General features: G+C 34.6%; 13 protein-coding genes across 18 annotated transcripts; 8 read left to right on the plus strand and 5 right to left on the minus strand.

Moving 5' to 3' along the window:
• Positions 1 to 27,578: 27,578 nt before the first annotated feature.
• On the minus strand, positions 27,579 to 32,745 carry LOC123681062 (serine/threonine-protein kinase fused). Its single transcript, XM_045619253.1, has 11 exons — positions 32,535 to 32,745; positions 32,367 to 32,480; positions 31,643 to 31,788; positions 31,476 to 31,588; positions 31,204 to 31,415; positions 30,948 to 31,138; positions 30,641 to 30,897; positions 30,199 to 30,455; positions 28,313 to 28,574; positions 27,953 to 28,254; positions 27,579 to 27,694 (listed from the first exon to the last, which is right to left on the minus strand). The coding sequence occupies exons 1-11, from the start codon at positions 32,643 to 32,645 to the stop codon at positions 27,644 to 27,646; spliced, it is 2,016 nt and encodes a 671-aa protein (XP_045475209.1). The 5' UTR covers positions 32,646 to 32,745; the 3' UTR covers positions 27,579 to 27,643.
• A 707-nt stretch (positions 32,746 to 33,452) lies between these two features.
• LOC123681063 (TBC1 domain family member 9) lies at positions 33,453 to 51,865 on the minus strand. Its single transcript, XM_045619254.1, has 17 exons — positions 51,582 to 51,865; positions 51,362 to 51,528; positions 51,138 to 51,308; positions 50,571 to 50,667; positions 50,252 to 50,515; positions 50,142 to 50,198; positions 49,859 to 50,063; positions 49,240 to 49,454; positions 48,902 to 49,185; positions 48,397 to 48,747; positions 47,829 to 48,169; positions 46,146 to 46,331; positions 45,899 to 46,087; positions 44,042 to 44,325; positions 36,918 to 37,134; positions 35,634 to 35,780; positions 33,453 to 34,189 (listed from the first exon to the last, which is right to left on the minus strand). The coding sequence occupies exons 1-17, from the start codon at positions 51,623 to 51,625 to the stop codon at positions 34,016 to 34,018; spliced, it is 3,393 nt and encodes a 1,130-aa protein (XP_045475210.1). The 5' UTR covers positions 51,626 to 51,865; the 3' UTR covers positions 33,453 to 34,015.
• LOC123681065 lies at positions 37,307 to 39,947 on the plus strand. The gene is made up of 4 exons (XM_045619256.1): positions 37,307 to 37,513; positions 37,567 to 37,820; positions 38,799 to 38,957; positions 39,776 to 39,947. Exons 1-4 carry the CDS (start codon positions 37,438 to 37,440, stop codon positions 39,872 to 39,874), a joined length of 588 nt encoding a protein of 195 aa, XP_045475212.1. The 5' UTR covers positions 37,307 to 37,437; the 3' UTR covers positions 39,875 to 39,947.
• Positions 42,684 to 44,026, plus strand: LOC123681066. Its single transcript, XM_045619257.1, has 2 exons — positions 42,684 to 43,193; positions 43,878 to 44,026. The coding sequence occupies exons 1-2, from the start codon at positions 42,780 to 42,782 to the stop codon at positions 43,959 to 43,961; spliced, it is 498 nt and encodes a 165-aa protein (XP_045475213.1). The 5' UTR covers positions 42,684 to 42,779; the 3' UTR covers positions 43,962 to 44,026.
• Positions 51,866 to 51,987: 122 nt separating the features above from the next.
• LOC123681064 (stress-induced-phosphoprotein 1) lies at positions 51,988 to 54,736 on the plus strand. The gene is made up of 4 exons (XM_045619255.1): positions 51,988 to 52,231; positions 52,314 to 52,646; positions 52,828 to 53,596; positions 53,971 to 54,736. The coding sequence occupies exons 1-4, from the start codon at positions 52,217 to 52,219 to the stop codon at positions 54,501 to 54,503; spliced, it is 1,650 nt and encodes a 549-aa protein (XP_045475211.1). The 5' UTR covers positions 51,988 to 52,216; the 3' UTR covers positions 54,504 to 54,736.
• Positions 54,737 to 56,311: 1,575 nt separating this feature from the next.
• On the minus strand, positions 56,312 to 60,686 carry LOC123680080 (protein mothers against dpp). Of its 2 annotated transcripts, none has more exons than XM_045617754.1 (2): positions 60,549 to 60,686; positions 56,312 to 60,182 (listed from the first exon to the last, which is right to left on the minus strand). In XM_045617754.1, the coding sequence occupies exon 2, from the start codon at positions 60,173 to 60,175 to the stop codon at positions 58,805 to 58,807; it is 1,371 nt and encodes a 456-aa protein (XP_045473710.1). In that variant the 5' UTR covers positions 60,176 to 60,182; positions 60,549 to 60,686; the 3' UTR covers positions 56,312 to 58,804. The 2 variants fall into 2 exon arrangements, with proteins under 2 accessions (XP_045473710.1, XP_045473709.1); XM_045617753.1 differs by having other exon boundaries at positions 60,440 to 60,588.
• A 4,570-nt stretch (positions 60,687 to 65,256) lies between these two features.
• Positions 65,257 to 193,184, plus strand: LOC123681120 (restin homolog). Its single transcript, XM_045619335.1, has 10 exons — positions 65,257 to 65,470; positions 100,104 to 102,250; positions 104,339 to 104,454; positions 142,912 to 143,007; positions 149,355 to 149,441; positions 187,391 to 187,530; positions 188,395 to 188,560; positions 189,551 to 189,984; positions 191,157 to 191,341; positions 191,475 to 193,184. Exons 1-10 carry the CDS (start codon positions 65,420 to 65,422, stop codon positions 192,367 to 192,369), a joined length of 4,317 nt encoding a protein of 1,438 aa, XP_045475291.1. The 5' UTR covers positions 65,257 to 65,419; the 3' UTR covers positions 192,370 to 193,184.
• A 2,032-nt stretch (positions 193,185 to 195,216) lies between these two features.
• LOC123681367 lies at positions 195,217 to 198,164 on the plus strand. The gene is made up of 7 exons (XM_045619748.1): positions 195,217 to 195,459; positions 195,709 to 195,807; positions 195,868 to 196,077; positions 196,424 to 196,641; positions 196,699 to 196,917; positions 197,363 to 197,493; positions 197,547 to 198,164. Exons 1-7 carry the CDS (start codon positions 195,292 to 195,294, stop codon positions 197,981 to 197,983), a joined length of 1,482 nt encoding a protein of 493 aa, XP_045475704.1. The 5' UTR covers positions 195,217 to 195,291; the 3' UTR covers positions 197,984 to 198,164.
• A 349-nt stretch (positions 198,165 to 198,513) lies between these two features.
• Positions 198,514 to 201,126, minus strand: LOC123681368 (inositol-pentakisphosphate 2-kinase). The gene is made up of 6 exons (XM_045619749.1): positions 200,651 to 201,126; positions 200,419 to 200,597; positions 200,306 to 200,364; positions 200,003 to 200,170; positions 199,540 to 199,950; positions 198,514 to 198,759 (listed from the first exon to the last, which is right to left on the minus strand). The coding sequence occupies exons 1-6, from the start codon at positions 200,988 to 200,990 to the stop codon at positions 198,597 to 198,599; spliced, it is 1,320 nt and encodes a 439-aa protein (XP_045475705.1). The 5' UTR covers positions 200,991 to 201,126; the 3' UTR covers positions 198,514 to 198,596.
• Positions 201,127 to 201,389: 263 nt separating this feature from the next.
• Positions 201,390 to 203,379, plus strand: LOC123681369 (radical S-adenosyl methionine domain-containing protein 2-like). Its single transcript, XM_045619750.1, has 5 exons — positions 201,390 to 201,878; positions 202,181 to 202,401; positions 202,456 to 202,619; positions 202,671 to 202,860; positions 203,033 to 203,379. Exons 1-5 carry the CDS (start codon positions 201,629 to 201,631, stop codon positions 203,195 to 203,197), a joined length of 990 nt encoding a protein of 329 aa, XP_045475706.1. The 5' UTR covers positions 201,390 to 201,628; the 3' UTR covers positions 203,198 to 203,379.
• LOC123681366 (transmembrane GTPase Marf) lies at positions 203,371 to 212,643 on the minus strand. 4 transcript variants are annotated; one of them, XM_045619747.1, is made up of 10 exons: positions 212,431 to 212,643; positions 212,300 to 212,327; positions 211,559 to 211,820; positions 210,915 to 211,135; positions 210,532 to 210,831; positions 210,318 to 210,425; positions 209,016 to 209,302; positions 207,786 to 208,343; positions 205,003 to 205,405; positions 203,371 to 204,247 (listed from the first exon to the last, which is right to left on the minus strand). In XM_045619747.1, the coding sequence occupies exons 3-10, from the start codon at positions 211,764 to 211,766 to the stop codon at positions 204,035 to 204,037; spliced, it is 2,298 nt and encodes a 765-aa protein (XP_045475703.1). In that variant the 5' UTR covers positions 211,767 to 211,820; positions 212,300 to 212,327; positions 212,431 to 212,643; the 3' UTR covers positions 203,371 to 204,034. The 4 variants fall into 4 exon arrangements, with proteins under 4 accessions (XP_045475703.1, XP_045475701.1, XP_045475700.1 ...); XM_045619745.1 differs by having other exon boundaries at positions 212,380 to 212,643; XM_045619744.1 differs by lacking the exon at positions 212,300 to 212,327.
• Positions 212,644 to 218,942: 6,299 nt separating this feature from the next.
• LOC123680395 (solute carrier family 25 member 35-like) lies at positions 218,943 to 222,263 on the plus strand. Its single transcript, XM_045618277.1, has 4 exons — positions 218,943 to 219,273; positions 220,544 to 220,767; positions 220,933 to 221,155; positions 221,818 to 222,263. Exons 1-4 carry the CDS (start codon positions 219,042 to 219,044, stop codon positions 222,099 to 222,101), a joined length of 963 nt encoding a protein of 320 aa, XP_045474233.1. The 5' UTR covers positions 218,943 to 219,041; the 3' UTR covers positions 222,102 to 222,263.
• A 773-nt stretch (positions 222,264 to 223,036) lies between these two features.
• LOC123680396 (solute carrier family 25 member 35-like) lies at positions 223,037 to 226,296 on the plus strand. Of its 2 annotated transcripts, none has more exons than XM_045618278.1 (4): positions 223,037 to 223,193; positions 224,697 to 225,247; positions 225,584 to 225,809; positions 225,899 to 226,296. In XM_045618278.1, the coding sequence occupies exons 2-4, from the start codon at positions 224,765 to 224,767 to the stop codon at positions 226,111 to 226,113; spliced, it is 924 nt and encodes a 307-aa protein (XP_045474234.1). In that variant the 5' UTR covers positions 223,037 to 223,193; positions 224,697 to 224,764; the 3' UTR covers positions 226,114 to 226,296. The 2 variants fall into 2 exon arrangements, with proteins under 2 accessions (XP_045474234.1, XP_045474235.1); XM_045618279.1 differs by lacking the exon at positions 223,037 to 223,193 and adding an exon at positions 224,047 to 224,193.
• Positions 226,297 to 236,618: the final 10,322 nt, after the last annotated feature.

Here is a 236,618-nt window from a genome sequence, read left to right on the forward strand (position 1 = left end):
TCAAATAGCACTCTATTGAAAGCTCATTATGTGAGTGTGGTCTAGATTGTCTAGATGAAACCATTGACTACTTGATGAATACTAGTGTAATTTATAAATTTCATGGTGGTTTCTAAGCTATCCATTCAGTTTCAGATTCATTTTTAGGATGGATCACTAACTTCAAATCAATATAATTGAAACTAACATTTATTACTCCTTTCTAGTTCATTTCTTTTTTGTTTACAGATTTAATTACAAAGTGGTCAACCGTTTTGGTGAAGAGAAAGGATGAAGAAGATTTTGTTTGGTTGAAAAGGAAGCCCTTCAATATGAATATGTCAGCTTATTTTGTAAACAAATACACAAACTAGTCACTGCACCTTTACTGGGAGACACAATTTTTGCTGAGGTTTTTATCTGTACTCTTGTATCATACGTTGAAATGTATGATGCTCTGTTTACATTTCCTCTGCTAATACTGTAGATTACATCTACATATGCTTTGTTGTTTGACGTTCGACGATAATTTTTTGTATTGCTCAAACGAAGAAAGTGATATGACACTAGTTGTGGCATCTATGCGCCAAGCCCAGGACTTATAGAGTGAGATGTTTGAGCTTGGTTGTATTCAGTGTAGGCTTTCGAACAGTGTACCATCGCTACTTCAGGCACAGCACTGTTGATTTTTCACCCTACACTGAATAGTTGGACAGTCCCCCGTAACCAAAAATTTTTTTGCTGTCCTGGAACTGGAACTCGAACTCTCGATTTGGGATCACGAAGTCTCGACTGCTTTCCATGTAGAATATCTCAGTCTGTTAGTTCTTCGAGCCCTGACGTACAAAAAATGCCTTGTATGCGTTCACAGCCAAACGAAAAAATGACTACTAAATCATACTTCAAAGTTATAAGCTGACATTAACAAAGCCGACATTTTTTGATATAGATTCACTGCTTGGCTTGATTTTCGAGCTACTTGGCTTGAGCTTGACTTGATTTCACTTGATTTGTCGCCTAACCTATTGTGGGTTTTTGTTACTGTAAGAGCAGCTCTGGAAAATTGTCTTTCAACAGGAGCTGAAAAGTTGGCGTTGATGAAAAATCCTTAGCCAAGTTTGGAAAGATATTTCTGAAACTACCAAAATCTACCAATAGATTTCATAGAAATGTGAGAAAACTACTAATAATGTCACACTGGCGAATGCTTCAGTCTCTCGGCGCTCGAGGAATACCTTTATTTAGTCTAAGCTTGCACGAGATTGCAGAAATATATGCCGTGCGACGCGTGCATATCAAGCTCAAATAATATCAAGTAGCTTGATATCAAGTCAAGCAATAAATATCTAAAATCGAGTCAAGTCAAGCTCAACTAGGTAAGTTTTCACGAGCATGATTTTCAAGTCAAGTAATTAGTTGAAATGTCAAGCTACTTGACATGATGAATCCCAATTTTTTGACATTCGAAAAAAAAAACAAATTGTTTACCATAAACAACCTAAAATAAACTGAACGACTCATATTCCTTTCTTCATGTCCTGAACCCACAGACAAACCAAGCGTTTACGACTCAACCAGAGCGTTCTAGATCGGAGAACCCGGAAGACCATATTTTATGTAAATGTCACAATATCATAGCGATCTTAATGCAGCATTGTCGATTCTCGTTTAATGACATTCCCCGATGGCATTATTTATATATTAGTACCGTATTCAAATCTTCATTGTAATCAATGAATAGGACGGAGAGTGCCAGCGACAATTGCCGCTGATTGTCGAGTTTCACCTAGTGCACTAGATTCTCTAGGCGGGAAATAGGCCAGGCTTATCTAGAGGGTCATCTCGCTAGCTCTGGGGTTTTGCCAAGCCGACTTGATACAGACTGGCGGATTGTGGACGATGAGATTTTAGATGAGAACCGTTAGAGATTCGAGTTGAAAAAATTGCAGAAAAGTACTGATGACTGATTATACAATTTGGCAATAAAACAATATTGTCTCATTCTCGTAGATTGGTGTTTTGAGAACTATACAGGGTAGGTCACGGACGATGGTATCCTAGACTTTTATGGAGAACGGAATGTACGATTTTTTTTTAAGTTTGGTTTCTTGGGTGGGGACTACTGTTCTATCTGTTGCCGCTTATGCCAAAAAGTACGAAAAACTTCGATATATACTAACTGACAAAGAAACCGCAACACCCAGAAGTAGCTGTTTAAATTTCAATTTTTTTTGGTAAGACGTAGATAACATAGCAAGGAGTAAATGCAAGGAGGCATTTTCATGTAAAAAATTTTTGTTACTTGGATATTTTAGTCGTTTTTTGCAAGTTTTTTGAATTTCACAACAAACCAGCTGTTCGAGGAGATCCAAAGACGATGTTTAGTTGTTGTTAAAATGCCTAGAGCACGTGTACGCGGAATTTATAGCCAGCTAAGTGAATTTGAAAGAGGTTGAATTATTGGTCTACGGGAGGCGAGGTTGTCATTTCGAGAAATCGTTAACCATACGAACAGAAATCCAACTACTGTTATGAGATGTTGTCAAGCGTGGTTTGATAATGCCCAAAATCGAAGAAGAGTAGGGCATCGGACATCGAAGGGGCACAAATGAAGTTCAAGATTGAGGTGTAATACTTATGGACATAAGAGACCGATTTGCGACAACTGGATCTTTGGCTGATGAGTGGTTAGGAGAACAAGGCCATCCTGTAACTGTCCGAACGGTTTACCATCGGATAAGGTCTTTTGGACTGCAGCATTATAGACCCCATCTTGTGTTACCTCTGACGGTTGAGCATCGCCAGCAACGATTACAGTGGTGCAAAGGACATCAACATTGGAATGTGGAATGGCATCAGGTTGTCTTTTCTGATGAATCTCGATTCTCCTTGGGTGCACATGAAGGCCGAAGAAGGGTTAGACGACGTCGGGGAGAAAGACGTGAACCTCAGTTTGATGTTGAGCTTCATGTATACCGGACAGTAGTCATTATGGTATTGGGTGCTATTGCACATGCAAGTAGGTCACCTTTAGTCTCTTTTCGAAGTACAATGACACCGATGCGTTACCTACAAGAAAAAGTGGAGCCATATGTTCCCCCTTACCTTAACCGGCTCGAGAATTCAATATTTCAGCAAGAAATAGACCATCTTATTGCTACAATGCCGAGACTTGTTGGGGAGTGTATAGACAATCGCAGTAGACAAACACATAATTGACAAATTTATTGAAAAAATTTGAACCTTTCGTTTTTTGTCCAAATTTCAATCATCTACTCCTTGATATACTATCTATGTTTCACCAAGAAAAATTAAAATTTAAACAGCTCTTTCTGGGTGTTGCAGTTCCTTTGTCAGTTAGTATATCAAAATGAAACCCTTTTATTGGCTTTACTTAATTTCAAGTTTTTTCTAGAAATTGCTGCATTGTAAAAACACAACCGATTGAAGCTCTTATTGCTAACAATAGGTTCTCTCATTTGGAGGTGTGTTGCCGCACCCTGTATATGTGCTATACTCGCATAAGTGCGTAGCAGGCTACGATTGAAATAGCATGTATAGCCTGAGGTGATATTGGCATGCAGAGATATTTCCGCACCTTAACGGCACATAATAATTCATACTCGCCTTGCATTATTTTGTCAGGCACAATTTTTGCTTTCTATGGAATACGATCAACGACCTGATACATTGTACGTACCTTCATAAAGAAGCAAGGTTGTTAGCGAGCTGCGAGATTGCCAGATATCAGTTTTATCGATCTGTGAAAACTATGCTATAAATGAAAATACACTCTTCAACAACGCGTTGAAATTGTTAAAATTTACAGAAAAAAAATGGAGAAGATTTTGCAATCACAGTAGGAAAAACTGAAGCTCTTTCGACCGACTATAGTGAGACAGATGGAAAAATTTGAGCTATTGCGGCAAGTTAGTGATGTGAAGAAACGAAACCATGTGCGTCGCTCAAGAACAACTGAGAATATCGCTTCTGTAGCTCTGTACGACAATTAGACATACGTTGCTGAGGAAACATTTGAAGTGAACAGTGATATCAGTCAATTCAATTCTGTGATTCGATAAACCAGCAGAAAATGTTTCTTGTTCGAGAGAATACATGTAAATTCGAAGTTAATCAGTTTTCAGCGAATAACGATAGTTGCAATATTGAGAATATTACGTGAAAAATGCAGGGACATCTAATTTCTCAATTTGACCGGGCAAAAATAGCTCTACATCAAGAAGCTTTGTCGAACCATTAGATTGAGCGACTTTTCAGTAAGGCGCATAGTGGCCCTTTTCCTGGAAACCGGCCCAGAGACCTTCTTATTTTTTCAAAGAAAAATATAATCTAATATTGTTGGCACGAAATCGTGGAGGAAAAACTACTCTTATCAATTAATGTTCAAATTTATTTAAATGAGATATGATTACTTCAAACATAATAATAACCGAAACTAAGGATAATTATAACATGACTATCGTTTAACGTCTGTGTGTTAATAAATCAAATTAATTTTATTGCATTCAGACAAATTATCAATTCTGAAAAAAGTACCGGAGTTGCGTAGAATCTTCAGCTTCCTCGATGGCTTAGTGGATTGAGCGTAGAACTAGTTATTCGGAGGTTGCGGGTTCGAGTCCCGCTCGAGGAGGTAAAGGGTGTTTTTTTTAGAGCTATAGAACTTTAAATTGCAATAAAACAACGATGGATTATTCGATTGACATGAATTTTATTTATCCGCAAGATAATCTTGTGGCATTACATTTTAAATATGATTTCTGGCATATGCCCGCCACGGCTGGGCATATGCCCGCCACGGCTGACTCGGATGTAGTCCAAAATCTGGACGTCCAATTTTCGATGACCGTATATCAGCAATAACACGACGAATGTTGTCTTCCAAATGATCAAGGGTTTGTGGCTTATCCGCATAGACCAATGACTTCACATAGCCCCACAGAAAGTAGTCTAGCGGTGTTGAATCAAACGATCTTGGAGGCCAATTCACAGGTCCAAAACGTGAAATTGAGGGTCACCAAACGTGTCTTTCAATAAATCGATTGTGGCACGAGCTGTGTGACATGTTGCGCCGTCTTGTTAGAACCACAGCTCCTGGACATCATGGTTGTTCAATTCAGGAATGAAAAAGTTAGTAATCATGGCTCTAAACCGATCACCATTGACTGTAACGTTCTGGCCATCATCGTTTTTGAAGAAGTACGGACCAATGATTCCATCAGCCCATAAAGCGCACCAAACAGTCAGTTTTTCTGGATGTAACGGTGTTTCGACATACACTTGAGAATTAGCTTCACTCCGAATGCGGCAGTTTTGTTTGTTGACGTAGCCATTCAACCAGAAGTGCGCTTCATCGCTGAACAAAATAAAATGGACGTAGTGCGCGATACGTATTCCACATAGAACCATTATTTTCGAAATGAAATTGCACTATTTGCAAGCGTTGTTCAGGCGTGAGTCTATTTATGATGAATTGCCAAACCAAACTGAGAAGAAATCACTTGACAGCTGTTAAATCGGTCGCCATCTTGAACAGTTATGCCAACTTAAAGTTATATACCTCGAAAAAAAACACCCATTATTTTTGATATAAAAGAAATGTAACTTTTACATAATGAAATATTTTTAAGCTAAATGTCTACCTTTACTTTTTTCCGTAATTTCATAGAAAGTGATATTCTGTGACCGCCTAACAGAGATAAAATGTCAATCGTTTTTCCCGCCATAAAAAAAAGTTATTCAACCCAAAAGTAGTCGTAAAACTTCTGCAAACTCGGAAGCAACAACATCGCCAATTATAGAGTGATCCACTTTCGTTATCCAACCATCGCCACCCCCAATCGAAAAATTCGTACGTTGATCGATACCAAATCGGGCAATAACTGCGGCCGAGCCCGATAGGAAACGTATTACTATACTCAACTCGATGGCTTAGTGGATTGAGCGTCGAACTAGTTATTCGAAGGTTGCGGGTTCGAGTCCCGCTCGAGGAGGTACTTTTTTCAGAATTGAAAATTTGTCTGAATGCCATGAAATTAATTTCATTCGATAATTATGACCATGGAAAATCATAGGAATCGTGGAAAGTCATTGTACAAATTTGGAGTACCTGTTCACCCCTCGTTCACGTCAAATGTCATTCATGCAATGCACATTTAATAATTATATTTTTGATATAAAAGAAATATAACTTTTACATAATGAAATATTTTTAATGTCTACCTTTACTTTTTTCCGTAATTTCATAGAAAGTGATATTCTGTGACCGCCTAACAGAGATAAAATGTCAATCGTTTTTCCCGCCATAAAAAAATGTTATTCAACCCAAAAGTAGTCGTAAAACTTCTGCAAACTCGGAAGCAACAACATCACCAATTATAGACTGATCCACTTTCGTCATCCAACCATCGCCACCCCCAATCGAAAAATTCGTACGTTGATCGATACCAAATCAGGCAATAAGAGCGGCCGAGCCAGATAGGAAACGAAACGTATTGCTATACACAACTCGTTAGAAATTCATTAAAATCGACAACTCTGGCTGCACGATTAGCATTGGGAGTTCGTTGACATTTCAGCCGTCAAGAGGGGTTATTCACCTGAAAGTTGAAACCTTCGTCGAAGTCGATCGGTGAGCTTACTGACCTAGTGCCGATCGTCGGTGTGGTACTTGCTCGTAGTACCGGCCTACCACTTGGCGTGGCACAGGTTAGGACCGTGGCCTTTGCGGAGAGAAACCGAGTTTTGCGCTCGCACTCTGTGGTTTAGGGGTGTCCGCAGGGGTCGATGTTTTTTTGCGTCTTAAAAGACCTAATGAAAAAATTGTTAATTTTACTGAATTTTGCGTATTTTGAATTTTTTTTTTTTTTTTGAGATAGAGTAATACAAAAAATCATCAACTTCAGACAACAAAGCATGTGTAGATGTAATCCCAGTATTAGCAGAGGAAATGTAAACGGGGCATCATACATTTCAACGTATGATACAAGAGTATAGATAAAAATCTTAGCAAAAACTATGTCTCCCCGTATAGGCGCAGTGACTTGTTTGTGTATTTGCTTACAGAACTGACATGTTTATATTGATGTACTTCTTCTTCATCCAAACAAAGTCTTTTCCATTTTTTTTCTTCGCCAACGGTTAACGACTTTATAATTGAATCTGAAAACAAAAAAGAAAAGAACCAGAAAGGAGTAACAAATGTTAGTTTCCATTATATTGATTTGAAGTGAGCGACCCATTCTAGAAAAGAATCTGAAACTGGATGGATAGCTTGGAAACCACCATGAAATTTATAAATTGGACAAGTATTCACCAAGTGGTCAATGGTTTCTTCTACACCACACTCACATAGTGGGCTTTCAATAGAATGCCCTTTGAAGAGCATATACTATTGCAACGACCATGACCAGTCCTAAGTCGAAATACACCAAGTTTTCCTAGGAAGATTGAAACCTAGAACTTTCTCTGAAGGATCAACGATTAGACTTTTGTTGAAGACATGACAAGAACTCCATTCCGAACACCAAAGGTCCTTGTCACTTTCATTAGATTGCAGGAAGGTATCAATCCATAATGGTTTGCGTGACATTAATCTGGCAGTTCTAGTATCTGGGAGGCAAGATATAAATGGAAATAAGTTCAGGTGGAAATTAAATTTATCCCAAGATTTCTTGACTGAGACCTGTCTACGAATATGAGACGAAGTATATGCGTAAGCATTGGTAACCAATGTAAAGGTGTAGATTTAATAGTTCCACTAATAATTCTTATAGAAACGTTAAGCTGTGCATCGATTTGATGAGTATGAGCACTATTGAACCAAACCGAACAACAGTATTCAGCAGCAGTAAAAACCAAAGCCTAAGCTGCCTAACAAAGAGTGCTGTCATCAGAACCTCATGAAGAACCAGCTAATTTTTGAAGGATATTATTCCTCGACTACAATTTCAAACGTAAGTTTTCTAAATGGACCTTGAAATTCAAAGAAGGATTAAGTTTAACTTCAAGATATTTGGGAGTATAATTATGATTCAAAACGGAATTATTGAAAGTTCAACCTAAATCACGAGACAACCTGTGTAATCTATAGACCTTAGGCTAAGGACCTGTTGCTGCGCTATTTTTTTTTGTATATAACCAATGTCATAGATAGTTTCCTTCATTATCTGTTGTTATATCTGTGGCGGCTTCTCATAAAGCCCCACTTAACAACAATTAACACAGCGCTCGGTGGCCTAGAGGTAAAGAGTGTAAACTCCCTCACCGAGTTGCGACAAGGTGCCGGGTTCGAGTCCCGACGGCTCCCGATAATAATAAATTCCCCAAGCGTCTGTGACACGGCACACACAAATATACCAAAGTCACACTGATGAGTCCGGTGTGTGTGCCAGGGACGAAACGCATAAGTAAGTAAAAATCCTACATATCTGTTCCACAGCAATGCAGTGAGACCATTTTCCTTTTTTGTAGGAAAAACTAGCTTCCTGCCCATTTTCAACCATTAGAATACTCTTATCTGTCATGCCGATCTTTGACAGCTTTGTCGGAGCTTTCTAGCCATTTGTTCCTTTATCTGGATACTTTTTCAATAGATATTAAGATATTCAAGTCATTCCATTTTGAAAAACTCACATTTTATCGTTTCAGTATGTTCCGGTAAAGCCTTATACAATAATTTGGTCAGAATACCTATACCAGATTCATCGATCGACCAAAACAGTTGTTGGCTAGTATAGCAGAATCAAATGCTAATCAGTTCCATAAATATCCAGAAAATTCATCTAATCGAACAAGTTTTCTTCAGGGTATTCCCCATATGCGTGATCTACCAGCTGCAACCGCGTAGGTTCAACAGCAATACGGTTATGGCCATAAAACACATTAGAATTCAACCAATAAACTGTGAATCACATATTCCTTTCACTTTTGTTCTGTTGATTTTGTAGGGCCGTTGAACCCCATAAAATAACATTACATGGAATCCGTTTCGAGTTTCGAGCAGTAGTGGGTTGTAACATTGTGAAGAAATATCGGTAAAATTATTTGAACGCCAGAAATATGCTGTGATGTATTTTGCATAAATTTTTCGAGTAGAAATACAGCTTTCGTTTTGAATCGGTTATTTTGAGAACGTAATCGTTTTCAGTAATTCATTTTGAAAAAATTGATAGAAGCTTTTGGTCGCTCCATTTTAAACTAAAAAACGGCTGGAACGATTTTCATGACCTTTGTTTCCGAATATCAGAATAGCTTTCAAAGCATCAGAAAACATCAACGACAGAAATTGAAAATTAAAGATGAAACACTATGGGGGAAGTTCAATATTTGGTGGAAATTCTTATCATTCCAGTTACCAAAGAATTTAACACCAATATGGCCGACCCATGGCTGAATTTGGAAATGTTCTATCTAAAGTTAAGGTAAACTAGTGAAATAAAATTACTCAGAACATGTAGTGGAAACTTTATTGGTTAATCTTACCTAGTGCTTTTCGTATTACACCAAAAATCTTTTCTGTGGTACGACGCGACGGTCCTTAGGATTCGAAGATCATTTCAGAACATGACGTATCGGTATCATTATTGACTTTGAAAGTAAATGGAGGAATATATTTGATCGCAAGATATTCATTTTCAGTTTTTCAACATGTGTCACCACATACTTCCCAAGTTATCCATTCAGTTTCACATTATGAAGTTTATAGAAGGAAAATAACATTTATTACTCTTTTCTTTTTTGTTTTCAGATTTAATTATAAAGTCGTCAACCGTTGGTGACGAGAAAAGATGAAGAAGATTTTGTTTGGATGAAGAAGAAGACCTTCAATATAAATTTGTCAGCTTATTCTATAAATACACAAACCTGTCACTGCACCTATTTGGAAAACAGTATTTTTACTGACGTTTTTATCTGTGCTCTTGTAACATGAAATGTATAATGCCCCGTTTACATTTCCTGTGCTAATAGTGAGATAACATCTTTGTCCCAAGAATCCCAAGAAGATTCCAACACAACGCATCAAAAGCAACAATGGATACGTGGGTGTATTTGCACCATTAAAAAACCACAGCGAAAGACTGCATAATGAGGTGAGTATCTCGTTTGTCCGTCTCTGATACTTAACCTTTCATCGCAATGTTGACTCCGTAACAACCTCATCTAAATTCAAACTGAAATGCCAATGAACATATAAATAATGTTTTCAGCGGCCGGTCGCTGATGTGTTTTTATAATTAATACCTTAATGACTGAGTTATTATTGTATGTTTGTTTCAGAGCTTGTTGTGTAATGATACTCGCTGCTTGATGGTTAGAATCGGTACTTGTGCACTAATCTGATCGACCTTGGTGATTGATCTTTAACTGGCAGGGGGATTTTTCCTTGTTAGAAAGGGTTGAGAGAGATGTTAACCGGTTATTGGAGATGAAAAAATTTTGGATTACTTTGCAAAATCTTGTACAGTTGTTGTCCTTTTCTTTTGATGAGCCATAGATATATAGATGTGTTAGTTAGCCATCATTTATGGTGCCTTAAATCTTTGATATTGATTAACATTTTCGTTGAACTGGAAGTGAAGGTGTCAAGCCACTATATAATGCAATAATTACATTTGTTAATTCATAATCATAATATTATGTCATCTTTTTGAATTGAGATTGAACCTGCTTAGTAGGTATTATTCCTGCGCATGAACTCAAGCGACGCATTCTGCTGTTACTTATCATTTGGAATTGTCATTTATTCACAACTAGCATTATTATTTGATTATTTATGGTGCTTGAATGTATTCAGTGTCTATTTGCTATCTAAAACTTGAACTTGTAATTTAACAGCAATCATTTGGAAGAATTTCAAAATTTGTCATCTCTTAGTAGATTATTTGGGAAAAATTGATTTACCTTGCGCCCAATAATAAAATACGAATATAGTAGTACTAATACCAGGGTTGCCTTCAATATTTCGGGAATTGGCAACCCTGATGACTAAACGACAAAAGCGTCGTTACTATCGTGAAGTATATCACTACTACTAATTGGACTTTTGCGTTGAATCCCTCATAATTTGACAATCGCTCATAAACATAAAGAGGCTCGTGTCATTTGTTCTTCTTCCTCTTTTCGATAGGACTGTGTCCTGTTTCTTCTACCTTCTTCCTGTTGTTGTTTATTCTCTTGTGATCTCGAGCTCCAGCTTTCTTTTCATCCCTTTGGGGGCGTCCCAATGGTCTACATGTATATAGAATCTGTGTCTCTGTGTCCATTTGGCCAGTCTTTCTGCTGGCATCCTCTCTACATGTTCTCTAAAGAACCTCCTGCGTGTTCTGATCCATCTGACCACATCCTGCATCTCTCTTATGTCAGTATCCACTCCCCACATGATCTCTTAGTGTTACTCCTTTGATGCATCTCAAAATCCTTATTTCTGTCGTTCTTGCCATTCTTTTGGTTGCAGATGTTTCTGACCTTCTTTCAGTGGCATAGGTAAGCACTGGTCTCCTATACGCCTTATATGTATATGCGAGTTTTCGCTTTGTGGCTCATGGTTTTGTTGGTCCAGATTCTATCTTTCAGACAGCCTCCGATCTTTGCTTGTACTCGAACTTCTTCTCCAAGGCATCGGTCACAGGATACTGTTACTCCTAGATAGTTGAATCTATTATGGTAATTGATGCGAAAATGTTTTAATAGCGTTGTTTGGCTGTAGACGTGAAAGCATGGCCGGGATATCCCCATGATTTTCTGCGCTTGGGCTTATCGTAATGAACCCATTTTTCATCTCCAGTCAGAATGCGATGCAGAAATCCCTTCAGTCTTTACCTTGCAAGCAGCTGTTCACCAGCAAACAAACGTAGTTCAACATCTCTCAGCTTTAACTCGTACTCCACCCAATTTCCTTGTTTATGAATCATTCCCATGACTTTCAGGCGTTTTGAAATGGCTTGTTGCGCCACTCCTAATAATGCTCCCAATTCTTGTTGCGTTTGACACGAGTCTTTATCAAGTACTGCCTCCAATTCTGCATCTCCGAAAACTTTCTCTCTTCCACCTGGTCTTCGATGTGAAAATCACCATTCTTGAAGCATTGAAACCACTATCGGCACATTCTTCCACTAATATAGGCCTCACCATAGGTATTTGGGAGTCGCAGTCGCAGATTTCTTCATATTAAATCAGAAAATTAAAACATCCTGTAAATAACGAGAATTTGGCTCGTTAGCTGACATGTTTAATCGAGACTAACTTTATGATGCAGACACAAATCGATTGATATTTCAATGGCGTTATTTACACAAATACTTAAGCTTATTATATGACATCTACGATCTATTTATCTCGACTACCACTTACCGCTATAGCCATCTATTGCAAAACGGCGGAAGCAAAGTTGTACACCTAAAAGAATTGTGCCTTCGCATGAACTCAAGCGACGCACCACTCTCAATCAATTCAAGTTTAATTCTTATTCATTTACACCTGGCATTACTATTTGTCGATTTTTGATGCTTAAATGAATTCACTCTCAGAGAACTACCAAAAACTGACGTGCGATTTTTAATTTAGTAGCAACTCTTTTGGAAAATTTAAAAAATTTCTACCTCTTAGTAGATTAATTAGGGAAACGAATGTTCACTTATTGCTAAGCATTTCGTGAAATCTCACGTATAAGGATGTGGTACGTTAAATCGAAATGTCATACGTCAACTGTCGACCTGTCACGTCATAATCACATGTCATTAAGACATCCAAAATGAAATCTTTTCGGAAGCGTGTAGACGACATCGATGCGAGTTTTATTCTTGTAAATCGCGTATAAAAATTCAGCACATCTCTATACGTTGCATACTCATCGCTATTGGCAACAGGTTGGGAAAGGTTGGAACGATGAAATATTCGTTGGAGAATAAAAAAAAAGGCACGATTTCGGCTGTCGGCATTAACATACATTAAACGTATTGTGCAATACTCACGCCCGGTCGTTCCAGCTACATTGGGCAATATTCTGCGAACGCGTTCGGAGTCGCGGACGATGGCCATTTGCCCACTTGGTCTTACGAAACTGAAAACCGGTTTCGTATTTCCTTTTTTCGGCTTGTGGCCGGTCCGAAAATAAACTCTGATCGTGACGGACCTCTGGCGTTTTGGTTCTTCTGCAGACGTTGCTATACAGGGTGAGTCGATATAGTGCTCGATGACTCTTGTAAATTTTGTGCTAGGAGAATTATTATAATTTTGACAGTTCTCAGCTTGTAAACTTAAATTATTTTTGACTATACAGGCTGGTCCGAAAGTGGGAAAACAAGATACCATCCGGTTTTTTGAATGGGAGTGCCAAATTTTTATGTTATATTAAGCCAATTTGAAAGTCTCCGGTCTGATGCACAGATGGCGGTGCTGGTATTAAATCCATATGATTTTTAGTTAGTACCAACCTTCAAACGATACGTGTTAAAATTTGATAGTAGTCCGACCATTAGTTTGTGAGATATTGCGTTGTGAGTGTAGCTACTTTTTTATTCGAAAAAAGATGGAAAAAAATTTCGTGTGCTGATCAAATACTGCTTTTTGAAGGAAAAAAATACAGTTGAAGCAAAATCTTGGCTTGATGAAGAGTTTAGGGGTCTGCACCATGAAAATCAACCATCATTGATTGGTATGCTAAGTTTGAACGTGATGAAATGAGCACCGAAGACTGCGAACGCAGTGGACACCTAAAAGAGGCTGTCACCAACGAAAAAATCAAAAAAGTTCACAAAATAATTTTGAATGACCGTAAAGTGAAGTTGATCGAGACAGCAGACATTGTGAAGATATCATCTGAACGTGTACATCATATCATTCACGAATATTTGTACATGAGAAAGCTGTGTGCAGAATGGGTGCCGCGCGAGCTCATAATCGATCAAAAGCAACAACGTGTTAATGATTCTGAGCAGTGTTTGAAGCTGTTTAAGTGCAATAAACCTGAATTTTTGCGTCGATATGTGACAATGGATGAAACATGGCTTCATCATTTCACTCCGGAGTCCAATCGACCGTCAACTGAGTGGATTGGACACGATGAATCGAATACAAAGCGATGAAAAACACAACAGTCAGCTGGCAAGGTCATGGCATCAGTATTCTGGGATGCGCAGGGTATAATATTCATTGAGTACATCCAAAAAGGGCCAGACCATCAACAGCGATCATTAAATAGCGTTATTGGATCGTTAAAAGGATGAAATCTTTGAAAAACGGCCCCCAGTTGAAGAAAAAAAGATGTTGTTTCATCAATGCAATGCGCCTTGTCACAAATCAAAGAAAGCAATAGCAAAATTGTATGAATTGGGCTTCGAATTGCTTCTGCATCCACCGTATTCGCCAGATCTAGCCCCAAGCGACTTTTTCCTATTCTCAGACCTCAAAAGAATGCTCGTTGGAAAGAAATTTAGCGCCAATGAAGAAGTAATCGCCGAAACTGAGGCCTATTTTGAAGCGAAAGACAAATCGTACTACAAAAATGGTATCGAAAAGTTGAAAGATCGCTATAATCGCTGTATCGCCCTCGAAGGCAACTATGTTGAATAATAAAATCAAATTTTGCCAAAAAAAAAATGTGTTTCACTATGGTATACTGGGGACTTTTCAATTGGCCTGTTATTACCATTTATTGATAAAAAAAATCAGGAAATGTTCACAATATCAATTGCATTTTGAACCCCCCCTGGTTACGCTCGTGCTTTATCTACCCTTGCGGATAAAGTGATACTCCATCTACTCAAAAGAGTTGCTATAACAACATTCTAACATTAGCTACAGAAAAATACACATTTGTTGGGCAAACGGCTTATTTTTCAATCGCTTTTTCATTTTTTTTTTTTTTTTTGAGACACCTTGTATCTACCTATACCTACTTGCAAACCCTGTCATAAAGGAAATGACAATATCCTTTTCATCGAACCTGTTACCTACATGTTGAGTAACACACAGTTCAATATACCCATAATATTTTTGCCGCGTTCAAATCAACTCTGATCTTTTTTTTTGCAAATACTCATAAACTATCTGGGTTACTGAACCGATATGATTCGAGTTCATTACCTCTGCATATATTAGATGAATTAAGTCAATGGTGAAAGCTTCGAATAAAAAGTCATATTATAAATATTAGGTAATTTACCTTGTCTTGATAGACCTTGATGGTCGTTAACCCTTGCTCGTTGAGAACTGGAAGAAACCAATAGTTTTTAATTAATAGTTATAGTTGACTTATGTAGATTTGATAAAAACAAATGTAAACACTTTTAATTTCCACAGATTTATTTTTATTTAATCAATATGAATTTCAACTTACAACTCTGCTTCCGCCGTCTTGCAATAGATGGATGTAGCGGTAAGTGGTAGTCGAAATGAATAGATCGTAGATGTCATACAATAAGCTTAGTTATTCGTGAACATAACGCCATCGAAATATTAGTCGATTTGTGTCTGCATCATAAAGTTATTCTCGATTAAACATGTCAGCTTACGAGCCAAATTCTCGTCATTTGAAGGAGGTTTTAATTTTCTGCTTTAATATGAATAAATCTGCGGCTGAGGCTCATCGAATGCTCTCAAATACCTATGGTGATGCCGCTATTAGTGAAAAAACGTGCCGAGAGTGGTTTCAACACTTCAAGAACGGTGATTTTAACTCATTTTAATGAAAGGTGAAAAAGCTTGCACTCAAAACATTTTATAACATATATATTTATTTTTTTTTAATTTACAAAAACTTAATTTATCGTAATGCCATTGGATGTACAATATTTTTAGTTAGTCCATGAGGAGTATAAACAAACAAACTCGATGGTTTTCCAACTCTGGAACACGCAACGTACAATTGGCCGTGAGAAAAACACGGATTTTCTATGTCTAAGCCACAAAATGTCATCGTTTGACATTCCAAAATCAACAACTCCTTATAAATGAGAAATTAATTGAAAAAACATTTTCCAGTAGACCAAACTGTAAATCTAAACCATTCTCGAATCTCCACGAACACACACAAAAAATTTCATCAAAATTGGTCCAGTCGTTTAGGAGGAGTTCAGTCACATACACACGCACACAAGAAATATATATATTAAGATTAACGAGCTGAAACCATTAACCATTTCCCCATATACGCTAAGAATCTTCAGTGGCTGTCGACACTTGTCAACCAGTTTTTTGAGCACAGTAATTGACCGACATCGCTTTGGATAATCACTTAGCGGTTTTTTAGAGCTCGAAATCGACCCAACGATTACAATGTTGCAAATTTTACATTGTTGGGGATTGAAATTGAGGCATGAATAAGTCATATTCCAAGAGGATTGATATAAATATGAACTCATAATTCGATTTTGGTTTCTTTCTTGATCGCTCATTGAAGTCTCCCAAACTTGATATAGAAGTTTGTTTTTCATTGTGTGTTTAAGCATTAAGGTTTGAAATTTCAAAGATGACACTATTTGATTTTGTCATTTTTGGCCAACAATTAGGGGACATCGTAAAATTGAATGATAAAAAATTCTGTTTTAAAAGGTTTTTCTGAATATTCCGTTTAACTTTTTTATGAGGCACATAATTCTTTGACAAAAAATATCTCCTTTTCAATGAATGAATGAGATGTTACTGACATGTAACACATCAATGAATAACTCCCGAGCTTGCCGCACTTTTTTTTTCTTCAGTACCAAGCTTATAAAAAATGCGTGTCAAAATTTCGGAAAATAAAGAGTTGAGTATCGAGACATTGAAAATTAAGTGGAGCTACATTTGTTGTTGTTTAAAAAATGGATAAAAACAAGTTTCATACGTTTTTTGATGTGAAAAAATACTGTGCGATCAGCCTACCTCTTTTGTAATGATATTTGGTTGGTTTCTTTTCACGACTCTTTTAAAAATATATCAGTGCTTGTAAAAAGTACATCACATGATTTTTTTCTGCGAAAAACGAAAATTCAGCAATTTTTTTTTTTATTTTTCATTCGCAAACTAAAAATATTTACTTTCTTTCATGTATATCATTTTTCAAAGAAATTTTGTGAAAACCCCATAAAAATCGGTGATTTGTAAGAAGAAATAATTTAATTTAATAATTGAAAAAAGAGAAAACAGTGACTTGAAGTCAGCACACTAATTATGTTGTCTTCAAGGCCGCAATTGGCCTTGAATGAACTCGAGCTTTTTTCCACATTCTCATTTATTTGGGATTTAAAGAAGTTTGATCTATGTGTGGCGACAAAAAGCAATTAGATATAATGTCTGTGTCTAGCCGAAATTGTCGTCACAATACTCAATATAAATGTACCTGTATTAGTGTAACAATGGTCTTTCGTGGTACTTGTGCATACAACTTTCTCAATCATAGGGTTTTGAAAAAGGTACAGTAGATAATATCTTCACCCTACCTTAATTAGTATGCAGGCACCATGTTACCATTGCGCAGGCATTTAACTTAGAGAATAAGAAAAGGAAGAAGAAATTCACGGTGTACAATATGATTTTATGTTTGTAACCCAAGTATAAAACTGGGAAGAGGAGAGTTCAGTGGAGTAAGTTACGAGGTGATGTCCAGTTGAGTTAGTAGAGTGTTCAAGAATGTTTTTAACTGCTGTACCACAATAAAGTTCTCGTCTGTCGATCATCAATGTTTTTTTTATAATCCCCACGAAAAGGCGATACCCCAAAAAGTATTGCAATTACCTACTACAACCATTTATTTTCTCAATATCTGAAAGATGTCATCGCGAACCCGTTAACCAAAAATCATAAACTAACGGGTGTTTTTTTCGAGGTATATAACTTTAAGTTGGCATTACTATTCAAGATGGCGACCGATTTAACAGCTGTCAAGTGATTCATTCTCAGTTTGGTTTGGAAATTCATCATGAATAGACTCAGGCCTGAACAATGCTCGCAAATAGTGCAATTTTATTTCGAAAATAATGGTTCTGTGCGGAATACGTATCGCGCACTACGTCCATTTTATTTTGTTTAGCGATGAAGCGCACTTCTGGTTGAATGGCTACGTCAACAAACAAAACTGCCGCATTTGGAGTGAACCTAATCCTCAAGTGTATGTCGAAACACCGTTGCATTCAGAAAAACTGACTGTTTGGTGCGCTTTATGAGCTGGTGGAATCATTGGTCCGTACTTCTTCAAAAACGATGATGGCCAGAACGTTACAGTCAATGGTGATCGGTATAGAGCCATGATTACTAACTTTTTCATTCCTGAATTGAACAACCATGATGTCCAGGAGCTGTGGTTCCAACAAGACGGCGCAACATGTCACACAGCTCGTGCCACAATCGATTTATTGAAAGACACGTTTGGTGACCGCCTAATTTTACGTTTTGAACCTGTGAATTGGTCTCCAAGATCTTGTGATTTAACACCGCTAGACTACTTTCTGTAGGGCTATGTAAAGTCATTGGTCTATGCGGATAAGCCACAAACCCTTGACCATTTGGAAGACAACATTCGCCGTGTTATTGCCGATATACGGCCACAAATGTTGGAAAAAGTAATCGAAAATTGGACATCCAGATTGGACTACATCCGAGCCAGCCGTGACGGTCATATGCCAGAAATCATATTTAAAATGTAATGCCACAAGATCATCTTGCGGATAAATAAAATTCATGTCAATCGAATAATCCATCATTGTTTTATTGCAATTTAAAGTTCTATAGCTCTAAAAAAAACACCCTTTACAACCATTTATTTTCTCAATATCTGAAAGATGTCATCGCGAACTAGTTAACCAAAAATCATAAACTATAACGCTCCAAAAAGAAGACAAAACCACTCTCTGCTCCAGGATGTCGATAATGCAGGGGCTCCAAAATACAGGTTCCTACATAACCACCCGACTCATACCTACTTTCATCAAATAATTACCTCTTCTCGATAAACAGGAACTGCTGACATTGAGATCACCGTCGAAATTGCATGCTCAAACGCCCAACAACAGTAATTAATGATTATCTATTAATTACGAAACGTCGTAGCTCAGTTACGCAGTGAAGTCCTGAAAGAAGAAGATCAGATGGTGCTCTATGGTGGGGACTACTACGAATACAGTTTGAAGTACTCGAGGTACTGTTGGATGTGTGTAGGGTCATTGAACCAGCCTTGGCTATGACTTTCCTTTCGTGTTAGACGATAAAGCTGCGTTAGAAGAGGATACGTTAAAAGTAAAAAAGCATTACCATAACTGTTCGGTGTTAATCGGGTCTGTTCGTGGTTCCGAGCATTCGAAATTTGCCGCGAGTTTTCGGCATACTGCAACTGTCAATCTTCCGAATCGATTATACAATTTTAACAAGTATTTATTGTTTACAGTATGGGAATCACACTACAATGTTATATTGGAAACACATTGTGTTCTGCATTCGTAGAAAAGAAGGCTTAAATACTTACTCAAATATTGTAGTCGTTTTTTGCAAGTTTTTTAAATTTTAAAATAAAACAACCGTTCGAAGAGATTCAAAACCGATGTTTAGTTGTTGTTAAAATGCCTAGAGCACGTGTACGCGAAATTTATCGCCAGCTAAGTGACTTTGCAAGAGGTCGAATTATTGGTCTAAGGGAGGAGGGGTTATCATTTCAAAAATCACTAACCGTACGAACAGAAATCGAACTACAATTTTGAGATGTTGTCAAGCGTGGTTTGATATTGCCCAAAATCGAAGAAGACTAGGCACCGGACGTCGAAGGGGCCCAAATGAAGTTCAAGATCGACGTCTAAGACTTATGGCCATTAGAGACCGATTTGCGCCAATTCGATCTTTGGTTGATAAGTGGTTAGGAGAACAAGGCTATCCTGTAACTGTCGGAACGGTTTACCGCCAGATAAGGTCCTTTAGACTGCAGCATTATCGGCCCCATCTTGTGTTACCTCTGTCGGTTGAGCATCGCCGGCAACGATTACAGTGGTGCAGAGAACATCTGAATGTGAAATGGCATCAGGTTGTCTTTTCTGATGAATCTCGATTCTCCTTGGGTGCACCTGAAGGCCGAAGAATGGTTAGACGACGTCGGGGAGAAAGACGTGAACCTCAGTTTAATGTTGAGCGTCATGTACACCGGACAGTAGGCGTTATGGTATGGGATGCTATTGCACATGCAAGAATAACACCTTTATCCTTTATTCGAGGTAAAATGACAGCGCTGCTTCAAGAAATAGTGGAGTCATATGTTCTCCCTTAGCTTAACCGGCTCGAAAATCCAATATTTCAGCAAGATAATGCCCGACCTGATGTTGCCAGAGTTAGTTTAAACTTTTCGAAGCGATCCATGTGAATCTTTTGTCATGGCCGCCCATATCTCCCGATCTCCCGCCCATAGAGCATTTTTGGGTCATCATGGATACAAGGCTCGGAAATTTACCCCTGCTCCCATGGACTTTGGCAGCTCTGAGACATGAAGTACATGTAGCTTGAAATAGTATCTCTCAAGAAGAAATAAGCCATATTATGGCATCAATGCCGAGACGTGTTGAGGAGTGTATAGATAATCGCGGAGGACAAACACATTTTTAACAAATTTATCAGGAAAAATTGTAAACCCTTCGTTTTTTCTCCAAATTTCAATCATTTACTCCTTGCTACACTATCTATGTTTTACCAAAAAAAAATTGAAATTCAAACAGCTCCGTCTGGGTGTAACAACAAAATAAAATGGACGTAGTGCACAGAACGATTATTTTCGAAATAAAATTGCACTATTTGCAAGCGTTGTTCAGGCGTGAGACTATTCATGATGAATTGCCAAACCAAACTGAGAATAAATCACTTAACAGTTGTTAAATCGGTCGCCATCTTGAACAGTAATGCCAACTTAAAGTTATATACTCTATATAACACCCTATATAATAGCCTACGAATTTTTCAGCCCAACTGTTATACCTACCCACGCACATAACCCTATTGGTTCTTTTTATCATCGGTCGGTAAAAGAGTCAACTACGAATTTCGGTCATGAATGATTGCTAGGTACCGGTTTTGAACGAAAAACATCGAGCAGTTAATGAAGATTCACAAGAACGCACACCAAAAGAAAATAAACGACGATTTGATCTACTAACCCACTGTCTAAATTGGTTTTTTACTGCCCAACACGTCAGGTTAACGACCTCTGGGACCGAACCTGCGGGTACGCACGAAGTTTGGACAGTGAACGGTAAAAGGACAAAATTAAGTTGAGAATGTTGACGTTCAATCATAATGTATCTTATTGTAAAGGGTGTTTTTTTTAGAGCTATAGAACTTTAAATTGCAATAAAACAACGATGGATTATTCGATTGGCATGAATTTTATTTATCCGCAAGATAATCTTGTGGCATTACATTTTAAATATGATTTCTGACATATGACCGCCACGGCTGGCTCGGATGTAGTCCAATCTGGACGTCCAATTTTCGATTACTTTTTCCAACATTTGTGGCCGTATATCGGCAATAACACGGCGAATGTTGTCTTCCAAATGGTCAAGGGTTTGTGGCTTATCCGCATAGACCAATGTTTTTACATAGCCCCACAGAAAGTAGTCTAGCGGTGTTAAAACACAAGATCTTGGAGGCCGATTCACAGGTCCAAAACGTGAATTTAGGCGGTCACCAAACGTATCTATCAAAAAATCGATTGTGGCACGAGCTGTGTGACATGTTGCGCCGTCTTGTTGAAACCACAGCTCCTGGACATCATGGTTGTTCAATTCAAGAATGAAAAAGTTAGTAATCATGGCTCTATACCGATCACCATTGACTGTAACGTTTTGGCCATCATCGTTTTTGAAGAAGTACGGACCAATGATTCCACCAGCCCATAAAGCGCACCAAACAGTCAGTCTTTCTGGATGTAACGGTGTTTCAACATACACTTGAGGATTAGCTTCACTCCAAATGCGGCAGTTTTGTTTGTTGACGTAGCCATTCAACCAGAAGTGCGCTTCATCGCTAAACAAAATAAAATGGACGTAGTGCGCGATACGTATTCCGCACAGAGCCATTATTTTCGAAATAAAATTGCACTATTTGCAAGCGTTGTTCAGGCGTAAGTCTATTCATGATGAATTGCCAAACCAAACTGAGAATAAATCAGTTAACAGCTGTTAAATCGGTCGCCATCTTGAACAATTATGCCAACTTAAAGTTATATACCTCGCAAAAAAACACCCGTTAGTTTCGGAGTTATAAATTTTTGAAAATTCAGTTTGGATTTCGTAACCAAGAAAAAACTCCCTAGCGTACGTATTTATCGACATTTTTTTTTTAATTTCTTGGATATTGTGTTACATATCAGAAAAAAATAAACGATAAAAGCATAAAAAACAAAAATTCCATCCCTAACAATTCCAAAATTGGCCATTGGGAATCATGGACCAGAACGCATTGGTTTTGTATCGAAAGGGTCAATGTACTCAAGAAGAACTCGAATTTATGAATTCTCATTCGACCTGTCTCATATTAACGGGGTATAGTACAATCCTTTCACTTTCACTCTCAAAGGTAGACGATCGTTCTTGGGATATCGGACAGGCACAGGAGTTTTGAAGGGTCATCGACACAGTATCCCAACATAGCAGACAACGCACTAGTAATGTTCTCTTGTGCTTCCGAAGACCACTCAGCTGAGGTACCGGGTTTTTCACCATAATTTGACCCCCCCTTTAACTTTGTTACTAAAAGAGGTACAAAAAAATGTTTTCAACAAAAGTTTCACGAAATCGACTAGTGTTTTTTAAAATGATTTCACAAAACGAAATATATACAGAGTGGGCCACATATTGATTGCAACTTCATTTTTTCAAATGGAACACCCTGTATATTTTTCTATATTTGACTAGCTCTTATTCCCCTGATTTCGAATATTTAACATATGTTTGGCCTATCTCTCTTATTCTGAGTACCACAGAGTTTCAAATTTCAAGAACCACCTGGCATGCTCAGTAATCAGTTTTCAAGTGGTAGACTGCGATAACTCAAAATGCCTTTTTTTTGTTGGAAATTTGACTATATGTCATATCGTTGCCAACGAGATAACTCAAAAAAGGGTATTTTGAGTTATCGCAGCCTACCACTTGAAAACTGATTACTGAGCATGTCAGGTAGTTCTTAAAATGCCCTTTTTTGAGTTAACTCGTTGGAAATTTGACTATATGTCATATCGTTGCCAACAAGATAACTCAAAAAAGGGCATTCTGAGTTATCGCAGCCTACCACTTGAAAACTGGTACTGAGCAAGCCAGGTGGTTCTTAAAATTTGAAACTCTGTGGTACTCAGAATAAGAGAGACAGGCCAAACATATGGTATATATTCGAAATCAGGGGAAAAAGAGCTAGTCAAATATAGAAAAATATACAGGGTGTTCCATTTGAGAAAATGAAGTTGCAATCAATATGTTCACCACTCTGTATATATTTCGTTTTGTGAAATCATTTTGAAAAACACTAGTCGATTTCGTGAAACTTTTGTAGAAAACATTTTTTTGTACCTCTTCTAGTAACAAATGTAAAGGGGGGGTCAAATTATGGTGAAAAACCCGGTACAAGTAGAAATACTGGTGTGTTCACTGATTTAATTTTGTTTAAGATGATTTGGACTTAGCCCTATTTAAAATAAATACATAGGCGTACAACTTTGCTTCCGCCGTTTTTGTCCGAAATTCGAGGCTTTATTGTAAAAAACTGGTTATACAGGGAGACACTATTGTCTCTTTCGGGCAGCGTACGAATTCCGCGTTGACAAAACTGGTCATCTTTTGAAGCGATTCACGTATCGATCCAATTTTTTACTTCTTCATAAGACCGGAAGTGCTGGTTAGCCAGGCCGTGTGCCATTGATTGAAACAAGTGATAGTCCGGAGGAGCAACGTCTATAGAATACGGTGGGAGTGGTAGGACTTTCAATTCCAACGTTTCCAAGTATGTCTTGACCACTATGGCAACATGGGGTCGAGCATTGTCATGCTGTAAAATCACTTTATCTTGCCGCTCGTCATATTAAAGCCGTTTGTCTTTTAATGCTCGGCTCAAACGCATCAATTGGGTTCGATAACGATCGCCTGTGATTGTTTCAGTCGGTTTTAACAATTCATAACACACTGAACCAAGCTGGTAAACCAAATACTGAGCATGATCTCCGAACCGTGAATATTCGGTTTGGCCGTCGACATGGAAGTATGGCCGGGATATCCCCATGAATTTCTGCGCTTGGTATTATCGTAATGAACTCATTTTTCGTCTCCAGTCACAATGCGATGCAGAAATCCCTTCCGTCTTTGACTTGTAAGCAGCTATTCACAAGCAAACAAACGCCGTTTAACATCTCTCGGCTTCAACTCATACAGCACCCAATTTCCTTCTTTCTGAATAATTCCCATGACTTTCAGGTGTTTTGAACTTGCTTATTGTGTCACTCCCAAATATTATGCCAATTCTTGTTGCATTTGACACGAGTCTTGATCAAGTAATGCCTCCAATTCTGCATCTTCGAAAACCTTCTCTGTTCCACCGCCATGCTGATCTTCGATGTCAAAATCACCGTTCTTAAAGCGCTGAAACCATTCTCGGCACGTTCTTTTCCTAATAACAGCCTCACCATAGGTATTCTGGAGCATTCGATGAGCCTCAGTCGAAGATTTCTTCATATTAAACCAGATAATAAAAACCTCCGCAAATGACGAGAATTTGGCTCGTAAGCTTACATGTTTAATCGAGAATAACTTTATGATGCAGACACAAATCGATTAACATTTCGATGGCGTTATGTTTACAAATACCTAAGCTTATTGTATTACGTCTATGATCTATATATCCTGTTATATAATGGAAACTATTACCTTCATTACTCCCTTCTGTTTCTTTCCTCTTTTGTTTCAGATTTAATTATAATAAAGTATGCGCCGTCATATTGTTTGGATGAAGAAGCCCTTCAATACAAATGTCAGCTTATTTTGTAAAGAAATATACAAATGGTTTTCAAGTTATAGCCTTGCCGATCCATAAAACTGTAGGGAATTAGCATATAAAAGCAATTTGCAAAGTAGCTGTAGAAATACTAAAAAGTTATAAAGAGGTATAAACGAAAAATATCGGTTATTTGTTTCCAAAGTCCTTTGAATTTACAGACACTTCTTTAGATTGATTTCACCTGTCAGCTGTTTTATTCAAACGCGAAAAACTTGAAGATTCTCCTGCATCAGTTCTCCTTCTTTCGACAAAATTTTCCAAAGTTTGCTTACTCACAATAAGATTTTGATCAGTTTTTACATCATGTAACACACATTAATAGTTAAACAGGGAATATAATAAAAAAATTTCACGTTATCCTCCTCAAATTGATCAACAGAATATACCTATTAAACCTACTGACCTATCTTTGGGGATGAAAATATTAACACAGCAAGTAATGGAATCCAAAAGGGATTATTTGCGACAAAGGGATAATAAGATATGGAAGGATATTATTTATTCACTTTAGGGTACTAAAAATTTAGATAAATTACTGGCCGCGCCGCGCAGATTCAATTCGAGTAGTTCGGAGCTCTTACTTATACCCCTTTGGATACGCCACTGTACTACCACAGACTAACTAGTAAACTGTGGTACTACGTTATTGCAAAGGTTCATAGGCTATAAGAGAGAAAAATGTATCATATCAATACAACTCAAAACTTCCTAGTATGTAAACATTCCAATCATTCCATTCAAATTTCAAATTCAAATCAAACATTTAATGACCTCTATCCTCCAGTCAGGCACATGGCACATTGTAGAAAGAACACCTACTCGTAGATCAAAGTGTAGGTGTTCAAATCGTTATTGATAATTCTCGGAAACGCTTCAAATACATAACCACCTATTTCAAATACCAATGTATCGCAAATTTGTTTCGAAAATAATTAAGATCGACTTACTTTGAGCTTTTCGGCATATATATAAACATAAATAATTCAAAAAATCCAACACTACTGAACCGAATGTAAGGTTAGGATACGGCTTCTCTCACGATGATATATTTGATCTACTTCTCTTCTCGAATGAAATATAAAATACCTAATCTTTCGAATGGAATTTAAATATAAAGTCAAAATCAGGTAAAAAAAGATGAGGTGATCTGATTAGAATGCATTGATTCCGAATAATATTCCATATCTTCGACCTTGACTGAGTGTCAGTAGAAGTAGGCACGATGAACATCCAACCGTTAACGGTTCTGAATTCAAGATCTATGCCTCTGTTTTCAAGATTTCATATTGTTGTCTCTGATTTTATAGAATTTTAAACACTTTCCAACAAATTAAAGTACCAGTGATTGAATTATATGTGACCAATAAATTGCTCAAATTTATTAGGATCCTCAAATAATGGCTCGAATAAAAAATAATGCCAAAAGGAGCTCTCATCTTACTAGAAATTCCCCACAAAAAAATAAGGAGCTAGGACAAGCTAGTTCAAGTAAAAACACATCTCTTTCTAAATCAGAAGTGAGCTCGAAAAGTTCATCTGATGAGATTTCTAAAAATCAACAAATGGTAATCCAACAAACAACTAAACCAAAAAAACGAGATTCAAAAAGAAAGAGTTATATACCTATGAGGAGAAAAAGTGTAACAGAAGAGTATACAACAAATCATAGAAGATATGCTATTCAAAGATTTGGACATGTGGAACAATGTAGCAGGAAACAATATTTTGAGCTGAAACATTACCAAAGATCTACTCATCTTCTCATACCTCGATTGCCCTTCTCAAGACTTATACGGGAAATTCTGTTGCAACATCTAAATACTTTACGTATTCAAGTTCCTGCATTGTTAGCCCTCCAAGAAGCAGCAGAAATATATTTGGTAGATATGTTTGGATTATGTAATCTTTTAGCTGCTCATGCTAAAAGAAAAACAGTAACTCAAAAAGACATGGCACTAATGACGTTGCTTAAAAACACAACTTCTGGAAGTCTGTATCATACAATATGAACTTTTTATTTACCTTGTTATATGTTTTTCTTCCCTTTCCCATTTTTTATGTTTGTATTTACTAGACGAAATGCTACTTATTTCTCTTTAATGAGAAATATAAGCAGTAGCCTTATTTTATTTGGAATATTGTCTTTTTTTAATATATCGATGCTCAAAATTGATTGATATCATTTCCCTATACAGTATATGAATATAAATTTATATTGAAGGTTGAAAGATATTCGACACAGACAAATCTTGCGATTTTATTGATCTATATAAAACTCATTTTGACCAAGTGTTGCTTTTGCCTTTCAACCGTCAATATGTATAGTAGTTCAATGTCCTCTGAAATTTCTGACGATATTTATACCAAAATACACTAATACATGGAATTATTTTGATGTTCTACTTTTTGAGATTTCAAATGAATTACTTTGTTCTGCAGTAATTGAGTAATTATATTTTTAAGCTCACATTATGCAATGTAATAAAACCGGACCTTTTTTGTTCAAGATCTGAGGTTCAAAGCCAAAATCTTTTCAGAAAGTGAAAGTTCTTTATAGAGATGAGGATTTCGATGAAAATATTCCTTTATAAGATATAATAATTTTTTTTATTGAATAAAACATGTTTCTCATAAAAAATTCGAAGATTTATTATTATTGGTAGAATTCTTTGCCTTTCAGTTCATCAACACATCTTTCAGCTGCCTGTGTAAAAATCAAACATATTAAAATTAGGGATTTGTCCATAAATCAAAATCTAATCACCTTTCAATTGAATAGTCCCCAATTTCAAGTCAAAAAAAAATTATCTTTAAAATTATAAAAAAAATTATATTCCTCATTGTTTTTATTGAATCCAAAATTATGGAATTGTTCATTAATCTAGATCTAATCATCTTTCAATTGAATGGTGTCCAGGTTTAAGTAAGAGAAATATCAATATGAAATTTTAAAAATACTTACATTCCTCACTGTTTCTATTGAATCAAACATAAGAGCTTCCAAAGTTTCTTTGATATTTTCATCCCAGAGGATTATAAGTACTTTTGGAGATTTTTTCCCTAAGAAGAACATAAAATAACACACTCTTTCCCGCAGTAGAGCATTCTCATGCCGCAGCAGATTCACAAAATTAAATGGGTTCTCTTCATTCCCAACATCGTTAGTCAGTATGTTCTCCACTACCTCCATATAAGGGGTAGATTTCCACACCATTAAAGTAAGAATATTCACAACATCTAATACCACCCTCGGTTTTCTTTTTGCTTGAAAAATTAATTTTTCCTTCAATTAAAATACTCTAAATTTTATTCTTATACTCACATAGACTGAGAAATTTACGTAATAAATTATAAATGTTCAAAATGGTCAACGTATCACAAAACTGTGTGAGAAACTCTTGGTCCAGATGTACTAAATGTGAAATGAGGATATAAAAGGAAGACAACACTTCTAAATCTTCTTCGTTCCAATGTGATAACAGCTTGAATCGTTCTGTACATCTGGAGGAATCGGTAGTCTTTTCACAAAGCAGCAATTTAGAGGAATATATCAAATTCGGCACTACTTTCACCTCTAGATAGACCTTGAAATCAAAGAGGTAAATAATAAATTAGAAGTTGTATTCCTGTGAAAAGGACACCGCACGTTTAGTACGGGAAATGGCTTTCCGTGAATTTGGCTGAATTTTTGATATGTTGTAGTTCTTGATGAACTGATCAGAAAAGTCCTTAGCCACAAAGCTCAAAAATGGACAGTTTTCGAGATATGGAGCTTTGAAAATTGATTTTTTGCAATTTTCGGGGTTTGTGCTCATCAATCGGGGAGTTCTCATTTCTGGTTTTGATGGAATTTGGATGTTCGGCGGCCAGAACCCGACTGAGAAATGATCTTCCTTGGTTATATTAGGCACCGCCATCGATAATTTTTCATACACTGGCTATGAAATGAGATACAAAATCCAAGATCTTCCATACATCTTTTCAAGCCACAAGATGACGCCAAAATAATTCACATGACTGAGAAACGAAATATTGTGAGATTTTTTTAAGAGAGACCATAATAACTGAATATCTGATGTCCAATAATATCAAATATGTTAGCCGAAATGTTCATAACCAGGCATCGCGAGCTGTAATGGGGGAAAATGGGAAAATCATAATCATATATCCTCAGGGATAACAATTGTGATCACTATTGATGTCATTTACATATGATATGTGATTAGTTTCTCACAAATCTCGATAATCTGACAATGGGGTGCCAAGACATTTTCCTCAGAATGTCTCGAAATTGATGATAGCATCTCACAGACAAACGAATCCGTGAAAATGTCTGCAGTTTTGATGCAATATAGTACTATGCGGGTAGAATATAGAAGTCCAACTGTAAGAAGCTAACTATGAATGGAACTTCCGATATTAACCCACGAATTCTTGAAAATAATTTTTTTTTCTATGAACTTTTTGAACTTCACACATACGAATGAATACTATCTAATAATATTATCGTTGGCAAAATGAATGAGTAGATCAATCAAAAACAATATAATAATGAGAGTAACATTCATAATAATAATAACAATAATGATAATATACAAAAAACTTTTAAAATTATATTAGCAATCGCAGGAAATCATTTAGAATATTATGAATCGAATCGAGGGCAAAATTAAGGATTTGATAACATAAAACTATATCAACGAACGTAACACAATCACAAATCATCTCAAAAATAAGAAGAAAAATCAATTGCAAAAAATCCATTTTCAAAGCTCTATATCTCGAAAACTGTCCATTTTTGAGCTTTGTGGCTAAGGACTTTTCTGATCAGTTCATCAAGAACTACAACATATCAAAAATTCAGCCAAATTCACGGAAAGCCATTTCCCGTACTAAACGTGCGGGGTCCTTTCCTGTTTCTTTTCAATGCTTAATGTTTTAGAAAATTTCGGGCTTTCCAGATGTGGTCTTATCGATTTTTAACCTTCAACTGTGGTAAGCATCTTCAGAAGGTTTTCAGTCATTGATTTTAACTTCTCCGAACAGATTGCTCTTATCTGGATATGAATTTTATGCCATCAGGAGTAGAGATAGGTAGTTCATTCCCTACACTTCAGGCTCAGCTCGAATTCGATCTATTGTTGGCAACCAGGTGAGAAAGCCCGGAATTTTCCAATTCTTTTGCAGTTTCTTCGAGGCCATACCCACCTTTATAATACTTTTAAGTGTTTTCTTTGAAAAATCCTTCGTACTAAATGGAATGGACAAAATCTTAGCTATATGAATTAAAACTTCTGGACTTGTAGTAGAGTTTTTCAATGGTGAGACTAAAATACTGGTTAGATGAGGTTGAGTCAAATATGCTAATTCTTGTCCCATAATTTCTGCAGTAGCTTTCATTAAAAACACACTCCATTCTTCAGTTTGGATCGGATGTGTTTCTTCGGAAAATTTTAAAGGAGTAACTAAAAAACGAATACAATAAAGAACAAAAAATTTTAAAAATTATTTTTCACAATTCCAACTAATCATAAATGTAATTATATTGGTTATTTTTTCATTCAATTTTTTTTAAATTAGTTAAAATATTTCAAGCGGAAAAAAAAGAAATAACAAAAAGAATAATTTTCTATCAGAAACATTACTTCACCTCTATTTTCACTTTTACTGCTTTCTGAATCTGATTCTATATTAGTATTATCTTTTTCTTTTAGCTTATTTTGAGATTCTTCAATTTGTATTTCTTTGGCATTTACATCTTCTTCTTTTGAATCTAATGATAGTTGGTCCATCTTATCACTAATTTCTGCATTATTATTTTCCGCATCCAACTTTTCGCAATCAGTTTTTTTAGATTCATTTTGTAGTTTTTGATCAATCTTTTTCTGTTCATTTTCTTCAGGTAACCTACATAGTAAAAAAATAAGATATACAAAATCTTATGTTAAAACACTTACTTTTCACCAGATTTTTGGTTTACACGTTCTTTCCTTTGAATATCTTTCAGAGTCATAGTATTGATAGATAATGTTTTTGTGAGAGGCATCGTGAGATCATCTTCTAATATAAGTATATTACCCTTTATCCAAGGATGATTCAAAATTTCAGTCCAACTAAATCTTTTCTTTGGGTCCTTTTGCAAAAGTCCCTAAAAAAGTTGTATTGTACAAAAATAAAATTTTGGTTTCTCAACTAATCAATCAACCCACAAACCTTAAGGAATGATATACAAATACTGCTTAAAAATGAGGGCCACTGAATTTGCTCATGTTTAATGAGCCTTATAAGGTGAAGTATTGATGATGTACAGAAAGGTGGTGCTCCTACTAATAGTTCATATATAATACAACCAAGTGACCATAAATCAGCATTATGATCATATGGCAACTCATCTATCAATTCAGGAGCCATATACAAAGGGGTACCTATAAAATAATAGTATTTAATTTATGTTACACCATTTTCTCATCCTTGAATCTTCTTACCTTTTATAGAAGTTAGAACATGAGTGCCTGTACTCATATTTCTTGCAAATCCAAAATCACACAGTTTTGCATGATTTTTAGTATCTAGAAGTATATTTTGAGGCTTCAAATCCCTTAAAAACACATATTTGTAGATTACTTAGATTGAAATTAACTATCAATTATACCTATGGAGTACACGATGTGAATGTAAATAATATAAAGCAGAAACAAGATCCCACACTATCTTTTGAACATGGTCTTCTGCTAAATATCCACATTCTCCAAGGATAGTGTTCAATGCTTTATGTGCAAATTCTGTTATCACAACTATCTGAAAAATATGCATTTTGATATAATTGTATGAGTTCATAGACTCAAGATAACTCAAATATATATACAGTGCTGGCAGGTCAATATCTCAGGATGTAATATCAATGTGTTAGAAAGAAATGCATAAAGAATTAATGGCAGTCAAAGAGGAGACGACAAAGTTTTTCCCTTCACAAACAATGAAAGTCCTATTAGAAAGAAGAGGAGAGTACATCATCCACCTCTTAAAATCTATGTTTTTGGCATCTACATCATACTTTCTTTTCCACTTTTGGAGGGTAAGAAGTGTAATTCAAAATAAAATTATAATAATATATCATTCCTGTTTTCTACAAAATACTGAGAATTTAGATTATCTAGAGTAAATCATTTTTAACAAGCCTACTTGTACCCCTCTTCCCTCAGAGTATTGTTGAAAAGGAAATTGTTCAAATGACTGCATCATACTATCTTTATTTAACTGTTGAGATTTTATTTCTGATCCTGGCTTTAGATATCTACTTTATCGAAACGTATCTTTGCCAATACTGCATAGTAGATAATTTTAATTTTTCACAAAGGGTTAGCACTTCTACTCACTTCATTGTCAGATTCAAAAGAATCTAGCATTTGTATTATATTTGGATGGTGAAGATATCGTTGTATCTCAAATTCTCCTCTTAAATCCTTGATTTCTTTCAATGACCGTCCTCGCTAGGAAAATGTTGGTGAGTATCTTAATATTCTAAGAGAAAATAATACTTTTACCTTACTAATAACTTTGAGGGCTACAATTTGCCCACCAGTCAAATGTTTTGCTTTATAAACTCTACCAAATGAACCTTCTCCCAAAGAACCAAGGACTTCATACTGTTCCATCTCATTAAATTCATAGGATTATTAAATAAATGTTTTATATTGTTACATCTATTGTTATTGTTTACAATTTGTTGCGTTGACGTCTCCCAAACCATAGACGGTAATATGTGGTTAATACAAAAGAACTACTTTTCAACCTCTCTACTGCGGCATATTCTTTAAATCCAATGAATAACATTAATGTTAATATCTGGGAATTAAGAGGAATTACCACCACGTGGTTTTTCGCGTATCTGTCAAACTTGGTACCCATTCATTTTTCCTCTGGTACTCCTGTGATGACCAAATACATTCACCTTTTTCTCCTTTTTTTCTAAGGAAATAAGTATATGGCAGCACTAAAGATGCATCTTAGCAGCACTGTACGGCAACTTCCACGAAATTATAGTTTTACCTCTTTTGTAATGATTTTTGGTAGGTTTTTTTTTCAAGAATATTTAAAATATATCAATGCTTTGTACGAAGTACATATCATCAATCATCAAACAAAAAGTAACCAAAATATTTTTTTTACTCACATATCAAAAATATTCACTTTCTTCCATGTAAACTATTGTTTAAGGAAATTATTTGAAAATCCTATGAAAATATCGGTGATTTTTGAGAAGAAATAACTCTAATTTCGTTTTGAACTGAGCAGCCACGTTGTAATGTTCCCTCTCAATATCATTATTATCGATAATGCTGGTTTCTGAGTCTTTTTTCAAAAAAAGCTGCTTCGTTTTCAAAAAATCCAGTAGAAATAGTGATCAGTAATAAAGTAGGTTCTGGTATTTAAAATCATTTGTTCCAGGAATACTTTCAGGGTGATACTTCAAAACAACTTTATTCAAAGAGATTAATAACATCGCTTATTTTGCAGTTTATTCAATGGCACATTTGGCATCAACGATATTCATTAAAAATTATTGTATTTTTGAACAATAAGCGCTTGCACTTATATGCTTTCAACAACAATGCAATTCAGAATTTTTTCACATTAAATTACAGAGCACATAATAAAGTAAATAATGATTTGTCTTAAATAATCTCATTTTGAAAATGCCAAAATTGAAATAAAAACATTCAACAAAAAAATAACACATGAATAAAAAAAAAAACACTGGTTGTAGCTTGTAATGATTAACATTGTAAATTAAAACTATATATAATAAAATAAATTCATGATATACATAATAGAAATTTTATACAATATATTTCCTTGTAAAACTCTAAGTATTTTTAGTGTAATTAGTACAAATATAAAACAAAAACCCATGTAGTATGTTATGTCAGAGATTTTTGGAAAGTATATAAAAATGGAAAACGAAATGCATTAGCCATTCCGAATACTCGAATATTATATGCAATAAATGTTCAATTTGAAGTTGTCATTCAAATCTTCTTCTTTTCAATGTTTGCACATGCTCAGATATTGAATACCTCTTTGAGAAAAATTCAGATAGAGATTCAGAGTTCAATACTGTAGCTAGGAATTGTTCAACGGTGATAAACCATTGAATTTCGCCCTGTGGTGTTGTTGGATTGCCATTTTTATCTGGACTCTGAAAAATTAAAAATTTTATAAAACCGATAGAGACACAGTGAAATAAGAATTCGTAGTGACTTTTTTCAGACCACACGCTACGCATTACACAGTAGAACTTCACTACATACAGGGTGTTCTGATTTGTTTCCGACAAACTGAAATGGGTGATAGATCACATCATTTTAAGCAAAAAAGTTCCTATGAACATGGGTCCGGAAATGCTTCGTTTCCGAGATACAGGGTGTTAAAGTTGAAAAAATAATTCGCGTTTTCTTTAATATGTTTTGACTGCTTCGAAATCCTTTCATGAAATTATTCCTATTCAAATATTAAATTTAAATTCATTTTGAAAATTTCCAAGGCGAAATGCATGCGGATTTTCTATTGCCCACTAATAAGTAGAAGTGGTATGCTATGTAATTGTTGTTTTTAAGTGTTCTGAATATTCTGTTTCCTGAAATATTGCGTTGTTGGGATGCTTTACGAATACTGAATTTCTTCGAAGGTCTGTAAAATCCTATTTCTCTGTAGATGATTTCTTCTTTGTATGCTTCGTTCGGGCATTTGGTAAACAATACCATTTTCCTGTATTTGTTGATACGCTATTAACTTAGTTAACTATAATTATAATTAATGACATCTGAACCTAATACACTTTAAATCTGTCATTGTGTATAGCCATTTTAAATCTATTGCCGCAACAATTGTTGAATGTAAAACAATCACAATCATTCGAAGATGTCATTTGTGCATTCAACAGAACGGTGGACATTTCGAACACCTTCTTTAGAAATTATTATGTTATTTTGTTTTGTTCTAAATTGTTACTTCTAAAAAATATTTAATTTAAAATTATTACAAATTTGTTTCTACATGTTTTAGAGATTACAAAAATATGGATTTGGCTTTAAATGCGTTTTTCTCTGAAACGGTTGCCCCTAGCAACTTAAATGAGTTACCTTTTTTAACTAGAAAAGTCAGGGGAATCGATTTTTTTAGTCCAGAATGACTTACAGGGTAGCACAGAAAAGTTGCTATGGTTTAAAGGGGACGAAATGATTGCCAGTGGCGCCCTCTAGAAAATACAACCAAATCGACCACAAATTTAAATTTCTCACCTCAAAAAACCCTATGTACCAACTTTCATGCAATTATTTGGAATCAGTCGAAAGATATTTAAGAAAACGCGAATTATTTTTTCAACTTTAACACCCTGTATCTCGGAAACGAAGCATTTCCGGACCCATGTTCATAGGAACTTTTTTGCTTAAAATGATGTGATCTATCAACCGTTTCAGTTTGTCGGAAACAAATCAGAACACCCTGTATACCCGAACATTAATTTGACCAAGCAGCACAACTGAAGCGTGGAGGTGTATAAGGAAGGGACCCATGTGTAATCTTACTTGGCCCTGGCTGAGGACAACTCATCAAAAACAACAAATAATGAAAAAATTTACCAAGTCTTCGAACCCTGAAGAACTATGGGTAGAAGCTGCAGCTAGCAGACTATCATCTGAATCATCTCTAGGTACAAAAAATTTCCGTCTCACATCCCCTAATTTAAAAAGCATAATACCCACATCTCCTACAGCCTGAACCATTTTCTGCAACAAAAAATAATCATTCATAAACAAGTTCAGACAACCAGTCATTTCAAGAAAGTACAAGGTGTCCAAAAAGGGTATCGGGTATTTGTAACTTCGATAAAACAAAAACTAGTTACAAAATAAAATAAAAAATATTGTTAATTATTGCAGCATGAAGTGGAAAATTATTTGGAAAAGATTTTGTTATCTAAATGGTGACCGCTACGCTGCTGGCACTCTTCTAATCGGGAACGAAAATTGGCGATCACACGCTGAAACATAGCTCTCGATATTGCTGCCATTTCTGACCTTATGTTTTGATTTAATTGGGTCAAATTCATTGGATAATTCTCATACACCTTACTTTTGATGTACCCCCATGCAAAATAGTCAAGTGGACTAAGGTCGGGGCTTCTGGGAGGCCAGTTGATGTTACCCCTACGCGAAATGGGTATAATTCTTTAACAGCTACCATTGCTTGATTTGTTGTATGGTGAGTGGCCCCATCTTGTTGAAACCACGTTTTTGAATTATAACCTTGAAATTCCAGTAACTCTGGACCCAAAAAGTTTCGCAGCATATCGCAATAACGGTCACTATTTACAATGAGTAGTTGGCCTCGTCGATTTTCATGAAAATAAGGACCGTTTCTTCGAGGCGGACAGAACGAGGGCGTTGAAATTCTTGAATTTTTATTGTCGCACCTGTATTTTCGAACATTCGGATCCATTTTCTAATGGAGTCATCACTTGGTGCATGGCGTGTACGATATTCCTCACGATATAAACATTGAGAAGCTACTATTGAATAACCGTTGCGATAATACTCTCGTACGCAAAAAACGCGATGCGTTCCTGGGTACTGCTCCATCGTCACTGAAACTCCAAAAAATTGCGGACATCACGATCCCCTTCACAATCCCCCCCGTCACTCATTCTTAAATGCAGCGACAAAACAAATACCCGATACCCTTTTTGGACACCTTGTATAATGTTATTGAAATTGTTTCATTCTTGATGTCTACCTAACGACCAAAAAATTAAATCGAAGAAATTATTCCTAGTTGGAGTAACACTTCAATTGTCAATGAGCATCATATTTATACTACATGCAAATTTGTAGTTTTACTATTTAGTAGATTAAATTAGAGCATACCTCAGTGTTATTTGAATCCGATTGAACGATTTCGAAAACATTCTTCCATAACGATATGAAATGATGTTGTCCCATTCTAGGTACGGATTTCAAATTCGCTTTGCTCTCTTTGGACTGAACCATTGTTCTCAGATTGAGAAGACTCTTCGTTTCCCAATTCAGTTCCTCCGTTTTCTGATTGTTAGAGTCCGTGGAGAGTTGTGAATCACATGAACGTCTAGAACCAAGGATATAAAAATTATATATTCAATCTTCAATTATATTTAATCTTCTCATTTAAATTATTTGCTCATTTTTTCATCCTTAATACTTATTTTTTAGCAAAAAAAGCAATAAACATTGTATTTGTGAATTAAATATTCAATCTTCTCCAATATCTCTATAGTGATTATGGTTATAACTTTCAAAATGAACTTTGACAATAAATAAAAACTAATGTCGAAAATAATCAAAATTTTGGTAAATAGCTACAAAATAGCTATTTTAAGGCAGAAGATATTCAGAATTCCCAGTTGCTCAAATGGCCTACTTAGTTCAGAAGTGTCAACACTTAACACGTGGACTTTTCTCAGCAAGAATATTGGAAAATGCTAAAAGTAAGGAACTAAAAATATAAGTTCCCTGATTAACAAGTTTTGCTTTATTGAAGGAGGGATATCAATTTATTGGACAAGATACAGCTCCAAAAAGGAATGCGATTGTCCACAACGAGAATCCACCGACAAAGATCCCAGAGATACAGAGGACGAATGTGAATATTACAAGAAACTGATGGCCAAAAAACACGTAGAAAACACTTGCCGTATCAACGAATGGACTTGTTCTAGATACGATACAACTGTTTGTGATCCAATGGAGTGTAAAGTGGAGAAAATAGAAGACAGATCACCTATACCAGAAGAAGTAAATACACCTTAACATACACTGTCCGTAAAGTATGGAACAAATTCATTTTTAGCTAAACAGACCATTTCAAGAAATAATCCTGAAACAGGTCGATTTTTTATTTTAATTTACCGTATTTCAAAATTAGAATCTAATATACAGGGTGAATTACTTTCGAGTAATGACGTCACCGTCATTTTTTTTAAATGGAATACCCCCATTTTGTCTCAATTTTCCGATTTCTATAGCTGAGCTGATTCCAAAAATATGTCACATGTTGATTCCAATTGGTACAGGGTGGACAAAAATACAATAGTTTTGTGTGTGGTCATAAAGTAACGCGTAACATTCTTTATTAGTTAAATTAACAATATTATCAAAAATGCTTATTGTCTAGCGGCAATTGGTTTAAATGTAACACCCTGTAGTTTGTTACATTTTTAGATGAATAAAAATGAGCTGTTTCCAAACATGTCTGGTACTTGTAATCTAGCAGACAGAATATGAAAGAAATTATTTCTTATTTTTATACATTTTTATTAATCTAAAAATGTAACAAACTACAGGGTGTTACATTCAAACCAATTGCCGCTAGACAATAATTATTCTTGATAATATTGTCAATTTAACTAATAAAGAATGTTACGCGTTACTTTATGAGCACAACAAAACTATTGTATTGTTGTCCACCCTGTACCAATTGGAATCAACATGTGATACATTTTTGGAATCAGCTCAGGTAGAGTAATCGGAAAATTGAGACAAAATGGGGTGTTCCATTTAAAAAAAAATGACGGTGCATTACTCGAAAGTAATTCACCCTGTATATTAGATTATTATTTTAAAATACGGTAAATTAAAATAAAGAATCGACGTGTTTCAGGATTATTCCTTAAAATGGTCTGTTTAGCTAAAAAATGAATTTGTTCCAAACTTTACGGACACGGTGTAGAATGTGCAGATGTAAACGCAGCTGTATCACTTATTGTGTTCAAGGTTTTTGAAGAAGAGCCACCCTGTATACCTTACGAAGGCGAAGGCATGGATTTCAGAAATATGTGCGAAGTGGCGCAATTGAGGAGATGCTATGCTGAAGATCCTTTGAAAGCTCATCGTTGTAGAAGTGAAAAGCCGGTTTGTTATATGTGGGATAAAGTGAGTTACCAACATAAATCCTTCGTTGTGTTTTAGCCTCCATCATAAGTTTGTTAATGTAAATACAGGGTGTTCCTAAATTGAACGTACAAACGAAAAGGGGAGATTCCTTAAGTGAGTTTAAGAAAAAAAAGTCCCATAAATATGGGGTCGCAAACGTTTCGTTTTCGAGATACAGAGTGTTGAAGTTTGAATTTTTTTCAAGTTTTTTTCTCATAGTATCTACACTTCACAAGATATTCAACTGAAATTTGGCATAGATATTACATTTGAGAGTTCTCACCACGTGACATGGCAATTTCGATAGAAGATCTACAGGGTGATATTTTTTCTGGAACACTGCCACCTGTTCTTCTGCAGAACTTTTTTTTAGTGAGCAACTGTTAATTTGAAAAAATGTAAAAAGAAGCTTTGTTCTTATACTAAACTTTTCGGTCTCTTGTAGTTTTGTCGTATCTACCAACGATTTCGAGAAAAAAAATTTTGAACGATCCTCTCAAAATCCTCGTGAAAATTCAAATTATGATGGGAAGGCCACTTTGTAAGCTGTGGTGAATGAATTCAGTGTCAGTTTTTATGGAAATTTTCCTGATCTGTAGCGATGATTCATAAAGATTCGATAAACTCGTTAATAAACACAAAAAATGTATTACAACAAGAAACACTCTGTATCTCGAAAACGAAACGTTTGCGACCCCATGTTTATGGGACTTTTATTTCTTAAACTCACTTGAGGAATCTCCCCTTTTCGTTTGTACGTTTAATTTAGGAACACCCTGTATTGTCTTCAGATATTTTACATTGTATTATTTTCACAGACCTATCCTATGAGACACGCCGGACTAAAACCAGAAATTGATGGTAGGCCTATATGTGGAGACAGTTGGAAAAGAAATTCCTGGGGTATAAAATGCTGAAGTGACGATATGTCTTATTTACCTGAGAAAAAAGATCAGAACATGAAACTAATAAAATTATTAAATACCAAGGTATCACTTTTTTTTTTCATTTTATAGATAGAATACGCTTAAACGAATAATGAAATTAAAACCAATAATCAGAGACTTAAGGAAATTATAAAGAACAATAATTGAAACTAACACAAACAGCTCCCACAAAACATTTCATAACAAAGAATAAAAGGTTGAAAAAATCTACACTGGATTACTCTGAACTAAGTGTTATTGTCTGGATGTAGCATCTCATAGTCTACCTTATTTGAGTTTCTTGTTTCTAAAACGTCCAGCAATAGCGGAACGCCAACTCTTTCAATTTACATGTTGTCTAATATTTAGATGTTAGACCAGACAACGTGATGTCATCCAAGTGTAATACTTTAAATATTGCCAAGCATAATTAATCAATCTATATACGAACAAATTATCTTTATTCGTCTAAATGAACTTGATAAAAAAAGTTTAAACAAACTCTGGCAACATGAGGTCCGGCATTATCTTGCTGAAATATTGGATTCTCGAGACGGTTAAGGTGAGGCAGAGCATGTGGCTCCACTAAGTCCGAAGGTAACGCAGCGCTGTCATGTTACCTCGAATAAAGACAAAAGCTGACCTACTTTCATGTGCAATAGCACCCCATACCATAACGCCTACTGTCCAGTGTACATGACGCTCAATATCAAACTGAGGTTCACGTCTTTCTCCTCGACGTCGTCTTACCCTTCTTCGATCATCATGTGCACCCAAGGAGAATCGAGATTCATCAGAAAAGACGACCTGATGCCATTCCACATTCCAATGTTGACGTTCTCTGCACTACGGCAATAGTTGCCGGCAATGCTCAACCGTCAGAAGTGACACAAGATGGGGTCGATAATGCTGCAGTCCAAAAGACCTTATCCAGAGGAAAACCGTTTGGACAGTTACAGGATCGCTTTGTTCTCCTAACCACTCATCAGCCTAAGATCGAGTTGTCGCAAATCGGTCTTTAATGGCCATAAGTCTTAAACGTCGATCTTGAACTTCATTTGTGCCCCTTCAACGTCCGGTGCCTACTCTTCTTCGATTTTGGGCATTATCAAACCAAGCTTGACAACATCTCATAACAGTAGTTGGATTTCTCTTTGTATGGTTAGGCATTTCTCGAGATGACAACCCTGCCAGCGTTGCCAGGCCGACAAGCCGAAAATATCGTACCGCGTGTTCAAAATTATCGTACATTATCGTACATATTATCGTATCCCACTGATTTTTATCGTACACATTCGAAATAAAGGAAATTTTTGCGAGAATATGATAATTTGTGGACAAGGATGAAAAAACAAGCAATATATCGAATAAGTAATATATTTTTTATTTAAACAAAACGGTAAATGAATAATTAATTAATTATTAGGCAAGATCAGACAACCTGCATTATCCTATTCACAGACTGTCGGTTGAATCTGTGGATGAAATGAAAGTCTTCAAAGACAAATATCCCAAATGTGCTTTTTTGCAGATACGCCCTTTTCAATTGAAACGGCAGTATATTTTTGATAGTCTTTTTAATGTGCTTTCAACAATTGAACATTTGCTCCCATAACCACATATAAAATAATATGAATCTAAATAATTGAATTGATTGGAAATAGAGATATATCTTCGTAAAAATTCTCTATAAAATAAAGCTCATCAAAAAAACGATTTTGTTATATAAAATGAATATATTCAAATCTGAAATATTCAGCCACACAAATTTGTCAATGAAATTCCAGTTACAACAATTTTTTTTTCACTAAACAGAATACCAAATGGGAGATAATGGTATTTCAACTGAAGTTTGAACACCATCTGTTTTTAATGAGGACCCTTCGTCCCTCCGGAGTTCGGATATTCCATGATTCTTTGTATTTATTTTCAGCTGACAGCCACCAAAGGAGTTTTATGATTTTATTATGTTTAAGTAGGTTCGTTCTCCTAGATTCACGTAGAACGTAGAACCCCAATGAACAATGAATTGATTCATCGGAACATTCTTGAGTCTAGACATTCCCAACCGTCTCGGTTAGATTTTTTAAAACTACTAAAATCTATCAAATTATTTCTTCCTACTAAAAACTTCCTGAAAATGCAAAAATCTACTGAAAAATTGGATATCTACTAAATCTGGTCATACTGAGTTTCATTATATTTTGAGTATCTATGGACACTTTAGCTCAAATGATAGGTACACTGAAATTATCGTACAAAAAGCTATTATCGTACATAGTATTGAGCAGCAAATTATCGTACAAAACGATAATTATCGTACGAACGGCAACGCTGAACCCTGCCTCCCGTAGGCCAATAATTCGACCTCTTTCAAATTCATTTACCTGGCGATAAATTCCGCGTACACGTGCTCTAGGTATTTTAACAACAATTAAACATCGACTTTGGATCTCCTCGAACAGCTGGTTTGTTGTAAAATTTTAAAAACTGGCAAAAAACGACTACAATATTTAAGTAACAAAAATTGTTCTCATGGAAAAACATTCACGATTTTTTTCTCCAAATTCAATCATTCACTCCTTGCTATACTATCTATGTTTTACCAAAAAAAATAATTAAAATTTAAACAGCCCCTTCTGGGTGTTGCAGTTTCAGTTAGTATATATAGACGAAACATTGGTTTAGTCCAAATTGGTTGCCTGATTTCAATTGTCCTAACCCTGTTAATAGAACTTCAACATTTTGTTGCTATGTTGGCACCAATGTTAGACATCTTTTTCAGTGGTCCCAAAATTTTCAAAATGACCAAAACTGTCAAAATCAAATGCCTTAAAAATGTCAATACGAATTCCAGACACACTCCAAATTAACTGTGAACATACAAAGTAAGATCATGTTAACGGCACAACGTTATCTAAGCAAATGGTCCTTTATCAATCAATGCCTGAACCATAGAACAAAATATGGGGCTCCTTATTCGCAAAGAACAGATGTAGATGAGTGCGACTGCAAAATACACCAACCGAAGTGCAAGAAACGGCCCGAGGTGGTCAGAGAGGTCAACTGCGAAAAGTGCATGTTCGAGTGTTGGGAGTACAAGCCTAGGCCGAAATTCGCTCCCAAGAAATCAGAAACAGAATACAGAAAACCTATTAGAGAGTGCAGTGCAGACATGAGGGATCCAGAATTTAGTACACTGAAGAAGGAGAAGAAGCAAGCCGCAATATGTCAGCATAAGAACAGAACAGAGGCACCGAAAGGACACTGTCCCAAAGTTTTCAAGGGCACCTTGACAAAATCATGCATGGTTTGTTGAATGAAATAGCATTGTTTGAAGGTTATAATATGATAGGACAATGGTAGTTTCGCGAAAAAGATGCTAAAATCAGATACAAGGTGATTCACCGGGATGGCCTATTAGACGTTTATGGAGAACTAATCATAATTTTGAGCTGAAAATTTGCATATTGGGGTTTGAGACAATGATCTTTCTCCCTAAAATATTTTCAGATCTCTACAACTTCCGGTTAAACCGGAAACAGACTACTACTTCCTTATTTCAAATGGCACACCCAGTATGTTATTGAATCATTAGATAGCTTTTTTGATGGCAATTTCGGCAATATGCCATACCTTGGGAAAAACTCAACGGTTCATGAGTTATTGGGATTTTTATGAAAAAAACTCGGAAACTTTTCATCAAGCCAAGATTTTGCTTCAACTGTATTTTTTCCCTTCAAAAAGCAATATTTCATCAGCACACGAAATTATTTTTTTACCATTTTCTTTCAAATAACGAAAGTAGCTACACTCACAACGCAATATTTCACAAACTAATGGTCGGACTGCTGTCAAATTTTGACACGTATCGTTTGAAGTTTAGTACCAACTAAAAATCATATGGATTTAATACTAGCACCGCCATCTGTGCATCAGACCGGGGACTTTTCAATTGACCTAATAGGTAACATTAAATGTTTTTTTTTTCCAGGAGAATCCATACAAATTCGAACAAGAAAAGGTTCCATTGCCTGATTGGGACTACAAACAGGAACCACCATCTGCGCCGCCATGAAATTGATCAATAAAACTCGACAAATTAATCTTGTGTATAATTCTGAGTAAATGTAAAGTGGGATATAACAGTGTACTTACTGCCAGCTGTAGGTTCTTGCCTGATCTTCCTCCACGGTCAAGCTGAGGCTATCCAAAGCAACGCTCTCCTCGATGCTCTGGAAGAATTCCGTAGCTTCCGGAGCAATTTCATCACCAAACTCGTTGGTTACAGGAGATTGTATGTCGGTCATGCTCAACAGAGGTGGCAGGTGTATCGCATAAAGTAGTTTCAACCTTTGCGTAGCGTCAGCTGTCGTTGTGAGACCAATGGCAGCTACCAATTCGCGGAAATCCAAATAGCTGTCGTGATTGCTATCCATCAACTAGAAGCATAATGAATTATACAAAAAAAATTAGAGAAATCTGAAGGGGTAGATAAGCTGTATTAGTGTGACGCCACACACCGCCATTTTTGGTTCTCCTGTAAGTGTTCAGAATCCAAACAAATAAAATGTTATTCAAATTAGTACGGTGTCGTTGAAGGAATTGGCTTATTTTCATAAATAAGAGTATTTGGGGGAATGATTTCAGTATTAATTGATAGACAGAAGGAACGAGGTTAATTCCAGTAAGTTTGAATCCTGTATCATTCCCCAGATTTTGTAAAAAGCCGTGTTTATTAGTTGAACTTACTGGCATTAATCTCGTGCCTTCTGTCTATCAATTAATAGTAAAATCGTTCTTTAAATAATCTTATTCATCAAAAAAAGCCAATTTCTTCAACGACAACGTACTAATTTGAATGACAATTTGTTTGTTTGGATTCCGAACACTGACAGGAGAACTAAAATGGCGGTGTGTGACGTCATCACTAATAGAGCGTATTCTGAGTAAGATGCATAGAAAACCTGGTGTGTCTACTTATACCTGTAAAACTTTCAGACAAAACGGCAGATTTTTCAGATTTATATCTACTTGATTTCGAGGGATCGCGTCTGTTTCAGATGGCGCATACATCGTTTATATTTGACATTTTTATCGATACGCTCTGTTAGTGATGACGTCACACACCGCCATTTTAGTTCTCCTGTCAGTGTTCGGAATCCAAACAAACAAATTGTCATTCAAATTAGTACGTTGTCGTTGAAGAAATTGGCTTTTTTTGATGAATAAGATTATTTGAAGAACGATTTTACTATTAATTGATAGACAGAAGGAACGAGATTGATGCCAGTAAGTTCGAACTTGAAGTTCAACTAATAAACACGGATTTTTACAAAATCTGGGGAATGATACAGGATTCGAACTTACCGGTATTAACCTCGTTCCTTCTGTCTATCAATTAATACTGAAATCGTTCCTTAAATACTCTCGTTTATGAAAATAAGCCAATTCCTTCAACGACATCGTACTAATTTGAATGACAATTTATTTGTTTGGATTCCGAACACTGACAGGAGAACCAAAAATGGCGGTGTGTGACGTCACACTAATAGAGCGTATTCTCGGCTCTCGTGACCTTCGAGTATAGACCAATAATATTTTATATTCTATGCTTGTAACAATCTCCTATACTCTGTCATTATATTCCATTCATTTCGTTAAAAATTCGATAGGAACTGAATTGTAATTTATTGTGAAAGTTTGTAAAGTCTAAAATCAGTATTTCATTTTTAAACGGCCTCAGGCAGATAGCGGAAATTCGAAAATTTCTGAAGATCGCCACCTTTCAGAACTCTGGTGAAGCAGAACACCAAAGCAACAGGTGGATATCTCAAAAAGACTGAAAGAAAATCGAATCAATATACACACCAGGGATTCTATGCATCTTAATTCTGAGATATTGAAATTTTAGAAAAATCTCCCTCAAAATTATACATTCGATTTAGTATTACGCAACTGATACAATTTCAAACACAATGTTTGAGCAAATACAGAATGAAACCAATAACTCACACTAAAAATTCTGGCTGCCATTGATTCAGCAAATTCTCCTTTGCCCCAAGGTGAAAACGTGGCAAAAAGAATCTTGAAATATTCAAAATCGACCTTGTAAGCCTCGTATGGTTGCAAGAATGGATCGCTTTTATCTGGGACAGTTCGTTTTTGACATATTATCTCCTCTCTTACTAAACTAAGTAATTCCTGGAGACAAAAAAGATTATTTTTGTTGCGGCAAATATTATGTGTGAAATTTTCTCACCTCCAGCTCAGTCTTTGGGAAAAACCCATCACCTATAACACATCTTATTGCGTTCCTTTCAGAAGTGTCTTCTAATTCTTGTACTACCCTTACTCTATGTTTCAGTCTCAAGCATTCGATTTGACCAGTAGTTAGGTTAGCATATTTCGAGTACGCCTCATAGATCAACTTTTGAACAGAAATACTCTGAAAATTCAAATATCAATTAAAATAAGCTCTTTAAAAATACAAATACTCCGAAATTATTCAGTGACATTTATTGAGAAGTGGAAATTTTTGAATACATAGGCGTACAACTTTGCTATCGCCGTTTTTTTCCGAAATTCGAGGTTTTTTTGTGAAAAACTGGTTACACATTTATGATACAAAGTATTGTCCATCGCTGGCCACTACTTTCTTCCAACTTTCGGGCAGCGTACGAATCCCATGTTGAAAAAACTGTTGATCTCTTGAAGTGATCCAAGAATCGATCCAATTTTTTACTTCTTTATAAGACTGGAAGTGCTGGTCAGCCAGGCCGTGCGCCATTGATCGAAACAAGTGATAATCCGAGGAACCAACGTCTGGAGAATACGCCGGGTGGGGTAGGACTTCCCATTTCGACGTTTCCAAGTATGTCTTAACCACTTTCGCAACATGGGGTCGAGCATTGTCATGCTGTAAAATTACTTTATCATGTCTCTTGTTGTATTGCGGCCGTTTGTCGTTCAATGCTCGGCTCAAACGCATTAATTGCGTTTGACAACGATCGCCTGTGATTGTTTCAGTCGGTTTTAACAATTCATAATACACTACGCCGAGCTGTTCCCACCAAATACTGGGCATGACCTTGGAACCGTGAATATTCGGTTTGGCTGTCGGCGTGGAAGCAAGGCTGGGATATACCCATGATTTTTTGCGCTTGGGATTATCGTAATGAACCCATTTTTCGTCTGCAGTCAAATGCGATGCAGAAATCCCTTCTGTCTTTGCCTTGCAAGCAGCTGTTCACAAGAAAACAAATGCTGTTCAACATTCTTGGCCTCAACTCGTACGGCACCCAATTTCTTTGTTTCTGAATCATTCCCATTACTTTTAGGCGTTTTGAAATGGCTTGTTGCGTCACTCCCAATGATCCTGCTAATTCTTGTTGCGTTTGACACGAGTCTTGATCAAGTAATGCCTCCAATTCTGCATCTTCGAAAACCTTCTCTCTTCCATCGACATGCTGGTCTTCGACGTCAAAATCACCGTTCTTGAAGCGTTGAAACCACTTTCGGCACGTTCTTTCACTAATAGCGGCCTCATCATAGGTATTTGAGAGCACTCAATGAGCCACAGCCGCAGATTTCTTTATATTAAAGCAGAAAATTAAAACCTCCCGCAAATGACAAGAATTTATCTCGTAAACTGACATGTTAAATCGAGAATAACTTTATGATGCAGACACAAATCGACTAATATTTCGATGGCGTTATGTTTACAAATACCTAAGCTTATTTTATGACATCTACGATCTGTTTATTTCGACTACCACATACCTATACAGCCATCTATTGCAAAACGGCGGAAGCAAAGTTGTACCCCCAATAATTTAAACAGTGTGGCGAAACAATTGTCGCAACCAATAAAAGAATTTAGTGAAAATAGGAACATAAGGAAATTGGGCAACATTTTTCACTCTCAAATATCCTATGCACCTACCCTCTTTTGCTCATCGTAACTTTTACTTCGAATGGCGCCTCTACCTTCATCATTGTAGACACCATTAAGAAAATCGGATAAGAGCTGCATGGCTTCACCTTCGTCTCGACAATTGAATAGCTGCTCTTGATTAATTTCCAGCAGTTTGAGGGCAATTTGGAATATAACCTTCGAACCATCATAAAAAAAGCAATCCATTATATTAACAGCGCTCTCATAAGGCATGACGCAGAGAAATATTGTAAGAAACCATGACAACGAAATCATGTTATTCATTCCTAATTCATTCAGTTTGTCGTGTAATTCCGGTAAGTACTCTTTAGTTAGTTCATCCAGAATTCCTTGAAAAAAAGGGAGTTTATATAAATTCATAACATTCAAATTAGAAGGAAGAATTTCTTCAAATTGATTTTTTCGGCAGACTCATCTTGTATGAAAAAATAATATTTGCAAGAAATTTCATGAATATGTGATACCATTTTTTGAACAATGAAAGCTGGCGTCACCACTGAGTAGGACAACGTTCATCAGCGCCCTCTAGAATGGATATTCAAGTATATTAACTAACCTTGATCAACCACTGCACCTATCACTCTAGTATTGTAATAATCTGGTAACAAATTTTCACACAGTGTTGCCAACAGCCAGAAAGCATCCTCTTCAGAGCAATAAATCAAAAGGACAGAAGCAACAATATTCATAGCTTGGCAATATCCAATCACAGGGTTATGGTAGGCATATGCACTTAGAATTCTCCTCAAAGTATCTATACCGATTTTATCTTGGAATGCAGGATGTTCTGGTAACGATCTGTGTAGGTCTCTTTCGATTTCGTCATTAGCTGTAGAAGATTGTTTTTGTGCTTTTTCAACTAGGGATCTGTAGTAACCAGGGTAAGTAGCTTTCTCATTCGCTGCACCTGTAAAGGAAACTTATAGGTTAGGTGAGGTTAGGTTGGGTACAATTAATTAAAGTAACACCACTGTTCTTTCGAATGATATTTCATATTGTTCAGATAAATATGAATAGCTGTTTCTCTGTGCGAAGATAATCATAAAAAATTAATGATTTACCAGAAAATGTCATCCAAATGTCCATTTTCAGCTTGTCAGGTATTCCTTGCAATACCAATTTGCAAACGTCGTGTGTCCTGTACATCGAAACCCCATGGCCGTACTTATTGAAATGTAATTCCCATTCTTTTTCCATCTCTTCCTGTTTTTTAGCCACCAGTGGAATGTTTTGGAGGGGAAACAATTTCATGAGGGGGGGCTGACATTTCCACGAAGTATCAACGGGTGAGGATGAAGATATAGTAGACACACTGCTCTCCCTTCTATAGCCAATAGGTTCTCGACTAGAAATGTTGTGATAATAAACTGCATTTAGGAGATGATCAAATCTTCAATACCTTTTCGAAGAAGTTTTAGACAACAATTCTGATATTTTCTCTACTAAGAAATCTCTATCCACAATTTGGGCGAATATAAAGTTTGTTTTGTTGAATTCGTTTATTGTTGTTATAATGATGGCCTTGTCTAAGGAATGATTGGTTTGATTGTTATCTATTTTTTCAGCTAGTTTAACATCTCTTAATGGTATCACCAAACTCACTAACGCCTTTATCTATAAGAAAGAAAATCAGTTGATCTTCAAATCAATCAGATATTAATAAGTCACTCAATAAGTCCCTGGCCTGGTGCACAGATGGCACCGGCAGTGCCATATCACTCATTAGTACCAAGTTTTAAAAAATGCATGTCAAACATAGGGTTGAACATAATATTTCAAAATGTAGTTACTTCCAATACTAGGTGGGAATATATGGGTCATCCCCTCCACTTCTGTCTGGTTTAGTTCGAGTGGTAGCCAAACGTTAAGAATGATTGGTGTCTCCTCCCTCCTGAGAAGAAACACCAATCATAGGCAAAAGGCCAGGTGAAATCTGATAAGACCACGACTATAAAGCCCAAAACTTTTTACCTTAGATATTGAAAAAATCAAAAATATGAATTGAATCTTGACCTCACCCTACTTTCAAAGCATATGTAGTTTTGTGATAAAGACAGTCTACCAACAATGTGCTTCTTATTGTATGGAGTCATCAGAGTGCAATCAATGAGACCGTCCAATTTTTCTGATGATGGTAACCTGAACAATAACCTATAAGCTTCGGACTGCGCTCTTGCATCTAAATCACGCTTGAGAAATGAAGCTTTTTTCTGTACATTCTTACTGTAAGTAAAAATACTTTTTCAATATCACATTTATCAATGTAATCACGTTTTCATTTGAATCAACTAATTATCTTACCTTAATTTATTCAAAAGATCTCTATCGCTGCTATAACATCTTTTATCGTCAATGAGCCTAAAACAAAGTTAATACAGCTTGTTTTTCTTGTTCGAAAATTTTTGTCCCACCTTTTCATTGCTAAATCTACAAGTTGGTCCATCAAAGTGAAAGTTTCAGCTTTTCTCAAAAACATATTGAAATAGTATTCTCTCTGCCTTGTTACGATTTTTATAGAATCTGGCGCTAACATACTGTTAATTTTTTTTAATTCTTTGACGTCAGACCATCGTATAACTTCTTTGGTATGATGGCCCAGAATGTAAGAGTGAAAACAGCAGTAATTCAATGAAAAGTAGATCCAGCCCTGCCTGGGAAGTTTACCTTTCCAATAGCTGTAAATAATTGATCTCAGCAATAAAAACAAAAACAATGCACCACTGATTCTACCTGCATGAATAATAATTGACTAGTTTTTCATCTTTTGGTATCATAAACAGTTTTAGAAAAGAATTTGATTTTGCCTTGAACTCTGTAGTGTCCTCATCTGTAATAAGACAGACATATAATAAAATAATTATCACATAAAATGAAAAATTATTTTATTATAATATAAAAATAATATTATCATAAATATTCTGAATAAAACTCTCTTATTATTATTATTATATAAACCAATATTTAGAGTTTAAAATATATAATTATCAATGTTTTATTTGCATTATTTAGGTTCATGTTAGTCATAATATTTTAAAATGTAGTTGTTCGAAAGAGACTGTGATACATGAGACAATGACACTTATAATAAAATCAATTTTATAAATAGCAACTCAGATCAATGATGTTTCCTCATCTCATTTTTCCATATTATCAAATAACAGATAATGTTATCTTCAACAAAACAAATATTTTTGATAAATATGCAGGAAACAGAATACATGTCATTGAATAACCCTATGTCCCTATACCTGAATGGGATTTATAACAAAAACTTATAATATATTTACTAAACTATACCTTCAATATCAATTGGTTTCTGTCTGGATGCAATAACAGATTCAATTTTACATTGTACAAAATCTGTGATTTCATCTTCATTCTCAAATGAGCTTAGCGTATCAGATACATTCTCAAAAAGCCAGTGCCAGTCCTCTAAAATCTCTTTGTGTGTCATTGCACAGGAAACCACTGAAATGTATCTCAGAGTCAATATTTAACTAATAAAAAAAAATTGTACACACTGTAATATACTTCCGACGATGGTGTTTGATGGAGAATTCTGTAAGGAGCTGGCTTTGTGTCAAATATACTATCAATGGTTCCAACAAGCATTGCTGACAGTCCTTTAGAATTTCCATGGCCTTTACGATGCTGCAAAACAAAATATATGGACGATTCCTCTGTCTCCCTGAAAAAGTATGAAGAGATATATGTTTTCAGATATACTCAAATATGGCTTACCAGAAGGCATTAGCGACTAACACCTCCTCTGGTTTGATAAACATTGCGTAGATAAAATGCGAGTCGTATTAAGCTTCAACATATATTACCAATGCAATATGCTAGGGAGAGAATATCATGTTGACATGCTCTATAATGCAATATATACATAGTTATTCAATTCGACTTGTTTATTTCGAAGAATACAGCTATAATTTCCAGCATACACAAATAAAACGCCTATTATTTTTTGAGATTAACCGGACTAACAATCATATACTTCAACCTAGCGAAATCCAGTTTATCATTTGACATATCTCAGCTGTTTTCAGTGTTTTCCTTTGTTTCGACACAGAATGAAAAATAACTTCTGCGATAAAGTTTCACAGTATAAAAATAAAATTTGCCAGAAAACATGAATCATAGAAGTATGTTCCAATAAAGTAGCCGGATTAATGATATTAATGATAAAGAACCACAGAGAATAGACCGAATATTCTGGAATGTGCTGGACTACATGAATTGAAATTTTAAACGCGTGTTATATTTTCTTATAAGAAGTAATAATCGATAATCAACAATTTTATTACTGTTTATAGTTTTCTTTGAGCGAGTAGAAAAAGGGCAGTGTTAATATAATTTAAAATTGAACGAGAATGTCTTCGAATCAGGTAGGAACAATAGCACCATTTTATAAGGATTAAGTATTTAATGAGAAAAAACTTAATTTTCATTATTTATTTGATATTATAGGTGACTTTGTTGAAAGATAAGGGAAATGCAGCCTTACAAGCAAATAAGTTCGATGAGGCAATCCAGTATTACACTGAAGCTATTAATTTAGATGGAAATAATCATGTTCTATATTCCAATAGATCTGCCGCTTACGCTAAAGCTAACAAATACGATTTAGCTTTAAAAGATGCGGAAAAGACTGTGCAAATCAAGCCTGACTGGGTTAAAGGTTATTCTAGGAAAGGAGCTGCTTTATCATTCCTTGGGGAATATGATGAGGCTCTTCAGGTTTACGAACAGGCTCTGAAACTTGATCCTGATAATGCTTTGATCAAGGAAGGTGTTAAAGAGGTAAGTTTTCCAAGATTATAATGACATGCAATAGAATATAATCGTTTTGAGAATACAATATATTTTAATAGGGTCATTTTGTAATTTTGTTGAAAGTTAATGTTTCAATTCTATCTGTCACTTAGGCTGATGTCATTTGTGGTATATTCGATTCATTTTCTCAGTAATTATTATTTTTAAGGTGTTGGCCCAAAAATCAGCTGGTACTCAGAAATTTGGGAATCCGTTCTCTAGAGCTGATTTGTTTATTAAACTCCGAAACGATCCGAGAACCAAACACTTTTTGGATGACCCTGAATACTTAAATATACTTCAAGAACTCCAAGCAAATCCCAACAGTCTAGGAACAAGAGCAGGAGATCCTAGAGTGATTACAACATTGAGTGTTCTTTTAGGTATTGATCTAGAATCTCAGGAACCAATGGACACAGAACCACCTTACACACCCCCTCCAAGGCAACCTCAACCAAAACCAGAGCCAAAAAAAAGCTCTGAACCCGAACTACCAGAAAATAAAAAATTAGCAAAACAAGAAAAGGAACAAGGAAATGATTTCTACAAAAAGAAACAATTCGATGAAGCCATTCAACATTACAGCAAGGCCATTGAACATGATCCTACTGATATCACTTTCTATAATAATCTAGCTGCTGTTTATTTCGAGCAGAAAGAATATGAGAAAAGCATAAAAGAATGCGAGAGAGCCATTGATGTCGGTAGAGAGAATAGAGCTGATTTCAAATTGATATCCAAATCTTTCACTAGAATTGGCAATGCTTACAAAAAACTCAAAGACTTCAAAAATGCCAAAATCTATTTTGAAAAATCTTTGTCTGAGCATAGAACTCCTGAAGTTAAAGCTTTATTGTCGGAAGTAGAGAAAATTATCAAAGTTGAAGAAGAGAGGGCATATATCAATCCAGAATTAGCAGAGAAAGAGAAAGAATTAGGTGAGTCTATAACCCTGTGATTTCTAACGAGTTTTTCATTATTTTAATTAATTCTATAAAAATAATTGCGAAAGAGTTATTGTCATATTTGGAGTTCCTCATAAAATATAAATCTCTGTCCACAATAACAGAATAATAATGTCGGAAAAATCTACAAGAAAAATAAGAAAATTAAAAAAATCTCTCATGAAAATAGTTGTATTGTGTGCTTTAGCTGCGGTCTGTTAAAACTCTTATCTATCCTTGTGAGGAAATATACTATTGAAAAATGAAAAAACTAGATATTCGGAAATCCCTAACTGTTTTATAACCCCTTAAGTTCTTATATGAATTAATTGTTTAATAAATTTTTAACAATATCCTGTTTTTCATAGGAAATGATTTATTCAAAAAAGGAGATTACGGCGCTGCTGTTAAACATTATTCCGAGGCCATTAGGAGAAATCCAAGCGACGCCAAACTTTATAGCAACCGGGCTGCATGTTACACAAAATTAGCCGCTTTCGATCTGGGTCTCAAAGACTGCGACAAATGCACAGAAATAGATCCCAAATTCATCAAGGGCTGGATAAGAAAAGGTCACATTCTACAAGGCATGCAGCAGTCCAGCAAGGCTATTGCTGCTTTTCAAAAGGCAATAGAACTGGACCCAAACAACTCCGAAGCGTTGTCCGGTTATAGAAATTGCACGTTGGAAAGCGCCGGTGTGGGTGCTGACCCCGAAAAAGTGAGACAGAGGGCGATGGGCGACCCCGAAATCCAGCAAATATTGAGGGATCCGGCCATGAGACTGATTTTGGAACAAATGCAAAACGACCCACGGGCTCTTCAAGATCATCTAAAGAATCCTGATATAGCCGCCAAGATCCAAAAATTGCTAGCATCCGGTCTGATTGCTATACATTAAGCTTCTTGTGGAAGATTCCGGAAGAGTTAAGTCACTCCATTAGCAGTTCGATAAATGATTTTGTAGATCAAGACTGCCTTGGATGTTTCTTTCATTTTTGTTTTTAAATACATCGAGTTTCACTCGTCATTCGAATGTGCAAAGTAGATATTTTTTGTATTGAATTATGCATAATTTTCAATTCCTTGCTGATGGTTCTTTAAGACCTGTAATAAACGATGTTATTATAGGTATTTGTCGTTTTTCTTACTTGAAAATCTCTTAATAAAATTTTCATCGTATATTGTGTGCTTTTGTGGAAATTAGTCACTTGTAATATTGAAATTTCAAAATTGATTATTTTTTTTTGAAAATTTTCAATTATTAAAGTATAAAGTATTGTATAAATCAACTTATATTAGAGAACAAAAATTAAAGCAGTTTTTTAAATTACTAACCTTCAAACATTCCATTATCAATCTATGACCTAAAAACCTTTGGAGATATCTATCCAATTTTAGATTAAACTTCTGGTGAAAAAACCACTAGACATATTTTAAAAGCCTTGACTTTTTGGAAGATATTTGAAATATCAAATTGTTTATTGATGTTTTTTGAGCACTTACAAAAATGGATATTTCCAATTTGCATAAATATGCCTCGAAAAAGTGAAATTCAAAGAAAACGATAATATGCAATTTTTTTTATGTGAAAAAAAATAGAATTAAATGGCATGAATATGCCTCGAAAAAGAAAAATTCAAAGAAAACGATAATATGCAATTTTTTATGTGAAAAAAGTTGGAATTAAATGGCATAAGTTTTCAATGACTTCTACAGGAGTCTGTTCAACAACTAGCATAATTATTAATTGAAGAAAATATCGATATTCGCAGTAAAACGCAAATGACGTACGTGTTTACTTCAAATTGACGTCATCGTAATGTCATACAACTCAGTGTGTTACTCATCATATGATAGTAACATTACTAACTATGGATTAGTTGAGTTTTTTGTTGTATATTTTATAGAATTTTTACGTCAAATAAATGTATGTGTATCTTCTTTAAAAATACATTTATGAGGATGCCAAATAATCGATTTGGCCTTAATTTATTTCGGTGTAAAAATTAATTGCTATACTGCATTCTAGTTCAAGAAGTCTAAAAATGACAAAGTTGACGCTATGAAATAAAATTAAAAACATGCATTGCTACAGTGATACGGAACACAATACTTCTAGTAGCAAAGATCCAAAAAATATGATTTTTTTTTATATTATATAGTAACTCTGCTAGACTGAGAGATGGCATTATGGGCTGCGCCTCTTTCGGAAGAACGGCACTGTTTGAGACATAAACCCATCCGTTTTATGGATGAGTCACCATGCTTCGCTATGGAGATTGTAGGTGTATAAGACAGGGATCTGCGAGTCCATACTGACTGTTCTTGAGATGAAACTCACCAATCCTTTGAGAAAAGGATTATAAATAATACGAGTGTTTTTTTTTTCTATTATATTTTTGGCACTAAACAGAATTTTTACTTGTTCTCTAAAAGTTTTTTTAAATCTGTAAACTACTTTTTCCACTTATTTGAAATATTGTATAAGAAATGAAATTATGAGTACTGCATTGAATTTTGAATAAAATCTATTTTTGAAAGAAAAAAATGATGAAATCAAATTTACTGCAAAAAGCTAATCAGTTAAAATAGCCTAATAAATTAACTTAATGACAAAGTACCATATCTTTGGAAAATTTGGAACAAAAATTGAGAATTAACAAGGCATACTTATGGTTAGGAAATGATCTGCATTAAAGAAAATACTTGTACTGATAGGTATATATTCCAGTAATAGAAAACATTAATAACAATGTACGAAACATTAAAATTTACATGAAATTAATATGTTGCAACTAGAAATACAATTAAGCAAGAAATGGCAACTTACACATATCACTCATAGAAAAATTTGTGAAGTTACACTGAAAAAAATAGGACACTTATGTCACATATTCACTTTACTCTTTACATTTTGACACAATCTACCTAATAGTGGCAGTCAATCAAATTTTTTAACATCAATTAATTTGTAAAATGTTCTTTTCGACTTGTGAAACAGGAGTAACAAGAAATTCAGAAATAATGCACTTTTTTTAATTACGTTTACATTTTGTCACAGTTAATTGGAAAATATTGCAGAATATTTAGAATATCGTTTTAGATGAAACTTTCCTCCTAAAATATCTTTAGTGTATAAAATTCATGAAGGCACAGCAGCAAAAGCCTCATTTTTGTAAGCAGGCACGGAATTGTTGCCAAAATATCACTTTCATTTTTTTTTTCAACTTGGTTCACAGGATATTTCAAAATAATTTGCGAAACTTAGCTCAGCAAGACAATGAATATTTCTTCAATATTGGGCATAATTGAAATTATTCACTTGAAAAAAAAAATACCAATATTGAAAAGATAATGTAAGTATACACAAAATAATTACTTTGGTTCACAGTTAAATGTATCAATTCAAATAGTCAACTGAAAGTGTTGGGAAACACTATGATGAACAGCCTGTACTTCAGGAAGAGGATGTCATCAAGTAATATATAAGTACTCATACTCAATATACATATTACAGCAGTAGACATCAGATGTACAGTTATAATTGCAGAATCTCAAGCAAATATCCAATCTTATTACGTTTTTTTTTCAAAACCAGTCTGAGAAGTTCACACACACATATACAACAGGTTTCAACGTCTTTTATCAATTAACTTAATGCACTCAAGATGTAAATATTATGGTCGGATGTTACATCGTTAAATAGTACACTGGATTATAGGTTCAAAATTAAAATTGATTTCTTTGTTGGATAACAAAAACAGAGTATCTTCTCTAGGAAAACTTTTTTTCTGGAATATTCTTAACTTACTTGTAAATGTTTATATTGAAAGACAGTTTCTAATTCAATATATGAGAACTGGAAGTCTTTATGGGCAAAGTCAATGGTAGGAAATCAGAATCCAAAACCTCAACATAACAATTTTGCTAATTCAGTTAATTTATGTGTTTTAAACACTCACTAGATTTTTTGACACTTTCACCCAGTACCCTGTGAATTATTCAATCGAGAGGTTCTATATTGAAAATTACGCTTTAGGGATACAAAGAAAGAAGGATCTATTCATTCTAAAAATTAATGAGGTATGGTTCAATCTAAATTTTTCATAAATATAAAAAAATGCTTTCTAATAATAATAGTTTTGGTCTGAATTCAATAAACAAATATCGTATCGAGAATTTATCTAACATGAACTATTTACTAGAGTACAGAAAACTTCTTTATCTAAGTAACACTTGTCATAGAACTGATTGGAATAATTAAATTTATCTATTAAAATCTCTTTCTATGAATTAATTTGAACAATTTTTCGAGGACACATTTTTGTCTCAAGTAAAGATAAAATTGAATATGTACTGCTAGACAACAAACTATCAAGTAAAATTCATCGAAATATGTTTTCATTTATTCACTTTTTTTGAAACTTTTTATTCTTATGGATACAATCATATTGATTTTCATTTGCCATAGTCGAGAAAATAGAGACTATTTACAAATTTACATTCATAGGCTGTAGGCATATGAAAATCCAATGAGAAAATATGGCCTCTTGATATATCATTTTTTTAATTTTAATATCTAATAAATCAAATAAGAGATCATAAAAGCACCTTTGAAGAATCTTAAAAAATAATTCAGTTTGGAAGCTGCAACAATTTATTTATACTCATATCGTGAAGAAATTAACACCTTAATTAATGAATTTTTAGAAACAGACTCTCTTAACTTAGGAGAATTGCACAAATTTTTCACTTTCTTTTGGAAAAATTATAAAATTTTTGGAATTCCAATTTTTAAATCACAATTTTCTTGTGACTCATAGGGAATATTGCACATTCAGAAGAAAAAATCAGGGTAAAACGTGAACAATTTATGTTATTTTTGAAAACAATGATTAAAAGAAAATTTTTTTTTGGATAAAAATGTTTCCAACGTTCTTAATATATCTGTATAAAATTGTCCATGTTTATTAAACCCTGTCAACTTCATGATTTTGTAGATCTTAAAAATTAAGCAACAAAATGTATGCAATAACTCAAATTCGATATTTGATACAGCAATAATGAAAAACATTAAAAATTATCATGTACAAAAAAAAAGACGTTTATTTGTCTAAAAATAAAATTTGGTGCTTAGACAGGAATCACTAAATACGACTCAATTCAATTTTGAAGAAATCAGAATGTTCACTTACTGAATTACGATACTGAACTGATTGCATTGTGAGGAGCACCCATCTGCGTCAAAACCTTATCCAACCACTGCAGAGGCCCATGAAGATGAATCTCTATCCAGCAAGGAGTGCTGGTCACGTCTTGTCGATGATATTCAGCGCCCCAACCCTTCACAAAACTCATCCTGATCGTACACATTTTTGTCAGTTCATAAACGGCTTCGAAACCATGATTGACACACTGTGAAAGAAGCTGAGCGAATTCTGCATTGTTGAATATTCTCAACGAGCAACCAGCCGGTATTTTGCAGACAGTAGATGGATGGAAATTGTGGTGATGGTTGCAATTTCTTGATTGCACAAATATCGGAGAATCAGAGAGACACTCCGCATAAACTTCACCATTCACATAGTACAGATGCACCCCTTTGCCTATATGTCGCCTAGTGTTCTCAATAGTAGAGTTACGATTAACGTTGCTCAACTGGCCAAGACAGAATCTGTCGGAATTGTTGCTAGGGTTTGTGAATCCATCCACTATAACTGAGGTGGAATGACAATGGAATACCTCACCTACCCGACTATTCAACTCGTAGTAAGCTATGGAGGCCCAGAATGGTTGTTCTTGATAAGCCACTGGTTGGACATCATTGGCTAAACTTTGTTCAGGATTCTGATTGTTGTTTGGATTTACATTATTTTCATCTGTAGGACTATAAGCAGGAGGAGGGGTTTCTGCAAGATTGGCATATGGTGATTGGGGATTAGATGAAACACTTCCGGGTGATGACACATTAGACAACGGCGAACTAGGGCTCATTTGATTGGAATTGAAACCATTTTGAGAATAGCTCACGTTTTGGGGCATATTCGGCTCAACAAGTTGTTGGAATGGAAGTAATGAATGACCGGGTACAAAGTCATTGTGTCTTGGAACCAAAACAGGCGGTAAAACTGGGCTTTCCACTCTCTTATAATGATAAGGATTGATACAGACTTCCTTGTGTTTGGCAGAGAATGGATATTGACAATGTTCCAATGGCTTTAACTCATGGTGACTTTGCAGATCGGGCCATCTCCACACTCTACAATAGATTACGTGAGGTAATCCTTTACGATGGGAAACTTGGAGTCTTCCATCCAAACTTCTGGGAATTGTGACACATTTACTTGGTGTTCCAGGACATGATAAGGCACGTTCTAATTCCTCAATTGCACCTTTTCTTTTTTTTAGTTTTTTCACTAAACTATCAACAGCCTTTTCAGCCCATTTTTCTTCTTCATCTCCCTGTTTCCAGCCAAGTAGTTTCTTGACTGCAGGACTTGTGAATGAAAACAGGCTGTTTAGGGTTGATAATGGACCACTGCTAGAAGACTCTCCTTCCTCTATGTCCATATTAACCCTGAAAGAGAAATATATTATTATACAAGAATGCTTTCCATCAAAAAAAGTATCTATTCAAATACTGGCGAGTTGTGGTATCTATCAACATGCTAGTTCAAATAAGATTTCAAGTGCTTGCTTCCTGTTCAGAGGACGTCATCAAAGACCTATTTGAATGGAGAAATTAAGTGCACACAATTTTTTTGAGGCACTAATGATATTAAAGTTGGGCTCAAACAACTTGATGTGATTCTGTGATGGAACAAAATGACTCACAAGTTGTTGAAATGAGTCAGAAAATACTGATAATCCATAATAACACAATAAAAACAAAACGCTTATATATCCCCGAACTATTCTAATCTAAACGAACTTATTTACTAACTGTTATAACAGCGGATCCCAGTATTTATCAAGAAGGAAGGAGAGTCGTTTTTTAATCGTCAACAAAAATAAAACCAGATACGGACATGGGTCAAGCCATTAGAACAATAACAATACTTCCAGAAGTAGCTATCTATGATAAAACTGAACTCACCCCACTTAAAATCGCTAACCAATACTATGATCTATCAGATTATATATCGATAAGCATTAACTGGATTTTGAATAAGGGTTTAATACAAAATTGAATACTCAGAAAACGCTGACCGCCATGAAAATTTATTCGGACTTGGAGCAACCTTCCAGTGTTGTAAGATGGTGCAAATGGTGGTGTCCATTTTGCCATGCATAGCAGTGTTGCTTGTTGAATAACATCACGGTAGAAAATTGTGTACCCTTCCTTGATGTATGATTTGTTGCGTACCATAAATGAACAAAGTTTAGCAATTTTGATATTTTTGTAAGGAAAATATATGGGAAACTCCTAAATGAAACTTATGAAATTAATTCAGAATGGGTAATAGGTATGAAATTAATTCAGAATGGGTAATATGTATTTAGGTAAATAATTGTTAGAAGGTCTCTATTTTCAATTTCTCGAAATAGCATCCGCTATTTTGCTGTTTGCTATACGCTATGGTTTTCTTATTTTAGAATTAAAGAAAAACAAGGGGTGATAGATCGGGTCACTATGGACGACATTCTTGTCTTTGCTAAGACCCAATAAATTTATTTTTTTCAAATCTTTTCTATTATCGCAGTGATTCATATTTATTTCCTATAATCCAATTATTATTCCAAATATCAATACTTCTTTATCAAAGAGCATCCATTTACATTTTCTCTGTCCTTCTCACATAGTACTTCAATACTACTCAGTATTCATTCTTCTCTCATTACCCCTAAAATTCTATAAAAAACAATACAATTTTGAATAAATCTAAAATTAATAGAATATGTAGGAACCTGTCGATAAAGAATTGATTGGAAAATAAATGTTGCATCCTTTTACTAAAAATTCGAAACACCATAAAAATTCTGTTCTTCCTGTATATTCTTGTTTTTCATGAAAAAATTCGATACAAAATAAGTTCGTTTTCTGAGAGCTATAGTGTGGTTTAGACGATTATCATATCATAAAAACTTGCTTATTTTTTTTTGTGATGTGAAAACTGCAGAGCTGAAATTATGTATAACTCACTTTATCAATTTACTTTATTGACACTCATAATTTCAATGAAATCGAATAGAATAAGAGATAACAAAATTTTATATTTTGGAATTCCAATTTCTAATTTCCTTATTGTGACTCATAGGGAATATTGCACATTCAGAAGAAAAAATCAGGGTAAAAAGTGAACAATTAATTTTATTTTTGAAAACAATGATTAAAAAAAATTATTATTTTTGGATAAAAATGTTTCCAACGTTGTAAATATATCTGTATAAAATTGTCCATGTTTATTAAACCCTGTCAACTTCATGATTTTGTAGACCTTAAAAATTAAGCAACAAAATGTATGCAATAACTCAAATTCGATATTTGATACAGCAATAATGAAAAACATTAAAAATAATCATGTGCAAAAAAAAAGACGTTTATTTGTCTAAAAATAAAATTTGGTGCTTAGACAGGAATCACTAAATACGACTCGATTCAATTTTGAAGAAATCAGAATGTTCACTTACTGAATTACGATACTGAACTGATTGCATTGTGAGGAGCACCCATCTGCGTCAAAACCTTATCCAACCATTGCAGGGGCCCATGAAGATGAATATCTATCCAGCAAAATAATGAAACTCATAATTTCAATGAAATCGAAAGAATTGAATAAGAGATATTTTATAACATTTTTGTTTAATCTCCCAATGATACAATCTCTACGACTGTGGAGCATTGGCATAGACATTGTCTTTCACGTAGCCTCAAAGAAAAAAGTCTAAAGGTGTTAAATCACAAGATCTTGGAGGCCAGTTGGGATCACCTCTTTTCGAGAAATAACACGGTCAAGAAATTTTTCTTGCAAAATTGCGATTGTTTCGTTGCTTGTATGGCACGTAGCGCCGTATTGTTGAAAATAAACGTCGACGTTGTCCACATTAATTTCTTCACATTCCGTTTGTGGAATGCCCAATTCCCAAGATGGACGAGGAATCGACAAACCTGGGTTTTCGTCAACATTACGGTCTACAGCAACGATATTTTCTGTAGTTTTTGAATGGCGCACACGGTTCAGATTCTTCACATCACTAACTTATTCCAACAGCTCAAATTTTTTCAGCCTCTAAAAGTGCTTTAGTTTTGAACATTGTAACTGCAAAATTTTCACCATTTTTGTAATGAATTTTAACAATTTTAATGCGCTGTGTTGAAACGGCTATCGTTCCATTTTTAGTAATTGCGTAGTTTTACTTGTCAAATGTCAAAAATGACAGCTTCAAAAGTGACAGCTGTCCAGATAGCGGGCTATTCAAAATGAAACCTCTTTTTGGAAATCCTTTAATCAAGGGTGTTTTTTTTAGAGCTATAGAACTTTAAATTGCAATAAAACAACGATGGATTATTGGATTATTCGATTGACATATGACCGCCACGGCTGGCTCGAATGTAGTCCAATCTGGACGTCCAATTTTCGATGAATTTTCCCAACATTTGTGGCCGTATATCGGCAATAACACGGCGAATGTTGTCTTCCAAATAGTCAAGGGTTTGTGGCTTATCCGCATAGACCAATAACTTTACATAGCCCCACATGAAGTAGTCTAGCGGTGTTAAATCACAAGATCTTGGAGGCCAATTCAAAGGTCCAAAACGTGAAATTAGGCGGTCACCAAACGTGTCTTTCAATAAATCGATTGTGGCACGAGCTGTGTGACATTTTGCGCCGTCTTGTTGGAACCACAGCTCCTGGACATCATGGTTGTTCAATTCAGGAATGAAAAAGTTGGTAATCATGGCTCTATACCGATCACCATTGACTGTAACGTACTGGCCATCATCGTTTTTGAAGAAGTACGGACCAATGATTCCACCAGCCCATAAAGCGCACCAAACAGTCTGTTTTTCTGGATGTAACGGTGTTTCGACATACACTTGAGGATTAGCTTCACTCCAAATGCCGCAGTTTTGTTTGTAGACGTAGCCATTCAACCAGAAGTGCGCTTCATCGCTAAACAAAATAAAATGGACGTAGTGCGCGATACGTATTCCGCACAGAACTATTATTTTCGAAATGAAATTGCACTATTTGCAAGCGTGTTGTTCAGGCGTGAGTCTATTCATGATGAATTGCCAAACCAAACTGAGAATAAATCACTTGACAGCTCATAAAAGTTTAATGAGTCTACTTGATGAAGGATATTTAATATAAATCAAATAATTTGACAACTATTGTGTCTAATCCTTCACAATAATATATCTATATGATATATTTAGTTTATTTTTGTCTTGGAATGATATTCCAATTTTAAATGACAAATTTAATAATCAACCAAAAGAAAATTCAAAATTACTAAAAATGTATCAATTAAGTAAACGGTTAACTAATTGAACAACTACATCAACATAAAGACAGACTTACGTTTCGGAATTTTTGTATTTAATAATACAATTTTTCTTCATCAGTGCCTTATAGTTCAACGAAAATTATTAAATTTGCAAACTCTCCACGTGAACAATACTCAATCAAACTGCAAGCTAGAAACTAAAGACTAACTAAACGTACTATTTACTCTAATGAGGATTCATAGAGAAAATATTACTGAAGGTAGTCATAGATTTCTATCTTGTAATTTTTTGAAATATATATACAAATCGACATTTAACATTGAATAAACACTTTCAGGCATTTTAAATTTATCAATTGGTTGGTAATGACTCTCTAATCAATAAATGATTACATCAAATTATAAAAGTTTAATGAGTCTACTTGATGAAGGATATTTAATATAAATCAAATAATTTGACAACTATTGTGTCTAATCCTTCACAATAATATATCTATATGATATATTTAGTTTATTTTTGTCTTGGAATGATATTCCAATTTTAAATGACAAATTTAATAATCAACCAAAAGAAAATTCAAAATTACTAAAAATGTATCAATTAAGTAAACGGTTAACTAATTGAACAACTACATCAACATAAAGACAGACGTACGTTTCGGAATTTTTGTATTTAATAATACAATTTTTCTTCATCAGTGCCTTATAGTTCAACGAAAATTATTAAATTTGCAAACTCACCACGTGTACACTTGACAGCTGTTGAATCGGTCGCCATCTTGAACAGTAATGCCAACTTAAAGTTATATACCTCGAAAAAAACACCCATTACATGCTGTTTTTTGATTGTTATTGTCGTTTAGGCGCTGAGCGTAAAAATAAAGAATTCAGTTATTAAGCTAAGAGCATATTAGAATATTTCGATTGGTTGAAAATCCGAATACCAGAAAATAGATCAGGAAGTTATTCTCAATCTGAACTGATTTGGGCACTCCTTATTCTCTGATAGTTACGCCACTGGCTGTATTTTCCTACAGATGCATTTTAGGCCTAACATTCATACGTACTTTCTACGTTATTTTTTCACGTAGAATCCCCTATTTACATATTGCCAAATGGACTGTGAGTGACCAAAAGTCAGTTTTTCCGAAGTCATCGATTTTCGACCAGTCTCGGAAAATTCAAGTGAACATCGCATTTTCAGCCAATGCGCCGTGGTACGGCGTTTTCTTCACAACATGTCACGGCATTTATTGATCGTGATATCTAAGCGCCCTGTAGTTTTAGTGTGTATACCTTTAACCATGAATACCACTGAAGATTATTTCCTTGGCGAATGTAACATGTGAATTTTTTGTGTGAATGTTGTTTTTCTGCAGTGTCAGAGATTATATAGGTGCTAAGATGTCCAAGGTAGGTGGCAACAAAATTTTTGAACCTCGGGTCACCAGTTCAACCATACTGTTTGCGAAAAGATATTCAATATATTAAATGAAACAATAACGAAGAAAATAATAATGATATTCATTATCAAACACATCTTATGAACAGATAAATCTTAGAGGGGACTTAAAATAATAAAATATTGTTTAAAACATTGCAATAAGACTCAATTGCACAAATTCTACGTTCAAAAACACAAAACTAAAGAACTAAAACAATTTAAAATAGTCGTAAAAAAATCTGTTGTGTGATTGATTTTGTCTTGTTCTGATCTTCCGGAAAATGAAGATTTGTCAGCTTGAGGTGAAAGACTATATAATGAGTTATGTCATAAATTATCAGCTTCTAGCATTTTTATGGTATCAGGGAGGTTCGTTGACTTGTATTTACTTATAAATCAAAGATCAAAGTATGCAATAATAGTTTCTTTATTGTATCAAATATTGTATTGATGTGGTCTTTACTTCATGGAAATTCATTTTAAATCGAAAATAAATGGCAGTTTTTCTATATTCACTTTTCAATTCTATAAATTGCACTAATTGTATCGCTACACAGTGGCACCTTCAGATTTTGCCTTTTCGATAATAATTTATTAAAAATTTACTACAGCGTAAAGAAAAATTGTAATTTTTAATTTCTGGGTCAGAATCTAATTGAAAAGAGGGTGAAAATGAATCGAAAAAATGTTTCTCTATTACAGTATCATAATGAGTTCATTACAGTTCTAAAAACAGTGCTGTAACGAACTCATTACAGCATTGTTTTCAGTTAAATATTTCGTTTTGTGGTTGTCTATAATGACTTCCGATCCTATCAAATTTCAAGACACCTCAATTGTCAATATAATATAATTTGGATATAGTGAAATGATTTGCAACTTTATTCGCAATTTCTCTTGATTCTGGTGGTGTTCAATCGATTTCATTAGATATACCTAATTCACTAATTCAATGTGTAATTATAAATTATTTCAAAATTCGAAACGTACGACTCAAATTCAAATTCCGTAATCTGTCAATTTTCGTAACAGTCACACCAACTGCCAAGATGCAAAACAAAAATCACTAGGATGTATAATCTGAATTTTTCATTGAATTTCAACAATATTTCACAAAACTTGACTGAAATAGAGAAAATATGGTCTAATACTCGTTGCAAAAGGCAATTCCAACACTCATTCGTTCGAATTTCATATTCGTATTGGAATAGGAGCCCATTCTGCAACTTGTTTTAGATTATACTATTTTCACACAAATTTAATAATTTTCACGATATTCATTTACTAATGAATATCGTGAAAATTATTAAATTTGTGTGAAAATAGTATAATCTAAAACAATCCGATATTCAACAGCAATAACATAAAAAACTGAGGCAGTAGCCCCAGTTTTTTATGTTATTGCTGTTGAATATCGGATGATTCTATGAAATTATATTTAGCCACTCGTGGCTAGTTTTTGATGTTGAGTGTTAGAATGAGCCTTCTGTACGAGAATTTTTCATTATTTTCTCCACTGAATTTTTGTTGAAATCAATGGAATATATCCATAAATATAGTTTTTGTATTGAAGAATGTTGGTTGGCAAAACTGTTTTCTGTATCACAATTTTGACAGATAATAGAGACATCCGTGACAGGAGAGTCCCGAGTACCAACATAAAACAATTAAATATAATCATGAAATCTGGGCGAAACTGAGATATTCCCGCACAATATTGTTCAACGAAGTATGGCACAATGGTTTATGATTGAAAATATTAAAACAGAACTAAGACAATTGAAACAATGTAGTGGATGGAGCGAAAGACAAATTGAGATAATTAAATAACATGAGATTCACAGTGTGTGCAGCTTTTAACAATAGCCGTCTGATACAATAGTCGATAAAACAAAAGGTGAAAGCGGACATCGATCGTTACATTTTCCGGGCAGAGTATTTATAAACCGTGCATCGTTCATCAGTCTAAAGACCTGGATTGCAAATTGGGTAATATCTGCATTCTACATCTGCCAAAATTAGACCGGAGATTTAGGACATAAACAAATCATCGTGGCAACGTCGTTGGTTATTGCAGTTTCGGACTGAGAAGAAGAGGGAGGATCCGAATGGAGGTCGCGTAGTGGGTTCAGCCCTTTAATTTTTTTTTTTTTGATAACTTTCGGTTAGAAACTTTCGCTCTCTCGTTTAGTAACAAAATTGAATAGGGGGGGTATGTGTTTCCGATCCACGGAGAGAACATGACTTTAGCCTTTTATTATAAATAAATAATGTTTGTACAGGGTGTTCCAATTTCGATGTTCACTGATAGCATTTCGAGAAATATAAGACTTGGAGAAAAAATCTTCAAGGATCTCAGATCTCTTTTTTCGAAATAATAACATATTAGAAAGCAGATCATAGACATATTGATTCGTTCTCGAGTTACAGGGCGTTTCTGACAAATGACTGTTTCAAATGTTTCGCTATATCTTGGTTTCTGTACAAGATATTAAAAAAATTCTGAAACGTTTAACAATTCGTAATACACCACGCCGAGCTGGTCCCACCAAATAAATACTGAGCATGACCTTGGAACCGTGAATATTCGGTTTGGCTGTCGACGTGGAAGCATGGTGGGGATATACCCATGATTTTTTGCGCTTGGTATTATCGTAATGAATCAATTTTTCGTTTTCAGTCACAATGCGATGCAGAAATCTCTTTCGTCTTTGCCTTGCAAGCAGCTGTTCACAGGCAAACAAACGCCGTTCAACATATATCGGCTTCAACTAGAACGGCACCCAATTTCCTTATTTCTGAATCATCCTCATGACTTTTAGGCGTTTTGAAATGGCTTGTTGCGTCACTCCCAATGATCCTGCCAATTCTTGTTGCGTTTGACACGAGTCTTGATCAAGTAATGCCTCCAATTCTGTATCATCGAAAACCTGTTCTCTTCCACCAGTATGGTGGTCTTTGACGTCAAAAGCACCTTTTTTGAAGCATTGAAACCACTCTCGGCTCGTACTTTCACTAATAGCGGCCTTAGCATAGGTATTTGAAAGCATTCGATGAGCCTCAGCCGCAAATTTCTACATATTAAAGCAAAAAATTAAAACTTCAAATGACGAGAATTTAGCTCGTAAGCTGACACAAATTGACTTATAGTTCGATGGTGTTATGTAAAAAAATATCTAAGCTTATTGTTTGACATGTACGATCTATTTATTTCCACTATTACCGCTAGAGCTATCTATTGCAAAACGTCAGAAGCAAAGTTGTACACCTAACATATGTGAAATGAAAATATGAATAATTAAGTATAATTATTCATATTTTCAAGGGGAGCTACCGTTTAAATTTTACCTTACTACCATTCATCCAAAAAAAAATCTTTCAAATAAAATACCTTATTATAATTATTGACAAAAATAAAAAAAACAGAAACACCCTGTATATCTGTAGCTGCATGATGTGATTGCCTGGCTAATAGTGAAGCAATAAACAAAAAATATTAAGTTAGTGGAAACCTATTCGATATTCAAAGAAATAAGAAAGTGAGATTTACTCTCACACAGTTTTTGAACAACCCTCGTACTTTCAATCCCCCATGAAAATGAATACGCTCCTGTCCCGAAATCCCCGAAGATTCTCCACCAAATATCACGCCTTTGTCGCCGTTCCACCTTTGGGCAGAAACAATAGGCCCTGTCATACCGCTTCGTACATATGGGGGAAGGTTGAAAAATAATTGGGCAATTAGATTCGCTTCAGTTAATGGACCCAGTGTCGGCGCACTGTATTTTCGGGCATGGGGAAGTCTCTACGCCTGGGGATTTTCCTCTTTGTGAATTATTTGATACTACGTCCGGTAGGGTGTCGATTGTTTCATCGATATTTGAAGCAAAGCAATACGAGATTCCGTACTTTTGAAGTCGTAAACGCAGTGGCGTAGCTGACATTGGTGCTAATAAACACTGTAAATGTTAACACAATAATTTATTTTTTCCTTATATCTCGAAGAAAATTCCAAACACAAATATTTTTCAACAAAGAGTGACTTATGTGATGAAAAAAAGAATTCAACCATTCCGGATTCGAACCTGAGACATCGAGATTTATAGAACGGTGTGTATCCCACTAGGCTGGATTGGAGTAATTAGAAATGTGTTGAAGTTATTATGAAGAATCATTCTGGGAGAGAAATATTGAAAAATTGATTGGGCTAGAAATTTTCGGTAGAAAATATTGTAATTTTCATTTGAATTTTGAAATTATTCAACTCGGGTTCGAATCCGATTATTTTTTTTTTAACATCCCGATGCATAGGCGTACCACATTGCTTGCGCCGGCGCCGTTTTTCCGAAGTTCGAGGCTTTATTGTGAAAAACTGGTTATACATTTATAATTCCAAGCATTGTCCATCGCTGGACACTAATTTCTCCCATCTGCCATTTCGGGCAGCGTACAAATCCCGCGTTGAAAAAACTGGTAATTTTTTTGAGCAATCCACGAATTGATCCAATTTTTCACTTTTTCATAAAACTGGAAGTGCTGGTCAGCCAGGCCGTGTACCATTGATCGAAACAAGTGATAGTATGAGGAAGCAACGTTTGGAGAATACGGCGGGTTGGGTAGGATTTCCCATTTCAACGTTTTCAAGTATGTCTTGACCATTTTCGGGGAGTCGAGCATTGTCTTGCTGTAACATCACTTTATCATGTCTCTCGTTGTATTGCGGCCGTTTGTCTTTCAATGCTCGGCTAAAACGCATTAATTGCGTTCGATAACGATCGCCTTTGATTGTTTCAATCGGTTATAACAACTCATAATACACTACGCCGAGCTGGTCCCACCAAATACTGAGCATGACCTTGAAACCATGAATATTCGGTTTGGCCGTCGACGTGGAGGCATGGCCGGGATATCCCCATGATTTTCTGCGCTTGAGATTATCGTAATGTGACTCGTCTCCAGTCACAATGCGATGTAGAAATTCCGTCTTTGCCTTGCAAGCAGCTCATCACAAGTAAACAAACGCCGTTCATCATACCTCTTTTTAACCGTTCTTATCGATGGAACAGATACTGAATAACACTTATCAAACTATTCCTTCGCTTGCATAGTATTTTTCCCCGAAAAACCTCGTTTCTACTACTTTTGAAATAACAACAAAAATGTAGCCTCACTTCACCTTCATTATCTCAACCAACACTTGACTCGCATCTTTTGCAGCTTGATACCACCGAAAAAAAAGTGTTATAGCACTGGAGGTGCTATGTATGTGGCCCGTAACCTATTGAAGGACGGATTATTGGTTATTTTATAAGATGCGGAAAAATAAAAATCAAAATATTGTCCTCCAATCAGCTGGAGCTGATAGAATGCTAGCACAACTCTTTTAGAACCTCTTCTGGGATACCTCCAGTGCCGGCGCCCCATAATTTGGGCCAGGGGGGCCACCTCCACGCCTCTGACCACCGATAATTCTATCGCTAGTAGAGGACCCATCCCATCGTGAATAGTACGCGAATGACTTTTTAAAAACGATTGCCGTAGTCAGTCAGTCAGTGTGTGAACTCGGTTGAAATGGTGACCGCGTTTGCTCTCTAGGTTATGTTTATTGCGAACGAATAAGCCGCGGGTACGTAGTGCTAGACGAACGAACTATTTTTTTTTCGAACGACAATGCTTGTTTACGCGAATAACGCTGGTTACATTTAGTTTTTTGGGATGTAAGGATTGACAGCTCTTTTAGGGTGAGTTTGGGTGGTTATGTTGGTAGCCCTTTAGTTACTAGAGGGTGGGGGGTTGTGTTTATTGGGTGCAAAGGGTGTTGAGTTGTGGGAATGGTTATTTTGGGTTATTTTCTCCAAGAATTAACCTCTGGTATCGTAAGGTGAAACATTTTTAACACCCCCTTGAATTTTTCAAAGTTTACCTTTAGAATTCAACAATATTGTGTCTGCCATCAAAAGCTTTCGTCGGACTATGAGAACTGTATCGGTTGCCTACCTAGGGTTCTGTTCGTTAATTGTGAAAATCAGTTTAATGGTTTCGGAGGATATTTTGTTTTTCCAATAAATAAAGAAATACGTATCCGATCGAACTGAAATTTAAAAATCAGTTGCAAAACAGTAAACAGAATTTTGATGCAGAATTTCGTGAGGATTGTGTCATTCGAAGATATTTTTTTTTTTCATTAAGATATTTTAGAATTTATCTGTCAGGTTTCACTGAAATTTTGTATGTATACAGGGCGTCCTGAATTGGAGGTACAAAGGAGAGATTCCTTGGATAATTCCATGAAAAAAGTCCCATAAGTTTGGCCCGCAAACGCTTGTTTTCTAGATACAGGGTGTTTCTTGTAGACCTACTTTTTTGTGATGATTGTACCAGTTTATTGAATATTTATTAATCTTCGCTACAGATTGGGTAAAGAACTACAAAAACTTATAATTGAATAGCTTACTAGCTAGATCTTTATAGAAAATGTTGAGTTTCCTGAGGCTTACTAGAAAATTGTTTGAAAACCAAAATTTCATTTTTCAAAGCGAGTAATGGACCACCAAAAAAAAGTTCTGGAATAAAGAAGCGGGCACTGTACCAGAAAAAATATCACCCTGTAAGTTTGCATTCAGAATTAGCACATCACATGATGAAAACAATTCATATTGAAATATCTATGCCAAATTTAGGTTAAATATCTTGTGAAGGGTAGGTGTTGTGTAGAAAATTTTGAAAAAAAAATCAAACTTCAACACCCTGTATCTTGCAAACAAAGGTTTTGCGGTCCCATGTTCATGGGACTTTTTTCTCACAATGATCCGAAGAATCTGTGATTTTGGAACACTCTATAATCCAGCAATTTATCTTTCGCACTGAAAAAATTATCAGGTTTTTTTGATTTCATATCTCCTTGAACCACATAACTAAAATATCTTTCGGAGAACAGAGTGATTTGTTATGAATTCTTTCGGTTATTTGCAGAGAGAATTGAAGATGCCATGTTACAAAAAAGTTCATGGTGAAAAAATGCCACATTTCTTTCGAAAAATTTGTTAAAATACAATAAAATGATCGATTTTGTATGAATCGACAAAATTGGATGCGAAATGTACCTAATTTCTTTTTATTTTGGTGCTGATATGTTTAGATAAATGGCATATTTCGAATGGGGCGAAATCGCACCTTTGAAAATATTGTTTCTCAAGAAAAATGTTCCAAAAAAAAATGACGAAAAACATTGTGTTAAAAGTATCACGTAATTCTATGTGTTTATAACATGCAATTTTGCAGGCTAATGAAGTAATTGTGTTCGATTATAATGATTTGAAGGTCTTGCGAAATTTGGTGAATAATTAACATGAATACGAAAGTCAACAAGCCCACAGAGGGCAGTGATTTTCCTATTTTGGGTATTTTATACAAAATATCAAAGGAAAAATTACACCTTCCTGGAATTTTTAGTAAATCTTTTAGATGGGTAAAATCCAAAAATTAATAAAAACTTTGGTTCCTTCACCCTCTAGAGCTTTTCTTGAAAACCATAAAAGCTATTCACAAGAAATTTTCTAGAAAAATCGGTTGCTATACCTCATTGATTCTCCTATAATAGGTAGAGGTTGAATTCCAAGAATCTACTTAAAAAATGTTTTCTCAAACACTTATCAACAAATAATCATAGAATTGAAATTTTCATTCAGTTTGCTCAAAATCAACAATCGAAATAGTAAACGAAAATGGAAACAATACCCGACCTTCAAACTTCTTATCAATTTCAGATAAATTTCGAATTGTTGTAATGCTCAAAAGATTTTTGCAAACGCCACTGTTATTATTTCATGCCAATTCCACTATAACATTCGTTTATTATTTATTGATTACATTATCCTGAAAAATTTTCCGTTTTAAAAATGTGTTATCGTTTCAAATATTAAGCGATATAAATAAATATTCCATTATATATACGTTTATGTAAATATTGAACTATCAATAATGTATTTTTCTTTTCCATATACGATTACGATTATTCAAACATGTAAATAAACATGAATGTTATGTGTGATAACAAAACAAGTTCTTTGATGTCAGAACGTTTACACAATTCGAATCGCTATTCTTTTTTTTTGCTTATCATTAATTTGGAAATTTGCGATTTTCGACAAAGATTTCAACTCTGAAGTTATTAGAAAAAAAAATTTTATTACGCATCATTAAACCATAAAATATTTCAATTTACATATATGATTTTATGCTGTATACTTTGTCTTCAAAGTTTTTTTACTTGATGCAATTAGTTCTTACAGATGAATTTTCCAATTTTAGTTTATACTTTGTGTAAACTTTACGAGGATAAGAATTGTGTTTCCTAGCATGAATCCAAAGAGAAATTACATAAAAAACCAAAATAAAAATCAAAATAATATATTGAAATGGTAGTTCATTCAAAAGGAATTTCGATATGGGTTAATAATATTTATGAACGGAATCTGAGTACCAATGATTGTTCAATATATCAACAGATAAAATTCCAAAATCTACTCTGATATTGTATAAATGACAAATAAAAATCGTTCGCCTATTTTATCTTGAAATAGAATGACATAGTTTCCAGATTAAATGCACATGCTTCTATCTGATTTGTGGAATTCCTTTTGAGTACTTTTACTTTTATTGAACTATTATATTTATTACAAGCAATTTTTCTTCACATTCTATTCAAAATAACCTACTTTCGACACTCGAAAGTCGTAAGAATGACATGTAAGTATTGAATAAAAGTATGTTTCATTCAAATACAGAGAGGATAATTATTCCAAGAATTATACAGGTGTTCCTAAATTGGAGGTACAAACGAGAAAAATAGATTCCTCGGAACATGGGCCCGTGAAGGCTTCGTTCTCGAGATACAGGGTGTAATAGTTTGATTTTTTTCAAGTTTTTTTCCTCCACAAGATATTCAACTTGGGTTTGGCATTGATATTCCAATTCAAAGTTTCTATCATGTGATATGCTAATTTTGAATGAAAATCTAGTGAGTGATATTTCTTTTTGGGACAGTACCTACTTCTTTCCTCCAGAACCTTTTTTTGGTAGGCCACTGGTAGTTTAGAAAAATTCGAAAAAAAAACTTTGGTACAGTAATACACTTTTTGGTTTTTTATAGTTGACTATATGTCATATCGTTGCCAACGAGATAACTCAAAAAAGAGCATTTTGAGTTGTCGCAGCCTACCACTTGAAAACTGATTACTGAGCATGCTAGGTGGTTCTTAAAATTTGTAACTCTGTGGCACTCAGAACAAAGGAGATAGGCCAAACATATGTTATATAATTGAAATCAAGGGAAAAAGAGCTAGTCAAATATAGAAAAATATACAGGGTGTTCCATTTGAAAAAATGAAATTGCTATCAATATGTGGCCCACTCTGTATATATTTCGTTTTGTGAAATCATTTTAAAAAACATTAGTAGATTTCGTGAAACTTTTGTGGAAACCATTTTTTTGTACCTCTTTCAGTAACAAAGTTAAAGGGGGGGTCAAATTATGGTGAAAAACCCGGTACGCATATGAAAAACTGCCTTTCAAATTTATAAACGAAAATTTGTTAATTTTTCTCATTTAAAATTGATGACCTTGTTTATTTTTGATTCATAAGAGGCACAAACGAAAACTCTACAAATTTCATTGAGTATACCATAATATATGGTGAAATCCACTTCTCCTTGAAACAGTTTTTTTTTCGAAAAATGGTAAATACTCATATTTCTTCCCTATAATCATAACAAAACAGTAGGACTACAAGGAAGACTCTGTATCCAGAAAACAATGCGTTTGTTCAAAGGACTTTTTTCTTAAAATTACACAAGGAATCTCTCATTTTATTTTGTATATCCAACACCCTGTTTATTGAAACAAAAACCTAGATGCATATGAAATTTCGTGAAAATATTATTAGTATAAATTTGGGGCAATTGCGCAAAAGCTCCTGACATCGCTTTTCTCATTTTCTAATCTATTCAATACATTTTCATTCCCAGAGAAAACAAACAGAGAATTGATAGATGATTATCATTGATCATGTTTTAATTTATGATAGACTTTCATCTAGCAAGGCTGAAAAAGGGTATCATATAAAAAATTCGATCACCGATGTTCACTTTCACTTCTTCGTCCTCTATGGTATAAACTATAAATCAACTGACTCAAACGATCATTAAAACATAAAAAAGTGATATTAGTGAACTTTTACTTTGCTCCTTAAACAACAGTAATCAGCTTTATACTTCCTCAGAATTGATTGTAACTTCCTTTTCATTCCTGTTCTTCGAATAATTGAGTTTGTTTGATTATAGCTATTTGCGGTACATTGTACCCATTCGAAATTGTCTTCTCCTTTATTTACACATTGATGGCTGTCACGTTAAATATTGATTTTGGTTCCTTCAGTGTTAACTCTTCGATTTTTTGGTTGATATGGTTTGATTATATTCGTTCCAATAATAAAATATGAAAATATTTGAATGTTTTGGAATTATTATTGCAAGATTCGGTTAGATAAAATACTAGATCTATTTTTTTGAATTTTGAAAGAAAAAAACCCACCTGATTACTGAATTAACAGAAAAACTTTTATTTGTCATGTGAATAATTCATAATTTTTTTGATTCTTTTAACGATGTGAAAGCGAAACTTTGAAAGAATTTTCATTTTTTAGTTTCCACCTGTCGTCTAAGTAGCAATTCTATCAAACTCATATATTTCACATCATCAAGAACTAAAATATTTAATACCAAAGTTAAAATCGTTGTAATAGAACCTATATTTTGGTTATAGAAGTAAGAGTTTGCCTTTTTGTGATGAGACTGAATGTTTGATGGATCAGTTGAGCCACAAAATGAATACTCAATAAGCCCTGGGCCTGATGCTCAGAGGAATAAACATGGAAAGAGGGAGTATATGTCATTTTCAGTAAGCAAATTTTGTCCCCAAATGAACTATCAAATTTGACATGAAGCGCGCGAAATGAAAACATATCAGTGATACGATATTTCACTCAATTCGCGAGTTTCTCCACGAAGAACGCACTTTTTATGTCCCATAGTGAATCAACGTTTCATATTAACTCAAAATATATGGAAATAAAGACCTAAATATATCCAGAAAACAAATTTCACGCGCGCCAAACGACGTAAAACAACCGATGACACTAGGAGAGCAAAAGTTGCCAAACCTTGGATTTCAGCAGGTAGATACAGAAAATTATAAATTTTCTGCTTATTATAAATTCGACAATTAGGAAAAATATCGGATTCCAAATATTCAAATTTCCATGTTTAATCACTCAAATAAATATATTTCATTCGATATAATGTACATTCATAAGGATATAGTGAAATTGTGGATTTGAAAATATATCACAATCCGACAACGTAATCTAACCATGTTGGGCACATGTATACTCCCTATATCTATGTTTATTACTCAATGTCCTGTTGTGAAGATGGCACGCCACTGCCATACCACTTTTTTCTCGTTTGTACCAATCTTCAAAAGATTCATGTCAAAATATCGGAAGGTTTAGTCGGGATTGAGATATTGAAGATTGAGTGACGCTACATTTGTTGTTGTTTGAAATATAGATGAAAACGAGTTTCGTGTATTGATAAAATACTGCTTTTTGATGGAAATAAATATTTTGTGCAAAGAAATAGTTTGTTTAGGGTTATTCAGACTGTGCTCCATTGACAACAACTGTTAATGCTTGTGGTATGCTGATTTTAAAAGTAGTCGAAGAATCACCGATGATGGTGAATGTTATAGTTCTCCAAATTAGGCCGTTGATTCAGGAAAAAATCAAAAAAACCTTTTGAAAATTAGCAACTATCAACGTTTGCAAAAAAAACACTATCTAGAAATTAGAGAAACAGTTTCACGAAATCGGTTCAACAACATGTTGTTCAAAATTCTTGATCACGTTTCGAATTCATTTCAATAGGTCAGAATCATGCTTGGACTGCTCAAAATTTCGTTATTCTACAAGTCCAACATTCGAAATTCACGGCCACCTTTGACCAGAGTCGAATGCCAATGAGCTGACAGATTTTAAAGCTTCCACACCATAGGATAGAGCACTATCGATCGGTTTGGCATTTTAAAATGCCAATACAACAGGCCAATATAACGAAAATTATATCAGAATCGATAAGCGAACCGTAGCGCCAAACGTATAGAATATAAATTTACTTGTTTCGATGCACGTCACTGATTTCACCAAAGGGGGAGTGGTGCGGTCATGTTACTAGCACGAATAACTCAAATAACTGATAGCTGATGACATGGTGTTTTCATTCGTCAAATGTGCAACATATGAAGCGACAGCAGAAACGGTTTCTCTGAGTAATTAATGATTTCTTAAGTGTATAAATACCTTAAATACCATAAAACATATATAAAAGTATAAATCGGAAAATTGTTTAATCTATGGTACTACCTGTTCCATTTGATATTACGTGAATTGTACGTATAAAGGTGAAAATTGTTCGGTAAAAGTGAAAAAGAAGACATTTATTGATTATCTTATAACAACATACGATTATACCCAGGTGTATTGAGAAGATAATTCAATCGAAAATAAATAAAGCCTACCATACATTTACGTACGCTATTGATGATGCCAAAAAACGAGGGAGAAGAAAATGTAACATTGCATGATTTATTAAAAGAGATCAAAGACACTAAGAACGAGGTCAAAAATTGTATTTCGGATACTGAGATTAGGCTGCTGTTAGAAATTAAGACATTGAAGAATAAATATGAGGCTTTAGAGAGAGAAAACGAGAACCTGAAGGACAGACTTGAGAGAACAGAGCAATGGTGTAATAAAAATAACATTGTGATTTTTGGTATACATAAAAGCTCTGTAATAACGGCGGATTTCATTTGTGAAGAAATAGGGAAATTATTGGATGTTGAAATAGATAGGAAGGATATAAACGACTGTTATAAATTAGGGAAGGAAGAAAACAGCCCAATTAAAGTTGAGTTCATTTCTCATCAATGTAAAAAAAGTATATTTCGCAATATTAAGAAACTGAAAGGTACTGAAATATCTATTGCGAATGATTTAACACTAAGACAACGCCAGGATTTCAGGAAATTGAAGTCATTCTTGCGAACAGCTAGATTGGAATCTTCAGAGATATCTTACGTGAAGGGAAACAAACTAATAATAGGTAAAGAATCCTTTACTTTAGAAGAACTAGAGAAATTAAACAGGAAAGTGACAAATAGTACCCCAAATACACCAACTACAAATTATAACAGTGAAAAATCCAAAGAAACAGAGGAGAATACTTCAACAACGGAGGGTAAGGCAGCAGGATCGAACTTTCAAGGAAAAAATATTAAAGATAAAAAAACTAATAATACACCTCATTTGCCAACACATAAAAAATTTTTTTCCAATAAAACTAAATCTCCTCCAAAGACAAAAAATGATGGTATGAAGCTTAGGGAGAAACCCACATCGGAAAAAAAGAATTGAATGGAATCCGTAACTGTGAGTAACCATAAATTAATTATTGTATAAAATAATAAAAAAAAAAAAATTAAAAAAAAAAAAAAAATTAAAATAAGGGGAAAAATTTATATGAAGTAAGCATATCATATTAGTTTGAGTATATAAAAGTAACAAAAAAAAAAAATTTTACCAAAATGGATTCATACATAAGGCAATATCAAAATGAGGATTATGATACTCTTATAATTGAAAATATAAATGAACTTAATAATCTTAAAATCAGTAATATGTTCAATATTCTACAAATGAATATAAGGAGCATACAAATGAACTTTGAAGAGTTCGAGTTATTTTTGGAAGGGACTTCAATTAGATTCGATATAATTGTGCTGACTGAAACATTTCGAGTAATTGATATAAGTTTATTCAAATTACGTGGGTATACACATGTTTACAATGAAGGAGACTACAATAAGAACGATGGAACTATAATATATGTAAGGGAAAACATCGTTTTTGAACATACTAACATTAAATTAGGTAATATTACCGCATTAGAACTGAATATTCATCATAAAAGAGAGAAAATTACATTAACAGCATTATATAAATCACCACAATATTCTATCACTGAATTCAATGAAGAATTAGTAGTTTATCTAAGTAGAAAAGAACAGTGTAGAAAACATATTTTCACTGGTGATATGAACATCAATTTATTATCAAATGACCATAACGTGGAAGAATATAAAAATATATTAAATTCATACGGCTTCACATCACTAATAAATAGTTACACACGTCCTGACAGTCGAACGTGTTTGGATCATCTATTTATAAAAGGTATTTATCCTGTGGACTCGAATATCAGAGGCATTATTCTGCAGAATTTAATCACCGATCACTATCCAATAGTGTTATGTACAGATCTGAAAGTAACAAAAAAATATAACAAAGAACGAAATGAAAGGAAATATACAAATTATGCAGAACTGAAAAAAGCGCTGAGAAAAGAGAATTGGACACCATTATATGAAAATGAAGATGTAAATGTCGGAACTGAATACTTCATAGATACTTTGAAAAAATATTTATTGAATAATACAACCACTATTCGTAAAAAGAAGAATGAAGAAATCAGAAAAGAATGGATCACTCCAAGAATATTACATGATATAAATGAAAAACAGAATCTGTATAAAAAACTCAAAAATGACCTTGATAATAATGAACTAAAAAAAAAATATTCTGATTATAAGAAAAAATTACAAAAATCAATAATACAGGCAAAACAAGAATATTTCAAGAAACTCATTGAGAAAAACAAGAATCAGAATCAAGCCTTGTGGAGGTGTGTACAGAATAATTCCAGAAGAGAAACACAAATAAAATTTATAAGAACTAAAAATAACACAGTAATTGAGGATGATCAGGAGGTATGTGATCATTTCAATGATTATTTCAGTGAGATAGGTGAAAGATATGCCAACGAAATAATTGAACCAGATGATTTTACGGAAGAAAAAATTCCAAACAATGAGACATTCTTTTTATTCCCTACATACCCAGATGAGATTGAAAGAATCATAGATAGTCTCAAATCGAAAAGATCAGTTGGATGTGATGGAATTCGATCAGAATTGTTGAAAGAGGTAAAACAGGAGATATCAGAACCAATCGCTCATCTAATTAATGATTGTTTTGAAAAAGCTGAGTTTCCAGAAATTTTGAAATTAGGAATAGTGAAACCATTATATAAAGGTGGAGATAAAACACAACTCACAAACTATAGACCAATCACCCTTGTGTCGAATATATCCAAGATTTTCGAAAAAGTAATTAAGGTTCGTATAGTAGCATTTATGGATAAATACAATATTCTTTCGAGTAACCAATTCGGATTTCGTAAGGGTATTTCAACAGAAGATGCTATAAGAAAAGTAACATCAATTATATATGAAAACATCGATAGAAATATTCCATCTCTGGCGATCATCATCGATTTGGCTAAAGCATTCGATACTGTAAACCATCAAAGGTTATTGAAGAAACTTGCAGATTATGGCTTTAGAGGAAAAATAAATACATTAATTCACAGCTTCCTTTCAAAGAGAAAGCAGATTGTATCACTGAATGGTAAACTCAGTAGGACAAAGGTGATTTCTTATGGAGTTCCACAGGGAACTGTGCTCGGACCCATTCTTTTCCTTATTTATGTGAATAGTATATTTGATTTGAAAGGCTGTGGTGAAATTGTCAGTTATGCTGATGATATGTTGATTATGTACAAGGATGCATCCTGGCAAGACCTAAAACAAAAGGTTATACAAGATTTGAAAATAAAAAAAAAATGGTTTCAATTGAATAAACTCACCTTGAATCAACAAAAAACTAAATACTTGACTTTCTCATCCAATAAAACTGGACTTCCAGAATTGGGGATACTTCGAGTGGACGACCAGTTGAATATTCCAAAGACATGTTCAACAAAATATCTTGGTGTTTTCATAGACCAACATTTAAAATGGGATGAACATACATCTTATCTGCTTAAAAAACTGAGAGGTATTGCCTATAGATTGCGATTAATAAGAAAAAACATGAAATCTGTGAAACATCTTCAAATAATTTACGACGCATTGGTACAATCGCAACTCTCATATGGCATTATTGGATGGGGTGGTGTGTTGGATTGTCATAAAAAAGGCCTAGATGTTATTCAGAAGTGCATCCTGAAAATTATGTATGGAAAAAAATACACTTTTTCTAGTAAAGAGATCTATAAAATATCCGAAGTACTAGATGTGAGACAGATTTATGCTAGTAAAATAGCAGCAAACATTTACCAGAGAAAAATACCTCTTGCACTGAAAGAACATAAATATTCGACTAGAACAGAAAGGGACAATTATGAAAGACCAAGAGCGGAAAAAAGAATAGGACAACGATGCTGTACATACATAGCCTCAAGACTGTACACAAAAATACCAACAAATATAAGAGAAATAAGAAATTTGAAAAAGTTCAAGAAAGAAATCAAAAACTGGTTAATTAGAGAAGATAGAACATTTATACACAACCTAATCAACTCTTAATAGGTTGATTTGTTGGTGTTTTTAAAAGATGAAATAAAATTCACAGGATGAGTCAAATTCCCGATCATGAAAGAAAAAAAAAATCCCGATTATGAATAAAATTCCCGATTATGACAAAAAAAATCCCCAATAGGACCATGTAGATAAATTTGATTGTGGAATAATGTTGGAAAGAACTGTATTTTATTTTTTTTGCTGTCGTTAGAATCATATTTTTATTAATAGCTGTAAACAGTTATTCTAGAGATAACTCACAGTTTATTTTTTCTGAGTTTAATTTGAAATTGTACTTATTGTATTGAATATTTGAATAAACTCATTTATTATTATTATTATTATTATGGGACACTCCATCGAGGTCTAGGACAACGTGAAGTAAATCGGCGATATGGAAATTGCAATGACAAGAAGTTACCTAAATTGGTATTGAAAACATAGCAATTAGTTGATATTTCTTGCATATTGATATAGTTTAATGATTTATTTGACAGTCGATCCTTTCAGATTTTTCAACAATTTAATTTTCCCACAGGCGGTTAAAATCAACCATAGTGCTAAAGAGTAAATTTCATTCACTAATAATTCATATGTTGAGTTTAAATATCTATATGATCTGTGACATGAAATTGCAACACCAAGAAGGTTTTGAAGTTTGTCGACCAAACTTGGCAGAAATGTTTCACAAGTCAAAGGTAGCAATTGATAAAAATTTTAAAGAAATTGAACAAAAATAAAGGAATTTTTTTTGACACTCCTGCACCCTTCTTGGACTGGAGTCCACCAGGTGATTGATTTCCTTCTGAGGTATAGGTCCCAGGAAATTTGTATGTTGTCCGATGTTGTCACAGGAGTCTTGAAACCATTGATCGGCTCTTGATCTTGTAGTATTAAAGTTCCCAAGGAACTTTTTGTAGTGATTCATCCCTACAAGATTCCACCACAATACTTCTCTTTTGTATGACTCTTTCCCTAGAAAATCTTTCTTATCACTGCATTTTCCTAAGCCACTGGAAAGCCCTGGGTCAGTAAAAAGAGGTAGTGTTGATTCCCGGGTGACAAGAACCTCCAGATTTATAAGATTTTATTAATCTTGCCTTATTCAGTAATTAATTAATAATAATAATAATATTTATTTGAACATAATAATAATACATTTAATTACATTATAGAAAGGAATGTCCAATTCAAATAAACAATCAAGAATTAGTCCCATAGTTAAATTTTGAATGTTTTTGAAGATTATATGTTTGAATTGTTAAACTTCTTTTTTACTCTGACAGCCGAAAAGAACTTTTATGGCTCGATTCAAATTGTCAGGTCATTCATGATTAATTAACTCAGTTTAGTCTAAGCGCGCGTCAAAGATGAACACTAGCGAAGAGCAAATACTCTATGTTTTACAATTTTTCTTCGATAAACGCGAATATGCAAGCCAAGCGATTGAAAATGTAAATAGTGTTTATGATTCATATACTGTAACATCCAATAAAGTGCAATTTTGGTTTCGTCGATTCCGTTCCGGTAATTTCGATGTCAAAGATGCACCAAGCACTGGAAGGCCAATTGTCGAAAATGTCGATAAAATCATGGACATTGTCTAGTCCGACCGTCATGTGAGCACTGTTTGGATACCCAAGAGCTAAATATTGCACAAAAAACCATTTGCATAAGGCTGGTCTCAAGAAAAAGCTCGATGTATGGGTACCATACGAGTTAACGCAAAAAACCTGTTAGACCGAATTTCCATCTGCCAATCGCTCCTGAATCGCTACAAAATCGACCCATTTTTGGAGCGGTTGGTGACTGGTGATGAAAATTGTATCACTTACGACAACGTCAAGCGAAAACGGTCATGGTCGAAACGTAGTGAGCCGGCAGAAACTGTGGTCAAGCTAAGATAGACGGCCAGGAAGGCTTTGCTGTGTGTTTGGTGGGATTGGAAAGGAATTATCTCCCATGGGCTACTTCCCTACAGCACAACTGTTAACTCGGCACTCTACTGTCAACAATATTACCATCAGAAGAAAGCAATTGCCCAGAAAATGCTAGCTTTGGCCAATAGGAGAGGAAATGTGTTCCATCAGGACAACGATACATCGATAGTGACTTGACAGAAACTTTGAGAGCTTGGTTGGGAGATTCTTATGCATCCACCTTATAGTCCGGACCTGGCACCATCTGACAATTTTCTTGAAGAAAAATTCTCTTTAACAAAGGCTTGTAAAGATCACTGTCTCAAATTTTCGCTAATAGGGAAGAGAACTTCTGTGAGAGGGGCATAATGATTTTACCTTCAAAATGGCAACGGCGCATATTTGACCTGAATCGGATCATTCTAACTATGGTAATCAAAGCCATTTCATGCAAAAATAATGGATTTCTTTTTATTATACCTTACATAACCTTATTTGGATGTTTTGGACCAATGAAAGAAATTATTTCACCATAGCATTTCCAACAATTAAATCAAAATATTAAAATAGATCATTCCATGTACTGCATACACTCGTACAGTTACTAACGGTTCAGCAAACACTGAATATATTGGCCATTAACACCGCAAATAAAATATAGTGACTCTCAACAATTATTACGGTCGTCAAAGAGAGCTGTACGCACACGTGTAATTACCATAACAAAAAAATTAATATTAATATTCGCATAACAGTCTTCCTATGCCCGTGGTACCTAATTGTCGGAGATGGAATCAGCAGAAATACCTACCATTTTCAGTGGTACACACTGCTCAACAATTGAGGAGCTTATTCCAGAGCCGTTAGAAATGTTGGGGGCTCCTGTTCTGATTCGTATTAATTTTTACACTGAATTCCACATAGATCTTCAAATCCTTTTTATAATTACTCTATCTGCAATGTAAAATTTTTCTAATCAATTCTGCGATCTGCAAGCTAGACTATAAACAGGACTCAATAGGTAATCTATTCAGAGTATTAAACATAGATAGAGGGAGTATATGTCATTTTCAGTAAGAAAATTTTGCCCCCATGAACTATCAAATTTGACATGAAGCGCGCGGGAATGAAAATATATTAGTGATGCGATATTTCACTAAATTCGCGAGTTTCTCTACAAAGAACGCACTTCTTATGTCCCATAGTGAATCAAAGTTTCATATTACCTCAAAATATATTGAAATAAATACCTGAATATATCAGAAATTCAAGAAGAAGAATTTCAAGCGCGCCAAACGCCATGAAACAACCGATGACACTAGGAAAGCAAAAGTTGCCAAACCTTGAATTTCAGTAGGTAGATACAGAAATAAATAAATATTCTGCCTATTATAAATTCGACAATCAGGAAAAATATCGTATTCCGAATATTCAAATTTGCATATCTAATTGAGAATCACTCAAATAAATATATTTCATTCAATATAATATACATTCTTAATGAGATAGTGAAATTGTGGATTTAAAAATATATCACAATCCGACAACGTAAACTAACCATGTTGGGGACATGTAAAAATTCTGTAAAATCTATGTTTATTACCCTATGGTAATCTATCAATTGATATGATAAAAATTGTTCTTCTGTTAACGTTTGGGTTTCTTGAGGAAAGGTCAATTCTGCGTCACAATATATGTCCAATTTTGGCGAAAAATCACTCTAGCCCTTAGAATTCCCCTCAATATTTCAGTGAATAATACTAAATTTGCTCTGAAATCGGGAGGCGTTTCTTCAACCAGGAGCGATTTTCCAAGCTATGATTTTTCGAATCCTCAAGTTTATCAACTTCTTGACTACAATACGACGAATAGAAAGTCGATCAACTTGAATTATTCTTAAACTTTTTCAGTATTCACAAATAAGCACTGGTTGTTTTCAGACAATTAAACTACTTCTAAACGTTGTTGAAGCGTATATAGTTCCATAATTAAATGGCATAGCCTACTGAACATAAATGACATAAGCAATGTCAAAAAATAAAACACAGTGTTTTCATTATAACCAGTTCTAAATTGTATCCTTCCTATTGGAAAAACCTGTATCATTGTAGGAAAGTCAAAACCATAGAGTAATAAGCATAGATAGGGGGAGTATTCACATGTTCCCAACAAGGTTAAATTATGTTGTCGGATTGTGATATATTTTAAAATCCACAACTTTACTATATCATTATGAATGTATATTATATTGAATGAGATATATTTAATTGAGTGATTCCCGATTTAATAAGCAAATTTGAATATTTAGTATCCGATATTTTTCCTAATTGTCGAATTTATAATAAGCAGAATATTTATTATTTTCTGTATCAACCTGCTGAAATCCAAGGTTTGGCACCTTTTGCTCTCCTAGTGTCATCGGTTATTTCACGTCGTTTGGCGCGCTTGAAGTGTGTTTTCTGAATTTCTGATGTATTTAGGTATTTATTTCAGTATATTTCGAGTTAATATGAAACGTTGATTCACTATGGGACATAAGAAGTGCCTTCTTTGTGGAAAAACTCGCGAATTGAGGGAAATATCTAATAATCGTTTGTCGCGCTTGAAGTTTGTTTTCTGAATTTCTGATATATTTAGGTATTTATTTTAATATATTTTGAGTTAATATGAAACGTTGATTCACTATGGGACACAAGAAGTGCGTTTTTTGTGGAGAAACTCGCGAATTGAGTGAAATATCGTATCACTGATATGTTTTCATTTCCGCGCGCTTCATGTCAAATTTGATAGTTCATGTTGGGGACAAAATTTGCTCACTGAAAATGATACATACTCCCTCTATCTATGTTTATCACTCCGAGGTCAAAACATAAACAATCTCGCAACATAACTTCTCTCGAATTCATAAATTTCCATAGAATCAAACACTCGAGCATTCTCTTTGTGGTTCATCTTCCCATAGAACGACATTTCTTCATCCACTATCGCTTTTACAAGTGAATAACATATATTTGAGACAGCAATTTCGTTTTTACGATGGAAAATAACAATCAGAAAACTCGCCTACCTTGAACTTTCTACCAATAGCGATCATCAGCCTGAAATATCCACACAATTTGTATTCCCGCCGGATAGTGAATTTTAATTAATTAATCTCCATACCTTGCCCATAGATCGTGCAAAATACTGTCACGTCCATAGAGTTGCGTCATTGCTCTTGATCTCCGATGAAGAGTTTACTTGTGGTCGTGTGAACTGAGCTGTGTGATAAGGGTCTAAATATTCCCATAATCCATAGGAAAAAAGGAGGATATTGGTTTTTTCGAGAAATAATTATGGTGTTCCATAATTGATGTTGTGTGATGCTCTTTCATCATCGTTCCAACGTTTATAGTTGGTATTAACTTTAAGTGGACGATTGAACTGATTTAAGTTGATACTTAGAGGTGTTGTCTGTAATTATTCCCTACATATTAACGTTTAGAATTATGTTTTCCTATAATTGAATCAATTTGTTTGAAAATACTTCGAATTTTACGCTATGGATTTATTATTTCCTCCTGCATATACAGGGTGTTTCCTGATTACGGTATGAAATTTCAGAAGGTGATTCACGAGTTTCCTTTTCCTAAATAGTCGAAATTAAAGGAAAAAGATATTTATAAAATATTTCAAATATTCTATAAACCGATCGGGTTGAAATTAGGTAGAGTGATTTGAAATATTGATGCACTTATTTAGTTCACCCTATGTTGAAATTATTAGATCCAGTGGCGTCTTAGTGGACTCCACAACCAACAATACTGAGTACGCCACTGACTTTTTCGTAGTTTTAGATTATTTTGGATTGAGCAACTTCTTAGTCTTTTGTATTTTCTTCATATCAAGCTTCGATTCAAAATAATTAAAATTAAATTCACTCAAATTCATTCTGGAAACTATTGAAGGATAACTCGAAATAAAAACCAACAGCAAAAATGAACAATTACCATCTTAAATTAAATAAGCAGATACACTTTCTGATAAAACTCACTTCAAGTCTGAAATTGTTTTTTTTTCAGGATTTATTTTGTCCATGGATAATTTTAGGAATGTTTCAAAGTGAATATTTATCTTGAAAACATAGCTTGCTATGAAAAAAAAAACAGACTAAAAAGTCAAATTTTTAGTTTCTCAATCATAGAAAAATAAAAAGATACAAAAACGTCAGTGGCGTGCTTTTTTTCCTCAATTATGTTGGCTGTGGTACTTACTGACGCGCCACTGGTCCTAATAATTTCAATCAAGGCTAAATAAGCGCCTTATCACTACAAATAACTACACCAAATTTCAACTAAATCGGTTTAAGAAAATCTTTGATATTCTTAATGGGAGCCGCGCGAGCTCACAATCGATCAAAAGCAACAAAGTGTTATTGATTCTGAGCAGTGTTTGAAGCTGTTTAAGTGCAATAAATCCGAATTTTTGCGTCGATTTGTGACAATGGATGAAACATGACTCCGGAGTCCAATCGACAGTCAGCTGAGTGGACTGCACACGATGTTCTAAAGATCTAAAGGATGAAATCGTTAGAAAACGGCCCAATTTGATGAAAAAAAGGGGTTGTTTCATCAAGACAATGCTCCATGTCATGAATCAATGAAAACAATGGCAAAATTGCATGAATTGGGCTTCGAATTGCTTATGCATCCACTGTATTCGCCAGATCTGGCCCCCAGCGACTTTTTCCTGTTCTCAGACCTCAAAGAAATGCTCGCTGGAAAGAAATTCAGCGCCAATGAAGAAGTCATCGCCGAAACTGAGGTCTATTTTGAAGCGAAAGACAAATCGTACTACAAAAATGGTATCGAAAAGTTGGAAGATCGCTATAATCGCTGTATCGCCCTCGAAGTCAACTATATTGAATAATAAAATCAAATTTTGCCAAAAAAATGTGTTTTACTATGGTAGACCGGGGACTTTTCAATTGGCCTGTTAGTTCTGAAACACAGAATTTTGATCTTGAATTGGTTTTCTTTATTTTCTAATTGTTGACCCTTCTACCATAGAATGAAGAGTATTTATCTGATCAAAGTTGGAGTTCTACGTCAGAAAATACATACGATAATCGAATTTAAAACAATTCAAAGGAACATCATATTACACCTTAAAAAGTTAATCGTACATATCCTGCAACTGGATTATACTCGAACACCTACATTAAAATTCCCTTGAAGATATAGCGAACAATATTAGCTTGAACCCGAGACGTATCTCCTAATTGGAGACAATTTCTCACATAAAATTATCGTCAACCCACAATTATTGCAATAAAAACCGAGTATACGCCATCAACAAATCAAGCTTTGTTACTTTTTTATGATCCACGGTCAGTCTATGGTTCAAGTTCATTTTTTCGAATCAGACAGCGTTTTCATTGGATATAATTCTTTTTTGAGAGTTTTAATGGGCGATTTTGATGGAACTAGTCAGTTGGGAGTCTTTGAATAAACAATCGATGTCATAACATTCATTAGGATTGTTTATGAATGTACTAATTGATAGTTGTTCACGATGTTTTCTATGGAGACGATTGATTTTTCGTTTCAGGTTTTGTTTGTTTGTGGAGTTTGAGTGTTTCCTGCTGTTGCATCAACTTCAAGCATTTGATGAAAGTGTATTGATTCAGTTACTCTGCGAATATTCCACTGAACATATACTGGGTGTCCCAAATTCGATGCTCACTGAGAACATGTTGAAAACTATAAGTTAGAGAGAATATTTTCAAGATCTTTTTTGATATAAGGAGGTATAAAAAAGAAGATCATAGACATCTTGATTCGTTTTCGAGTCACAATGAGTTTCTAAAAATAACGAATTATTTCAATTTTTCGCTATATAATAATCGCTGTTGACGGTCTGGCCATTTGGGAGATAATCAATGAATATTATACCTTGCGCATCCCAAAATACTGATACAATAACCTTGCCAGCTGACAGTTGTGTTTTTCCTCGCTTTGGATTCGGTTCATCGTGTGCAGTCCACTCAGCTGACTGTCGATTGGACTACAGTGTAAAATGATGGAGCCATGTTTCATCCATTGTCATATATCGACGCAAAAATTCAGGTTTATTGCACATAAACAGCTTTTAACACTGCTCAGAATCATTTACACGTTGTTGATTTTGATCGACTGTGAGCTCGCACGGCACCCATTCTGCACGCAGCTTTCTCATGTACAAATATTCGTGAATGAAATGATGTACACGTTCAGATGATATCTTCACAATGTCTGCTATTTCGATCAACTTCACTTCACGTTATTTTAAAATTATTTTGTGAACTTTTTTATCTTTTCGTCGATGACAGACTCTTTTGTGCGTCCACTGCGTTCGCCGTCTTCGGTGCTCATTTCACCACGTTTAAACTTAGCATACCAATCAATGATGGTTGATTTTCCTGGTGCAGACCCCGAAACTCTTCATCAAGTCAAGATTTTGCTTCAACTGTATTTTTCCCTTCAAAAAGCAATATTTTATCAGCACACGAAATTCTTTTTTTTCAAATAACAAAAGTAGCCACAGTAGCTATGTTTTTGAAATGAACATATTAGAGAGGGTAAAACCAAATTGAATTTAAGTCAAAATTAATTAATTTCTCAAAAGCTATGAGTTTTTGTGAAGTTATTTTTCTACATGTTAACAGAAACGGTATAAAATCTTCCGAACCAAACCGATCGATTAATTCGATAGCTATTTATGTATCCAAGCTATTGTTCTACATGATGAATATTTCAATACCTCATCCTCATTGTTCGAAATCCAATTAGGCAAAGAACAATTGGTATTCACGAGCATAACATAATACATCTATTTCATTTAGAGATATGCACAAAACCTAAACACGAATTAGATGGCAAAATACCGAGATGCTAATTGAATAATTGTTCTTTATTTGATCTATGAATCTTGTCTCAGTTTTTGGATCATCATCTCTAAAAATGAACATTTAACAATTTTAACACGCTGTGCAATTTTTTTCTCGTCAGTTCTAAGCTTCAAAACATGCGTGTCAAGATTTCGAAATAAAGTGTTAAGTCTAGATCGATATATTGAAGTTTAAGTAACGCTTCACTTGTTGTTTGAAATATAGATCAAAACGAGTTTCGTGTAATGATAAAACACTGGTTTTTGATAGGGAAAATAATATGCTGGCAGAGCAATAGCTTATTCAGAATCTGCTCTATCGATGACAACGGTTAAAAGTTGATCCAGGGAAAGAAATTTGGCTGTAATGAAGAAGTATCGGGGTTAAAGCCTATTTCGAAAGCAAAGACGAATCTTTTTTATTGAAGAGTTGAAGGGGCATTGGAATTCCTGTATCAGTCTTCCAAGGTGACTATGTTGACTAGGGATTCATCCAGCAAAGTAGCTTGACATTTTAAGCAACTAGGTACTTGACTAGAAAATCAAGCTCTTGAAAAATTACATACTTAAGCTTGACTTGACTAGATTTTAGATATTCATTGCTTGACTTGATATCAAGCTTCTTGATATTACTTGAGCTTGATATGCACGCGATTGACGGTATATATTTCTGCAATCTTGTGCGCCTATAGACTAAATAAGAGGATTCCTCGAGCGCCGAGAGACTGAAGCATTCGCCAGTGTAACTTTATTAGTAGTTTTCTCTCATTTCTATGAAATCTATTGGTAGATTTCGGTAATTTCAGAAATATCTTTCCAAACTTGGCCAAAATGACCAAGGATTTTTATCAACGCCAGCATCTTCAGCTCTTGTTGAAAGACAATTTTCCAGAGCTGCTCTTTCAGTTATAAAAACCCGCAATTGATTAGGCGACAAATCTATAAGATGCCTCATGTGTCTTAGATCATGGATTGAAAATTATGAAATCAAATAAAGCCTGGAGGTTTCTCAATATTAAGAAACTTTATTTTTTATTATTTTTATTTTGTTATATTTTATATTGATTCAATTTATGTTTCCATTTCAAAAAAGTTGATATTTTCGGTTCTTTTATACAATCAGTTTAATAAATAAATATTTTTTTTGAAAGGTTCCTTCTTTCTTCATCATTTTTTTATTGATATAATAATATAATAATAATATAATATATAGTGATGGGACACTACACAACAAAACTTTTCGAAATCAAGTATCTTGATATGATTCAAGTACTTAATGAATACTTGACTTGAAATTGAAAAACTACTATTTGACTTGAGCTTGACTTGAATTCCACTGAAGTTCAAGTCAAGTAGTAATTCTTCAAAGTCAAGTCAAGTATTTATTCATTAAGAACTTGATGCAACATTGAAAAACTACTACTTGACATTGACTTGATTTCAAGTCAAGTAGCTCGAATATCAAGTCAAGCCGTGAATTCCTAATACTAACATACGTTTAACGACGTTTCGACAGCGATGTTGTCATCTTCAGAAACAAAAAATTGCAACGTCGTCGAACATAAGGTGTTTTTTTTTCGAGGTATATAACTTTAAGTTGGCATTACTGTTCAAGATGGCGACCGATTTAACAGCTGTCAAGTGATTTATTCTCAGTTTGGTTTGGCGATTCATCATGAATAGACTCACGCCTGAATAACGCTTGCAAATAGTGCAATTTTATTTTGAAAATAATGGTTCTGTGCGGAATACGTATCGCGCACTACGTCCATTTTATTTTGTTTAGCGATGAAGGGCACTTCTGGTTGAATGGCTACGTCAACAAACAAAACTGCCGCAGTTGGAGTGAAGCTAATCTTCAAGTGTATGTCGAAACACCCTTACATCCAGAAAAACTGACTGTTTGGTGCGCTTTATGGGCTGGTGGAATCATTGGTCCGTACTTCTTCAAAAACGATGATGGCCAGAACGTTACAGTCAATGGTGATCGGTATAGAGCCATCATTACTAACTTTTTCATTCCTGAATTGCACAACCATGATGTCCAGGAGCTGTGGTTCCAACAAGACGGCGCAACATGTCACACAGCTCGCGCCACAATCGATTTATTGAAAGACACGTTTGGTGACCGCCTAATTTCACGTTTTGGACCTGTGAATTGGCCTCCAAGATCTTGTGATTTAACACCGCTAGACTACTTTCTGTGGGGCTATGTAAAGTCATTGGTCTATGCGGATAAGCCACAAACCCTTGACCATTTGGAAGACAACATTCGCCGTGTTATTGCCGATATACGGCCACAAATGTTGGAAAAAGTCATCGAAAATTGGACGTCCAGATTGGACTACATCCGAGCCAGCCGTGGCGGTCATATGCCAGAAATCATATTTAAAATGTAATGCCACAAGATTATCTTGCGGATAAATAAAATTCATGTCAATCGAACAATCCATCGTTGTTTTATTACAATTTAAAGTTCTATAGCTCTAAAAAAAACACCCTTTATATAAAGGTGAAGACGAAATTTTATGTAAACACAAACTCTCAACTTAAATCATCGAATCCACTATCGATTTCTATTAACCATAGAGTGCGTGACCCGTTGATACCACTCGACAATTGTCGTTTTTTTACCCACATCGCTAACCGATAACACGCTTTCGTGGAACACTTGCTATTGCGTGCATTTTTACACAAATTGCACCAGGTACCTTAGAAGAGGCGATCGGGTTCAACGAACCTGTTGGAAACTGGTTGGGAAACTAACAGGAGGCCAATGACGGGAAAACGTATAAATTGTTCGCCATTTTTCACTGAATCAAGGAAGCTATTGCATGCTACATATCTGCATTCGTGTCATAAACAATATATCATTTTGTGAAAGCAGATCTTCCTTTTGGAAGGTATGTAGTTTGATGGATTGCTAACTTGGGAAGCCGTTACGCAAATTGTATTGTGAGCAGTCAGATAAACTGCGCGAAAAAATAAAGAGGCTCTTATTTTCGTTTGATGGGCTAGTGGTGAAAAAACACAATTAATTTTGTTATTATTTATTCACCAACATAGTTACCTAGAGTAACATACAGGTGTGATCGAAACTGTATTTTATCAATACATGCACCTCGTTATTATCCATTTTTTAAACAACAACAAACATAGCCTTCACTTAACCTTCAATATTTCGATTCAGACTTAACTTTATGTTCCGAAATTTTGCCAGGCCTCTTTTGAAGCTTGGTATCATAGATTCTTGGTATTGGTAACACAGATCTGCCAATTGCCAAGTTCCCTGTCTACCATAGTAAAACACATTTTTTTGGCAAAATTCGATTTTATTATTCAACATACGATCTTCCAACATTTCGATACCATTTCTGTAGTACGATTTGTCTTTCGCTTCAAAATAGGCCTCAGTTTCGGCGATTACTTCTTCATTGGCGCTGAATTTCTTTCCAGCGAGCATTCTTTTGAGGTCTGAGAACAGGAAAAAGTCGCTGGGGCCCAGATCTGGCGAATACGGTGGATGTAGAAGCAATTCGAAGCCCAATTCATGCAATTTTGCTATTGTTTTCGTAAATTGGTGACACAGCGCATTGTCTTGATGAAACAGCACCGCATCTCAGAATACTCATGCCATAACCTTGCCAGCTGACTGTTGTGTTTTTCCTCGCTTTGGATTCTGTTCATCGTGCGCAGTCCACTCAGCTGACTGTCGATTGGTCTCCGGAGTGAAATGATAGAGTCATGTTTCATCCATTGTCACATATCGACGCAAAAATTCAGGTTTATTGCACTTAAACAGCTTCAAACAATGCTTAGAATCATCAACATGTTGGTGCTTTTGATCGATTGTGAGCTCGCGCGGCACCCATTTTGCACACAGCTTTCTCATGTACAAAAATACTTGAATGATATGATGTACACGTTCAGATGATATCTTCACGATGTCTGCTATCCCGATCAACTTCACTTTACGGTCATTCGAAATTATTTTGTGAACTTTTTTATTTTTTCGTCGGTGACAGCCTCTTTTGGGCGTCCACTGCGTTCGCCGTCTTCGGTGCTCATTTCACCAGGTTTAAACTTAGCATACTAATCAATGATGGTTGATTTTCCTGATGCAGACCCCGGAAACTCTTCATTAAGCCAAGATTTTGCTTCAACTGTATTTTTTCCCTTCAAAAAGCATTATTAGCACACGAAATTCTTTTTTTTTCATTATTTTTCTCAAATAACGAAAGTAGCTACACTCACAACGCAATATCTCACAAATTGATGGTCGGACTGCTGTCATCGTTCAAAGGTTGGTACCAACTAAAAATCATATGGATTTAATACTAGCACCTCCATCTGTGCACCAGACCGGGTACTTTTCAATTGGCCTAATATTACACGAAATTTCATTGGAATATGACGAATACATTCTGACATATAAAAACTTCATAAACAAACATATATGTAGTTGATGTTTTATTGACCAATTCCATGAATTTTTTTATGACATGCAGCATAACATAACCGCCCGATATTTTCCTAGAAATAAATTGTTATCCAATATTGATCCTCTTATTCCAAGGAGTCAATCCTTCAATCTTGAATACTTATAAATACTGAAAATTGCTTTTTTGACGAAGTCTAAACATGCACATCTGTAAAATCAATATTCTTGTTACCAATCCTCCTTCAGTCGGGTATGTTAATGATGCTTTAATGAATTTCATGATGACTGAGGTTCATTTCTATTTCCGACAAGATTTCGCCATCAGAAATCTATGAATCAAGTGAGTCTTGACACCGGCATTCATGGTTATAACTTCAGACAATTCTTCGCCATAAGTTGCCATGGTTGGTTTATAATATATGTTACGTTTTTGATGTATTATCTCCAGATTGATCAATGGCTGTTCTGCAATTATATCCAGTTCGTACAGAATCGTATCCAGGGTTATTTATTTAATTTTCTGTTAGAATTTCCAATTTCTATTAATCTAACAGTTTCAAAATTAGATGCAGTTCCAAATGGATGATCTTACGATGACGTCAGTTTGAAGTGGCCAATTGAAACGCCCCCGGTCTGATGCACAGATGGCGGTGCTAGTATTAAATCCATATGATTTTTAGTTAGTGCCAACCTTCAAACGATACTTGTCAAAATTTGACAGTAGTCCGACCATTAGTTTATGTGATATTGCGTTGTGAGTGTAGCTACTTTTGTTATTTGAAAATAGGAAAAAAAAAGAATTTCGTGAGCTGATAAAATGTGAGAATCAATTTGGTAAAAACTGCAACCCATAAATTTAACTGTTTTTAAGCGAAAAATTTGAAAATGGCGTGAAATGAAAAGTTCTCATTACTTCATTATTATTGGTGGTATTGATTTGAAACAAAAACATCCTACAGGCACTTCACTTTTTCAGAAAAATCCATTGATGCAATAATTTATTTTTTATTGCCAATAGTTTTGATATTATAATACAAACTTGTTGTTTTTTTTATGTAAACCATAACGATTTCGATAACAAATAAAATCGCTCAATTTTTTCCTTTTCAAAAATAAATAACATGATATAATTCTGTGATCTTCAGATAATTAATATATTCGGTGGTCACCAAGATCTCCGGATTTTATATTGTTAGATTTCCTCCTTTGGTCCCATTTAAAGAACAACATTTATTAATTTGAAAATTTTGGATGTTAAAAAAAATCTAACGGTGTCAAATTCGGTGACCTTGGTGGCTACCGAATATATTAATCATCTGAATTGGACGTCTCATTGAAAGAGTTTTAGACGTTCATAAGAAAACATTATTGCTTGTTGAACCCAGCAGTTTAAAAAGTATTTTCAAGATACTGATTTTACACAAACGATTAAAATTTTGTGAATACGTACCTGTTCAACCTGCAAACAACCTGGAGTGTTCTCCCGAAGATATTTTCCGCAGTCTACACAGTTCAGCTGACGCCTAAAAATGTATACGACGTCTTCTATAGAAAATAGTAGTCATTAATTTAGATAATATCCTGAATTCTTCGATTTACCGGTAAGATTTCAGTAACACCGCTTTAGATAAAGCTTCGTGAAGAATTTAATGTTCTAGAAGAGTCCTGCCCTAGACACTTTGTATTGATTTGAAACTTCCTCAATCTCGTTGAATGAAGTTAAACTAATGGTCTTCGACATATGGTATATGAAGAAGTTGTCAATTGATACGAAGATATAAGATCTTATTAATGAAGAAATCTACTAGTATCGGATGTCGATAAGTTCCTCGTAGAATTTTTTATGAATTGCCTCATTCGATTTCCTGTCAACGCTCTGTTAAGAGCTGCTACAATACAAACATTGAATGATTGAGATAACAAAATGGTGAAAGCGCAAACACCAATTTAGAAATTCTTTCACCGCGCATCCACCATTAAGTTATTAATGTGAAGGGTGTTTTTTTTAGAGCTATAGAACTTTAAATTGCAATGAAACAACGATGGATTATTCGATTGACATGAATTTTATTTATCCGCGAGATAATCTTATGGCATTAGATTTTAAATATGATTTCTGGCATTTGACCGCCACGGCTGGCTCGGATGTAGTCCAATCTGGACGTCCAATTTTCGATGACTTTTTCCAACATTTGTGGCCGTATATCGGCGATAACACGGCAAATGTTGTCTTCCAAATGGTCAAGGGTTTGTGGCTTATCCGCATAGACCAATGACTTTACATAGCCCCACAGAAAGTAGTCTAGCGGTGTTAAATCACAAGATCTTGGAGGCCAATTCACAGGTCCAAAACGTGAAATTAGGCGGTCACCAAACATGTCTTTCAATAAATCGATTGTGGCACGAGCAGTGTGACATGTTGCGCCGTCTTGTTGGAACCACAGCTCCTGGACATCATGGTTGTTCAATTCAGGAATGAAAAAGTTAGTAATCATGGCTCTATACCGATCACCATTGACTGTAACGTTCTGGCCATCATCGTTTTTGAAGAAGTACGGACCAATGATTCCACCAGCCCATAAAGCGCACCAAACAGTCAGTTTTTCTGGATGTAACGGTGTTTCGACATACACTTGAGGATTAGCTTCACTCCAAATGCGGCAGTTTTGTTTGTTGACGTAGCCATTCAACCAGAAGTGCGTTTCATCGCTAAACAAAATAAAATGGACGTAGTGCGCGATACGTATTCCGCACAGAACCATTATTTTCGAAATGAAATTGCACTATTTGCAAGCGTTGTTTTTCATGATGAATTGCCAAACCAAACTGAGAATAAATCACTTGACAGCTGTTAAATCGGTTGCCATCTTGAACAGTAATGTCAACTTATAGTTATATACCTCGAAAAAAACACCCGTTACAAGTGAAGGAATGTTTTAGATTAATAGGAAACGGAGATATGTTTATTCAGTCGAATTTGCGATGAAATGTTTCAGAAATCAAGGCATCCTCAAATATTTTACTGTTACTCATGTGGGCGTTGGGAGGTTAATCCAAAACTCCAACTCTATTATCTACAACCACAAATTAGCCTTTACATTCTCGATTGAATTTCTATCAATAGATAATGATCGGTTTGTTGTTATAGGATAACCCACTTACCACATGCTTTTTGCGCTCGTTTAAGTCCATCATTGAATAGTAATAAACGATTATCTGGTACTCACCTACAACTACTTGATTTCCGTTGTTTTCTCTTTTCATTTTCTTTTACTTTCAGGACTACTTTTACTGCCACTGAGAGTTGTTGTTAATTGTTAGTTTGTAAACAGTGTCATTCGAATGAAGTTACATTAATTATAATCTATATACCTCCCTATTTATTATTTTCGATAATGAATAAATAAATAAATGAAATTGTAGGGAATCTATCGATTCCCTCGAACATATTCGAGTTGAGTTGAATTTCGAACCAACATGCTAAAGACAGAAAAACTCGGTGTAAAAACTTGGATTGATCAAAGCCACACCCCTAAGGGATCCGTAGAAAGGCTTTGCTAACGGTCGAATGGAAAACGGCCTGAATGCCCATAAAACTCGGCATTTCAGGGCGAATAATTCAATTGAGTTCAGTCCAGTCTACAACTACAACATATGTGCAACACTTGCACCGACAACGAGGAGAGTAAAGATTTTCAGATCAACGACCCAAGTTTCCAGCCACCCTTAAAAAACGATTAGACCTCAATATCATCTTCTTCAAACATTTTTAGTGGATTGGAAATGAATTCAATAAGTGTTTTTATCCCGTTCTTTTATTTCCCTAATTTGTCCTTGGCCGTGAATTACTTCAATCACAGTATAAGGACCACAACCCACAAAATCATTACCCTCATCCAGAATTATGGAACGTAGAATCAAAGAAAACAACTGAAAAATCTATCTGTCGCACCGAAGTTTTTTGAAACATTCTGGCTTGATACACCAAGCATGAGATCGGCTCAAATTTCTATTAAATCAATAAGGAACAGTCAGAGATTTCATATCAAATAGGTAGAACGCAAAATATGGAGATTCCAGGAAAATGATAATAATAATAGTGCCTTCATTTGCGAGAAAAAATAAAACATAATAAAGGATAGAATAAGTCTAGCTTAAACTACTCTACTCAACCCCCAAATAATAAAATTAAGGAAAATACCAATGAAAAAAAAATAGAAGAAGAAATTATAACCATGAAGCAACAATGATAACAATAGCGAACTCAGCTTGAACAAATCATCCGTTCCCTTAACAATCATTCTTTCAAAATTTGTATCAATCAGCTCACAGAGATATTAAAAGAACATTAGGCAAATTCACTGCGATAGAAGTGAAGGAGTTTTTTGCATGGACATAGCTCACCTTATTTTCGAAAAAGTTAAAATGTGTATGAGGATATCTATGCGAAGGTAGGCCACGTCAATTTTCATTAAAATCAAATGAAAATTGTTGGCTATTACAAGTATTTGCAGACAAACCGACAGACAAACATAAACCAAACCAAAGTTATTCAGAAATCGGTATACGAAAAATAAAAAACATTAGAAAACCACGTTAGTCTAAGGCTTTCCCATTGAAAAGAATAGATTAGAATTAACACTAAACTTCTTTCCTCAATCCTCTTCATCATATTAACTTCAAAGAATTCAAACCCACTATCATTTCACAGATTTTAACAAAATATTCTTTCTTTTCAGTTGCCGGGACCTTCAAGGATACCAACCTTCGGGACTCGAATACCCCAACCCGGTTCCAACTTCAAATCAAACCAGGACATCGACCCACCTCCCATCTCGCCGGCAGATGTCGGTAGGCGCGTCCTTGCCGCCGGTAAAGTAGGAATCCTTCGTTTCGTCGGTAAAGTTCACTTCGCTGGCGACATCTGGTGCGGAATCGAACTAGATACAGATGTCGGTAAGAACGACGGCTCCATAGACGGCGTCCGGTATTTCACTTGTTCTCGAACCCGCGGTTTGATGACGCCGCTCTCCAAAGTTTCCATCTATACCGACAATAATCGCATCGTGAAATCGGAAAGCAATTGTTCGATCTCCAGCCGCTCGGGCCTGCAGCGCTACGATACGTTCGAAATTGACGTCCCACCGCTAGAGGGCGTTGTGTTAGAGAAAGGAGATGGCCGGCAGGACCGGACTCAGCCCAAAGGGAAGATCGTACTGAGGAGAGGTCAGACTTTTGATCAAGAGAAAAGGGATGATACATTATTTGGAAATACTCCTAGGACTTTTATGCCTGACAATAATGAAGATAGACTGAAACGAAGCGGTTCTTTTGTAAAAAGTAACATTGTAAAGAAACGCGGATCGATTTTAACCTGTAGCGCTGATGCCAATTGTTTTCAAAGTCCCGATAGAACTGAAGATGCTCCGCATTCGACTTCAACTCCTGTAGCTTCTACGTCAAGATTTAATACTCAAAGCTCAAGGAAAATTGAGATAATCGACCTTTTTCGAAACAAAGGTAACCAAGGCCAAACAGACGAACGGACAATCGCAGAAAATAAACCAAAGAATTCCGATAGCGAAGCCACAGACCTCAAACGTGCCGATGCCAAAGATACTACCGAAAACCACAGCCTAAGAACCTTCATATTCAACACGCAGGAAGAAGACAACAAAAGAGACTCCTTGGACCTGGATGAATCTCTTGAGATCCTCACAGCAAGTCAGATGAACGACGGCTTCTCTATAGTCGAGTCAGCCTTCGTCCTGGATGACATGTCTGAACAGAAGAACTTCGCCTTAACACTGCCTCCGTCCAACTTTGAGCTGATGCTGCAAGAAAATGTCACTTTGATAAGCGAGACCACCATCAACCTTGACCTGACCTTGGACACGACTGATAAATCGAAGAATTTTCATTTTACGCGTATGGATGAGACACCATCTCCTGAAGAACTACCTTTAGATCCAATACCAGTAGTGGGGGTTGAACCTAAGACGGAAAGTGAAAAATCATCCAAGTCGAATTGCTTCATCACGAGCATCACTAGCATCACTAGTTTGGATACGGGTTACCAAGGTGATGGGGAGATGTCCCGGCCTGGTAGTCGAGGCGCTGATAACTCTCCTTTGACCAGAAGGCCTTTACCACGCCCTGCAAGAAGAGCAGAGGCAATGACTGATTCAGACTTCTTCACAGAAAGTGACGCAGACAATCATGAGGAAAACGTGTTGAAAGGTGATAGGAAGGCTCAGATCATCGATGGTACTCTCTACGGAGTAGATCCTCAAGCAGCCGCTGACATCTACGTGAACAACAGAGAAAACATGGACTCCAGTGGTATCTTCACCGATATAGAGTCAAACACAAGAGCAGAAGAGCTGTTGATGGACGAAAAGATCGACATCTCTCCAAGCGACACCTCAACGAAGACCCTATCCGAAAACAGCCAAAACAACGTACAAGAGGTGATAGCCAAGAACGAGGAGGCTAAGAAGAAAGAACCGCAGACGGAAAATGCCAAGAAGAGATCTACTCCAAGTCCTGCTATTTCCAACACTTCGAGCACTATCTCTCCCAGGCATCTGCCTAGGGATGACTCTGTCAAGAAGTACAAGACATTGAAAAGGGAGGTTCAGTCAAAGGTGAAGACGTTGCTAGATAATAAGCAATCGCCGAAGCAGGAAAAGAAGGTCCTGAAGAAGCCTACAGGTAGATGGGATGCTGTTATGAACAAGATCTCCAAGAGTGATAGTAAGACCAATTTCCAAGAGGTTAAGTCCAGAGTTTTCAACAATGTCAATTTGAATACGAGCACTCAGTGTGATGCCAAGAAGTTGATTGGTCGACAGGTCAATAATCAGAAGATGCCAAATAATAAATTGTAAGTTTTTTCTTTTTTCTCTTGCAAATGATGGTTTATTTAGAAAATTACACAGATTGACATAAAAGTAAAGAGTACAAGTATGTATATCACTAATAGAGCTTTCAAAACTACATTTGAAGTACCTAATTACGAGATGAGTATTTCATTTGAAAAAACTCAAAGTCTTATCTATACAGGGTGTTCTTAAATTGGAGATACAAACAAAAATGGGAGAATCCTTTGATAGTATCAATATCAATCAATATTTTTTTCCTGAAATCGGTAGCAGATATGAAAAAACTACAAAAAAAAACGAAAATGAAGTGCTAGATCAAAGTTTCTTTTCACACTTTTTAAAACACTGTTTAAAACCACTAGAACAAGTTCTGGAGGAAAAAAGCGGGCACTATTCCAAAAAATATATTACCCAGTAGGTTTACAATCGAAATTGGCATATCACGTGATGTAAACGATAAATTGGATTATAAATATCTTGTAAAGTCTAGATGATATGAGAAAAAAAACTTCTAACAAACTGTAACACTCTGTATCTCGAAAACATAGATATCGTTCGCAGACCCATTTTGATATGATTTTTTTTTTAATTAACTGGTGAATCTCCCATTTTAGTTTATACTTCCAATTCAAGAATACCCTGTATGAGTTACTTTATTGGATGCTCCAGATATTCTCTAAGTTAAGTGGAACTGTTGTATGTCAGGTGAAAGGATTTTAAGATACTTTTCGGCGTCTACGATTCTTTTTTGAGATAAAAGAAACAGTTCTAGAAAATTATCTGAGATTCTTGTCAAGACTCTGTTGATCGTATCATCAGATCTACAGAAAATTCAAGAAAAATAACGGAAAAAACTCAATATTTCAATGACCACAGATATAGGTAGATTAAACGTTTCAAGCATCATTGAAAATCATAGAAAACTGAAGCAGAATATAGATAACAAACCAGATATTTCCGTAACCAAATAAATTTAGTTTATTAATGTAAAATAATCACTGCATGCTGAATTTCTAATTACTGTGTATATTTGAACCAGTCGTGGTCAATTTTATCTAGAAGAATGCAACAATTCTCACATTCCTTCATTGTAACAGAATGGGATACTGATAAATTGGTAGTATTATCGAGAAGATATTATTATTGTGGTAAGGATAGCAAGATGAATTACAAAAGTCATTTCTGTTAATGTAACAAATCGAGAAAGTACGTGACAGAAGAAGTATTGATTGATTTGATGCGGATGAAAGTGCATATGTTTATATTTTCATTGATGTTTATTCATCTGCATCATGTGCTGTATATAGAAATTTAAGGTTAAAAATGTTAAATTATTTTTGTACAGTGTTCATCATACTAATATATCTTGAGTTTCTACTTTTCATATTTCCCAGGTAGGTTTAAATGTGGATAGTTTGATAATCTGTGTTTTGACGATATAAAAAGGAATATTATTTCTTATCGATTGAGTGAATGTTTTGATTGAGGGTCAACCTAATACAACAACGCATGAGTTAGGGAACATATGAATATGAAATCTTCTATACAGCGATTATTTTCATGATCTACATAATATGGTTACAAATTTCTACTCACCTCGGATATTTTAAAGTTTGAGGACTAAAATTTTCGTTTCTTTATATTTCTGAATATATCTATATAGTATTTCAATAATTGACGTACTTGTAAAATAATTTCTCATACTTCCTGCAACAATCAACTTCTCTATGTTGCCAAAATCAATTAAAAATAAACACTAACATTATAACAGAGGGAGCACTGGTGGTAGTTTCATGCTAAACAATGACAGTTATGCTTGAATTTTCTATGGTTCAGACAACGTAATCAGAACTATAGAAAATTCAAGCAGAATATAAAAAGAAATTAATATTTCAGTAATACCAGTTCCAACTGAGTTCAAATTTTGGTTGTATATTTGAAAGAACAGTTTCAAGCTGCGCCTAAACACTCTAAAAGATAGCAAATTCAAGTAGAATATCGAAAAAAATAAGAAAAACTCTGACCTGAAGTAATAGATAGATAGACTGACAAAAATGAATTCTTTTTTGGTAAATTTCGAATGTTTTCAGAAGGAGAGTTCGAACCAGAGTCTCAGGGCTGCCACAAACTCAGAAAAACAGTAACGCAGGAAGCATCCACAGTTCCCTCAGCGATCTCAGTGCATCTGTCCCAAAAAAGACTGTCGGTGAGTATAATAGCATATTTTTACCTATAATAATTTACGTGGTTGAGATAGTATCCAGCAAAATGGCATTAAGTCGTGTCTGTAATGTTGATTGGTTTTCTAAGTGAAGCGTGACTTCTGTATTTCTCTGGTATATCATACTCAATACCGGATATTCCTGAAGGTCTGAACGTTTCAGTATTTCAGACGGGTTTTGAACTTGGATGGAATTATAAGAAGGTTGCGTTGAGAAGAAGAAAAATAAACATTCTGATTTCTTCGGTTGGAGAGAAAGTAAAGTTATACAGAATTTAGTAATCTTTTGTATACAGGGTGATTCACCGGGATGGCCTATTAGACGTTTATGGAAAACTAATCATAATTTTGAGCTGAAAACTTGCATATTGGGGTTTGAGGCAACTATCTTTCTTCCTGAAATATTTTCAAATCTTTACAACTCCCGATTATACCAGAAACAGACTACTACTTCCTTATTTCAAATAGCACACCCAGTATATTATTGCATAATTAGATAGCTTTTTGACGAAAATTTCGGCAATATGCCATACCTTGGGAAAAACTGAATGGTTCATGAGTTAATGGGATTCTTATGAAAAAAAAGGTGGCTTGATGGAAATTTATTGTAATCAGAATTGAATGAAATTTATTCTATTTCAACTTTTTGATTATACAGTCTGTTAGTGAATGAGTACGACAAACTTCTGGTTATCAATTGTTGTTCCGAAAGTAAACGTAAATAAAACACACTCTCATTTAGAATATCGATCAAATTTTTATTTCAATAGAAAGCTTTGGCATTTCCATTATGTGTGGAATACAAAATCATTTAATTGCCCATTTGCTCTCTTACTAAGACTTGAATCCTCGTAATACTGAGTAGGATTGATCTTTTTGATGTATGGAGATGCAAATCCAGATGCAAAATACGCCATTGCGTGCCTTGAGAGAGGTCCAAATGTTATGCGCGCCGAGGAATGGATGAATTTGGATCTTTTTTTAACACTTATTGTTATGCAAACAACGGTGAGGTATTCGAATTGTAAATCTGAAGAAGCTACTGTGTTACTTGTTGTTAAAAAATGGAAATTGAATAACTGTCATTTAATTTAATATTGTCAATGTTAGTAAACCATTACCCAGATTTAAATAGCATTTAAGTCAGTAGATATTGAACCTGATAATCCAGTATGTATTGACATAATTTAATAATAATTCCCTTTATTTCTGACCTCATTACAATCAATAGAGTGTTTCAACTGCTCATCCCAAAGTATTATTCTACTGTTTCTTGACCTTGGGAAAAAGGTCAGGAAAAAACAATAGCTGAACCAATTCAATGCCCACAATGCGTAAATTTGGAAGTAGTATCTACTAGTATCTAGTAGTTTGGTGTTACCAAAAATGGAACCGTTGAGGAAGTAGACATAGCCATTCATATTTCAACACGTATAAATATTTATCCAACTCCATATAAGTTTGCTTTGCGATTTCTACTACTAAGGTTGTACTAATTGCCAATACATAACCACTCCATGAATTGAGTGTTTGTTTCTATAGAAACAGGGAAATGCATTTGATTTATCTCGCTTAACATTCTTAGATATCAATCTGGCAGTATTCGGTTGAATACTGAATGAACTTGGAAAAATTGGGCTAGTTTTTCACGTTTTATAATTCTTCTTTATCGCAAAATATAAATGGATAAATCGTAATATAAATTATATGAATTCAAAAAATGTAATGGGAAGTTGACGTCAATTTAAGCGTTAAATTCCTACAGGGTGTACAAGAGTAGATGCAACAAACTGTAACAATATTCTATGGTTCTACTCGTCAGAGGCAGACATTTAAAAAAAAATTATGATAGCACTCATGTGGAGTCAGGAGCTTTTGAGCGTTCGTTATTCATGCGTCAATTACTCTCTTGGAGACCACAAACTTGAATATAGGTAGTGCTTTCTTCATTTTCGTTCGAAAAGACAGCAATCTCCATTTGACCTATAACATCTCAGTTTGTCAGCTGTATTCTCGAGTCAATTTTTACCCAACAACGAATATAATATATAAGTATAGGGTGTTCCCAAATTGGAGGTACAAAGGAAAATGAGTTATTCCGTGAGATACAGGGTGTTTCTTGTAGTCCTACTTTTTTGTGATGATTATACCAGTTTATCGAATTTTTATTAATATTCGCTACACATTGGGTGAATAAGTACCAAAACTTATAATTAATTAATTCATCACAGTTTACTAACTGGATCCTTGTAATAATTTCGATTTTCCTGAGGATTACTAGAGAATTGTTTGAAATTTTTTCATCTAAATCGGACAAAACTACAAGCTACCAAAAAGTGTAGTACTGGACTTCTGTTTTCCGGAAATCAGTTAGAAATTGAGGTTTTTCCTTAGTTCAAGTTTTTCCTCGATAATTCTTTCAGTTTTCATTTAAGGTATAGGGTTTGCTTAGGTAGTCATACTCTTTTTATACGCAGATTGACTGAAGGAATAAAAAAATATGGATCTTATTTGGAAATATTTGATTTGATGATTTTGAGTTTTGTTCAAGATCATGATCTTCTTATAAACACCCTGTACATTCTTGGTCCAAACCAAAATTATAATACTTCATATTGGCAGATTCGAAAATGAACAAGGTTTTTTGAAAAACACTTTTTCTGCAGTAATATTCAAAACAATGTGAGACCTATTCGCAACCATTTTATCCATAAGAATCTCATTAACTCATGAACCGTTGAGTTTATACTCAAGGTATGGCACATTGCTGAAATTGTAATCAAATAAGATAACTGATGATGCAATAACATACTGGGGGTGCCTTTTGAAATAAGAAGATATCAGTATGTTTCCGATATAACCGAAAGTTGTATAGGTCTGAGAATATTTAAGCAAGAATAGTTACATTTTTTTTACTAGGCCGCAAAGTAGTAGATTGGCTGCCGCGGCTGATAGTTCATAGCCGAGCGTAGCGAGGCAAGCAAAAGGAATTCAGCCAAGGCAGTCAATCTACAGTTGAACATATGATTTTTTCTTCGATTGTTTATAATGATACATGTTGGATATTGAATTTGCAAATTATTACAATTCCATTTTTTTATTTTTCCTGTAGTGATAGATTAAAACGAAATTCAATAGTAATCGCAATTGTTGTAATGGTTGGTTGCTATGGAAATGTATATGAAATGTCCATGATAAATATAGTTTGACAAATTATGAAATATCTGTCAGTTTTTTGAAAAAATATCGTATATATTAATAATAGGACAGTGATAGCGACTTACTCCTCCAGAAATAAGGAAGGTGGCAAAAAATATAGATTGTCAGAAAATGTCGAATGTTTTATTCGCATTGAGAATACTCATTTTGCTGCCTAGGCAGGAGAAGTAATACTTTGCTGATTGATATGTGTCTGCAAAATCAATATTTGCAGTTAATCAGAAAAAAAGATTATTGTCTGAAACCCTAATATGGAAATTTTCATCACAAAATTATGATTAGTTTTACATAAACGTCTAATATAGACCATCGCTGTGAATCACCCTGTATAGTGAAAAAAAGAAAATAACGAACTGTAGTATAAAATTCGGACTTTTCTTAATAAACCCTGGGGCTCTGTGTTACTTATTTGATTTTTCCAAACCAAACAAACCACAACCCTCTTTTACTAAACACCTAAAACCCAAAGGACAACAATCACAACAACCTCTTATCAGCTGTTCTCGCCGTCTCAGGTATACCAACAAAACACCGTTCGAATTTCACGAACTAACCTCCTCCAATAGCAACCTCCTCGATTCCAGCGATCTCCGTCCGTCCGAATCCGATGATAGTCCTTTTAAAACGTCAGTCGTGCCAACGTTACAGCACGGTGCGCGTCATTGCAGTGTGTCGGGTCGACGGAACCCCTTTTTCGCGTGTTCGTACAAAAACAGGTGCGGTAATTTTAGATTGACGTACAGCGGTGGTTATTTCTGAAAATCTTCGCGTCTTCGTCTTGTTAAAACTCTGAACGGTGTCAACACCACCGGAGTGGTTCTGCCTATTTCGGAACAGTGCGTTTTTTCTTTCTGTGTTTCGTGCGCGAAATACATAGAGTGTGTCCTATGCATCCGATGTTGGCGAGGCGTTTGGATGAAGATCGGGTATTTATGCTTTATTGGTCTTTATCCACTTGAGGATGTTTACGGTGGTGCCTGATTGTCTTTATTGTCGCAGATTTGATGCAAATTGGGGTTTGCAGATGGTATTTTTTATGACAGTTACATATGTCAGTTTATTTTTGGGTATGGAGTGAGTCGCGATTGAGTCAGGGCCTACTTTTGTAAACGGTCTTACCAACCGGTGGTGTTGCGAAAAATGCTGACGTTGAAAAGTTGAAGAAAAACTTTCAAGGTGAAAATGCAGGGTGTTCCTTAATTGGAGGTACAAAGGATAATGAGAGATTCTTTGGATCATTTTAAGAGAGAAAGGACCTATAAACATGGGCCTGCAAACGCTTTGTTTTCGAGATACAGGGTGTCTCTTGTAGTCCTAGTGCTCGTCCTAATGTTTTGTGATGATTATAAGTTTATCGCATCTTTATTAAACATCGCTATAGATTGTGTAAATAAGTACCAAAACTTAAAGTTAATTTAATCATCACAGCTTACTAACTGGATCTCCCGAGGGATCTCCATAATAATTTGGATTTTCCTGAGGATTACTAGAGAATTGTTTCAAATTTTTGTCTCGAAATCGGTAGCAGACACGACAAAACTATAAGAAACTAAAAAGTTTAGTACTGAACCAAAGTCTTTTTAACATTTTTCTAGAGGAAAGAAGTTGACACTGAAAAAGAAAAAATATCACCCTGTAGATTTGCATTCAAAATTAGCATATCACATGATGATAACTTTGAATTGGAATATCTATGCCAAATTCAAGTTGAATATCTAATGAAGAAAAAGCGCTATGAGAAAAAAACTTGAAAAAAAAAAGAACTTCAACACCCTCTATCTCGAAAACAAAGCTTTTGCGGGCCCATGTGTTATAGGACTATTATTCTTCAAATGATCCGAGCAATCTGTCATTTTCATTCGTACCTCCAATTCAGGAACACCCAGTAATTGTTGAGTCCAATAATAAAATACTTAACGAGGAAATTTATGTTTTGTATAGAGAAGTGGGGTGTTTTGTATCATAGATTCACACTTTTTTATAGATGGAACATTATTTACAGCTGATGCACAGCCTACTCGTTTTTGTCAAAAAAAGCTATAGTCAGTTATAGTTATTCTTGAAAAATGGTTTTTACTTTTTCAATCCCTTTATAATCCAATCTTTCATTTCAGTTTCTCTCGAATTATAATTTATTTTTTACTGTTCAGTTTGATCTGCTATAAAATTCGTATAAAATAATGTTTTTCCAATTTTTAAAGTATTCTTCGTTAGGATAGTAGTAAAAATTGTAAACCAATGGTTCTTGATAAGTATGTTAAGTATCAATTCGCAATGATGTTTTGAAATGAGTAAATATTAATTTCAAAGACTCATTTACATTATTTCCATATAGGTGAAGCTAATAAAACATTGATGAAAATGTCAATATTGCGAAATAACAAAACAAATCTGTTGTGATCACGACGTAGTTGTTTTAATGTCAAATATAGAAAGGAAGAAACAACAAAAAATTAAAATGCAAAATAAATAAAATTAGACAAGACAATTCAATTTAGGAATCATATCTCCTCGCATATATCGATAAAAATTTATCGCCTTGTCTTCTTTGGTTTTTTTTTGTTTTCACATATGATTTGTTCTTCATATCTGACATATTTCTGTGTTGGATGGGCTGATGTTGATATCTATGTTGTTTTTTCTTCTGAGATATAATTGTTGGTTGTGTTTACCTATAATTGTCTATATCTCTACAAAATTGGCTTCCTTTTCGTTTATTTCAATATTTTTATATTTTTTTTAATGTTTTTATAAACTATGGATTCATCTGGGATAAAAATGTTGGTCCTTACCTGTTTTTCGGCTTACTTTCTTTTTATTTCAGTAGAAATTTTGATACCTCCAAAAATGGGTTTTCAAAACAATAAAGTTTCGGGAATTTGAAGGATTTTTTCTTAAGATTTTTGTGTTTCTAACCAGAAATTTATTGACGTCGTGCTAAATCCATTAGTGTTCCTCACACAAATCTGCCCTGCAAATTACAGTCTCCCACCTTCTTCACTAGAATACTACTTCCAATCTAATAACAAAAGCAGGAAATATCGAAAACACAGAATTCATCTATTCAATCTATACAACTTGGAAACCCATAAAATCGTATTCTTGGTAATATAAGGCATAATCTCCAGTTATCGTTAACAAGAAACAATACATAAAACCGCCGATGTGGAAAACAATAGATTCTGAACAGAACCATACCAAACCTGAATGTACAACCCAGTACAAAATTTATATGGAACGAATCAAATTAGGGTCTACACGAATTTACTGTTGTATTTTCAAAACATTTAACAATAAAAATCATTTACATTAGATAGAACTTTGAGGGCAAATCCGGGTGCAAATATTAGATATTGTTCAGATTGATTTATTTCGATTCGATACATACAGTTAGAATATGCAGGTGTGTATAGTGAAAAGATATATGGCATATGGCCAACTATTCACAATAGAATTTTCGACATCCCTTCTGTTAACACTAGCTACAAACCTTTCTTTGTATTTCGCTTTTATATCCCTTTGTGACTTTGTCTGTTGTGATAAATTAGTTTGAGCTTTAACATATTTATCTCATCAATTTTGCCGAGAATTTTGCCTTCATTCTGAGTGATTTTCCACAGAGATCGTTGATTTAAATTTTAGAAGAAGCTTTATCACTTTTTAATAACCATCATTTTTTTTTTGATTCCTTGATCATGCAATTTGCAGATTCCACGATGAAAGTCTGTCCAAGATGAAGTCTGAAAATTATTCGAAAAACCAAATGATGGACTTAGGAGTTAATTCAACATTATGTTGATGTTTTGTTTATTAATAATAGTTGAATATTAGCAAAATCTTATCTGGATGATTTTCTATCGACTTTTTCAACCATATCAATATCTTACAAAATATTCCGATTTCTGATAGTGAAACAGATGATCATTTCATAAAATTAATTGATGGTAATCTATGCACTGACACAATAGGGAAGAAATACCGAGGAAGCCTTACATAATATACATTAGCATACTGTGTATCTTGTACGATCGATGCAAATAATACATTTTTCCATTTGAAACTGATAAGTTCGCAAGCATTGTTCTCATTACTTAATCCGAGACTTAATCCAAAGGCATGATATCATGTTCAGATCAATTTTTCAATGAATGCAGAAATTTGAATGGAGTTAAGGAGGTCATAGGCTAACTAGATACTCCAATGCTGTAATCGTATGGGATGAGCAACTAATTTAAATAATTTCTTCGCTAATTAGATAGTTATATACTGCATATGAGGTGACTATTTTTGTATTTGTTGACTTTGACGTCATTTCGAAGCCATCCATTCAGCAATTTTTCATCATGGCTTTGTTTTCCTACAATTGATTCCAGAAAAAAATTGGAAAAGTACTAACTCAAATTCAAGAGTTTATTCAAATTAGTATTCATGTGCTTTTTTTCACGGAATTTCCCATGAAAATTCAAATAGTTCTTTTATAATCGAGTGAAAATTTCTAATTGATATTATCTAAAATTTTCAAGGTTACATGGAGCACGTAATACTTACAGCACAATGTTATTTATCCTTTTTTCTTAAACAATTTTCTGCATATTCATAAGATTTTTATTCGTTTAATATTTGCCATTATATTTATGGTGAAAATTGATAACTATTTTCTCGTATGGAAGCTTCATAGCTCAGTCTGAACTTTATCCATGAACTTCATATGTATTCACAAAATTTCTGTGAAATCATAGAGTAATAAACATGGACAGAGGAAGTATACGCAGTTTTCTCATGTCCCCAACATGGTTAGATTACGTTGTCGGATTGTGATATATTTTCCAATCCACAATTTCACTATATTGTTATTAATGTATACTAGTACGCCCATAGATCTACCTTGTAGGTAGATCAATATATCCTGTAGATCTACCTAATAGGTAGATCAATGTTGTCCATAGATCTACCTTGTAGGTAGATCAATGTTGCCCACAGATCTACCTTGTAGGTAGATCAATGTTGTCCATAGATCTACCTTGTAGGTAGATCATCATAGCCCATAGATCTACCTTTTAGGTTGATCAATATAGCCCATAGATCCATATTTTTTCATTCATAAATACTTCCATATCTCCTGTAAAATCGATATCGCACTGTATAAAAAATATTCATCGCACGTATATCTTCGCAAATTATGCAAGAGAAAACAAATCTAAAGCTCTTATTCCAATTTCCAGATTTCATAAGGTCTCGATTTTCCAGAAATGTATAATTGGTGCTTGAAAATTGTACACCCTGTATATAATCGACAATCCCCACCTGTATACCTTCAAGAATTATGCAATTGAATGATAACCTATAGAGCTAACATGACAACTATAAGAAAAATTTTCAGTTCTCCAGAGACATTTCGGAAATTGTACACTCTGTATAAACGTTATTCATCGCACGTATATCTTCGCAAATTATGTGAGAGAAATCTAACTTGAAATTTCAATTTTCAGATTTCATAAGTTTTCAATTTTACAGAAAAGCATAATCGGCGCTCGAAAATTGTACACCCTGTATAATATGGTCAATTTATCGAAAAACCTCCAATGGGCAACTTGAAAAAAAACAATGTATAATCGTTATTCTTATATGTACTTTGAAAATCGGAAAAACATAATTATATGTGTATACTACGAAATCATTCACACAATAGACTAAACAAAAAATTGATCCATTTCAATAATCCGAAGCATTCACCGCCAAATAATATAAAAATCAATAACTGGCGAAAAATTAAGAAAAAAAAAATTATCACCTGCTGCAAGATTTGAACTCGCATCCCAAAAGAGACCTCAGATTGTACGACCGCATCCCTAACGACCCGGCCACACTGCCTTTGCATAATTATGTGCATTTGTGCTCCTTATAGGAATAATGTCAAAATAACTGGTGACAGAGATTCTATAAATTGATGAATTTTCATGAATTTCGTTTGAAAAATCGTTAAATATAAGGGAAATCGAATTAAAATATCTCTACCTACCAGTTTTTTTCGCCTCAAATGCTGATATCTTTCCAAAATGATATATTTACCTTAACAATTCACATGAAACGGAATGCTTCAAGATTTGACCAATTTCCATGAAAATATCAACAAAACGCAAAAATACCATCATAAAAGGGCGGTACATACAGGTGTAGTCTATTATTTCCTCAAATTTCTCGTTAAAAACTTTTCAAATAACCAAATGACTTCTGTAGAGGCTTCTGGCAAACCAAGCTTTCCACTGACACAAAACGATTCCGCTTGAAAATATCATAAAATATACATGGAAAAAGGGATATAAATCGCATCTGAATCATCTTTTCTTGCATATTTCCTCTCGATTCGTCCAAATTTCAACATTTCCATTAAAATATCATCTGACGTTTCCCATTTTCATTCTGTATTTCGACGATTTCATGAATGAGCACAGAATTGGTTAAAATGTCAGAATATTTTGAATAGATTATTAGATTGATCCTTGATTTTATTATACAGTTATTCATATTTCAAATAGTTCTATTCATCAAGAGCCCTCTAATGGACACAGTAAAAATAATATAAAACCTAAATATTCTAGAAACGTCAATTGCCGCGGACGTTGCTAGGCCCGTTGCTACCCAAGGACATCGTAGTATTTTCCTATTGGTCGTTCACGTCGACGTGAATCTGGAAATTCGTCGGGAAATTTCCCAAACTTTATCCGTTCATTCCCAGGTAATCCCGAAAAATCGGGAAACGGGAATATCCGCGGGAGTTAATTCGACATTTCCTCTTTCTTTCCGTACTTTTAGTTTTTCTCGTATCTCTCACAGAGCCGAGAACACTCGACCGCAAAATCGGTCCAAAATCGTTCGATTTTCGGTGGGAGGAGCGCTTACGAGTTTAATATAGTATACTAGTACGCCCATAGATCTACCTTGTAGGTAGATCAATATATCCTGTAGATCTACCTAATAGGTAGATCAATGTTGTCCATAGATCTACCTTGTAGGTAGATCAATGTTGCCCACAGATCTACCTTGTAGGTAGATCAATGTTGTCCATAGATCTACCTTGTAGGTAGATCAATGTTGCCCATAGATCTACCTTGTAGGTAGATCATCATAGCCCATAGATCTACTTTTTAGGTTGATCAATATAGCCCATAGATCCATATTTTAATTCATTCATAAATACTTCCATATCTCCTGTAAAATCGATATCGCACTGAGATAAAGCGAGATACTAAGGATTCATGAATATACGTGTGAGTAACCCGCATCTTGTATGTAATTTGAGGATGGGAATAATATCGAATAATTCCTATCAAGTGACAATCAACTCGACCCTTTATAAACTGTATATTTACATGAAACTTCCTGTATATAAATGAAAAAAAAACCTGAAGCTTATAATCCGATGGTTCAATATTTCACATTTCTGCATAAAAATCTAATTGGTACTCGAAAATAATACACCCTGTATATGATCGTCAGTCGCTTACTGTATATCTTCAACAATTATGCAAAAAAAAAAAATATCCTGGATCTAAGATCTCAACTATCAGATTTCAACAGGTTTCATTTCTCCAGAGTCGTCCAATTGGAGGTCGAAAATTGTGGACTCTGTATAAAAAATATTCATCGCACGTATATCTTCGCAAATTATGCAAGAGAAAACAAATCTAAAGCTCTTATTCCAATTTTCAGATTTCATAAGGTCTCGATTTTCCAGAAATGTATAATTGGCGCTTGAAAATTGTACACCCTGTATAAGATGGGAAGGAGGGAATCCCTATTATTTTAAAAAGACCACTGAATTCCTCACCCTGTAAAAATTTTAAATATATGGGTACTGCATATCTTCACGAATTATCTAAAAGTCGACTAACACGAAACTATTAATCTAGTTTTCAGATTTTATTGAGTCTAATTTTTCACAAATATATAAATGTATAATTGTTAATCAATTATCAAATATTTCCTCAATGATTTCCTCCATGAGAAAGAATACCTGAACTTCTAATTGCCACTCGAAAATAATACACCCTGTATATAATCGTCAATCCCTACCTGTATACCTTCAAGAATTATGCAATGAAATGATAACCTATAGAGCTAACATATCAACTATAAGAAAAGTTTTCAGTTCACCAGAGACATCTCGGAAATTGGTACTCGGAAATAGTACTCTCTGTATAAACGTTAATCTAGCACGTATAACGGAAAAATACCATCATAAAAGGGCGGTACATACAGTTCCAGTCTATTATTCTCTTGAATATCTCGTTTAAAACTCCTCAAATATCCAAATGACTCCTGTACCTAGAGACTTCTGTCAAACCAAGCTTTCCACTGACACAAAACGATTCCTCTTGAAAATATCATCAAATATTCATGGAAAAAAGGATAGAAATCGTATCTGAATTATCTTTTCTTGAATATTTCCTCTCGATTCGTCCAAATTTCAACATTTCCATTAAAATATCATCTGACGTTTCATTAATGATTTCGACGATTTTATGAATAAGCACAGAATTGGTTGAAACGTCAGAATATTTCGAATAGATTATTAAATAGAAATCATTCACACAGTTGACTAAAAAAACTTTGATCCATTTCATTATTCCAAAGCATTCACCGCCAAATAATAAAAGAATTAATAACTGGAAGAAAAATAAAAAGAATATATCGACCGGCTGAGATTTGAACTTCCAGCGCATAGCCACCACTCCACGACGGTCCGTATCCCTAACCACCCGGCCACAACGCCTTTGCATTAGGTGCATTTGTGCTTCTTATAGGAAAAATGTCAAAATAACTGGTGACAGAGATTCTATAAGTTGATGAATTTTCATGAATTTCGTTTAAAAAATTGTTAAATATAAAGGAAATCGAATTAAAATATCTCTACCTACCGATTTCCTTGCCTTAAAATGCTGATATTTGTTCAAAATGATATATTTACGTATGTCCTTGACAATTCACATGAAACGGAATGCTTCAAAATTTGACGAATTTCCATGAAAATCTCAACAAAACGTAAAAATACCATCATAAAAGGGCGGTACATACAGTTGTACTCTATTATTTCCTCAAATTTCTCGTTAAAAACTTCTCAAATAACCAACTGACTCCTGGTAGAGGCTTCTGGCAAACCAAGCTTCCCACGGACTAAAAACGATTTCATTCGAAAATATCATCAAATATACATGGAAAAAGGGATATAAATCGTATCTGAACATCTTTTCTTGCATATTTCCTCTCGATGCGTCCAAATTTCAACATTTCACGGCATGAATAAATTTTGACATTTGTCGTCTTCTGTCCAAGTATTGACTTATTGCAGCTTCTAAAATTCGAAAAGCATCCATCGGGGCATATTTAGTATCGATATTTTAGTCAAATATGGAATTTCTGTAATTGAATCGATATAATTAACTGAATTGATCATTATTTCCGGTTCGATCGACAATTAGAAATATTCTAGAAACGTCAATTGCCGCGGACGTTGCTAGGCCCGTTGCTACCCAAGGACATCGTAGTATTTTCCTATTGGTCGTTCACGTCGACGTGAATCTGGAAATTCGTCGGGAAATTTCCCAAACTTTATCCGTTCATTCCCAGGTAATCCCGAAAAATCGGGAAACGGGAATATCCGCGTTAGTTAATTCGACATTTTCTCTTTCTTTCCGTACTTTTAGTTTTTCTCGTATCTCTCCCAGAGCCGAGAACACTCGACCGCAAAATCGGTCCAAAATCGTTCGATTTTCGGTGGGAGGAGCGCTTACGAGTTTAATATAGTATAGACTAGTACGCCCATAGATCTACCTTGTAGGTAGATCAATATATCCTGTAGATCTACCTAATAGGTAGATCAATGTTGTCCATAGATCTACCTTGTAGGTAGATCAATGTTGCCCACAGATCTACCTTGTAGATAGATCAATGTTGTCCATAGATCTACCTTGTAGGTAGATCATCATAGCCCATAGATCTACCTTTTAGGTTGATCAATATAGCCCATAGATCCATATTTTAATTCATTCATAAATACTTCCATATCTCCTGTAAAATCGATATCGCACTGTATAAAAAATATTCATCGCACGTATATCTTCGCAAATTATGCAAGAGAAAACAAATCTAAAGCTCTTATTCCAATTTCCAGATTTCATAAGGTCTCGATTTTCCAGAAATGTATAATTGGCGCTTGAAAATTGTACACCCTGTATATAATCGTCAATCCCCACCTGTATACCTTCAAGAATTATGCAATTGAATGATAACCTATAGAGCTAACATGACAACTATAAGAAAAGTTTTCAGTTCTCCAGAGACATCTCGGAAATTGTACACTCTGTATAAACGTTATTCATCGCACGTATATCTTCGCAATTAATGTGAGAGAAATCTAACTTGAAATTTCAATTTTCAGATTTCATAAGTTTTCAATTTTACAGAAAAGCATAATTGGCGCTCGGAAATTGTACACCCTGTATAATATGGTCAATCTATCGAAAAACCTCCAATAGGCAACTTGAAAAAAAACAATGTATAATCGTTATTCTTATATGTACTTTGAAAATCGGAAAAACATAATTATATGTGTATACTACGAAATCATTCACACAATAGACTAAACAAAAAATTGATCCATTTCAATAATCCGAAGCATTCACCGCCAAATAATATAAAAATTAATAACTGGCGAAAAATTAAGAAAAAAAAAATTATCACCTGCTGCAAGATTTGAACTCGCATCCCAAAAGAGACCTCAGATTGTACGACCGCATCCCTAACGACCCAGCCACAATGCCTTTGCATAATTAGGTGCATTTGTGCTTCTTATAGAAATGTCAAAATAACTGGTGACAGAGATTCTATAAATTGATGAATTTTCATGAATTTCGTTTAAAAAATCGTTAAATATAAAGGAAATCGAATTAAAATATCTCTACCTACCAGTTTTCTTCGCCTCAAATGCTGATATCTTTCCAAAATGATATATTTACCTTGACAATTCACATGAAACGGAATGCTTCAAGATTTGACCAATTTCCATGAAAATATCAACAAAACGCAAAAATACCATCATAAAAGGGCGGTACATACAGGTGTAGTCTATTATTTCCTCAAATTTCTCGTTAAAAACTTTTCAAATAACCAAATGACTCCTGTAGAGGCTTCTGGCAAACCAAGCTTTCCACTGACACAAAACGATTCCGCTTGAAAATATCATAAAATATACATGGAAAAAGGGATATAAATCGCATCTGATTCATCTTTTCCTGCATATTTCCTCTCGATTCGTCCAAATTTCAACATTTCCATTAAAATATCATCTGACGTTTCCCATTTTCATTCTGTATTTCGACGATTTCATGAATGAGCACAGAATTGGTTAAAACGTCAGAATATTTTGAATAGATTATTAGATTGATCCTTGATTTTATTATACAGTTATTCATATTTCAAATAGTTCTATTCATCAAGAGCCCTCTAATGGACACAGTAAAAATAATATAAAACCTAAATATTCTAGAAACGTCAATTGCCGCGGACGTTGCTAGGCCCGTTGCTACCCAAGGACATCGTAGTATTTTCCTATTGGTCGTTCACGTCGACGTGAATCTGGAAATTCGTCGGGAAATTTCCCAAACTTTATCCGTTCATTCCCAGGTAATCCCGAAAAATCGGGAAACGGGAATATCCGCGGGAGTTAATTCGACATTTTCTCTTTCTTCCCGTACTTTTAGTTTTTCTCGTATCTCTCCCAGAGCCGAGAACACTCGACCGCAAAATCGGTCCAAAATCGTTCGATTTTCGGTGGGAGGAGCGCTTACGAGTTTAATATAGTATAGATTATATCGAATGAAATACATTTATTTGAGTGATTCCCGATTAAATATGCAACTTTGAATATTTGGAATTAAATATTTTTCCTAATTGTCGAATTTATAATAAGCAGAATATTTATTTTCTTTATCTACCTGCTGAAGTTCAAGGTTTGGCAACTTTTGCTCTCCTAATGTCATCGGTTGTTTCACGTCGTTTGGCGGGCTTGAAGTTTGTTTTCTGAATTTCCGATATATTTAGGTATTTATTTCTATATATTTTGAGTTAATATGAACTTTGATTCGCTATGGGACATAAGAAGTGCGTTCTTTGTGGAGAAACTCACGAATTGAGTGAAATATCGTATCACTCGAGGTATCACATAAATTTTTTTATTTCCGCGCGCATCATGTAAAATTTGATAGTTCATGTTGGAAACAAAATTTGCTTACTGAAAATGACATAATAATATGCTCCCTTGAGTAACATTCTTCCAATATATATTTTGAATTTTCGATCGGAAATTGCAAAAATTCCAGGTCAGGAGTCAGCAAATTTTCCCTGAACGATTCAAAGGAAAAACACCAACCAGTAACTATACAGGGTGAGTCTTTGACTTGTACATATATTTTAACCCAAGATTCCTGAGGTCAAAAGAAACACTTTTTTCCTTTACCATTTTTTCCGATTCGGCCCGGTTAAAAAGATACAGGCTGTTGAAAATCGTTAAAAAAATGTGATTTTCGGCTATATCTCGTAAATGGTTGTATCGAAGGAAATGATTTTTGAAATATAGCTTTTTTTTGATGTGATACATCTTCTCCGAACACCAGATTCCATACACATTCTTCTGTTTCTTTGTTATGAACATAACATACCATAAAAATACCAGAAATTCGAAGAAACCAACTCTTAATAATAATTTGAACGTTCATTGAAGAATATTTGGCTAATTTGAAAAATAAAAGTATTCTTCATATTTTCTCGTACAAAGCGCCGTTTTCGAATAACTTGATCTTAAAAAAAAAAAATTATCTGTGAAATTCAAAAAATTGGGTACTTTGGCTGAATGCAACTCTGTTCTATTGTGGAAAAAAAACCACAGAAATGAATATTTACTATGAAGTCATGTCTCAGATTTAAGAATTGAAGTACTAGCCAACTTAGTTTGAAAATGAAGTTATTTGAATAAGCTCACCTCAACTCCTCGATTTGATTAAAAATCACTGAGCTTTGGCACAGCTCTGATAATAAGAAGATACTTCACTAAAATCAACATTCTTTTTGAAAAGTCCAGATTATTCATAAAACCCATGTTTAAAAAAGTTTTCACAAAATAGTCCCATTATAATGACAACAATCAATATCCCACTAAAGACTGCTGCTATCGAACAATACTGTATTCTTCTTCGGCTCATTCAAACTCACATCGAAACATATCACTAGGACTAGGTACATACTAGACAAATTTTCATGTGATTGAGATTGAATACTTTTATTCTTTTGCTATTCCATAAATTCATCCTAAGAGCTTATGATTGACATACTTCCAAGAGGGCCATAATTGTTTTAATGTGAAAACAAATTAGGTGAGTTGAAAGAAACCAAATATTCTATTGTGGATATTTACATTGAATACTTCTCATTTATTTTCAATGCCAAAATCAAGATGAATTAAGTAGTAAAGTTGGCTATAATGTAGGTACACATTAACAACAAATTTGATTACAAGTGGAGTCTAACATTTTCCATTGATTACAGAGCCAGAATATTTTACATATTTCCATATTTTCATACTGATGGTTTCAAAAATATTGATGCATTTCAATATTTTTATGAGATAGTTGGAACAAATCAAATGCTTCATTTCATAACAAATATCTTATAACAATAACAGTGTAAACTGTAAATGAAAATTTTAGGTTAGAACTTAGAACATAGATTATTCGAACCGAACTGCTGTGTTTATATTTGGCATCACTCGAAATTTGAAATTCAAACTTAAAACCACAGATTACTATAGTCTGTGTTAGATCTTTCATAGATGAATATTATTTATTTGAGATTTTAAGGTTAATTCTTGCACGAAAAATAAACAACGATATCATATAAATGAAATATAATGAATGAATGGATATGAGTATCAGAGCTAATATGGGTGGTAGCGAGCTCAATTCGTTATAATTATCGAAAATGAAATAGAAATCAAGAGAAGAATATTTAATCTTTAGCGTCAACGAAATTGGAATAACTCATTTATTTGATTATAAACACTACTTTGTTCAACAAATGGAATGTTAAACGTGAGTTTATGATGGTTTTTCTAATTTAGTAGCTTATTTCCAAGGTTCAAGAGGTATATCTTATGCTTGAGAAAACTTCAGTGTTCCGGTTTTCAGGGGTGAATTAGCTCATTTTGAAAATTTAAAATGGCTATATCTTTTTAACAGGGCCGAATCGGAAAAAATGGTAAATGAAAAAAGTGTTTCTTTTGACCTCAAGAACCTTCGGTTAAAATATATGTACAAGTCAAAGACTCACCCTGTATATTCTATGATTAAGTTTATCAGTTTCTTACGCGACTTCGGTATTTTCGGAACTTTCGCTTTCCTCTGTGCAATTTTCCTCATTTTCCTTGTCTGTACATTAGTCAACAATGATAAGCCTTTTACAACGTCATTGTTGATTAAACACTGCAACTTGATTTAAATTCTTGATTCTTGGAACAATGTTGTTCGTTTCAAATTATCTTTAAAGGTGTAGTTCTGAAGAATTCGTGGATTGTGAACTGGTTAAGATACAGGTTTCTGTTATGGTTGTGCTATTAATAACGTACGAAAATTACTTTGAGTTAATTTTATTGGAAATTAATAGAGCAAGTATAATTTACTGGTTGACGAATTTGGAAAAGATTATGCACATTAGTGAACTCAAGAAGATGTAAAATTTCTATGAAACCACAAACAAGATAAATAAGAATGATAGATATGTTGAGACGTTATTAGTTTAGAGAAACATTATCTAAAACTGGTTTTATTCTTTGAGTACAGTTCTTAACTGGTTCTGAATGAAATTGTTTCAATCTCACTTGTTTGTTCTATTTAATTTTAGTTAATTTTTACTGCTGAAATTTTTGGTTTAACCTCATTGAAAAATCTTCACCAATTGGATTAGAAAACATTTCTTTAAAGTTAGTAGCCTAAAATCGGTTGACTCGTCGGTTGATTCACAACTCATAAACAAAAGGTATTGCCCAGCTGATAATAGAGACCTAGATAATACAAAAAAATATTCGTCGGTTCCATTATCTGTCCCTATAAATATTTATAAGAGAAAATGATAAAGTTTTTGTTACTAGGCGCAAGTGGTTGAAGAATTTCATTCACACAGATATTAAAAAAACCCGTTCTACAGAACCAACATATGCGTACAACTGATATTCAGATAGACCACCCAGAGGTCACAAGTATAAGGGATAAAATCACATCTTACCCTCACACTAGGGAATACGGGTTCTTTGAAATTGGATCAAACTTGGCATTGTCTCGACATTTACGGCATGTCAATATATTTTATGAGATTCCTTCTCGACCTTTAGACCTCTTGCACCTCAGTTATTACCTCTGCTTGACTGAATAAAATGGGTACTAACTTATCACCCTGCGGAAACCCAAGCTACATGCTCCAAAGGTTTTTTCTCAGGTCCTTTTCACAATAGAATAACAAAAATATGCAATAGTTTGATTTCACTAAATAATAGCATTTGTAACAGTAAATATCTCTACTTGCAGAATTGAATGGGCCCTAACTTATCACCTTGCGTCAACCCAAGTTCAGTTATCCAAAGAAATTTTTCAATGAATAACGTACGATTTCTTTTCAGTTTATAGTTATTCCTAACAATGAAATCTAAAATAATGAAACTTTTTTACTGTTCACTTTATTATCGAACCAATAGCGTGAATTGATTCTATTCATAAACGCAGATATTTCCTATGGTATTTGAATCATTACACAATTATTCATGTGCCAATCGGACCACACAACTGTATTATTAAAAATTCAAGCACAATATCGAAGTCGAGTTGAACTTGAAACTTTTTGAGATCATTTCCGGTTCAAAATTCGAAAAATACAGATAGTGACGAAATGATAGTGTGATCGGTTCGCAGAACGATCGCTTAAAAATAATTACCAGATGACGAAAGTGCATCTCTTTGTGTTGTAACTATGTATTCGATTGCAAACTTTCTTATTGCGAAAATTATGCATTCCTATTTTGTGAAATTCTGAATATGCACATTCGGATTAGCTTATCTAATTTGAAAGCGAGTTGATTGCATTGATGAATTGATTTAATTGATGGAATAATTTGAATATTTACACAATTTTTGACAAGTATCTTTACGATATTGAATTCCTTCCATATTCGAGGTATATAACTTTAAGTTGGCATTACTGTTCAAGATGGCGACCGATTTAACAGCTGTCAAGTGATTTATTCTCAACGCTTGCAAATAATGCAATTTTATCTCGAAAATAATGGTTCTGTGCGGAATACGTATCGCGCACTACGTCCATTTTATTTTGTTTAGCGATGAAGCGCACTTCTGGTTGAATGGCTACGTCAACAAACAAAACTGCCGCATTTGGAGTGAAGCTAATCCTCAAGTGTATGTCGAAACACCGTTACATCCAGAAAAACTGACTGTTTGGTGCGCTTTATGGGCTGGTGGAATCATTGGTCTGTACTTCTTCAGAAATGATGATGGCCAGAACGTCACAGTTAATAGTGATCGGTATAGAGCCATAATTACTAACTTTTTCATTCCTGAATTGAACAACCATGATGTCCAGGAGCTGTGGTTCCAACAAGACTGCGCAACATGTCACACAGCTCGTGCCACAATCGATTTTTTGAAAGACACGTTTGGTGACCGCCTAGTTTCACGTTTTGGACCTGTGAATTGGACTCCAAGATCTTGTGATTTAACACCGCTACACTACTTTCTGTGGGGCTATGTAAAGTCATTGGTCTATGCGGATAAGCCACAAACCCTTGACCATTTGGAAGACAACATTCGCCGTGTTATTGCCGATATACGGCCACAAATGTTGGAAAAAGTCATCGAAAATTCCAGATTGGACTATATCCGAGCCAGCCGTGGCGGTCATATGCCAGAAATCATATTTAAAATCTAATGCCACAAGATTATCTTGCGGATAAATAAAATTCATTTCAATCGAATAATCCATCGTTGTTTTATTGCAATTTAAAGTTCTATAGCTCTAAAAAAACACCCTCTACATGGCAATTCAACCTAGAAGCTAACCCAGCTTGGACATGCCTAGTTGTTATATTGACCGACGAATATCATTGATTGATTACCCAAATAATCGGTAGAATTGAGTCTTATCTTGTCCGATCTTTTCTTCTTCGTTTCAATGGAGTTGAAGTAATAAATCAAATCTGTATCGTTTCTTCAGTGAACATTGTGGTGTGGCTGCTCAGACAAGATGATCATTAATCGAGAAAGCAGGCCCAGGTAAAATAAAAAGGTACCCAGCTGATGTCCTAACCGGATTATTCAGAAAGTAGTAAATCTGGCTCCATCTCTGTTTTCATAACCACCTGGATTTCGAACGCAGTGACTAGGTCAAAACCAAAAGTAACCTTTGGGGTTATATTTAGGGAGAAACGCATTGTACTGAATTGGTTGCTTTGTGTCAGTAGGTCTTCTAATTGGATACCTTCTGAAAGAGGAGATTTGTTGAGAGTGATCGCGTTGAAAAGGTCGAACAAATATGAAGTCGAGATTGAATAACATTTCTATTTGGGTTTGCTCGACTGTATTGATATATTCAATTTTTTTCGACTGGAATAATTTCATTATTTTCGACGGGTATACAATTTAAAAGGGTAACACTGTGTATTAATTTTTTGACATTTCCATGAAGTAATAATCTTAGATAGAAAGAGTATACGCAATTTTTACATGTCCCCAACATGGTTAGATTACGTTGTCAATTGTGATATATGATATATGTGAAATCCACAATTTTACTATATCGTTATGAATGTTTATTATATTGAATGAAATATATTTATTTGTGTGATTCTAGATTAAATATGCAAATTTAAATATTTGGAATCCGATATTTTTCCTAATTGTCGAATATTATGAGCAGAATATTTATTATTTTCTGTATCTACTTGCTGAAATCCAAGATTTGGCAACTTTTGCTCTCCTAGTGTCATCCGTTGTTTCACGTCATTTGGCGAGCTTGAACTTTGTTTTATGAATTTCTGATATATTTAGGTATTCATCTCAAAATATTTTGAGTTGATATGAAACGTTGATTCACTATGAGACATAAGAAGTGCGTTCTTTGTGGAGAAACTCGCGAATTGAGTGAAATATCATATCACTGATATGTTTTCTTTTCCGCGCGCTTCATGTCAAATTTGATAGTTCATATTAGGGACAAAATTTGCTTACTGAAAATGACATATGCTCCCTCGTCCTATTTTTATTCCTCTGAGGACATTCCTTATGTCATTTGTGTTGTCTAGGTTATGTCATGTAATTATGGAAAGATAGACAAATTTGAAAATGAATTTTCTTCATAACTGAATAGTTCCGAGTGGATTATTTTCATAACTTCAAATTTTGCAATTCTGTTTGTTTACATAACCCTTTGACCAAAAATCATCACAATCACTGAATAAAATTTTTAAAAAAAATTGTTCATCATTTTCGAATTGTTCAAGACAAAATCAGAAAACAAACGACGTTTATGGTGGTCAAATGGCTTCAGATCTTGAGACAGTTGAATTTTTTGAGGATGTAAACCCAAATTACTAATATCATAAATGAATAATATTAAATAAATCAATCTATCAATAAACTTCTCATAATTTTTCTTACATCCAGTCACTCAATACACCAAGTATATTTTATAGTGGCATCAAGATTCTTCATCACTATGAGTGCTGTTTGTGGCTAGAACAGAATTGAGATGAAATGCCTGTTCTTCCAGTCTATTGCATTTCGCTTCAAGGTCTACCAAAGCTACGTATGTAATTATGTTTATACATCCACATTCGATCTTCTCTCAAACAATTGTATCTACCGCCTAGGTAGATCTGCCCAACAACATGAGTAGGTTAACGGTGCATCAGGGTACTCTTAATAGACTCAGAGAAATTAAGAATTAGCAGAGGAATTTTTGATTTGGTGTCTTACTCAAAGGCCCAGGCAGCAGTCTAGGTCATCGAAAAATTATCACCGACTAATTTGATGGATTTTCCCTATGTTGTGGAATATGACCTCTTGATCAAGAAAGTATGGGTCGAACTCAATCCTATGACTTATTGAAAACCAGTCTAAAATTATAACCTTATAGGTAAGCAATATTTGTTGCCAAAAAGTGTTTTATTCAAGGTGTTTTCCTACTAGAAATGTTACTTTGAAGAAATGCCATCTTCCAAGTTCGATACCCTGTATCTCGAAACTAGTCATAGAATTGAGCTGGACTCACAGACTTTCTTATACAGGAGGTTATATCCTACAAAACACGAAAAATTCAGAAAAATTAACCGCTGACAATTTCTCCATTGAGCTGCTGCCTGGTCCTTCACAGGGGGATTAAGACGTAAAGCCAGAAAGTCACATCAATATATTTTCTGCAACTGTTGAACAGGTGCAAGAACTCTCCGAATCCCTCATAAATATCGTCGGCAATTGCGAAAGAAATGGCTATATTTTCGCCGAGGCCAAGCAGTCTGAATAAATATACGCAACTCTTTTTTCCGGGTTTTCTTATGAAACCCAATTCGCTTTGATAAATGCGGTGAAAGACTGCTTAAACTGGCTACATGCCAATTTCTACTCACGTTTAAGTTTAGATCAATATAAGTGTATATTTGCCAGTTGACTATGTGGATTCACTGGAGCAAAACACCGAAGTGAGTCATCTGGAAGTTCCCACCGAGTTTAAGGTCACATGGTGTTACTCCCCTAGACGAATGCAAACGAAGGGTTGGCAGTGTAACCAATGCATGAACGATTGTTATTCGGTGGGTTGCCTTTGAAACTGGGGGTTGCCGAAGTGTACTGTTTACTTGTAGTCTAGGTTTGATAAATAAGAATTGACGAAAAAACTGACACTGTTAACCAGGGGATTTCGCTGGAAATATCTACCCTGAGAATTTTAAGATACTCTTGAGAAACAGTGAACACCCATTCATATAACAGGCCAATTGAAAAGTCACCGGTCCACTATAGTAAAACAGATTTTTTTTTGGCAAAATTCGATTTTATTATGCAACACAGTTGCCTTCAAGGGCGATACAGCGATTATAGCGATTTTCCAACTATTCGATACCATTTTTGTCGTACGATTTGTCTTTCGCTTCAAAATAGGCCTCAGTTTCGGGGGTTACTTCTTTATTGCCGCTAAATTTCTTTTCGGCTAGTATTTTGAGGTCTGAGAACAGGAAAAGGTCGCTGGGGGCAGATCTGGCGAATACGGTGGATGCAGAAGCAATTCGAAGCCCAATTCATGCAATTATGGCATTGTTTTCATTGATTTGTGACACGGCGCATTGTCTTGAAGAAACAGCAACTTTTTTTCTTCAAATGGGGCCGTTTTTTAACGATTCAATAACGCTATTTAATAATCGCTGTTGATGGTCTGGACCTTTTGGAGGTAATCAATGAATATTATACCTTGCGCATCCCAGAATACTGATGCCATAACCTTGTCAGCTGACTGTTGTGTTCTTCCTCGCTTTGGATTCGGTTCATCGTGTGCAGTCCACTCAGCTCACTGTTCATTGGCACATATCGACGCAAAAATTCAGGTTTATTGCACTTAAACAGTTTCAAACACTGCTCAGTATCATTAACACGTTGTTGCTTTTGATCGATTGTGAGCTCCGACTGGTCGGACTGCTGTCAAATTTTGACATGTATCGTTTGAATCGTTCCCTTGACCTCAGATATCTTTGGTTGAAATATTTGTACAAGTCAAAGACTCACCCTGTATAGTGAAGGGTTTCATTTTAATATTAAAAAAAAACGAGTATATTTTGAGATAGATCAATGGATGTTTATTTCATTGTGAAGTGGAAAGTAGGTATGTCATTAAAGATGAAAAAGATATAAGCCTCTTTTCTTCAAATTCTCACTCTGGTTGTATCATATGCCCTCGATAACTTCGCGAATTCTTTCTTTAAGGCCTTGGATCGATTGTGGAGCCTTGTCATAGACCTTATCTTTCACGTTGCCTCGAAGAAAGCAATTGTAAAACCCCGGTGGCCAATTGTGATCATTTCTTCTATAAAATAATATGGCTTTACGAGTAAATCACCAAAATTTTGTTAAAACGCGTTATTTTTTATGTATGCAACATTCGTAAATCCACGCAAAGCAATAAAGATTTTGTCTAACATCTTGAATTGAAATCTGAAATATCCACTTCTCAGGAGAAACTTGTTTCAAGAACACTTTTAGTTGAAAAATAAAAGGCAGAGCTTCAAGTACTCACTTTCTATGTTAATCCCATATATGCAGCGAAGCTATCTTGCATCTTTTCTTTTACCATACAAAGTTTTATCAGTCCAATACAAGTCGTTATCTAACTCCTAATTAAGTCATCATATAATCTGCAAACATCCATTTCAATCAGCTAATTCCCATCATTCATCGAGATAACTCAATCTCTGGGTCATAGAATTGAGAAAGCCCCGCCATAAAATGAAAATTTCACGTATCACAAATTGTTTTTATCGCCACTCGATATACCAACGACCACTATATCCATTTTGTTATCTAAGAAAGTGCGTTCCCTGGTTTCACAGCGTAGCTTTTCCCTTTTTTTCTATGACGCCAAGAGGACTATCGAGTAGTAATACGATACACAGAGCTTTTATTTCGGATTCTTCTTAATGGCCTCTGCACTTTATAGGCGTATGCTGAGTCGTAAAGGTTTTTCGAAGTGAAGGACGAATATTCGAACAATATGCATTGAAATAATAATGGCGTCTGTATTTATGTTTGGTACAGTCGGTTTTATCCATTTACAATTATTTTTCTGTGTTTTTATGGATTCAGAGATGCATAAAACAGGTTTTCTCTGTCTAAAGAAAGAGAAATATAAAGAGAGTTCAACAAGCTTTATGATAAATTTTCGCAGATGATAGCTTCACTCATTCTGAACAATTGTTTAGACGTTACAAGAATTTCAAATAATTATTTGTAGAATAAACTAAATTTCCGTGCAAAGGTTCACTATCGATATTTATCAACAAAGTATCCAGTTGTTCTCATCAATTTTTTATAGAATTATCAGCGAAAATATAAGATGATTTCTAATGTGGATCAGATGAAGAGCAAATAGGTAAAAAAAATTGATACCTATTTGTTTGAAACTCTGTCCAGAGCTCGTTTGCCCTTTTCTTCTTGAAACAAAGGTTCATTTTTTATATTGTCACCGCAAAATACTGAGAGGGCTTGGAAAAGTCTTCAAGAAACCAATGTCACTAATTATATTCTCGAGAGTGCCTATTTTCATGGTGTAGCACTCTTAACTGCATTAAAACGTTCAACACGTGTGTTGAGAATGAATAACATGAAAAGGGGGATTTAAATTCGATAAAAGCTTCTACAACTCACCCACTTTTAGCTCTCTTCAATCTTCCTTGAAGACGTTTCTACGATTCCTATAAAATTATCAAAATTAATGTTCTTCTTAGCGTTTTAAATATTTTCAAAATGAGAACAGTATAAAAAAGCTTTAAATTCAACACAAAGCTTTTCTTGGAAACTAATAGTGTATTATGCCATGAGTGAATAATGTTCGCTTATTCCCTAGGTGTAGTAAAGGGTGTTTTTTTTAGAGCTATAGAACTTTAAATTGCAATAAAACAACGATGGATTATTCGATTAACATGAATTTTATTTATCCGCAAGATAATCTTGTGGCATTACATTTTAAATATGATTTCTGGCATATGACCGCCACGGCTGGCTCGGATGTAGTCCAATCTGGACGTCCAATTTTGGATTACTTTTTCCAACATTTGTGGCCGTATATCGGCAATAACACGGCGAATGTTGTCTTCCAAATGGTCGAGGGTTTGTGGCTTATCCGCATAGACCAATGACTTTACATAGCCCCACAGAAAGTAGTATAGCGGTGTTAAATCACAAGATCTTGGAGGCCAATTCACAGGTCCAAAACGTGAAATTAGGCGGTCACCAAACGCGTCCTTCAATACATCGATTGTGGCACGAGCTGTGTGACATGTTGCGCCGTCTTGTTAGAACCACAGCTCCTGGACATCATGTTTGTTCAATTCAGGAATGAAAAAGTTAGTAATCATGGCTCTGTACCGATCACCATTGACTGTAAAGTTCTGGCCATCATCGTTTTTGAAGAAGTACGGACCAATGATTCCACCAGGTCATAAAGCGCACCAAACAGTCAGTTTTTCTGGATGTAACGGTGTTTCGACATACACTTGAGTATTAGCTTCACTCCAAATGCGGCAGTTTTGTTTGTTGACGTAGCCATTCAACCAGAAGTGCGCTTCATCGCTAATGGACGTAGTGCGCGATACGTATTCCGCACAGAACCATTATTTTCGAAATAAAATTGCACTATTTGCAAGCGTTGTTCAGGCGTGAGTCTATTGATGATGAATTTCCAAACCATGAGAATAAATCACTTGACAGCTGTTAAATCTTGAAGCATCTTGAACAGTAATGCCAACTTGAAGTTATATACCTCGAAAAAAACACCCGTTATTTATTATTGCGTTCTTCACTGACATTGTTGAATTAGTTCATTTAACTTTAAATGTATTATCTATTGAGTGAAATTAATGCTTGTACAAGACGAGGGAATAATGATCATTAACGCATCTTCATTAAACCTAACATTACCTATGTGTTAGTTGTAGATAAAAATTCAGTACAACAATTTTCATTATTTCATCCATTTAGTTCGATCCATGTATTCTAAAGGCTTTGAATTAACTGACGGATAAAGTATCGTTCTTGAATTGAATGATTTTGAATATCAGAATGATTGATAAGGAATAATACTTTGTGAACAAATTGCATCGATTTCCAGTCAGTAGCAAAATACATTTTATAAAGTCCAATAAAAATTAATTCCAATTGGATACAGCTATAGAAACATTTCTCAACTTGATCCATCATTTACCTGAATGCGACAATAAAATCGAAGCATATAAAAATTGCTTTTATCGATCTCAGAAATCTTTCGTCATTTCTTTTTTTATCTCGACCTAAAACATCGCCAAGGACGAATCCACATATACCTAACAAAGGTAGCTATTAGCAATGCTGTTGTTAAATTTATGAGAATGACTGTATGTTCTTATTCTCCTCTTCTTGAGTACAGAAATAACTCTGAACGTATAAAAGATGCGGTTAGCCTGACACTTTGTGTTTGTTTACAATGTATGTGCATATAGTTGGATTAGGATAGAAAGAGATGCTGGTTTGTGTACAGGGTGATTAGTACCAACTGCGTTCCACAAACTTCGTTTTCTCTCTGTTTTTTTAAGGACGAGTCGGTTTGCCAGCTGAGCTATCAGAAGAAAGTTACTTTTGAGTATCTGAGTTACTCTTTCTTTTATTCTTTGGCAAAAGGCAACTGAAGGGTGTTTTTTTAGAGCTATAGAACTTTAAATTGCAATAAAACAACGATGGATTATTCGATTGACATGAATTTTATTTATCCGCAAGATAATCTTGTGGCATTACATTTTAAATATGACTTCTGGCATATGACCGCCACGGCTGGCTCGGATGTAGTCCAATCTGGACGTCCAATTTTCGATGACTTTTTCCAACATTTGTGGCCGTATATCGGCAATAACACGGCCAATGTTGTCTTCCAAATGGTCATGGGTTTGTGGCTTATCCGCATAGACCAATGCCTTTACATAGCCCCACAGAAAGTAGTCTAGCGGTGTTAAATCACAAGATCTTGGTGGCCCATTCACAGGTCCAAAACGTGAAATTAGGTGGTCACCAAACGTGTCTTTCAATAAATCGATTGTGGCACGAGCTGTGTGACATGTTGCGCCGTCTTGTTGGAACCACAGCTCCTGGACATCATGGTTGTTCAATTCAAGGATGAAAACTTAGTAATCATGGCTCTATACCGATCACCATTGACTGTTACGTTCTGGCCATCATCGTTTTTGAAGAAGTACGGACCAATGATTCCATCAGCCCATAAAGCGCACCAAACAGTCAGTTTTTCTGCATGTAACGGTGTTTCGACATACACTTGAGGATAAGCTTCTCGCCAAAAGCGGCAGTTTTGTTTGTTGACCTAGCCATTCAACCAGAAGTCCGCTTCATCGATAAAATGGACGTTGTGGGCGATACGTATTCAGCACAGAACCATTATTTTCGAAATGAAATTGCACTATTTGCAAGCGTTGTTCAGGCGCGAGTCTATTCGTGATGAGTTGCCAAACCAAACTGAAAATAACTCACTTGACAGCTGTTAAATCGGTCGCCATCTTGAACAGTAATGCCAATTTAAAGTTATATACTTCGAAAAAAAACCCGTTATTAGCTCAGATACTTTCCAAAAGGAATTATAATTTGAAATTTTTCTAGATAACCTTTCTTGTTTCCAAGTTATAGGTGTGTTAAAAAAAATATTTTGAAAGTATCGATCTTTCAAAAAAGTGACTTAGGATAAGTAATTATTTGAGTTCCTTTTTCAAGGGAGTAACTAGATTTCCAAAGTACTTTCAGATACTTTTTCAAGAAGTAACTTATGTTGTATTAAGATATTCTTCAAAAGTACTTTCGGCAGCTCAACAAGTTAAGTTGCTTTTATGCATTTAAATCATAATTTCTCATTTTATGCTTCTTTAAGTGTCCTCATTTTTTTTCTCGTCATCTTATTATTTTTGGTTGTTTCAATGGAATTAATTATAGTACCTATAATATTACAGTTTATCAAATTTATTTCATTGTCTCACAGCGAGATACTTATCATCTTTATAATTTTTTGTTTGTTTGTTTTGTTTTTCATAGTTATTTTGTTGAATTTTTATGGTTATATTGAGTATTGTAACGGTTCAAAATTATTTTCGTGTCAAACATATATTTTTCATTTTGAAAGCAAAAAGGATTTTCCTCTTCTCTTCCTCAGTCCATCTTGCGGGAATAATTGAAATCAATTAATAGATATGCAGAAATATATTTTATCAAATGAGTAACAATATGAATAAAAGACAGGTGGCGATCGGTGTCCATGGCTCTTTTAATTCTTATCTGATCGGTAGTCGATAAGAAAGATTCCAGATTTTTCATTTCGTATTTCGTTGTTGACCTGAAAGGGATTTGTCATTAAGAAATATAAAATTACCGTTATAGAACAGAAATTATTGTCGTTTCGTTCAGTAACATTCAGATACTGTCCAAATTCATAAGAACCCTTTTTATATTAAAAGGTGAGTCTCGTAAGACTATTATGTTTTTTGTTACATGTGAGAATTGTAATTTTTAGGGTTTTCCTACCGGAGGTTTAGGAATTATCGATCTACTACAGTAAAGTTTCGATTACGAAATCTACGTCAGGACTGTTGATTTTACTTACCTGATTGCATCAATCATCATATATGTACCTGAAGAATTCCTGGAACTGCTGCTACCGCCATTTTGTTTCGTTCGTTCTTCTAACATCAAGGCCAGTATTAAACAAAACTGTGATAACTTTTAACTGCGAATTCCTGAACATCAAGGAAAAGTTTGGTGTACTTATTTCAAAATTGAGTGTGTGATTCACCTACGAGCCTTCTAGTAGGAACTACTAACCCTATATGAACATTATACTATTTCTTGCCAGAATATCAACGTTTCATTAATTCATTGTCACCTAAATAATGAACCATACATAACTGCTTGTTTCTTGATTTTCAAACAGTTTAATAATCTTAGTTAATTTGAGCTAAATCAAGTGGCGCCCATTTTTCATAGTTAAAATATTGTAGTGTCTCAAAAATTATAAACCCACGACCTAAATGCTCTCTGGCGAACAGCTGCCGTTCGCATTGGTGTAACGTAGTGAAAATTACGTGACAGTATGAATACAAGGAAGTAGGATGTTGAATGTTATTCCATTTCTGACCATCATTACACCTTCTATTATTTGAATTATCAAACTGGATACTTAAAAGTTTTACCGGTACCAAAAAAATTTTAAAAAATGATGGAATATGAATGATTACTTAAAAAATTCTCCATGCTTATTTATTTTCAAACCCAACAACTGAATGAAGCGTGATACTTCCCAATTTAGGAATCTATAAACGATATGCTAATACATTCGAACATTCCATATTGACAGGTAACTAACGGTCAAGATTCTACACCTATTATTAAAAGCACGAAGATTTGATATTTATTATATGAATGGAACAACTTCTTTCTAAAGGTTCGACTTTATAGTGAGAGCCAAGAACCAAGCATTTTATCGAATTAGAGTTCTATTTGAAACCTGAAGATTTATTTTATTCAACTATACATATATCTGAAGCTAAAAATGAAATGAAAAACTTAAAACAGTAAATAACGTTGAACTTAGGGAAGTAAAGTTATGTTTTTGCAAGTTTCATTTTTAGGGAAGTATCAAAAACCCTCTGTTCAAATTTTCATTGCTAGTACTGTATAACGAAGGACTTATACTGTTGAGGAAAAAGGTACATTTGACATAACGGTATCGTCACCTCAATGAAGTATCTCGTTGATACCAAGTTGAGAGAACCTGAAGCACCATAGGCGGTATTTTGATTGTAAATCCAATAACAACACTACGTTTATACGGTATTTAACGGATCTGTCTATAATAATTCATGTAAATTAACACCAAGAGAAGGTATTGAAACGTTAATACCTTCTTGGGAGAATGGTTGCCCAGATTAGGAGCAGTTAGAAAATTTTCGTATTATTATAATGAATTCTACTTAATTGTAAATTCAACAGAAGTTAGTAATCATTTGTGTTTACTATACTTGTGGTCTGTAGATCAAGTAGACGGTGTCCTAATGTCCTACCAAAATTTTTTGCTTTTGTTTGGGTGGGTCCATTGATTTTGGCGATATGGAGGGTACCTATGTTATCATAAAAATGTAATTCCAATAGACTCTCATAGTTATATTTGCATGTTTCAACAAAGGACCCCGCACGTTTAGTATGGAAAATGGCTTTCCGTGAATTTGGCTGAATTTTTGATATGTTGTAGTTCTTGATGAACTGATCAGAAAAGTCCCCAGCCACAAAGCTCAGAAATGGACAGTTTTCGAGATATGGAGCTTAGAAAATGGATTTTTTGCAATTTTCGGGGTTTTTGCTCATCAATCGGGGAGCTCTCATTTCTGGTTTTGATGGAATTTGGATGTTCGGCGGCCAGAACCCGACTGAGAAATTATCTTCCTTGGTTATATTAGGCACCACCATCGATAGTTTTTTATACACTGCTCCACATTGGCTATGAAATGAGATACAAAATCCAAGATCTTCCATACATCTTTTCATGCCACAAGATGACGCCAGAATAATTCACATGACCGAGAAACGACATATTGTGAGATTTTTTTCAAGAGAGACCATAATAACTGAATCCTCATATATCTGATGTCCAATAATATCGAATATGTTAGCAAAAATGTTCATAACCAGGCACCGCGAGCTGTAATGGGGGAAAATGGGAAAATCATAATCATATATCCTCAGGGATAACAATTGTGAAAATTGCAAAAAATCCATTTTCAAAGCTCCATATCTCGAAAACTGTTCATTTTTGAGCTTTGTGACTAAGGACTTTTCTGATCAGTTCATCGAGAACTACAACATATCAAAAATTCAGCCAAATTCACGGAAAGCCATTTTCCATACTAAACGTGCGGGGTCCAAATTTATATAGAGTTATCTACAGCTGAAGACAGTTTTGTGACTCAGTTTAGTTTGAGCTTACGTCAAAGATGGACACTAGCAGAGAGAAAATACGCTATATTTTACACTTTTTCTTCGATAAGGGAGGAAATGCAAGCCAGGCAGCTTTAAATTTAAAAAGTGTTTATGTCCCTGATACTGTAATAGCCAATCACGCGCAATTTTGGTTTCTTCGATTCTGTTCCGGAAATTTCAATGTCAAAGATGCACCAAGCACTGGAAGGTCAATTGTCGAAAATGTCAATAAAATCATGGACATTGTCGTGTCCGACCGTCATGTATGCACTATATTGATTATCCAAAAGCTAAAGATTGCACAAAAAACCGTTCGGAACCATTTTCATAACGCTGGTCTCTAGAAGAAGCTCGATGTAGGGTACCACACGAGTTAACACAGAAAACTTAATGGACCGAATATCCAACTGCAAATCGCTGCTGAATCGCAACAAAATCGACCCATTTTTGAAGTGGTTAGCGACTGGTGGTTTCGACCAAGACAGTTTTAGCTGGACGTTGTCGTAAGTGATCCAACAATGTCCAGCAAAAACGGTCTTGGTCGAAACGGGGTGGACCAGAAGAAACGGTGGCCAAGCTAGGATTTATGGCCAGGAAGGTTTTGCTGAGTTTTTTGTGGGATTGGCATGGGATTATCTTCTTATGAAATGCAAATTTTATCTATTATTTATAATTTTTTATCTATTATTATTATTTATTATACTATTGTATATGTATAGTATTTTATAGTGTATTTTTGTGTGGATATATTGTTTATTGACTGTATTCATATCATTTATTTCTCTGATGACTTTTGGCTGCTCTTGTGCTGCGTATCTTTCTAGAGAAAAGCTATTTAAAAGTTAGAGGAGCAAGTATTATTCTTGAAGGTGACTATGTCGAAGAATAAATCCGAATTTTAAGAAAAAATATGATCTTACTATAGTGACTCTATTAAACAAAGTGACGACAATTCGTTCAAATTGAGCCTAAAAATGGCGAATGGGGACAAAGAACCATAGAAATTGAGAATACAATTGACTGAACTACACTGACACACGTCAAAATCAATATTATTGGGCCTGATAATATTTGATTGTATATAGAACAAATTTATTCAACTGAAGAAAACTACAGTGACTAAATAAAATGAGCCTTACATTTTGAATAAATCCCAAATATCAGGTGAATTGAGAATGTAAACTAACAGCCGCCATATTTAGGCTTAGCCAATCAAGAACGAGACCACGCTCGTCGCCACTGTGGTTTATTAAGTCACTGTAGTTCTTACTTGTTAGACCTATTGAGTGATGTGCCAAACATCCATATTCGTAGAGCTTACATTAAAAAAAAATCATTTTCATTACTTTTGTTCCCGAGTAAGTCCTTTGTGTGAAATTCGCGTTTTCCACTTTCAATTTCCCAATAGAGACATCTAGCGAAACGCAACCTTCACGGGAAATAAAGGAATGTTGTGCAATTAACCATAATTAAACGTACATTGTTTGTATTGCCGTAACAACTTATTCTATTCCACATTTTCTCGTTATAAATCAGGCTAGCCGTGATCTATCTACCTTGCCATAATATCCCGCTGTTTTGTAATATTCAAATGATAGAACTGCACATTATTCCACTAGAACGGTAATATTTATCGTTAACAACAATATGTAGGTGTCGAAGCACTTGCTGGTTTGTCGGTTCATGCGGGTTAGTGTAAAAGCGGCTTTATTTCTTATATCTACCACCTACTGTTTGCATGAATTGTGGAAATTGAATGGTTAAATGCGATTTCAATCTCATGTCAAGTGCAGATAACGCGTGTATTTCATAAATTGTGTTGAATTAGAATGGGTAGGTTCGATATTGAATGATTTGTGAATTTTATGACGTTTGACTTGTTAGGCTAGAAATTGTAACGGTTTTTGTCTTTGAAGATTACAGGCTATTTGACAGTATGAGCGTTTTGTCCTATTTTGTCTATGTTTTTGTATCATACCTGTTTGTTGTTTTAATTCAATTGCTTAGTTACTGAATGCTTTTTGAAAGCATCTCCAGAACTATAATAAAAAGCTTTGAGCACTCCCGATCTCTTTTTTCGAAATAATAAGATATTAGAAAGCAGATCATTGATGTCTTGATTCGTAATACAAAAACTTTTCTAGCAGTTTTGTGATTATTTGACTCAGTTCAGTTTGCGTCAAATATGTACACTAGCAAAGAGAAAATACGCTATATTTCACAGTTTTTCTTCAATGAGGGAGAAAATGCAAGCCAGGCAGCTTTAAATGTAAAAAGTGTTTATGTCCCTGATACTGTAATAGCTAATCACGCGCAATTTTGGTTTCGTCGATTCTGTTCCGGTGATTTCGATGTCAAAGATGCACCAAGCACTGGAAGGTCAATTGTCGAAAATGTCAATAAAATCATAGACATTGTCGAGTCCGACCGTCATGTAAGCACTGTTTCCATTGCCCAAGAGCTAGAGATTGCACAAAAACATTTTGAAACAATTTTCATAAGGCTGGTTTCTAGAAGGAGCTCGATGTATGGGTACCACACGAGTTAACGCAAAAAACCTCATGGATCGAATTTCCATGTGCGTATCACTGCTGAATCTCAACAAAATCAACCCATTTTTGAAGCGATTCGTGACTGCTGACGAAAAGTGTATCATTTACGACAACGTCAAGCGAAAACGAACTTGGTCAAAACGCGGTGAGCCGGAAGAAAAGGTGGTAAAGCTAGGATTGACGGCCAGGAAGGTTTTGCTGTGTGTTTGGTGGGATTGGCAGGGAATTGTCTACTATGAGCTGCTTCCCTACGGCACAACTGTTAACTCGGAACTGTACTGTCAATAAGTGGATAGTCTGAAGGAAGCAGCCAGCTTTGGCCAATAGGAGAGGAATTGTGTTCCATCAGGACAAAGTCAGGCCACACACAGATAATGAATCGTCAGAAGCTCCAGGAGCTTGGTTGGGAGGTTCTTATGCATCCACCTTATAGTCCGGACCTGGCACCAAGTGATTACCATCTCTTCCTGTACATGTTGAACAATTCTACTGATGAAAAATTCGCTTTAACATCAGCAGCTTGTGAAAATCGACTGTCTCAATTTTTTGCCAATAGGGACTAGAGCTTTTATGAGAGAGGCATAATGATATTACCTTCAAAATGGCAACAAGTATCGAACAAAACAGCGTATATTTGACCTAAATCAGATGATTCTAGCTATGGTAATTAAAGCCTAGTTTTCCATGCAGAAATTATAGATTGCTTTATACTAAACCTGATAAATAGCTATTCAATTTGATTATCATCAATTTTGATTCATGTTTTTAAATTCCTTGATTTTCTTTAGAAATATTTTCCCAGATTATTCTGTAGATTTATTATTGAAAATAAGAAGTTAAAACGGGATAAAGTATACATATTTATTTCTGTTAAATATAGATCCAGTTTACTTAATGGGTAAAACTTAGTCCTTGGAATTCGATGTAAATATCCTGGTTCAACTTTGATTTAATGAGTATGATTTGTCAGTTCCGACGGGTTTTTATAATTGAAATTAATTATTTTGTATTCGTTCAGAGGTTCAGTTCCAATGGAGAAGCGGAGAGTAATTTGATGCAATTTCACGCTGAGCTGCAGTGCTTTGTTGGTTAATTCCGATGAAAAATTAAATTTGTTTCAAAAATTGACCGTAAACTCCATAGAGTAATAAACATAGATAGAGGGAGTATACGCAAATTCTACATGTCCCCAACATGGTTAGATTACGTTGTCGGATTGTGATATATTTTCAAATCCACAATTTTACTAAATCGTTATGAATGTATATTATGTTGAATGAAATATATTTATTTGAGTGATTCCCAATTAAATATGCATATTTGAATATTTGGTATCCGATATATTTCCTAATTGTCGAATTTATAATAAGCAGAATATTTATTATTTTCTGTATCTACCTGCTGAAAACCAAGGTTTGGCAACTTTTGCTCTCCTAGTGTCATCGGTTGTTTCACGTCGTTTGGCGCGCTTGAAGTTTGTTTTCGAAATTTCTGATATATTCAGGTATTTATTTCAATATATTTTGAGTTGATATGAAACGTTGATTCACTATGGGATATAAGAATAACGTTCTTTGTGGAGAAACTCGCGAATTAAGTGAAATATCGTATCACTGATATGTTTTCATTTCCGCGCGCTTCATGTCAAATTTGATAGTTCATGTTGGGGACAAAATTTGCTCACTGAATATGACATATGCTCCCTCTATCTATGTTTATTGCTCTGAGGTCAACTGTAATGGACGTAGAAGTAGAACTAGAAGGGGAAGTAAATCGAAACAAAAATGTTCCAACATTACCGACTCTCGAGATCAGAAAACAAAATCTTTCTTACCTTTCGTCGCCCATAGAAAATAAATAGGAAGACGAAATTCGATGCGTTGAATTCCGCCGGTGCCGACTGAAATGTCACAGATCGAGTTTTCTTCTTCTAACGAATGACCTCTGCGCCGAGAATGGTTTCGGATGACCGAAGAAAGATGCAACACTGCAACAGAATCGTCTGTTCCGGATTCTAACCTGAAATATGTAGGTCGGGGTGAAGAATAACCTAGCCTGTATTGATTTTTTAGAAAGGATTCATTGGAATTACTACTTTTTGCCGCCATTCACGTGGTTAGGAATTGTGGAGATTGTCAGTAAGTTGTTTTTTTGTGTTTTTGTTCGTAGGAAATTTTTTTGGTTATAATATTTATACAATATGGTGGTGCAGATTTTAGTACAATAACTTTGGAGTCGGATAGATTAACACTTTTCATGAAAAAAAAGTTCATATTTACATATTCTTAATATATCCTAACAAGCTTCGTTTTCGAGATACAAGGTGTTAAACTTTGAAAATTTTTTTTACTCAGAACTCAGGTATTATTACATTCATTTTTCTAATTTTTTGATTTTGAAGTCTAGATGATGTAATGTTTCGAATTAGGTAAGTTATCTCTTGTAAAAATTATTCAGTGGCGTAGATATAGGAGTGATATGATACATTTCCTATCGTTTCATTTTTTAAATCAATAGAGCTGCACTTAAAAAAAGGCTCCTGAATTTTTTTCATAGAATGTACCATTTTCGAGATAATCGAGTACAAAGCAAACACGGAAATCTACAAAAAAATATTTTTCAAATTTTCCCATCAGCGATAGATCATAGTACAAAAATTGACGTAGTGTTTTATTTTAGATGGCACTTGGTTGAACATTTGAGAAAGAGCATTCATCAGACACAAACAAACCTTTTTTTAGTGATTTTTGATTTCAAAAATGAAATAATTTTCTCGAAAAAAATACAGTGGTGCAGATTTTCAATAGAAAAAGCACCATCGCACCCCTATATCTACGCCACTGAATAATGTTGGCAAGAGACACTTACCTAATTCGGAACATAACATTATCTAGACTCCAGTAGGTACTTAAAAATTGAAACAATTATTGTAATTATATAAGAGTTACCTACTACTAAAACACAGATTTTTTTTTCAAAATACAACACCCTGTATCTCGAAAACGAAGATTATTAGGATATATGTTTATATGAACTTTTTTCATGAAAAGAGTTGTTCTATCCGATGCCAAAGTTATCAAACTAAAATCTGGACCACCCTTTTCATAGGTATTTGAGGATTTACATTTTCACTTTTTTATAGTGAAATATCGATTAAATCGTTGCGTCTTTATAATTACCCACAAGTAAAATAATTTTTCTGAAATATATATTTCAGACCTACATAATGCCCAAAAATTACCATAAATTCTTCAAAGAACTCCATAATTTTTCGTTTGTAACATGACCTGAGGCAACACACCGTCAGCATCCTCTAATAGAAAATTTTGTTAGAACTAGACCGAATAGAAACCAAAATCTTATTCTAGAACCCTTGTGAGAGCAGTCTCTGATGAAAGATGCTGTGATAGATGGAGCTACCATTGAATGTTTGATTTCTAGAATGAATTAGATAGGATTTCATAGAAAAGATGGGTCAGAATCCTTCCAAGGACAAACTTAGGCGAACGTCTTCTGAAAGAATCGATAGATCACCAAAGAACGAGAAATTCAGAAGCTTTAAGAAGGGTAAGAAGAAGTTACCAACTTCTATGTTAAGGACAATCTATAAAAACTTGAGAGATTGAGAAGATAAGCTTTTCTCCCAACATTCTGTACCATTTGGTGCTTGAAGTTCTCATAAGTTGTCCCAAACATACATTTTGCCATATTGCTGGATACCTTCTGTAAATAAAACGAACAATTTGGTTTTTTTCGTGTGTTTTTTCATTTTATCTTGATTTTTATTTTGATATTTTTCATAGGTTCACTCAAGAAGAAAGATGTACAGCAAGTTACTCAAGTCCTCACCGCAGCTAAGCTGTCTCCAAAGCTCCCACAACAAAATACTCTTCCTGATGGTAAGTTGTATAACAATACTATACAGGCTGGCCCACATAAAACAGTCTAGCAGTTTTATTAATGAAAATGCTGGTTTGGCGTTCGTTTGAAACTCATTGGAAGTCGAGGATGATGATCATTGAGAAGTTGAGTTTCTAAACGACTCCCAAATATTGAGATGGTCTACTTGTGCTTCTAGACAATCATAAAATCCTTGTTCAATTATTTCATCAACATTTTGTGGCACACGGTTGTGATCAATGACAATAACTACAGACTTATAAAATGCAAGCAATGTTTCATGATGTTAGAGAATGTAATAAAAAATTTGAAGAAATATACACTATTATTGTCTGAAATGAATTGTTACCGAAAGCTTAATAGGCCTTAGGTCATGCGATTGCTAAAATATTAGGTGTACAACTTTGCTTCCGCCGTTTTGCAAAAGATGGCTGTAATGGTAAGTGGTAGTCGAAATGAATAGATCGTACTGATCGTAGTTGTCATACAATAAGCTTAGGTATTTGTATACATAACGCCATCGGAATATTAGTCGATTTGTGTCTGCATCATAAAGTTATTCTCGATTAAAGATGTCAGCTTACGAGCCAAATTCTCGTCATTTGGGGGAGGTTTTAATTTTCTGCTTAAATATAAAGAAATCTGTGGCTGAGGCTCATCAAATGCTCTCAAATACCTATTGTGAGGCCGCTATTACTGAAAGAACGTGCCGAGAGTTATTTCAACGCGTCAAGAACGGTGATTTTGACGTCGAAGACCAGAATGGCGGTGAAAGAGAGAAGGTTTTCGAAGATGCAGAATTGGAGGGATTACTTGATCAAGTCTCGTGTCAAACGCAACAAAAATTGGCACGATCATTGGGAGTGACGCTACAAGCCATTTAAAAACGCCTGAAAGTCATGGGAATGATTCAGAAACAAGGAAATCGGGTGCCGTACGAGTTGAAGCCGAGAAATGTTGAACTACGTTTGTTTGCTTGTGAACAGCTGCTTGCAAGTCTAAGACGGAAGGGATTTCTTCATCACATTATGACTGGTGACGAGAAATGGGTCCATTACGATAATCTCAAGCACAGATAATCATGGGGATATCCCGACAATGCTTCCGAACATCAAGGTTCCAAGGTCAGTATTTGGTGGGACCAGCTCGGCGTTCGTCATCGAGTTCATGCACTTCACTTCCTTTTTTTTTACAATAAAACGAACACCAAGGGGCGTTTGCAGTCACAATACTCTATGTCCTTACTTGGTCTATTTAAACTAATGATAATAAACACTTTTTGGAAAGAAAAATAATTCTTAGACGAATATAAAATATTTCAAGATTATAATTAGCTCAGGAAAAAACTGTGAACAACTATTCATAACTTTCAAATTAGCGGGACAAATTGATTAACATGTGTATTAATGTAAATTTCACGTCGCTGGTGGCAGCAGGTCCATCTCAATCCTGCTGAGTCCAACCCTGCTATCTCCCAGAACCCTTTTTGCCATCCTCATCCAGACCATATCCTGTCTGCAAGATACACGACCAGCATCAGTAAACAGTCCGATGGCAGACCATATCGGCTTTTACAAGTTGCGTAAAAAGTTGTTTACGATCAGCTGACGAAACACCACGGCAGAGAGAGGGAGCGCAAAATGTAGTAAAATAAATAATGAATGAACGGCATTCTGCACTCTGTGACCTCGTAGAACGCTCGGCAACGTAACAACATCGGTCTGTCTTGTATGATCAGAGGAATGGCAGATAATTTAATATCGGATTACACTGAGGATCAGATTGAAAACCACGGTTACGCAGGTTCAGCACGATCTGATACTCGGGGAAAATCGATTGTGAGGTTAGGTTAGGTTATGTTTACTCTGTGACGTGAATAATGCATCGCCGAGGAGGCGTTGGTGGTTTTTGGGCATACTTGGCGGAGATATTGACTAGTTGAAGTTTGGAATTGATTAAACTTTGATTGTTTTATTTTGTTGCAATCGAAATGATTTGGTATATTTCCTGAAAGATTGAGTCGATTTCGGTATTGTTTTTGGTTGCAATTCTTCGGTTTTTGTGTTCTTTTTTGCGATTTAAGGCTGCGATTATGCATAGAGTGTGATAACTTGGAAATTATGAACAACTGAGTGAATGAAGGCTCACATAATTGGATTATGCAAAGGTGGTTTTTCATTCAGAGAATTTGCTAATCGTCTTAACCCTAACTAATGCCGATGAACTTGCAAAAAGTGCATCAAGGTTAACACCTGCTGGTCTTTTTGTGCGCTAGGAAAAGACCAATATGGGGCAGCGGTCCAGCAATGGGAATTCAATAACAGGATAACCCACTGGACAAACACTCCTGGACTTACTCAGGCCAAAAAATTCGTAATTACTTCACCTAGCTATGCCAGAAAGCTCTTGAAGCTGTCACGAGTTGAGCTTCGGGTGATGGTGGGATTGCTGACGGGGCACTGTCGGTACAAACATCATTTGTACCATTTGAGAAAGTCAGCAGATGAGATTTGCAGGCTCTGTGGATCAGAAACGGAAACAGCCGAACACATGGTATGCAAGTGTCCAGAGCTGGCTGGCCTAAGAACCATTCATATGGGAAAGCCGGTCCTGGATACCCGTGAGGTAACAGCCAAGGCTCCTAAGGAGGATGTCAGTTTTATAAAGGCCATTGAGGACCTCCTTGGATTCCATGAATGACGAAGGTAGAGAACAAAAGATCTAGAGGAGGTGTCACACATTGTCTTTTGTTTAATTCGTTTGAAACTTTGTTCCGTTATCTTCGACTAGTTAAACATTTCTGCCAAGTTTGGTGGAAAAACTTCGAAGCCTTCTTGGTGTTTCATTACTTATGTCACAGAGTATAGTTCAACGAACATAGGGGTCAATTAGAGCTCTGTGATTATTGCGTCATCGAGAGAAATATAAGATTACCTTTGGCAGTGGTGGCGTTTGGTGTTATTTCATTTGTGGCTTACTTTCAGATAAATTCAGAAATTTAATAGTATCGAGAAGTTCTAAACTTCACAGGAGATTTGTTTCCTTAAAAATTGCATTTTCTCATGTAATTTATAGTTCGCAGAACTAGTTAACAATCGCCTCAGCAGAGTTTAAAGGTGTGTATGACGTTTTTCTGTGAACACGTTACCGGTCATAATTTTAAAGATATTGAGCTCAAATTGTGGTTTTCGGGTGATTCGAGATTTTCAGAAATTTTGATCTTGTTTTTTTTTACATCTGCTATGAAAAGTTTTTCAGATGGCTTCAGTTTAACTCGTGAAGAAGAATAGTCCTTTCCAAAAGGCAATTGAGACGTTGCCACGCTTATTAGACATTCGGGGAAAGTAGATATTCCGAGATATCCTTGGAAATTGAAATTTTTTGTGCTGAATATACATTGGCACTTGTTAGTTCAAGAAGCAATTGTGTTCTCACTATTTATGTTCAGAAGTCTAAAAATCGAATGAAAAAATTCTTCCGTCATTGATCCTACCAGCTAGATGAAACGGTGCATGAATATTGAGAGCAAAAATCAAGGAATCAAATTTTGAAAAATTGAGGCTGAATACCTTTTTTTCAAACTACCGTTTATTGGAAATCAATTGTATTTGGAAAATTCTTCGAGAAAGGAGGAAATGATAAACCATTGTTAAAATATGTTTTCCAATTTTTGTGAAAGTTTCAGGGAAAGTGAAAAATTTCTTTTTCCTCGTTCAATTCCAGAGATTTAATATTGAAAATGATAAATCAGAAGACTTTCCAGCTGACATCGGTTCAATTCTTGAAAAAATAATTGTCCTTTTTGAAAGAAGATTGAGACGTTGCCACGTCAATAAAAAATGCATAAAAATCAGAAATTTTTAGATTTTCTTGGAAATGAAACTTGGTGTGTTATACATAGGAGCTTGTTTAGTTGGCGATGCCAGAGCGATCAAATGAAAAAAGGAGTCCATCTACATTCTAGAACTTGTATGAGAGACAATATAAGATATTTGCATTAAAATCAGTTTTTATGCAACATACGAGTATAAGGTTGAATACCTTTTTCATTTTGAACTAGGGTTTGTTGGAAAGTAATAGAACTTAGAAAATATCAGATTATTGTGAAAATTTCGGTTATTGTAAAAGTTTCAGAGAGAGTAAACCCGTTTTTTTGCCTCGAACATCCAAAGATCACTGGAAATGATTAATCAAAGTCTTCAATAGAATAACCTGTTAGCTCCAACTTGAGAAAAACACTAATAGCATCGACGTATCAATTGATTTCAAAAAAATTGACAGCCATCCTTTCAAAAAGTTCTCAAGAACATTGATCATCAAACACCTCAAACAAGCATATCTGAACAGGCCTAACTGTGCATAGTACCAATCCGATTGAGCCTCTCAAACAGGTTCGAAATAAACAGGTGGAATGACTTGAAAGAATACCAGATCAGGTTCAACTTCACTAAGTTCGCAAGTTTCAATGAGGCACAAAGAACGGGAAGTGCTTCGAAAGGACAGGCATATACACCGATTATTTTGCAGACAATACAATCAGATTTACTCTCAAGTTGGTATGTCTCGAAAAAGATAAGTATTTAAGATAGGAATTCAATAGGCTGGTTATTCGGTAAAAATGGTGAAAGCGCTGTGAGTAGACTTCGCGTTGTGTATCTTGTGTTGCCTACAACCTGGCGTTGAGATTTGTTGGTTACAATGGTAAAGCGTTGAGGGGGAACACTGCAAAGTTTTCAATGTTCTCCGTTTCCTCTTTTTATGTACGATATCTCGACATGGAAAAAAGAAATAATAAAAAAATTATTCCAATCAAGACTTTCCAGAAAAATTCCAAAATATTGTATTCATTTTTCAGTACCATCGTGTATCAATGTATTTTCTCAATTTCATGATTATGAGGATAACCTTTCGAGAAATTTTGTTTGACATTTGAATCAATGTTTTCTGTTTGCCCTCAAAATTGATGAAATGCAGAATCGATTTTTTGTCAACTTCCATGCAAATAGCTTTTATGGTTTGTTAATTAATATTAAAAATTCTCAAGATTGACGAGGAATCGACAACCCTGTGTTTTCGTCAACACTACCTGCTAACAGGCCGATTGAAAAGTCCTACCATAGTAAAACACATTTTTTTGGTAAAATTCGATTTTATTATTCAAAATAGTTGCCTTCGAGGGCGATACAGCGATTTTCCAAATTTTCGATACCATTTTTGTAGTACGATTTGTCTTTCGCTTCAAAATACCCCTCAGTTTCGGTGATTACTTCTTCATTGGCGCCAAATTTCTTTCCAGCGAGCATTCTTTCGAGGTCTTAGAACAGGAAAAAGTCGCTGGGGGTCAGATCTGGAGAATACGGTGGATGCAGAAGCAATTCGAAGCCCAATTTATGAAATTTTGCCATTGTTTTCATTGATTTGTGACACGGCGCATTGTCTTGATGGAACAGAACCTTTTTTTCTTCAAATGGAGCCGTTTTTTAACGATTTCATCCTTTAAACGATCGCATAAGGCTATATAATAATCACTGTTGATGATCTGGCCCTTTTGGAGGTGATCAATGAATATTATACCTTGCGCATCCCAGAATACTGATGCCATAACCTTGCAAGCTGACTGTTGTGTTTTACCTCGCTTTGGATTCGGTTCATCGTGTGCAGTCCACTAAGCTGACTGTCGATTGGACTCCGGAGTGAAATGATGGAGCCATGTTTCATCCTTTGTCACATATCGACGCAAAAATTCAGATTTCTTGCACTTAAACAGCTTCAAACTTTGCTCACAATCATTAAAATATTGTTGCTTTCGATCGCTTGTGAGCTCGCGCGGCATCCTTTTCGCACACAGTTTTCTCATGTACCAATATTCGTGAATGATATGATGTACACGCCATCAGTGCATCAGACCGGGAACTTTTCAATTGGCCTAATATATGACAGCTTCTTAGATAGCAGGCTTTTCAAAATGAAACATTTATTGGAAAATCTTTCTCTAATTCATGTAGTCAATTTGTGAGTTGTTTGATTTTGTTGTTTGAGGAATTTTTATTTTCTCGATTGATATAAAAAATAACTTTTGATCGAAAGAATAATATTTGTAGACAATGAAAAATACTTATATTAGTAGAGATCTTAACAATTTTGTGTTAAAATCAGAAAATTAAATCAATGTTATGGAAAGCTGACCAATCCTGGAATAAGAAAACTGCAATAAATGCTATGTCTAAAAAACAAATTCTTGTGGCACTTCCGAATTCAAAGAAGAGTGGAGTACTACAATAAATAAAAATAGTTGGTTAAGAATAAGAATAAGCAGAAGAGTTTGACGTTTGAATTTTTTTTTCAGCCAAAAGACGTCCAGTATCTGCTGCTGAGACTAAACCAGTTAGAAAAATATTCTCTACCAAGGAGAAAAAGTCAATAGTTAGTAAAGGTGAGTCAAAATTACTTTGTTAACTATGTTCTTTTATATTATACCTGCGTCATAACTCAGATAAATATGCTCGAAGTAAATTCAAAATCAGGATAATGATCTTTTCGCTTATTGTTGACAAGGAAAATCCAAAAATTCGAATTACTGAAGAATCAAAAACCTATAGCAACCTTTTGAACACTTTTAAAACGCTAGAATCCCGGCTAGCATATTATTTCATATTTATTCTAAACTCACGTTTTTAGTTCATAGAACAAAAATAATGGTACAGTTATGATAAGAAAATTCACTTTTATCTAGTAATAGAGAGCGAAACTTTGCATAAATAAAATCCTTCAATTTATGCTGAATATTGATCAGCACCAGAGAGCGAAAGTTGTCAGAAGCGTAAAAATTATGAATCAACTTTTCTAAAATATGAAAAGTAATCAATGGAGATTTTAATAGTGCACAGCGAAATTAATTACTCTGTTGGTATGCAATTAGCAGTCGGAATTCGCAACTAGATATAGATTGTTGCGAACAATACTCGAATATTTTCAGTTTTTTTCGTCCTTAATCAATATCCAAGGACGTTTTCTTCATAGAGAACACCGTTATTCTTGAATTCAGATTGTAGTGTACTCGTAAATTACTTCGAGTATATGGATCGACTAAATAAATTTATGGTTTAATGACTTCCATAGAAAAAGTACATAGGGGTTGAATCGGGACTGCGTGGAGGCACTATTACTCTTCAATTAAAACCAGGAAGGTACTGCAGTTTAGGCACCAAAAATTTGGAATAACTCTATTGCTATCAACTAGTTTCGAATATATCAAAAGGATGTTTTTTTTAGAGGTATAGAACTTTATATTGCAATAAAACAACGATGTATTATTCGATTGACATGAATTTTATTTATCCGCAAGATAATCTTGTGGCATTACATTTTAAATATGATTTCTGGCATATGACCGCCACGGCTGGCTCGGATGTAGTCCAATCTGGACGTCCAATTTTCGATGACTTTTTCCAACATTTGTGGCCGTATATCGGCAATAACACGACGAATGTTGTCTTCCAAATGGTCAAGGGTTTGTGGTTTATCCGCATAGACCAATGACTTTACATAACCCCACAGAAAGTACTCTAGCGGTGTTGAATCACAAGATCTTGGAGGCCAATTCACAGGTCCAAAACGTGAAATTAGGCGGTCACCAAACGTGTCTTTCAATAAATCGATTGTGGCACGAGCTGTGTGACATGTTGCGCCGTCTTGTTGGAACCACAGCTCCTGGACATCATGGTTATTCAATGCAGGAATTCAGGAAAAGTTAGTAATCATGGCTCTCTACCGATCACCATTGACTGTAACGTTCTGGCCATCATCGTTTTTGAAGAAGTACGGACCAATGATTCCACCAGCCCATAAAGCGCACCAAACAGTCAGTTTTTTTGGATGTAACGGTGTTTCGACATACACTTGAGGATTAGCTTCACTCCAAATGCGGCAGTTTTGTTTGTTGACGTAGCCATTCAACCAGAAGTGCTAAACAAAATAAAATGGACGTAGTGCGCGATACGTATTAGGCACAGAACCATTATTTTCGAAATAAAATTGCACTATTTGCAAGCTTTGTTCAGGCGTGAGTCTATTCATGATGAATTGCCAAACCAAACTGAGAATAAATCACTTGACAGCTGTTAAATCGGTCGCCATCTTGAACAGTAATGCCAACTCAAATTTATGTACCTCGAAAAAAAAACACCCGTTATAATACATTTTAATCTTCTCGTGCATTTTTTATGCTTATCATATAAACCAATCGAATAGTCGCCAAAAAATCTGATTTAGATAATGAAAACTTGAAATATATGTACATAAAAAAATCAAAAGAAGGTTACCGCTATCTTTGAAAATGGAAAATAGAGCAGTTGCTTCAATTTCATTTTATATCAAACGACATCGCCTTCAGTAGGAGAACATAACATCAGAGACATAAATTTAAATGAGAAGAACCTGAAACAAAAACAAATAATTCAAATCTATCAGAAATCGTCAATTACGTAAAATCATATGCAACGTTTCTTGAACCTGTGAACAAACCCAAGTTACCTATACGAAAAGAACAATAAAGTAGGTCTATCTAAAGTGTTATGCGTAGGCTATTGAATAGGTAAAAGTGTTCCTCTGTTATTTCATTTCCTCTAGATTCTTTATATGCAAGGATTCGAATTTCTCTTGTAGCTCCTTGTCAAAATGAGTGATTTAATGTATACGGTTCACACGTTTTCACCTTTCTTAGCAGATCTCGAGAATTTTATTGTTTTTAACTTCATTTGTTTTGAATAGGGTGTAAAATGATGCAATTTGGGAATTTTCAACAGAGCAACTTGATCAAACAAATGCGTGGTTTCCATCAAAATGCGAACTGATAGATTTTTCAGATCTGGCCAAATTTCTTATGACTTAACTTTGTTGGATTTTCATCTTCAGCAGGAAACATCCTATATAATTGAATTCAAATAATACGATGAACACAAAATGAATCTAGATATCTATCTTATTATTTCGAAAAAAGACCTCGGAAGTCCTTGAAGTCTTATAATTCTCGAGATGCTTTCAGTGAGCATCGAATTTGGGACACCCTGTACATGTATCGCTCTTGAAGAAGCCTATGTTGAAATGAGAATATTCACCTTTCCTATAACCTAAAAAACATTTTAATCTTAGTTCTTCTTTATTTTCATTTCTTAATTTCCTCATCTTGAAGAATATTACCTACATTTCAATATACACTGTGTCCGTAAAGTATGGAACAAATTCATTTTAAGCTAAACAGACCATTTTAAGAAATAATCCTGAAACAAGTCGATTTTTTATTTTAATTAACCGTATTTTAAAATAATAGTCTAATGTATAGGGTGAATTACTTTCGAGTAATGACGCCACCGTCATTTTTTTTAAATTGAACACCCTCATTTTGTCTCAATTTTCCGATTACTCTAGCTGAGCTGATTCCAAAAATGTATCAGATGTTGATTCCAATTGGTACAGGGTGGACAAAAATACAATAGTTTTGTGTGTGCTAATTAAGTAACTCGTAACATTCTTTATTAGTTAAATTAACAATATTATCAAAAATACTTATTGTCTAGCGTCAATTGGTTTGATTGTAACACCCTGTAGTTTGTTACATTTTTAGATTAATAAAATGAGCTGTTTCCAAACATGTTTGGTGCTTGTGGTCTAGCAGACAGAATATGAAAGAAATTATTTCTTATTTTTATACATTTTTATTAATTTAAAAATGTAACAAACTACAGGGTGTTACATTAAAACCAATTGCCACTAGACAATAAGTTTTTTTTGATAATATTGTTAATTTAACTAATAAAGAATGTTACGCGTTACTTTATGAGCACACACAAAACTATTGTATTTTTGTCCACCCTGTACCAATTGGAATGTGATACATTTTTGGAATCAGCTCAGCTAGAGTAATCGGAAAATTGAGACAAAATGGGGCTGTTCCATTTGAAAAATGACGGTGGCGTCATTACTCGAAAGTAATTCACCCTGTATATTAGATTATTATTTTAAAATACGGTAAATTAAAATAAAAAATCGATGTGTTTCAGGATTATTTCTTAAAATGATCTGTTTAGCTAAAAATGAATTTGTTCCATACTTTACGGACACAGTTTATATGTTCCTCTAACCTTAAAAACTTTATAACTTCAGTTCTTCTTTATATTCATTTCTTAATTTCCTCATCTTGAGGAACAGTACATTTCATTCTATGCTAAGTAGGTAGAGTATAGAAAACATCACATGGTAAATTATAAATCACTCAAACGAATTTCTATGTAGCATAAAGCTAGTTCTTCTGTTTTCATCTATGAGTTTTTGCGTTGAAATCTTCTCACTGATAATTTATTACTTCTGACACGTTCTCTCAAGATTACCGCACTTAAATTATCACCAAATGAACTTCTAGAAACTTCTTGTGAGAAACGTACGCCATTATTGTTATTGGAACATAGAATATACGCACTCTTGTTTTCTCGGATACAATCTCCGCTACCATTTGATTAACACTTCCTTCAGTACCATCGCAAAAAGTACCGCACTTTGTCTTTGTGATGTCGTGAGTACTCCTAATTACCGGCTCATGAATTATAACATAGCTAATTAGGCGCTGGCTAGATCCACGATTGGAACGGCGTTATGAATTTTCGTTATCTGTTCGTCTAATTGCAGCTTTCACGTCTAGATTGGTCAAAATCACGGTCGGTTAACATTCGATGGTGATTGCGTGGAAAGTTCGAAATGGTTTCAGTTTTAGAATCTTCTTATCACGCGATCTGTTGCATACGAAGAGCCAGCTGCTTGAAAGCGGCTTTAGAAACGGCCAAATAGGTAGTTTTGCGAACATCAGCTCGGAGAAATTGATATACAAAATTGGGTTTTTTTTGCGAAAAATTTTATGTGGTTACATATTCTGAAACGAAAAGAGTCAAGATCTTTCCTACTTCTTCAATTTGAACTTCGCAATTCAAAATGCAACTAGTGACACTGCACTAGGACTACTGAAAAACACCTAAGACAAGGGATACCTAAAGTCAAAAGTGATAGTCAGCTCAAATAAATCCATTGAATGATCAATACTGAAATATATGACAGTTTGAGCAATCTTTGGCAGTGACAATATAAACATTCTCGAATCACGAAGTTTCAGTACAAACAGAATAGTATAGAGTTTATGCAGAGAGTTGATGCAGGTACTTACGCATTCCTTCCTGGGAATGATAATACACTCAACAGAATTATACCATCATTTGATTGAATTGAATAGAAACATCAAAGAAAATGTTACTCCTTTATAAAGCCACTAACGTATTGGTTTCCAACATAAAAAAGCAATTTCTATAAATTAATACAATGATATATTAGCCAATTGAATAATTCAAAAAACAACTGTAACTAAGTGGTTTCAGAACCAAGTATGGTTGGTGTGTAGTTATTTTTGTTATTTGAAAAAAGGTGGAAAACAAAAGAATTTCGTGTGCTGATAAAATATTGCTTTCTGAAGGAAAATATACAGTTGAAGCAAAATCTTGGCTTAATGAAGAGTTTCCGGGGTCTGCACCAGGAAAATCAACCATCATTGATTGGTATGCTAAGTTTAAACGTGGTGAAATGAGCACCGAAGACGGCGAACGCAGTGGACGCCCAAAAGAGGCTATCATCGAAGAAAAATCAAAAAAGTTCACAAAATAATTTTGAATGACTGTAAAGCGAAGTTGATCGAGATAGCAGACATTGTGAAGATATCATCTGAACGTGTACATCATATCATTCACGAATATTTGTACATGATAAAGCTGTGTGCAAAATGGGTGCCGCGCTAGCTCACAATTGATCAAAAGCAACAACGTGTTAATTATTCTGAGCAGTGTTTGAAGCTGTTTGAGTGAAATAAACCTGAATTGTTGCGTCGATATGTGACAATGGATCCATCATTTCACTCCGGAGTCAAATTGACAGTTAGCTGAGTGGACTGCACACGATAAACCGAATCCAAAGCGAGGAAAAACACAACAGTCAGCTGTCAATGTTGTGGCATCAGTATTCTGGGATGCGCAAGGTATAATATTCATTGATTACCTCCAAAAGGGCCAGGCCATCAACAGCGATTATTACATTGCGTTATTGGATCGTTTAAAGGATGAAATCGTTAAAAAAACTGCCCCATTTGAGGAAAAAGAGGTGCTGTTTCATCAGGACAATACGCCGTGTCAGAAATCAATGAAAACAATGGCAAAATTGCATGAATTGGCCTTCGAATTGCTTCTGCATCCACAGTATTTGCAAGATCTGGCCCCCAGTGACTTTTTCCTTTTCTCAGCTCTCGAAAGAATGCTCGCTGGAAAGAAATTTGGCGCAAATGAAGAAATAATCACCGAAACTAAGGCCAATTTTGAAGCGAAAGACAAATCGTGCTACAACAGTGGTATCAAACAGTTGGAAGATCGCTATAATCGCTGTATCGCCCTCGAAGGCAACTATTATATTATATGTTGAATAATAAAATCGAATTTTGCCAAAAAAAATGTGTTTAACTATGTTATAACTCTATGGCCTGTTATACAAACAAGACACCGTTGTTCACATAAAAATGGTCTTTACTTTTGTGGAATCTTTTACTTCAAAATCTCCAGATATCCAGAGCCTGCTTCCTAATACAACCTCGGAAACAAGTAATCTCGATTACCCTTCAACTTTCCCTATCTCGAGATCCTGAAATCGGAATCTGAAGAAAGTTTCTTAGTGTTTTGCGGACTTTCAATATCAGATAACCTATCCTTTCATAGAAGTACCCGAGAACGGTCAAAAGATCAGGTTCAGGAAAGTAAAAGTGAAAATTTGCATGATGACCGTTCTATGAACGGTCAGGTGTTGTTCTAATCCATCCAAATGTTTATTCATAAAACGTTTAACGAAAGAATTTAGACCATAGGCTGCCGAACTCGATCGGAGTATTGTACCTACACGGTTGTTGATTTTTATGAACGGGTTATGTAAAGTAAACATAGGTGCGTTATTATTATGAAAAGTTTATTACTCAAAATTTCAACGTAATAATACCTTTCGTGATTGGTCGATAACTGTGTATTTCGTGATCTTTTGTAGGTTGAATATGTTCGGGAACTGATTGTTGAGTCGAAATGCAGTCGACCAAGTGTTTCTTGCGAGATTTTCGTACATAATAAAGAAGTCATCGGTATACTCACGTTTTTTTTTTCTAGAACAAGAACAGTGAATGAAATTTCTGTGGAAGATTTGACTGTCATAATTATGACTTGTAAGTAAGATGCATAGAAAACCTGGTGTGCCTACTTATACCTGTAAAATTCTCAGACAAAACGGGAGATTTTTTTGATTTATATCTACCAGATTTCGAGGGATCGCGTCTATTTCAGATGGCGCATACAGCGTTTATATTTGACATTTCTCTCGATTCTTGACCCTCGTGAACTTACCTATAGAGTATAGAACAATACTATTTTATAAACTTTGCGCGTGACAATCTTCTATAGTCTGTCATTATATTCCATTCATTTCATTAAAAAAAAATTAATAGGACTAAATTGTAATTTATTGAGAAAGTTTGTAAAGTATTTCATTTTTAAATGGCACCAGGCAGATAGCGGGAATTCGAAAATTTTTGAAGAGCGCCACCTTACAGAACTCTGGTTAAACTGAACACCAAAGCAACAGGTGGATATCTTAAAAAGTCTGAAACTAAATCGAATCTGTGCACACATCAGGTTTTCTATGCATCTTACATGTGGGATAGGTGACATGTTAGTTTAAAATCTTCAATGAGAGAGTATTTTCATTTTGAGCAACTTTTTAAGAACCTTCAGATCAACCCTTGGAGAATGGTAGTTCTCACAAAAATTTTGCTACGTTGCCACGTCAATCGAAAATGATAGAAAATCATTATTTTTTCGAGAATTATCTACCCCTTTATGCTGAAAATATGGACTCATACATTATTTCAACAGAGGATTTCTGCGGTCACAAGAAACACTTTGCACTCCATTACCTAACCAAAGGTTGAAATGATATATCTTATATATTTGAAAAAACTTCAGTGTACAGGTTTCCATGAGTGGCATAGCTCTCTATGAAACTTTAAAATGGCTACATATTTTCATTTAGGTGGAATCATAATAAATAGTAAAGGAAAATGTGTCCGTTTAGACCTCAGGAATCTACTGTTAAAATAAAGATACTACTCAAATACTCACCCTGTATATTGACGCTTCGTAGTCGTTTGGATCACAGCTGGTGCTCCTTAAAATTCTCATCTACTTCTTATATAAATAACTATTGTCGATTATGAATTCATTTTATATCAGTTGTCTTCAATCATAGAGTAATAAACATAGAGGGAGTATACGCAATTTTTTCATGTCCCCCAACATGGTTAGATTACGTTGTCGGATTGTGATATATTTACAAATCCACAATTTCACTATATCGTTATGAATGTATATTATATTGAATGAAATATATTTATTTGAGTGATTTTCAATTGAATATGCGAATTTGAATATTTGGAATCCGATATTTTTCCTAATTGTCGAATTTATAATAAGCAGAATATTTATTATTTTCTGTATCTACCTGCTGAAATCCAAGGTTTGGCAATTTTTGCTCTCCTAGTGTCATCGGTTGTTTCACGTCGTTTGGCGCGCTTGAAGTTTGTTTTCTGAGTTTCTGATTTATTTAGGTATTAATTTCAATATATTTTGAGTTAATATGAAACGTTGATTCACTATGGGACATAAGAAAAGCGTTCTTTGTGGAGAAACTCGCGAATTGATTGAAATATCGTATCACTGATATGTTTTCATTTTCGCGCGCTTCATATCAAATTTGATAGTTCATGTTGGGGACAAAATTTGCTTACTGAAAATGACATATTCTCTCTCCATCTATCTTCATTACTCTGAGTCTTCAATGAATTTATTATGTAAGTATAGAGTCTCCGAAAATGAATTTTCTAAATGACAATCCATAATTTTCAGTCTTCATCAAAATCCTCAGAGAATCAAGTTAGATAAATCAAGTGACTTCAGTGTTGAAACTTGATTCTATTTCTGATTTCTCTATGACGAATAGTCGATGACTCAAATGCGCCTGACTCTTCTTTCTGGAACCTGTAAATTCAGATTCGTTCACCACGTCCATCTATCTTTTTTAAGGTAAATCTGCCTTTGTTTCTTTTCGGTGGAACTGTGTTCTTCTGGTCAGCTAACCAGGTATTCCGTTAAGCGGTCAGATACCGTGCAATGAAATTATAAATTATTCCGCTAATGAGATCTGATCAACAAAAAGCAGTTCGAGTTTAGTGCATTATTATTCTTGAAGCACTCTAGAAAGTGCAGAACGTATCTTTCGATTCGAGCAGTAACTTTAATACTTGCTGAATTTATTGTTTGAGGAGTCGTAGCCATAAAGATTCATTATAAAGTTATATTGCCTTTTTTATTGAAAGCAGAAATGAATGGACTCGTACCGATAAAAAATGTGAGCACTCATACACACTTGGAAAATATAGGGAACGGACTAAATCTCAACGAAGATTGTGGTGTACAACTTTGCTTCCTATTAAGTGGTATCCGAAATAAATAGATCGTAGATGTCATACAATAAGCTTAGGTATTTGTAAACGTAACGCCATCGAAATATTAGTCGATTTGTGTCTGCATCATAAAGTTTTTCTCGATTAAACATGTCAGCTTATGAGCCAAATTCTCGTCATTTGCGGGAGGTTTTAATTTTCTGCTTTATTATGAAGAAATCTGCGGCTGAGGCTCATTGAATGCTCTCAAATACCTATGGTGAGGCCGCTATTGGTGAAAAAACGTGCCGAGAGTTGTTTTAAAGCTTCAAGAACAGTGATTTTGATGACCAGCATGGCGGTGGAAGAGAGAAGGTTTTCGAAGATGCAGAATTGGAGGTATTACTTGATCAAGGCTCGTGTCAAACGCAATAAGAATTGGCAGGATCATTGGGAGTGACGCAACAAGCCATTTCAAAACGCCTGAAAGTCATGGGAATTATTCAGAAACAAGGAAATTGGATGCCGTACGAGTTGAAGCCGAGAAATGTTGAACGGCGTTTGTTTGCTTGTAAACAGCTGCTTGCAAGGCAAAGAAGACGATAAATGGGTTCATTACTATAATTGCAAGCGCAGAAAATCATGGGGATATTCCGGCCATGCATCCACGTCGACGGCCAAATGGAATATTCACAGTTGCAAGGCCATGCTCAGTATTTGGTAGAACCAGCTCGCCGTAGTGTATTATGAGTTGTTAAAACCGACTGTAGTTCATTTTCTCTTAAACCCTTTGGCAGATTTTAGCAATTATTTTTCTCATGAGTAGCGTGATTTCTCGGGAATCCTCATTCACCCCGTTTTTTGTTATATACAGGGGTGAACAAAAAAAAGAGAAAAGTAAGGTTTTATTCAGAACACCCTTTGGAGTGATTCGTTGTCAGACTAGACTGTTTACGAACATTCAGATGTTGCCTCATCTTTTCTGAAAATGTCTCCTTTTTATTTATTACGATATTTTCAAGAGAAATCACAGTACTTCATATGGTACCATTGTTGAACGACAAATTGATGTTTTGAATTGCTCTTTAATTTAATTTCATTTGATACACTGAACTAAAAGTGTACATAAATTTTATGAAAAAGTTGACTGTTCTGATGAATTCACTTATCATTTCCCAACAGATAAGCAGAAACATTAATGCAATGAAAAATCATTATTCCTTATTTCTTACCCTTAGACACATTAACAAACCGTTCTTCTTGATATTTACTTGTCCTACCTCTAGAACAGGATACGATAGTCTTATTTACAGAATTAATTTCTAGTATAACTTTGAAAACACACCTCAAGCACATGAGTGTTTCTTTCACGGCTTGACTCGTTTTTGAAATGTTTGTATAAATGTAAAAAAAAATGGATAATATTGACTTTTTATTGAAATATAAACATTTCAAGCAACCACATAACATTCAATTTGAAATAAACATATCATCAATGACAACAAACCAAAATCGACGAGAACCTCCAACGTCCAACAATTTGACAGCCTGAACAAACGTCAAACAGACTGTCATTCATGACAGATAATATTCAGGTATACCAACACAAACGCCAAATCGAACCAATCCACTTCCGCAGTGACCAATTTGTCCTGCTGGATCACCTGGGAACTTCTCCAACCGATTGTGCCATTCCCTAAAGAAAGTCCGATGGTGAGGAGCACCATCGTCTGCGGTGAGGCAGTCGCTTACCGTTGTCTGTTCGAAGAACCTCCAGCTCTCTTACCGGTAGTCCGCTTCAAGATCGGCGTGTTAAAACGTCTACACCGGCTGTCGGTGAAGATAAGACATAAGTGCCACTTATGGGACCGCTCCGTAGGTTCTCTTCGTTTTTTAGTGCAAGTGTGGTTGATGTTAATAATAACAGTATGGGGGTCAGAGGGAAGAAGAACAAGTTCAACAGTGATCTAGATATTTTCACCGGTGATACGGAAGTGCTGAAGGGCAAGAACTACCTGTGGACTTCCTTGAAGATACAGAAGAATAAAAAAGGTAATGGTTGTGGATTGAGGTCGGATGGTGTTTGATGCCTTGATTGCTTTGGATATCTGGAACGTGGAATTATCTAAGAAATGTGAAATTTCGCAAAAATTATTTATAAAACTTTCATTGATATATTTTTCATTTCTTGGTAATGTTAGTATTATTATTTTTTATATCACAGTTTAGGCTATCATCTGTAAGCAATTATTTTAACCAGAAGAAAAATGATCAAAAAAACAAGTAGCTTATGTCCTTAGCAGTCGAAATTCATCAAAAAAAACTATACCCTAGTAAGAAGCCAACACATCAAATAACTACGTACACAAAGACAAATACGATTCAGACTTTTGTATTTTTTTTTCAAAGTGTTCCTAGATTGGAGGTACAAACGAAAATGAGAGATTCCTTGGATACTTTTGATGAAAAAAGTCCTATAGATATGGGTCCGAAAACTCTTTGTTTTCCAAATACAGAGTGTTTTTGTAGTCCTACTTTTTTGTGATGATTATACGATTTTATCGAATCTTTATGGAGCATTTACAGAGAAAAGCACCTAAACTAATAATTCATTTATTCATCGTTTACTAACTGGATGATAATTTGAATTTTCCTGAGGATTTAGAGAGAATTGTTTTAAATTTTTTCTCGAAATTGGTAGCAGATACGACAAAACTACAAATAAAAAAGTTTAGTCTTCAACCAAAGGTTTTTTTTCACATTTTTCAAACTACTAGTGGTGCAACGAATAAAATTTCTAGACGAAAAAGGCAACCACTGTTCCAGGAAGAAAAAAAATATCACCCTGCAGATTTGCAGTCGGATTTTGCCTATCACGTGATGTGAACTCTAAATTGGAGTATCTATGAAAAATTTCAGTTAAATATCTTATTAAATGTAGATGCTGTGAGAAAAAGAAATATTAAAAAATCAAATCGTAACACCCTGTATCTCGAAAACAAAGCCCATCGAATTATAGAAGGAATCTTTAATTTCGTTTGTTATTCCAATTAAGGAACACTCTGTTAATATAAACTGAAATTTGTATATGAGATCAACTCTTCATTCAATACAAAATGTTAGTAAGTAATTTGTGTTAATGGATTTTTTCAATTTTTTCATAAATTCAATTGAATTTTGGTCGTACCATGTCTGATACAAAAATAATTAATTGTAATTCATGAAATAATCAAAAATGAAAAAGTTCAGTGAAGTTTTCTCAATTATATTCATTCTCTGAATTAACTATTCATGGAAAATAAAAGTCTTATCTTCAGTTCATGTGTTCAAATTGATTTTGCGGAGCCAAATTATGTATGGAATATTCTTTTGTGTACTTTGTTTAAAAGAAGAACAAATATTTCATTATTGTAAAACCAAATATATCGTGGGTCTCAAGGACTTTTTCATTTAAACAATTAGCAATCATATTGGTGGTTAGTCTACATGGTTAGCTTAGGTTTGATGATTTTCGTTCGAAAATAAATTTGACTCTATATGAAATGTCCACAATTCCCATTTTGAATTGCTGAGAATCCAAAAAAAAATTATAAAATTTTGATACGTGATATTGTCAATCGTTTAGAAAACGCAAAACGTCCAATTTCTTTTTTTAATCTGCTTATTACATAGGCAATTTGGTGCAGCTCCATCTGCCTGAAGTGTTTGACCTTGAAGCGACCAATGGTAATTGAGAATTAAAGCCAGAGACCCAGAGGGTTAGATTGTTTCAAAGTGTTTCTGACGTAAGATGGTGGTGCTGCATCAAAATTTATCTGAGTTCTCTTCGCATCGCACTTGTCTTATTATCAGTTGAAAGTACATAATATTATTATTTGATTGTCGAAAACTACATCAGATAAGAAATAATATCTTTCGAAAATGAATAACACCTGAATTTTAAATATGAAACGGACATTTCTAGTCCATTGTTCCCACTCGAGATACCAACCTAACAAATTAAAATTAGCATCAAACAATAAAGTTTCATTACGTTACTTTTTTGTCCAGTTTAGTAAACCCATAGAGTAATAAACATAGATAGAGGGAGTATACGCAATTTTTACATGTCCCCAACATGGTTAGATAGATTACGTTGTCGGATTGTGATATATTTTCAAATCAACAATTTTACTATATCATTATGAATGTATATTAAATTGAATGAAATATATTTATTTGAGTGATTCCCGATTCAATGTGCAAATTTGAATATTTGGAATCCGATATTTTTCCTAATTGTCGAATTTATAGTATGCAGAATATTTATTATTTCTCGTATTTACTTGCTGATATTCAAGGTTTGGCAACTTTTGCTCTCCTAGTGTCATCCGTTGTTTCACGTCTTCCTGCGCGCTCGAACTTTGTTTTGTGAATTTCTGATATATTTAGGTATTCATCTCAAAATATTTTGAGTTGATATGAAACGTCGATTCACTATGGGACATAAGGAGTGCGTTCTTTGTGGAGAAACTCGCAAATTGAGTGAAATATCATATCACTGATATGTTTTCATTTCCGCGTGTTCAATATCAAATTTGATAGTTGATGTTGGGGACAAAATTTGCTTACTGATAATAACAAATGCTCCCTCTATCTTTGTTTATTACTCTGAAAGTAAACCCAACACGATTCTTCAAGAGATTCATCTTGCCAATCTTCTCCATCGTCTTCATCTTTTGCCGCCACAAAATTATGACGGTAAAAGAGGAAGTTGCACCGTAGTTCCCATTCATTTGTTTCATTGTATTTTTCGGAATCTTTCCGCTGGCTCAGTTTCCAAACAGTTGAAGAAATACTATCTGGGAAATTATGATTCACATAATTGCATCTTTGTTCAAAGCACGTTGCATCATTTCTTGCAGCAAGGTCAAAAGGCCATTGTATTCATATTGATGGTTCGTGGTTTGGTTTGGCGGTTGTACTATGAGATAATTTGATCTATTGTAGGATTACAATCTGATTGGATAGACATTGATTGAATGAAATGGGAAATGTTGATTTATTGTTCTATCTAGACTCTAGAGTGTTTTATGAGAATTGAGTAATGACTTCTAGGATTCAGTTGATGTACTGTTAAAGGTTTTTTATATAGACTTCTATTTTCCTGGCTTATGTCAGAGCTTCACATTCGGAAAGAAATGATCTCAAGTTATTCTTCAGTGACGTAGTTTTTATAAGATTAATGTCACATTACCACCAAAATAAGAAACGAAAATACAAAAAGTATTACCTAGTTATAACTGTTATAAACATGTTTTCTCTAATTCGAACTGTACATTATTCTGATAAATGATAAAGAATGCAAAATATCTGAAATCACTGCATGTAGAATAAACTTTTTACCATATTTGGAGCTATGCATATAGGAATAATTCGATTTTATTATTCAACATAGTTGCATTCGAGGGCGATACAGCGATTATAGCGATCTTACAACTTTTCGATACCATTTTTGTAGTACTGTTTGCTTTTCGCTTCAAAATAGGCCTCAGTTCTCAGTTGCGGCGATTACTTCTTTATTGGCGCTAAAATTCTATCCAGCGAGCATTCTATTGAGGTCTGAGAATAGGCAAAAGTCGCTGGGGCCAGATCTGACGAATACGCTGGATGCAGAGGCAATTCGAAGCCCAATTCATGCAATTTTGCCATTGTTTTCACTGATTTGTGACACGGCGCATTGTCTTGATGAAACAGCACCTTTTTTCCTTCAAATGGGCCAGTTTGTAAACAATTTCATCCTTTAAACGATACCTTGCGCAAAATACTGATGCCATAACCTTACCAGCTGACTATTGTGTTTTTTCCTCGCTTTGGATTCGGTTCATCGTGTGCAGTTCACTAAGCTGACAGTCGATTGGACTCCGGAGTGAAATGATGGAGCCATGTTTCATCCATTGTCACATATCGACGCAAAAATTCAGGTTTATTGTTCTTGAACAGCTTCAAACACTGCTCAGAACCTTTAACACGTTGTTGCTTTTGATCGATTGTGAGCTCGCGCGGTACCCATTTTGCACACACGTATCGTTTGAAGGTTGGTACTAACTAAAAGTCATATGGATTTAATACTAGCACCGCCATATGTGCATCAGACCGGGGGCTTTTCAATTGGCCTAATAAATATGGCAAGTGGTGCCATCCTATTCAAACTATTCTTGCACCATTTTCAGCTTGAAATTTGCAAATTATGGATGTTTATTTCACATTGCCTCGAAGATTATGTGCGAAAAATTATAACTCGATTTTGTCAGAGACGTACCTATTTGGATAAAAACAGCCATATCTTTTTTCTTTGAATAACAAATGACTGGTGTGATACCTTTTTGAAATCACTATAAAATAGACAATTAGTTGGTGTAATGTGCAGCAGTAGCTCGGTAATTTTCTTTCCTCTACGATGGGCTAAACTTCATGAACAAAATAATTCACTACCAAAATTTCCAATAAAAATATTTCTCATAGCCCCCCTTTAAAATGTTCGGAGGATGTTTTTAATGTAAACGTTGAAATCATTCTTCAGCAATATTTCACTGAAAAAATTAACCAAAAAGATGTAAAATTGTTCCAACCGTAAGGACAAAACTATTGAAAGGGGCAAAAATTCATTATTCTCCAAAAAACAAAAATATCTCGAAAACGGTAAGACTTTTATAATAGGAATTTTATCATAGCAGGTGGGTTATCCTTTGATCTACATTCTCCCTCGGTTTGACGTGGTCTTTACGGGACACCCTGTATATGTGCAAAAACTCTGTAAAATCCTAAAGATTCCACGTCCCATAATTTTTCCAGATTCCATTCAACCATAAACACGCAGACTGACAGAACAGCAGTCATAAAATTTCATAAGATCACCGATAAAATCGAAACCATGAAACAACTTTTACCTAAAAGCTTGTTTTCCCATTTTCTACAGCACTTACAGATACAGCAATTAATCGAACATATCAATTCAACTCACATAACTCTAATTAACCTCGTTGATTCCACACACACACACACAAGATCTGTGCGCTTTCATAGAGCAAAATCTAACAATTATTTGTCGAATGTATTCGAAGTCATGAGGTACATAGAAGACATGACCTAGATGGGATTAGCTACGCTGGTAATTGAATTATTTTATTGAAGAGCGATGTTAAGATTATATCAGTCGGTTTGTAGGGACCTCTTACAATAGAAACGTTGTATAGTGAGATTATACCATTAAACATATGAATGGCTGATGCTAATGAAGTTCTTTGACATGCTTATGAATCTGGTGGATAGATAAGATCAATTCTGAATTTATTATCTCCAGTTATTTGAGGAATTTCACTACAACATGGGGTTTCATATGAATGTTGAGTGTCGAAATGAAGGTTGAGACATTGAAACTCAACATTTTATACAACACATATGGAATTTATTTTTTAGAGCGACTTGAATGTGGGTTCAAGATTTTTAATGAAATTAGAATAACAAGTTCAATGATATAATTACGGAGTAAAATCTGGCAGTTGTTGCAAAAAACTGAATAAAATATTGAATAAGAAGCAAATTATGAATCTCATTTTATTAATGAGATCATTGACAAAGAATCGAAACGAGTATTTACATATAACGGGTGTTTTTTTCGAGGTACATAACTTTAAGTTAGCATTACTGTTCAAGATGGCGACCGATTTAACAGCTGTTAAGTGATTTATTCTCAGTTTGGTTTGGCAATTCATCATGAATAGACTCACGCCTGAACAACGCTTACAAATAGTGCAATTTTATTTCGAAAATAATGGTTCTGTGCGGAATACGTATCGCGCATTACGTCCATTTTATCGATGAAGCGCACTTCTGGTTGAATGGCTACATCAACAAACAAAACTGCCGCATTTGGAGTGAAGCTAATCCTCAAGTGTATGTCGAAACACCGTTACATCCAGAAAAACTGACTGTTTGGTGCGCTTTATGGGCTGGCGGAATCATTGGTCCGTACTTCTTCAAAAACGATGATGGCCAGAACGTTACAGTCAATGGTGATCGATATAGAGCCATTATAACTAACTTTTTCATTCCTGGATTGAACAACCATGATGTCCAGGAGCTGTGGTTCCAACAAGACGGCGCAACATGTCACACAGCTCGTGCCACAATCGATTAATGGAGAGACACGTTTGGTGACCGCCTAATTTCACGTTTTGGACCTGTGAATTGACCTCCAAGATCTTGTGATTTAACACCGCTTGACTACTTTCTGTGGGGCTATGTGAAGTCATTGGTCTATGCGGATACGCCACAAACCCTTGACCATTTGGAAGACAACATTCGCCGTGTTATTGCCGATATACGGCCACAAATGTTGGAAAAAGTCATCGAAAATTGGACGTCCAGATTGGACTACATCCGAGCCAGTCGTGGCGGCCATATGCCAGAAATCATATTTAAAATGTAATGCCACAAGATTATCTTGCGGATAAATAAAATTCATGTCAATCGAATAATCCATCGTTGTTTTATTGCAATTTAAAGTTCTATAGCTCTAAAAAAAACACCCTTTACATATGTTATGAATGAAGAACCGATGAATATTGAAGGTATTAGGCCAATTGAAAAGTTCCCGGTCTGATGCACAGATGGCGCTGCTAGTATTGAATCAATATGATTTTTAATTAGTACCAACCTTCAAACGATACGTGTCAAAATTTGACCGAAATTCGACCATTAGTTTGTGGGATATTGCGTTGTGAGTGTAGCTACTTTTATTATTTGAAAAAAGATGAAAAAAAATAATTTCGTTTGGTGATAAAATATTGCTTTTTGAAGGGAACAAATACAGTTGAAGCAAAATCTTGGCTTGATGAAGAGTTTCCGGGGTCTGCACCAGAAAAACCAACCATCATTGATTGGTATGCTAAGTTTAAACGTTGTGAAATGAGCACCGAAGACATCGAATGCAGTGGACGCCCAAAAGAGGCTGTCACCAACGAAAAAACCAAAAAAGTTTACAAAATAATTTTGAATGAACGTAAAGTGAAGTTGATCGAGATAGCAGACATTGTAATGATATCATTTGAACGTGTGCATCATATCATTCACGAATATTTGTACATGAGAAAGCTATGTTCAAAATTAGTGCCGCGCGAGCTCACAATCGATCAAAAGCAACAACGTGTTAATGATTCTGGGCAGTGTTTGAAGCTGTTCAAGTGTAATAAACCTGCATTGTTGCTTCGATATGTGACAAAAAAAGGGCTGTTTCTTCAAGACAATGCGCCGTGTCACAAAACAATGGCAAAATTGCATGAATTGGGCTTCGAATTGCTTCTGCATCCACCGCATTCGCCAGATCTGGCCCCCAGCGATTTTTTCCTGTTCCCAGACCTCACAAGAATCCTTGCTGGAAAGAAATTTAGCGCCAATGAAGAAGTAATCGCCGAAATTGAGGCCTATTTTGAAGCGAAAGACAAATCGTACTACAAAAATGGTATCGAAAAGTTGGAAGAGCGCTAAAATCCCTGTATCGCCCTCGAAGGCAACTATGTTGAATAATAAAATCGAATTTGGCCAAAAAAAAGTGTTTTACTATGGTAGACCGGGGACTTTTCAATTGGCCTGTTATAACATGCCTATAGTTCTAGTTGAAAAAATAGACTTTTGCCATTCAACCCATGAGTTGAACCTTTTATTTGGACGTCGAGAAATCAAAGCATAGATTCACCCAAGATCAATAATTATCCATTTCTGCATCGACAATTTTTTAGAGCGACCAAGGTGGTGATTATAGAAAATCAACATCTCCTAGGTGTTCTTTGTACAGAATCAGAGGCTACCGAGATGAAAAGCACCACAAGTAAATAGAACGTGAAATATGAAATACTCAACTGCACATCTGCCAATCTTGTGATTATAACTGTGTTTCGAGATTCGTTGTTTTCTATATTTATCAGGGAAGGACTTCACATGAAATGACATCTACCATTAAATTTTTTAATGAGATACTTTGAAATGAGGTAGCACGATCAAAATATCAAATATGTCCTCTTTATGAAGAGATTTCTGGGAATTAATGGAGCAATCTGACATTTTTTAAATCGAGTTTGAAGCCTTTGTGATAAGATCAGTTGAAAGAACGTCATATGATGGTAGATTTGTACGAATTATAAAAATAAGTTACTTTGTAATGACAAATACCTTATTTTAGAATTGCCGTTAATTCTATTCATACTTACAAAGACGCTTTGGTTAATTGGACTATACTAAAAAAGCTCAGGTTTTTCGGTGATTGTTGGATATAGAACTTGAAACAATAAGTACATAGACGTACAACTTTACTTCCGCCGTTTTTTTCCGAAATTCGAGGCTTTATTGTAAAAAATTGGTTATACATTTATGATTCAAAGTATTGTCCATCGCTGGCCACTACTTTCACCCATCTTTCGGGCAGCGTGCGAATCCCGCGTTAAAAAAACTGGTCATCTTTTGAATCGATCCAAGTTTTTACTTCTTCATAAGACCGGAAGTGCTGGTCAGCCAGACCATGTGCCATTGATCGAAACAAGTGATAGTCCGAGGGAGCAACGATTAGAGAATACGGCGGGTGGTGTAGGACTTCCCATTTCAACGTTTCCAAGTATGTCTTGACCATTTTCGCAACATAGGGTCGAGCATTGTCATGCTGTAAAATCACTTTATCATGTCTCTCGTTGTATTGCGGCCGTTTGTCTTTCAATGCTCGTCTCAAACACATTAATTGCGTTCGATAACGATCGCCTGTGATTGTTTCAGCCGGTTTTAACAACTCATAATACACAACGCCAAGCTGGTCCCACCAAATACTGAGCATGGCCAGGATATCCCCATGATTGTTTGCACTTGGGATTATCGTAATGCTTCTGCGACGACGTTTAAAATCATTTTACCACTTCTTAACCATTGTTTAGCCCAAACAACCCCTATCAAACCATTGATTGGTTTGCACAGTATTATCCACATGAAATGTTTTTTATCAATAACCGAAACTCGTTTTTATCCATTTTTCAAACAATAACAAATATTTTGATGTGAAAATAAATTGTTTTACGATCTTCAATCAATTAAAATTCTTATTCATTGAATGGTAATGGTATTCGATCAATTCAACAACTGTACAATGTGTACGTTCAATAAAACGGAAATAAAGTTTTGTGGCCACTGAAGAATGCTAGAGCGATTCATAAATGAGCTGCCAATAACCGTAACAAACAGTTAGAACTAATTGTTTATCATTGACTGGTAAATATTTACAACTAGATTATTATTTATCGCAAGAATTCGTGCCAAGTATTAGAAAAGCCCTCATCTTTGAAGCATAAAATGTTGTTACACTTTTCAGGGCTAAATTCAGACCACTATTATTAGCAATATGATCGCCAGCTAAACTTCATCGATTATTTGCCAACATAAGTCTCTTTTTTTTATATTATCATATGCGTAAAGTATGGAACAAATTCATTTTTAGCTAAAAGAACCATTTTAAGAAATAATCCTGAAACACGTCGATTTTTATTTTAATTTTTACCGTATTTTAAAATAATAATCTAATATACAGGCTGAATTACTTTCGAGTAATGACGTCACCGTCATTATTTTTAAATGGATCACCCCCATTTTGTCTCAATTTTCCGATTACTCTAGCTGAGCTGATTCCAAAAATGTATCGCATGTTGATGCCAATTGGTACAGGGTGGACAAAAATACAATAGTTGTGTGTGTGCTCATAAAGTTACGCGTAACATTCTTCATTAGTTAAATTAACAATATTATCAAAAATACTTATTGTCTAGCGGCAATTGGTTTGAATGTAACACCCTGTAGTTTGTTACATTTTGAGATTAATGAAAAAGTATCAATATAAAGAATAATTTCTTTCATATTCTGTCTGCTAGACCACAAGTACCAAACATGTTTAGAAACAGCCTGTTTCTAATAAAGAATGTTACGCGTTACTTTATGAGCACACACAAAACCATTGTATTTTTGTCCACCCTGTACCAATTGGAATCAACATGTGATACCTTTTTGGAATCAGCTCAGCTAGAGTAATCGGAAAATTGAGACAAAATGAGGGTGTTTCATTTGAAAAAAATGACGGTGACGTCATTCCTCGAAAGTAATTCACCCTGTATATTAGACTATTATTTTAAAATACGGTAAATTAAAATCAAAAATCGACGTGCTTCAGTATTATTTCTTAAAATGTTCTGTTTAGCTAAAAATGAATTTGTTCCATACTTTACGGACACAGTGTATATATTTCCATGTAAGAGCTTGCAAATATGTTATACTGAAAGGTTAACATATTAATCTACGATACTCTATATATATATTGCAGTTTTGGAGAGCATTGGCCTTTCTAATTATACAATCTCAAGATTACCGTCGATCAGTTTGATCAACGAATCCAAACAAGGAAATAACTATCGCGATGTCAGATACGTAGGAGCAGTGAAAGTGATGACATCTGACTGAGAGTGGGTATTTTTCAGTGAAAGGATTTTCGGTGACTGCAGTTCGAGAAATGGTTGAAAAAACCGGTATCTTGATGCTCTGATCGACATCAATAATCACTGGTTTTAGTTATGATTTTCAATTGGACTGTAATCATTCGACGTTTCACTAAAAATGATCTCAACTCTCAGGTTGGAGCCACTGATGAAGAATTTGAAACTATTTTAGAAAAAAAGGAATTACAGGCTCAAAATTTCAGGTTATTTTTGTCTGAGTACATTCATGGATAAAATGGAATCTCGATAATTCGAAAACTACTGATCCGATCGACTTGAAACTTTTGGTTGTGAAGTTACGTCCCAAAATTATTTTTATTAATAACATAAATTTCAATCTTCTGACAATTTCCAAAAATGTTTTTTTGTTATTCATTCCTAGGTATTCTTTTACTTTATTGCTATTGATTCAGGATGATTCGACTTCCATAATGCCACTAGTACTCTACACCTGATTCTGAATATTTTGTGATGACTGAAATTGTTATCAACACACAAATTCCTTATCGAAACGTCTCCCATCTGGATCTTCTGGGCAATTGCATTTTTATTCATCAGATTTTTTTCTCTAGCTATCTTTCTCTTGACCTTACTTGACTCCTTTCTACCCAGCTCTTGTAGATCTAAGATATATCCACCTGCGTTGACAAGAAATGTTGTTGACGACGTTCTCGTACAATGGACAATGTACAAGTTTGGATTTTTGAGATTAAGATATCTAACAATTTTTTCAGGTATTTTAGGAAGGATGTGAATACCACAAGGCTGAACTGTGCATTCACCTTTTCTGTAGGATATATAAAGTTTCTCTATGTTATATGAAATGGTCGCAAGGTTCAATATGTTTCAAATAATCCCACAGGGTCAATGCCACTAATGGATACAACTGCAAAATATCTTTTCCTGTGAGTTTTTGTGTCTGGAATAGTCACAATTATTTGTTTTTCATAATCTTGACACCATCTGTAGACATTTTGACCAACTCGTTAGTTCTACAAGTCCGATTAGTAAAGCAACTTTCATCATCAAACATTCCTTTTCTGTGACTACAAATGAAATGATTGACTTCTTCTCTTGTGAAAATTTTGTTTTTGTAACTGTAAGAACAGCTACGGAAAATTGTCTTTCAACAGGAGCTGAAGATGCTGGCGTTGATAAAAAATCCTTGGCCATTTTGGCCAAGTTTGGAAAGATATTTCTGAAATAACCAAAATCTACCAATAGATTTCATAGGAAAGTGAGAAAACTACTTATAAAGTCTCACATTCACTCGGCGCTCGAGGAATCCCCTTATTTAGTCTAAGCGCGCACGAGATTGCAAAAATACATGCCGTGCGACGCGAGCATATCAAGCTCAAGTAATATTAAATAGCTTGATATCAAGTCAAGCAATAAATATATAAAATCAAGTCAAGCTCAAGTAAGTAATTTTCACGAGCTTGATTTTCAAGTCAAGTAGTTGGTTAAAATGTCAAGATACTTGGCTTGATGAATTTCTATGTATGGCAGTTCCAAGTAACAAGAAAATTAAGATTTTTTTGGACTTGAAGCCCAAGAATCGTCAGGCGGGGTCAGTATCCGGATGGATGACCGCTCAAGCCTAACTCTAGTTTTTTAATATTTAATTAAATGCCAAGTGAGTGTTAATTATTTAATCGCCTCTGGTCGGCGTGCAACAGGAAGGAAATCGCTAATGAGAATGCATGTCACAACTGTCTAACATCGTTATAGCTGTATCAGATGCTACGAATTCATCATTACTTATTGGCAACGGTACACAGCAAACGCTGAAACAGTGACGCAAGACACAAGTTGTTCAGTGTACCAGCCTACTAGATCAGCATCGGTCGTAGTGCGTGAGTTTTCCACAACTTTTCACGATGAAAAACGTGAAGCTTCAATGATATATCTGATCGTAAACAACTGCAACTAGTTCTAGGTCAAGAATTAATTCTTACAATTTAATTGCCAAAAGTGAAAACAAGTTATTATAGTCCAACTAGTGAAAGAAGAAGAAAAAAGTGAAATTGATCTCTATAAATCATAACAGAATGTGAACATCTTTTGAACGCTCTGATTGCGAAATTTAATCAATAACAACAATGTTAGGTGCTCTGGAGTGAAACACCCTGTATACAAGGACTCCCATCGTGACATTGCAAGCAGATTCTGTGATTCGATTCGTCTAAAGGATTAAAGTGAAACCAATGACACAATTTTTTGCTGGTGAATCAAGAATTCACTTTGTTCCATTCAGTGTTTGGTTGATTCCCAGATTTCATTAACATGTCTTCGTAAAAACGTCAGTTAAACTTCTACGTGCGAGATCGCTGCGTTTTTTTATTATAGTGGAAAGGCAACTGGACCATGCGAAATTAGATCTTAGGATGGTTGTAGACGTTGATCATGGTGAGGTCTTCCCTGAGTCTTCTTACTTTGAGAAAGTGTAGAAGATGTAGGAAGAAGTGGTTGGATTGGAAGATCACAGGAAGTTGATCTTTGTGGTCCTGCGTTTATACCATTATGGTACAGGTAATCTCGACCAGTATGGTGGTACCAGATTACTCTTCGAGAGGATATGATGCTGGATAAAGATTTAGGTGAGAAGGAATCTTTTGTAGAAAATGGAAACTTTTCGTGCACTTTACAAATATTAGAAAGTGTCATTTTTGTGTAGTCTTATTTAAGATTGATACAAGAAACAACTCATTGAATACCATTTCTGTTTGTTATTGGTTTTAGACTGATGAGAAAGAAACTACGTTTTGGTCCCAAAGAAAAAAGTCTAAAGATGTTGAATCACAAGATTTTTTTTGTTTTTCGAGAAATAACATGACCAGGAACATTTTCCTGAAAAATTGCGAGTGTTTCGTTGCTGGTGTGTACCACACCAGCAACGAAAGTGAGTGTATGCAGTCTTGTTCAAAATAAACGTCATCCACAACAATACCTTTCAATTCAGGCCATAAACAATAATCAATCATTGCTCGGTAACAAGATCGACGAGGAATCGACAAACCTGGGTTTTTGTAAACACTACGGGCTTCAGCAGCAATATTCTCAATTGTTCTTGAGCGACGCACACGTTTTTGATTTTTCACATCACTAACTTGTCCTAATAGCTCAAAATTTTCCGCCATTTTGACTCTTGCCGACCCAAAAATGCTCCATTTTTGCGAATTGTGACTATTTTTCTAGTGAATTTTAGCAATTTCAAAGCGTTTTTGAATAGATTATCGTTCCATTTTCAGTAATTAAGTAGTTTCACTTGTCAAATGTCAAAATATGACAGCTTCAAAAGAGACACCTGCCCATATAGAACAGTGTATATCTATCTACTGATAGATATGTTTATTTACATTCAAATAAGCATAAACAAGCCACAGTAGAATACAGAATTCGAATTTCAAATACTGCAATTGATTTCCATGAATTTAAAGACAAAAAATAGGAAGCAAATTTGTTTCTGTGAGATTTTATGTTTTTTACATAGGAAAAAAATCTCTTCCATTTATACAATTATCACGAAATTTTGCAGGAACATTCGTTTCACTATTTCGAAATTTCAGTTCGATCTGTTTTCTTAAATTATTGGGAATAACAAAATTTCATATTGATATAACTCCGGAACTATTCAACAGATTTTGTCCATAGTCTAACTCAACTTCTACATTCGTACCCTGAACATTCACTGAAAATTTCAATTCCCTCAAACATTATTTTCGAGACTTATCGTATACATTGCGGTTAGGCGGACGGTCAGAATGAATTTTGACCTCGAATTCTTCATCGGTGATTGAAATCTAATAGTTTATGGCGCATAATTCGAGAATTACTGGCAATTGGGTAAAATGATTTCTTGCTATTCTTTTAGGAAAAGTGTTTCAAAACAATGAAGCAAAATTAAATTTGGATCATGATAATCAATAAAATTGTGTTTATCTTATAATTTCGCATCAAAGGTGAACCATTCATTTTCGTTTAGAGTCAAGATAAAAATAAATTTCCTCGATTCATAGTTTCCAAGAAGAACCAATTCTATTCACTATAAATCCTTGTTATGACGTAATACATTTATCGTTTTCCTTCTTAAATTTGGATAAATGCCAGCTACTCGCTTTGAGGAAATCAAAATTACACCAACAACAACACACATTCATAAAGAAATACTTCTTATCGAACGATGTTATCATACAGGGTGTCCCTGAACTACGGTGCCAAATTGAAACAGAAGATTCGTCTTGAAAAATCAATAAAACTTTCCTAATCAAATTTTCAGTTGCCACCAGTGGTGTACTGTTTTGTGTACTCCTTCGAAAAATAGCAGAAAAAAGGAATCATGGTGCCCTTCTTGTACGCCACTGGTAGTAACTGAAAATATGATATTTCTTCAAAAATAAAGCACCTATTGAACATAAATATTCTTTCAAATTGAATTGAAATATTTTGGAAATTGTGAATAAAATGATAACTTTTAATTTTTCATATCCAACACCCTGTATCTCTGCAACGAGCGATATTTGAGTAAAGAAATACTAGAACAGTCCTATTTATTTTTCAAGACGAATCTTCTGTTTCAATTTGGAACCATACTTTCGGGACACCTTTATAATTCAAGGGATTATCGTAAAAAAAAATTCCAATGAGTTTTACATCCTTTGCTTCGCTATTGTTTAGGTTGTAAATCACCAAAAGCCGGAGATCAATTTTTTCTCGAGTCGTTAGAAGAACTCCTTATTCAAACTCGTAAACCAAAAGCAGTAAAAATGCCAGTAAAGACAAATAACGACAAAATAACCGCTGAACTCTCAACATATTCAAAATAGAATTGCAGGAAATACGTCTTCATATTTCCCAACAAACACACAAAAGACGAAAATAACACAATAGGACTCGAGCACCCTAATAAACCAAACAATAAAGGGGAAATCAAAGCTATAAATTTTCACCTAGTTCTACGTTGAAGTGTTTGTGCGCCTATAAGTTCAAAAAGAATTAGAACGACATCCTTGATTTCCTCAAAGCTCATATATAACTGGGTTAAAGGTTCCAATTCGAGCTTTATATTTAGACCAGTCAATTCCTGTTTATGATGTATGAAACTTGAGGAGTTTTTAAACATTATGTCTAGAAGAATTGGACCACGTCATTTCATATAATGGAAGGATGAAGTTATTGTCGATGATTGGAGCTGTTCAAGTTGGAAGTAAACATCGAATTATAATTATTTCAAAACGTTAGAAGTGAACATATCAGGGGGTTTGAATTTTCCAAGTACGCCACTGAATTTTAATGTATTTTGAAATAAAAAAAAAATAGTACAGTAAAGATGGAGACGATGATGACAGTTTTTTCAATTATCAATTATCGACTGTCATTATGAAAGACTTTCTTACTAAAAGCTCAACATATTTCATCTTGCAACCATAGCAACATCTTTGATATAGACTTTTTTCTCATGTCAAAAGTCAAATTATCACTTTGAGATAATTTTTTTGTCTATAGGAGGCATTAGAAAGAATCATAGAGTAATAAACATAGATAGAGGAAATATTCGCAATTTTACATGTCCCCAACATGGTTAGATTACGTTGTCGGATTGTGATATATTTTCAAATCCACAATTTTACTATATCGTTATGAATTTATATGATGTTGAATGAAATATATTCATTTGAGTGATTCCCGATTAAATATGCAAATTTGAATATTTGGAATCCGATATTTGCCTAATTGTCGAATTTATAATAAGCAGAATATTTATTATTTTCTGTATCTACCTGCTGAAATCCAAGGTTTGGCAACTTTTGCTCTCCTAGTGTCATCGGTTGTTTCACGTCGTTTGGTTTGCTGGAAGTTTGTTTTCTGAATTTCTGATATATTTAGGTATTTATTTGAATATATTTTGGGTTAATATGAAACATTGATTCACTATGGGACATAAGAAGTGCGTTCTTTGTGGAGAAACTCGCGAATTGAGTAAAATATCGTATCACTGATATGTTTTCATAGTTTGATTTGATAGTTCATATTGGGGACAAAATTTGCTTACTGAAGATGACATATGCTCCCTCTCTCTATTTTTATTACTCTATATGTCTATGCTTATTACTCTGAGGAGTGAATAGACCATTTGAAAGTATAAAAAATATTATATGTCATATTCATAGACATCCACCTAGATCATACCTTCAAGAATTGTATAAAACTTTCGAAGAATGGTCTAAAACTCAAATAATTCATTAATCACTCTATTTTCCTTCTTTCACGTTTAGTATTTTGCTCTATATTTCAAAATTTCCCACAATGTAATATGCTAGTTAATTCGAGAGTCTGAACAGATTCATATTCTCTAAAAAAAGGTAAATGGAAACTTTAGTGCATTGCTATAGCAGGAATGTAATGGATCGAAGTAATCGTATTATTATTATGAATACAAATAATATTGGATTTATAATTTACATCAAAATGATCTTGGCGAAAGAAAACGGTTCAATCAACAATATTGCATAAGATTGAATTTTTCCTACCGACCTTTCAGATTGCGTTTTTTTTTTCGAGAAATATCAATGGGAATTAAAAAAATCCATTCGTTTTGAGTGCTCATTAAACTAAATAATTTGATAATAAGTGAAGAATGTCAAGTAGCCTATTGTTAGTTATTCGTATAAATTTTTTGTAAGCTACCGTAAACAACTTTCATTGCATGAAGTAACAGTGCAAATTACATCTAAAACACAAGCGATAACTCTCAACTTCCGTTCGAAGATTTCACCATTCTTTCTCTCCATAACAATATAACCGCTATTGCCTCCAATCTCCGATGAGATTAGGTGCAGATTAGCTTCTTCTAAATATGCTAATGCAACCCGGCAGCTTCTTGAGATGGACCAAGACCATTTGCATATGCATCCCACCGTTACAATCGCGTATAATCGGCTTCTACGGTTGCTCCTACGGCTCATGAAGCTTATAAACGCATCTGCTAAAGAGATTAGTTCGAGATAAGAGGAAGCACGCTTAAAAACGTCAATTTAGCAACTTCCCCTCAACATGCGTGTGTGTTTCTAATCACTCTTTTAATTTTACCTTCTTTGATTTCCGCTTTCGTTATGTAACCATTTGTCGAGTCTTAAATGAAGGGTTAAATATGCTGTGTTTGGGTTTTGTCGTGATAGGATGGGATTTTTAAGGTGTAAAATTAACAAAAGGATGACTTCAAATCACTAGACAACAAAGTAACTCGATTGAATCTAATTTGACGACGTGAAAACATGATAGATCTGATTATTTTTCGTTTTGAAGTCAAAAACAGAAAGATTCTTTTCTCAAAATCAAATAGAATGAGAGTCTTATGTGTTTTATAATATAAAGGTTGTTTTTTTTGAAGCTATAGAACTTTAAATTGCAATGAAACAACGATGGATTCTTCGATTGATATTACTTTTATTTATCCGCAAGATAATCTTGTGGCATTACATTTTAAATATGATTTCTGGCATATGACCGCCACGACTGGCTCGGATGTAGTCCAATCTGGACGTCCAATTTTCGATGACTTTTTCCAACATTTGTGGCCGTATATCGGCAGTAACACGGCGAATGTTGTCTTCCAAATGGTCAAGGGTTTGTGGCTTATCCGCATAGACCAATGATTTTACATAACGGTGTTTCGACATACACTTGAGGATTAGCTTCTCTCCAAATAAGGCAGTTTTGTTTGTTGACGTAGCCATTCAACCAGAAGTGCGCTTCATCGCTAAACAAAATAAAATGGACGTAGTGCGCGATACGTATTCCGCACAGAACCATTATTTTCGAAATAAAATTGCACTATTTGCAAGCGTTGTTCGGGCTTGAGTCTATTCATGAAAAATTGCCAAACCAAACTGAGAATAAATTACTTGACAGCTGTTAAATCGGTCGCCATCTTGAACAGTAATGCCAACTTGAAGTTATATACCTCGAAAAAAACACCCCATACAAATGTATATTCTTGACCATTCGTAGACATTGACTTTTATCCCTGAAATTTTAGATACTTATTTGCCTGGGTTTTCTAAATTTGGTACCATAATTGTCATTAATGAACGGTGCTCTTTTATTATAGAAAATAAAGATTCAACCATTTTTTCATTCAAGAAAACTGAGAATATAGCCGCATTGTTGACGAAAACCCAAGTTTTTTGATCCATCGTCGATCTTGGGAATTAGGCTCTGAAAGATTATTTTTATGACCTCAATTGGATGATATTGAAATTTTTTTTCGAACAAGACGGCTCTACCTGGAACTCAAGCAATGAAACAATCGCAATTTTGAAAGAAAGATTTCCTGGTACAATGTTATTTCTTCAAGATGTGATTGGCCATCGATATTTTGTGATTTAACAACTTTAGACTTTTTGCTTTGAGCCACTTCAAAGATGAGGTCAATGTCAATGCTCCTCAAACTATTTAAGACATTTTAGATGGAATTCGTAAAGTTATCGAGGACAAACAGCCGCACATACACTATACAGCACAATAATTATTCTTTGTGATTTTTTTCACTCAGTTAATGAGTCAAATATAGAAGTGATTCAAATATGTTTTTATTAATTTCGCAATGTTCACTAATTTTAATGAGAGTTGTCGAAGTGAAGTCTTCGAAGAAGGCTAAACATTTTCAATTCTCAGTAGTATTACCGCATAAGTCTGTCGATTTTTAAGTATTTTTTAATTATGTTAGAGCTCTTGAAAAATCTGAGCTATGAAGCTGAATTTTGATATAACTAACTTTCTGCTGAACTTTATGTTGAAACAAAGTTACGATTATTTGAAAGCTTGACACGTTTCTATAAGCAACCCTTGCGTATATTGCTATTCAACTTTCCACTTTGGCTTCAAAACATTTCCGCTTCCAATTTCACCATTTCCATTTCCGATGTTTGTTGTTTTTCCGCATAAATTTGTTTTCCTTACCGATGAAAGCTGCTAATTTCGCAATGCTCTCGATCAAAGCGGATTTCTGAGAAACAATAACTTAAAATAGGCCAACCGGCATTTACGAATCTTTTCATAGAACTGCCTGAAGATGTCCCTTGATGTTATAAATATTTGACAAGGAATCTGAACCGGAAACCATGGGAAAACGGAAACGGTTTCCTGTCGGATATGAAAATAGGTGACAAGTCAATGGGAAAAACCGTCAACTTCAATTTTCTTCAGTTCTTTTCGGAAGCTATTCGGAGTTTTCTGATATTTTTTTTGCGGGTATAGAAAATGAATTATGTGAGAGGTTACTCGGGAAATTTAGAGATTTCATTACATAACGGTATATAGGGTGGCCTACATGAGCCAGGTCAGAAGGATATTTCCTTAAATATGATTTTTTTAGTAAATGTAGAGACAATACTTTTTTGATTTGAATAGACACCATATGATTGCAAATTCGTGGGTCTAAGATCATTCCCTTAAACGTGGTGACAACCAGTCAAGAATCTGTTAGTAAAATAGCTTTTTCAACATCTTGAACATGTTCCTTCTTTCTCCAATCGCAAAACAGTGAATATTCTTTCACGTATAAAATCTTGGACTTTTCAGGAAGCAAATCTAAACATACACTATTTGCTTCCTCTAAAATATTAGCGGGAATACTAAAATCTACCATGATGTTCTTCAACCAGCAAACATTCTCTCGTATCATTCTACCATGGTTATCTAATTTTTCCCCCTCCATCTGGGCCACATTCTTAGCATTTTTTACTCTACTTTTTTTATTTTAAAATTCATTAAAATTCTGTGGCTCACTCGGAAAATTCAACACATCTTATTGTTACACCAAAACAAAAAAATAGACAACACCGCCGCGCCCAATAAGAAAAATCCACTAATATATCAAGACACGTCCAATCTGAATTTATTATCACCTCTAGATCGCAATCTCAATTCAAATCGTGTCTTATATAATTTACATCCTTTTGTTTAATAATACCCTATCACCTATACGTCCTATACACATTATTCTTTTAACACGATTTCTGATGTCACGTGAACGTGGCACCGTTCTCGATCCTTGTGAAGGTGAAGATCGCTGGGAGAAAGGCAAAGAAGCATGAGAATTGTCCGTGTTTGTGAATACGACCGAGATATTAACTGCAAGAACCGAAAGGTTCAGTCCTTGAATAGTCATTAAGTACCTTGGGAATAGAGACTGTTTGATGCAGGTCGTGAAATTGGAAGCTATATGCTTAAGATATGATGATGGTGGTGCTCTGTGAGCCTCTAGACTAGATGAAGAAGTTATTGTAGTTCGTGCGAATTTTATGATATTCTCACGGTTGGAGTTCTAAAGGAAGATTAGATAGGGATATCCTGTAATTTCAGTGTTAGATGCAGCGGTAGATGATAGTAAAAATTTGATGCAGAGATGTCAGATTGAAGTTTAGTTTCTTTGAAGTAATTCTGTTACTTTTAAATTGTTGCTGTACAGTATTGGCGACGATAGGTCTTGATATTGTAGGTATCCAATGCCAAAAACGGAGATGAAATCTCACTAGTTGATTGAATGTGTTATCCAACAAGACTTTCTATTTTGATGTTGAAAAAGTAAATTTTAAGAAAAATCAATTGATGTTTATTTCATTGTGAAGAGTCATTAACGATGAAAAACGATATCAGCCAAGTGGCTGCCAGGCTACGATTGCTGCATCATGTTCGAGCATTTGAGGCTGTATGTAACGGGTGTTTTTTTTCGAGGTATATAACTTTAAGTTGGCATTACTGTTCAAGATGGCGACCGATTTAACAGCTGTCAAGTGATTTATTCTCAGTTTGGTTTGGCAATTCATCATGAATAGACTCAACTCCTGAACAACCATTGCAAATAGTGCAATTTTATTTCGAAAATAATGGTTCTGTGCGGAATACGTATCGCGCACTACGTCCATTTTATTTAGTTTAGCGATGAAGCGCACTTCTGGTTGAATGGCTACGTCAACAAACAAAACTGCCGCATTTTGAGTGAAGCTAATCCTCAAGTGTATGTCGAAACACCGTTACATCCAGAAAAACTGACTGTTTGGTGCGCTTTATTGGCTGGTGGAATCATTGGTCCGTACTTCTTCAAAACCGATGATGACCAGAACGTTACAGTCAATGATGATCGGTATAGAGCCATGATTACTAACTTTTTCATTCCTGAATTGAACAACCATGATGTCCAGGATCTGAGGTTCCAACAAGACGGCGCAACATGTCACACAGCTCGTGCCACAATCGATTTATTGAAAGACACGTTTGGTGACCGCCTGATTTCACGTTTTGGATCTGTGAATTGGCCTCCAAGATCTTGTGATTTAACACCGCTAGACCACTTTCTGTGGGGCTATGTTAGGTCATTGGTCTACTCTATGCGAATAAGCCACAAATCCTTGACCATTTGGAAGACAACATTCGCCGTGTTATTGCAGATATACGGCCACAAATGTTGGAAAAAGTCATCGAAAATTGGACGTCCACATTGGACTACATCCGAGGCAGCCGTGGCGGTCATATGCCAGAAATCATATTTAAAATGTAATGCCACAAGATTATCTTCCGGATAAATAAAATTGATGTCAATCGAATAATCCATCGTTGTTTTATTGCAATTTAAAGTTCTATAGCTCTAAAAAAAATACCTTTTATTTGATTAAAAAATAAGAAGAAGGTTTGAAGATAATTACGAAGTTTCTTGAAAAATTACATGAATATCAACTTTAACAAACGTACGAAAGTTTCAGACTTCGCATCAGTGCTTTCCTAATTTTTTTCGTCAAATCTAGATTTATTTCGTGAATCCAAAATAACATTTTCGACCTACTCTATCTTATGTAACCAAGCCGTCAAATGCAGTAAACTATTTTAAGAACCGTATACAAGCCAAGTTCACATTTTCATTTGTGTCCAACGTATACTAATAATAACGTCATGTTTGTGTTTATTGTTACAAGAAAAAAAAATTGTCCCACTTATCACCCAATTTGTCGCTTCTCATTCATTAACTTTTGTGGAGGAAGTGCATGCTACAGCAGCATATCTTAACGACAATTTTACAACGCAGAAATTGTATCATGAATGATTGTACCCATAGTTAAATGGAATTTATTGAATTTTTGAATAAGTATTAAAAAATGGAATTAAAAAAATTAAACTGTTATAGAGGAAATTCTGAACAGAGAATTCATAGCCGTTTGTCGAAAAAATATTTATTGTTTATGAAAATACACATTTGGGAATTTATTTCAACGAATATTATCTCTCCTTGAGTTTAATTTGCCCCTGAGGTTTGAATTCTTGCACAATTGATTTTTTAGGGGTGCTGCTTTAGATCTTTGCAAAATGCCGTGTAGCAGTATTGAACCGGTCTTCTCAATTTTTTTTTACCAATTTTGGAATCAGAGGAATACTTGGCGCATCATTTCAGTGATGAAAATCTTAAATATTAGGGATTTATACATACATTTGTATGAAAATGTGATGAGAAATGCCCATTTGAATTAAATTAGTTTTCAGAGAACGAAATCCGAATTTCTAGTGGATTAACATGTGTTGGGTCTATTAGAAAAATATGAAAAAACACGTTTTAGTCGAACCTCCGAGTATTAAACATAGATAGAGAGAGCATATTCCATTTTCAGTAAGCAAATTTTGTCCCCAACATGAACTATCAAATTTGACATGAAGCGCGCGGAAATGAAAACATACCATTGATACGATATTTCAATCAATTAGCGAATTTCTCAACAAAAAACGCACTTCTTATGTCCCATAGTGAATCTACGTTTCATATTAACTCAAAATATATTGAGATGAATACCTAAAATATATCAGAAATTCAGGAAACAATCTTCAAGCGCGCCAAACGACGTGAAACAACCGGTGAGCAAAAGTTGCCAAACCTTGGATTTCAGCAGGTAGATACAGAAAATAATAAATATTCTGCATATTATAAATTCGAAAATTGGAAAAATATCGGATTCCAAATATTCAAATTTGCATTTTTAATCGGAAATCACTCAAATTAATATATTTCATTCAAAATAATATACGTTCATAACGATATAGTAAAATTGTGGATTTAAAAATATATCAAAATCCGACAACGTAATCTAACCATGTTAGCGACATGTAAAAATTGCGTATACTCCCTCTATCTATGTTTATTACTCTATGAATCGAACCAATTCGATGTATACTATCCAACTGGATGCTGCCAATACCACATCGTAAAATATTCAGCTCATGATATAATTCACTCATAGACGTAAGACCTGTTAAGCATATAATTAGTCTAATGGAATTTCAACTGGTTTCCATTAATAAATTAGAGTTTGACTCTCGGGTGCAAATATCGCTCTAAATTGCTAATATCGACGGATGTAATATTTTTGACGGCCGTCCTCTAATAGACACTCTAATGTGATGGTAAACATCCTGAAATGAAATGAGGAAGATGAATTTATTGACGAAAGCAATCATAACAGGAGCAATAAGTTAAAAGTCCTATAATTAGTAGTTAGCATAACAAATGAAGATTTTTGAGGAAAATAGCATTTTGAGGTACAAAAATAGGTTTTCATTCACATAAAGCCCCATTAATTGAAAAAAATCACGTAAGGAAAATAAGATTGTGATATACGTATAAAAATAGGTTTCCATTCAAATGAAACTCCTTTAAATTGAAAATATTTCAGTTCCATTTAAAATTTGTCGGGTCAATTAGAATAGTTATTTATAATACAAGTGCAGAAGGCATTGATATTCTTCCACGAGTTCAAAATCCAAAAACGAGCCACGAAGTGGCGAGTTTTGGAATGAACGAGTGGTAGAATGAGCCTTCTGTACGAGTATTATACATTATTTTCTCTAATTCATTGCATTTTCATTGAAATTAATGAAATATTCCCATAAATATATTTTAGTGATTTTTGCATTGAAAAATGTTGGTTGGCAGAACTGATTTCTGATTTCTTTAAGGCAAATTGATGAATTGACAGATAGAGCCGTGGCGGAAAGTTCGGAGTACCAACATAGAATAATAAAATATAACCATGAAAACTGTGCGTTTCTGATATATTCTCACACGATTTTGTTCTACAAGATGTGGAAGAATGAACGGAATAACCACAGAATTAGAGAATAGTTATTTATAATACAAGTGCAGAAGGCATTGATATTCTTCCACGAGTTCAAAATTCAAAAACGAGCCACGAAGTGGCGAGTTTTGGAATGAACGAGTGGTAGAATGAGCCTTCTGTACGAGTATTATACATTATTTTCTCTAATTCATTGCATTTTCATTGAAATTAATGAAATATTTCCATAAATATAATTTAGTGATTTTTGCATTGAAAAATGTTGGTTGGCAGAACTGATTTCTTTAAGGCAAATTGATGAATTGACAGATAAAGCCGTGGCGGAAAGTTCGGAGAACCAACATAGAATAATAAAATATAACCATGAAAACTGTGCGTTTCTGATATATTCTCGCACGATTTTGTTCTACAAGATGTGGAAGAATGAACGGGATAACCACAGAATTAGAGAATAGTTATTTATAATACAAGTGCAGAAGGCATTGATATTCTTCCACGAGTTCAAATTTTTTGAATGAACGAGTGGTAGAATGAGCCTTCTGTACAAGTATTATACATTATTTTCTCCAATTCATTGCATTTTTATTGAAATTAATGAAATATTTCCATAAATATCATATAGTGATTTTTGCATTGAAAAATGTTGGTTGGTAGAACTAATTTCTTTAAGGCAAATTGATGAATTGACAGATAAAGCCGTGGCGGAAAGTTCGGAGTACCAACATATAATAATAAAATATAACCATGAAAACTGTGCGTTTCTGATATATTCTCGCACGATTTTGTTCTACAAGATGTGGAAGAATGAACGGAATAACCACAGAATTAGAGAAATAATATTTCATTAATTAATACTGGGTGAATTAAATGAACCAAACAGCAGTGAATGGGTTGAGTATCTGAATGGGTGATCGCTCTATTATACAAATGAATCAGCCAAATTTCCGCTGAAATTTTAGATGTATACGCAATTAATAAAATGAGCTAAGCAGCAGTGGTTTGGGCCAGTATCTGGATGGATGACCGCTGTTTTATGCAATCGAATTTCCTCTGAAATTTTGGGTGTTCATGTGAGGCGTATATGCAATTAATAAATTGAGCTAATCAGCAATAGATGGGGTCAGTATCTGGATGGATGACCGCTCTTTTATACATTAAGGTCTTTCGAGGATTGAAATTTTAATTATTCTGATTGAATTTCAAGAGCAGATAGACCAATTTTCGCTAAGGGGTGATCGTCTATGACTTATTACTATTTGGGGTCTGTCCAGCTATATCAGTCTTCAGGGGGTTCTAAATTGTATTTTGTCATGAAACACTTTCAAGCTATTAATTTTTTTTTTGTGTAATGGTTTATTTGGAAGCCCTTGAATTTTGTTGTCAAACAAAATAAATAAATGAATCTAGCGTCCAAGTCTCTTCTGAATGTTGAAAGTTGAAATTGAGGAACTCGAATTTTGTGTTTGGAGTGTCTAATGATGTAGAAATATTCCATATGCAATTTAAAAGAGAACACATGGAAAAATTAAACAGAAATAACTGTAAATTAAGTAATTTACTCAAACGGAAATGCGTGATCATCAGGCTCATTAAAGAAGGTGTTAGGTACAAATCCGTTTGAAACCAATTATGAATCCTAATGGGATTTAAAAATTCTCAATATGTAATTCAAACATATGACTCTTGAAAGATGAAAATTAATACATTGAAGTATTTTTCACCAACTAATCACTATAGATATCGCAAAATATTCTTTTAATTAATTTATTCTCAAATTATTTTACAAATCTTTATCTTCAATTTGTAAAAAAGTGTATTATATGCAAAATTACGATTATGGAAAACTACAAAAAAAATGAAGCAAGAAAATGATAAAATATGTAAGAGAATCTATGATCTCTGCATTCTTCTTTTTGCATCATTCATAAAATTCTGTGAAACTTGAAACAATAACTTGACATTCAACTGACATGAATCTCTTCGAGTATTTTGAATTACTCGGAAGGAAACTAATCCCATCAAAGAACTTAGGGATATACGAAAACAATAAAAGAGAACTAATAGAGCTCTCTGATAGTTTTATTCTTAATTTAGGTAATCTGAGAATATTAAAATGAACTATGAACTGATGAAAACAATTTTTTTCCAGAAAATGGAAGGAATTCTGTTAAGGGAGGTAGAACATCTCCTGTGATAAGATCACCGACGTTATCGAGAACTGTCGCAACTAAACCAGCTCCAAAGACAGTAGAAGCCTTAGCTATTTTAGTACAGCATTTAGTTTTTAACGTAAGTGAACCCATCATAAATCTTAGAAGAGTACTGGGTGGGCAAATTTCGATGTTTTAGCACTACAACTTTTAAGCCAGAGGAAATAGAAAGAATCTGGTACCGCATTCTCGTTCTCTCTTTCTGAGAAACTAACAAGTGTAGTATTCATTTTTGGTCACCTTCTTTTGTTTTCGAGTTATAAGCGAAAATTTGAAAATTGGCGATATTGATAAACATCTATATGTCCGCTAATACTGATGATAGAGCTCTGAAATTAAAACATCATATAGTTACTTTTTTACGTAAAATCCAGTGGCGTGCTAGTCTTTTTAATACGAAGCTATGACCCAAAGTTATGTTTTTTCAAATGGGAACACTTGATTTCTGTGCCATTTTTTGAAAGCTTAATTTTTCCTGATTTTAAAAATATATAACAACGTATGGTTTGTATCAATATAAATAATAGAAAAAGGTCAAAAACCTTTTTTATTAAGAGCCTCAATATTTCTATGGTTTCAACTGTTGATGAGCACAGAAAAATAGAGCTTCCTATAACAAGAGCAGTGTCCTTTCGTCAATCTGATTATTTCTATGCTTCTTCTTTATTTCTACAAAATTCGAATTCAGATATATTTCATAATGTTTTTCGAATTTTTCCAATTTTCGCTTATAACTCGAAAACAAGAAAAGTTGGCCAAAAATGAATCCTACTCTTGTAAGTTTATCAGAAAAAGAGAACGAGAATGGGGTATCAGATTTTGTCTGTTTCCTCTGGTTTGAAAGTTGTAGTGCTAAAATATCGAAATTTGCCCACCCGTTACAACTAAAGAAACACTCTCAACTAGAGCGATTAAACTAAAAAAAACAAACTAATTTATGCAGGTAGAAGCCTTCGAAGTTCCAAATTTAAGGGCTAAAATCAAACGGATTGAAGAGCATCTAGCACAAGAGAAGCAAAAGAGTGCCACTTTGTTAGAAGAAGAGAAGAACAGATGGCAGGAAGATATAGCAGACTTGGTGAATGCTCATCAGATCCAATTGTCCCAAAGTGAGTAGATGTTTTGGAATTGATACAGGGTGTGCCATGGGTAGATCCTTGAATTCGACACCATTTTCACCATTACCAACCATATTGCCTGCTATAGCTCCTAGCTTGGCTTGATTTTCAAGCTACTTGGCTTGAGCTTAACTTGATTCCAAGTCAAGCTTAAATCAAGTAGTAGTTTTTCAATGTCGAGTCAAGACAAATATTTATTTATCAAGTACTTGAATCATATCAAGCTTTAGCAGTTTTTTGTGTATTGTCACATCAATAAAAAATGATGAAATGAGATGGAAACTTGCAAAAAACACTTTTATTTATTAAACTTATCGTATAAAAGAACCGAAAATATCAACTTTGTTGAAATAGAAACATAAATAATTAAATCACTGTAAATCAAAACAAAATGAAAAATAATAAGGAAATAAAGTTTCTTAATATTGGGAAACCTCCAGGCTTTGTTTGATTTCATAATTTTCCATCCAGGATCTTAGACACATGAGGCAACTTATAGATTTGTCGCCTAACCTATTGCGGGTTTTTGTAATTGTAAGAGCAGCTCTGGAAAATTGTCTTTCAACAGGAGCTGAAGATGCTGGCGTTGGTAAAAAAGCCTTGGCCATTTTGGCCAAGTTTGGAAAGATATTTCCGAAACTACCTAAATCTACCAATAGATTTCAAAGAAATATGAGAAAACCACTAATAAAGTTACACTGGCGAATGCTTCAGTCTCTCGGCGCTAGAGGAATTCCCTTATTTAGTCTAAGCGCACACGAGATTGCAGAAATATATGCCGTGCGACGCGTGAATATCAAGCTCAAGTAATATCAAGTAGCTTGATATCAAGTCAAGCAATAAATATCTAAAATCATGTAGTTCAAGTATGTAATTTTTCACGAGCTTGATTTTCAAGTCAAGTAATTGGTTAAAATGTCAAGCTACTTGGCTTGATGAATCCCTATTTTTTCTAAATATTGACATTATCCTTCCTTCCAGTCGCAAACCAGAACAGCGAATCCGAAGAGAAACTGACCAACCAATATGAGCGCTCAAAAGCAGACCTCAGGAGGTACTACGAAGAAAAACTGCACGCCATCAAGAAGGAGTACGAGAAACTGCAGAAGAGCCACGCTGAATCCCTGGACATCCTGAGGGAGGAGAATGAGGCCATCAGGGAGGACATAGACGAGAAGAATGAAGAGATACGGAGCGCCAAAAGGGAGAGTTTGAGGCTCAAGGAAGACTACGAGGTCAAGGAGAAGTCGCTGAGAGACCAGATCAACCAGATGTCCAGGGAGAATCACAAGTTCAAACAGGAGTTGGCTGCTTGCAGGCAGGACGTTAACAAGTTGGAAGAAGAGAGAGTCAGGCTTGCCGAGGAGAATAAGAGGTTGCTCAGCTATGGTGAAGGCAAGGATTGCGGTGTACAGGTAGGTGCCATCGAAGGTTGACATAGTCGTCTATGAATTCTTGAATTAATCTCAGCAAGACTTTTGACGATGTGTCTATGTTACAAGTATTTACAGACACACAGACAGACACCAAACCAAAATTATTCAGAATGTTCCAAAATGAATTTGGTGAGCTGCAATGGACTAGTTTTCATTTTTTTGTTAAGGATTAATTCTAAAAATTTAAGTAAAATGGAACAAAAATGTGGAAGAATCATTGAAATATCTCTAGAAATGAAAAAGTTATGTGACTTTGAAGTTGCGCTTGGAAGAATAATTTCATAGTACGTGTAAGTGGCGTGACGTCACACACTAGACGACTGGTATTCGCAGAGTGCTTACGAATTCATTGGTGTACAATCACTTGTGCCGTTCGTGTCGTGTTTTGTTCGTTACACGATGGCTGAAATAACTTACTATATACATATATATAAATTACTTTTTTCTCTTTTTACTTTTTACTCCTCACATAAATATGTTTTCCCATTGATAGACTTCAACAACCAGTACTCAACTACAAACTGTTTATGAAACGTTTTTTAAATAAATCATCGTTATAAGTTGAACCATGATGAAGCAAACTCAAAAGTAGATACTTACTTGGAAAGTTTAACTCCTTTTATTTCAGCACTGACATAAGATGGATTTGAAGAAAAAAACTCCATCATTGCGAATATATCTATTTTAGGCAAATTGTAACTTTGTCCTTTCACGAAGCTTCTTCCATTATGGTGACATAAAAACAAAACTCGAGTTAAAACTACACTGTACAACCACAAACGGCGCGAGAGCCTTGGCGCGGCTAAGTATTTAAACGTAATTTATGGTGTAGCGATCACAGGCAAGTGCCGTGACGTCACAGACCAAAGAAGTTTCGCGCTAAAATACGGAAATTTACATAATCTATTTCTCAGTCATTTATTGATGAATTTTCAAAAATTTTTCACTGATTTATCAGTTTTGCTCTATATTTTAATTCTATCGTGTCAAATAGAGTATTATCAACATCACTAAACTAGTCCATTATGAATTCAAGAACTATCATTTTTGAACACCTAAAATATAAAATACTATAAACGAAATAGAGAGACAAAGGATGTGCTCCTCAATTATTGTGATATTATTTATGAATTTTAACTTTTTTCCCACAGGAGGCGGAGTCATTAAGATTTGTGTTGGGTATCAAGCTAGGTGAGGTATCGGACCTGAGGAAATCGCTACTGGAGGCCCAACAGAAGGTAACAGATTTGGAAAAGATTCAAGAAGAAGCTATAAAGTTGAAGAATAACAATGAGAGTTTATTGGTGCAACTTGACAGGCAAAAGGAACTAGAGATGTAAGATCCTTCTTTCCATTTTCAATTGCAATATTGTATATTTAAAATTGTCATATCTTATCCCCGACGTCGTTTTATGGAAAACCCAGCTGGCTTGTTTCATTTTTTAATCTCACTCCTCACATCTTTTCAGGACACTCCAGGCGGAGAACAAGCGGCTAGAGATGCTGCTCCAGGAAGAGGCCAAGCAGAAGAGGAGCATCTCCCTCCGCAACGAGGAGCTCCAGTACAAACTGGAACAGAACAAGGAGGTGGTGACCAAGATCCTGGAGCAGACAAACCACGAGAGCAAGATCGACCAGTACTTATCTTCGAGCTTCAACAGCGATCGCTACAACTCCAACACCAGCCTAAACCTCTCCTTCAGGAACTTCTATCCGATAGGAAGGAGCAGCACTGGAGTGGAGGTTGGAAGCAGGACCCCAAAGAAGCCCAAGACGTCCTTGGACGAGGACGAATCCCCTCCCTTGTCTCCTCGAGTGAAGGGCGTAGTAGAAAAATCGGACTCTGTTTCTTACGTGTTGGATCTGAACGAGAGCCCAGAAGTCGTGGCCAGTCGGTTGGTACGCAGGAGCTTCAGGAACTCCACTAACCAGAAGGTGGCAAGCAAGACCACAAACGGGAAGAAGCAGAGGAGCAAGGGTAGCCCGTTGAGCCAGAGCTCCTCTGCAAGCTCGTTGATATCCTCGAACGTGGAGTACCAGAACAGGTCCAGGTCGGTGTCTTCGAGAAATTGCGACGAGTTCTCCGACTTCAACTACTCGGACAACAGCAGTTCACCGTCGCCTTACCACTCCACCAACCAGAACATCGACAGGACGCACGAAACCAGGAAGCCCGACGTGGTGGACCTGGACTTCCTGGACGACCACGTGATAGACCTGACGTTGCCGGCGTTGCCTTCCGAACTGGGGGATAAGACTGGGGTGCAGCCCCTTCCCCGACCCAAGCACCTAGCTGGGGAGGCTCTGGTCTCGGAGAGCAACTCCGAAGACGAGTGCACCAGCTCCTCGAGCGGTCCCTTATGAGACGAGCTGTTCTGAAACGTTATCCGAAGAGTTGTGACGTTCCAAGGGTTAGAAGAGGTCGTTTCTCCGCTTTAGCTGCTAGTAGTTCGGAATCGACGAGTACTAGTGTGGCACCTTCCCCGTAGCGTAATCCTCCAAAGGACCGTCGTTTGATACCCAGGTCGTGAATTTTGCAACACTTCGAATTTTAGATTTTTATCCACGCAATTAAAAGCGGATGCTGTTATAAGCTGAGAATTCCATCTTAGTGCGTTCATGTGAATTTTATCGTGACTGTATAGTTTTTGTATTATGTTTATGACTTGTATAAATTTTTATTTTTTATATATTAAAACATTTTTGAATATACGAGGACTGATATGTTGCATGAGTGAAGGTGGAGATTAAGATTCCAATTATGTTAATTGGATGTTAAGGTTGAGAGGTAGAGAGTACGAAATTAAGGAACCAAGAAGATTTGACGGTAAATTTTTTCTAATCTGTTTTCCTCTTTTTGTACTCGATTCGAAGGTTTACTTAAATTTTACCGGAGATTATTGCGAATACTGGTTTCAACGAGTATTTTTGTAAAAAATGATGTTATCCAAAGCCATTATTTGTTTAGTGCTGTTGATTTAAGGTGAGGTTGTTTTTTTACAATTGGTCGATGTATATGGAATCAGAAACTTATTTATTATTGTCTGAGAGGAGATGTATGTACTTTTTCGATTGTTAGGACCAATAGATTTGCATATTTGGTATTTATTGTATATTATTATCGAAGGTTTTCAGGAGAGATCTTATTGCATTGTATAATAAAGTTACTATCATTTGAATATGTTGATGTTCAAACCTATACTCTAGTAGCGACTCGTGACCTATTAAATTTTTTATTGAAAATTTGAAAATTTTAATAGATTTCTTGTAACTAGCAAATTCAACGAAAATCTCATTGTGTACATTGTACAACATGAAATCTGGCATTAAGTAAATATAATAGTTAACTGCGTTTATTAAACGCTTTTCAGTTTCATTTTTCTTGAATGATGAGATGATATTTTGAAATCAAATCCATTCTATCAATCGAATTACAAAGTTCACTAACAAACCGAAGCGTACGCCACTGTCAAACCAAACGAGACAAGTGCACTGTGCAATATGAATATGTTATGGGCAGCACTACCAGCTTATGTCACAATTACGTCGAAACAATTTTGCTCTAGAGATAATTCTCATTTTTCATTGGTCGGACCAAGGTTCCAATATTTTGAGAAGATAGAGCTGTGTAGGATTTCTGATGTAGTAGGTTCATCCAGAGGTGTATCAAGGATAGACGAATGATGATTTCAAAATGAAAAAATTACAAAATTGGACATTTTCGTTCTAAAAACAATTTTCAATAATACGTCTCGAAAATGAGAAAATATTTTATACCGATTATGTTATCCTCAGAATTCCATTCAATAGACTCGTAAAGGATATTGAATAAGTGAAAAAACACATTAAAACAAAAAACATTATATTGAAGAGGGAAAGATATTTAATTCATTTCATTTTGATGTATACATAGCATTAGAGTACTTTATTCTTGAGCTATCCCAAAATATTCAAAAAAGCAATTAGACCAATCCTTGGAGGTGACTTAATTAACATGCTGATATATTATTAAGCCAATTGAAAAGTCCCCGGTCTGATGCACAGATGGCGGTGCCAGTATTAAATCCATATGATTTTTGGTAAGTACCAACCTTCAAACGATACGTGTCAAAATTTGACAGCAGTCCGATCATTAGTTTGTGAGATATTGCGTTGTGAGTGTAGCTACTTTTGTTATTTGAAAAAAAATTTAAAAAAAGAATTTCGTGCGCTGATAAAATATTGCTTTTTGAAGGGAAAACATACAGTTGAAGCAAAATCTTAGCTTGATGAAGAATTTCCGGGGTCTGCACCAGGAAAATCAACCATCATGGATTGGTATGCTAAGTTTAAACGTGGTGAAATGAGCACCGAAGACGGCGAATGCAGTGGACGCCCAAAAGGGGCTGTCACCGACGAAAAAAATATAAGAAGTTCACAATATAATTTTGAATGAACGTAAAGCGAAGTTGATTGAGATAGCAGACAATGTAAAGATATATCTGAACGTGTACATCATATCATTCACGAATATTTGTACATGAGAAAGCTGTGTGCAAGATGGGTGCCGCGCAAGCTCACATTCGATCAAAAGCAACAACGTGTTAATGATACTGATTAGTGTTTGAAGCTGTTTAAGTGCAATAAACCTGAATTTTTGCGTCGATATGTGACAATGGATGAAACATGGCTCCATCATTTCACTCCGGATTCCAATCGACAGTCAGCTGAGTGGACTACACACGATGAACCGAATCCAAAGCGAGGAAAAACACAACAGTCAGCTGGCAAGGTTATGGCATCAGTATTCTGGGATACGCAAGGTAATATATTCATTGATTACCTCCAAAAATGCCAGACCATCAACAGCGATTATTAGTTATTGGATCATTTAAAGGATGAAATCGTTAAAAAACGGCCCCATTTGAAGAAAAAAAGGTGCTGTTTCATCAAGACAATGCGCTGTGTCACAAATCAATGAAAACAATGGCAAAATCGCATGAATTGGGCTTGGAATTGCTTCTGCAACCAAAATAAACAATTCTCTCACAGACTTCATTAATATTCAGTAAAAGTCTATCAGTCCAACTATTGGACACCCTGAACAAAAACACCCACTTATTTTCACCTCAAAATACACCTGCAAATATCAAAATCCAAGCCACTTCATCTATCAATTAATTAGAAATAGATAAGATTAAATAGTTAAATGTTCAAAATATATTTTGCATCAGTTGCATTTCTGAGGACACAAACCGGCTTGTCTGATTTGTTTTGAGCAATACGTTTGCACGCGTCTCTCAAAAAATGTTAGGACTTTCTGAATTAGCTCTCTTGAGTATTCCGTTGTTTTGTATAGCAATGGTTAAAATAGTAAATTATAAACCTGAACCTATTTTCAACGTTTATCAAAGACCCAATAGTTATTACTGGATAAAAGTAACTATCATGTTCATTCTTCTATATGTTAAACAGGTGAGTGTTTCAATTTTCACGTGTTTCAAGGCAAAGTGTTTTAATGAAATAATTTTCGAATCCTTCGTTGATAAATTCATAACCAATTTTGATTGTCCTTGAATAAAGTGGTTCAATAAGTGTAGTGTTTCAGATTAATGTGTTTAGTACTGTTACTATGCGTTTATTCAAAATTAGGATATAACACTTCTAATAGAAACATTCCGAAAAAAGTCAATTATTGAATGATTAAACTAAAGCCACTTTCAGCTAGTGAACAAGATAATAAGAGCTCTCAAGGATAAGGACGATCTTCAAAAGTACCATAAAGAATTAGAAACGAATCAGAATCTATCCTCACACAAACAGGTAGAAGAATATTGATATACCAATATTTAATGTACAAACTACATCTGCATAATTTTTTAGGCAACAAATGCTGTATATTTCAAAGGTAGTAGCGAAAACGGTGACCACATAATAGTAGCTGTAACTAGAAGAATCAATAAACTTGTTGATAGCTACATATTTTTGAAAATCAACAACGAGAATATTGGTCTTCTGGAAGGTTTACAATTGCCAGATACCACTTCATATCAAACTGAGAGTAACACAGGATTTGAAGTTGATGGTCTTTCTGTATGTTGAAATTCTCGTTTATACGACAATATTCTTTTTTTATTCAATGCAATGAAAATGAAAAGGCCAAAGAAAGGTAGAAATTTTTTTCAAAAATGTGAAAAATCAGGGTGGTCTGTTGAGAATTTCTCAGTCTTTAGTCAGAAACTTGCCACCTCTCAACCGCTTTCAAATTTACGCTACCGCTCACACACAAGTTTTCTAGATAAACTTTTTTGTTTTCGCAAAATAGAATTAGGGTTTTTTAGACCTAATGATCAATTATTGGCTCTTCCTTGAGTGAAACAATAAAATGAGAAGTAGATCCATATATGTTCAAATTCTGACAAAGTTTCTAATTTCGAAGGTACAATGTTTGGAACCCATGAAGACATGGAGGATAAAATACCAAGGAAAAATGAAGAAGTCCAAGGACCCCTCAATTATTTTCAATGTTGATCTGGACGTGAAATACACATCCAACCTACCTTTAATCGATTTTGAAACCGATATAGATCCACTGACAATGGCCAAATGTATAGCTCTTGAAAAATGGAACAAGGAGTTTTTTCAGTTGCTCAAAGGGTAAACAAATATCGACTTATAGAGAGAGGGCTATGAATCAGTTTATGAACCTTTCAGGAATTCTCAAACGCTATATGAACAACATGGTAATATCGAAGGATATGCTGCAATAAACGGAAACACATTCGATTTGGACATGTATAGTTCTAAAAATCGAAGCTTTGGACAACAAGGAGAATGGAGAAATGTGCACAAATATAATTTACACATGTTCTCAACTGAAAGTGGAGATAGGTTCACCGTAGGGGAATACTGTTTTCCGTTAACTCTTTCGAGGTAAAAGATATTTGGAGTTAACCACTTTCCACTAAAATGACCAGTTGCTTATGAATATCTCTTTTTGCATCTAATATATTTTTTCATTTGAAATTCATGAATTCAACTTTCTGGAACTATAGTGACATCTTAAAATAGAACATGGAACTAAAGATCAGTTCCGCCTCCCATTCAGAGATGGTAGGACGAACGAGAGATAGCGTTCTGTTTATAATTTGCAGCGACGAATATAAGTTCGGTAAGATGCAAATAGATGGCGCGAAGTTTCTGTAACTGATAGAACGCTGTATCGCGTATATTTCGCCATCTCTGTAAAGAAAACTGAACTGGCCTTTAATTCCTAATAATCTTTTTAGATGTCGCCACAAAATTAATTTCTGAAACGAATTTGAATTTTTTCGAATAAAACATGGAATCCCATTCTCATTCAATCCTTTATTTGTAGTTTCAAAATGGGATTTGTTTATTCAGCAACTGATGAAAAAGTGTACCCCATAACATACAACGACTTCCAACTTTATCAACATGGTGAATCTGGCAATCCACCTTCAGATTACGCTTTCACAATTATAGCAGGTACTAACATGAAAAAAGTTCTAAAATAAATGTTGAGAATTCTTATTTTACAGGAGGAAGAACATACACAATAAAAGTAGATGTAATTGATTCATCCCACTTCTATATTAGTAAGGATTGGGAATGTAAGATCATCCAAAGATTTTGTTCTTTTAAAGTAAATTCGCTAAAAGGATGGGGTACTTCAGAATGTCAACAAAGAAATATGTTAGGAAGAAGTATCATTCAAAATAATAATGGGATAAACTCAATGGCAAACAACACACATTCGGAAAATAATTCAAAATTATTATGTGGAAAGTACAGAAGTGTTTGTGAGTCAAAAAGTCAATCAGAAAACAATATAAAAATTAAGATAAAAACGGAAAATCGAAGACAGAACAATACGGAACTTGTAATAAACCAAGAATTAATTTGTGAGCAATGTGAAAAAGTATGTGAGTCACGAATAGAATTCTGGAAACATCTAAGAACACATGATGCAAAATAAAATGGGACAAAACCAAGAAGTTAAGTACAACATTCAATAACATTATTGAATTGATTTATCAGTATTGCAGAAAGGTCCTTGGATCTAAGAAGATTTATCGGGTTTTCTAACATATTATGTATAAATTTTCATACAAAGATTCTGCAAGTTTATTTCTGTGATTAAATTGTACATAAAACCATGCTCATTCCTCCTTATACCAAGCAATGTTTCATTGAAAATTTGGAATCAATTAAAAAAAAAATACTTTCACCTAATCTCCAGAAAATTTTCTAGGGTGGCTTTATGTAAATTGATAGTCAGTTAGTACAGCTGTTTCATCGGAACAGTGTGCTAACATTTTACCTAAATGCCAACAAATTTTGAGTTGGAATGGTCTTGAATCCATTGTTTCTAGGTCAAAATCGATTCTATCCATCTGTTGTCAAATTGATAGGTCCGTAATTAAATAAATACGAAATTTAAACAAGCCATATTGTCACCATATCATGGTTTTTTAAAAATTTTAAAAACAGAATAATAAAAGAAACTAGAGCAATAAAAGTATTTGTAATCTGAAATTTAAAACAAAATATAAATTGAATAGTTTATAAATATCACAACATTAAATATATCACTTCTTTCCATTTTCTAACATTAACGCTAATAATTCTTTATTTCGCAAGTGATGTTTTGTTATGGTAGATGCAGGTTTTGGACCGAGATCCAACACTCCTATCTTCACCTGATACGATCCATACTTGGTAGTTACAATATTATTTTCTGCTTCTTCGACTCTAAAAATAACATTTGCAATAAATTGTTGTCATTCTGCCAATTTTGAGATTGTTTTTTCCACACTTGTGGTATCACATAATTAGAAAATAATATACATAGGGTTAGTCTTTGGGGTAAGAATATTTTTTCAAAAGGAACCTGCTTTGAAGGCATATCGGAAAAAATAAGTTATGTTTCTTTCACAAATACCCAGTCATTTTGGCTTTATTATGTCCAACAGTATAGGAGTTATGAATTTTTCTACTCCACTGCAAACTCCAAATAGTGGGTATGGTCCGTAAATCACCTTGTTTACTATGGTAAGTAAGTTGGTGGTCCGTATATGTCAAATTCCTCAAAAACCGGTAACTATTTCCTCAAACTTCGGTGTCACTAGAGCAACCATACTTTCATTCTGGTTAGGCTCGGTAACCACGCCCACTTCGGTTGGCAGTTGTCATTTTAATTTTAAATTTATTGTTCATGAATATTTTCCATGACATCTAACATTCAAAAACTATATTATTTTAATTATGAAACAAATGCCCTTCAGAGCCATTAAGAACTATTAGTTATTTACAAATTAGAAGGGATAAACCATTTATAACCTCCAAAATTCTGTCAATGAAAAATTTAGTTGATCATTGTCAATTGAAACTTTATATCCACTCCTCAGTAGCCGAGTGGTGAAAGCGTTGGATCAGAAATACAGATAGGCTCAAGTTTCGAGTGAAAATGCATTTTTTATGTTATAAGGCTGGTTTTTTCAATGATATTCTATTAGATGGTATGTTACTTACATATTTTCTTGATTTGTTTTCCTATTCATGGTAAGCATAACGGAGCAGTCACTAGCAATGGCAGAAATTATATATACAGCCACTCCATAAGAATCATTCGTGATACGTCGACTATAAGACAATGCACGTAAAAAACATTTAACACAAACAGTTAAATCTAGGTTTTCCATTAATCTCTCTATATAATCCCAGTCAGGGCAATTATCATTCAATAAATTGTTATAAAATGAAGCCCCTTCCATATCTATCATTTGCGCAGATAGGATTTTTTCCAGTACACATCCTTTTGGTAAATCTCGACCATGTAGTGCCAAATCCCAGACGCAGAAAGCCTGAGCTGTACATTTTGTTTTAGTCGCCATTGGCTTTGTTAGACATTTGTAAATCATATGAACGAATTCATTAATCATCCTATAAAGGGCAACATTAGAATATGATTTAACAGGTTCATTATTTTACCCACTCTTCTCTATTTTCTACATGATCATCGAAAAGTTCCTCAAGAATTGGATCCACTTCATTCTCAGTTTTATTTTCATCATACACTATTCGACCATTTTTGAAAATTCTGAAATTATTTTGGGGATCAGCAATGAGTGCTGATATAGCTTTCTTCATTTTATATTCATCTCTGAAAATAGAATGAATTAGAAAAAATTAGAATACAGATGTGCCCATATTCTTACAGTATGAAAGATTTGATAGTTGTTTTATACATGAAAACTACAATAATTAAACCTAATTATAGCAGAAATCATGTACTCACCCTGAGAAAAGATCTTTAGGACAATATTTGCTTCTTTTAGATATCTTTCCGTTTTTAAGCTGAAACAAATCACCAAAGAATATGATAGAATTTTAAAATTGTATAATATGTACTTTTAGATACTGATTCATACAAAATATACATTCTGGAAATTCTCTTTCGGTGGCTGGAGCCCAAGCTTTTTTAGGTTTGATCTCAATTGAGTAAATATCTGCAACTTCAGGAGTCATATAAGTTAAATCTTCAAACAAACAGGCTCTTTCAATATCAAGGACTTTACACTTCCTGAAATCTGTAAATGTGCAAAATAAAGTATCGAATTGCTGCAATATAGTTATACATTACCTGGCCGAAGATTATCCAATTGAGATTCAATCTTCTTCATCTGTTTTTTAGACAATCTTACATATAACGCGTTTGCCGTAAAACTCAATCCGAAAAAAGGCCTCATTACCCTCAAGTATAAATTTAAATCTCTGCGCTCTGCAGCTTCTCCATCTTTTTTCCACCACGGTAGATAATTTCCTACTAAATATAAGAACCATTGCATTATGTTTTTGGGTTTGTCTTTTTTACGGATGCGGAGCACTGTTTTCATTTTTGGAAGGCCTAATACTAAATGGCAGTTTCCTTCTCCCCTGTATTCCCAATCATCAGGAATATTAAAATATTTTTTTTCACTCATGCTGAATTAGTTTCAAGTGATTATGAAAATGGCGAGAACACAAATTTATCGTAATGACTTTCTTCTAGTAATTTTCCCTTACATGTTTTTTGTTGTTTTTTTTTTGTTATCATTAAGAAACTGGTTTTCTTAGGTTATGTACGTTAAGGTAAGTTCTATGGTTAAAAGTCGAGACTGATAAATTTATTCGATGGTCGCTACCCTCTATATTTAGGGGAAGTCCCAGATTACGGAAATACGATACGGGATACCCCCGGGAGTAGCCAGGTTTTTGTTTCGGGGGGTTTCAAGATTCAGATTTGGAGTGCGGTTGCGCAAAGTTGGTCGACAGTTATGCTGCATGCTATCTCGCCTTTTTTATTTGGATAAATGGTGTATTTTCACTTGCTATGCCCGTGGAGATACTTATAGATCTAATCTGATATAAAAATATATAATTGATATCTTTTTATGAGATAAATATCTAACCATATCAAAATGATAAGCTGATATTTTTTCACATGCATCTCGGGTAATACCCTAATTCAATTTTGCTCGAGTGCATTTATAACCGACCATACTACGCACTGTATGAACAGTCTTTTTATAACAGTGTGAATTGTGACTTGTGTTGGTTTTTAAAATTTTCAACCTCTGAAATGAATTCAATATTTTTTTATTTTGTGTCAGTTTATTGTAAACTGTACGAATTTTTCAACCGTATATTATTATTTTCTGTATTTCAATTTCAAAGAAAGAATGATGATGAAATACGACCTCAAAGCGTGAATTACCATTTTACGCGAGTTTGTAATTATAGCTGTGGATTTTGTTTCCATACAGCGAAAACATCCTTCATGTTTGACTTGAAAAACGCTATGATTGGGCTAAAAATGTTGAAGCAAGCCGGTAAGTATAGAAAAAGGGTTTGAAATGTGAATGTTGCTTCATAAATGAAAAATGATAATTAATAATGAAATGTTGCCATTTTGCAATGAACGTTCTTTAATAAATATTAATAACTATCACTATATATACCTTTATTTCGACAATAGTTCCTGTATTGAGTATTGACTGCTATTAAAGTGATGTTTTGTTATTTATCAGAAACAAAAATTGTTTTTCCAGTTGTGGGCTCTGGAGAACATTAATTTATTACTGAATATTTTTCAACGGCCCTGTTCACAAGAACGAATTTTACTTCTTTTCAGGAATGGAAAAGATTAATTTCAGTGGTGGTGAACCATTTTTGCCAGGCAAAGGAAAACATTTGGGAGAAATGGTGAAATATTGCAAACAGTCATTGAAATTGGATTCTGTGACAATAGTTTCCAATGGTTCTATGATCACGGAGGGATGGTTTAAAAATTATGGTCAATATTTAGATATTTTGGCTATATCCTGCGATTCCTTTGATGAGGAAACAAATAAGGTAATTTTTTCAATATCTAAATTAGAATCCGACAATAATTTTCATCTATTTAAGGCTATTGGTAGAGGACAAGGAACAAAAAATCATGTTGCCCAGTTGTACAAGGTGAAAAAGTGGTGTTCCCAATACAATGTCCTTTTCAAAATAAACACAGTGGTTAACAGTTACAACTGTAATGAAAATATGGTAGAGAAAATCAAAGGATTGAATCCAATAAGGTAGCAAATTGATTTTTTCTTTTGTTCAAAAAAATCAATATTTCTTCCTAGATGGAAAGTCTTCCAATGTCTTCTTATTGATGGTGAAAATGCTGGACCAGATGCTCTAAGAAATGCTGAGATATTTTATATCGACAATGAAACTTTTGAAAGGTTTTTGAAGATGCATGAGGAACTTGATTGTTTAGTTCCTGAATCCAATGTTAAAATGCAGAATAGTTACCTAATTTTGGATGAATATGTGAGTTCAGATGAAGTTCATTCTATTTGTCCTCTTTGCCAGCTTTTTCCTAGGAATATTGGGATATTTTTGTCAAAATGTCTGAAAATTATTTCGAAATTTTGGCCAAAGTGTCTTCAAATGATTTGAAGCAATGGTTGAAACTTAAATTTGATAAATTTTCTTATTTCAGATGAGATTTTTGGATTGTCGTAATGGTTCAAAAGTTCCATCGAAATCAATACTGGACATAGGAGTGGAAAATGCTTTGAAATTTTCTGGATTTGATGAGGCTATGTTCAAAAAAAGAGGAGGGATATATAAGTGGTCCAAAGAAGCTCATTCACTTGAATGGTGAAGAAAAATTAACAGATATCACAATATTTTGTACCTGTAAACTTTGTACCTAAAAGCTTTAAATTCTCATTAACATTAAGTAGTAGTTAGTATTGAATCTCAGGGTTCTAAAGGTAGTATTATTGAGAATCTTAGTTTTTATGCATAATTTATAGGCTTTTTAATAAAATTCGATTAAAACAAGAATTTCATTTATTTACATCAACAAACTAATTATACACAAATCACAAGAGAAATTATTTTGTATATCATTCTTTGTCAATAACATTTTATATTTCATACAACTCCTAGTTAAAACTCTTCCATATTGGTTGAATACTTTCATAAATCGTAAAAATTCGAAGACGTTCCTAGATCATTATAAAATTTATATCATGCAGTACTTGTGAATTATTTCAAATAAATGTATGATCCTACAACATTGCAAATAAAAAAAAATTCAAAATGGAACAGCTAAGGAAAATGGTAACATAATGTAAAAAGAATTTCCTTTCAAATTCAAATAATTTAAATGGAAGAAAAATTAGTATGATGCAACCTAAAAACTACAATGTATACTAAAACTCGAAAAAAAGGTAATTTGGAGATTTAGATATTTATTCAGATCATATCTGATGAATAGTGATTGTTATATATTTTTTTGATATATCTGACAGAATGTCCCAGATTTTATCTCAGAATTTATCTTCAAAAACTGAGAAACAAATTGAGAAAACCATGATTCCTAGACAAAATAGAATTAAAATTGTCGATTTGAATATACTATAATTAATAAATATTGCAGACATTTCAATCTTAATATAATAACAATATAAAAACTACTATTCAATCTCTTTCATCAGTGATGACTTTTCAAATATGCATCTTCGAAAAGTTCTAGTTCGTGCGCCAAATAATTGGCCTTATTTCTAAGAACCTTTGCTCTACCGGCAGCATTTTCAAGAGTAGCAGCCTCGTGTTCCAGCTTTTTCAACTGCACATCCATGTCACCAGTGGCCTCATCTACCAAGTGGCACAATCTGGCAAAGGTGCCACTCAATTCTTGTTGGACCTGTGCACAACAATATTCTACTACTGTTGGCTATGCAGAGCAATTGCAATAGTAGGAAAAGTTGGAGGGATATTATTCAGTGATCTTTTATCGAATAATAATGGAATACAATAGTACAATAGGCTATTTGACAAAGTTTTCAAAACCCGTGAAGTTATTCAGTCATTTTTATTGAGCACGCAAAAAGTGGATATTTTCATAACACCGGGTGATTTTTTCAAGTTGAATCATTCGAAAATCTCGAGAAGGAAACATCTCCGTACCCACCACAAAAGAAAATTCAATGAGCATCATCTCTCATTGGTGGATGCCCAAAGATTTCAATGATCTTTCTATAGGGAAAATTAGTCTGTCCAAACTTTCAAAATAACTAGCATATTTTATTGCAGAAAATGTGAAACGAAAAAAAAATGCTAATATCACACGTCTTACTTCAAATTGACGTCATCGTAGGTTTGCCTAATCCAGTTTGTTTCTGATCATGTAGCAATAGGTTTGAATTATTTGCGTTTTTAAAACTTCTTTCGCATATCTGATAACAATTTTTTTTGTCAAACTAATGTAAATCTATGATATGACAATAAATAGGTTGAAACTTTTTTATATTGTCAAATAGCCTATTTTTGAATAAATACTCAATGTTAAGAATCCAGAAAATAATTAGGTTAAGTTCTATGGTTCACCACGTTGCCAGTTCTAATTAATTAGTAGATCTACTGAATAACTACTCTCATCAGAAAATTTCTTGCACTCACCTGATGACTGCAATTGGCAGAAGTCAAATCGACGATCATCTTCAATTTCCTGGTAGCATGTCCCACATACTGTTTCTTGAAAGCCTTCTCTTTCGCCTTGTTGGTCCAGGTCAATCTCTCGTACAAATAAAGACAACCGTATATACCTCCGGTAACTACAACTATTCTCCATCCGACCGTTTTAAAGAGGAACCCAGCCAGAAGTAAGCCACCCATGGTACCCTGTGAACTCACCCCGAGCATTGCTATTCTTGAAATAAGAGACCAATCATCTGCTACAGAAGTTGGATAGAACAGTCTGGTCGTGTCCACCATATCGGTAGGAGTACTTGGCACAATCGAATTGTGGGGATTCTCTTTCTTGTTTTTGAGTGTTAGGAGTCCTGATCCGCCATTTGAGAATCTGAAAATATAATAACAAATTTTTTTTGGAGGACTATCACTTCGTCTAAATATCTGTAACTTGAATTTTGTGCCAAGATTGGTCTTAAAGATGTGTTACTCATTGATGAAGAATTTGAAATCACTTTGATAATTCTAGAATGGAATGTTCTTGAGATATTCATAGTTTAACATCTGAATTGATAGGTTAGGTTCGTTGATGGTTTTAGAATTATATACATATGAAATTTCGTTTTTCGAATTTTAGAAATTAGTTGTGAGATAGTTAAGCCAATTTAAAATTTCTTTATCTCAAAAAGTAACTTGTCATATTTCATTGAAATCTTGTGGGTAAATAAAGTGCTGATATCCTCTGAACCACAGAATATTTCTTTTGGATGAGTAGTTCAAAGGCCTTGTAATAACTTTTATCCTGGTTGATTTGAACTTGATGTGCTTATAGCTGACTAGTAACAAAAATTGTGTTTGTGAAAGAGGTTATGTTAGGTTAGGTTGAGCACAAATCGATTAGGCATTTCTAGATCACGTTACAGAGCAATTTGTCAAATATGAGGCGCAAACACCGACCAGGGGTAGGATTCTGTAACTTTCGTTATCATAGCAAACGAAAGCGATAACGTTAGGAAGCGAATCGAATGCGGTATTCTGTAAGCGTCTTTTTCTTTATCGTTTCGTTATCTTTACGCTTTTAGTTTCGTTGTCGGAGCTTACCGACTTTACACGAAGGAACATTGGCAACGTTGCAAATAAGTAGATATTTAAGCTACTGTAGGATTCTGCAGGTTTTGACATATGAGTTACCTGAGATAATCCCTAATAAGTGCAATGAGATAAGAGTCCCTTTTATGGACTCTAGCTGTAATGTCCTTTGAATAATACACAGTATTTAACTTGAGTATTGTCAGAAATTATATTTTGATTTATGACTCTCATTGGAAGTTACTTAACAAAGGGTTTCATACCATTTTAAACTGTTTAGTTTATCATTAAGAATGAATTAGCTAATTGAATACAGCACCTGAATGCAAATATTGAGTATTACAAAAAGTGTTATTTGAGCACTGGAAGAAATTCGAAATGGAACCTCGTTCAGTGGATTATAATTTAAAACCTTCATTCTTATTCCAGTTACAAAACCTACCCATACTACAAAATAAGTTCGGGGAGTCAACTAATAGTGTGTATAGGTATAAAGAAATATTCATCATGTTTTCAATGATTCAGATCATCGACGAGGAAATTTCAAGAAGAGTTCGTCTAACTCTTACAAGAGAGGAGAATAGATTTCTTCGAGATAGAAGTGATCCATTTAACTTAACGGATGAGAGATTCATAGACGTTTTCCGTTTGTCGAAACATTTAGTTCACGTTCTATTCGATGAATTGAAACCATTTATGAATAATTATTGGAGGAACACGAGAACGCCATTTGAACAACGAATATTGATAACTCTGAGATTTTTTGCCAGTGGAAATTACCAACGCGTTATTGGACAAGAATATTTGCTAGCAGTAAGTCAACCCATGGTCAGTCGTTGTGTTAGTGAAGTGACTAAATTGATTAACCATGTATTCCAAGGAAGAATTAAATTCCCTAATGATTCTGAGAAGACCCAAAATAAAGGGAATTTTTTTGAAAAATGTGGAATACCAGGAATAATTGGAGCAGTCGACTGTACACACATAAAAATCTTGAAGCCATTGTAGTGTTCACAAAATATATTGCTTAAAATTTACCTTCAGAGCTTGATGCTATTCTTAATGATCACAAAAAACAAATGTTAAGCACTCGAAGAAAATCTGACTGGAACCTCGTTCAACAGAGAAAAGCACTTGAAGATATTTCGAAATTAAAAAGGAACCTTATCTGTCGAATCAATTGGGTACTCCACTTTCACGTATAAAAGTTGTCCTACTCCATCGTTCTTCTTTTTCTTCTTCTTTTCTTGAAGATAACTTTCATAACGCAATTTTTCAATAATTAATAGAATGAATTTCAAACTTAATATTAAGAATTGTGATATTGTGAAGCAAAACATTCAAAATTATAACCTCGAAATCGAAATCATTCAAGTGTCATAATAAGACGCTTAAGACTTGGTCACGTGGTAAAAGTAAACCAATCAAAAACGTCGTCGGACTTTTCGTAATGACAACGAAACCTAAAATGTTTCGTTATCGTCATGAGGTCGTTCTTTGCTTCGGCAAACACGACTATTGCCGAATCCCTTTGCAGAATACCGAACCGAGCAAAACTGTCGTTTCGTCACGTTTTCGCTTCGCTTTGCCGTTACAGAATCCCACCACAGGCGTTTCTCTATTCAGTTGATAAAATGATTCTTTCGAATTATAATAAAAACACACGAAACAGAATAACTTACCTCTGTATGATAGACGTCAAACCCCACGAAAACCTGAATTCCAAATCTTCGTGGAAATCAGCGCAGAGATTATCGCAGTTCAGTCTGTAAAGGATTTCAAACGGTTGTCTACGAGGTAGTATCAGTGCTGCACTGGCCTTATTTTTGTCCGGTATAATGCTTTCCATCCTCTCAGTCATTTCTCTCTGACTGGCCTCCATGTTCATGGCCAGGGCGGTGGACAGTCTGGCCCTTAAATTCGATCCCAAACCAGCTTCGACGTGAGAATGCAGCTGCTTTTTGTATACGTTAAGTACCACAGAGTCGGAGTGGAAAGGTACGTTGAATTCGTCGACCAAAGTGCTCAAACGTCTTATTTCATCGTTTAGAGCTTTCGAGACGCGTTGTTCGACATCTTCGACCATGTGATGTATTTTCTGTTTCATCTCTTGGGTTATCATCATGAGCTGTGTTTCTGTGTGATTGATTTTATCGTGCACTTCTTTCCTTAGTTTCAATCTGTCTTCTTTCGATATCTGGGCATCTGTGTATATGCTGTCGAGGATTTCGCGCAATTGGCTGAGAAAAAGAAGGAAATAAAGTAAAGAGAAAATTCTATTCAGTTTCTGAACTAGATTATATTAGACTAAAGAGTTTGGTTGGCTACTGCTTAGACTTTTGAAATCTTGACCATTTTTTTTGATCTTTCGTTTTCATACCCTGCTTAATCAATCCGAAGGGGATTATCTATAGTTGGTAATCTGACTACATCCTTAGGGGCCTTTGCTTAAGAAATCATTTCATGAAGATTAAGATATGACCCGCCTAAGTGTGTGGTCCTTATACTGGGTTAACCATGTTGAGGTCTGGATTTCACAACGCTGTTTCAATGACATATGTCAAACAGAACTGTCATCCGAAACGTCATATGTTTTGCAGGTTAGCAATTCAACAAAATGGATCGTTTATCTACTGCTGGATGTGTGAAAATTATAAAAACTAACTATAAAAAAATATTATTCTGTAAAAAGTACATTTCGTGAATTACAAGCAGATTATGGTCAACATAATCGATTATCTGAACATATAATTGGAAAGATAGTGAAAAAATTCGATGAGATTAGATCTGTTACTGATGTCTTAATTCATCTTAAATCAGCCAAATGCACGCTAGAACTTTTTTGTGGAAATTTAGGAACACCCTGCCTGTTTGATGAGAGAAGCAGTGCAATAGATTTGGCATGTACTTACGTGGCTATAAGTTTGCCCCTTTGAGAATGTTGTTCGAACTTCGTTTTAACAGCACTTTTGGAAATGCACTCTTCGAATTTTCGTTCGAAATCTTGAAACTCGAAGTATCTGGTCTGAAATCCTTCGGTGAACGGTGTGGTAGCCGATTGACCTCTCTCTGCCAATCTAGCCTGAAGGGCCTCCTTAGCTGATATGAAAAAGATGCGTTCATCCGCTTCTTTCTGGGAGCAGACCTTCAACTCCTTGACCAGAAAGTCTACAGCCCTGTCTAGATGCTGCCTTCTTACCTATGAAAATTATTAGACATAATGTTAAAAAAGAAATACAAAGTAACGTAAAATTTAATTTACAAATTGATACATGAACGAAATTTACTTCTTGTGAACACTTCAATTCATGAAACAGAACCATTTGAGATCACCCTAATCATTTATCTATTTTTTTCAAATGGAAAATTTTAGTCAGAAGTTGGAGAAGCTTCTCTGGAATTAAGTCAAATTTTTGTGATACTGTTAATATTATGAATAACGATTATTAAACATAGTTCATTTTTTTTAAGGTTACATAATTTGCTTTTGGGAGTCTATTCGATATGAAATTAATGGAACTCACCTCTTCCTGTTCGTTGCAAAGCTTATGTAAAAATCAAAACAATTATTTTATCAAATATAATTATTATAGGTACAGTCTTTAAGCCTTAAGCATATATTATTTGCTTTTCTTTATGAAATAAAAGAAGCCTCAGTTCTTCCTGAATAACATCGAAAAACAAATACATACATCAAAGTTGTTTCAAAACATATCCGATAAGCATTGCAATGCAAACAAAAAATGTGAGATATTTCAAGTTTACTAAAAAAAAAATAAAAAATATACTCAATTATTATTATACAAGGGTACGTCCAATGACTTCAATAGAACACATAGATGGCACTTATTGGTGCCATCATCTGTCTTAGTCAATATTTTACAATCTCATAAAAAAAAAAAAAAATTGAGTGGAGTATAAAAGAAACTCAATCAGTGAATTAATCAACATCTTCGTTTGAAAGAATATGAAAAGATGTTAGAGAGGAATTGGAAAAAACCGAATATTATGCAACAAAGTAAGGTTAGGAGAGTTTGTAGGGAACCACATAACCTATATTCATTTTAACTTTCTAGAATAAAATTACTATTACCAGATAGGAAGGTCAATACTTAATAAGGGAGAATTGAAAAAAAGGAAATTAATATACTCCTTTTCTCATAAAATGGACACACTCTTGTAAAAAAAATAAATAAATAGAAATATGCACTTACCTGATCCAGATATTCAGGCTCATTTGCGGAAGCATCCCACCTATTGTTCAGAATGAAAATGTTGGGTTTCGAGAGACGAGTAGACACTTTATGGAAGAAATTTTTTTCCTGAAAATATTTCGTGTTTTGAGATAAATCCTCTACATTAATAAGAGTAATTCGGTTGATTTCGAATATAAAAATCTTCATCAATGCAATTTTCAAAAGTACATACGGTCACCATCAGCGTAGACTCAGCATTAGCAACTAAAACGAAGACGTCGGCATCTAAACAATATTTATCGATCCATTCGTCGAGATTGGGGGTTACATCAACACCCGGTGAGTCGACAAACACCACGTCATCTCTCAATAGGAGGCATCGATTTCTAGGCCAGAAAACTCTAACCAGCTGGTTTTCATTTAGCTTTTCCTTGCACAAAGCATGCGCTAGTTGACCTACAGAATCAACCGCACAATGATCTTCTGATCCTTCGAGAATAAGGTATGGTTCGTCAGTTGGGGAGCCCTCGACCTTAATAAAAATCACAAGAATTAGAGAGGAAGGAATTGAGAGTAATACTGAGAAAATTCGGGAGTTTTGCAATTGAAAAATACCTGCAAGAAGCAATTGGTAGTATGTCCAATTCCACTTGGAAGCACCTTATCCCTCAACATCGCATTTATAACGGAGCTCTTTCCATTTGATGTCCTTCCAAAGAAAGCAACTTTCATATGATCCCTGCTGAGTACATCTCTGATACCATGCACTTTACTCACAAAATCTTCAGTTTGTTTTACTTTTTCGGGATTGATTATTTCTTGCTGTTTTTCAATTTCTAAAAAGATCAACAAAAATGAGAAAGGTACTGACGGGAAGTCAGGAGCTTTTGTGCGCTTGTTTCAGTTGGGTATTTCTAATTTTTCAAAAAAATTACCAATGCCTTTTCTAACTGTTATAATAAAATTCAATTACCGGTGTTACCAAATAAGTGCGAAAGTTTTCAGAGAATAAATCTTTGTTGAAAATCAAAGGAGGTTTGTCTTTCGATAAAAAAATCTCCTAGACCTCCCCTTGAAAAGTTACACTATTACAAAAATAAGAACTGGTTCTGATCGACAGAATTGATTTTGCTAAAAAATTTATCGTTTTTGAATCAAACTCAATAATGCACTTTCGACTTAAAATTCGAAAATACAATTTTTGCTTTTTTGGAACAAACGCACAATAACATTCATAATTATATATTTGTTCCACATACCGTGCATGTATTCAACAGTATCCTTCACATAGTCATCGATTTCAACAAAGATATCGTTGATTTTCTTTTTGGCTTTAACGAAAATCTGTAATGGTGAATTATCAGTCATCTGCCTGGTAGTTCTAGTATCCGCTAGAGGAGCTATAGGTCTATTATGGGGTCCATCCCCAGACATCAATGAGATTGTGCGGTTTATGTAAGCAGCCATTATAGTCGTGCAGGTGAATTAGGATTTAAACATCTACCATGCGACAAATAGGAACTGAAACAGAAATATTCACAGCTATAAAACAGCAACATAGGGTACCAAAAAAGCACATTTATTTGTTTCAGCATTGAATTTCAATGTCAATTGATAATTTCAATTAGTGTTGACAGTAAGAAAAAATTCTAATAAGAAGTCAAAGATGGAATTTCAACATTTCCAGTAGAGTATAACTTAAGAAAAACAAAAAGTGTTTTTTGACTAAATTCACTGTGTATACTTTGACGAACATAATTTCCATCAAAGATTTTTATTATCAATACTGAACCCTGAAACAATATCAAACTTTTCCATCTAACTTTTATTGGAATGAAAATTCAAATTCCAGAAAATTAACAAAAAAAATTGATTGAAGATTCAGTGCTCTCGACAAAAACTTGAAACGCATTACATCACGATATTTCACACAAAATTCAGCTCAATTCTAATTTTAGCTTAATAAAGAAAAACATGCTTAGGACAAAATTTCCATTAACCTGTTCATCCTTAGACATTTTGTAAATCCTAAAATTAATATTGAATGAGCACTCTGAATTTCTGCAAAAATCGTACATACCTAGTTAGGTGTATCAATTTCCTTGAATTATCTTATAAAAAATGTGCTTACTTGAGTATTGGAGATTAAATTCAGATATATGACAATGTCATGGGTTTGTCATCAATTGTTTTTCCAAATAGGCACTTGCTTTATTAGGTATTCAAAATAGAATTTATCTTAATTGTAAATATTATTTGTTATGATTACGTAACAAATAAAATTCATCTTAGCAAATAACACGACTTTTCCTGCACTGACAACCACCATAGTACAGTTTTTTAACCTTAAAATTTTAATTGATATATGACATTAACAGCTGCAGTTTTTTCTGTGTTAGCCCTGAATTTTTTGGATTCAGCATGGGTTACCAAATAAACCTTCTACATAATCTGTAAAAATATTAACTTAAAACTTTCTGATTTATTGTTTTCATATAACGAAGAGAAGCCAAGTCATTTCTTTCCATAAATTCCAATAGAAATATTAGGCAACTAAAAATACTCCAAATCAAAAGAGTTCATTGGAAGGGTTGAATTCTTTGGATTCAAATGAACCTTGTACATAATCTGTGAAGATGTCTCTGATTCATTATTTATATTTAATGAAGAGAAGCCAATTCTTATCTTTTCATAAATTCAAATAGAAATATTAGGCAACTAAAAATACTGCAAATCAAGAGTTAAATGAATTTTGATATTTTTAAGGGATTCTTTTTGTTCTCTTTATATATGGTAGGCTTCTACAGAAAGAATGATTTTTTGTTCTTATTATGAATTCTTAAAAATCCGCTGTAAATTAATATAAAAGTGTCTTAATCTTAAGTCAAGTTTTTTTTTAACACATTATCTACATTACATATTGGAATTGCTTGTAATCCTTAGATTATAAAATAGGTAATGTATAATATAAAATGAATTGTCCTAGTCATTCTGCAAAAAATTATGTAACAAGTATTAACTTATATGGCATAATTTAACAATACATTGTTAACAACGAAGTACCTCTTCAAACATCATTTGAAAAAACAACTTCATTTATTGAATCAATAAAAAAGATGTTCGAAGTGATAGTTTGTGGTTGGAAAAAGCAATTCTTCCAACACTAAAGTAATTAGTTTGGGCAGTTCCTCAAACTTATTTCAGCTAATATTGCATAACGTACCACAACTTTATGTCAACAAACTGGAAATTAAAGATTTTTAACGACAACAATATATTTAAATATAGCAAGATTATTTGTCTATTGCGTTTTTGTTGATATCTGCGTTGGAAAATTTGTTTTGTGATTCAGCAAGGGGAATTTCTTCGAATATCTATTATTTTGTATTGTTTTAAAGTATAGACAATAGACATAAATATTTCTCTTCGATTAGGATTAAGATAGTGATGATCTATTTTGATTGACAATGCGTCAATGTAAACCTGATGTAAAGTTTTATAATCTCAATCGTTTCCAGGTAGTATGGTTGATGCAATTTTCCTTTTATCTGATGCTGTAAATTGGGGACATAATAATTATCTGTTTCAGGGTGTGTTGACTTGCAAAAATTCAAGTGATGAGTTGGTATCACTGTACGTGTCTGGTATTAATTTTGCAAATTCATTGAGATCTAGTTTATCATTTATAATAATTAATTTTTGGAGACTTTCTAAGAAAAAAATTGCTGTGTTCACAGCTTAAGTTATGGCATCAGAAAAATAAAAAAAATATTTTTCGGCAAAAAAAATTGTATCCAATGTCATTGTAGCCGTACCTGAAAACCTATGCAGGGTGTTCCGAAATAGAGGTACAAACGAAATCGAGAGTTTCCTCGGATAATTAAAAAAAGTCCCAGAAACAACGTTTTATTGTTTTCGAATTTTTGCAGGTTTTTTTTTTCTCATAGCATCTGCACTTCACAAATTATTCAATTGAAATTTGGAGTAGATATTCCAATTTATGGTTTGCATCACGTGATATGCCAATTTCGGTTGAAAATCTACAGGGTGATATTTGCTTTTTTTCTTCACTGATATTTTAAAGAAAATTAGAAAGAAACTTCGATAACTAGTATCAAACTTTTTGATTTCTTGTAGTTTTGTCGTATCTTCTAACGATTTCGAGAAGAGCATTTCAAATAATTCTCTAGTAATCCTCAGGAAAATCCAAATTATTATAGATATTACTCAAGGAATCTCTCATTTTCGTTTGTACCCTCAATTTAGTAACATCCTGTATGTTTTCATTTTCAGGGTTTTTTTGATTGATTTTTCGAGGAATTTATCTTTTCGATTTTATTATTGATTTTAGCCTTTAAAACTAATGGATCGGGTCCTCGAGAATCAAATTATTTTCTATATAGATGTCACATTTCATGGAAATATAGCCTTTATAATTTTTGAGAGATCTCTAGAAGGCGTAACTCTGAATTTTTAATCGATTTTTGGATTGTACACATTTCAAAGGTAAACCATAAAAATTTCAGGAAGTCGAAAATAAAATTACAGTTATTCTATTTCCACTTTTTAATTGTATGATTTATTGTCAATGTAAACTCAAGAAGTTAATGTGAAACGAAACAATTGTAATTAGATTAAAAATAATAATTGTAATTTTATTATAAATTTAAAATGAAGTAAAGACACAGTAAATTCAAAATTTCAGGAAGTGTTAGTAAAACATTGAAGCTCTATTATTGGAAATGCTTGAAAGAATCCCATTTGATTTTAGATTTCTGTGAACTTATACAGGGTGTTTCCTAAACATGCGGCAAAAATTCAGGGGGTTGTTCCTTGGACTATTTTAAGCATGTTTTGTCCTTGGATGATTTTTGAAAAACCTCTTTGTTTCGAAGATACAGGGCGAACAACATTTTTCATATTTTTAAAATTAATAATAGTTTAAATAAAAATGCGTACCGCACTGTGTTTACTAAGTAGGTACAATTTATTTTTAAATTTGTTTAACAACATTCCAATTACTAAAAACGGCCAGTTTTTTGACTAAAAATTGATAAGTGCAGAAAATGTGGAAGACTTGCGAAATCGGATCATTGCTGGGTGTAACTTAATAAGAAATGATCCTGGTGTTTTTGAAAGGGTTCGGCAGTCAATGAGGAGAAGATTGGATGGTTGTATGCTGGCTAGAGGTGGTCATTTTCAACAGTTTTTGTAGGTTGAGTTGAATTTTCATGTAATTTTTCATAATAAAATGTTATTATCTGAAATTTTGTTTCCCCTATATCTTCGAAACAAATAGGTTTTTCAAAAATCATCAAAGGACAAAATATTCTTAGAATAGTCCAAGGAACAACCCCCTGAATTTTTGCCGCATGTTTAGGAAACACCCTGTATATACTTATATACCTATAACATTAGTTCTTCAAAATTATTTTAATTCTTGGAATTATATTGTATTTCTATTTCAGCTTACTAAGTTATTAATTTTTGTCTTATTACTACCATAATAAATTTTTGCAATCGTATGAGAAAAAAAAATTCAAAACTTCCTAAAATTTTCACAATTGATATTTTGGAATATGCAGAATCCCAGAATCGAATGAAAATTCGTCCATTCGATGACCAGACCTTTTCGAAAGCTATTTGGTAGGTACAAAGATGCTTAAATCGTACTGGTACATGATCCATGACATTTAAAGACAAAAAAACAAATAAAAATTAATTTCACGGAACATGAAATTCGTATGTTGGAAGAACGATACTCAATTCGATATTTTTTCCTGCAAAATCTAGCATCTATAGTTTCGGAGTTATTAATTTTTGAGATTTTTACTGTATCAAAATTTATTTCAATGATATTTTTATTTTAATTTTTTTTCACGTGTCAGACATTTTTCATCTTAAGAAAAAATTATAAACTTTAGAGTGAAATTTGCAGTGTTCTCCTCCTATTTTGAAATAAAGGACGTTGAAAAATTGAATTATCTCCTGATTCATAAGTTTGACGTATTTCCGTCTACTCTTTGCCTAAATTTTGCATCACTTTCATTTACTGGTTTATTCTGACCAATGTTGCATTATATTGGTTTGGAATTTCGCATAGTCATTGCAAACCCCAAAGTTCTCTGGAAGAAGACCTCAAACCGATAACTCAATCGAGCTTTATTGAGTATGGGAATCTCCAAACTCACTTTCTTCCGTTCGTAAATATAAACACAAACACGCAATCCTGATACTATTCCATACTCGTGGCCATGAAGTCGAACACGTTCCAGTTCATGATTTTTACAGTCTGTTTATCGAAAAATTGAATCCCCACAGACAGTTTCTGATTATTCAAAATAATCTATAGACACGCTCGAATCTCATTTACCAAAGTGCGATCGATGTTATCTTTTTTAAAATGAGGATTTATTGTGGATCTGATGTAATTCCTGTCTGGAATTGTTTTGCTGACCTAATTCAAATTCGATTTCTAAGACTTCTGAAGTATTTGGATGATGAATCATCGAAAATTAATTTCGCTTTCTTTGCTTTCAGTTAGAGGCCAATTCTTTCCAAAAAATCAAAGACATTGAGAGAGGCAATTGACTTAACCTAAGTCAAAAAGCTCGATTGGGGGAAGTTAGAACTTATTTTTTCTCTGAGTTGGCAAAACTGCCCTCAATTCTCACGCGGTGTTATCTGTCGTTCTGTTCGTTTACAGCTTTTTTTTGTAAATATGTTTCTCGAATGCAGCATGACATATCACATAATTGCTTGTCAAAAAATGCCCAATAGCTACTTTTCGAAACCTAGAAAATTTCATTCGAATATCTCGACCGGTTTTAGAGCAACAACAAAATAGTAAGTTCTCAAGAAAAACTTTACAACCCTGTATCTCGGAATAAGAAGCATTTGCGAACAAAATTTTTATACCAAAGTATCATTACATCTACTGTACAGTACATCACGTTCTGAAGTTATGTCACACTCAATCGCCAACACTCTGTGTTTTTTTTTTCAAGTATCTATATATTTTGTGATAAAAAAGTAAAAATACAGGGTGGTCCAGATTTTAGTAAAATAACTTTGGCGTCGGATAGAACAACTCTTTTCATGAAAAAGATTTGCTATAAACATATATCCTAACCAGCTTCGTTTTCGAGATACAGGGTGTTAGAGTTAAAAAAAACAGTTTTTTAATTATAACTCTAGTATTATAACATCCATTGTTTTAATTTTAAGTATTGAAGTCTTGATAATGTAATTTTTCGAATAAGGTAGGTATCATGTATCTGTAAACTTTGATGATGAATATATGTTATTATTATCTCCTGCCAAAATTATCCAGTGGCGTAGATTTTGGGGTTGCGATGATCCGTTTCTCATCGAAAATTTACACCACTATCTTTTTTTTCTAAAAAATTGTGTAATTTCTGAAATCAACAGAAGTTCATCGAAAAAAAGGTCTCCTTTTCATAGAATTTACCATTTTCGTGATAATCGAGTACATAACAAACAAAACAAAAATCTACAAAATTTTTTTTTCAAATTTTTCCTTTAGTGATAAATGAAAGAACAAAAATTGATGTAGTGTATCATAAAGTTTCAGATAGCATTTAATTGAACATTTCAGAAAAAAATTTATCAGACACTCAAACAATAAAAAATATCCACAAAATTTTTTTATTGTTTGAGAGTCTTTAAGAAATTTTCAATTGAATCTCATCTGGAATCGTTATAATACTTTGTCGGTTTTTGTACTTTCATTTATCACCAATTGGAAAATTTGAAATATTAATTTTTGTAGATTTTTGTGGATAGTGCTTTTGTACTCGATCTCGAAAATGGTACATTTTATGAAAATAATTCAAGAGAACTTTTTCTAATGAAGCTTTGTTGATTTCAGAAATGAAACAATTTTTTCGAAAAAATACAATGTTGTAGATTTTCAATAAGAAAAAGCTCGTTGCACCCCTATATCTACGTCACTGGATAATTTTGGCAGAAGACACTTACCTGATTCGGAACATTACATTATAAGACTTCAATATCTGAAAATTGAAGCAGTGAATGTAATAATACTAGAGTTATAACTAAAAAACTAATTTTTTTCAAACTTTAACACCCTGTATCTCGAAAACAAAGCATGTTAGGATATATGTTTATAATAATTTTTTTCATGAAAAAAATTGTTCGATCCGACGACAAAGTTATTGCACTAAAATCTGGACCACCCTGTATACATATTTGTGTTAAATTTCCACTGTTGTTCATTGAGAATATCGAATCGAAAATGCTCCCAACATTTCCAAGGGCTGATACAATCACCCACACAATTTTCTCATCAGGTTCCAAAGGTTCACCTCATAAACAACGAAACCAAAACATCCACTCATTAAAATTTTTGAACTCCACGAACTTTCGTAAACTTCCGTCTGGCTACATTAAGGAATTTTTCTCCAGATAAACAAGAAAGGAGGAATCTTCCAGTATACACGGATGCAAAATTGCAAACTCTTAAAACACGTGTACCGTAAGTGAATCACAATTGGCTGCTAGGAAAGAGATAGCGAAAATTTGCAAACGATAAAAAAATTATAACTCCCACTAGCTAGCCACACATTTTATTATGGCTATATAAAGGTTGGAAAAACCTCCAGTCTTCCAGTATCTCGCTTTCCTGTCAAACCTCGAAGATAAATGACAAATAAGTAGATAAGAGAGTGTGAAAATCGAAACTCCTCATTCACTCCAAACATGGAGTTTGTCATTGGAGGCTTAGCAGCTGCAAGCGCAGGTATTTTGACCAACCCTTTGGAGGTGATGAAGCATCACATGGAGTTGGATAAGAAGAGTCCCGTCAACAGCAAATATAGGAATTTTGTACATGCTGGTTATGTTGTGACCAAGAAGAATGGCGTCAAATCTTTACAGAAGGGTCTATCACCTGCTGTGCTTGCTCATCTGACTAGCTATGGGATGAAGCTTGGTGAGTTTCATTTGGAATTGATCTCAAAGTACTTTTTTTTTGATTTCGTGTTTTGATATGGTGGAAAATAATTTATGAAAACTTAAGAGTTTTCTATCTTAATTTGTAAAGTGTTTCTTAGTCATCTATCATACTATTTCGTCCAAAAAAGAGTTATTGAATAACTGTGAATATATTTTCCATTCAACAAATGTCCCTTTTAGTTTTATTATTATTCAAAAATTGAGAAACCAAACTTGAAAAACCTCTTCAAATTTTTCATTCATTCCTCTTTTAACGTGAAACTAGAAGAGTATGCATAAAACAATATAAAATATTTTAATAAATTTCTAGCCGGCGTGTTTCAAACGTTTTGAAATACAAAACAAAATTAAAAAAAATATAAAATTCCAAGTCCAGATTCTATGCTGAAGATGTTGTATTGAGTATCATGGTAGCAATCAATATTTTCGATTTCATGTTTGAGTGTCGACAAGTTCTCGATAAACCAATTTTTCTGAATTTGATTCCCTAATTTTTGCCTTCAAAATTGATGGATCGTGTTCTAAAGGAAAAATTAAAAGTTTTTTACCGAATTTCGAGCGAATACCTTTAAGAGTTTCAGAAAAAAGGTTTGGCGATATACTGTGGACAGACGGATGGATTTTTTTTTAATTTATGGGTTCTACTCATTCCAAAACGTGAAATTTGAAAACTTCAAAGATGTATTAAGTTTTTTTCTCTTTGAACGCTTCAGATGATCAATTATTTGAAATTATCAACCAAAAATATTTCACAAATGAGCACAAATTTTGATAAAACAAATTAACAATTTCTAAAAATCGTTGAAACGTGTATCTTTCCATGATTGAATGTCAAAACTTACTGAATACAAATGACATAAGAAAACCATTACCATTACAACCATTTTAAATTGTATCATTTCTTTAAGAAGAAACCTTTACCTATATCGATATAAAATTTCAATGAGACAAATTTCCCAGAAATAACTTTCAAAAAGTCAAATCCTTGATTTCTAATTTCTAAACTCTGCAACAAATTTTGTAGCAAATTTCATGCAGATAGATCTTATTGTTTCTGAAAAATAGTCCGAAAGAGATGCTTTACGATTAAATTTTGGTTTCTATACAATACAAAACCGAAAATTTGACTGTTGAAACTTTTTTCCTTAGGACTACAAACGTTAGTTTCAGTGAATTAGTGAGGCATGATGATTATATCTCCTAATTTCAAAAACGAATGAACTTAATTCCAATCGTTTCCATTATAGGCACCTATCAGTTTTCCCAAAAACAAGGTATCACAACGAAATCTTCTGGTGAAGTGAACATACCCATGAGCATGGCTTCTAGTACTGTTGGAGGCTTGATGGGTCAATATATGTCCTCTCCTTTCTACCTTGTGAAGGCTCATAAAGAACTGGAAAAGCAAGATAAAAAATCCGACAAAAATTCCTACTCCCAAATAGCTGCAAGAATTTACAGAGACCATGGTGTGAGTATTCTTCAAGTTTTTCCCCCTATTTCGTTATTTTTATTTTATTAGTATTGTTTTTCCTTAGATGCTGCATGAGTTAGTATATTTCGTGACAACTAATCTTTCATTTTGAAATTTACAGCATCGATTGAGATTATCATCTGACAACAGTATTTTTTTCAGCTACGCGGTTTGTTCAAAGGAGCTACAGCATCTTTACCTAGAGCTTTCATTGGGACATCTCAGTTGACTTCTTTTGCTATAGCAAGGGAAAATTTCAACAAATTCGATGCCCTCAAAGAAGCACCTCTTGCTACGACTTTGCTTGCCAGCTCTATAGCTGGCATAGTTTTAAGTCTTGCTATGACTCCGTTTGATGCTGTTCTCACCAAGCTCTACAAACAAGGTGAGTCAGTTGTTTTTGAGCAGTAGCGTAAGAAATTCGGGTAAAACATAGAGTAATAAACATAGATAAAGGGAGTACACGCGATTTTTACATGTCTCCAACATGGTTAGATCACGTTGTCGGATTGTGATATATTTTCGAATCCACAATTTTACTATATCATTATGAATGTACATTACATTGAATGAAATGAATTTATTTGATAACTCCCGATTAAATATGCAAATTTGAATATTTGGAATCCGGTATCTTTCCTAATTGTCGAATTCAAAATAAGCAGAATATTTATTATTTTCTGTATCTACCTGCTGAAATCCAAGGTTTGGCAACTTATGCTCTCCTAGTGTCATCGGTTGTTTCACGTCGTTTGACGCGCTTGAAGTTTTATTTCTAAATTTCTGATATATTGAGATATTTATTTCAATATATTTTGAGTTAATATGAAACGTAGATTCACTATGGGACATAAGAAGTGCGTTCTTTGGAGAAACTCGCGAATTGAGTGAAATATCAAATTACTGATATGTTTTCATTTCCGCACGCTTCATGTCAAATTTGATAGTTCATAATGGGGAAAAAATTTGCTTACTGAAAATAACATATGCTCCATCTATCTATGTTTATTACACTGAGATTTTACTCAATATAATTTTTTTTATCAGCTATCAATCCAAAACCAAGTGCAGTGGCGTACAATGGCTTTTTGGACTGCTTGAGAAAGACTTACAGCAGAGAAGGTCTACGACCGTTTTACAGAGGTTGGGGTCCACTTTATATGAAACTAGGACCTCACACAATACTGTGTCTGCTGTTTTGGGAACAACTCAAGGATATCTACGATAAGAGCGAGAGCACACATGATAAATATAGTCCGAATTTGAATTTTTATAATGAGAACTTGGTAGAAAAAGTTGTGCATGAAAATTCTTGTGAGCTTTATTGGTGAAATGCTCATTTATAAAGATGATGATTTTATAGTATTAGTTCTCATCAAAGCATATAGCAATGTGATATATTAGATTTGATACTTTATATTTATTAATGATTTTCATGTATTTTGAAAATCTATTTATGTATACAGATGTAAACAATAAAAATATTTTTCGAAGAGTATTTTCTAAATTGAAATAGGTAATATATGAATTGAAATTTAATATTTTAACAAAAAATATATGGTGGTCATATTTGAATTCGTATAAGGAAATAATTCTTGAAGCTTTTCTTAAATTTTCACAGTAAACTTTTGGAAAATTGATTGAAAAATTCAAGGAGTGATATTTGTTACATGTTTTGTTTCTATACGAGCTTATTATGCGTTCCCAGAAGTTTATTCTTGCTACATTAGTCACATAAAACCATAATCATGGAAATTAACAATCCAAAACAAGCCATTCAAAAAAGGATATTTTTCTCTCAATGTTAAAAATTGTTTTCACAACAATAACACGAATTTTCGAGGTCCTTGTTCCAAATGGTGTAGATGACTTTGAATAACTCTTCATTCAGCGATCTTTGTTCCGTAAATTCTGGGTTTTATAAATACACCGATATCAGTTCAGGACTTAAGAGGGCTCATTTTTTTTCAGGACAAAAATATTTCACTTCGTCCATATTGATGTTATATTTAGTAGGTTTCAGAAAAACCTATATCTAAACTTAGTTCATTATAGAATCGAAACTAACTAAGAGTTTTTTCTATTTGATTCAATAACGAACACTGCATCTTCAAACTAAAGGCTTCCATACACGGTTTTGGGCTTTTTTTTGGAGGTTGAACCATGTAAGTACATACCTTCCTGCTTAAGCCAGTTTAAGCACATTTTGGATTTTCTTCGACAAAATTCCCTATTACCTCTCTGTCTTTCGCATGCGCTTCTATTTCTATCGGGTATCTCATGAAATTAGTATCCTCGTTGTTGCGTGGTTGCTGAATCACATTCAAATCTAACCTCAATAGAAACACACCGACAGAATATGAGCAGTTAACCAAAGCTTTTTCCCTATTTCTATCTGAACAACAAAATTCTAATTATTTAAAGTGAGTAGTTTTCCGAAGGCATTAACACAATATTTGTTTCTTAGCTTGTAGCATTTCACATATTAATTTTGTGCATTAAAAACCATGTGACGTTGATTTTTGCTTTTAATTTAACCCAATTCTGTTTTTCCTCCCTATCATTATCACTGTGAATCAAGATTACTTATTTTATGCCTAGCTTTTCCTGTTCATATTTCGAGTGTGAGTTGTAAAACTTTTATATTTCTGAGAAAATCACTCATTAGGAAAATGTTTGAGGAGATAATAATTTTCCCAGTAATTTTACGATTGAAGTATCTTAAAAATTGCTATATCACATTCAGAATGATGTCAGGAGTGTTTTAAGATTTGAGTTCCACCTGACCTAAGCGTGAAAATTATTTTATATACATTTTTGTGACTGAAGCTTCAGTAATCAATAATTCATAATACCTACTTGTCGCAATTGATAATTTCGTGGTGTCCAAAGCTTATAATTATGAATGGATCATAAGGATAATCGAAATAAATAAGATAGCTATCTTGTTCCGTCAACATTGCACAGGGCCGTATTAAGAGTATTACGCAGAGGCGTAATAAGCCTTTTGTCCTGCTGGATTAATGCTTGAATCTAAAATGAAACAAAGAATACATTCACAACAAAGACAGTAAAGAAGGAAATTAAATATGATGAAAACTGTGCAAATTTCAGGAGATTAAAGAAATTAACATTCTCATTGAACTATTCCAAAGTTGAACCAATAGTGATTTATAAATTTTATTGCATTTTATGTATATGGATGGAGTTCACAAAATTATGCAATCATTTGATATTTATATTTAATTTTCTGTGTTATTTGGTTTGACTTTTCTGGTTCAGATTGTTCTAAGATATGTCTAAATTGACTTTGAAAGGTTTCCAGTTTTTTCGAATAGTTTGAGTTGTTATGAATTTTATTGACTAATTTTTAAGTCGAAATCTGAAAGGAGAATCGAATATTGTGAATTTTTCCAGTCTCATGTGAGTCTACAAGTGTAATTTTCGTTAAAATAATGCAAGAGCAAGATTTATCGCTTTTTAATTTCTTGAATATGCAGAATTCACAAATCTAAAAAAAATCTTCCGCTGTTAAGACTTTTCTCAGAAAATTCCACCGGTTAGAACTCAAGGATGAGTATAAAAGAAATATATAAAATTGCAATATAAATACGGAATGAATTGAAACAAAAATTAAAAATTCACAGAAATAGAGAAAATGGTACTCGGAGGGGGTATAACGCTTTTTTCTTACGTGACAATTTCTGGCATTATGACTTTCCAAAAATCATTTCTCGTTATCGTAACAATATGATTTTTTGAGTTGAGTTTGTCTATGACATACGAGTAACGCAAAGTGGGAAATGTGCAATATTTTTGTTATTCAGTTGAGAAATATGAAGGTACTGTTACTTAAAAATTCATTCACAACTACATACCTCAACACGATGACCATGAAGAGACTCAACCATTTTATACCTTTTCAGGAATATGGAACACAAGCATTCGGATAAAGTAAGTTAACAACCCAAAAACAAACTTCAGGAAGACCAGAATGGATTTCGTAATAGGAGGACTAGCAGCTTCAGGAGCTGGGCTCTTCAGCAACCCATTCGACGTGCTGAAGACCAGGATGCAGCTTCAAGGGGAGCTACAAGCTAAGGGAAAACACGCAGTCATCTACAGAAACACGATACATGCTGCTTATGTTGTTGCAAAGAACGAAGGTATACGTGGTCTACAGAAAGGTTTAGGCGCTGCCCTCATACTCCATTCTGTAAGGAACAGCGTGAGGCTGGGGCTGTATTCCACGCTGCAAAAGGAAGGTTATCTTACAGACCAGAAGGGAAAGACGATAATGCATAGGAGTTTTGTGGCTAGCGCCCTTACTGGAGCTGCTGGTGCCTTCATAGGCAGCCCGATGTTCTTGATAAAGACGCAGCTGCAGTCCAGGGCAGCTCAGCATATTGCAGTGGGACACCAACATCATCACGAAGGTGTTGTGGGAGCTTTAAGAAGTATTTACAATGCTCATGGGGTAAGTTTTGCTTGGAAGTGGAAAGAACTTCAATCTTCTCTAAGTTGTTTTGTTAGACGTGGAATCGTATCCAAGAAGAGTAAATGGGAAGAGCTATTTTTCGTCTATGTCTTTTGGACCAGTTAACATTGGTGGTCTATTTGGAGAAACAGAATCTCAACTGTGACTTTTACCACGTGAAAACTTGAAAATACTTCATTTATATGAGAATATTTTTTGCTGTACCTAAAGAAATTTTAACCATTGCAACAATAAGCAATTTACGTTAAGTTAATCTAACCTAATCTGACCTCACCTTGAGAAGAGTTCTAATTTCTCCTTTCAACTGCCTTCCAGATCAAAGGACTCTGGAGAGGAGTCAATGGAACGATGCTCAGAGCACTTGTGGGGTCTTCTGCGCAGCTCACAAGCTTCGCAGTGACTAAAGATATGCTCAAAGAATACGAATCGTTGAAAGATAGTCCCTTGATGACTTCCATCGCTGCAAGTTTCATCAGTACCATCTTCCAAACTGTAGCTATAACTCCATTCGATTTGGTATCGACCAGACTCTATAATCAAGGTAGAAAATAATACTATCCTTCAACCAAAATTGAGATTTGATTATTTGGTGGAGGATTTGATTATTAAATGGTGCAATTTTTTTTTCAGGTGTGGACGCCTCAGGTAAGGGCCTACTCTACAATGGAATTGGTGATTGCTTCTTGAAGATATGGAGGGCAGAAGGATTCCAAGGTTTCTATAAGGGTATAGGACCCAACTACATGAGATTGGCGCCACATGGAGCCTTGTGCTTAGTGTTCTGGGACATCTTGAAAGATCTCCATTTGAAATATACGACTACCAAGAAAATTAACAGTTTTTAACTTTTGATTGGAGATTGAATTGAAGACAGATGAATTGCATTTGATGTAAGGAGTGGATAGTATGTTGAAGCCAAGAGTATCCTCTGAAGTTCAATCGTGTTAGGATGAATTTGCGAGAGTGAATAGATATATAATTTTTATAAATTTTATAGTTGTAAAGTTTAATAAAACAGATTAACTAAAGTTAATGCATTCTTCTTCCTAATATATCTCGGTTGGTATTATTTTCATAATCCTCTTTAGGTTAAGACCAAAAATGTGGTAAAATCAACTAAGTATTATAGTTTGTTACATAAAAAATGCAACACCAAGAAGGCTTTGGAATTTTTCGACCAAACTTGGCAGAAATTTTTAACTAGTTGAAGCTTATAATGGTTTGAAACTTTATTAGAAAAAATCTTGTAGCTATGGGTTGTTAGAATCGAAATTATCTGGTATATTTCTTGAAAGATTAAGTCGATTTCAGTATTACATAGTTTTGGCTTCCATTATTCTGTTTTTGTGTTCTATTTTGCGGTTATGCTTTTAGTGCAATAACGTGTAAATTATTGACAACCTAGCAAATTCAACAGATATCGCATTATTTTTCTATAAAACAATATTCAATCTATGATTTCAACAATATACTTCCAAAGTATATTTCAGTGAGTATTGTTTGTTGCCTGACTGCACATCAGAGGGGCAAAATATAGTAGTAATTAGTCTCCAACATTAGATACGTAAAGTTCATCAAGTGAGCAGACTGTCATTGGTTTTGCTTCTTACTAGCAAGCCTATAGATAACACCCAGTAGATTACCTAACATTTGGTGGTATCAAGTCAAAAAATTACCGGGAATAGATTAGACACAATCAGAATTTATTGGATTGCTTTCGAAATAATATCACAGATACAAAGAAATAATACAAGTATTAAAATAATGCTGAAGTGTATTTTCAGCAATCAACTTCAATACTAGCCTTGATGAAAGAGACAAAAGTCGACCAGAGTCAAATCTGTAGAGTACGGTGGTTGTTCAATGAAATTTATTGGGTTTTTGCTCAGAAATTCGTTCACAATTATACAGGGTGAGTCAATAGTGCTCGATCAGTCGATAACTCTTGGAAATTTTGAGCTAGGAAAATTATTCAAATTTTGACGAAATCGACATCAGTAGTCCATAATCATCAACGAGCCCATTTATTCAAATGCCATTTGAATAATAGGAGTTAATGACATTTTTTTAAGGTAATTTGAAAAAAAATTGCAGGGTCTTTCGGACCACCTGTATAGTGATCCATAAATTTGCAGAAGACTTGAAAACTTTTCGGAAATTCAATAAAAAAAATCGTTTTCACGATATGATCTTCAGTTTAAACCTCAGAGTAATAAACATAGATAGAAGGAGCATACCTATGTTTTTTTCAGTATTTTCATTTTAAATGAAGAATGCCTTCAATTTTATAGATACATACCAACATTTACCTATATGATGAAAAATCTGAGATTTCTATTTTTCGCGAGAGAACCGACAACGTAGGTTGGGGTTCAGTGAGCGTCAAGGTCGATCAAGGACGTCTATCCTACGTGGTTGACGTCACCGATCTTGTCTTTTTATATGAAAAAGAGTTTATTGCAACCCATATGGGTGTTTCTTGGAATTTTATGTGAATGCGATAGCTGCATATACGATCTTTTCTTTTATGTATGCCGCCTTCATAGGGTGTTTTTTAAAGATCTTGAATGATCCTGATGATTCGTATTGGTTCTTGAAAGGTTGCTATTGGAACACTGATTGGCAAAAATTTTCAGATTAACATGAATTTTTGTATATTACGTTGTAAATTTTTGCCACGATTCAGATTTCTAGATTACCTATTTATTGTCTTGTTTCGGGATGCTAGACCGAAGACGTCAGTAAGTGGTTTTACAGACGCAAAAACTTATTTATGGAAGTCTTCGAAATAATACATTCAATATCACAAAAAATTATAACAGAAAATTTCGATATATTTATTAACGAAATTACTCAGAAAATGAAAACGTTTGGTTACAACAATAGCTTATTGTGATGCCTTATGTACCTAGGCGTTCATCTTTGCTTTACCCTTTTTTTTCCGAAATTCGGTTGTACATTTATGATTTAATAGTAATTTACGTAACAAGTCCGGAAAATAGGGTTTTTTTGGACGAATGGACTAAATTCCAGGACGAGCGTAAGTGAGTCCTGGAAGTCTGTGAGTCCAAAAAAACCATTTTCGGGCGTGTTGCGTACAATATTTTTTCGGCAAACATGTAGAATAACACTATCGCTGCTGCTTTCCATATGTTATTGCGATTGCGATCAAAAAACATGCACATTTTTGACAACTAATTTCATATGAACTGTCAGCCGTTATCTCGGTTGCTATGGATTTTATGATTCTTTTCCGGCCTAGTCCGGAAAGTACGTACTTCCCGGACTAGACCGGGAAATGCTACTTTCTCAGAGAAAAAGCGTCCGGGAAGTGAGCACTTCCCGGACGGTTGCCGAAAAAATATTGTCCATCACTGGTCACTATTCTCCCATCTTTCGGTCAGCGTACGAATCCTGCGTTGAAAAAACTAGTCATCTTATGAAGCGATCCACGAATAGATCCAATTTTTTACTTCTTCATAAGACCGTAAGTGCCGTGTGCTATTGGTCGAAACAAGTGATAGTCGGAGGGAGCAATGTCATTTCCATGACTTTCAGCCATTTTGAAATGACTTGTTGCGCCACTCCAATGATCCTGCCAATTCTTGTTGAATTTGACACGAGTCTTGATCAAGTAATGCCTCCATTTCTGCATTTTCGAGAACCCTCTCTTTACCACCGCCATGCTGGTCTTCGACGTCAAAATCATCATTCTTGAAGCTTTGGAACCACTCTCGGCACGTTTTTTCATTAATAGCGGCTTCAGCATAGGTTTTTGAGAGCATTCAATGAGCCTAAGCCGCAGATTTTTTCATATTAAATCAGAAAATTAAAACCTCCCGCAAAAGACGAGAATTTGGCTAGTAAGCTGACATGTTTAATCGAGGATAACTTTATGAAGCAGACACAAATCGACTAATACTTCATGGCGTTATGGTAACAAATACCTAAGCTTATTGTATGACATCTACGATCTATTTATTTCGCGAATACCACTTACCGCTAAAGTTACCTTTTGCAAAACGGCGGAAGCAAAGTTGTACACCCAATACTTTGAACATATGGAACTTTTGGACATTCATAATCTAAAGAAATTGGAACAAGTTGAACTGATACATTGCATGACGAACAATTATATTAAGTCAAATTGTAGATTTACACTAGTACAGGATGTACATACCCATAACACCCAAGTTAGAGGTACCATCAGAAGTGAACTCAGGTTTACAAGGAAAGCCCAGGACTTCCCGAGCAATAGAAGCATTTAACCAAATACCACCAGAAATAAAGTATATAAGAACTAAAAAAAACTTTAATATTAAGCTTAAGTTGTACCCGAAAGATTTATTTTGTTTAGTTTAACTTTGTTGTTGTTGTTTCGAATATTTCATAGTAAGTATTTTATGATTATTTTTTGTATATTGGTAAATAGGCCTTGTCACCAGTACTTGTACTGTATTTGAGGTCAAGAATGAAGAGGTAAATAAATAAATAAATATGTATTGCCAAAACGTGCCGTTTTTGAAATTTATTCGCAATGAAGTTGTCAAACTCAATCGTGTTGTCATAGTGTAATGTTGACATGTTTGGGTGATATAATTGTTTTCTCTATTTCAGTATCGTAATGAGCCCATTACAGTTCTAAAAACAGTGCTGTAATGAACTCATTACAGCATCGTTTTCAGATATATTTTTCGTGTGGTTGCCTATGCTGACTTCCAATCCTATCAAATTTCGACAAACGTCAATAATTGTCAATATAATATAATTTGGGGATATAGTGAAATAATTTGCTACATTATTTGCAAATTCTCTTAATTCTGGTAGTGTTAAATCGATTTCGTCAGACATAATTCACGAATTTAATGGGTAATTGTAAATTATGTCTAAATTCGAAACATACGATTCATATTGAAATTCCGTAATCTGTCAATTTTCGTAACAGTCACACCAACTGCCAAGATACAATAAAAAAGTCACTAGGATATATAATATGAATTTTTCATTGAATTTCGACAATATTTCACGAAACTTGACTGAAATAGAGAAAATATCGTCTAATTCTCGTTGCAGAAGGCAATTCCAATACTCATGCGTTCCAAAACTCGCTCCTTCGTCGCTCGTTTTCGAATTTCGCATTCTTGTTGGCATAGGAGCCCATTCTGCAACTTGTTTTAGAATATACTATTATCTGACACAAAATGACAAGATTTGATTGGTTGTTCGAACTGTCAAAAATTTTTCAGGTGCATCAGATTTTCAAATTTGTGAAAATCCAAACGATAACTGTAAACATTTGAAAAAGACTTTGAATTTCTTTTACTCAAGCGTTTCACAGAGGAAAACAACAAACAACACACATCTAAACTTCCCAATCGAACGAAACACCTGGCAAGTGCAAATTCCTCAACATTTCGCATCATTGCGTACCTCTCGATTCCTCTCTGGCTTCTCTCAGGTGTGGGTGTCTCAGTCTCCACAAAGATGCGGCGAGTATCTTAGCTGTCACAGCCTCTCTACCTATCCGGCCTGCATGTATACCCCAAGCCCGTAATCCCATGCTATAATTAACTTCAGATATTTTGACGTGTAAATTTATTCAAACCTCAATGATTTAAACTTTTCCGCGTGATAGACCATCTTGCCCTTATCGATCCTATCTGATCTCCAGCGGCCGCGGCCGTCGAGATAACCAGATTTGGCATGTATGGCCAATTAAAAGTGAGGATTTAATACGTGTGGTTTTAATAACTCGGGATTGATTGAACCCCTGGAATGTGAGAGGGGAAATCGCCTCGGGTTCGCGTTCTGATCGTTTTTTTTCTTCTGGTTCGTCAGGAGATTTTATAGCAGGCTTGGGGGAACAATTGAGGTTGCATGAGTTGTTTGCGGGATGTTGATAAGGATCTAGATAAAACAAGAGCTGTAACGAGGGATCTTGGATGGGATTTGGTGAGATTTATGCGGATTCTGTGAGGCATAGAGTTGTAATGAAGGGTAGACCAATGGGAGTGCGGGAATCAAAGGTTTTCTGAATTTATTGGTTTGCGAAACAGGCATTTGGGATTTATGTATTAGGTGTACAACTTTGCTTCCGCCGTTTTGCAATAGGTAGCTGTAGCGGTAAGTGGTAGTCGAAATAAATAGATAGTAGATGTCATACAATAAGTTTAGGTATTTTCAAACATAACGACATCGAAATATTAGTCGATTTGTGTCTGCATCATAAAGATATTCTCGATTAAACATGTCAGCTCACGAGCCAAATTCTCGTCATTTGCGGGAGGTATTAATTTCCTGATTTAATATAAAGAAATCTGCGGATGAGGCTCATCGAATGCTCTCAAATACCTATGGTGAGGCCGCTTTTAGTCAAAGAACGTACCGACAGTAGTTTCAACGCTTCAAGAACGGTGATTTCAACGTCGAAGACCAGCGGTGAAAGAGAGAAGGTTTTCGAAGATGCATTATTTGATCAAGACTCGAAAAAAACGGTGGAAGCAAAGTTGTACGCATATGTACAAGAAGTCGTTTCAAAAATTCAGAAAATAATGTATTCATCGAGAGAAATACAATGTGAAACATTTCTCTACCTTATTTCTTGAATAAGTTTAAAACAACGAGCAGACATAAAACGAAAAACAAAATCTTGGTCTCTATATTACTGATGATAAAACATTGTGTAATATTGTTTTCGTTAACTGCAACAGATTGTGGGTTTTACTTAAATGGTAAGTCTGGACTGTCTGGAGGTTATATTATCAAAGACTAACTTGTAGTCTGTGATATTATGCTATATTATAAACGATCAGGTCAGGTCCATTGGATTTTAAATTATTGGGTTGATTTTTACTGAGGGGATACAACCAGGTATCTTGAAAATTCAATTCCGTTTTTTTTAAAAGATAATTATTGAATTCATGGCCAATGAGCAAATTTAGGTGAATTTAATCGTGTTGATATCAATTTATGCAAGTTCTGTCTTCATGGTTTTCGAAGAAATCAAAATGAGATGCCTAGAAACCCTGGTGTTATTTTTTAAATAGACCACCTGTTGCGGTGGCTCTAACTTACCAAAGTTCTGTAAGTTGGCGCTATTCAGATTTAGATTTTTTCAGCATTTTCAAATTGATAAATGTTGTTTGAATGTGACCAAAGGAAAAAATCTAACGGCGTTAAATCCGTAGACCTTGGTGGCCCTCGTATATTTTAATTATCTGAAGTTAGATTATCATAGATAGGCACTTGATTTGCCGTGTGAAACTGTAAGTTTTGATGATTTAGAATTTTGATTCTGCTGAAAAATGTTCCTGTAGAATGTTTTTGTGTCATATTTATAGCATCAGTAATAAAGAAGTTATGAGAATATTCCAATTCACTCTTATAGCTTGAAAACAGTTGAATATATGAGGTTGCGGTTTTCAACAAATTATTAGGTGTACAACTTTGTTTCCGCCGTTTGTTTTGCAATGAATGCCTGTAGCGGTAAGTGGTAGTCGAAATAAATATATCGTAGATGTCATACAATAAGCTTAGGTAATTGTAAGCCTAACGCAATCGAAATATTAGTCGATTTGTGTCTGCATCATAAAGTTATTCTCGATCAAACATGTCAGCTTACAAGCCAAATTCTAGTCATTTGCGAGATGTTACAATTTTCTGCTTTAATATGAAGAAATTTGCGGATGAGGCTCACCGAATGCTCTCAAATACCTATGGTGAAGCCGCTATTAGTGAAAGAACGTGCCGAGAGTGATTTCAACGATTCAAAAACGGTGATTTTGACGTCGAAGACCAGCGGAAGAGAGAAGGTTTTCGAAGATGTAGAATTTGGGACATTACTTGATCAAGACTAGTATCAAAAGCAACAAAAATTAGCAGGATCATTGACAGTGACAAAACAAGCTATTTAAAAATGCCTGAAAGTCATGATAATGATTCAGAAATAAGGAAATAAGGTGTCGTATACGAGTTGAAGCCGAGAGATGTTGAACAGCGTTTGTTTGCTTGTAAACAGCTGATGCTTGCAAGGCAAAGACGAAAAGGATTTCTGCATCGCATTGTGACTGGAGGCGAAGAATTATTTTTTGAAAGTCATCTTGAGATTATTCTGATTTCGGTAATGTGATTGTATGGAGCCTGAAATTTTTCATCTAAAGCAAATTTTCTTCTCCATCGAATTTCTAGTTTTAAAATCGATAGGCAACATTAACGGAACCCCTATCCATTAAAGAAACGTGGTTACTAAGTTTTTTTTTCGAGAGTTATCAAACTGGCTTTCAAAAAACGGTGGGAAATACGCTCACTCATCATAATTTCAGGCTTAATCCATTACAACCAGATACTTGCGTAACCCACTCAAAATTTTACTGCCATAAGTACATACACTTGGCCTTTCGATAAAACACCAAGGCAGGATAGCTGGCAGCCATCCTTAATCCTTTCTTGCCTTATTGGGCCTCGCGAACTCGACGTATGTACCTAGGGTTCAACGAAACCTCGCCAACGGATGACCACACTTATCCCATCGAATACAAAAATTCAACAATTGCAATCTCGACATTCATAACGAGAGTTCCGAATCGATGAAAAAAACTAGACATCCCACACCATCACCAAATAGGACACCTCTATACAAAATGCTATGTATCCAAAAACGTGGGTTTTTCTGCGAAGGAGTCCTCGTCCACTTTTACTTTTACATCTAGTGATCGTTAGGTCGAGTTGATGGGTGCCGATGTTGAAGGGGCAGGTCCGGATTGGATGGAATTTGTAGATTTCATTTTGAGTTTATTGGCACTCGATTAAAATTGGTGAAAAGTTGTGACTAGAACGTCTCGATGAAGATTTTATTTGATTGAATTACTACATTGTATCATTCATTGAAGTTTATCCAAAGGTTTGATTTGGAGTACAAGCTTTGGACGCTTGTAACGGGGGTTTTTTTTCGAGGTATGTAACTTTAAGTTGGCATTACCGTTCAAGATGGCGACCGATTTAACAGCTGTCGAATGATTTATTTTCAGTTTGGTTTGGCAATTCATCATGACTAGACTCACGCCCGAACAACGCTTGCAAATAGTGCAATTCCATTTCGAAAATAATGGTTTTGTGCGGAATACGTATCGCGCACTACGTCCATTTCATTTTGTTTAGCGATGAAGCGCACTTCTGGTTGAATGGCTACGTCAACAAACAAAACTGCCGCGTTTGGAGTGAAGCTAATCCTCAAGTGTATGTCGAAACACCGTTACATACAGAAAAACTTACTGGTGCGTTTTATGGGCTGGGGAAATCATCGGTCCGTACTTCTTCAAAAACGATGATGGCCAGAACGTTACAGTCAATGGTGATCGGTATAGAGCCATGATTACTAACATTTTCATTCCTGAATGAACAACCATGATGTCCAGGAGCTGTGGTTCCAACAAGACGGCGCAACATGTCACACAGCTCGTGCCACAATCGATTTATTGAAAGACACGTTTGGTGACCGCCTAGTTTCACGTTATGGACCTGTGAATTGGTCTCCAGGATCTTGTGATTTAACACCGCTAGACTACTTTCTGTGGGGCTATGTAAAGTCATTGGTCTATGCGGATAAGCCACAAACCCTTGACCATTTGGAAGACAACATTCGCCGTGTTATTGCCGATATACGGCCACAAATGTTGGAAAAAGTCATCGAAAATTGGACGTCCAGATTGGACTACATCCGAGCCAGCCGTGGCGGTCATATGCCAGAAATCATATTTAAAATGTAATGCCACAAGATTATCTTGCGGATAAATAAAATTCATGTCAATCGAATAATCCATCGTTGTTTTATTGCAATTTAAAGTTCTATAGCTCTAAAAAAAACCCTTTAGAAGAGAATTAAAAAAAAAAAACAGTTCTGTGAAATTATGTTTAGGGTGTTTTTATAGCATTTTCAACAGTAAATTTCGTACGGTTAGATTCTACTGCTTGTTCTGATGAATAGCTCAATTAAAATTCAGTTTTCTTCTTAACAACGTTCAACTTCGGTCCTGGTGACAAAAACATTCATTCTGAAAATAAATTAATAGTTACAACACGACTTTCTTATAATAATTCTTGTCTTGCAGTTAAATGAATGTGGCCATTCTTCATTTCTATGCGGGAACGTCCACTCATGGTTTATGCACTTCATACTTGCACTTAGAAATTGCTGATTTCAATCGCCATTCCAACTCTTTGGGAAATAGAATTTCGTTATGTTGATGAGAGTGGATTTTTGGAAACAATTAAGATAGATGTTGAGGAAATAGATAAATTTTCAACCATTGGGATTTGATTATATTCATTTTACGGAAAGATAAGCTCTGAAATGGTGTAGCGATCATCAAGTTTCGATTAATTCTGATTGAAAAGAATAGTAAGATAACCGAAATACTTGATTTACAGTGACAAAATCTTGAAACTAGAGTATTTCAGTTCTACCTACAGAGACGATTTTTTGTATCGGAAGCACCAGTTCTATTTCCCAGCTATACATATTAAGAGTTTTAGGCACCAATTGAAAAGTTCCCGGTCTGATGCAAAGATGGCGGAGCTAGTATTAAATCCATACGATTTTTAGTTAGTACCAACCTTCAAACGATACGTGTCAAAATTTGACAGCGGTCCGACCATTAGATTGTGAGATATTGCTTTGTCAGTGTAGCTACTTTTGCTATCATGAATGAATGAATGGATGAAATATGGCTCCATCATTTCACTCCGGAGTCTAATCGACGGTCAGCTGAGTGAACTGCACACGATGAACCGAGTCCAAAGAGAGGAAAAACACTACAGTCAGCTGGCAAGGTTATGGCATCAGTATTTTGGGATTCGCAAATTATAATATTCATGCACACCTCCAAAAGGGCCAGGCCATCAACACCGATTATTATATAGCGTTATTGGATCGTTGGAAGGATGAAATCGTTGAAAAACGGCCCCATTTGAAGAAAAAAAAGGTGCTGTTTCATCAAGACAATGCGTCGTGTCACAAATAAATGAAAACAATGGCAAAATTGCATGAATTGGGCTTCGAATTGCTTCTGCATCCACCGTATTTGTCAGATCTGGCCCCCAGCGACTTTTTCCTGTTCTCAGACCTCAAAAGAATGCTCGCTGGAAAGAAATTTAGTGCCACTGCAGAAGTAATGGTCGAAACTGAGGCCTATTTTGAAGCGAGAGACAAATCGTACTACAAAAATGGTATCATAAAGTTGGATCGCTATAATCGCTGTATCGCCCTCGAAAGGCAACTATGTTAAATAATAAAATCGAATTTTGTCAAAAAAATGTGTTTTACTATAGTAGGCCGGGGAATTTCCAATTGGCC

Source organism: Harmonia axyridis, chromosome 5, assembly GCF_914767665.1.
Source record: "Harmonia axyridis chromosome 5, icHarAxyr1.1, whole genome shotgun sequence".
Classification (NCBI taxonomy): Eukaryota; Metazoa; Arthropoda; class Insecta; order Coleoptera; family Coccinellidae; genus Harmonia; species Harmonia axyridis.

Excerpts from the sequence above, each read along its gene's own strand:
- LOC123681062 (XM_045619253.1), bottom strand. The coding sequence starts at position 32,645 with ATGGAACAGTATGAAGTCCTTGGTTCTTTGGGAGAAGGTTCATTTGGT. Across the intron at positions 32,481-32,534 it reads CCCTCAAAGTTATTAGTAAG|CGAGGACGGTCATTGAAAGA; the intron begins GTAAAAGTATTA and ends ACATTTTCCTAG. Across the intron at positions 31,789-32,366 it reads CTTTTGAATCTGACAATGAA|ATAGTTGTGATAACAGAATT; the intron begins GTGAGTAGAAGT and ends CATATTTTTCAG.
- LOC123681065 (XM_045619256.1), top strand. The coding sequence starts at position 37,438 with ATGGCCTACTTAGTTCAGAAGTGTCAACACTTAACACGTGGACTTTTC. Across the intron at positions 37,514-37,566 it reads AATATTGGAAAATGCTAAAA|GAGGGATATCAATTTATTGG; the intron begins GTAAGGAACTAA and ends GCTTTATTGAAG. Across the intron at positions 38,958-39,775 it reads TTTGTTATATGTGGGATAAA|ACCTATCCTATGAGACACGC; the intron begins GTGAGTTACCAA and ends TTATTTTCACAG.
- LOC123681066 (XM_045619257.1), top strand. The coding sequence starts at position 42,780 with ATGTTAACGGCACAACGTTATCTAAGCAAATGGTCCTTTATCAATCAA. Across the intron at positions 43,194-43,877 it reads CCTTGACAAAATCATGCATG|GAGAATCCATACAAATTCGA; the intron begins GTTTGTTGAATG and ends TTTTTTTTCCAG.
- LOC123681063 (XM_045619254.1), bottom strand. The coding sequence starts at position 51,625 with ATGTTTATCAAACCAGAGGAGGTGTTAGTCGCTAATGCCTTCTG. Across the intron at positions 51,309-51,361 it reads ATCGTCGGAAGTATATTACA|TGGTTTCCTGTGCAATGACA; the intron begins GTGTGTACAATT and ends GATACATTTCAG. Across the intron at positions 34,190-35,633 it reads CTTCAGGGTTCGAAGACTTG|AGTCCAGATAAAAATGGCAA; the intron begins GTAAATTTTTTC and ends TTAATTTTTCAG.
- LOC123681064 (XM_045619255.1), top strand. Across the intron at positions 52,647-52,827 it reads TCAAGGAAGGTGTTAAAGAG|GTGTTGGCCCAAAAATCAGC; the intron begins GTAAGTTTTCCA and ends ATTATTTTTAAG. Across the intron at positions 53,597-53,970 it reads AGAGAAAGAGAAAGAATTAG|GAAATGATTTATTCAAAAAA; the intron begins GTGAGTCTATAA and ends TGTTTTTCATAG.
- LOC123680080 (XM_045617753.1), bottom strand. The coding sequence starts at position 60,477 with ATGGATTATCAGTATTTTCTGACTCATTTCAACAACTT. Across the intron at positions 60,183-60,439 it reads CTGACTCATTTCAACAACTT|GGTTAATATGGACATAGAGG; the intron begins GTGAGTCATTTT and ends TTTCTCTTTCAG.
- LOC123681120 (XM_045619335.1), top strand. The coding sequence starts at position 65,420 with ATGTTGTTTTTCTGCAGTGTCAGAGATTATATAGGTGCTAAGATGTCC. Across the intron at positions 143,008-149,354 it reads ACAAAATACTCTTCCTGATG|CCAAAAGACGTCCAGTATCT; the intron begins GTAAGTTGTATA and ends TTTTTTTTTCAG. Across the intron at positions 149,442-187,390 it reads AAAGTCAATAGTTAGTAAAG|AAAATGGAAGGAATTCTGTT; the intron begins GTGAGTCAAAAT and ends ATTTTTTTCCAG.
- LOC123681367 (XM_045619748.1), top strand. The coding sequence starts at position 195,292 with ATGTTAGGACTTTCTGAATTAGCTCTCTTGAGTATTCCGTTGTTTTGT. Across the intron at positions 196,078-196,423 it reads TTGAAGTTGATGGTCTTTCT|GTACAATGTTTGGAACCCAT; the intron begins GTATGTTGAAAT and ends CTAATTTCGAAG. Across the intron at positions 197,494-197,546 it reads CGCTTTCACAATTATAGCAG|GAGGAAGAACATACACAATA; the intron begins GTACTAACATGA and ends CTTATTTTACAG.
- LOC123681368 (XM_045619749.1), bottom strand. The coding sequence starts at position 200,990 with ATGAGTGAAAAAAAATATTTTAATATTCCTGATGATTGGGAATACAGG. Across the intron at positions 200,598-200,650 it reads ATTGGATAATCTTCGGCCAG|ATTTCAGGAAGTGTAAAGTC; the intron begins GTAATGTATAAC and ends GCACATTTACAG. Across the intron at positions 200,365-200,418 it reads GTATGAATCAGTATCTAAAA|CTTAAAAACGGAAAGATATC; the intron begins GTACATATTATA and ends GATTTGTTTCAG.
- LOC123681369 (XM_045619750.1), top strand. The coding sequence starts at position 201,629 with ATGAATTCAATATTTTTTTATTTTGTGTCAGTTTATTGTAAACTGTAC. Across the intron at positions 202,402-202,455 it reads TTGATGAGGAAACAAATAAG|GCTATTGGTAGAGGACAAGG; the intron begins GTAATTTTTTCA and ends CATCTATTTAAG. Across the intron at positions 202,861-203,032 it reads ACCTAATTTTGGATGAATAT|ATGAGATTTTTGGATTGTCG; the intron begins GTGAGTTCAGAT and ends TTCTTATTTCAG.
- LOC123681366 (XM_045619744.1), bottom strand. The coding sequence starts at position 211,766 with ATGGCTGCTTACATAAACCGCACAATCTCATTGATGTCTGGGGATGGA. Across the intron at positions 209,303-210,317 it reads AGCCTGAATATCTGGATCAG|GTAAGAAGGCAGCATCTAGA; the intron begins GTAAGTGCATAT and ends TAATTTTCATAG. Across the intron at positions 208,344-209,015 it reads AGGGGCAAACTTATAGCCAC|CCAATTGCGCGAAATCCTCG; the intron begins GTAAGTACATGC and ends TCTTTTTCTCAG.
- LOC123680395 (XM_045618277.1), top strand. The coding sequence starts at position 219,042 with ATGGAGTTTGTCATTGGAGGCTTAGCAGCTGCAAGCGCAGGTATTTTG. Across the intron at positions 220,768-220,932 it reads GAATTTACAGAGACCATGGT|CTACGCGGTTTGTTCAAAGG; the intron begins GTGAGTATTCTT and ends TATTTTTTTCAG. Across the intron at positions 221,156-221,817 it reads CACCAAGCTCTACAAACAAG|CTATCAATCCAAAACCAAGT; the intron begins GTGAGTCAGTTG and ends TTTTTTTATCAG.
- LOC123680396 (XM_045618278.1), top strand. The coding sequence starts at position 224,765 with ATGGATTTCGTAATAGGAGGACTAGCAGCTTCAGGAGCTGGGCTCTTC. Across the intron at positions 225,248-225,583 it reads GTATTTACAATGCTCATGGG|ATCAAAGGACTCTGGAGAGG; the intron begins GTAAGTTTTGCT and ends ACTGCCTTCCAG. Across the intron at positions 225,810-225,898 it reads GACCAGACTCTATAATCAAG|GTGTGGACGCCTCAGGTAAG; the intron begins GTAGAAAATAAT and ends TTTTTTTTTCAG.